General features: G+C 47.1%; 2 protein-coding genes across 11 annotated transcripts; one reads left to right on the forward strand and one right to left on the reverse strand.

Annotated features, from left to right (window-relative positions):
- Positions 1–33,425: 33,425 nt before the first annotated feature.
- Positions 33,426–206,688, forward strand: AXIN1 (axin 1). Of its 10 annotated transcripts, none has more exons than XM_043523514.1 (10): positions 33,426–33,867; positions 36,479–37,447; positions 118,963–119,103; positions 148,529–148,625; positions 160,852–160,989; positions 179,203–179,747; positions 183,578–183,754; positions 190,977–191,222; positions 201,879–202,046; positions 204,045–206,688. In XM_043523514.1, the coding sequence occupies exons 2-10, from the start codon at positions 36,570–36,572 to the stop codon at positions 204,169–204,171; spliced, it is 2,517 nt and encodes an 838-aa protein (XP_043379449.1). In that variant the 5' UTR covers positions 33,426–33,867; positions 36,479–36,569; the 3' UTR covers positions 204,172–206,688. The 10 variants fall into 10 exon arrangements, with proteins under 10 accessions (XP_043379449.1, XP_043379447.1, XP_043379448.1 ...); XM_043523512.1 differs by having other exon boundaries at positions 33,436–33,705; positions 201,876–202,046; XM_043523513.1 differs by having other exon boundaries at positions 33,476–33,705.
- An 11,268-nt stretch (positions 206,689–217,956) lies between these two features.
- On the reverse strand, positions 217,957–228,594 carry PDIA2 (protein disulfide isomerase family A member 2). Its single transcript, XM_037911178.2, has 11 exons — positions 228,345–228,594; positions 226,059–226,265; positions 225,356–225,489; positions 224,651–224,788; positions 223,964–224,080; positions 222,295–222,420; positions 221,263–221,457; positions 220,339–220,459; positions 219,455–219,636; positions 218,498–218,590; positions 217,957–218,072 (listed from the first exon to the last, which is right to left on the reverse strand). The coding sequence occupies exons 1-11, from the start codon at positions 228,568–228,570 to the stop codon at positions 217,992–217,994; spliced, it is 1,620 nt and encodes a 539-aa protein (XP_037767106.1). The 5' UTR covers positions 228,571–228,594; the 3' UTR covers positions 217,957–217,991.
- Between the last annotated feature and the right edge of the window lie 2,369 nt (positions 228,595–230,963).

The raw sequence follows: 230,963 nt of genomic DNA on the forward strand, positions 1-230,963 counted from the left end.
GGGGGGAGCACCCCAGGAGGGGGCAGATGGTGAGGGGGAGGCATCCTGGCACTGGTATCTGACATGCCAGGCTCCCCATTGGGAGGGTCTAAAACTTCATAAAGGCACTCCTGCCCTGCCTGCTGCAGAGCAGAATAATGGGCAAGGTCACTGGGGATCAAATTCTTGGGAATTTAGTTGTGTGCAGCTTCCCCGTTCCGACTGGCTGGACGCGACCAAGCACCGGGTAATTGACTCTTCTCTGTGTGACAGAATTTCTCTCCTGAGGATCCATGGCATTTAATGAAGGAATCGCAGCTTAATGTCATCCAGCTGACTGCACAGGCCACCCAGCCCTCATTTCAGTCTCTGGATTGCAAGGGGTGTTCTCCAACCGAAGCAGGAACAGCGTCCCGTGCAAATTAAACCCTGCTGACTGAGGAGCAGAGTGTGTGGAGAGAGCACTGGGCGAGGCTGAGAATGGGATGTGTGCTAATGTCCTTTCTCTCGGGTCTCCTTCCTGCACGGGCACCGCAACAAGGCCCCCCCATGTTGGGAAGCACTTAGCCAGGCTGCAAAGGGCGCCTGGAGCCAGAGGATGCTGAGAACTCAGGGCACTGCCCATCTTGGAACACTTTCCCCCAGCACTGAGATGCCACCTTGGGCCACGGCTATGCTACACAGACTATATGGGCATAGCTACAGCACCGTAGCTATGCTGGCATAACCCCATATTGTAGATGCCACCTACAGCGACAGAAGAGGTTTGTTTGTTGCTGTAGGAATGCCACCTCCCCAGGCAATAGTAGCTAGGTTGACAGAAGCATTCTCCAGTGACCCAGCTGTCTCTACACTGGAGGTTAGGTTGGCTTACCTACAGCGCCTGGTGGAGGGGGGATTTTTCAGCCCTTCTGCCTCCCCGAGTGCCCTAGCTATATCCACCTAAGTTTTAAGTGTAGACTAGGCCTTAAATTGGGTGCTCATGGAAATCCTGCAGACCAGGCCAACCCAGAGGGGAGAGCCCAGCTTTGTACCCCATTAGGATACTGTCATTAGAGCTCCATGGCAGCAGGTCTGTGATTCTCAGATAATAGACATTTTCACTCTAAGCTGCTGTTTCCAGGCTGTTCTCAGTTCTTCTGAAATGCTGGTGACTTACAGCTTCCTTGTGAGGAAGAGCAAGCTGCTTCTCATGCTCCATGGAACATCTCTGCTGCTTTCCTGACCCTGCTCTCACACAGCCGCATCCATGACAGGAAGGGACCTAGCAGAGGTGTGTGCATGGCCTGCAGAAGGAGAAGGACATGACTCATCGGGCTCTGGTAATGGAAGAACAAGGGGCAGCGGATTGAAATGTGAGGGGAAAAGTACTTTTTCCCCTTAAAACATAATTAACGCGTGGAACCCACTGCCGCGAGATGACCTCAGGGCCAAGGGCTTAGTGGGGTTCAAAAATCTTGTAGGCACTTCTGTGGATAATGAGAACTAGTATGGCTGCAACAGAGGGGATCGACATATATGAGAACCGGAGAGCTGTTCGCTCCAGGGCATGAACCACCCCTCCCTGGTGAGGGTGGGGAGACACTGCCCTAGTTGGCAGGTTGTATCAGAACCTTAGGGGGGTCCTGCCCTTCCTTTGCAACGTCAGGTCCTGGCCACCATCAGTGCCAGGAGACTGAGCCGGATGGCCCCTGGTCTGACCCAGCTTGGTGTTTCCCAGGATTGTCCCCTGTAATGGGAGCGTTGCTGCCCTTGAAAAATGCCAGTGGAGAAGGCAAGTTCGTAAGGAGTGAAGCAGACCCCATGCATGTGACAGAGCCCTGCTCTCCCCTCCCCTGCCCTGCACACACATGCCTATGCTGACTGTGCTGTGTGACCCCCCACTGAAGTCATGGAGATTGGGTACAGCAGGAAGCATACAATATTAGCCAGCACCTGGGCTGGAATGATACCTCACCACCTGGACTCTCGGGGTTGCTGCATGGTGTGCAGCAGGAAGCACGAGGTGCTTGGCTCCAGTGTGAGTGCAAGGAAGGCTAGATACCATGGTGACAGGTGTCTTCGAAAAACGGGGCTGGACAGTTTTGTGCAACTCCATCTTTGACATTTTGAGAAAATTAGTGAATGAACAAACTTGAACATTTGTAAATAATTGATATGACCCATCAATTTAGGCCAGAGCTACATTAGAAACTTTTGCCAGTACAGTAATGTCAGGGAGGCGGAGTTCTTACAGTCTTCCTGTACTGGCAAAAGGAAGATGATGCTAGTGTTGGAGTGTACCAGAGAGTTTTATGGACAAGTGGTGGTTGTTGAAATTGTTATGGAAATCTATGAGGGAGTTTAAGTCACCTGTCCAGAGGATGAAAATGTCTCTGATGGTTTTGTGGAGCATTTGTCCAAAAATTCTTCTTCGAGGTGACCTATGAAGATAGTGGCATATTGGGGACGCCACAATCAGCTGCAGCAATGGAACCCTATAGACAGCTATGTACAAGAAACTCGTGGCTTTCCGCTCCTAACCACCCCAAACACACCAAGAAATCTGTGATCTACAGCCAGGCATTCAGATACCACAGAATACATTCCGAGGAAAAAGTCCAGGATATAAACCTTAACACACTCAAAACTGCCTTCATCAAACAAGGACACCCCACCAGAGAAGTAGATGGCATCATGGAAGGGCCACCCCAATACCCAGAGAGAATCTGCTTCAATACAGAAATAAAAACCCCTCCAATTGCACACCCCTAGTTGTCACCTACCAGCCCACACTGGAACGCATATGGGGTTTCATCAAACAACTACAACCCATACTGGATGGTGACCCCATCCTGAAGGAAACCTTTTCTGAACCCCCTCTTCTGGCCTTCAAACAACTCCCTCTGCCCACCCCCAAGATTTCCACAGACCAGGACATGGCAACTCAAAGCAGCACCAGACACTGCCAGAAAAACAGATGCAAAATCTGCAGACATATCTCCACTGCTACAATGATCAACACCCCCCACAATGCATCGTTCAAGATCCATGAGTCCTACACATGCCTATCACAACGTGTGGTGTACCTCACTCACCCAGTGCACTAAATGCCCCAATAACAACTATGTGGGTGAAACCAGACCATCCTTATACTCTCGAGTGAACTCCACACAGGAAAATCATAAAAGACAAACACACCCTGTCACCTGTGGGTGAACACTTTTCACAGAGCGATCACTCTGTATCTGACTGATTAGTCCTCATTCTCAAAGGAAACCTGCACAACACTTTCAAAAGACGAGCCTGGGAGCTTAAATTCACAACTCTGCTAGATGCTAACAATCACGGTCTTAATAAAGACACTGGATTTGTGGCGTATTATAACAATCTGTAACCCACTAACCCCCTTTTTGTCCTATGACTGCAGGGGTGTTAACAGGTCACTTCATCTGGAATGGTCCCTTAGCCTATGTACTATCAATTTGACCTTGCATTTAGCTGTGCCACTCTGAGTACCTTTCCCAGACCTGAAGAAGAGCTGTGTAACTCAAAAGCTTGTCTCTCTCACCAACAGAGAGAGACGTTCTTTAAAGTGAGTAGGTGGGTGAGCTAATATCTTTTACTGGACCATCTGTATTAGTGTCATCTAGTGACTCCCAGTAATGTTATGTGTGTGACATTATCCTTGTGCCCAGACTGTCTTTACTCAGGGCAAGTCTACACTTAAAATGCTACATTGGAGCTGCACCGCTGTAGGGCTTAAGTGAAGATGCTCCTTCGCCGAGGGGAGAGCTTCTCCCATCGGTGTAGTTAGTCCACCTCTGCGAGAGGCGATAGCTCTGTCCACGGGAGAAGCTCTCCTGTTGACGTAGCCCTACATTGGGGGTTAGGTTGGTATAACTGCATTCCTCAGGGATGTCCATTTCTAGTCCTAGTTCTTGCAATCGCTTACCATAAGCAAGCATGGTTGATACCTTTGACTGTAGATTTGTAGGTTTCAGGGCCCAAAGGGACCATTCTGACCAGCCAATCTGAGTTTCTGCATAACACAGACCAGAGAACCTCTCCCAGGGACTCCTGCATCAAGCCCATAACTTCTGTTTGTGCTAAGATGGATCTTTTAGAAAGAGACCTTCAATCCTGATTTAAAGATTTCACGTGAGTGAGACTCCCCATGACCTTAGACGAGCTGTCCCAATGGTTAATTATTTCTACTTCATTTTGATCTGAATTTGCCTAGCTTTAGCCCATGTCTACACTACGGGAGTTATAGTGATGTAGCTATGGGGCTGTAGCAATGCAGCATAACCCCATAATGGAGACGCAGCCTACAGTGATGGAAGGCATTTTCCCATCACTGGAGGAATTCCATCTCCCTGAGTGATGATAGCTAGGACAGCAGAAGAACTCTTCTGTGGATTCAGCTGTGTACACGCTGGGGTGGACAGGGGTCGGGGTGCTGATTTTTCACACCCCTCAGCATCGTAACTATGTCAACCTAAGTTCTAAGTGTAGACCAGGCCTCAGCTTCCAGCCACTGGGTCTTGTTCTGCCATAGTCTTCAAAATTAAAGAGTCTTCTGTCATACTCCTCTGGGCTAGGCTCCAGCGTAAGAGTCGGGACCAGACCAAAACTGGCTCTTTAGACAAAGAGTCTTGTATGGTCTTGACGCCTTTCTCCTAGGCCTCAGGCCACAGCATCCTTTTTCGTAAGGTCAGTTATGGAGACCAGAATGTCACTAGACATTACAAACCTCCGGTAATAATTAGCCAGACCCATAAAGGCTTGGACCTGTTTCTTGGTTCGTGGGGCAGGCCAATTCCAAATGGCTTCTACCTTGAAGGCTCAGGGCAAACAAACCCACTGCCCACCCTGCGTCCTACACAAGGTACCTCTGCAGCCCCTATCTTGCATTTAGACACTTGGGCCGTGAACTTGGCTGCTTTAAGCATCTGCAATACAATTCCCACATGGTCAGCTGGTTTACCCAGGGTGTGGGGTAAGGGTCAGGCTCAGTGTCACTAGGGCCTCCGGGCCAGTGTGGAGGCCACAGGAACCCCCATTGTGAGTCACTGTGACCCTGCAGTAGCGGTCCCCAGAGCCAAGTAATTGACTGGAGAGAGAAGACTGATTCCAGCACACTTCTTCTTAGATCAGCGTCTTCTGTGGCACATAATTTGCCTTCAAAGGGCTCCCTGACACCAGTGGTTTGAGTGTGGTCCAGCGAGTCCAGCCGCTCTGGGGGATAACTCCAAGGAGGGTGCTGGGGAGTGAGGCACATACATCTCTAAGAAATGACCCCAGAGTGTCTTCTCTGAGGTGCAGAAGATTCTACATGTGCAGGATTAATTACATTAGGGAACTGAGCCTGAGGAGAGCTGAGAGCTCTCAGCAGTCTTGCAGGGCACTCAGCAATTCACATGATCAGGCCCCTGCTCGCTCATTGGCTATCATGCGGACCCACTTCCGCTCTCATTGGCTGTCATGCAGACTCCCGCTCCCCATTCCTTCCTATTGGCTGTCACACATTCCTACCTCCTCTCCCATTGGCTGTCCAGTGACATCCTTTTGGCAATCATTGGATCTGTGCATGGGGGCTAAGGGGGCTGGGAGGATATTTCAGGTAAGTTTAGCATCTTTTAATGCAGCCAGGCACCGGTGATCAGCCAGTGCTCCATGGGCCACTGTGCAGGAGCTAGCACTGGCTGGCCTAATTCAGTGCTACGCTCTGCAACCAACCACCTGGAGCAGCCAAAGAAGGGAACATGTTTAAAGGGCTGGGGAGAGATTGAACGGTAGGGCAATAACATGGGGCTTGTCTGGGGCCAAAACAGCCCCGGATGTGAACTTCCCTGAATTTGGGGGGTTGCAGTTTGTGCGCTGAGTCCCCCTCTCTGCAGAGTGTCGCATGCTCTCAGAGATTTAACAGCCTGCACCTCTTCTCTTTACAGAGCAGCAGCACTGGGAAGCAAAAGGACAGAATCCCACGCCCCCACTCGCCGAGATGAGAGGCAGATGTTACAATCCAGGGATGTGGCAGGAAGCTGCAGGACCCTGGTGGAGCTGGCATGCAGAGGGCAGGCCTGCCCCAAAGGCTGTAAGGTGGGTGGAGAGAAGGTCCGGGCCGTCACAGAAGCAGGCCTGGATTCCTGCCTTTAATGGTAGCTGGCTGCTCTGACAGCATGGCCACCTGCAGGTGGCAGCAGCCAAGAAGGTGTGTGATGATTTGGTCGGCGTGGGCATGTGCTCCTTCAGGAAGTGTGTTCCTTCCCACCCCATAAGTCCAGTGCCTTTGCAATGTGAGCAGCACAGGACTGGCTGCAACAACTGTGATGGCCAGGGAAATGGAGCCGGGAGGGGTGTCAGGGATTTTACATGCAGGCTCTGGCCTTATTACTCTGGCAGCGCCATTCAGTGCCCACCATGCTCAGGATGCTGCTTCCAGAAGACTGCGTGAGAGCCTGGACAGATGGAGGCAGGATGGGAGGAGAACCCACTGGTTGTTCCCAGCCTAGAAACATGCTCAGAAAACTGAAAATGAGGCTTGCGGCCGAACAGGCCCCATTATCCCAGTGCAATAAAGGGGGCCCCAGCCCGCCCCAACAGCCAGTGACGCTTGGCACCCACCATGGCTATGCAGCTCAGCAGGCTGGCTGTGGGGAATTGCTCTGGCCTTTCACAAAGGAGGAGTGGCCAGGGCCAAACCTGGTGGAGGCCAAGTAAACCACAACGTATGGTATAACTGCAGCAGGGGCTATGGATTGGCACCCACTCGTGCCAGTCTAGCTAGCGTGCATAATAAAAGGAGCACTGACAGGGTGGCACAGATGTCAGAGTGGGCTAGCAACCCACAAGGTCCCCAGCAGGCGTGTTCTCAGGCAGCTAGCCCGCCCTGGCATCCAGGCCGCCACACCTTCGCTGCTCTTAGTACCCGCACTACCTAGATTAAAGCTTGTGTGAGTGCACCTAGCCTTGCTACAGTGACATGTCCATTTGCAGTGTAGCAATTCCTTTGCACTCTTCTCCAAGAGCAGGAACCATCTGGCAGTTTTCAGTTTTCTTTTGAAAAACACCTAGAAAATTCTTAATAAAAACTCTGTTGAAAGACACTTTGTTAAGGCTGCAAAGCCAAGCACTCAAATGTTAAGAAATGACAGTAATTGTGGCCCACAAACCTAATTCAGGCCCCTGGTGCCTGGCCATTATGCCCCAGCCTAACATGCCGGTTTTGCTCAGGACTCTGTCTCGTGCCGTGCACAGGACACACTATGCACTATTCTTTGTACCTTCAGCAGCCAGCAGATGGTCCAGTGAATCAGGGCTCAGTAGGGACTGAGGCTGCTGCCTGCAGGACTCCAGCCTCATTCACTGTGGAAATTGAAACGTGGGACTGAGGCAGGGCCACAAAGGACAAGAGAGGACAGTTTCCTGGTTAAGTCACTGGAGTGGGTGGGGACCCAGGAAACCTGGGTTCTGACTCTGCCACTGGTCTCTTCTGTGATTAAACCAATGACTTCAGAGGTGGCCACTAATTTCTATAGTGCCCAAATGAAGACACCTGGGGTCTGATTTTCAGAGATGCTGAACACTTAAGCCTGCAACTGAACTCACTGGGAGCCTCAGATGCCCAGCATCTCTAAGAAACCAGACTGTGAGGGTATGTTCACCTGCCATCAGACAGAGGAGTTAAGGTTGCTGGGTGGGCCAGTGAACTGCCGAGGCTGCACCTGGAGGAGGAGCCAGGGAGCAAGGAGGACTGAGTAAAGGGTGAAGCCAGGATCAAGTGGGGCTGGTAGAAATCCAGGTAGCTGAGGGCAGAAGGGGGCTGCATGGAGGAGGGCTGCAGTCCCTCTCTCTGAGGCTAGGGTGAGCAGGGGGTGTGGCCCGGGGGGAAGGGCATGCCCGCAGGAGGCATGAGAGAGGCAGTGTAGGAAGCAGTCCAGGGAAAGAGCAGCAAGGTTTGGGACAGTGCAGACCTCAGCCTCTGGTTACAGGGTCCCTGGGCTGGAATGCAGAGGGGGGTGGGGGGCTGAGTTCCGCATCCAGCCACTGGGGAAGTGGCACAGTCAGGGCAGTGCAATTGGAGACGGCCTGGGATGGTTCATCCTGCAGGGGAAGGAGGAAGCACACATAGTGACCTGGCTGGAGGGCCAAGTCACAACGAGGGGGTGTGCTGAGTCCCCAAGAGAGAGCGGACAGAAGGGGCTGCCAGACCAGGTGGAGCTAATCCCTGCAGCAGCCAGGAGGAGGTGCCCTAGCAGTGAGTGGGCCCCCTTATGCAGACCTAAGACTGGGCACCCAACATTAGTGGCACCTCTCAGAGCCTTGGTTCCCCGTCTGCCTTGGGGGTGGGCTGTGAGCAAGGCAGGTTGGGAATGTTCTGATGAAACACGTTTTCATTGGAAACTTCCGTGTCAAAACTGAACCTGTTCACAAGAAAGGGACCAGCTGCTGAATCTGCCCAATTTGACATGAAAGAGAAAACTCTGGAGCTTTATGGCCTGGCAAACAGGTTGGGGAGAGTGTGAAACGGCCACCCCATGAAACGCACAGGCTGTAATTAGAGAAATGTCATCCAGGTCCTGGGGGGTGGCCAGTGATACCCCTAAAGCCCTTTTGGAAGGAATTGCCCATAAAAACAATAAACATGGATCACAGAAGATGCTGTGCTTTCAGCAAGGGCTTTCTCTGCCTGGCATTTCATTCATTCAGCAGCTGCTATCTCCTGGCCACTCTCAGGACGTGGGGTTTGCGACCACAAATGTGCCGCGGCACTGCTACACCATGGCCTTGTGGGGCAGCTGTTGTGCAAAGGTCCTTATATACTGGAGTGTTATTAGCACACCTGCCTCTGGTGCAAGCACAACCCCTGCTGTTCTCGTGCAGGGTCCTCATACAGCTCTGCAGATGCCCCTCAGTCCCGACCCACAGCCCCCTGCTGTCCTAGCCCTGAGCTCCACACTAGGGTGACCAGATGTCCCAATTTTATAAGGACAGTCCCTATTTTGGGGTCTTTTTGTTATGTAGGCTTCTATTACCCCCCACCCCACCCGCTGTCCCGATTTTTCACACTGATCACCCTATTCCCCACACACAGCTCTGCTGGTGCGCCTCACTTCTGACCCCAGCCTAGGCAGGCCACTCTTCTATATTAAACTAGATAGCAAGGTCACACAGGTGGGGGTGGAGCAGCGCACTCTTCAAATGGTGCTCCTCCCCCACGTGGTGTGACCTCGCACACACACTGTCTGTGAGGCCACACCACATGGGAGGCACCATTTTTAAGACCTAGCACCACCTCAGGTGTGCTCCCCCATTCAACCAGCACTAGCTCCCCTCTGGTCCGCTATGAGATCCTCACTAGTGGTGTAGGAGTTGTCCCTTCTTCAGCTCCTGCCCTCTCTCCACGTCTGCCCCCTCTGGTCCGTATCTCCTCCCGCCCCTGTTTGCTGTCACTAAGGTCCACCCTGCCATGCTCTGAGAGGAGTTCTGGGGTACAGCTCATGTGAGAGACACTGTAAATATATAGGTGTCCTGAGACACCTGTAGAAAGGCCAGGTGCTTTCCGAATCCAGATCAGCCTCAGTCCCATCCTGGAGCAGCCAGTTCCACATCGTAGCTACTGTTCCTTTGTACTTATTACGAATGTGTGGCCTTTGCTACTGGCTTTCGTATTGTGAGGCAGACCTCACAGGCCATCCCAGATGTCCTCTTTCAAAGGACAGGATCTCAGACCCTTTCACCCTCCCTGCTCTAGCAGATCCCCCACCCCTCAGCTCTGCCTCTGCAGGAGGTCGCCACACTCTGTTTCCATCCCCAGGTCCGGTTCTGTTTCTGCTCTTCTCTAGGTAAGCTAGTGCATTAAAGAGAGGGGCATATCTAACAAGCCCTAACCAGAGCAATGCATCGTGATGGCAAAGGGCTGGGTGATAGGGAGGAGCTGGGCGGCAGCAGGGGTGGTTGGGGTCTGCTTTGTTCTGTCATGGCTTTGTAGTGCCCATTCCAATCCGAAGGTCACCAAGTGTCCCTCTCACTCAGGGCTACAGGAATCACCATCCTGGAACAGGGCAGCACCCTGCTTGCCCAGTCTTGTGCCTGGCCGTGCTCATTGCTAGCTATATCAGGGGAGCTGGAAGCTTAGCAAGCCCATAATGGTGTAACGGGGCAGAGAGGAAGTTTCCCCTGAACCCTTATCAGCCAGTGAGTGGCTTGTGCCCAGGACAGCAGGGTTATGGCCTTTTCCAAGTGTGTTTTCATCCTCTCTGATAGAACTCAAGATGGTCTTGATGCCCTTTGAAATGTCCAGTGCCCGTTTGAATCCTCAACTCTTGGCCACCATGTTCCCTAGTGGCTGTGGGTTCCACAGGCTAACTGTGTCATGGGAGAGTGGTTCCTTTGGCCAATGTTCTGCTACCTCTCGCTGTCCCCTCATTGGTGTGTGATTTCTGTGTTGCCTGGCAACGATGGCTGCCTACTGTCTGAGTGAAGGGCGGGGACTCGGGGCTGTCCATCTAGAACAAGGAGTCACGTATTTTCTAGGTATTAAGTTTTCATATTTTCATTTTAACTGAATTAATAATGTCTGCTGAGGGGTGCAGCATCGCATTGTCACTGATTGGCTGGAATGCCTGGCGTGTGACAGTCTCTCATCAGCTGATGGCTAGAATTCAGAGGGGGCGGGGAGTGTTGACAGTTGACTGGCTAGAATGGTGGCAGAGAGGTGTCTCTGTCTGGGAGAGTTTGAAGGTGGCCTTTTCATTCCCACTGCCACAGGGTGAGTGGCTGGCTTCACTGAGACATGGGGCAGGCGTCTCTTCCCTTCTTTGATGGGCCAGAACTGGCTTGTCCCTCTGCAGTGAATGTGGGACCAGAGCCTTTTCTTGAATTTGGGAGCTCTGCCCTTTAGGGTGTGTCTATGCAGCCCGCGACAACGAGCCACCCAGCCTGAGGCAGCAGACTCCAGCTAGTGCTAGCACTCAGAACTAGCTGTGTAGACGGTGTTTGAAGTTGTGGCTCGGGTTGGTGTTCAGGATCTGAAGCTAGAGAGCCTGCCTCCCAACACCACAGGCTGAGCCTCATCACTCCCATAAGGGAAGAACTATCATTGTTCCCATACTACCGAGGGGGAAACTGAGGCACAGGGAGGTTGAGTCACTTGCCCAAGATCATTCAGAGCTGAGAACGGAGTCCTGGGCTCCCTTTGCTCTGTCCTGTGTTTTCATCAACAGCCATCATGTGGAAGGTGACTGGGGCTAGCCTGCTGCTTGTCTGGATGGGGTATCTGGTGGGACTTTTATTTGCTGTCAGGGAGGTGGCACTGTACCTGGCACAGCACACACCTGCTGGCTTGGAGTGGCACAGATCCCACTGCTGCGGGGGCCGCAGCTACAGAACGTCCAGGCAGGGCAAGGCACAAAGTAGACTCTCCTACCTGACACTGGAGCGCACCCCCTACCCCCGAGAGACCTCATAGCAGCTGACCCCCGGCCCCGCCCTTTCAGCCAATGCCTCCACATTTGGCATCAGAATATCCCAAATGGAATTGCTTTGCCCAGCTGATCCCAGGTGCCACATGAGGGGAACAGACTGATGTCACAGATCTCGAACTGAGGCCTGTGTGTTCTCAGCCAGCTGTCACATCCCTGCCACCACCTGAGGTCTGTTGAAACGGGGTGGCCAAGGAGCTAGCAGAACTACAGCTTGCTATCTTTTTTTGTAATGAAATGACGAGTTTGATTAATAAAGATAATAGAGTTGATGTAATAAATTTAAGACTTTTGTAAGGCATTTAACTTGATACTGCACAACATTTTGATTAAAAATACTAGAAAGGTACAGAAGTCACATGGCCTATAATAAATGGATTAAAAGATGGCTAATTGATAGGTCTCAAAAATTAATTGTAAATGAAGAATTATCATGGAGTGGGTGTGTTTTCAGTGAGGTCCTGCAGGGGTCAGTTCTTGGCCTTACACTATTTAATATATTTATCAAAGACCTGAAAGATAACTCAAATAATCAGTGTGATGTGGTGTACCTGGGTCTTTGTGGCCCCCTGCTGGAGGCTCTATGGTCTTACCACACCCTGTCCCAGAAAGTAGCAGTGAAGATGAGTCCTCCAGGCCTGCCTAGAAAGGCTACACAGAAGCAGCCAATCAGAACACAGTAGGCTCAGATAAAAGGAGCTGTAGGGACTGAGCCTGGCTGGGATCAGAGCAGCAGGGGTGGGGACTGTTGGCTGGTCAGAGGAGTGTGAGAGTGCCAAAGGATGGGTTCTAGTGGTATTTTGCACATAGTGAGGAAGAGGATCTGAGAACTTCAGCCCTGAGGTCAGGGTGAAGAGAAGAGGGGGCCTTGGGAAAAGCCTCAGGGATTAGCAGCTGTGAACTGGAGGCAGTGGTATGTGGCTGCTGTATGTAGGGTCCTGGGGTTGGACCTGGAGTAGTGGGTGGGCCTGGGTTCTGCCACTGATGAGGTGGCCTAAGCTCCAAGAAGGGGACAAGGCTTGTTTAGAAGCCTGAGTGAAGGGTAGGATTTAAATGGCCCAGAGATGGGGCTGAAGTTCCTGGTGAGGGCTGACAGTTTGTTGAACTCTTTGATACCCTAGAAGGGATTCATTCATTTTGACTGACTTGGCTGGAGGACTGAGCCACCAAAGGCCTACCTAGTGAGGTTGGCAACCTACAGGGGGTGCCAGGAATAGGGGAAAAAAGATTGCAGCACCACACTGAGCTGATAGAAGGCACTCATGAGAGGTGAGTTTCCCCCATTACAATCACTGATGAAGTTTGCAGATGACCCAAATATTGGGAGTGGTAAATAATTACAAGGACTAGAGAGCAATATGCATTTTAATATGGCTAAATGTATACATATAAGAACAAAAAATGGAGCCCTACTTACAGGATGGGAGATGCTATCCTGGGAAGCAGTGACTCTGGAAAAGATTTGCAGATCACGGTGGATTAATCAGCTGAACCTGAGCTCCCATTGCGGCACTATGGCCAAAAGGGCTAATGTGAACCTTTGATGCATAAACAGGGGAATCTTGGGTAGGAGCAGAGAGGTTATTTTACCACTGTATGTGGCACTGGTGCAACTGCTCCTGAAATACTGCATCCAGTGCTGGTGTCCACAATTCCAGTTGTTAATAAACTGGAGAGGGCTCAGAGAAGAGCCATGAGAATGATTAAAGGATTAGAAAGCCTGCCTTATAGTGGTAGACTCAAGGAGATCAGTCTATTTAGCTTAACAATGAGAAGGTTAAGAAGTGACTTAGTTACAGTCTATAAGTAAGTACATGAGGAAGAAATATATAATAGTCTCCTTTATCTAGCAGAGATGATCCAATGGCTGGAAGTTGAAGACAGACAAATTCAGACTGCAAATAAAGCGTACATTTTTTTAACAGTGAGTAATTAATCATTGGAACAATTTATCGGTGGTGGTGGATTCTCTGTCGCCTGACATTTTTAAATTGAGACTGGATATTTTTCCAAAGATTTGCTCTAAGAATTATTTTGAGGAAGTTCTCCAGCCTGTGCTGTACAGGGGGTCAGATTAAATGATCACAGTCATCCCTTCTGGCCTTGGAATCTATGAATAAGAAGAGTTTTTAATGTATATCAGGAACCTAAGAAATCCTAGCAGTGGCCTAGGCCTATTACTAAATGGAGATGGTAAAATTGTTAATGATGTGGAAAAGGTGGATGTGTACAATAAATATTTCTGCTCTCTATTTAAAAAGAAGCAGGATCATGTATCACATGAGAATGACTACGTACTTTCCAGTCCATTAGTAACAGGAGGGTGCTAGACAACGTCTACTAGGACTAAACATTTTTAAATTGGCAGGACCAGATAACTTGCACCCAAGAGTCCTAAAAGAGTTGGCTACGGAGATCTCTAGCCCACTGATGTTAAGGTTTAATAAATCTTGGAATACCAGAGAAATTCCAGAAGACTGGAAGAGTGCTAATGCTGTGCCAATATTCAGAAAGATAGCAGGATGACCTGGTAACTATAGGCTAGTTAGGCTCACAAATTTCAGGCAAAACAATGGAAAAGCTCATATGGGATTCAATCAATGAAGAATAGTAATATCATTAATGCAAATCAATGTGGTTTTATGAAAAATAAGTCTTGTCAAACGAACCTGATTTCATTCTTTGGTGAGATTACCAGTTTGGTTGATGAAAGGTAACTGAAGAGATGTAATGAACATAGTTTTTTGGTGAGGCATTTGACTTAGCAGTGCACAACATTCTGAATAATTTAGCACTGTACAATATCCATGAAGTGCATGTTAAATGGCTAAACTGGCTAACAATTATCTCAAACTAGTTATCAGTGGGAATCATCATGGAATGGAGATGTTTCTAGTGGGGTTCTGCAGGGATCAGTAGTAGACCCTATGCCATTCAAAACTTTTATTCATGATCTGGAAGTAAGTATAAAATTTGCAGATGGCATGAAGACTGGCAGAATGATAAATATAATGATGGGAGGACAAGGCAGTCAGAGAGAGCAATTGGGATCAATTGGTTACCTGGGCCCATTCAAACAAACGTGTTTTAGTACCAACAAATGCAAAGTTATACATTTAGGAGCAAAGAATACAGGCCAGGCCTACAGAATTGGGGGCTGCATCCTGGAAGCATTGACTCTGAAAAGGATTTAGTGCTCAGCAGGGACAAGCAACTGAACATGAGCTCCCAGTGCGATGCTGTGGTGAAAAGGGTTAATACGATCCTGGGATGGCTAAAGCAGGGAGTAAGGAGGTGATTTTTACCTCTGTGTACAGCATTCTGAGACCAATACTGGAATAGTGTATCCAGTTCTGACATCAACCTTTTAAAAAGAATGTTGAAAAATGGGAGACATGCAGAAAAGAGCCACAAAAAATGGTTCAAGAACTGGCAAAAATGTCCTAGAGCAGGGGTAACTAATTATTCTTTGTCAAGGTCCACATTTCTTGGTTTAGGTGTAGTAAAGGTCCAGACTCCAGAGGAAATAACATAAAACATAACAATGATGATAATAAGTAAATAAAAAGATTTCAGGATCTGTCCAAAAGCGTCTGGCTTTGGCCAGCAGTCTGCCTATTGAACAACCCTGGCTCTTGAGTGATCTGTTGAGTTTATCAAACCAGAGATTGAGAGGTGACTTGATTAAAGTGATAAGTACCTTCATTGGGAGAAAATACCAGGTACAAAAGGGCTCCTCAGTCTAGTGGAGAAAGGCAGAACAAGAACCAATGGCTGGAAGATAAAGCCAAATAAATTCAAGTTAGAAATTAGGCACAATTTTTAAGTGGTGCAAGTGATTAACCCCAAGAACAAACTACCAGGGGGAGCAGTGAATTTTCCATTACACGATCACATCAAGACCAGATGCATTTCTGGAAAATATGCTTTAGATAAACACGAGTTATGGGTGTCAAGGCTGATTTCCCCACTCTGGCACTTCGAGTGCAGAAGGTGGGGGCCCGCAGGGATTCTAAAAATTAATACTGACCACTCCAGGCTTGTATAAAACTCCCAGGGTTACAGCTTTTCTCTGACCTTGGATGGGTAGATGCTGCTACCACCCAAGTGCAAAAACCCCTTTGAGAACCCAGGAAGGCGCACTTGGGAATTCCTTCCTGTGGGGTACCTGCAAGCCCTTTCACCACCACCCCTCCGGGGAAGAGCTGAGAAAGAAAACAAAGGAAATCATCTGTTGCCACCAGCTAATTAAACAACATGCACAAACCTCTTAGGACACAAAATCCAATCCTGTTCTTAAAAAAGGAAAGAAATACATTTGAACTCTCAGGTTAGTGCTAGATTTAAAAAACCCACTTACAAAAATTAAGCATCAAAAATAACCTTCTTGAGGTCCAGCTTAAAGGTTACAAGCAAAACAAAAGCATTTGGGGTTAGCACAGAGGAGTCTACACACCATAAAGAAATAAAAGAGAAACCTAATTGTGTTTTCCTAGACATTTCCTGATCTACTTACTTCTAAACTTAAAATGAGGGTTTAAATGAGTAGTTTCTAGGTATGATCTGATGATTTTTCATACCTGGCCCAAGCTCTTACAGCCCTGTCTCTGCTCTCTAGGAGAACACAGACAGACAAAGGGGAAGTTCTTTCACAATTTTTAAAAAGTTCTAGCCTTCCCATTGGCTCTTTTGGCAGGTGTCTCTCTCTTCCTTTTACCTATGGACTTTTTAACCCTTTACAGGTAAAGCAAGTAGAGAACAGCTTACTAAGAGGATTTTATAGCTAGCTGGCTGGCTGAGTGTCCATAAAAGGGAGCTCGCCACACCCCCTTTCATTTATTACAGTTGGGGTCAATACAATAGTGGGCATAACTGGGTGAAATGCAAGGGCCCTGTGGTATACAGGAGGTCAGACTAGATGATCTAATGGTACCTTCTGGCTTTATACTCTCAGGATATCAACTGAGTCATTGGATTCAATCTCTTCTCTTCTCCCCCCCCCCCCCATTATTATTTTTTTAATGTACAAGCAATAAAAGCATCCCCCAACCCCAAGGCAGTACAGTTTTGTAGCTGAAATGTGCAAAGTTCAGGGTTCACTTCTTTAGGCTTGGAAAATGAAAATTGACAGGTCAGTTTCACGGTTTTTAGTCAGTTTCTAGTCAACTTCACATTCTTATGAGCTAGCACAGTGCAGCAATACTGGGTTGCAGATGCTGCCAGCCAATGTTCGTTTAAAATAGCTGTTACAATTAGACTTCTTTTACAATAGCATGAAAGTCTGACAGGTTTTTTAATTTTTTTTATTATTATTTATAAAACGTACATTTGGGACCAAATTTGACCTGAAAATTCCCTTTAAACTATTACCAAAGGTTGCATCTGAGCAAAACTACTCCACAGCACCATCTAGTGATGCTGCGATGCACATCAGAATGAAAGTCCCAGAGCCTGCAATGTCACATTACATTCATTTGTATAGTCAAATGTAGCATCTCTGTAATTAAGAGTAAATGGGCATTTCTGTCATAAACCTGTTTTTATATTCTGCTATCAATCTAATCCTAGAGCAGTACCTCATTAACTCACACTTCATTAATCCTCATACTCAGGGAGCAGTTAAAACAGGATCCACAGACCAGAGCTTGGACTGAGGGGAGGTCCATGAACCCACAAAGTTTGAATCCAGAGAAAGCTGGTATTTTTGCTCTTCCCCGACTGCATGATTTGTGCAACTACCCAGCACAGCATGAATTGCTAGTATTACAATCAAATATATGCATCAAGACTCACTTGCAGTATATGTCAGCCCTCAAGCTTCATTTACGTCTCTGGAGTCTTTGTGCCAGTGAGGCTTGAGTGGCTGGATGGATCTGGAAAGCAAACCCGGAAGGGATGCAAACACTTGCCAAGAAAATTCATGTTCAAACTCAGGTAGATGTTTGCATACAGTTTTATAACCTAGCTACAGTAATCTCCTGACACACATAGGCTTTGCATGTGTTCACTATGTGCACAGGGTCAGGATGCTTGGATGCAATCTTCAGTTAAACTAGGACAGTGATGTGAAATGCTTGTTGGCTGATCATTAGTATTCACCACAGGTGAAACTGACAGCGCAATGCCCACACACCACTTATGTCCCACTTAAATCCTAAAAATAAGAGCTAGTTAGATCAAAGCTACATATGCTGCAGTCACGCCTCTGGTTGCAGTGTAGACCTACCCTATAATTCATCCAAAAAATCGGTGGCCTCTTTCTGTTCCTTCACAAAGCTGCACTCTGCACATGCTGAAGTGAGATCTTATATTACTCATGAAGATGTCATTATCTTTAAAACCTGACTATTCCCCAGTATTTACTGTGGGTGTAATGAGTAATGTTATATGTAATTCAAACAAACTGCAAGTGTCTAATTAACTGAAGAAAGTACATTCTGGGATGCACCGTCCCTTCTCTTGTGGGATTTTGTCACCTATACCCTAATCCTGCAAACACTTAAACACATGTTTAATTTTACTCACAGGACTAGCTGCATTTAACTCAGTGGGGTTATTCATATGAATAAAGTTACATACGTTCTAAGTGTTTGCAGGATCAGGAGCATACTAACTTGCAAAATTCAGTAATTCACAAGGGATCTCCATGTCATTCACATGAATTAGTAAGCAGGTGCTGTAATATACATTTAGGAAACCCTGATTTTAATTGCAAACTTCAAGGAGAAAAGAATAAAATATCAAGGAAAAGTCCATTGATTTTAGAATGCAAATTTAGCTTTTGTTTCAAAGGGTAGAAAATCTAACCAGAATAGCTATGGTTTAAAGATTTATCTGCAAATGGTCTGGGTTTTTGTTTTTGTTTTTCTGTAAGTAACCTCCTGCCATATAACAACTGAGCTTGAGCTGGAGACCTAGATTGTGAAACTGACTAAAAACAGAAAGGGAAACTGACCAGTTTGACATTACTGTCTATACCTCTGAAGGGTAAAAGCAAAGGAACAGCTTTCTGAGTGAACAGGAAATTAGATTTTGAAAGTTCTTTGTCTGAATCCTTTCAGGAGTTATCAATGAGACAGGGAGGGAAGACTCCACTTTTTACAATTGGTTATTTTTATATTGACAGGTCTACCTTTTTAAGTGTGACACCCCCAAAGTATCCTGCGAAGCAGGTTCTCCCACTCAGATGTATTGATTTGTGAAAGGCAGCTGCCTCCAGCAAGAGCCAGTGAGACTTTTGCTTTATTCTTTGCCTCTGATCTGGGTTATAGCACTTAAAGTTGAAAGAGGAAGAGGCAAAGATGGTCTCCAATGAAGTGTTTGGCTTGAGTTTGTATTGAATTTGCCCTCCAGTGCAGAAAGAGAAGGCTGTGTGACTTTAATATTGGCTGCCTGTTTAGGGTCTGATACTACAGCTGCCCAGCGCTGACATGTATCAAAGACCCCCAAACTGGCTGGTGCTCGTAACTTCCCCTCTGAACATCTCTATTTGCTTTCAGAAGTGAAACCTCTTGACAAGCTGTGCAGTCTTCCCCTTGTATATCTCAATTGTGCTCAGGATGCCCAGACCTTTGTGCTTGCATTAGCAGAGGTTGCTTTTGCCTGAGAGACATGGGAGTCCTCACTGGGAAAGGGTCTAAAGGAAGGGATTAAGTTAGGCGTCAGCTGTAATTCTGCCAGAGAATAGTGACCAGTACTAATGTAACACTGACAGACCCCAGTCATCAGCGGGTGGGCTCGAACCTGGGACCTCTGGAGCTTAGTGTGTGAGTCTCTACTGCATGAGCTAAAAGGCACATGGCCCTTAGTTAAGGCTGTAGCAGCCTCATTAATCTCGAAGTGGTCTCCGTGCCACCAGAGGGGATAGAACACCTCACCCAGGAGGCGTATGGGTTACACTAAGATCAATGATACAGCGAATGGCCCCAGGATAATGCAGTCTCCAATGTGCAAGACCAATACCCTGGGATGAGCAAACCTCTTGCTTGTAATGTTTAAGCATTAAAAAGGGAATCGATACAGTGCAGAGAAATTTCTGGCCCTTGGGCAGTTTGAGAATGATTGATTCCCCTGGCCCTTTCATCTCCTTTACTGCACACAGAAAGGGGCATGCTGGTTTTGCCAAGAAGCATGTTGTCCGCAGGTGTGTTTGCAGCTGGAGCCACTCTGTGGGGGAGGGGAGCTGTTTTGGCTTTTGAGAAACCCAGCACAATATGGCTGGTCTAGCTGAACAAGAAACTGCAGCTGCAAATGTTGTAGCAAGCGTTCTAGTGCACAGAAAGCTTTGCAAGTGTGCGTTTCAGCACACAGCAGCGCCTGGCTTCGGAGAGGATTCAGCCTGGAGCGAGTGTGTGATCAGAAGGGAAGCACTGCATTTTCTACCCACATCACAGACAGGGCTCCTTATTAGGAGCAGGGGAGGCCGGGTGCCATTTGTAGGAGCCAACAGCAGGGAGACTGGGAACACAAAGCAGGCCGGGGGGCCCTATAGGAACCAGAGTGGCGAACATTGGATGGTAAGTGTGAACAAAAGGCCTTATGCACCACTATAGCCTCACTATTCCCCCAGCTTCTCTGGGGTTCAAGCAATAAGATCCTGCCTCTGCTCCCACTGCCTGGGGGAGCCCTGGGGGGGTAGGGGGGGAATTAGTGATGTCTTGTCACCAAGGAAAAATGTCACTCTTTCAGCTGTAAGGAGCTGGCAGCTATGAACATGCCCTCTGCCACCCTGTGCAGTTGCCAGTTGCGCAGCGTTGCTGCCCGAACATCACCAAGCCATTCTCACAGTGGATGAGGGTGGGTAGGAAACTGTAGTGAGTTACTCTTTAGTGAATGTCAGCAACTCCGCCTCACCACTGACAACTCTCATGATACCGTCATGAGTCCCACAATAGTGCAGCACTCTCTTGGCAGCTGGCGATCTCAAGAGCAGCTCCTGGCAGCTCAGGATTCCTGCGGGACGCTGCAGTTCTGTTCTAGTCACTGGATGCCATTGGCATTGGCCTGCAGTTCTGGATGCTGTCCGCAGAGGCTGCTGCAGGGCTGGCTCCTGCCGGTGCTGCTCCCCAGCAGCAAGCTGCCTGTGCAGGACATGTCTCTGCTGCTGCCTCCGTGGCCAGCTGCTACCTACATGGCCCCATATAGCCCTGCCCTGGAGAGGAGAAAAGTGTGAGCCAGGAGCTTGTGCCTTCTCCATACCCCCAGCCCACTGTGCTGCCCAGCATCTACCTCACATGGCACTCCGATGTGGAAGCCCACCTGCAACCTCACCACCTGTCTGAGCAGTGGGCAGGCCAGGCAGTTGAACCTGCTGGCCAGCAGGGATTGCTGTGTCACCTCTTCTCTCACTGCTCCCTCTGCTCGGTCCCAGGCAGGAAGGACCCGCAGGACAAGGGGTGGCAGTGGGGACAGGGCAAGGGGAGAGGCCCAATTTAGTGCCAGGCTCTCTGCCCTCCCATCTACAGCCAGCTACAACCAATTGCCCCAAGAAAAGATGCCCCTTTCAGCCACTACCCCCATGCTGCCTCCCTCAACACCCAAACCAGCACTAAAGCAGCTGCCGCTCCACACACCCCAACATTAGCACCAACCCAGGCCCCAGCCACCACCCGGTCCCTCCAGCAGCCCCTCCCCCCATTCCAGCTGCAATCTCTGTGCCCAGCACCCCTTACCTGGGGTGACATTAACCTTCAACGCTTACCGGTATGGGGGCCGGCACCTCGGGCAGAAGGGGCGGGGCTGAGGGTCAGCATCCCCCAGCCAGCCCATCCGCGCTGCCTGGCCCATGCTGCCCAGGGCTCCAGCAGCAATTTAAAGGGCCCGGGGCTTTGGCTGCTGCTGTGGTAGCGGTGGCTGGAGCCCTAGGCCCTTTTAAATCGCAGTCCCGGGGCAGCTGCTCCTTTTGCCGCCCCCCTCCCCCCGGGGGGGAGCAAAAGGGGCAACAGTGTTAAAGGGCTGCCACAGCGGAGCTTTAAGCAGGGTCCTTAAAGTGCTGCTGCGGCAGCGCTTTAACGTCAGCTGAGTACGGGCCGGTACCAGCGGCCACTTTTTAGTGGTACGCCGAACCGGCCCGTACCGGCTTACTTTCACCCCTGCCCTTACCGGCCCTCAGTGCATGCAAACAAGCACATCTGCCGCAGTCAGCTGATGAACACCCACCCCATCGCTGCCAGCCATCCAAGCATCTCCCTTCTCAGCAACCCCATCAGACACCGGCTTTCCCCAGCCACCACGGCCAAGGTCCGTGTAGCTCCATGCCCTGCCTCCACCACTGCTTTGGGCTGGGTGTGCTGACCTTAAGCCAGAATTGTACATAATAAATTCGTAGAGCTTAGGTCCAGATGTGACCATCAGATCATCTAGCCTGGCCTTCTGGATAGCGCAGGCCAGAGAACCTCTCACGCTTACCCCTGCCTAGAGCCCAATGACTTGTGCTGGGCCAAAGCCTCTTCCAGAAAGTCATCCAGTCTTGATCTGAAGCCATCCAGAGACCGAGAATTCGCCACCTCCCTTGGTAGCTTGTTCCAGTGCATAATCCCCTCACTATTAACATGTGTGCTGTATTTCTGACCTGAATTTGTCTGGCTTCAGCTTCCAGACGTTGGTTCTTGTTCTGCCTTTCTCCGTTAGAATCACGAGTGCTTTAGGACCCCGTATTTTCTTCTGTAAAAGACTTTGCTCCACACAGGAGCACTTTCTTGTGGCCAGGGGCGGGGGGTAGCAGTGGACTCTCCATAAAGTGCCCCCTATTGATAGTCACTCGGTTGCAGCAGTGTTCTCTTCTCTTCTCACAACTTGGCCCTCCAGCTAGGTCATGCTTTAGTCTACCCCTTCCAGGGTACCAGGGAGTCCAACCCAGCAATAGTCCATTGACCTTCCATCTCTCTCTGGGCAAAGTGGTCCTTACACGCCACCTTCCTCAGTGGCAGGTAGGGGACCCCAGGTCCTCCCTCTACTCTGGCGTCCATCCCAGGGAAGCCATCTGGCAGCCAAGGCCTACTCCCTCCGACTGCTTGTTGCCTTCCTGGACCGCTTCCTCCCTCGTCTAACCCCCAGAGATTGACTGCAGACTTTCTCCCTGCAGCTCCTTTCTTTTTTTTTTTTCTTTTTTTAATCGTGAAGCAGACTTGACTGAATAATCTGCAGCTGCCACCCACTATAATTCCTAAATACACCATGGCTGAAATTCTCTCGCTCTGCCCTGTATCCTTCAGGTAATGTAACGCCTTTCTAATATTACCCCATTTCCCCAATATTTTTACTAAATAACATAATGTAACTTTTGTTACCTTAAGATGTTTGAATTCCTCAGAAAGCTGTTTCCCTTCTTTATCAAACCCCTTACATACCCATAAAAGGTGATCAATTGTTTCTTCTATTTATTTGACAAAGATGTCTGTTTAAGCCACAATGGCCAGTTAATACTCTAAATAAAATTGCTTCACTTTTCCTATCCATCCCCTGAAGTATGTCATAATCCTCAACTCTGGGGCACAATTCAAAAAAATGTCTTTCTTTTTTTCATTAACCCAATATTTTTTGATATTCCTCTTTTAAAATTTTATGTATTACACTTTTGAATTCCTGATTACTCAAGAGTATTTCTGTGTCAATCTTTTCATTTCTTACAGCATTTTCAACTGCTTTGTCTGTCATTTCTCTTTAGGACCCATTTGTATATATTTGACAAAAACAACTCGACTTTTCATCTATATACACTTCACTTTTAATACCTACTGTCTCTTTTTTTTACCCTTAAGTTTATAAAATGAATCTAAATCCACATTTGGATATGTAACTTTCCATGTACAACTAATTGTCCCATAACCAAGAGTTTTGACGTCATTTACTTTTTCCTTGTCTTTCAGCTACTGCATCCACACTTGAACTTGAATGGTATGTGACATTCTAACATAGTGTGCTATAGTTCACCTATCAAATTCCCAATAGTCCTGATATATTTGTTTGGTACTTTCATCATTGCAATTCTCATTAACTTTGGCCCAGAAAGTTAGGTCCGGTAATTTCATTGGTAATGTAACTGGCATTTCACTAGAAGTTAGCTGTAGCATGCATAAAAGTGCTGTAATAAATGCACCACATGCAATTCAAAGTGTCTGGGCTTTTATTAAATCTGATTTTTTTTTAAGTTCCAGTTTTGATGCTAACCCAAAGGCGTGGCAGCTATAGTAAATAACCAGTTTGATTCAGGTTCTGTGTACTATCAGAAGCATTTTCTTATCCACCCCCCAATTGGTCCTAGCAAGACTTGTATGCAGATTAATACTTCTTGTGCATTTATCTTTAACATAGTTTATATGATCTTTCCAAAGCAATTTAGTATCAGATATTACCCCTAGGAATTTAAACCTTTTAACTATATCTATTCTCCATACAGATACAGTTTACATTCCTTTGTAATTTTCCTTTTTGTAAAGATAAATCCTTTGGATTTGGCAATGGAGAACTTGAACCCCCATGCATTGCTCCAGTCAAAGGTCTCTCCTAACTTTTGATTGATTCGCTTTTCTGCCACCTCAGTATTCCTGTTCCTAATCCGCACAGCACAATCATCTGCGAATAGGGTGACACCTGCCTCTGGCACTTACTCATTTTGGGAGATCATTTATCAAAATAAATAAGGTTGGGCTGATAACACTTCTCTATATTATATATCGTCAATATAACTTTCCCAGCTCTGACCTGCATGGTCCTTTTACTCAAAAAGTCTCTACCCATACATTTCCCCCCCCCCCCATCCCTAGTGTACCTACTTCGTACATCAAGCCTTCCCTCCAGAGCATGTCATACACCTTTTCAATATCTAGAAAGACAGCTATCATGTAATCTTCGTGCCTCATGTATTTCATCTTCTAATTTAGCAATGTGATCAATGGTGCATGTTCCTCTCCTAAAACCACCTTGTATCTTATCTATAATGCCATTTTTTCCCAAGGGCAACCGATCTTCCATTCACCATTCTCTCCACAGTTCTACCCAGACAGAACATAAGGGCAATAGGTCTATAAGCATCCACTTGTTTGCCTGGTGCTCATATTGGAATTACTTCTGCATGTTTCTATCCTACCAGTATCACTCTTCCCCCCACCCTTCCATATAATATTATATAATTCCAAGAGAAGCTTCAAACTGCCTTCAGAGAGAGATTTAAACATTATTGGGCATATATTATTTTAGCTGGGGATGTATTCTGGCTGATGTCAATAGCTCATCTCAAATTCTCACATAAAAATCCATTCATTCAGGACAGTATCTTTACCTCCCCTAAATAATAGTTCATGACTCCCTTCAATTAATTGTCTTTTACTCTGGCAAAAACCTGCACTTTGATTTTCATCATTACTCACCTTTCAGAAAGTTTCTGTTAAAACTTCTGCTTTCTTGTTATCAGAACTTCTAAGAATTTTATTGGTGCCAATAAGAACTAGGATGTGACTATTCTTAGTCTGAATTCCATTCCTTTTTTTCTAATTTGCCTGTATATTTCTGTTGTCTGGTTATCTTTCTTTATCCACCCACAGTACTTTCTCCAACTGTTTTTGTTTGGTAAATCTTTGTGCTATTGCCTTATCTTTAGATCTTTACTATTTTCCATTTACAATGTCTGCTTTTATAAATCCCAGGTCTAAGAAAGAAAAACTACCATCAGTTGCATTAAATTTAGTTGACATGCCATTGTTTAAAACCACTAGATTGTTTTCATCAGTGAACTTCTCTAAGCAAGTGCCATTGTTATCAGTTGCCTTATTGCCCCATCATTTATTATTATTGTGGTTAGATGTTAATAGATGTTTGTCTGTGCGTGTGTGTTCCCTCTGTGTGCCGCCGCAGCCCTGCACAGACAGCTGGCATGGCAGATCTTGAGCAAACCGCCCAATGACTGCAAAATCTGTTAAGGGCTGAAGGCACCTGGCCAGGTTTATTGTTGACGAAGCACGGTACTAGTATCCCGCAGACTCTACCGGACCACTAATACATGTATGCCTGTAACAATGGACCAGCTCAGTGAACAGTGGGACTTTCTGTTCCTCCCTAGGCTAGACAAAGATACTCCCTCTGAGATACATCTTTATACCCTGATACATACAAAGTTACTGCCCCCGATGTGGCTAGTTATCACTTATCACCTTGTACGTGTTGGTTCAATCAAAACATATCTATTACGTACTTTCAGCCTGACCTTATCTTTTAGGAGGGGTCAGTGTGTTCCTGTTATTCTTGGGGAATGTTTTTGTAACATTCTTGATATCGGGATGATCTGTTACCACTTGATATCCGGATGTGTTTGCGAGTGCTCCATGACTAATACTACTTAGGAATATGTATTTCTGCAATATCAGCCCTGTTCTTGCCAGATTCTGTGAGCAGGTCTTGCCTCATACAAGGCCTCTAATAGAAAAGCTTATGTCTCAAGCTCTCTTCCTACCACAATTATTATTATTACTATACCACATATAATATAAGATCTTTTAGCATTCTGCACTATTTCTTGTAGCTCTGAACTTTCTAATTTCCCACATAGGTTATAGATATTATTAATCCTTAAAGAAAATATGATGTCTGCATTGGGATCTCAACAGCATTATATGCTAGGTTTGCTTCTTCATTCTCTATTGCAGTGGTCACCAACGATCGTGGTCGACTGGTCAATCCAGGAGACTCTCCCAGTCTATTGCGATCTCCGGTGGTGCAGCGGGGCTGCTGCTAAGACAGACTCCCTGCCTGTCCTGGTCCCACGCTGCTCCAGAAAGCTCCCAGCATGCCCCCCCCATGGCCTGGAGGGAGGGCAGGACTCCCTATGAGCTGCTCCTGCCTGCAAGCACCGCTCCTGCAGCTCCTATTGGCCAGGAATGGGGAACTGTGGCTAATGGGAGCTGCGGGAGCGGTGCTTTTAGACAGGGACAGTGTACAGAGCCATGTGCCCCCCACCCCCAGGGAATTACAGGGGCATGTTGGCCCCCTCCAGGAGTGATGTGGGGCCAGGGCAGGCAGGGAGCCTGTCTTAGCCCCGCTGCGCCACTGACCGGGAGCCACCTGAAGTGAGTGCTGCCTGGTGGGAGCCCTCACCCCAACCCCCTTCCTGGAGCCAGCACCCCAAACCCCCTTCTGCACCCCAAGCCTCTGCCCCAGCTCTGAGCCCCCTCCCAGAGCCAGCATCCCATATCCCCTCCTGCACCCCAACACTCTGCCCCAGCCCAGAGCCCCCTCCTGCAACCAAACTCCCTCCCAGAGCTTGCACGCTTCACCCCCTCCTGCACCCCAACCCCCTGCCCCAGGCTCAGTCCGGAACCCCCTCCCATACTGCAAACCCCTAGGCCCCAGCCCAGAGCCTGCACCCCTCCCCAACCCCAACCCCAACCCCCTGCTCCAGCCCAGTGAGGGTGGGGAGCGTGAGCAACGGAGGGGGGGATGGAGTGAGCAGGGCAGGGCCTCGGGGAAGGGGGTAGATCCTGGGTTGCCCTTAAATTCAAAAAATGATCTTGGGCCTAAAAAGGTTGGAGAGCACTGCTCTGTGGCTATGTAGTTTAATCTTTCCCTTGCGAAACTACAAACCTCTTCCTGGTTTTTGGTTCGCCTAAAGGTGATATTCCCTGGAATTTTAAAAGCAAGCTTTTCAAACATCCATGTTTCCTGGATACATATGACATTTGGTTTAGTTTTCATTTCCAGGATGTTTGCTTTTAGTCCTTGACCATGTGCTATCAAACTCTGTGCACTCCAACAAAAGGTTGAGATTCCCACACTAGTCATATTTTACCATTAACCTCACTGAAAACCACATGAATACAGTCCATTGCCAGATTGCGAACATACAGGTATTTTTTGGCTCCCATCGCTATAATTTGCATGTTTGCTGATTTTTTCCCCCCATTTGTGATGTGCAATTTATCACTTCTATCATATATGTGATAAACTTTTTTATTTTACGACTAGTAGATCATCCTTTTGCGGTATTTATCGTATTTTTATAGGGTGAGGCTCTATCCAAAGTTCCTCTTTTTTCTGTGCTGATTTTCTCTTCCTTCTCCACCTGATGCTTTTAGAGTCTCCTTACAGCTGTAGCATAAGATATGTTATTAATATTCTTTATCTCTTTAGCTTGCCTTGTTGCAATACACCCGCTGCATGATGACTACTGCAGTTACTATATTTGAACTCTATCCTTTTCTATGAAATGTTCACAGGAATGCTCTCCCACACAGTTACAGCATCTTGTTTTCCCTTTACAAACGGCTGCTACATGCCCATATCATTGGCACTTACAACACCTGAGTGGGGGCAGGGGGAGATAGTGTAACTTTCTCAGCATCCCTCCCTTACATGTAATCAGCTCTGCTGTTGGTGGCTTGCTTTCTCTTCCTCATTTACTAATTCCTGTAGTCACCGATTTACTAACAATTTATCTTCTCCTTTGCTTTTTGTTCTCTCATCATTGGGCAGTTCTAATGGCAGTCCATCGACTACCCCCTTTGTTTCAGTCAAATACTTTGGTAGCTGGCAACTTATTTTAACTTTCCCTAGTATTTTCATTGTTAGCAGTTTATCAGCTTTCTCTTTTTATTTTTATATTCAACTAAAAGAACTGCATGGTGCAACCTACTGGCTTTTACTGTATTCTCAGTGCTTTTTTCCAATCCAGTCAGCTACTTTCACGGGGTTAACATCGCTGTCTTTTATTTCTTTGTCTTGGCTAGGGATCTTACAGTTATAACACTTTGGTTTATTTCCTTTCTCAGCTTTGCTTTTTTGCCAATATTGTCATCTGCTTCTACTCTTTTATTATTTGTTTCTCCTCCTCTCCAATAGACTCTCTTCTTCAGTTTCCAGAGTGACTTCACTTGGAGGTCAGACATTAGCCCAGCCCCTTTCTGTTACAAACTTCCAGGCTTTATAATCACAACCCACCCCCTCCCCAGCTGGGCTTCAATATGGATTCAGCCTGGCTTTCTCTCTCTTGCAGGTGCTGCCAGGTATGTTAATTGGCCTCTCAGGCCCACATAAACCCCTTCAGGGCTTTTGTGGTGTACACACCCTATCCCATCTCCCCACAAAGGTTCTTATACACTGTAATCAAGTCCCCTTTCAATCTTCTTTTTGACAAGCTTTCACTGTAAGGCATTTTCTCCAGCTCGCCTGCAATTTTTCAACCGCATTTTAAAATGTGATCCAAATCCCTCCAGATCCTCCTCATTATTTTCCACACTGCCAATCTTTATGTCATCTGCAAACTTGATCAGCAGTGATTTCGTATTTATTTCCAGATCATAGATGAAAAGTGGAACAGCATCAGGTCTAGTACTGACCCCTGTCAAACCCCGCTATCAACACCCACATTGCATGCTGACCCCTTTCACAACTACTTTTTGAGCTCTGTCAGTTAGCTGCCAGTTCTTAATCTGTTTAACACGTGCTTACTGATATTGTATACTTTTAAAATCAGAATGCCATGTGGTGCTAAGTCAAATGCCTTACAAAAGTCTAAGTTATTTGCATCGATGTAGTTACCTTTATCATCCAAACTTGTAATAGCTCGTCAAAGAATGAAATCAGAGTTTTTAGACAAGACCTAGTTTTGATAAAGCCATGTTGATGGGCATTAATTCTCTTCCTATCCTGTAATTCTTTATCAATTTAATCCCATATCAGTTTTTCCATTCTTTTTTTCCCCATTGTTACATGCAAATTTGCTAATTATGTAATTTACACTGAATGGCACACAGGCAGTTGCCCTAAACACCACATTTATGCACTCCATCCCTTTGCATCTCTTCATCTCCTAAAAGGGGAGGCAGCAGAGGAAGCAGGGGCACTGTCCTGTGAGGGAGCTGGGCAGGGACCAGAAATGCTGTCCATAGGAGGGAGAGTGCTGGAAAGGGAACTGAGCCCATTGGTGGGAAGGCAATAACTGCAAGGCTTGGGATGGGGGGCAGAAGGGAGAGCTGGACAGGGCCAGTGGCCTGGTGGGGAGCAAGCTGGAGAAAGGGAAACTTCTCTGGGTAGAGAGGAAGTGGGGGGCAGTACTTGGGGGAAAGAGCTCCTGAAAGTCTCTGGAAGAGAGCAGGGAAAGGTGTAGGGTACCTGCTCAAGAAGGGCCCTTCCTGCCAGTGAGAAATGCTGGATGAGGGGCCTGCCAGTTCTGTGTGTAGTTCTTGTATTTCAGATTACGTTCCCTGAAATGTGCCTGTGCACACACACGCACGTGCACACACACACACTCATGCATGCACACTTATGCCTACACATACCTATACATGTGCACTCCCAGGCACACACATGTGCATAAACACAAAGGGGCGATTCCTCTGGGGAATTCAAACATCAGAAAACAGACCCTACACATCAGAACTCTCTGTTTCTAAGCCACTCATGATTTTGGGCCCGCTATCACAGGATTTTTGAACTTTTGGGTTTGGCAGCACTGGAATGTGCCCAGACAGCTGGTTTGCGGAGTCAGAATGTGACTTTTGTATAGTCACTTTTCAGAGAAGAGTCACATTTTAAACAGGAAAAGCTTTATTCACCCTAGGGTTGCCAACTTTCTAAAGGCACAAAACCAAACACACCTGCCCTGCCCCTTTCCGAGGCCCCAGCCCTTCTCCAAGGCCCTGCCCTCACTTGCTCCATCCCCCCTCCCTCCATGCTCACTCTCCCCCACCCTCTCTCACTTTCATCAGGCTGGGGCACGGGGTTGGGGAGCGGGAGGGGGATCAGGGTTCAGAATCCTAGCGGTGCTTACCGCAGCTCCCAGGAAGCAGCCACCAGATCCCTGCGGCCCATGGGCGTCTAGGGAGGCTCCACATGTTGCCCTCATGTCCACAGGTTCCGCCCCTACAGCTCCCATTGGCTGGGAACCATGACCAGTGGGAGCTGTGAGGGCGGCATCTGCGGGCATGAGGGCAGTGCACGGAGCCTCTCTGGCTGCCCGTGGGCCCAGGGGCTTCAGGGACCTTGCGGCCACTTCCAGGAGGCATGCGCACCTAGGGCAGACAGGGAGCCTGCCTTAGCCTCGACCCCCCACTGTGCTGCCGACCGGACTTTTAACGACCTGATTGGCAGTGCTGACCGGAGCTACCAGGGTCCCTTTACAACCAGGTGTTCCAGCTGAAAACCTGATGCCTGGCAACCCTAATTCAGCCATGAGCACACGGTAACCAACAGAGACTTTAGCTAATACCCTCAGCCCCCACGCATGAGTGATGGGCACAGAGCTACCATTCTGTACTTTTGCAGAATGTGGTGCAGAACTCTTCCTGAGCCTGGAAACATTACAAATTTAGCTGTGGTAACATATATTTAACCAATAGTTTTTAAAAAACAGTCTATATCTACCTAGGACCTGGTTCCCATCATGCCTTTCTCAGAGTTATAGTTCAGGTTGTTTTTTCACATTGTACTCCCTATAGCGCCACCTCTTGGTGAGCTCACATGTTGACTCTGGCTACAGAATTTATTTCAACTGAGTAGGGAAATCAGAGACAATACCAATCATGTTTTTTCAACCAGTTATAGCTGTTTGACCTGAAAAGAGCAACTCCTAAAGCAAGTATCTACACCCCTTCATCCACTGACACAAATGTAAGGCTTGGAATATTTTTCAAGCAAATACATGGCATTAAATCCTGTTGCCTACTGAACTTTGGGAACGACACCAGTATTTCAGTTTCAAACTAAGACATCCTTTCCCAGATTCAGCTCTGCAGACAGAGAAGTCTCTGAAGTGTGAGCCTTTCCTGGGCATTGTTCTGACCAGAACCTTTCCAAGGGTTTATTCCTGGTTTGGGTTACTCTGTTCAGAATAAATGGGAGAAAAAGGACAGACTATTTTACCCCCCTCACCCTTGGGACTTGAGTCACCCAACAAGCCAGCATTTCAGTCGAGTCACTTGCACCCCTTTCAGTAGGGGAACAGAACCCACCTGCTTTCTGGGCCAGTCACAGCTACTGATTGCTTCATTTCCGCCTGTGTTCCCAGCATGTTGAGCAGTGTACTGCATTGGGGCTCTGAGTGCTAAGGTGTTGTATGAGAATTTTGACCCACTTGGGAGCAGCAGCTTGATAAGGCAGGTTGTGGTGGTGGTGGTGGAGGGAAGGCATGCAGCATGTCTGGCCCTACCTTTGTTGTGGTCGTTATGGAGAGAGGGGTGTATCTAGCGTTGGATCCCAAAAGGGCTGAACAATTGATTTTGCTTATTAATATCGCTTTATAGGCATCAGTGGTGATAGTTATTCACATAACTGTGTGTGCTAGTTCCTGCAGAGGTCTGGTGCCTCTCAGGCCTCTTTACAGGCCTCCTGTTCATGGGCACAGCAACACTCCTTAAGGGGGGCATGGATAACACAGATTGGCAGCAGGGCAGGGCTAGAGAGCAGGGCTGACTAGTGGTGCTCTTGGATGACAGCCGGGCCCCTGTCACCAACTGGTTCCCATCTCTCTGGCAGATTTCAGCCCTCCAAGCCTCAGTGGGTAGCTGGCACCCCCATTCCAAGTTGTGTTGAGTTTGGGTTTTTTTGAGTTTTATGATAGTTTAGATTGTAGGAACAATCATAAAAATAAAAGGGGGGAGAAAAGGAAAAAGCAGTGTGGTTGGGGTTAGAGCTGGTGGAATCAGGAGCCAGGCTGTCCACTGGGGCCATAGAACTGGCTCTGCTATGGGGATAAGGATCTCTTCCCCTATCCACTCCATCCAAACCCCCAGCCTCTTTCTCTCTCATTTGTGAAGCCCGACAGCTGAGTCTCAACCCAACTGACTTCCTCAGGTCTAGGAGGACCACTTCTCCTTTATTTTAACATGTACTGAAATGTATTAAAACTGATAAGTACCATTTTACACCTGACATTGAAGCTTACACTAATTGCATGGTATTCTTGAGGGCAGCAGAAATGTGCACAAGAGAAAAATACATATGCTCAGGGAAATGGTGTTTTCCTAAAATGTCCCGTAAAATAAAGTGGTGTTCCTTATTTTTCACATAGTTTTCCCTTATTTCCATCCAGCAAAGGTGGTTACTCTAGTCAGGTCCCCCAGAAGGGCTGGGCTGGATGAAGGCAATCTCGGCCTTTAGGAATGGCACCACATCAGGCCCTGTCTATCCCACTTGCAGTGACAGGGTTCCCCCAATTCTGCCCCCAGAGAGGCAGCAGCATGGGGCCCACTTCTCCATTCCTAGAAGCAGCAGCAGGTTCCCCTTCCCTTTGGGAGCAGCAGAGGTGGCAGCAGGGATTCCCCTGTTCTTGTCCCAGCACCTGAGGTGGGTGGGCCAAGCCGCTCAGAGCAGTGGGTCTTAGAGATAATATGGTGTATGGAGCAGTTCCTCCTCAGAGTTACTAGGTCAGGCTCTCAGCAGAGTCAGGCAGGTAACACCACATCAGTTACGCTTGCGTCCTGTTTACAAACTGTTCTACTGAACTAGGAGGGCTAGAAGTTAACATTTTGTGTTTATGACATCTGAAAGTCTGATGTAATCACAGGTTTCAGAGTAGCAGCCGTGTTAGTCTGTATTCGCAAAAAGGAGGACTTGTGGCACCTTAGAGACTAACACATTTATTTGAGCATAAGCTTTCGTGAGCTACAGCTCACTTCATCGGATGCATTCAGTGGAAAATAAATCTCCCCACTGTATTTTCCACTGAATGCATCCAATGAAGAGAGCTGTAGCTCACGAAAGCTTATGCTCAAATAAATGTGTTAGTCTCTAAGGTGCCCCAAGTCCTCCTTTTCTTGATGTAATCACATGACTCCAGGAGCTAAAGCCCTAGGTACTGGCCTTTTGTGCCTTAATCTAGCCCTGTAGACAAGGGCTTCCATCTGGCAAACCACAGAAGTGCACCAGAGGGATGTTTGCTGTTGGAGCAAAGGTACAAACTTGGGCCTCTGATGATGTGACCTTCACTTTCCTGGTCCCTTCTTACTCATAGGGCCTAGGGTTGGAGGCGGGAGAAAAGGGCTGGACTTGGAGGCAGTTCCTTATTAGAAACAGGGAGTTTGCAGCTGCTGCAGAGGTAACGGTCCCTGTAGTATAGCAAATGGGAAGACAGTGATGGGGCTTTTCTGACTGGAGCCTGATGAGGTTACAAGGAATAAGGGGATAAGCTCTTTATATTTAATTTTTAAAGTGGCTTGTGGCGGCGACGTTACCAGAGTGCGGGGTTGTTTATTTAGAAGAACCCCGCAAGGTTAGCCTGTCCAGGACCACGGTTCAGAAAGGAACAGCTGTATGCGTTTGTCTTGCCAAGTTGGTAAATATCCTCTTTTAAAAATGACCCGGGAAACTGAGCTGGCCTCTGCAGAGCGCTGCTGCCAAATTAGGAAACGGCTTCGTTCCCTGCAGCAGGAAAGGGACAGGAGGCGGGCAGCCCGGCCTGCACGGAGGGCACGGTCAGCAGCTCTGGAGGCTCCAGGTTTGGCTCTCTCCTCTCCTCAGCACGGCGCTGCCCGCCCGCCCGCGGGGCCGGGGCCCTCCTGCGCCCCCTGGCTCGGGCTCTCCCGGCGCGGCGCGCTCCCCGCAGTACCGGGCGGAGGCGCGGGGGGCGCGGCGGAGCCGGTCTCTCCCGGCAGCGGCTGGGCTGGAGCCGCGGCGCAGGCTGAGCCGTGCGGGGCTCGCTGCTCTCCGTGTCGCCCCAGACCGAGCGGCTGCGGCCATGGGGGTCCCGGGCCGCCCGCCTTGTGCTGCTTCCCCGCGGCCGCCGCCTGCGGCCTCTGGCCGCCGCCGCTGCTGAGCCGCATGGGCCGGGCTCCGCGCCGCGGCTGCTCCGAGCGGGTGAGCGAACGGGAGCGGCCGGAGCCAGGCCCCAGCCGTGCTGCGCTGAGGCCGCCGGGCCGAGCCCGGGAGGCCGCCGCATTGTGGGGCCGCCGGGACGGGCCGGCTCCGAGCCGGCGCTAGGCCGCCGCCGCTGGCGGGGGAGCGGGCCTGGCGTGCTGGTTCCGCCCGCGGGCGCTGGGCTGCGGCCGGGCCGGCGGGAGGAGGGGGGTCGGGGTCCCCGGCGGGTGGGGGCAGCCAGGCTCCCCGCGGAGCGCCTGCGAGGGTCCCGGCCCCGCGTCCTGCTCGCTCAGTTGGAGCCCTGGTTCCTGTCAGTGCCGCAGCGCCCGACCGGACCTGCCGGGCTGGCTGGCCCGGGGCTGCGGGAGCCTCCGAGCCCGGGGCACTGGCCAGCAGCAGGGAGAAGGAGCAGCCCACTCGGGAGCCCCTGGGCAGCGCGGGGGGGGATCATTATCCGGCCAGTTAGGAGGGATTATAGGGAGAAAATCCAGGGTCTGGGCACCAAGGCCTCGATCCGAGCCGGAACAGCACGTAGCCGCCGGGATCGGGACCTCAGACTGTGCATGTGTCTCCGCACCATGTACCTGGGCTGTGCCCAGAGTCACCAGGCATGGCGATTTACAGAAGTGCCTTCAAGCTTTCCCCGGAGTTGAAATGCTCAGGGCTTCTTAGGGCTTGAGAAATGGAGCCTTGCTTGCAACTGGGAGCAAAATGGCTCGTGTGTCAGTTTCGGAGTGTGAGGTTCAACTCAATGAAAAGGTTAAAATGTTATGTTGGATGTTTAGGTGCTGGGAATCTTTATTGTGAAGATCAGATTATTTCCATGACTTCATTGCTCCAGTGATGGAAGAGAAACATACTGTAAACGGGGCATAGTATGAAATAAGAATACACTAAATTACAGGTGTTCAGGCAAACCTCAGAATAGCAACTGAATGTTGTACCTGTTTTGATCCAGTAGTTGTAATGAGAAACTATCTCTTGGTCTCAGGATCATAAAAAACAGTTGAAACACACAGTTATCTAGGAATTAAAATCAGTTAACCTAATTGTTTCTCACTTTATTTTGTTTTGTGATGAGGTACAAACTGTTTGGTGTCTTGAAGGCCAGCCCGGGCACCTTCTAGCTGTATTTTTTCAGCTCAGTTGGGAGCAACAGAAGTGGGAAAGTTGTCTGAAAGATGTATTCATTTGTGTGGGGTGAGCTTTTTGAGAGAGGCTTTTATTTCATAATTATTTTCCTTGGTATATTTTCACATGCAATTGAATTAGTCCATCTAAAGAAGTTATTTGTAAGACAGCTGCAGCTTTACGGCATTCAGGTCTTTGAGTTCACCAGTATTATTTTGTAACACAAAACTTGTTAGTGTCTTTAAAGAATTTAAGTTGTATTGATTTATTACAAAAGTTGGTACTAGAGGTAGTACATTTGTACTCCTGCCTCCATAAATAAACACCTTCTGCACCATGTTGATTCAAATTACTTTTAAAAATATTGTTTGATTATTTCTCATCGTCAGGTGGTGACTAGAAATGTTCTCAGGGCCAGTAGCAAATAATGGTTGTTAGCTTACATGAAATGTCAGTAAATACCCTCCATTCCATGAAGTATAATGGTATATTTAGTAATACTGTACCATACACACCATTTTTACATTATGCTCATTTATTACAGGAGTGTAATTGAGAAATAATGCAAAATATTCTGGGAATGACAGTGTATTATGATTATCTGTACAGTATGATTTTAATTTCACTAAAGTATATTGTTCTCTTAACCTAATGAATGCTTAAAATGCTTGTCTGTTAAAAGTGCTAAGGCACTGTCAAAATGTCTCCAGAACTGGAGGGGAATTTCATGACAGTTGATTGTATTGAAAGTTGTCCATGCTTGATTAAGTTATATTCTTGATTTTAATGCTAATTGGAAGTTTTTTCAGAATATTTTCACATGCCCTGAAAGAAATTCCAAAACTGTTATGGAGATGTGACTTTACCTAGTGGTTAGCTGTGTTAAAATACTGTATATTTTATAACTTAAGTCTGGTATACAAATATACACATTAAAAAATTCAAGTAAATCCCCTATTTAAGAAATTTGTATAAATCCTCTTCTAGGATTGGTCATCAGTTTGTTTAGCTACCTCAGTATTAGGAAGCTTAAAAATACTGGAGTACTCTTAAAAATAGTCATGTGTGTTAGAATTTTTATCTGCAATATTTCTTAATGTTGTTCTCATTTGTTTCAGCAGAACAAACACATTCACTCTGGAACTACTGATACTGGTGTTTTGAGACGAAGCCTGTTCCCTCATTGTTCCTGTGCAAGCAGGCACCATAAAAATGAATATCCAGGGGAAAGGCTTCCCTTTGGATCTTGGGGGAAGCTTCACCGAAGATGCTCCAAGGCCACCGGTCCCTGGTGAGGAGGGTGAGCTAGTTTCTACAGATTCAAGACCAATCAGCCACGGCTTCTACTCTGGTAAAAGTGACATTATTAAAAATGAGACTTCCACAGCAACACCGAGGCGCTCTGATCTGGATTTGGGGTATGAACCTGAGGGGAGTGCTTCTCCAACTCCACCCTACCTGAAATGGGCTGAGTCGTTGCACTCCTTGTTGGATGATCAAGATGGGATAAATCTGTTCAGGACTTTCCTGAAGCAGGAGGACTGTGCAGATTTGCTGGACTTCTGGTTTGCCTGCAGTGGCTTCAGGAAGCTAGAGCCCTGCGTCTCCAATGAGGAAAAGAGGCTCAAATTGGCTAAAGCTATTTACAAAAAGTACATTCTGGACAATAATGGGATAGTATCCCGGCAAATCAAACCAGCCACAAAAAGCTTCATAAAAGATTGTGTCATGAAACTGCAAATTGATCCTGACATGTTTGACCAGGCCCAAACTGAGATTCAGTGCATGATCGAAGATAATACCTATCCTTTGTTCCTTAAGTCAGATATTTATTTGGAATATACAAGGACAGGTGGGGAAAGTCCTAAAATTTATAGTGATCAGAGCTCAGGATCTGGGACAGGTAAAGGACTGCCTGGATATTTGCCTACTCTTAATGAGGATGAGGAGTGGAAGTGTGACCAAGACACCGAAGAGGAAACCAGCCGAGATTCAGCCCCATCCAGCAGGCTTACTCAGAAGCTGCTTTTGGAGACAGCAACCCAGCGTGCCACATCAACCAGGCGATATAGCGAGGGAAGAGAGTTCAGGTACATTAGCCTGATAGAACAAAATTTCTAGTGTCTTGTGTCTGTAGAACTGTCATGAAAGCCGTTTGGGCTTCTTGAGGCTGTTGTGAATTTGGGTATGCATGTGGGACTGCGTAAGTGTCAGTTTTGGGGATGAATGCTACCTTTTCATTTGGAAATTTTGTTTGGAATGCAAGCTTTTTTGTTTTTTTTTTTTGTTTTTTGAGGAGAGTCAGTCTGAAGTATCTGTAGAAACTGAGAACTGCGCTTGACAGATTCTCTATGATTTCTGTTAATCACACCTGAAGTATGTTTCCATCAGCTCCTTAAGATGAGAGAGTGTCATTTGAAAGATGGAGGGCTAATGCATCAATCATAGCCATGGGTGGTCCTCTCATGTGCGTTGAAGAATGATTCAAATGAGCTGCATTTCCAGGTTTGCATTTGGCCTGTAGGGGAGAAATGACAGTATTTAGTGGTTGAACTGTAGATTTTATATACTCATAATTAGGGTCCTACCAAATTCATGGCCGTGAAAAACGCGTCACGGATGGTGAAATCTGGTCTCCCTCTGTGAAATCTGGTCTTTTATATGCTTTTATCCGATACTGTACGGAGACCAGCGTTTCTCAAATTGGGGGTCCTGACCCAAAAGGGAGTTGCAGGGAAGTCTCAAAGTTATTTTAGGGGGATTGCGGTATTGCCACCCTTATTTCTGCACTGCCTTCAGAGCTGGGCAGCCGGAGAGCGGTGGCTTTTGGCCGGGTGCTCAGTTCTGAAGGCAGTGCCCTACCAGCAGCGCAGAAGTCAGGGTGGCAATACCATACCATGCCACCCTGACTTCTGCACTGCTGCTTTCAGAGCTGAGCAGCTGGAGAGTGGCGGCTGCTGACCAAGGGCCCAGCTCTGAAGGCACCAGTGCAGAAGTCAGGGTGGCAATACCATACCATGCCATCCTTACTTCTGTGCTGTTACTGGCAGCAGCTCTGCCTTCAGAACTGGGCTCCTAGCCAGCAGCCGGCTGCCCAGCTTTGAAGGCACCACTACCGTCAGCAGCGGCACAGAAGTAAGGGTAGCAGTACCACAACCCTCATACAATAACCTTGCAACCACCCTACAACTCCTTTTTGGGTGGGGCCCCCACAATTACAACACTGTGAAATTTCAGATTTACATATCTGAAATCATGAAATTTGCAGTTTTTAAAATCCTATGACCGTGAAATTGACCAAAATGGACCGTGAATTTGGTAGGGCCTTACTCATAATAGGGCTTTGCTGTGTGAATATGTAAGGGAATACTCAGTGTAACTGGTGACTACAAGTTCTTTGTCACTTGAGCGATGGCACCCATCATATTCTTCTCTACCAAATGGAATGCATAGCAATCCGTGGAAGTGATTTTTGATTTGGTCTTAAAGGCTTCCTTTCTATCAGTGCCATCCAAAAGGAGGAGTTGCCAAATTTAGCTATTTATTTTTCCCTTATGGCCTTTCTTTTCATCCAAATCATTGTTTTTCATAAATAAGATACTCTGTTTCCTGTCATTCCTCCCACGTCCTTCCAGCTAACACAGAGTTGTAAGTTCAGTTAAAATGCCAAATATTTAATTTATCAGGGAGTTCTCCAGGTTCAGTAACATGTCCAGAGTGCGTTCTTATTTCTTTAAAATAAAATCACCTTTTTTTAGTACATCTTAGGCTAAAATTTGGCCACTTTGTGAGGGTTATAAAATGAAGCAGCTAAAAGTTTCCTGATCAAAGCTGCCCCAGCCTTAGGAGAAGGTATTTATGGATTTAATCTCACTCAGCAGTCCTTTAGTCTGGCAGCTGGAAATTCATCCCTCCCTCTGCAAAGCCTCAGCCCATTGCAGATGCTGAAGCATTTTCATTTTGATCCTTGTTTTCGTACAGATTTTGAGGAGGGAATGTTGAATGTGAAACTTTGAAAAAAGAGGGAATTCATGTGACTCCCTGCTGGTTTAATCAAGAATCTAAAAAACAAAATCCCACATCCTGGGACTTTCCTGTGGAGTTAATAAAAACCTTGAACATTTCTTGAAGTGCATTTTGATTGACCAGTTGGGTACCTACTATAAGGGAAGATTAGAACATTTTAAGATTTAAGTATCTTTTTATTTAAGTGCTAAATAGCTTTTAAGATTGGAAATAACTGGTTTGAGGTAGAGTTTTCTCATTTCTAGAACAGGTAACAAAAGAGTATTTAGCAGTTCTGCACTTCTCAGATCTAATTTAGGGAAAATACCATGAATGTATTGGTTGAATACTTATTTTAAAACACCATGAAATAGTGGCACTGTGTAATAAGGTTTATAAAGTTCAGAGGCTTTCATACTAGATCAGAGCAATATGAGATGGGATTAAACACAGGTTGTGCATCTGAGAAAAAATAAACAGGGATATTCATCTTTCGTAAAACTTTGTGCCCAACAGTCCGTCACTACGGCTACAGATTTTTCACTGTCAGGTGCCTCTTGGAAATTCTTGTCATCAGTGGGTACTTAAGTGAGATGCATTTCCATACCAGGAATTACTGAATGGGAATAACATTTTTAAAAACATTAATATATGTATTACTGTAGGTCCAGAGGATCCATTGTGCAAAGGGGATGTACAAATATATATGTAGACATGATCCACCCTCCCAAAAAGCTCATAAGCTAAAAGTAATTTGATATCTTAATTGCCAATCCATCCTTGTAGAACAGGTCATCTAACCAAAGTCCTCCAGGGGTACAGCGTACCAACCGTTGTTTTGAGCGGTATTGTAAACATTAAGACCTTGCTCCTGCAAACACTTAAGTGCCTGAGTACTTTTCTCATCATTAAATTATTTAATTTTTTATCTGATTTTTTTTATTAAAACTGGATTTTTTAAATTTAAATAGGTTTATTTTTTTAAAAAAAATCACATGTATAATTAGGACAACCTATATTAAGCCCTAAACTCATTATAATCCATAAAAAATAATTTAAATGTTTTTTTTTAAATAAAGCAGTACGTGTTTGCTGCCGAGCTTTAAAGAAAGTCAAACCACTGAACTGGTGGAAGTCACTGGCTAAGCTCTAGTGCCTAACAGACTGGAGTTTGTTAAAGTGATAAGTCAGCTTTTGGCAGCAGTAGCCTCTTCTGCAAATGGAGAGAGACTATTTTCTTCATTTTAGTTTATTCAGCTAGTTCAGTTTGAGCAGTTCATTCTGGGATAAGAAACCAGTTGGGAGTTGTGAAAAAGCAGGAAAGCTTGTTTTCCCCTTCCAATCTATGAATAAAAACTAGGAATGAGAGGATGAGATCTACTAGTTCTAAAATCTTGAAGGAAAGGTTGAACAGAAACAATCAGTTCAGTTCACTAACTACAGATGAGACTGCCTACATTTAATAAATCAGTTTGTTTTAAAAAACTATTTTGATAAACTTTCTGATACACCATTTTGTTCTTAGGTATCCAGCACATTTAAGACACTCTTATTTAACTTATAACCCCCCCAACCATTTTAAAATGTTTTTGTGTATTTTCAATTGAATTTGAATTTCCATCCAAATAGAACTTGACACAAATAACAAGTAAAAAATTATCTACTAAATAAAAAAAGTGTCATTCACTGTTTTTCTAACATAATAAAAATGTGAAAATTAAGAATCTGAATAAATTTTAAATTAAGCTATAGAATTACTTAAATGAGTACAGATATATTATTCTTTTGGTTAACAACATTTTTTTAAAAACCAACAAATTTAGGGGAAAAGGGTATATTTAACTGCAAGATAACATGTTTTAATGGTACCAACCAATGAGAAACAACTTTTCTTTAGGAAAATAACTGAAAAGTACAAATGCAAAACAAGATTAAAGTTGATGATTTAAATCATGATTAAAATCACTTCAATTTAAATTAGTCCACTTTGCTTTTCTCATGTGAGCAGTGCCTTTGAAGCCAAGTGGACTACTTACATATGTATGTTCTTGTTGTATATAAGCATGTGCAGATCAGGGCCTTTGGTTGTCTTCAACATTTTCACAATTCTTCTGGTTTTGTATGTAGGATAATTTCCAATTTGTTATTGAAAGAGCACTGATATTAGCTTTTTTTCTTTCAACCTCCTACATCTATAGGTCTGTTTAATCTTCCCCAAATTTTACCTCTGCATATTGCTTGACTTCCATGGAAATTGAATAAAGAAGAATTTGTACAGTTAGAACTTAAACTATTTGTTTTTGTGAACATGCATTTTTAGTCAGATTCAAATCTTTGCAGCATAAGAGGCTTAAAGTGTTAAATTCCCCATCTCATGAAAATAAAACAAATATAAATATTTGCTCAGACCATTTCAATTAAGCCTGTTATTAGTGTGATATATTCCTGAAGGTGAGCATTCGCTCATGCGTAGTATGGAGAGCATTGTTGAAAATAAAAGTGTCATATTACCTACTGTGATTTGTATAGGAAGGAAAAGGCAAATAGTCATTGCACGTAGGCTACTGCAAATTAATTGGACATTGGTTATGGATCAGTGAACTTCAAAGAAGGTAACCTCAGAAGATCTCGTGCATTAACGCACAGCTTCCAAAACTGACACTAGCATGGTAGTGAGTGTGACTAAATCTTTTATTAACCTTCTTTTGAGATCCACTGGTGGGATTTTTCTGAGTTATGAAGAGCAGAAATTAAACTTTTGCCTTGCAGATTTATTTTGAAGTATTCTAATAAAACCTGCACATTTTAAAGATTTGGAACTCTATTGCTAGTCATTAAGTTGCCAGGTTACATGTCACATTCTTCTTTTATGTGTGCAGGTTTCTTCTACTAATTACTTTATTTATCTAAATTTGGTCTAAGATCTCCCCAACCTTAGATGCCCATCCGGAGCTCTGGGTGTCCTTGACTTGCACCATAAACTAGGAGTTACAAAACCCCCTGTTGAACAGTGAGGTCATACTTGCTTTACTAAATCATAAACTCCCAGCTACTGTTTTGTTTTGTTAAAGAATAATTAACTTTGTTTTAGAAGATACCTTACACACATTCACTTGGCTTTGTTTTGGCAGAGGTAATCAAGGGGGCAGCATTGTGTAACAACTGTTTTGGGTTTTTTCGGGAAAAAAACAATCTAGTGGTGTTTGGTTTCTCCATTTTTTTTAAATTTATTGAAAATTTATGTCACTCTGAAAGGTTTCCATGAACATGACATACATTAGAGAGGGAAAATAGGTGGAGTGATTGGTGAATGGAGGGGACATGGTTAAAGGTGAAATCCGCTGTCATTGGATATTGGAGAGTGGAAAGTTTAACTTGAGAGGGCTTGAATTGCTAGAACTGGAAAACTTGTGGAAGGTGGGCTCGATGTCTGATAACATGAAGTAGTTTTTATATGAAGCTGGCTAGCTAATCTTATTTTTCAGTCTTTGCAGAGTTGAATGCACTAGGGGGGTGGTATTTCATTTCAACTATAGTAAATGTGAAAGCTGCTATTTAATAGTGAAAACAATTGTGTGTACTGATTATCAAACTTCAGCATGTGAATTTATGTGACTCATCATAATCAAAGTTGAAGGAAATAATGGGAAACAAGTGATTTGAGTGGATGGAAGTACTTATCTTTAACTCTTTAAAAGTAAATGTAAACATTGTCAAGTTAAGTGGTAGAATTGGACAGATCTGTGCTCGTCTCAAAACATGGGAAAAAATGGGTTTCTTTAGGTTGTTCAAGAGCAAATGTTCATTGAATAAAACTGCTGTTGAAGTGGAAGCGTAGTGCAATGATTTGAAGAAGTTTGGTGATCTTGCAAGTAAGACTTTTAAATAGATATGTGATAATGTAAGTCCCTGCTCCGGGCCTTCCAGCAGCAATTCAATACCAGGTAAATTCAGAGCGGTCTCTGTTCACCTTCAACATCCAACAAATGGCAAAGATCAATGGGTGATATGCCATAACAATAACTGAAAATCAAAGATGTTAACCTGATAAGTTGCAACCTTCTTCATTCTAACAACATTGCCTTAATTGTAGCACAAAATGATCAGTTTAAAGGAATAAATGAAGCACTTATCTTGGATATATCCTGCTGCAGGGTGACTTTATTAAAATAATCAATTTTAATCTTGTTTTGCATTTATATTTCATTTTCCTAAATTTTTTTTTAAAAAGTTGATTCTCTTTAGTATAATTTGGCACTACTTTTTACTAACTAGGAGAATATATTCTCTATACACACTGTTTAAACAATTATATTTCTTAACATACATTTAGTCAGAGTTTTAATGTTTACTTATCGCTTATTTCAAACTGCATTTGGATGGAAATTAGAGTTCAATTAAAATGCACAAAACCAGCATTTTAAAATTGTTTTTTTACAAAAATGACCTTAAATGTGCTGGATACTTTTCTTTTATACAGTTATCAAAGCACGTTCTTCTTATAAAACTGAGTTCTTAAGCAAAACAACTGTCTGTAGTTAGTGAAATGAATTGATTGTTTCTGGACCCCATGTCCTTAAAGATTTTAGAACTAGTAGATCTCATCTTTCTACGCTTTATTTTTAGTCCTAGATTGGAAGAGAAAAATAAGCTTCCTTGCTTTTTCTCAACTCCCAATTGTTTTTTCAACTTTGTATGAGTTAGTTATTGAATTGAATTAGTTGAATAAACTGAAATGAAGAAAATAACTCTCTCTGCACCTGCACAAGAGGAGGCTCCTGCTGTCAAGAGCTGGCTTAGCACTTCAGCCAACTCTGGTTCCAGGTGCTTAGCCACTGACACCCACCAATTCTATAGTTTGACTTTTTTTGAGACTTTGGCAGCAAATGTACTGCTTGAATATTATTTGCTTACATTAATTTAAATGATTTTAGTAGATTATAGTAAATGTAGGCTTTAACATAGTTTGTCATAATCTCAATTTTAATTTTATATAGGAGTTCTAAAGAGGAAAATATAATTATTAAATAAAAACCTGATATAAATCTAATTTTTTTTTAAATCATTGATTTTTTTTATCCATCCTGCTCCACTAGATAGATTTGAATTCACAGGTCCATTGCTTGATGCTGCAAGTGAAGAAAGAGTACAAGTTAAATGAAGAACTAAAAACCAAAAATCAGCACTTAAATTAATGAAAAAATGGTTGGCTAATCATAAGAAAGAATGGTTTCAAGAATCCATACTAGGAAAATTTGATTTGATGTCTAAAAAGAAAACCACAGATTATGTTAAATTGGTGAAGATGCTATCCAGGAGCGTAGAGGAAATTATGACAGCCATTTGCTCAGACAATAAAAATAAAAGTTTAAAAAATGAGAACTGCTCCGATATAAAGATCCTAAACTTCTGATTTATGGGTACAAAGCTTATTATTTAAACCACATTGTGAAATAAACAACACTGTTCTAAAAGCATTTTCATAGAATATCAGGGTTGGAAGGGACTTCAGGAGGTCATCTAGTTCAACCCCCTGCTCAAAGCAGGACCAATCCCCAATTTTTGCCCCAGATCCCTAAATGGCCCCCTCAAGGATTGAACTCACAACCCTGGGTTTAGCAGGCCACACTCAAACCACTGAGCTATCCCCTTTACAGAATGTCAAAAATGCTTTAAATCACCATTAACTTCAGAGTTGTTTGGTTTGTTGAAAAAGGAGGATAGATGCAATGGCTCCCCAAGGACTCTTTTTAGAAGATTCTGTATATTTGTATTCAAATGTTATCAGTGTTGAAATTTTCAACAAGCATGAGGTGGACTCTGATCAAAACATAGCCCATTTTTTTTCATAACATGGTACTCTACTGATAGATATGAGACTTACAGAAACAATTGAAGGAGGTTTCAGAAGGACATGACAGTTTAGTCTGACACTTCTCTTGCAGTTTTAGTCGTAATCTGACTTGATTTAACCAACAGTGAAAAACTGCAGCTACACAGAGAGAAAGCTAAAAAATAATTCAGTGAAGCTTAGGCAATATAACTGATCCCAAATAAAAATGTCATAAGTTGAGCCCATATCAAGAAGAAGCTGAAGCGTGGCTGATGGAAGGTGATCTTGATGATTCTTCTGTTAGCGTTTACATTTTGAGACCCAAATTTCTACCTCGACCTCCGTTGGCAAAGGAGTTTGTGTCATGGTTCATTGCACTGAAGTGGTGGGAAATTGTGGAAGTAAAAACCTAGGACAGTTGAAGTCAGAATTTTGACCATTTTTATAACCTGGATTGTGGTGTAGCCAGCTCAGCATTAATTTAACTTTTTTTTTTTTAGTATGTTTGGGTTGGTCTGGTTGAAACTTCATAATAGACTGGTTACTGAAAGAGCAAATAGTTACTAAAGGTATACCTGTATGTAAGGGCAGATACAAAAAAGTGTTAGACCTCACGAGCGGAGCTGGTTTGTTCTATTCGCAGAAGTACAAGTTTTTTCTTGGACAAGATGTTCCTTCTTTTACTTGGGGAAATAATATGCTTTGAAAGAGAATCAGTTGGGGCCCTCTGCTTTGTGGTGTTTTTTGCAAAACCTTAATGGGTATTTTCCCAGGGAAAAAAATGTTTTGTTTGATTTGAGGAAAATCACAACCTTGACTTGTAGCCAATAATAGGCCACAACCTGTGCATCAGAATCAAGGCCTTCCTGGCTGGTGAAGGCCAGTACAGTCAGTTATTGCTGGAGATAGTCAGCCTCTCTGTTAGGGAGAGCATGGAAGCTAGCATGCTTCCTTTCTTCAAAAAAATCATCTTTTGACATAGACAGTCTAGGCAGCCATAGTCCAGTGTGGTGCCTTCCCTTTTGGAGTAAGGTTTTGAGAAGGTTGTGGCACATTGGTTCTCATAGCATCTGGTTGTGTTTGATTATCTTAACCCTTGTCAGTCTGGGTACAGATCTAGGTTTTGTATAGCACTTGTTGTTTGGTTGATGTTTTCTTAGCAATTAACAACAATCAGGGGTCACTGCTGATATAGCAGATATACCAGCTGCTCTCCATACTGGTGATCATGAGGCATTGCTGATTTGTCTGCAGTCTCGAGCAGGAGTGTATGGTGCTACCTGGTTTTGTTCTCTCATAGCTGAAAGGCCCCAAAGGGTTGTATTGGGTAATTGCTTGTCAACTCCATGGGCACTCTCACGGGGTAGCATAGGATACTAATTTATCCTCCTTTATATTCAGTGTATATGTGGGATCAGTAGGGAGGTTAATGAGGAGACTTGGGCAGCAGTGCTTTCAATCTGCTGATGACAACCAGCTTAGTTTTTCTCAGTTGCTCCAGCATGTGGTGACGATTGGGTCATGGAGCTGGCTGAGGCTCCACTGGACAAGATTGGGGTGATGCTGGTAGGTTAGGAGAAACAACTAGAAGTGAAGGTGGAGACTATGTCTGTCTCTAGAATTGGGAGCATTCAACCACCATTGTTAAGCTGAAGGCATAATTTGGGGATCTGACTAGATCAATGGCTGGGTTTAGAAAATCATATAGGAGCTGTGCTCAAGAAAGACTTGTGCCACCTATACCTGGCTAGAAGAGTATCTTCTCCCAGTTGAGAGGCCCGTCTGTACAATCAAGTTGCACTGATTTAACTAAAACCCATTTTTAAATTGATGTAGTTAAACTGATGTGAGCACCTGCGTGGACACACTTATATCAACAATTTAAAGTGTGTTGTTATAAGGTTTTGCTCAGGTTTGATGTTATGTAAACCTGAGCAGTGTTTATGTGTAGACAAGGCCTTATTTATCAACTGAATTGAAGAAATAGTTCATCTGTTGTGTTTGGATGTGGATTGATATTTGGGTTTCTTTTTAGAGAGAGACACTGCAAACCTCTGGCCGTCTGTTTTGATAAGCAATGACAATGTTATCTCTCTCCCTCCAATGTGTACATTTTCTTGCAAGGATTGAATTGAATCTTATTCAGATCACAAAACTTACATTTTTAAAAACAAGTATTTTAAATAGAATTAAATTCTTAGTCTTCCAAAGAGTTTTTAGACTGTCTTCTTCATTTCTAGTATTCTTGGGCTTGTTGTCACGCACTGAAGCTCAGAAATTGGCAATAAATTGATAAAGGATGTCTTACCTTTCATGGAGAAGCTTTGCCTGATTTGATACCTAGCTTCATGCACATTTCTAAATGGTGTACATTTCTAGTGATCTGTCCACCCCAGCTTTCCCACAATTCTGTTGACACAAGTCCCATGGAATCCATTTGGGAAACATAGTTGGAGTAATTTTGAATTCTGTGCAATTTCCAAAAAAGATGGGTACTGAAAAGCTAAATGAAAATTGATCCAATCCCAGAAATCTGTGCTGAATATACCCAATAAGTGGGCCATATGGTACATTTACGTGCCTTGCAGTTCAACCTTAACTTCGGTTTATCTGTTTGGAGATGTTCTTTGTTGTGGCTATATGGGGCTAATTTTCCCTGTGTAATTTCAGAATGTAGGACGTTCGTGCAGTTATTGCGTCTGTAACTCACTTCCTTAATTGGTTGGTTGGACTCTGGATGTATTGACTATCAAGTTGTGCTGCAAAGCCATAATTCACTAGGTTGAATAGGTTGTTGGGAGAGTCTTAAATCTCCTTGCTGCAATGGCTCTGCTCTTACACAGCACCACCAAAGTCAGTGGAGATCCATCTGCGCACAGAGGCTTGCCTGCGTGGATCATCTTGCAGAACAGTGATTTCAGTGGGGATGGGTGGAGTTAATTTTGGACAGTTCTAATTTGCTTGTATTTTATTGTATTATATACATGTGTCCACCACTACAGATGAATGCATAAATAAATGGCATGGCAATGACTAGAGGCCATTGCTCATGTTTTGACATCTTCAGGGCAGATACAGGTAGATAAATTTTGGGCTAAATACCCAAAAGCTTTCACCTTGTTGCTGTTTTGATTGCAGTTTATGTAGATTGCCATAGCTAAGAGAGGTAAAATCAGGGTGATTCATTTGTATCAAGCAATTGCTGTATATTTTATTTAAAAAAAAATCCTAAATATTTAGTGGGAAAAGAAAACTCTGGTTTGAAAAGTGGCCATTCATTTAGTGCAGAAAAGTGACATTTTAAGAAGACTCTTAACAGAGGCACCGACACCTGAATTAGTTTATAGAAATATAATCACTGGATTATTAGGTTCATCCTCAAATCTTTTAAGAAATTACAGTTAGTCATTGAAAAGAAGGAACCCCATGTTTTTTAAGCTACAGATAGGAGCTGTAGTAATGATTTAATTTGCAATCTGCCACTGAGTGCACTGGATTAGTTGGTTTCTCTATGTGGAAAGATTTGAAATTAGATAGAAACTGAGGTTAATTATGTGTTCTAAATGGAATATGTGAAGACGACAAGCAAGAACCCATACGATTTGATATGGTTTGTGAAGCTAAGCATAATGTTTCAGTACGGAGAAATTTTTTTCTTTTGTTCAGCTATAAGGGTTTTAGTCACAGAAATTGAAATGATTAAAAAGCCAAATTGCTTGTATGTGTAATTCGGAACATCTCTCTGAAAGGATTTGACACTTATTTGGCGAGTGCAGACATACTAACTATACTTCAAACTAAAACAGCAATTTGGTTTTTCCCCTGCCCTGATGGATAGTATAAAGTGTGTTCTCTGTGTGCAAGTATTTCTCTGCTGTTGGTTGGGGGTAGTTACAATCAGTGGCTTATTATGAAACTCTTCAGTGACAATGGACTGTAAGAACTTTTCCAGTTTATTTTAATGGTGGTAATTTGGCAGTTAACCCATGTTTGGAGGAGCAGCTGCACTATTGCCTGTATAGGATATTAAACAAGTCCAACATCATCAAGCCTAATGCCAGTAATTAACCAATTACAGTCTACCTAGCATGAACATGCAGTTCTGTAGCCTGGGAAACTACAAAATAGGTACCTCTGCTGTAGCACCAAGCCCCCAACAGTATACAGCTATTTTAGTGACAATTTGTTGACCAAAAAAGCATTTTTTGTTCTAAAAATGCAATATTTATGTTATGACTTCAAAAATCATATCTCCAATATTAATAAGTAATTTAACACACATTTCTATTGCTATCCTAGCGTTAATATGACAAACCTACAGTTGCCAAAAATTGGTGAAGTGAATTTTTTGAAATAAAGAACAGTAAATTTCTTTGTTTAAAGAGTCTGTGAACCCCCTTACACTTAATTGTTTGTTAGATGCTTAAAAACCAAAAGTGTTAAGACTCGTATAACGTTATTTTAAAACATGCTTTTACATTCAAGAGGATAAACTGCCTCACTTCCTGCTGTAAGCAGAATTTGCTCCTTGTCCGGCTAGACCGGGGCAGGCAAACTTTTTGGCCTGAGGGCCACGTCGGGTTTCCAAAATTGTATGGAGGGCTGGTTAGGGGAGACTGTGCCTTCCCAAACAGCTAGGCGTGGCCCGGCCCCCAACTCCTATCCAACCCCCACTGCCAGGACTCCTACCCCATCCAACCCCAATCCCTGTCCCCTGATGGCCCCCCCCCCCCCCCCCCCGAGGACTCCTGCCCCATCCACCACTCCCTGTCCCCTGACTGTCCCTGGATTTCCCGCCCCTGCTGGCCCCCTGCCGCCCCATCCAACCCCTCCTCTCATTCCTGACTGCCCTCCCCCGGGACCCCTGCCCCCATTCAACCCCCCTGTTCCCTGCCCTCTGACCGCCGCAACCCTTATCCACACCCCTGCTCCCCGACCACACCCCCGAACTCCCCTGCCCTCTATCCAACCCCTCCCCCACCACTCCCTGCCCCCTTACCGCGCTGCCTGGAGCACCGGTGGCTGGTGCCCAGCTGGAGCCAGCCACACCACTGCGCAGCACAGAGCACCGGGTCAGGCCGGGCTCTGCAGCTGCGCTGCCCCAGGAGCTCTCAGCCCAGAGCACTGCACCGGCAGTGCAGTGAGCTGAGGCTGTGAAGGGGGGGGGGGGGGGGGCGGGCGCTAGCCTCCCGGGCCAGGAGCTCAGGGGCCGGGCAGGAGGGTCCTGCGGGCCTTATTTTGTCCACCTCTGGGCTAGACATATGAGAATCTTGGTCTCTGTTAACTACAATAGGAAAAAACGTTCTCTTAATTGAGGTCCTATATTTATCCTTCTTGAATCTTTCTTTGTCCAGTGCAGAGCAAGGGTCTCTTCAGTACTACAGTGAAATCTCGTGGACATTTCTGAACCTCCCTTTGCCAAGTCTGTATGTTTTAACAACGTTACAATTATGTTCTGAGATAAATCTGTCTTATTCATCTTTCTGCCAGGATGAAACTTACCATGGTCCATTTTCCAGTAAGTCGTCACTCAGAAGTTCTGTAAGATGCTACCATCTTCTGCATAAAGCAATATGTCATAACTACAGCAGACCCTCTCTAGAATGCGCATTGCTAGAGCGCAGATTCACATATAGCGTGGTCGCGGTGACGGATCCCAAATTTAAATATTTAAATTGGGATCCATGGTAACGCTATAACGTGGCCCCCACTATAACGTGGCACCACGCATGGATCCCGAATCCCGCGTTCTAGCGAGGGTCTGGTGAAAGTATTACTACTTACCATGTTATCCCAAGTCTCTCTCTATTATGGGGCAATGAGTAGTTAAGGCTGCAAAGGTTTCTGTGTAAAGTTGAATTTGGAAAGTTCTTTAAAATACACGTATGTAGTCAAATTGACTTGATATCAATGCAGAGCCCAGAGCAGAGTTTGTGGTGCAAATTTAGGGGCATTTGGTTAAGGGGTTCCCGAGACGTAACCCTTTCTTTAGAATACCTGCTTTCTTAATACTTTTTGTTGCAGAGATTGGGAGCCTTTGGAACTATAGGTGGTATCTCAGAAAACTTTTATCATTGAACTGCCCAGCTGAAATGTGTTAGGCCTCAAAACACAATAATTCAAAAGTTATTAGACTTTGTTTCTGAATCTATGGAGTGGTGCACTGGGTTGCTGTGAGCGATGTATGGAACAGCAGCGCTGTGTGCAGACATATGGCTGGGAAGCACAGAGGAAAGAGAGCAAAGGGAGAGACCCTTCCCCCCCCCCCCCCATATCCTTTATACTGGGAGGAGTATAGGCCTGAGAGTCAGAAGACATACAATCAAATTCTCATCTTCCATTACGTTTACATCCTCCTTGTGTCAATGTTGGTGTAAAGGGTAGAAATTAACCTCTTCTGTTCCTCTCTGTCATCTGCTCCTGCTTCCATCTGCTCCATGGTGTTGAGATCAACTGTTCTGCCCTACCAATAAAGAGTTCTTAAAATTTCTCTTGGTCTCCCATGTTTCTTCACACCAGTTGGTTTCCATTTGATGACTCCATGTGGGAGTCTGTATCTGGGTATCTGGAGTACATGCCCCAAATATGACCAGCACTTCTTTCTGTTTCTAGTGGAGACAAGCAGTTGGATGGTGATTTCTCTGATCTCTTCATTGGTGTTTAAGTCTTTCCATCCAACACCCAGGATCTCTCATAGGCAATTATTTTGGAAGATGTCTAGTTTTCTGTCTAGTGCTTTGGCACATCTCCTGCTATCATGCCCGTATGTTAGCACTGAGATTCTTGGGTTTTTTTCTGGTGCTGAATACCTGTCATTTCCATATCTTTTTGAGTTTAGTGAATGCTGTGGATGCCATTCCTATCCTTGATGTCACTCCTTTCTTGAGGTCTCCATTGACTAGTCTGGTGCTGTCTGGGTAGATGAGCTTTTCTCCTTTATTGATGTTTTTGCCTTCTAACATGATGTTGCTGCTTGATTTTCTCCTCTTACAACTTCTGTTAATATTGGTGCAATTCAGAAGCTCTTATTATTGACCAAAGCCTTATATCCCTATCCTAGAGGGAGGCAACTATCCTTCCCCACAATTTTACAGACAAGATAACTGAGAAGTTTCACAAGGTCACTTGTAGCAGAGCTGGGGATAAAACCTAGGTCTCTGATATGGCAGAGGATCAAACCTCATCCACTTAGCCTTTTGAAATGAACCTGCCAAAGCTGAATTGCTCCAGGCAGTAATCATGTCTTTTATGATAGTCACTGTATTTAAATTCCATCATGTGCAAGTGCTGGAAGAAAGATGAAGACAAAGATGTCGTGTGCTTTGGGCAATGGCCTGGGGTCCAGGAGGACTGGGCTCTGTCCAGCGCTTTACCATAGACTTCATACATCATGATGAACAAATCATTTAAACCAGATTATTTGGAGGTGGAGAGTTTTGGGGAGGGAGCTGCTTTTCCACCTGTTGCAGTGGCAACATAGGAAGCCCCCTAAACAGGTTCCAGAGACAGGACCCTGGTAGAAATCCAAAAAGCAGAGATGTGGAGATTGGGTTTCGCTATCTTAGGTAGTTACAGGGCTCTCATCGTTGACACCTCGTAATCATTAATGGGTGTTTTCCTCAGAAATATCACCACACTTTAGAAGTGGAGAACTGAGGCAGAGAGGGAGTAATTGACTTGACCATGATCACACAGGAAGTTTGTGGCTGAGCCAGAAATCAAAGTTAGGTCTCCTACCTACTAGGACTGTCTTTCCACCCCTATGTGTTACAGAGGCAGTCTGCCTCACTCATTTTCCATTCTTGGGTCCTCTTCCCGTGTGAATAGCTGAGATTTCATGGCTAGGAAGAATAATTTTTTGTGGTAATGTCCTCAGAACTGTTCCAATGGGTACTTCAGCCTGGCAGTCTCTGGCAGCTGGGGAATGCCCTGTCCCCTGAAGATCCCACCAGTTTTCTTTGCTGTCTCTCCCTGCTGCAGAGCTTTTCAGAGTGGAATCTCCAAACTTCACTTCAAATGTTCAGAAGAACAACTGGGCTCAGTCCTGTCTCCGTCTAATTCCCAGCCGTGTCCCAGGGCTGCATTTTGATTTTTGGGGTGACTGTCCCCTCAGCTCTGCTTCCCCTTCTGAAGTGTTTGCAGTGACTGTTGCCCCTGGAGGCTTGAGGGAGTGAGCTAAGCCAAGAAAAGCCAGAGCCCGAAGAAAGAGTCTGTGTCTCCTGTTGTCCCCTTATTGAGTTTTTCGCTGGGGAGTTTGGCTGGCCCTGTGGGAAGAGTACAGTTTCCCTCACAGCCCAAGACAGGTGGGGTTGTCTCAGACCCTCTCCCCTAGGCAGTCGGGGATTGGAAAAGCCTCCCCTAGGCAGTCGGGGATTGGAAAAGCACAAGTCCATGGGGCTGGATACGCTGCATCCGAGGGTGCTAACGTAGTTGGCTGATGTGATTGCAGAGCCATTGGCCATTATCTTTGAAAACTCATGGCAATCTGGGGAGGTCCCAGATGATTGGAAAAAGGCTGATGCAGTGCCCATCTTTAAAAAAGGGAAGAACTACTACAGGTCAGTCAGCCTCACCTCAGTCCCTGGAAAAATCATGGAGCAGGTCATCAAGGAATCAATTCTGAAGCACTTAGAGGAGAGGAAAGTGATCAGGAATAGTCAGCATGGATTCACCAAGGGCAAGTCATGCCTGACAAATCTAGTTGCATTCTATGATGAGATAACTGGGTCTGTGGATGAGGGGAAAGCGGTGGACATGTTATTCCTGGACTTTAGCAAAGCTTTTGATACGGTCTCCCACAGTATTCTTGCCAGCAAGTTAAAGAAGTATGGGCTGGATGAATGGACTATAAGGTGAATAGAAAGCTGGCTAGATCATCGGGCTCAACAGGTAGTGATCGATGGCTCGATGTCTAGATGGCAGCCGGTATCAAGCGGAGTGCCCCAAGGGTCGGTCCTGGGGCCGGTTTTGTTCAATATCTTCATTAACGATCTGGAGGATGGCGTGGATTACACCCTCAGCAAGTTTGCAGGTGACACTAAACTGGGAGAAGTGGTAGATATGCTGGAAGGTAGGGATAGGATACAGAGGGACCTAGACAAATTAGATAATTGGGCCAAAAGAAATCTGATGACTTTTAACAAGGACAAGTGCAGAGTACTGCACTTAAGACGGAAGAATCACATGCACTAATACAGAATAGGGACCGAGTGGCTAGGCAGCAGTTCTGCAGAAAGGGACTTAGGGGTTACAGTGGACGAGAAGCTGGATATGAGTCAACAGTATGCCCTTGTTGCCAAGAAGGCTAACGGTATTACGGGCTGTATAAGTAGGAGCACTGCCAGCAGATCAAGGGACATGATCATTCCCCTCTATTCGGCATTGGTGAGGCCTCATCTGGAGTACTGTGTCCAGTTTTGGGCCCCCCACTACAAGAAGGATGTGGAAAAATTGGAAAGAGTCCAGAGGAGGGCAACAAAAATGATAGGGGACTGGAGCATGTGACTTATGAGGAGAGACTGAGGTAACTGGGATTATTTAGTCTGCAGAAGAGAAGAATGAGGGGGGATTTGATAGCTGCTTTCAAATACCTGAAAGGGGATTCCAGAGAGGATGGAGCTAGGCTGTTCTCAGTGGTACCAGATGACCGACCGAGGAGTAATGGTCTCAAGTTGCAGTGGGGGAGGTCTAGGTTGGATATTAGGAAAAACTTTTTTCACTAGGAGGGTGATGAAGCACTGGAATGCGTTACCTAGGGAGGTGGTGGAATCTCCTTCCTTAGAGGTTTTTAAGGTCAGGCTTGACAAAGCCCTGGCTGGGATGATTTAGTTGGGGATTGGTCCTGCTTTGAGCAGGGGGTTGGACTCGATGACTCCTGAGGTCCCTTCCAACCCTGATATTCTACAATTCCCTCGTCCCTTCTCTATGAGAGGAATGAAGCCAGAAAAAGTTGCCCCCTCCTCTTCCCCGTGGGCTCTGGACGCTGCCAATGCCCATACAGAAAAGTGCCTCCAGCCCAGCTCCCTCCCCCATTGCTACTTGTATAGCAAGCCCCGCCCCCACCCCATCCCTTTCCTCAAGGATCCCTGCTCATATACCAGGCTGAGAACTCCAGGGGAAACACCGATCCACCTGACTCACGTGGATCCCCTGCAGCAGAGGGGGTAGAGCTTCTGGGAACCCAGGCTTGAGACCCAGAAGGGCTGATATGTGGGAGGAGAGACAAATAAGCCCAGTATCTTTGAGGCCAGGGAGATTGCTAGCCATTGGACATATTTTCAGAGCAGTCTCTGAACCCAGTTCTGCTCCCTATTCTGAAACAGGGTTATAGGGACGAACTCTGGAAAGGAGAATAAATGAAATCAGCACTGCTTCCCCTGCTCACCTTCATGGAGTGCGTGCGGCACAGGGTGTAATCCTCAGTGCCTGGTTCCCATGCTCCCCCTCACAGACAGCACTGTACCAGAGCGGTGCAAGAAAGACCAGGCCATAAACATGGTCCGATTCCTCTAGGTATGCCCCCTACCCCCGCTCCCCACACACAAAGGGGGAAAGAAGGCCAGTATTCAAATCAGAGTTAGGGAATCAAGTAGTAAAATATATTTGCATGCATGCACACCCACCCCTTTCAGACCCTTCTGCCTGAATTGTGTGTGTAGGTTTGGACTCTGAAGAATCCCCACACCCAGGGGCGATGGACCAGCAGAGAGCCCCAGATGGGTAGAACCTTCAGCATAGCACCAAAGAGGTATGTGCTGCAGAGTTTCCAGCTACCCTCTGGCTTGGCTACACCTTCCCAGGTCACAGGCCCCACAATGCCTCCTGCTCAGGGAATAGGAGGAAGAGAGCAGATGCAAGCACAGCCCTGCCCCTTAGGCCAATTGTCAGGCCATAGAGGGAATCAAAAGAATGGCCTTCCTGCGCATGCCCTAGAGTGGGGAGGGAGAATAAGGCATGTGGAATCTGCTTGGGAACTGGCCCTGGTGCCAGCAAACTGCTTCCCTCTGCCCTCTTCCCTAGCAGAGTGGCTGTAGCCCTCCATGGTTTCTGTGTGCAGGAGATTCCCACTTTCAGCACTACAGCCCAGGCTTGGAAGGGGAGGAATACTGCAACTCCAACAGTTATCCCTGCACCAGATCAAACACAGAAGCAGCTCTGTGAGAGGTGGTAGCCAAGCAGCTAAGCATTTGCTCACAAATAGACCCACCCCAGGGAAGCACAGGAGACAGGCAGGGTGCAGAAGGGAAGCTCAGGGTAGGTGTAAAGTGTCTCCCCTCACACCAGTTGTTATATGGTCATCTTTACATGGGCTCCTTGCACATATGGTCTGGGAAAGAGGTGCCTCCTAGAGGAGGACAGAGGTGGAGGGACATCTCAAGCTTCCTTCTCAACCTCATTCAGTGACAAGCTCCCTGCTCGGACCCTTGGGGCAGCCCAACCCCAACCTAGCGGAGCTCCTGGACTCTTTCGCAAGCCCTCAGGAAGAAGCAGAAGGGAAAGCAACCAGCTGTCCAGCACACACACAGTGAAAGGGCAATGTTCCCCATCCCAGCTGTTGGGATGAGGCATAAGAAGAGGAGAAAGCAGTGTGGGAAGAGGAGAATTCACCCAAGGAAGGGACATCCCAGACTGGCAGTCCCAGGAGACGGGTGAGTTGTGTGTACTGAAAAAAGGAGGATTCTTCTACCTCGCAACTTAGATGACCTAGACACTGTAATTGGAGGTAGAAATGCCAGCAGAGCAAGAGCTCAGGCTTGCTGCTTTCCCCATATGAGCTGTTGCAACAGTTGCTTGGTCACCCTCCCACAGAGAAAAAGATACATAACAAGTAGTGCATTTCAAACAGGGATTCACCCCCCTCAAGACAGTCAAGGCTTTGCATCACCCACCCTGCCTGACCTGCAAATGCAGAGGTTTTGCTAGGGAACCCCAGGGGCAATATTCCCATCTTCATGGTTGCTAGAACAATGACAATCCTGGCAGAAGGGAGCAGCCCTGAAGGAGCCTTTGGAGAGAAAAATTGCAGGGTCCCTGAAGATACTGTTAAAATCTTCTGGCTTTTCCCTGTAAATGTCTGTTTAGAGTGCCTAGGCATCCAGGAAAAAGAAAAGGAGTACTTGTGGCACTTTAGAGACTAACAAATTTATTAGAGCATAAGCCTTTTGTGAGCTACAGCTCACTTCATCGGATGCATACAGTGGAAAATATAGCGGGGAGTTTTTATATACACAGAGAACATGAAAGAATGGGTGTTACCATACAGACTGTAACAGGAGTGATCAGGAAAGGTGAGCTATTACCAGCAGGGGGCGGGGCGGGGGGAACACACCTTTTGTAGTGATAATCAAGGTGGGCCATTTCCAGCAGTTTACAAGAACAGTAGGAGGGGAAATAAACAAGGGGAAATAGTTTTACTTTGTGTAATGACACATCCACTCCCAGTCTTTATTCAAGCCTAAGTTAATTGTATCCAGTTTGCAAATTAATTCCAATTCAGCAGTCTCTCGTTGGAGTCTGTTTTTGAAGGTTTTTTGTTGAACAGTTGCGCCCCCCGCCCTGCTCTCCTGCTGCTAATAGCTCACCTTTCCTGATCACTCTTGTTACAGTCTGTATGGTAACACCCATTGTTTCATGTTCTCTGTGTATATAAAATCTCCCCACTGTATTTTCCACTGTATGCATCCGATGAAGTGAGCTGTAGCTCATGAAAATTTATGCTCTAATAAATTTGTTAGTGTCTAAGGTGCCACAAGTACTCCTGTTCTTTTGACGGATACAGACTAACACGGCTGCTACTCTGAAACCTATGTATCCAGAGTGGCAGTAAGATGGCGTCAGAGATTCTGGAGTCCCCAGGAATGTAAGGACAAGCAGTCTGAACTCGCCAGGGTGCTCTGGCTGTTTGGTTAGGCATGCCCTTTCATCTGCAAAGTCATATTCAGTGTGATCAAAAATAGCTCATGCTGTATTGCCTTGTTGATCTTAGCCCAGGAGGGTCCTGTGGCTGAAGCAATGAGTGATAGAGCAGATATGTGCCCTAAAGTGAAATGATCTACTCTACTTTTCCAGGCAGCCTCCTACTTGTGGAGATGCTAGAAAAGTTCTAACAATTCCAAATAATCTGGTTCTGCCATGGGAGAGGCCTATGGGATGAGCCACAGGCACACAGTTTAGCAGCACATTCAGAAGAGCGAAGTCCTACTGCCCACTCCAGTGGCCCCAGATCAGTATAACAGAAAAGGAAGGTTTGACTGCTACAGAGCCTTGTATCCTTGGAGAAGATGTGACTTTTATCTTCAGTCACCCTGCTGCAAGGTATCTAAACAGGAAGGCGTACAGGAAACACTGAGCCATCTACTTTGGGTTATAGTCATCATACTGGTCCTGGAGCAGCAGAGGGGCTAAGGAATTCAGTCTGTTGCCATCCCAGTGACAAAATGAGGACGGCATTTGAAAAGGGTCAGTGCCTCTTTTAGCATCTCAAGTTTCAATGTGGAGCTCTTTAAGTCAGTCAGTAGTTGCTGAATTAAGGCCAATTTCTGTGATCCTGGAGACCCCAGGATTCATCATGCTTCTGCATACTCCGCCTCCACTCCCATCAGAGGTTCCTGCTGTTTGCTATAGTGGGCTTAATAGGTTAGTATTAGGTACTATCCCTAGGGCTGGCTGCAGCCATGGGGACTCTTGCTTTTGTTTGCAGTGAGTATATGAAGAGATGTGCCCACCTGTTCTTGAATGACTGACTCATCAGAGCCAGATTGGAATAGGCAAATCAACCTGTCGGTCATGGAAATCTGCAACATCTTTGAATCACATGGAGGGATAATAGAGGACGAAGAGCAGTCTTCCCAAGATCCTCTAATCCTGGAAGCAAGGTTAAACGCCAGGAATGGGCATGAATCTCTTACTTACGAGAAACTGATCAAGCTGTGACACTGGATGCAAGCTTTGTCACACCACAAGAAGTGCATTGTTTGCCACTGTCTTGAAGTTGTTCTTTATCCCCATGTTTCACAAGATGGTTGCAACTGTTTCTGTTCGCACAGTAGAAAACAGAATCAAACTGTTGCAAATGACTAGTTTTCTCAAGAAAAGTATGATGGTGTCTGATCACAGGAAACCTGGGGAAGGAGGTATCCCCGAGCCATTGAGAATGGAAAGTGTTTATTCTAGATTTTTGGCTTAGAGTTGGGGTGCCCACTAAGGCAAGTCAGGTGGTCCCTGGCAAAGAGAAAGTGATTCACAAACAGAATGGATACCAAAGTCCTCAGATTTGTACTATTGCACTTTCACAGCAAAATAAGAACACCTCTGCAAGAGTGAAGTCAGACATTGCTACAGGGCAGGGGGGTCTGGGAACCAAGATATGACCAAGGGAAATACAGCTACTGGTTTCTTGGACAGAGTGAAATCTCTCAGCCTGTTGGCTGTTCCTGTGAGAGGAAAGCTGAAGCGTATGAAAGACTGGATGAACGGGATGCAACTGAGTACAGCATGTCCCAAGATACAGACAGACGTGATGGTTTCCAGGAGAAACAAAACACTAACAAAATCCTCCAGCAAGTTCAAGGAGCCCAGATCAAGAGTAACAGATGCATTTGTACTCCCTTGGAACTTTGGGATGGTATATCATCCTTCCTCCATGGCCCATGCTAGACAGTATTGCAGAAGATTGCCCAATCTCCAGGAATCTTCTTCCTTGTAGCGTTGGACTGGCAATGGAGGCTGTAGTTCCCAGAACTAGTGACCGTGTCCATTGCTAGGCTAATCAGTTTCTGGCAGTAGAGGACCCACTGTGATAGGTTCCAGTGTCCTGCAAAGACTTGGAGCGTTTCAGATGATACTGACTACGCTACATTCTGGAAAGGCCTCCATGACTGTACCATTTGTGGGGAAATAGAGAAAATTCTCTGCTTGCTGCAGATTGACTGACTGCATTTAGCAGTTAAAGAAACTCTTGAATTTTCTCAGAATGCTTGGAGATGGGCCTTAGTGCCAACTTCATCAGGGTGCAATTTTCAGTAGCAGCCTCCCAGGGCCTGGTAGATTGCCTTTCTCAGAACAATTCTATCTTGTCCCCTGACTTGACCTAACCTATCAATTTTGATTCCAGTATTCTTTTGTTTGTAGATTTCAGTGCAGAGACCAAAATTAGGCTTGCAATGGAAATTTGGTTGTGATCTGTATTCTTTTTCCATAATAATAAACTCTACTGTGCTAAGCACTGTGCTCACACTCGTATACACCACAGTGAATTTTACACATACAATCTGTAGCTCAGAAACAGGGCTTCCTGCTGCCTGAATTACTTAGCTAGTTACAGCTTTGAGGGTGTCCTCTCTACAGTGTGTATGTAGGTGGGCACGGGTAATTTAGTAACAGCTGCACAGTTGGTGTCAGTAACTGAAGGTAAAGTGTAGAAAGTTTTCAGAATGATTCATCCATAATTTTAAAACATTTGAATTTATTCTTAAGCTTTGGGGGGAAAATTCTTGCAAGCCTGGCACTTACAGCTTGGGATGTTTATACACCTGAGAAAATGGCTGTCTCAGCAGTTTAAGGTTGAGTGCTCCAGATATAAATCCCTTCTAAGGTAAATCTTACCCACCTTTGTCTTCACTAGCTTTTTCCTTTAAAATTTCCACTGGTGCGGCTCCACCAGCCAAAGCAACAGTGGAAGCGCTATGGTAGACAGGGGATCTGCCAGCATTTTAACCAATGTTCCATCTAAGCCAGCTCTGTGTGGAGTTAGGTAAAGGGATGGTAAAAATGCCAGTAGTTGACCTACACAAGTGACCTTGTTCGTACTGCTGGAGAAACTGCAGTTGTGGTGGGACAAGCCTAGTGTAGCCAGAGTCCACTGTGGCTGAGTTACCTGTTGCATTATGATCTCCTGGTTTTATTTCATTCCTATTTTCTGAGACTACACCAGGATCTGTCTTTGTATGAGCTATAGTGGCAGTGGGCAAGGGAAGAGCATTAAGGATATTAGAGGAGTCTACTTAGAACCTGACAGTTTCAGAACTCCCTCCCACCCACCCTTCTTGCCCCTTTCAAGGATATAGAGAGTGATGCAACATCTTTCCTCTCATTTATCCAGGCGTTGGAGTACTGTCTAACACAGAGGTGGGCAAACTATGGCCCGTGGGCCCCTCCTGCCTGGCCCCTGAGCTCCTGGCCTGGGAGGCTAGCCCCCGCCCCCCTACGGCTGTTTCCCCTCCCCCGCAGCCTCAGCTCACTGCGCCGCCAGCACAATGCTCTGGGCGGCGGGGCTGCAGAGCCGCAGCCTCACCCGGTGCTCTGTGCTGTGCGGTGGCGTGGCTGGCTCCAGCCGGGCAGCACAGCTGCCTGTCCTTGTGCTCTGGGCAGCGCGGCTGTATCGCTGCCAGCCACTGGTGCTCCAGGCAGTGTGGTAAGGGCTCAGGGAGCAGGGAGGTGGTTGGATAGAGGGCAGGGGAGTTCGGGGTGGTGGTCAGGGGGCAGGGGTGTGGATGGGGGCAGGATGGTCAGAGGGCAGGGAACAGGGGGGTTGAAATGGGGCGGGGTCCTGGGGGGGGGGTAGTCAGGAAGCGGGGGGGGGGGGTTGGATGGGGCTGTGGAGGCAGTCAGGGACAGGGGTTCCGTGGGCAGTCAGGGAGAAGGGGTGGTTGGATGGGGCAGGGGTCCCGGGGGGGAGGGATGGAGTCAGGAATGAGAGGAGGGGGCAGTCAGGGGACAGGGAGGGATGGATGGGGCAGGGGTCCCAGGGGGGCCGTCAGGGGACAGGGAATGGGGCGGGGGTTGGATAGGGGTCAGGGCTGGGCCATGCCTGGCTGTTTGGGGAGGCACAGTCTCCCCTAACCGGTCCTCCATACAATTTCGGAAACCCGATGTGGCCCTCAGGCCAAAAAGTTTGCCCGCCCCTGGTCTAACAACTAGCAAAGTGAGATTCGGTGTCCTGATTTTTAATTCTCTAAAATAGTCAGAGGCACGAATCCACATTGTATCAGGGTGGACTGAATTAAGTCAGTGATTTTAATCACAATTTAAATCAATAATCAGGCAGCCCTGATTTTAAAGAATTGATTTTAATTGTGTTTTGCATTTGCACTTTTTAGTTATTTTCCTAAAGAAAGGTTGATTCTCACTGGTTGGTAACCAGTGAAACATGAAGAAAAGGAGGACTTGTGGCACCTTAGAGACTAACCAATTTATTTGAGCATGAGCTTTTGTGAGCTACAGCTCACTTCATCGGATGCATGCTGTGGAAATCGCACAAGACATTTTATACACAGACACCGTGAAACAATGCCTCCTCCCACCCCACTCTCCTGCTGGTAATAGCTTATCTAAAGTGATCATCAAGTTGGGCCATTTCCAGCACTAATCCAGGTTTTCTCACCCTCCGCCCTCCCACAAACAAACTCACTCTCTTGCTGGTAATAGCCCATCCAAAGTGACCACTGTCTTCACAATGCATATGATAGTCAATGTGGGCTGTTTCCTGCAGAAATCCAGGTTCTCTCACCCCCTCACCCCCCTTCAAAAACCACACACACAAACTCACTCTCCTGCTGGTAATAGCCTATCCAAAGTGACCACTCTCCCTACAACCTGCATGAAAATCAAAGTGGGCCATTTCCAGCACAAATCCAGGTTTTCTCACTCCCCCACCCCCATACTCACACAAACTCACTCCTCCTGAAACATGTTGATTTGCGAATCATAGGTCTGGAAGAGACCTCGAGAGATCATCTAGTTCAGTCCTCTGCACTCACAGCAGGACTAAGTATTATCTCCTAGACCATCCCTGACAAGTGTTTGTCTAACTTACTCTTAAAAATCTCCAGTGATGGCGATTTCACAACCTCCCTAGGCAATTTATTGCAGTGTTTAACCACCCTGACTAGTTAGGAAGTTTTTCCTAATGTCCAATCTAAATATCCCTTGCTGCATTTTATGCCCATTGCTTCTTGTCCTGTCCTCAGAGGTTAAGAAGAACAATTTTTCTCCCTCCTCCTTGTAACAACCTTTTACGTACCTGAAAACTGTTATCATGTCCCCTCTCAGTCTTCTTTTCTCCAGACTAAACAAATGTAATTTTTTCAATCTGCCCTCATAGGTCATGTTTTCTAGACCTTTAATCATTTTGGTCACTCTTCTCTGGACTTTCTCCAATTTGTCCACATCTTTCCTGAAACGTGGCGCCCAGAACTGGACACAATACTCCAGGTGAGGCCTAATCAGCGCAGAGTAGAGCAGAAGAATTAGTTATTGTGTCTTGCTTACAACACTCCTGCTAATACATCGTAGAATAAGGTTAGCTTTTTTTTTTTTTTTTTTTGCAACAGTGTTACACTATTGACTCATAATTAGCTTATGGTCCACTATGACCCCCAGATCCCTTTCTGCAGTACTCCTTCCTAGGCAGTCATTTCCCATTTTGTATATGTGCAACTGATTGTTCCTTCCTAAGTGGAGTACTTTGCATTTGTCCTTATTAAATTTCATCTTATGTACTTCAGACCATTCCTCCAGTTTGTCTAGATCATTTTGAATTATAATTCTATCCTCCAAAGCATTTGCAACCCCTCCCCAGCTTGGTATCGTTCACAAACTTTATAAGTGTACTCTCTATACCGTTGTCGAAATCATTGATGAAGATATTGAACAGAACCCAGAACTGATCCCTGCAGGACCCCACTCATTATGCTCTTCCAGCATGACTGTGAACCACTGATGATTACTCTCTGGGAATGGTTTTCCAACCAGTTTTGTACCCACCTCGTAGCTCCATCTAGATTGCGTTTCCCTAGTTTGTTTATGAGAAGGTCATGTGAGACAGTATCAAAACTAGATAGAGCCTTTACACTAAATTTGGTGCTTTTTGTTATTCATAGAATATCTGTGTTGGAAGGGACCTCAGGAGGTCATCTAGTCCAACCTCCTGCTTAAAGCAGGGCCAGTCCCCAATTTTTGCCCCAGATTCCTAAATGGCCCCCTCAACGATTGAACTCACAACCTTGGGTTTAGCAGGCCAATGCTCAAACCACTGAGCTATCCCTCTGCCCTAGGCTAACCAGGAGGCTATGCTATATCTGTACACATTTATTTAAGCGATTATTTAGTTTAATATCCATTTATTCAGATTCTTCATGTTTACATTTTTTATTATGTTAGAAAACCGTGAGTGAAGCATTTGTTATTTACTAGCTGATTCTTTTTTTTTCTTGTGGTTTGTGTCAAGCTGTATTTGGATAGAAATTGGAATTCAATTAAAATGCACAAAACCAACATTTTAATTTTTTTAATTAAATAAAACTATCTTAAATATGCTGGATATGGAAGGAAAAAAGTTTAACAAAACTGCTTTGCATTTAAGACTAATTGATTTATTAAACATAGGAAGTATTATTTGTAGTTAGTGAATTCAACTCATTTCTGGTCAGGATGTGTTCTTCATGATTTTAGAACTAGTAGATCTCACCCTCTGACACCTATTTTTATTCATAGACTGGAAAGAGGAAAACAAGCTTTTCTGCTTTTTCAACTCCCAACTGTTTTCTTACCTTTGTATGAATTAATCATTGAAGTGAATGAGTTGAATAAACTGAAATGAAGAAAATATTCTCTTTGGACCTTCAGAAGAGGCTACTGCTGTCAAAAGCTGGTTTAGCACTGCACCAAACTTTGATTCCAGGTACAATACCAGCTCAGGAGTTGGACTTTTTTTTAAAACTTAGCAACAAATATGTGCTGTTTAGTATTATTTTGTGTTTAATTTAAACAATTGTAATAGACTATAATATGTTTAAGCCTTAATGTAGGTTGTCAGTTTTAAATTTGATTTGAAATAGGTTTCCTGTATTTAATTTAAATTTAAAAAATCTGATTTAAATAAAAAAATCCAATTTTGTATTTCAAAACTGGTTTTCGTTCACTCTGCAAGGCTTTTGCAAATTCTTCTATCCATGTGCAATTGGCAGCTTTTTCTCTGGGGAAGGGACTGATGTGCCTGTTGCCTCCTGACTGAGCTCCAACAGTGCCATTCTGTACGTGGCTGCATCTGATGGAACACTCAGCAGCTTCATCTGGGGCAGAATGCAGCTGTCTGCCCTCTTTGTGGGGTTTCCCATAGGGGACATATTGCTTGTGTGTCATATAGCCTGCTGACACTTTTGGTTCCCAATTCAGGGGTGAGGTGTTGACCTGTAAAGTTCTGAATGGTTAGGATCTGCCTCTTTCCCAGTGATTCTGCAGAAGTTCTCATAAGTTGAGCTGCTTGAGCTATCTGCTCCCAGTGTAAGAGGGAGGAGCCAGTAAAGAGCTGGGGGCTTGGAAACATATCATGTCCCAAACCCATTGTCTTTCAGGGCACATGGCAAAGCCCATCTACTTTCCTGGAGAGGAGGGAGTTGACGGGGGAAGTGGTTCAGTTTGGATCAGTCAGGTGGGTTTTAATACAGACATTTCTCTGTCCTGGCAACATCAGTGTGGAGATGAACTATGCTTTTCTCCGCTGTGCATCAGGCAGGTGGTATCTCACTAGGAAAAAGAATTCTGGCTCCAGTTCCACCTCCTTCATCTCTCTCCCAGTTGTTTCCTGCTTGTCCAGGAAGAAGCAGGTGGCAACTCTTGCTTAAGGCACCATTTAGTTCTGGGCTTGTGTAGGTTCCAACTTTTCTTCAGGAACAAGAAGCTCAGAGAATTGGCCCGGAACAACAGTAACAGCCTAAGTAACAGCACACCAGTAACTTCTGGCCAGGAAATTGGAGTGGTGTACCTACTGCAGTGACCTTCTCCAATCCAGGCATCGGCCTATGTTTTGACGATGCCCTTTTTCTTTCCCCATAGTGACCTACTGGGGACCAGTGTAAGCCAGCATCCAGTCTCGATTGCCCAGTCAAAACTTTGGACTTGCTGCACTGGAGCAGTTGATGCTTCTAAGCTGAATGAAGTGAAGCTTCGGAGGGTATGTCCACACTGCAATCAGACATCCATGGCTGACCTGTGCCAGCTGACTTGGGCTCGCAAGGCTCGGGCTAAAAGGCTGTTAAATTGTGGTAAGACATTTGGGCTTGGGCTGGAGCCCAGGCTCTAGGATTGTGGGAGGGTCCCAGAGCTCAGGCTGCAGCCCAAACCCAAACATCTACCCTGCAATTAAACAGTCCCTTAGCCCAGGTCCCACAAGCCCAAGTCAGCTGGCATGGGCCAGCTGGGGGTGTCTGATTGCAATATAGACATACCCTGTGAGTGAACTCTGAGGGAAGTCACTTGATGATTCTCCATCTACGCTTTGGCTAGGCACTACTGCCTAGACTTGACCCCTTTAGCTAAGGTTGCAGGGTTGAGGGCAGTCCTTCTGCCTTAGCCTTGGAGCAATCTTTGGGGAAAAGCCAGGATATCCCTCCCCCCCATCCCCCCCACTTGAGACATACTCTCTCCTCCCCAGTCTGCCATGGGTCTGCTGCAGAGTTAACCTGGGTGCTTACTCAGGTGTTGCCTCTGACTCCACACACACAAACCTGTGACCCAGGTTTGGTGGTGCTTTCAACCCAAGCTAGCTGCCTCATCAGTGGCTATAGGCTAAAACCTGAATGAGCCTTCCACTTGGGCTGGTACCCTGCCAGCTTTGCAGTGAGGTTGCAGACTAAACCTGTTGAGTGCTGATAGGCCTCCACTGCTTTCCCACAATTCCCCCACGTGCCCAGAAGAACAGACAAGTTCTCCTACAATTTGCTGGGACAGAATCAGAGCAGCTCAGCTTCTGATGCACAAAGAATTGTAGGATATATGCCAGCAGTACTGCAGACACGAGTGAGTGCATTACCAACAAGAGTGCACAGTAGCTCAGGTATGGATTTGCTGTGTGGCTGCTCACACCCAAGCTAGGCTGACCCAGGTGCTGATCACGCAAGTGAACTGCAGTGAAGACCTACCGTGTGATGGCTTGCTTTCTCATCCTCTGGTGATTCTGCTAGTCAGAGCCATCAGCCAAGCTACAGGCAAACCCGACTTCCCTGTTGTTTGCCTTCTGTGGCTTGGCAACAGCCAAGCCCTCTCAAGTAGCCCATCCTGGGTGTAGATTTGGGTGTAGCATGTAGCCTCAGGTAGTGCAGAGTAGGCTAATCCTTTGATTTCACAGCCTTGGAAGTCATCCTGGGAGCTGAGCCTAAGGAGTGAGCTAGGAAAGAGCGTGGGACTGGAGCCAAACCACTTTTTCCTGATGGGACAGCAGAAGCAGGAACACCCTATTGTCCACATTGGTGTTGCCAAGCCACAGAAAGCAATTAACTGGGAAGGAAAATTTGCCTCTTCTAAAATCTGAATGTTATATGCATTTTTGGGGGGGCACTGTGGGTAAGCAAAAACAGGACTAGAAGAGCAAGCACCTGAAATCATAAACCTTCTATAGTTACCTTGCTAACTACAGATCAGCCAAATTGTTTTGTCATATGACATTAAATTGTCTACAGATAGAGACTTTATGTTCCATTATCAAGCCCAAAGTTCATTTGTACCATCATCAAGATATCGAGCCTTCAGCATAGAAGACCAGTAGCTCTAAAGTCAGACATCATTCTACTTAAAGTTTTAGGAAGGAACGCTGTTTCTAGGAAGTTGCTTATTATATATACAGTGGTTGTGGGAACAGAATTTGTAAAGTATCATTTTCCTCCTTTGGAGGGGTCAGTGTATAGAGTACTGGATCCAGAGTGTAAATTTAGATTGCAAGGATTGGTCTTCAAGTGTCTTCCCAAGTTGTTCATCCTCTACAGAAAATCCTTTTGCCTTCTGCTTTCTTTCCCTTCCTCCCCTCCCCACAGACTGTCATTCCCAGGCAATGGGTTATATTGTTAATAATCCAGTGATTTTTCACCTGCCGATGGCTTAAATTTTAGTTTACAAATTCCAAATAGGACGTGTGCAGAGGGGGAATATGGAAACGAAAGGCAGGACTTGGCAAAAGCAGCTGTAGAAAAATACGTTGTTAAAGATGGTTTATATCAGCTTCCCAGCCACTTCTCTGCGTTACTGCTGTTGGTGCTTGAGGCTTCTGCGACTGATACTTAGGCCCCCTCTTTAGAACGTGTAATGAGGAGAACCTTTGAATTGGGGTTTGGAACATAGTGTGCAAATACTGGATAGCTCCCCAGAGTGCATTAATGCTTCACAGACGATATAGAGCAACTTGTTCCCTGTCTGAAAGAGCATACAGGCTACATTTGAGATGTGATAAATTGAGAAAGTAGGGTGGGGATGGGTGCCAGAAGGACAACAGCTGATAGCAACATGATCAAGTGATGCCTCAATTTATGCCATTCCATCCCTTCCCTACTTCCCCTCATCTCACATCTACTGTTTAGACTGTGCCCCCTTTGGGACAGGGAACTTGGTGTTCTACACCTTCCGTGATATACCAGCCCACTTCTGTGCCATGGTTACCAAGTGAACTGCACCTCTGCCTCCTCCTGGTCTCTGAGCACACTGCCTGTCAGGTCTCAGGCTCTTAGGTGCCACCTGTCTCTTGGGGTGGAATCACACGATTCTCCCACTCTCAGACAGGGCCCTGACACTAATGGGGAATGCCTCAGCAGTTCTGAGTTAGGCCCTGAGCCTGCAGTTTGGTTCCCTCCAGGGCAATGACAATGGTAATCACCAGTGACCAAACAGCCTCCTTAAAGCTTTCTCCCTAGAAGACAGTGTCTGATAAGTGAACTCACCTTCTCCTTAAAAGCGCCTTTTAACTCTCTAGTGATGAAGTGAACTGTAGCTCATGAAAGCTTATGCTCAAATAAATTTGTTTGTCTCTAAGGTGCCACAAGTCCTCCTTTTCTTTTTGGGAATACAGACTAACATGGCTGCTACTCTGAAACTTTTGATCTCAAGTTCCCAGCCTGAGAAAACAAGCTTGCATGTTCCTTGGAGTGATCCCTTAAACTAATAGCTTGCCCTGTTGTTTTTCAAGCAATGATTTATCTAGAGCTATTGTGTTGCTTTACTGTTTGCTCTTCCCTTTTGTTAAGCTAGATCAATACAATCATAAGTGCATTCTAATAACCCACCATGTAACTTTACCACACTAACCAGGTCACTTACAATACTCATAGCATTATTACATAGCAGCTTCTCATCTGTCACATGCACATCTTGGTGTTTGTCAGATTCTCTGTGTGTCACTATTGTTGACTCACAGTGGACATGGTAGAAAGTTGCAGGTTGGAATGCACACAAGTGAAGTGGACACATGTGAAACACTAGCTGGTGCAGTGATAGGAGAAAGGGTGCCATTGCCTGTAGGGGCTGAGAAGCAACAATTGATATCTCAAAGGGACACTGTCAGATTTTAAAATAATATTTTAAAAGTATTTCCTTCCCTGTGACAAATTAAACTATTAAAAAAAATTGAAGCTATAAATGTCCTTTAAACGCTACTGTTTATGCTTTTTGTTCACAATTTGAATTTCTCACTTCTTGGACAGTGAAAACAGATATTTAATGTTTTGCTTTTCTAGTATGTTTTTAGTACATTTACTTTCAGTTTTCATGCATTAGCTGGGTGCTACCGTATTGGGGGTTACAAACACAGCACGTAAATGTTTGTTAAATAACATTTCCATTGGAATTTATAAAAACCATAGAAATATTTCTCTTGATAGTTGTTTTATAAAAAGCTGTTGATTAACAAAACCCAATTTGGGGGCTAAATTTGACTGCATACCATTCCTTTAAAATCATTGGGGCTAATGTAGAAACTGGGTACTATCGAAATGAGTGGTTTCCCATTAATATGGATGGATTCATGTTAGGGGACAATTTTTGGCTTGGTGCATGAATTAACAGCTTTTCAAATCTTAAATATCTGATATAAAATCTGGCAGCCCTATTGCAGAACAAAAATTCACTTCTACGAGAACAAAAGTCACTATGACTCTCACCTCCCAGGAGAATGGTGGTATGATTCAGGGATTATGAGTTGACTGAATAAATACAACACCCCATTTTGAAACTAACAAAGTTATATGCCAAGATTCCCATGCGGTGTTCTAAAGGGCAGTGTTTGAAGGCTTGTGTAAATGACTCTAAATTACCTGCAATTTGTTGGGAGTTGCCATTTCTAAGTGCTTATTGCCGCTGTGGATATCTGAGGAAGCACTTGAATATCCTGAGCTTGTAAAGTATAATTGGCCATTTTTTAATTGTTGTCCTCCGTGGAAACAATATAATTACCTGTAGTGTATAGCTTTTTGTTTGCTAGCGCCACAGTCAGGAAACCAGGAGAATCTGCTTGGGATGAGTTTGGGCACCCAGTTTTGAAAGGCCGTTTATAAGTGCCTCATCTTATTAACACTGGGCCATCACATAGTGCTTTGCAGCTTTCAAAGTCCTTTATATAACTTAAATGTCTGTTGATGTCAGTGCATGGATAACTGTCTCATGCTTGATTAAAACATTCACTGTTGACACGAGTGAAATCTTTCAAGATGGCGGCATCTCCTTTTCTTAATTCTCCTGTAATGGGTGAGGCATCGTGCAAAGAGAGCAGTTCTGGCACAGGCTGGAGAAAGGCTACAGTGTGATTAGTCAGACCCTCTTACTGATGTTCACTAAAATTGTAGAGGGAAATAAAGTAATGCAGAAATCAGCAGCTTCAAGGGAGCCAGGGAGTCCAGGAATCTCTCCATGGTACTAGGGTGGGGAGAGGGCACAGTTTGGGGCTTGAAAAGGGGCTGCGGAGAAGGAATCTGAAAGCCGTACTGCAGTTTCACAGAAGGGACTTCCCTGCCTCTCCCTACAGCCATTGCAGCACTATTAGCCATACTACTATTGACCAAAAGCTGTCAGCGGTGCTCTGGGAGTTACTGCTATTTGAGGCAGTGCTAACTTCCCAGGACTTTTCCTGTGGCTTGCCGGCAGTCTGGAGGTGGGATGAGCATGCTAGTCAGTGTGGTGGCTCCTCTTATCTCTGGCCTTGTCTGCTACTTTGGCCCCGTGGGTATTATTCTGCAGGCAGGACCATCCTGCTTTAGTTACTTTCCCCTCAGTGTGGGCTCACTTGCCTTTTCCTTCGGCTCTGCACCCATCCTGCGTGCAGCAGTAAGGCTCATGTGTGCCATGATTAGCTAATATGCCCTAAAGAAGGGGATGTGCGTGTTATTTTAATTGAATTCCCAGACCTATATTTTACTTTTAAAACACTTTTGGAACGAATACCTCCTGGTTTTGTATCAACCGCTGCTTGTGAAGGTTTAATGCAATTTCTGTTTCACTCTGGCCTTACTTACACAACATTTCTCTTGAGCTTTCCTCTGGTAGTGAGGGTGAAAGTGCTGGTGTAGACTGACTGCTCGCATTCTATCCTGCATGTCCTCTAGACTGGATCTGACCGGCACTGTTACTGGAGAAACTATAGGGGAAATATGGAGGAGGTGGGGGGAAGAATGCGCTCGTGTAGACAGCCTATGTGGTAAACTGTCAGGGCTTAATGTTCTGAGGTAATGAGTAAATAAAAGGGAAGGTAAATAAAAAGTGAAAGTTAAAAGCTGTCTCATTCTCTGCTGAAGCAGTACTAGACACTGTGCCAAGAAAGGCCGTTTTATGAATGGCTCTGCTACCAAGCGTGTGGATTTCCAGAACGTTTCAGTTGGGTTTTTCTTCTAACTTATATTTTTTCTTAAACTAAGTCAGTAGGTTTAAACATTTCTCTGTTTCTTTTGTCACTAGAACATGTGTTAAAAGTCACGGCTGCATGGCAGCATCTGCTGAAGTGTGTGGATGACACGGATACCAAGTTGGAAGGGAACAAATGGAGAGCAGTAAAAGTCCCCTTTGAGGAATTTTTTAAACAAAAACTTGAAAGTAAAAAAAAAAAAAAATCCCCTTTTACTAAACGAAAGACATGTAAACATGCAGTCGCTTTGGCTTTAGTTTTATTTCTGGTCTGTTACGCCGTAGCTAGGGAATGGTGTGGAATAGCTCATGGGGAAGGGAGTGAGTCAGCTCACTCAACAGTGAATCTATTGGAAGATTTAAGGAGCGGTATTGATGTCTGTCTGGTCATTGCTGGGGCTTAGCTAGAAGGCTGTAGGCTTCAGGAGGGGAAGGTTAAAATACCTTGGGGGGCAGAGGGTTAAAATGGAGACTCAAGTCCCAGAGCGTTTTACTTTGGTCCATAAAATGTTAAATATAAGAGTGCCGCACACTTTGATACCCCAGGCCATGCTGCCCTGAGCCTTCTCCAGGAAGCATACGCCATTCATCTCCTGTCTCACTTCACACTAGAGGCCAGCCAATTTTCAGCATAACACACAATCTTAACAATTTTATTGCTTAATTTAGGCCATAAAGTGCCTTTGATGTGTTGTGCAATGCAAAGTTCATTCTGGGTGGAGTAGCTTTTATACAGTGTTATAAAAATAAATAAAGTGCCTGGCAGGAGTTTGAAACCCCATGGCCAGTCCTCTTCTATCCACAGATAAGTTGATTGTTGAGAGAGAAATCTTGCTTAATATCTAACTTTGGGTAATTTATTTCTTCAGCAGCCTTTCATCTCCAGTACATACTGGGTTATCTGGGATTTCTAATCTGATTGTTTTAAACTGATCAAAGAAACCCAGAGAATACAGTTTATTTTCCCACTGTTTGAATAGAATGATGTTTGTACAGTGCGTTACATCACCTGTTCCTGCTGCTCCTGAATTGTACACCAAATGTTTGTGGTATAAATAGAATGCATAATAGACTTGTAGGGGGCCATGAAATTTGTCCCACTTATGCAGTAAAACAGAGGTAACTAAATGAATACTTTCTTCAAAACCTGGCATGCACTAACATAGACTGGGAATAATTTAAATAATTGGTTTGTGAGCAACATTTAGTTGAAATTAGGCCTTGTAGAGGGACTGTCCTAAAAATGTGCCAGAATTTGCAGCAGGGAGGGAGGGAGATTCTTGTAGTTTAAATTGCTGAGATTCTTTCCAGGCTCTGCAGAGAAAGATTTCAACGTTCTGAGCTTTGAATGCAAAATGAAAGCCCTGTGCTCTACTAGCAGTAGTATCTATGCAAACACAAAGTGCCTGCTACTGGACAGTCACAGAGAAATTGTGTACATTTCAAACCATTGGCATTACATCTTTAGGGTGGGATTTTCAAAAATGCCTAAGGGGATTAGACCCACAACTCTCATTGTCGTACAGTAGGACTTGGGCTCCCAACTTCTTAATTGGTTGTCTACACTATAGCCTGTATAAACGTGTTAAAAAGGTAGTGTGGAAATTCCCCAGATATTTGCTCCAGGACAGAAATATTTGTTCTTTACCCTTGGCACATCCTTAGTTAAACCACACATGTTGTACCCTGGAACAAGCATCTGGGGAGTGTCCACACTAGACTAGCCTTTGCAAATGTGTTCAGTGCTGTGAGTTAATTGGCAGGGTAAAACCCTCCAGTGCAGACACACTGTACATAGGCACCTTGCACATCCCCTCCTTAGCAAATATGTTGCATTTTATTTAGAAGAGATCTGAAGTATTCCAGAGGGTCGAGTTAAACAATTTAAATGACAAATGGCAGTTTTATCTTTAATAATTGGCACAGAGTACTTTTTAATTTTGAAGTGCTTTGGAGACCCTCTCTAATAGTGTATACTTATAGTCAGAAATATTGAACATGCAGAAATAGGGCTTGACAAATTTCCCCAAACATCCAGTAGCAGAGCACTGAACATTCTAATTAAAGGTAAACATGCTGAAGATGGGACACCCCACCAAGGAAGTCTGGGGTAACAACCTAGTGAGAAGCCCTGTCCCCTGCCATCTTAGTTCCTGGGAGGGGGGGAGGATACTGGAATTTCTACCACTGTGTTGTCCCTGGCCCGTCAGTGTCACAGTCTCTCCGGTGGGCCTCTGCCAGTTTACCAGCTGGAACGAAAGCAACATTTAAATTCTAGTGTATATCCCCAGCCAGGCTAGCACCACCAGAACAACTAAATGAGTTGTAATTAACACCTTTGGTTATTCTGGTGAAAGTCTGCATATGAACACCCGTATTTCAGAACAGCCATGTCCTATTTAAATTTTGCTTAAGTTGGTTAAAAGAAAAAAGGATGTCCAATTGAACTAGGGCATCTATTCTGAAATGTCTGTCCACACACAGACTTGCACTGGAATAACCAAAGGCGTGAATAATAGCTGAGTTAGTTATTTCAGTGCCCTCAGAGATGCCAGGTGGGATGTGCACAATTAGAAAAAACAGAGTTCTAAGCTGAGCAAACTTAGTCTGGAATTCTTTGACACATGATAAGCAGGGACTCCCCATTTTCCCAGACCATTCTTAGTCACTTCTGATGGCACAACCATATTTTCAGCCTTTAACAATATTCAGATGGGCTGCCAAGCACAAATTTAAAGAGGTGTCACCTCCCTGCATTATCCTCCTGGTCTGCAAGACTACAGTTTAGCGCATGGGCATAAATCCTGCTCCAGCAGTACTTGGGAGCCCTTGGGTCCAAGAGGCTGTGCAGGAATAGCACCTGCTGTGGGAAGAAGTCCCTCTTTCTGACAGCCTGTCCCAAGTGTTTTCCACTAACCCACAAATCCCACTCCCATGTGGTCCCTGATAGAAGCTCTGCCCCTTTGCTCACGTCTCTTCCACTTTGGGGTAGCTGTGTTCTTGGAAGTGCTGCTCTCTCAGCCAGCTGCTGCAAAGGCTGCTAGGAATTAAAAAGGGAGGCAGAGCAGGTAAACAGAAGGATAAGAAAAGAAAGTGGCTTCAAAAGAAGCAGGGGAGTAGTCACAGGAGTCTGACTTTTTCCGGCAGCAGGCGTGATTCCTGCAGAGCTGCCTGCACACACCGGCCTGCAGGTAAAAACTGCATCAGGATTTATACCCATGCACACCTTAAGTCTCTGCATTGCAAAGCAGTGGGGTAAGGCCAGTTTCCCTGAAGGAGCAGCGTTCCCTTTTCTTCTTTGGTTACATGTGTTGTTTTATTAGTTTTGGGGTTGGAATCAAAAAGTGTTAGGGGATGTCTACACAGCCACGTTAAAGCGCTGCCGCAGCTCTCCCAGCACTGTAATAAAACCACCTCCGCGAGGGGAATAGCTGCGAGCGCTGGGAGCACGGCTGCGTAGACAAGGCCTTAGACTCTGATGCAGTGTGCTGTATGTCTCCATCACGTCGGTTGGTCTGAATGTCGTGTAATGTGCCTCAGGTATGAATCGGAACACTAGTGATATATATATATTTTTTTATACGTATGCATTCCTGCTATGTTCAGCTTATAAACAGTCACGGGGGTGCCCCACTGCCTAAAAAGCAGATTTGGGTTGTAGCAGGGGTGGTCAGCCTGAGCCTGAGAAGGAGCCAGAATTTACCAATGTACATTGCTGAAGAGCCACAGTAATACGTCAGCAGCCCCCCTCATCAGCTCCCCCATGCCGATCAGCACCTCCCCCTCCCTCTCTGCATCTCCTGATCAGCTGTTTCGTGGGGTGCAAGCGGCTCGGGGGAGGGATTGGGGGGGGGAGCGAGGGCACGGCAGGCTCAAGGGAGGGGGGCAGGAAGGGGTAGAGTGCGGGTAGGGCCTGTGGCAGAGCCAGGGGTTGAGCAGTGAGCACCCCCGGCACATTGGAAAGTTGGCACCTGAAGCTCCAGCCCCGGAGTCGGTGCTTATACAAGGAGCCACATATTAATTTCTGAAGGGCCGCATGTGGCTCCGGAACCACAGGTTGGCCACCCCTGGGTTGTAGGAAAAATGAATGCTTTACATAGGGTGACTCTGTTTGAGTTCCAATAGGAACTGTAAAGCAGAGGCTTGGGCTAATTCAGGCAAGTGCTACAGGATCACACTAAGCTTCTTATAGGTGGGTATTGGAGTTAAGATGTCTTAAAATTAGCCATTTTATTGCTGTCATCAATAAACAGCATCATAAATAAACAAATAAATGCTGGATGTAAACTTTTACAAATTCTTGTGGTTTTAATCTAAAATGTTAACAAAGGAAAAATTTTAAATAAATATAATTTGAATCTGAAAGTGGTGCTCTAAACACAAAGTATTTGCTGATATAATAAGCTGAAGACATACCTATAATATTAAGGACATTTGGTTAATTGCTGCTATTCCCTTAATTCAGCTCGCTCCATTTGGGCCACTCTGCCCAAATGAGGTTGCACTTTTTGTAATGTGTACATGGCGCGTGTACTCATGTTAGTCAGAGATTTAGAGATTTATAACCCTGACCTACCTGTTGTTGTGACCCTTTAATAGAGAGAGGACCTAATGTTTTTCAGTGGGTGGGCTCAGCAGGGCCCACCTGAGTATGCTGTGGCAGCTTCAAGGGGTGCCTGAACCCTACATTTCAGCATGCAGCTGTCTGTGTTCCTTTAACAAGTCCTGTTGTATTTTGTAACTTTACACAGTGTACTTCACTGTGGCCCTGGATGGGGCCTGAATTAAGAAGGAAATGTGCATTTGAAGATGAATTGAAAATGGACTCCTTGAGCTACATACTGCAGCTAAACTGAAGTGTGTGTACCAGCCCATCGCTGCAGGGCAGTCAGGAGAGCCCAGCCAGGAGAGCCGCCTCCCCAGCTGTCGTCCTTGAAGTACTATTCCAGGAGTTGTTCTGAGTGCCCTGGGCTGCTTCCCTGCTGGGTGCTGGGAGCCCCAGGGAGCACTGAGCAGGAGTTCAGCCGGCTCTGCCTGAGCCTGGCGGGGCTCCTAGCAAGGAATGGGGGGAGTGCTGAAACAGACTAACCTGACTTAACCACATGAGGGGAATCCCCAGAAGAGGATTTATGGGTGGTTCTTGTTAGCACACAGAAGCAGAACAAGGCAGAGAATATGCCCCTTACACTGATTGGGGCCTCTTGACCTTTGGGAACGTGTTTGTCAGGATGAAAGGTTTGGAGATCACTGGTCTGTATTTACATTACTTAATTTCCGTTAGACAAGGACTTCCCGACTGGGGATGGGAGTTCAAACACTTGTGGTTGTGTAGCCAAAGAAATCAAAATAAATATATAGGGAGGCTTTAGTGTTTGACATTCCGAAAAAATGTTCTAATGGAATGAAGGCTTTTATTGGAAGGGTGGGAAGCCCAGTTGAAGACCCACAGAGATGTGCATGGATTTGCATTGGCACATCTTCAGAATTTTTGGGATTCAAATGAATTGTGCAACAGCAGTGTAGTGGCCTGCAAAATTGGATCATTTAAACTTCAGCTGCTTTTGCTTAGATGTTGGTTTAAAAGAAATCTGAAACTGGGTCAAAATAATTTTTTTGCTCTAGAAGTAAAAATAATTTAACATTTCATTTTGTGTAACTAAAGTCCTTCCAGCCAGACCCAACTTCTTCCTGATCTACTGTCAACCAGCTCTCCCAGCGGCAGGCTGAGTTTTACCTGTAGCTGGCTGAACCTAAAATTGGGCAAGTGATGTTGACAGAAATAGGAAAAGATTTTGAGGATCTAACTGTGACAGATGTGGCAAGTTCCCGCAATAGCTTTGGGAGATGTCACTGTATTAAGTTTCTGTATCATTGTGGGCCACAGATTGTCTGTAATTCCATGCAGGAGGCTGACCACAGCTTGTCCAGGAACTAAGAACATTTTGGGGGTAATTAGGCAAATTCCCTCAGGTTGTAACACCTCCAGAGAAGTACCACCACCCGAAGAGGTTCTCGTATACTGGTTCAGACTGGATTCTCAAGAGACTAACGGACAAAGAAAGGACTTTTGGATACATAGCCCGAGTTTAAGCTGACTCGGGCTTCTTTTTGATCCAGCAAATGAATAGGATCTCAGGTCCAAGGCCCCAGCCCTCCCTGGGAAGGGTGGGAAAGACTTTGGCTCACTGAGGCCCCATAAGACTTTTATGTGTGACATCTGGTAAGCTTTTTGGCATACATATAGAAACTCTTATTTTTGTGTGTGTCTTTTCTGTAATGCTTTCCCCGTAAGAATAAATATGCTTGCATACAAAGAGCTGTGTAGTAACTTGTGACTGTAAGCAATTATAGCTGTTCATAGCCTTTGAAGAGAAAACACAGTACAGACACTGGCCTGTTTAGACCAGGGGTCTCAAACTCAAATGACCACGAGGGCCACATGACGATTAGTACATTGGCCCGAGGGTCACGCCATTGACATGACCCCCTCCCTGCTGTTCCCAGCCCCGCTCCCACTCCACCCCTTCCATGAGGCCCCGCCCCTGCCCTGCCTCTTCCCATCCCTTCTCTGCCCCCATTCCAAACCCTTCCCTGAAATCCCCACTCCAACTCCGTTCCCTCCCTGCCCCCAGGGGGTGCAGGAAGTGTGCAGGGTGCAGCAGGGGGCTCAGGGCAGGGGGTTGGGGTGCAGGAGCGGTGTGGGGTGCGGCAGGGGGTTGGGGTGCAGGAGGAGTGCGGGGTGTGGCAGGGGGCTTGGCAGGGGGTTGGGGTGCAGGAGGGGTGCGGGATGTGGCAGGGGACTCAGGGCAGGGGTTTCAGCTGCAGGAAGGGTTCGGGGGGCAGGCTGCAGCCCGGCGCGCACCGGGGGGAGGGCAGGCTCCCTGCCTGCCTGTCCGCCCTGCCCCCGCGCCACTCCGGGAAGCGGCCGGAACCTGGGGGAGAGAGGGCAAAGGGCTCTATGTGTTGCCCTGGCCGCTCCTCCAGGTACCTCCCCCGAAGCTCAAATTGGCCGTGGTTCCTTGTTCACGGCCAATGGGAGCTGCGGGGGTGGTGGTGCCTGGAAGCAAGGGCAACACACAGCCCTCTGTGCTCCTCCTCCCCCAGGTTCCGTCTGCTTCCCGGAGTGGTGCGGAGGCAGAGCAGGGCAGAGAACCAGCCCTGCTGCCGGTGCGCGCCGGGCCGGAGCTGCTCTAGGTAAGCGCTGGGGGGGAGGGTGTGCGCAGGGAGTTGACAAGCCGCAGAAAATAAGCCTGCGGGCCGCGTGTTTGAGACTCCTGGTTTAGACCATCTGGCTTACTGGGGATATCACGGTATAGGCAGAGAACTGTGCAACCTGGCAAAACGCTAGTCAGGGGAGAGAGATAAGGGTCTCTGCCTAAGACAGGTGACGCCCCAGGAGCCTAGAGCAGGTGTATTTAATGGACCACAGAAGGGAAATGCAGTTGCAGTTTCTCTGAACTCTGACGCTAGCTACCACCTAGTATCACCCAGTATGGAGGGATCTGCCCTCCAATAGTCGAGATAATTCCAAGCCTGTGGGTCCTTCTGGGTTCTCAAACTGTGATGACTTTTTTCCATCTCAGGATGGCTGGGAGGTTGCACCCCTGTCCTTTTTACAGTGATCCACACCTTCATCACTTCCAGGTTGAATGTGTGACGCATCATAGTTAGGAACGAGCACACCAACCTTAGCAAAACTTCAGTTTGGCCCCGAATACAGCAGTCTGCCCACTCAGCAAGACTAGCTAGCTGCTGAAAGTACATTGTGCAGGTGGTATATTCACTACTGTCGCTCCTCTTAAAATTCTGACTCAGATTCAAGGTCAGAGTTCCCTTCTCTAAGGTCTTATACGATATTGGCCCCAGTACTGAATAGACTGCCTCTCCATGGTCACAGTTTCCAGGGATAGCAACGTCCTTCCAGAATGATGAAACTCTCAGTCTTAAGGTTAAAGTCATAAGAGTTGAGGACAGAGCTTTCCTGGCAGCTCTTCCAAAGGGAGTTAGAATAGTCTTAGATCTCCTTGTGCTCAGAGCAAAGCCTTCTTTAGCTTGGCTTTCCTGCAGTGCTAACAGACAACAAGGGAGAGGAAAATGGGAGGAGAAGGGAGGGGATGGCGGTAACGGCAGGCAGGACACTAGACTAGGAGAGGGACTATATACTTTTCTTATGTTAACTGTTGCAAGGTTTTCACCATAAATGTGTAGACAGAGTATTGGCTTAACACCCATCTGGTTCTACGTCCCCACTTTTTACATGGCTTTAAAAGCTTTTTCCAAATAAGTTTGCTACTGTGACTGCTGTTGGCATCATGTTTGCTACCTCACACTGATTACTTGTAGCCAGCCTTTCATTCTTTCTCTGAGCTGATCTAGCATTCCTCCCAGCCAGCAGATAAGAGACAGCTCAGAATCTTTTGGTGACATTCCTTCATCAGTAAGGTTCTAGCCATCCTTCTGACTGTGGTAGTTTCTCTCTTTAGCAAGTGAAGGAAATGTTGCCCTTGCAGGCTGACTGTTTTAGAAGAGAAAAGTAGTAGGGCTTGGAGACCTAGAGACAACCCTAGTCACATTTGTGTGCAGCTGCCACTGCAGTAATACAGGGGGCCCTTGGTGCCATAGGCATCGACTCCCTTCACTGGTGCCAAGAACTGGAAATGACAATAGTATCAAAGGGAATGAGGGTGTATCTAAAGAAGCAGCTTGACACTTCGGTTCTTGTATGCCCTCAAGAGATCATTGCAGTAGTTGTGCCATCTTCATACTGCACCCAGGTCTAAACCCAGTTTGATCAAGGCTAAGGAAATGAGGAATCCAGGTATTGCCACATCCTTTCCCCTAACCTTGAGCAGAAAAGGGAGATTAGAGACTGGGTGATGATTAGTAAGTTTATCAGTGTCAAGAGATGGTTTCCTGGGCCTAAGTAGTACTACTGTAAAGAGGCCTGTTCTGCTTAATCAGACTGGTGCGTCACAGGGAGGGTTAGAGGGTTAATTCAACAAATGGACTCTGGGATTCAGCTCACAGTGAATGAGGATGGATGGCTGTCGGTCTAGCCTCTGGACACTCATGTCGCAGAACCACCACCCAGTCTGGCACAACTGGCAGCCAAATCAGGGAGGCTCAGAACTGGAATAGCAGGGAATGCTGCAGGTCAGGACTGAGGAGTGCTGTGAGAGCTTTGTGGAGAAAGCATGTGCAGCCCCTGGCCTTGGCTACTGCTACAGCTTGTCTCCTCCCATTTCCTGGTGCAACCACACTGATGTGTCACTGGTACCGGAGAGGTTTCCGTTGTGGGTAACTGGCAGCAATTATGAACTTAGAGACTTTGGGTCAAAAATTCTGGTAAGCAGGGTCTGTTCCTGCATCAGGGAACATTTCTGTGCCCAGTTTAATTCCCTTTCTCTCAAGGGAGAGCATCCTGTATGCAGAGAAGCTGTGTAAAGTGCAGCTACCTTGTCCGCCGCCTTACGAACACATTTATTAATGTTTGTTTAAAGTTATGTAGTGACTGGACAAATGAAAGCTCTACAGGCACATCTGTTTTGTTACCTGAGAAACAATGCTGGCATTTAAGAGCTGCTGTTTTTAGTTGCAGTGATTACAAATGAAACTAATAAATATATTTTTCAGTTCTGTTGTTCAATGTGTGAATTTTACATTTTCTTGGAGATGTAAACATAAATGTAAAAAGAAGAATTCTATTGTCCTAGAGATGAGAAAGACAAGAGATACTGGGTGTGTTCTGTGTTGAGGTATGCGAGTGTCTCTTCTGTCATGTCATGGCAAGATGTTTCACAGTCACACACTCATGCATGGGATTTTTATTTGTCTGTTTGCTCACTCAAATCCATGGGCTGACTCAAGACAATAATTTTGCAGGCTGCTGCATTTCTTGAGTCACACAATGACTTTTTTCACACACGTTTATGGATGGATATTTTCATCACCTTTGCCCTTATTCTGTCTGGGAAAAGGTTGCGACTCAAGTTACGGGCTCAACTCTGTTTTTTTCACTCCACATTTTTTTTCCTATTAGCAAGAAATCTTAAAATCTCCCCCATTTATTATATAGGCAGAGTTGGCAGCAATGCCTGTGGTTAAGGTTGCCTAACACTTCCCATTATATACAGACCCTGTTTTCAATTGCTTGTAACTTTACCAAACTGTAACTGATCAGGCTGCAGTTTTCCATGCTAGGTCTCTGGCTCAGACTGAAATATTTTGGAAAATTTCAGCAAAAACAGAAGTTATGGGAAAATATATTGTTTGCCAATGGTTAAAAAAACAAAACCAAAACCTTACAACTGTGGAGAAGCTTCAATTCCTCCACGCTTTGAAGCAGGCACTAGTAATTTGCCAAGTGAGTTGCCCTGGGGTCAGAGAGTTGCCTTTTGGTGTCCCTATGAAAATTTACTCAAATTTAGCAAAATTGTAAGCCTCTGGAAACTGCTGTTTGCACATATTTACTAGAGACTTGTTAGCGTGTTGCAGTCAACATCTCTGAAAGTTCCATTTTTACTGAGCATGCTCTAACAAGGGCTGAACAGCACTTTCTCTGCAGTTATTCTTCCCATATACTGAGTGCTGCTGTGGGACCCAGCACTGGCACTGAGAGCAAGGAGATTCTCTCTTCTGCTCTCAGTGCTTCCCCTACTGGTGCCCATGCAGCATGGAGGCGAAAGCAGCGGCCTGAGTTGAATGGAGCCCGGGTATAGGGACAGGTTGATGGGCAGATGGGAAGAATAGGAGTGGAGGAGAACAGCAACACTGGGGGCAGGGTCAGAATGGGACAGTCTGGGAGTGAGACAGAGGCAAAAGTCTATAACTACTAAAGAACATTCCCCTCCACAACCAGAAATAGAACCCAGGATTCCTGAGTTCCAAAATTCTTCTTTTGTCCAGCAAATAGCAGTAAACCTCCTGGTACAGGGTATGTTATTCCCTTCCAATGACTGGTCCACATAGAGGATAACAGCCTACTATTACTACTCTGTAAGCCTAAATGGTAGAAGTCTGGACTGTGGATCTGAAAGTCCTAATCTTGCTGATGACCAATGTGGGAATCACTCTAGTTCCACATCATGGAATTTGTGTTATTAGGGTTTTTGTGGATTTTTTTCAAACAGAAATTGCATACAAAAATATTTTTAAAGCACGTTAAAGTTGGAAAGTCAAGCACTCAAAAGTTTAAAAATATGAGAATTAAGGTTGCCCGTTCAATCTTAATTCGGCCACCTTTGTGCCTATGCATTGTGATACAGTCTTTAATTACACAATCATGTATTATTTTTTCCACAGAACCTCTGCCTCAATCAGTATGCAGGGTGGATGGTGCTCAGGGAATGAATCAGGGTTGTGTAGTGGCTGAGGCTGTTGTCTGTAGGATCTCAGCCTTGGTTGTAGAAGTTGGAAGTTGTGTACTGAATGGGGCAGAGGACTGCAGGAAGAGAAAGGATGACCCTGTGGTTAAGGCAGGTGATTGTCATCCTGGAGAACTGAATTCTGTCCCCGCTTCTGCTGCAGAGTTCCTGTGTGATGTAGGACAAGTCACTTAAACCAAAACTTTTCACACTTATTGTGTGTTCCTCCTCTTCTGGGAGCTCAACTTGAGAAGCACTGTGTGTGCACAGCTATGGCTGAAGTCAATGGGAGCTGTGCTTTATAAAAGGCTATACAGAATTAGACCGTAAGCATCTCAAGTTGGGCACCCAAAATTAGTGGACACTACTGACAATTTTAGCCTTACAATGTGTGCGCCTTGGATCCCCATGTGTAAAATGGGAATAATAAAACCTCCCTGCCTTACAGGGATGTTGTCAAGGAAAATGCATTAATGCTTGTGATGTACTCAGGGTCTATTGTGGTAAGTGCCATAAAAAAGCCTGAAAGGAATTGAGTAATTCTGTGTTCAGTGCAGGCTTTGGATGATGTATGGTGACCAAGGTGTGGAGCCACCCACTGAATGAAATAGATTAAAAAAATATCGAATACTTGCTTAGTCATAGCTATTTCTATATCTTTTCTCCCTCCACAGTATTTCACTGCTAATTATGATCACCTGGATTGGACTTCGGTATTTCACTGCTAATTATGATCACCTGGATTGGACTTCGGTGTGTGTCAGTGGGTCTGCCTGGCTGTGAAAATTTGGTCTCCCGATCTCTCTCCTCCAGTGTCTAGGGATTGTGGTTCAGAATCCAATTGTCTGTACAGGGGGCAATCAACTCACAAGGAAGAATGATCAGTAAAGCTTCACTTTAAATTCACTGCATTACATGACACATCCCCTGCCCTTCAGATTGTAGAACCAGACAAAAAGCCTTCCATCAGAACAATGGCTAATGCAGTGGTCCCCAACCTTTCTTGTGGGAATAGCGTATTGCTATTCCCAGAAGACTGTGGCAGGTGCCCGACACCCCACCGCCGAAATGCCCCCGAGAAATGGCAACGCTTCTCGGCGGTTTTTCAGTGGCGGGATGTCCTGCGGGAGCACAAAAATGCCCCGGCAAGCACCATGGAGCCCACGGGCACCGCGTTGGGGACCCTTGGCTAATGTATTTGGAACAAATAGTATGTTTGCTGTACTGTCACTTCTTTCCTTAAATTGTGGCATCAAACAGCTTATTTTAATCACATAAAGATAGGAAGAAAAAGCTCACATATCGACCTAGTTTACTATGTGAGAACCAAACTAGGAAAGCCCTAGAGTGGAGAGAAATGAGGGTAGCTGTCAAAATAGTTCATTAAAGCATGGAAGCTACAAAGTGTGTGAAGGGCCTGAGAAAATAACAGTAGGGAACACAGAACCTGCTTAGTTAGTGAACTTTTGACAATAAGCCCAATGCTGGACCAACACAGAAGGGACGTTAGCTGTATGACTGCCTTTGTTTGAGATAAGTGCGCTGGCTTCATAATGTTGTGACATAAACATAGCAGGAACTTCACCTCCTTACATGACTATTCCCCCCATATCCCTTTAGGGAGTCCTGGCTGTTGTAATGTACTGGCATTCTATCTTTACTGTTGTTTTAACTGCTGAAGGAATTGTGTGTGGACAGTCATCATTTTCCTCACTTAGTTATTTTGGTCTTTTTCCAGTTTATTTTCATATCCATTTACATGAGGTGAGTTAGTTCTAGGTACCTTGAACTGCTTAATGAATGCCTGTGCAGATGTGGTCAAGTTCAAAAACTAGGCATTTTTCCTAAAATTCCTCCTGTTTTGTAGAGGTTTATAACTGTTACGTGCTCTATTTTCATACTTTGATGGGCTAAGGATTTGGATCTCTTGCAGTGTAGAATTCTTTACAGAGATCATATTTATATGTTCCAGGTTTACCAGAGAGCTGTTGAGCATTGTGCACCATTGATAAATGTGGAATATTCTGATGCCATTGGAATCAGTTTAATTTTTATAATTTTTCATATATATTTTACTATGTGTTTTTGCTGGCATTGGTGATTGTGTTGTGAAGTGTCCTTCAAGAAACCTGCAATTACAACCAGTGCTGGGATTTTCGCTTGTGAATTGAATTTAGAGTGTTCTTGCTATGCAGAAAGCATGTATTCGTTTTCTTCCAGCAAGGATGTTTGTGTTAATGCTTGGGCACCTTTGCAAACTGGCTGGAAGAATATTGCAGCTACCTCAAGAGTTCTCCTGTCTTGTACTTCTAGATGGAAGGTGAGACTAAGCAGAGCTAACTGAGGGTAGGGCCAGGGTATGTATTGGGATAAAAGGCATGGGTGAGATGGACAAAGGTTTGCACTCAGATGCTTGAGGCCTTGCACCATCTAAAGAGAGAATATTTTTGTATTTTTCTCCTTTTTGGAATGAGATCTGTTGTTGATATCCTTGCCAGAATAACTTCCATATGCACAGTTACTACTTTGGGGTGTCTCTTTTGAGGTTGTCTGCCATTAACATGAGCTGAAATTGGAAAACATTTTCAGCCCACAATATTTCTTGCAGATCCGTTTTTGCCATGTTTGTCTCCAGTGAATACTGCTTCTACTACTTCTCCTGTGGTTACTCGTCATTCCACTCTCTTTCCAGGGGCCTGTAATTATTGCCAGTCCCTAATAGACCTTTTCAACAGGAGACTCCTTAGCACCAAGGATAAATCCATTGAAATTTGAAAAGGGAGTGTCAGATTCCCAGCCCCCAGCAGAGACCAGAAAGACACTTGGCTATGGTCTGTGTTCACTGTGGGCACTGAGATATCTTAAGAGTTGGGCTCTAAACGCCATAGTAATTAAAAGTTTTGTGTAGCTCGAAGGTGTTTTCAATTGATCTCCATCACCACTAATTAATTAATTACCTGACCCCAATATCCTCGGATGATTCAGTCTTGGGAGCGTGTGGAGTTCTAGAAGACTACTCGGAAAAGCCTGCTCTGTGATACCGGCTTAGGGTACGTTTACACAGCCCACAGCAGTGAGCCTCCCAGCCCAGGGCAACAGACTCAGGCTGGCAAAGCTTGTGCTCTAGAAATAGCTCCATAGACGGCTCTTTGAAGTCACAGCTCGGGCTATGGACCTTATCCCCTCCCTAGGCTTCAGAGCCTGAGTTGCAATTTCAAACCACTGTCCCCACAGCTATGTTTAAAACACTAGTACAAGCCCCCCTAGCCCAAGTCTATTGACCCGGGCTGGGAGGCTTGCAACCATAAGCTGTGTAGATGTATCCTGAGAGACCGTGCCTCTCTCCTTGAATGAAATCCAACAGTTGCAATCAGCTGGGATGCTTGATCTAACACTGTGTGGCTGGAGGCAGGGAATTCTCTGGACTCTGAAATTTCCTTACCTGATCTCTCAGAGCCTGGATTTGGGTGACCCTCAGGCATCCTGCAAAGCTTATCAGTTTACTAGGCTTTTTTGGAGCTGGGAGTGAGGTTGAATTAGGCTTTGAAGACCAGTTTAATGCAGTGGTTTGGAATGTATTTTGGAGGGGAGAGAGAGGTCATTTGACCTACTGAGTTTTTAATTATTGCACAAGGCCTGGAACCTGGACTCATAATAAATAATTAATATAAAGGGCATCCAGCAATTCTGCATCTCTTAAAAGAAACCTGATGATTTAAAACGGTGCCAAAAGTCTACTAGCAGTTTTATTTCTTTAATGCTAAAGCATTTCAAAGATTTTGGTGTGGAAGTAGCAGTGAAGTACATGTGTTCTCATTACTCCTGCGAGTCCTTCATAGAATGTGTGAGCTGCGTGTTACCTTGTTCATATCATAATAAAAGTGAAGACAGTGCAGTATCTTTCTTAATCAGATTCGTTTGGACCGCGAATCTCCTAAAATCATTTTCTCTTTGAAGAGATTGTATAAATAGGACTATCCGTGCTATGCTGAGTTCCCCAAGGGTCAAAGTCAAGCAGGGCATTCAGCATTTAATTTACTTCAGACCTATCCTCTTTACCTTTCATATTCCCTGAAAATTGCAGGTCACTAGCTCGTGCTCTTTGCCAAGAATGTCACTTCTACCATGGAAGCCTGCAAGTCCAAGGAGCTGATCTGGCAGGGGAAAGAGGTTGGATAAGTGCTCTTTAAAGTTTTCCCAAAATCATACAATATTATAGCAGAGCGACAGCAGTTAAGACTGAGTGTTGCTTACTCTTTAAAAGGCAACTGTTCTAAGGTCCCTAAAATCCATATGTTCACACAGATTGTCTTAACTTGTATTGTGCCTCATGGGGGTGCAGGATAGGATTAGTGGTCCAGTTTCTTTTGCTACCCCTGGCATTCAAAGTATGCCTCTGATCTTCCCCAAACTGATATTGCCCCTCAGGATTTGTCTGAGCTAGTGCACAGCACAAGTGCCCTTTTGGGGACGCAATATTGGAAAAGGTAGTGTTGGTAACATTTGGAACTCTAAGTCAATGCAGGCTAAATGGAGGTGCCTTAAAGAGTGCAAATGCAGCAAGACATGGGCCAGAGGGTTTGTGGGCACTTTGTTGTCACAGTAACTGTGTGGCTCAAGAGGACATGCTGTGATCATTGAACCTGAGCTGCACCCATGCACTGAGAGTTGGAGCCCTTCCCTTGGCAGTTCTCAGAGAATGTTTTGTGCACGTTAGATGCTCTTGCCTCCGTGCTGCTGTGGAACCAGCATTTCTGGTGTAAGAGCGATAATGTAAAGTGCCCTGAAATCCACATGCAGACCTGGTTTTACTTTAGAAGTATTGTCAAGGAAGTTAGCATGAATTACGTAGCAGGAAGATGAAAGACATTAACAAGCAGTGAGGATAATGGAATCCTGTTTCATGTCCTTCACCTTTTTCATGAACAATGGGACTGAGTGCGATTGAAGGAAAGCAAGTTGCTGGGTCATTTGGTCAAGAGGCTCCTGACATACAGCCGTTTTAACGTGAGCTGCTAATAATATTTTCAGATTCTTATGACCTACCACCGTAAAGGCAGTGGGAATGCATGCTGGAATTCAAATCCTCGGAACACAACACACAAATAAAGGCACAATATCTTAGGACTTCTTCATGTCTGCTTATACTGTATTGAACGATTCCCAGTGGCTATTCCCAACTCCAGGGGCAGAGTTAGTGCAGGAATGGCCTGTACCTTAGCTTTGTATTTCCTGGTTTTCAGAAATTTAATTTTGTATTACCTTAACTCTTAATTTTCAGAGGTTTGAATATAGCTGAACTTGATGTTCTGGAAAAGTACAAGGCACAACCAGGCAACTTAATGGTATTGATAGATTAATGAAAGGATGACTTAAACTTAAACTCTGCATTAATGAAGATTGTGGACATTTAAAAGGCACTTATCTGACCCTCTTTGACTGCTTCATTCTCTAGCAGACTTGTATGGTACTGGTAGGTGCAATGAGATGACCCCAAGGTAATGTGTGCTTGACGCATTATAAGAGAGTTGGTAATCAGTGTCTTAAATTCAATGCTGAATGTTTCTATTGCACATGCTATTTAGGGAACACAATATATTATTCTATTTTCTCAATGTTATTTGCCAAAATTGATTTTTAACAGTATTCTCGCAGTGCTCTGACTTCTGTTGGATTAAATCATTTAGGGCAGGCCTACTCTTAAAACGGTACAGCGGTGCAGTTATAGTGCTTCGGTGAAGATGCTATTACGCCAACAGGAGAGTCTCTTCTGTTGGTATAGTTAATACACCTCCCCGAGAGGAGGTAGCTATGTTGACAGGAGAAGCCTTCACTGTCAACTTAACACCATCTACACTGAGGGCTATTTGGGTATAATTGCATCACTCGGGGGTCTGGATTTTCACACCCCTGAGCGACGTAGTTATACCAATGGAAATTTATAGTGTAGACCTGACCTTATATGTAATTACTTTTCTGTTCCCAAAACAACTGTTAAAATTGAGCGAAGGTTGAGAATATGTATCAGTAATTTAGAGAACAATACATTACCCGAATGTTGTAATTATCCCTAAAATAAGCATTATAAACCAAAGCAATTCAGAGTTCAGGTTAAATTTATAAGAAATCCAACGTGTTAATATTTGGAAGTGCACACAAACAACCTTAAGTTTGTCCTACACTAAAACCATTGGAACAGATTACCAAGGAATATGGTCTCCTGAAGTCTTTAAATCAAGACTTGATGCTTTTCTAGAAAGTTTGCATCATATATCCATAGATTAATAAATTCCAAGGCCAGAAGGAACCCTTGTGATCATCTAGTCTGACTTCTGTGTAACACAGGCCAGAGAATTTCCCTGAAATAATTCCTAGAGCAGATCTTTTAGAAAAACATCCTGTCTTGATTTAAAAATTGTCAGTGATGAAGAATCCACTGTGACCCTTGCTAAATTATTCCAGTGGTTAATTATTCTCACTGGTAAAAATATACAGCTTATTTCCAGTCTGAATTTGACTAGCTTTAACTTCTAGGCATCGGATGTGTTATACTTTTCTCTGCTAGATTGAAGAGCCCATTATTAAATATTTGTTTGCCAAGTAGGTATTTATAGACTGTAATCAAATCACCCCTTAAGCTTCTCTTTGTTAAACTAAAGAGATTGAGCAGTTTGAGTCTATCATTATAAGGTAGGCTTTTTAATCCTTTAATCATTCTCATGGCTCTTCTCTGAACCTTCTCCAATTTATCAACATCCTTCTTGAACTGTGGACACCAGAACTGGACGCATTTTCCAGCAGCAGTTGCCCCAGTGCTAAATACAAAGGTAAAATAGCCTCTCTACTCCTTAAGATTCCCCTGTTTATGCATCCAAGGATTGCGTTCTCCCTTTTGGTCACAGTGTCGCACTGGGAGCTCGGTGTACCTGATTATCTACCAGGACCCCCAAATCTTTTCAGAGTCACTGCTTCATAGGATAGAGTCCCCCATTGTGTAAGTATAGCCTACATTTTTTGTTCCTAGCTTTAGACATTTACATTTAGCCATATTAAAGCACTTACTTTTTGCTTGCACCAAGCTTACCAAGTATTCCAGATTGTTCTACATCAGTGACCTGTTCTCTTCATTATTTACCGCTCCCCCAATTTTTGTGTCATCTGCAAACTTTCTCAGTGATTATTTTATGTTTGCTTCCAGGTCATTGATAAAGGTGTTAAATAGAGTAGGGCTAAGAACTGATCCCTGCAGAACTCCGCTGGAAACACACTTGCTCAATTGTGATTCCTTGCTTACAGCTACATTTTGAGACCGATCAGTCAGCTAGCTTCTAATTCGTTTGATATGAGTCATGTCAACTTTATATTTTTCTAGTTTTTTAATCAAAATGTAATTTGGTATTAAGTCAAACACCTCAGAAATCTAAATATATTACATCAACACTATTTCCTTTATCAAACAAACTTGTAATCTCACTAAAAAAATCAAATTAGTTCGTTTCTCATAAATCCATGTTGATTGTCATTAATTATATTAGTATCCTTTAATTTTTTTTAAATTGAATCCAGTATCATCCTCTCTCTTATCTTGCCCAGGATCAATGTCAGACTGACAGGCCTGTAACTACCCACATCAGCCCATTTACCCTTTTAAAATATTGACAATATTTAAAATATTGTTGGCTTTCTTCCAGTCTTCTGGAACTTCCCTAGTGTTCCAGAACTTATTGATAATCGACATTAATGGTCCAGCAAGCTCCTCATCCAGTTCGTTTAAAACTCTTAGCTGCAAGTCATCCAAACTTGCTTATTTTAAAAAGTCTAACTTAGGTAACTGCTGATTAACATTCTCCTGAGATATAATTGCAATGGAGAGAGTATTATCATCATCATATGATGAGACTACGTCATGTTTTTTCCCAGATACACAACAGAAATGTTTATTGAACAGTTCTGCCTTTCTGCATAATCGTTGATAATTCTGCCACTTCCATCTAGTAATGGAGCAGTACCATTGTCAGTATTCTTTTTGTTCCTAATATCCTTATAAACTCCTTCTTAACTCTGCTGGTCATAGATTTCTCCTTGTGTCCCTTGGCTTCCCTGATCAAATTCCTACAATTCATAGCTTCCGATTTATATTTATTACTGTCAACTTCTCTTTCTTCATTTGTTATTTTTTTATTATTTTTTAAAGCTGCCTTCACTTTCCCTCTAAACCAGGTTGTTTTTTTAACCAGCACTGCCTTTTTCCTTGATTGTGGTTTTTGGGGTGTATTTAGTGAGGTGTTCTCAAACAATTCCCAATTATCATTCATATTTTTCTAATTAAATTATTCCTCCACACTGATTTGGCTCATAATTGTTTTCTTTGTGAAATTGACCCTTCTAAAGCACAAATATATATATATTACTGGTCTCAGTTTTATTCTGAGACCATTGCACATTATAAATGTGTTGAAGTCATGATCACTTGTACCTCAGTTACCATTCATTTTTATTTTTGTGATCAGTTCCGGTTTATCTGTCAAGATGAGGGCTAATAGTTGGATGCAGCACTTTTGGAGGTAGGAAATTGTCATCTATAATGTTTAGAAATTCCAGGTATATTGAAGTTCCCCATGATCATGCAGCTTTTGTTTCTACACACTATAGATAGGTGCATAAGGAGCCAGTCATCCTGTTCCCTAGTGTGATTTGGTGGTCTGTAGCCGACACCAACTAGTACCTCATCTTGTGCTTTATCTATTAGGACATTGATCCATAAACATTTAAGAGCATTTTCTCTTGAGTTGTCAGGGTCTCAGAAACAGATAATCATAGAATCATAGAATATCAGGGTTGGAAGGGACCTCAGGAGGTCATCTAGTCCAACCCCCTGCTCAAAGTAGGACCAATCCCCAAGTATGCCATTTCCTACATAGAGTGCCTCTCCTCCTTGCCTTTTGCCCACTCAATCCTTCCTAAATAGGTTTTAACCATTGATTTTAACATGGAACAGGTCCTTCCCATTTTCAGATGTGTAGGCAATAATTTTGTCACCATTTACAAAGTTCCTCAGCTTCATAACTGCAGTGCACCAGACTTCCCCAGGAGACTGGTTCAAAAGCTGGAGAAGAAACTAGTACAGGGTAGAACTTAAAACTAAACTGAAAATGTAAAGTGAAAAATCCTGGGGATTAGTGGAGGAACTGCAAATAATTAGAAATAAAGAGCGACTGGGATGTAGGTGTGTGTGATGTGCATGAAGAGCTCTGTGTAGCTCAAAAGCTTGTCCCTCTAACCCACAGAATTTGGTCCAATAACAGATATTACCTCCCCCACCTTGTCTCGCTAATATCCTGGGACAGACGCAGCTACAACAATGGGGCATCCTTCCTTTTGGACAGTATTAGTATCTTCCAACACTACTCTTCACACTGGTGCCAGCTCTCCCCGCCAATTTTCTTCTCTGCCTCCCTAGTTCACAGCAGCTACTTAGACAATTTTTGTATTATTCCTCAGTTCTGACTCTCAAATGGCAGAATGTAGCAACCCAAGACAATGTCTGCATTGCAGAATTCTCCAGTGAACAAACATCCATCACTGTTGTAACTGCTGTATTTTACAGTGCTCATGTGCAAATCAGCAGACCTTGAGGCATATTTTTGATATCCAGTTGCTGGCACTCTGAGTCTCAGTAGGGTGACCAGATAGCAAGTATGAAAAATGGGGACGGGGGTGGGAGGGTAATAGGTGCCTATATAAGAAAAAGCCCCAAATATTGGGACCATCCCTATAAAATCAGGACATCTGGTCACCCTAAGTCTCAGCGACTGCCCTAGCCCCACTCTGCTGACTCTGCAGGAGGAGTTGCAGATCTTTTTTGCTTTTCCCTTCTCTTGCCCTCATCACCTGGCTTCCTGAGGGTCTTGAGGACCATACTTATGTGCCTAGCAGTTCCACATGGAAACAAGTCTTTATTCTCTTGCTTCCCCTCTGCTCTCTGCTGCCCTGCTCACATACTCCTCCAAGGGTAGGATACCACTCCAGTTTCCCATCGAGGGCTTTTTGGGTTCTGCCCTATGGTCCAGGCAACCTAGCTTGTCCACCTGTGACCAGGATGTCATGCACCAACACTGACCACTCCCCTGGTTCTTGGGCCATTTCATCTCTGCTGGCTCTCTTCTACCTTTGCTCCATAGACAGATGGATCATGACCAAGACATTCTGACAGAACAGTTAACCTCTTAATTTCTATATATTCCACTCTATGCCTGAGGTCCTCATGTTTCCAAATGAGGAGCTATACCCAAGGTTGTGGCCTCTTGTTTGGATCCAGAGCTCCTGTTTGATCATCCACTTCTACTACCACCACTTCTGGGCCTGCTGGTGCCAATTTGAAATGAAGGGTTGCTGGTGCTGGTGTACATCAGCCTCATTCAGGGTTGGCTGAAATAGTTTCTTCCAATCTGGTTTGGTTCTGCTGTGGGCAGGTGGGTACTAGAAGCTGTCCGTTGGTGATATTCAGCAGAGTTTTGTTCTTTTTCAGTGTTTACCAGATAGCTCCTCCAATCCTCCCTCCTTCCCATCATCAAGTCGATTAGAGACAAGTTTTTGCTCCAAGCAGTGCACATCTTATTCAGTATTGGGACAATTCAACTTGTTTCCTGAGAGGAATGGCGCTGGGGAACGTGTTCATGGTAGAAAAGGGGAAAATGTATTTTTTCTACTATCTTGGACTTCTCCCTTCTTAATACTTTTGTACAAAAGGCCAGTTTCAGAATGGAGATGCTCACCTTTCCATTATCGCCCAACAACTGGCTGTGCCCAGTGGGTTTGAAACAACCTATATGTGCCTATTTAGCCACAGCAGCATTGGGGCCTTCATTTTCTCCTGGGCTGTCAGCATTTGACTCCAACCTGTTAGCCTCCCATCTGCACCATGGGGCACGTGTGAGAAGATTGGGAGCATTGTCAATGCCACGTGAGAGAGGAGGAGATTCAGATTTTTATTCTCTGGATGAGCTGTTGATGAAGGTAAGGTCCTTGAGATTCACCCAGCTGGATCCTGGGCAAGTCCCAATAATCCTCAGTTCTCCTGGTTTCATCATGAATTGAGGTAGGAGCTTTCTTGTCCCTTCCCAAGACCATGTCCATCTGGGGACTCATTTCTTCAACAGCCAGGTTCTCTTACTTGAAGCTAAGGCAAAGAAGTTGCGCAGTGCAGCCCATCAGACATGCTCTTCATCTTCTAGGCCTCAGCGTCTCAGCGGCAGACATTATACAGTGATATGAGGCCTTTCAGTCTTTCATTCTGTCAGGGTGGGATCACTGAGCAATCCCATCCATGACTTCAGCAGTGGCTCGTTAATCCACAGCACTCTGAAAGCATCCTTCTGTCTTGTCCTCAGGTGCACGATTGACTCTACGTTCACATGGGTCCCAAGTAATGTAAGGGACTGTGGTTCCCATCAGAATAATCATTTTCCCAGAGCTAAGCTCTATCAACCTGGCATTCAGTACAGCACTTGCAGTCACACACACAGTATACAACAAGCGGACAGCTGTGGTATGTACATATTGACATGGAAGCCAGGGGTTTGTCCCTTGGACTCAAGGCCATCTGCACCCTCACCAAGGTGAAGAAAGCCAAGTTGAATGTTGAGGCAGACTGACTCAGTGTATACACCATTTTCCGGAGAGAACTATTAATAGATTCCAAGGCCAAGAGGAACAGTATGGTCATCTAGCCAAGTGGTTCTCAACCAGGAGTACGCGTACCTCTGCGGGTAAACAGAGCCCTTCCGGGGATACATCAACTCATCTAGATATTTGCCTTGTTATACAACAGGCTATATAAAAAGCACCAGCAAAGTCAATACAAACTAAAATGTCATACAGACAACTTTTTTATACTGCTCTATATTCTATACAATGAAATGTAAGTACAATATTTTCATTTCAGTTTATTTATTTTATAATTTATATGTTAAAAATGAGAGAGTCAGCAATTTGTCAGTAGTAGTGGCTGTGATACTTTTCTATTTTTATGTCTAATTTTTGTAAGCAAGTAGTTTTGAAGTGAGAGTTTTTAAGGGAGCACAGGCAGCAGCCCCAGTTGGGAGTGGGGACCTGTGCCACTCCTGGAGATGGAGTTATTAGGCTGGCATAGAAGGACACTTACATCGGTGGGAACAAGGCTGTAGTGTGTACACTGACTTAATTAGGTTGATGTAAGCTGCCTTATGTCAACCTAACTCTGCAGTGTAGACCAAACCATACTTACTAATTTTTTCCCTAAGCCCTTATTTTGTTAAACAGAACTTTGGCAAGCAATAACTAAGGATTGGACAATCACTGACTGGCTATGCCAGGCCTCTCCATATCTTCCCTTGGAATAGATGGGGGAAGGGAAATACTTGCCATTTCAGAGAAGGCAGGGCAATCAACAATACTGAAGGCAGAGTGTTACAAAGTGTCAGACTGAAGTTATAGCATTGAATGTTCTTGCTAGAATCCAAGAGACTATTCAAATGACTTCAAATGACTTCCGGAAGAGAGTGTTCTTTTTATTGTATCCCACTTGATTTGTATCTGAGCTGGTAAGCTGGGTCCCGAATGCAATGATTTGCTCTGCTTAGTGTATGTCCTCCTTCTTTTTACTGTTTTGTTGCCTGCTTGTAGAGGTTTGCCTGCCTCTCCTAATGTATAATGCTGGTGATTTCAGAAGTTAGTGAAGAACAAGGTTAAGAAACACTCTCGTCATCATGACTTTAGGTAAATATATTATCTGAAAACCTGGATCCTGTTAGAAAGGTTCCTTGCTGTCTGGAAAACAAAGTGCTTGCTTGCCTGGTTTAGTCATTAAATGAATCTGTGGCTTGGTTGAGACTAGCAGTAATCACGAAAAGCTGTTGAAATCCCAGGACCAATTTGATAGTTTGCAGGCATCTGTATTTGTAAACAGAGTGGCTGCTTTCTTTAGAATGTGAGCAGACCATGTATAGCCCTGTGCTTCCTTCCCTGTCCCTCTGTAGTGCCTCAGTGACAGGCATTTGGAACTAATTTGTTTCAGGGAGCCTCTTTCACCCATCAGCCCTCACTGAGCCTGCAGACCAGACAAGGGGGATGGTCTCTTCTTGAGAGCTGTGCTCTGCAAAATTCTGTGAAGATTTTCCAGAGCTGGAGATCAGGGAGCTGCTTCCAGCTGTTTATTCATCTGCATTTCTTCAAGTGCCTTTCCTGCAATCAATACAGAGAAGAGTGAAGGGTTTAATTGCAGCATTTGCTTGCTCGGCATGTTTTCTGGAGGCTTTTAACACTTGGTTTTTCTTGGATGTATTTGTATGTTTTCAACATAAAAGCTATAACTGGATATAAGGACATTCCGATATTATACTCTCTTTTTTCCTGGATGGCAGGAACCTTTCTGTTTGGATCCTTAGTCCCGGGAGTGGTTCCTGGGTGGGTTTGAATCTTAAATCCACCCGCAACCCTATACATACACACACCCAACCCCCAGAAATATAAGCCTTTCAACTAAATGCCCGATACAAAGACTCCTGTACTTTTTGTGAAAGTGTCATCAGGAGGTGCTGTTTTATCTGCCTGCTGTAATTTAGGGGATGGGGGACTGGGAGGAAGGTGCTGTCTCACCTGCCCTGTGGGGAGGTGTCATTCCCATGTGTTCTCTTAAAGGGCTGACTAGGTTTGCGTGTTGAAATTCTAATGCAATACCAGCCGCACTAATTACATGTAATTTCCCTTTGATAAGCTACTTACCAAGCAAAGGGGAAACATTTCTCCTGGATGAATCTGTTTAAAAGCTCTGCTCGATATCACAATTTATTTTAAGGCAAACATCATTGATGTGAGGCAGGAAGGCTGGTCACAATGTTAGTCTTTGGTTTTCTGCAGCTTGAATTGATTTGCATTTAGTTCTTGTTTACAGTGTTTTTACGGGTAGTGAATTTATAGTTAAGGTCCTTCTGAGATGTCTTGTACTGCCGCCTTTTTATATACTTGTAATAACTGTAAAACCATTTTCTGCAGTCTGTGTCAGAGGGAAGCTGACCTGGTGCCTCTGCATATCCTGCAGGCAAGGAGAAGCAGTTGCAGGCAACTATAAGTGATGTCTGTCTGCCCTTGGGTTCATATACCGCCCCTCAGAAACACGTTATGGCTATCTAGCTTTTCTAAGGTATCTCTCGCTATGGTTTCTGATAGTCAGTCATGTGTTCAGGTATTGAAATGTCTTTTCATGGCATCCTGACTTTATATTTTGCTGTTGCAGTGGGTCTCTTTGCCAGTTGCATGGCCTTCATCAAACAATGTCCCTAGAGGGGCTAGGAGATATTTTTAATACCACTGTTGGTATAAGAGATCTACAGTGGTGGATCCTGGGAATTCCTTCTGTGACAGTTGTGAAAACTCTGTTGGCCAGTTCCTCTGTGTAGTAATCTTAGAGGTCACTGTGAAGTTTCTTTTGTATGACACCTTCCCCTGGTGCTGGTAGGTATGGTGAGTACTGCTTCCAGAATGGGGGACACTGGCAAACTTCACGTTTCCTTTTTTCATTATGTTAGCATTTTAAACTGTTGCTCTCAATTAACTGTCTGGTAGATGTTACAGGAGACATTTAATGTAAACATTTTTAATCTCTCACAGAGATTACACAGAAGCTGTGTTTTTAAAATGACCAAGTGTTCCTTGCAAATCCAACCTAACTTGTCCAAATGAGTGTGAACAGATGCCATATATCTCAACTTTAGTAAGGCTTCTGATACCATCTCGCATCACCTTCTCATAAGTAAACTAGGAAATACAGTCTAGATGAACCTGCTATAAGGTGGGTGCACAACTGGTTAGAAAACCGTACTCAGAGAGTAGTTGACAATGGTTCACAGTCGAGCTGGAAGGGCATATCAAGTGGGCTCCCACAGGGATGTGTCATGGGTCCGGTTCTATTCACTGTCTTCATAAATGGTTTGGATAATGACATACAGAGTACACTTATAAAGTTTGTGGACAATACCAAGCTGGGAGGGGTTGCAAGTGATTTGGAGGACTGGATTAGAATTCAGTGTGATCTTAAAAAACTGGATAACCAGTCTGAAATAAATAGGATGAAATTAAATAAGGACAAGTGCAAAGCACTACAGTTAGGAAGAAATAATTGCACACATACAAAATGGGAAATGACTGCCTAGGAGGGAGTACAGCAGAAAAGGATCTGTGGGTTATAGTATAGATTACAAATTAAATATAAATCAACAATGTAATACTGTTTCAAAAAAAGCGAACATCATTCTGGGATGTATTAGCAGGAGTGTTGTAGGCAAGACCCGAGAAGTAATTCTTCCACTCTACTCAGCACTGATAAAGCCTCAGCTGGAGTACTGTGTCTAGTTCTGGGCACCACACTTCACAAAGGATGTCGCCAAATTGGAAAAAAAGTCCAGAGGAGAGCAACAAACATCATTAAAGGTCTAGAAAACATGACCTGTGAGGAGCTATTGAAAAAACTGGGCTTGTTTAGTCTAGAAAAGAGAAGACTGAGGGACACATGATAACAGTTTTCAGTTTGTAGAAGGTTGTGATAAAGAGGAGGGTGATAAATTATTCTCCTTATCCACTGAGCACAGGACAAGAAGTAATCGGCTTAAATCGCAGCAAGCAAGATTTAGGTTAGACATTAGGGAAAAACTTCCTAATTGTAAGGATAGTTAAGCACTAGAACAAATTACCTAGAGAGGTTGTGGAATCTCTGTCTTTGGAGGATTATAAGAACAGGTTAGACAAATACCTGTCAAGGATGGTCTAGATAATACTTAATCCTGCCTCAGTGCCGGGGACTGGGCTAGATAACCAATCAAGGTCTCTTCCAGGCCTACATTTCTATGATTCTGTGATTGTCGGAGGCTGTAAATTCAGAGACATAGAACAAAATGTTATGCTGCTTTGATTTGAAACCCTTTTCCTAAGACCAGTGTTGCAGTTGATAGACGGCCAAAAATACATGTATTCTATCTGTTTTGGGTTTTTACTGTAACTCATTTATTTTGCATTTAAGTATTAAACATATGAGATTTTTAATCCTAAGCATACAAGGGAAAGGTGTGCAATATTTCAGAGGAAGAGCTGAATTTATATTCTGTAGTAGCAAGATTAGGTTTATACAATTCTGAATTAAAATCTGTATCTGGGTAAGTAAGATGCAAACAGTCTCACTTCTGATGATCAAAAGGACTTGGAGTTAGTATGTATAGGGACATAGTCAGTTGAAATCTCTGGAAAGTTTTTTTCCAATTTCTTTGCAACTTTGTAGTCATATCCTGTTTTCTAAAGTTCTCATTTATGAGTAGGTAAGGGATATATCAGCCATCCCTGAAATATTTGGGATAATCAGGTCTTTAAAGGAAATTGCCAACTTTAATGGACAAATAAATGTTAAGTGCTGTAAGTCAAATTATGCCATTTGTATTTTAAGAAAAAATATTTTATTACAGGTTAGATGAAAAGTGAAATACTCAGCCCAAAGTTCCATTTCAAAGGAGAATTTCCAACATGCTTCTAAGTATTTTCAGTTTTTCTCTCCTGCACTGCAGTGTCTTTCCAGCTCTTTTACAAAATCCATGCCACTCTTTTCACATGCACTTTTGTGCACAATGAGGCATTTCTGATGCATGTTGCAGCTGCAGTTTGCATCCTAGTGTGCATGAATGGATGCATCATCTGTGATGTGGGTCTTCAAACTGCCATAGTCACAGCAGTACACAGGAGTCAAAAGACCTAGAAACTCAGATTGCTAGAGCCCTGTGTCTAGGTTCTTTAACTCTATTTTAATACCTGCCAGTAGCAACTAACACTCCTTATGTGCTAGTTCACGCTACAAAGTCTTGGTCAGTACAGCTCTACCAGCAAAGTCTCCTAGTGGAGATGCAGCTTGTACCAACCAAAGCTGTTCTTTTGCCAGGATAGTTAAACCACCTCCCCGAATGACATTAGCTTTCTAAGCCCTGGTCTACCATATGAGTTTAGGTCGAATTTAGCAGCGTTAGATCGATTTAATCCTGCACCCGTCCACACAACGAAGCCATTTTTGTCGACTTAATGGGCTCTTAAAATCGATTTCTGTACTCCTCCCCGATGAGGGGATTAGCGCTGAAATCGACATTGCCTGGTCGAATTTGGGTTAGCGTGGATGCAATTTGATGGTATTGGCCTCTGGGAGCTATCCCACAGTGCACCATTATGACCGCTCTGGACAGCACTCTGAACTCAGATGCACTGGCCAGATAGACAGGAAAAGCCCCACGAACTTTTGAATTCCATTTCCTGTTTGGCCAGTATGGCGCGCTCATCAGCAGAGGTGACCATGGAGTCCCAGAATCGCAAAAGAGCTCCAGCATGGACCGAACGGGAGGTAGTGGATCTGATTGCTGTACGGGGAGACGAATCCGTGCTATCAGAACTCTGTTCCAAAAGACGAAATGCCAAAATATTTGAAAAACTCTCCAAGGGCATGAAGGACAGAGGCTATCACAGGGACCCGCAGCAGTGCCACATGAAACTTAAGGAGCTTAGGCAAGCCTACCAAAAAGAGGCAAGTGCCCGCTCGGGATCAGAGCCCCAGACATGTCACTTCTATGATGAGCTGCATGCAATTCTAGGGGGTGCCCCTACCACTGCCCCACCCCTGTACATGGATTCCTGCAAGGGGGGTGTCTCACGCAACAGGGATGAGGATTTTGGGGACGAGGAAGATGATGAGGAGGGGGAGGTTGAAGATAGCGCACACCAGGGAAGCAGAGAAACCGTTCTCCCTGACAGCCGGGAACTGTTTATCACCGTGGAGCCAATACCCTCCCAACCTGGGCTCCCAGACCTTGAAGGAGGAGAACGCAGCTCTGGTGAGTGTAACTTTGTAAATATAATACATGGTTTAAAAGCAAGCTTGTTTAATGATTACTTTGCCCTGAAGACTTGGGGTGCATTCGCGGCCAGTACAGCTACTGGAAAAGTCTGTTAACGTGTCTGGGGATGGGGCAGAAATCCTCCAGGGACATCTCAATGAAGTTGTCCTGGAGGTACTCCCAAAGCCTTTGCAAAAGATTTCTGGGGAGGGCAGCCTTATTGCGTCCTCCATGGAAGGACACTTTACCCCACAGCAGGCCAGTAGCTTGTAGTCTGGAATCATTGCATAAGAAAGCATGGCAGCGTGTGGTCCCAGTGTTTGCTGGCATTCAAGCAACATCTGTTCTTTATCTCTCTGTGTTATCCTCAGGAGAGTCATATCATTCATGGTCACCTGGTTGAAATAGTGGAATTTTATTCAGGGGACGTTCAGAGGTGGCCGTTCCTGTGGGCTGTTTGCCTGTGGCTGAAAAGAAATCATCCCTGCTGTTAGCCACGTGGTGAGGGGCGGGGTGAAGCGATCATGCCAGAGAATTGGGGTGGTGTGTGTGTGCGCGGGGGGGGGGGAGGGGGTTGTTGGGTTTGTGCTGCACGTTAACCCGAAAACATCAGCCCCTTCTTTTAAATGGCCAGTGTGTCTTTTTCAATTTTAATCTCCCTTTTTTTCCTCCCGCAGCTGCAAATGTTTCAACGCTGCGACTAGCATCTCCGTCCCAGAGGCTAGTGCAGATAAGAAGGCGAAAAAAACGCACTCGCGATGAAATGTTCTCTGAGCTCATGCAGTCCATCCAAACTGAAAGAGCCCAGCAGAATGCATGGAGGCAGACAGTGGCAGAGTCCAGGAAAGCACAAAATGAATGTGCGGACAGATGGCTGGAGCAACAGGAGAGGTGGCGGCAGGATGCAATGCTGAGGCTACTGGAGGATCAAACTGATATGCTCCGGCATATGGTTGAGGTGCAGGAAAGGCACAGACCACCACTGCAGCCCTTGTGTAACCAACTGCCCTCCTCCCCAAGTTCCATAGCCTCCTCACCCAGACGCCCAAGAACGCTGGGGGCCCCTCCGGGCACCCAACCACTCCACCCCAGAGGACTGCCCAAGCAACGGAAGGCTGGCATTCAATAAGTTCTGAAGTGCAGTGTGGCCTTGTCCTTCCCTCCTCCCCTCTGGGAATCATCCCAGACCTGCAACACTATGCAGTCCCACCAGTCTGTGCTTGTTTCCCGGGCCTAGAATCGGCGTTCCACAGCATGAGCCTGCCCCATTGCCACCAGGATGGCCAAATTGCCGGGGCCCGTGCTTTGAGAGAAGTCTGTGTCCATGTCCTCATCACTCTCATCACCGCGCTGCCATCGCCTCCTCGCCTGCTTTTGCCAGGTTCTGGTTCTGCATATACTGCGTGATAATGCGCGAGGTGTTTACAATGCTCATAACTGCCGCGGTGATCTGAGCGGGCTCCATGCTTGCCGTGGTATGGCGTCTGCAGGACAGCAGAGTGGCAGCGGAAGCGGTCGTTCAATGACGATGGTTTGCAGACCTACTGCACCGTCTGCTGCCAGGACACAACAGCTGAAAGGGCTGCACGCTTGCCGCGTTATGGCGAGACAAGAGCAGCCAAGCAGAGTTGCAGCAGAAGCAGCCCTGCAAGACTACCAGGAGAGCAGGAGAGTGGCAGCGGAAGCGGTGGCTGATGAACTGTGAGGTGGATTCATGAGAGCAGGAGAGCAGACTTTCAGCGGAAGGAGGAGCCCATGAGAGACAACATGGAGAAAAGGCGCGAAACGATTGTCTGTTGTTGCTTTCACAGAGGGAGGGGCGACTGACGACATGTACCCAAAACCAACAGCGACAATGTTTTTGCCCCATCAGGCATTGGGAGCTTAACCCAGAATTCCAATGGGCAGCGGAGCCTGTGGGAATTGTGGGATAGCTACCCACCGTGAAAATCGACGCTAGCCTCGGTACTGTGGATGCACTCCGCCGACTTAATGCACTTAGTGGGGAACTGTATAAATCGCTGTATAAATCAACTGTATAAAATCGCTTTCTAAAAATCAACTTCTATAAATTTGACCTAATTTCGTAATTTAGACATACCCTTAGCAAAAGGGCTCTTACCAGAGTGAGCTGTGTAGAGACTGGGGGCGGGGGGAAGGTTGCTGGCATGACTGTTGGCTCGGTGTGATTTGCTTTCCACACTCCTAGCCAACAAAACCATGCCAGCAAAACTTTTTAGTGTAGACCTGGTCCATGCAACAGTTACTAGTGTACTGCCAATGGGAGTTCACAGCTTTGTTTAGATTATTGGAATATAGGAGGAAGAGAGCGCTCATCTGTGTGCTGCTTTTTTTGTTCATAGCAGAATATATAAATGTGCGAACGGGGGGAATGTCTTTTTATTAGCTTTTTAAAAAACAGTCTGTAAACTTAAATTCCCTGACATCTGCAAAATGTGAAGAATCCTGCTTATACCTATAGATGACAGACTGCTGTTCCCTTTCAAACTCTCTAGGTATTTTATTTTTTGGGAGGATAAAATTTTGATTGGATGCCTTTGTAGTGTTGTGTGGAGTGATTTTATTGCTTTACTTACATGCGACACGGCTAGAAGTTAACTTTTTGATTTCCACAGAGACCAGAATAACCTGTCGAAAGATGATCTGCTCTTCTAAGGAAGCCACTTCTGCCTAAAACCGCTGCTTTTAGCCTGACACAGTGATAAAGTTGACACACACACTGACATCTGACCACACAGTCTATTGAGAAGGACTGTGGATTGAGCAACTCTGAGGATTTGCTGTCAGATTATCAAATCAATCCCCAATTTCAGCCTTTTGATTAGACTCTTTGAAACACAAGTGTAGGTTAAATCCAGGTGGGAGGAAAGTTAGTTAGCTTTGCTTCTTTGTAATCTGTTTCACTTTCAGCTGCAAAAGATACTGGCGCAGTTCTTGTGAGTTCTGTAGTGCTAGTCTCTCAGCACTAAACACAACGAGACACAACATTTAGTGCATGAGAGACCAGCCTTTGTTTCATAATATATTTGAATACTAAACCTTTCTGTTCACCTGATAAATAAGTAACCTTTTTCACTCTTTAAAGCCAAAACATCCTTGTAGATTTTATTCTAATCTCTTGCTTAAAGGCAACTCCACCATTTGGGCGTTATTGTCAGATAATTCACAGCACATTATATTTAAATATGCCTAGGGAATTGCTCAAGGTCATGTAGCATAGGGTAATGAGTGCACATTTTTATCTGGCTGACTATGACAGTAAAATTTAGCACTACATGAAGGATTATTATATGCTGTCCTGGCTTCTTAATGTATCTAGCAAGGAGCTTGCTGAGTTTGATACCTCAGTACAGAACTAAGACTGCTGTGAAAATCTGACTCTATGGGACAATTACCCACATGCTTGGTGGATGTAAATATCGTAAACAAGAGAACTCTGTTTTAATATTTGTTGTCAGCCCAAGAATCAGCAAGCTGTCATTTCTAAAGGGACCCTTTTTCAGGAAGGAGGGAGGCACATGACAATGTGTTCATCTAAAGCTTAATTTTTCACAAAATTACAATTATATGGGGTTAGAACAGCTTTCTCTGAAGGGTTAGCTGGAGAATTATTTCAATATGGGCCACATTTTCCCAACTGTGAAGGCAGTCATTACATTTCTTTAAGCTGCTGCTTTTTGAGGGGGAGGGTAGGAGGAGAGTGGAATCTATCTGTTCTGTTCAAGGACAAGGAGAACCAAACCATGTGTAGAGCTGTTGTATCTTTCTTCCAAAAGACAGTCAATTAAGGTATCCCCTTGAGAAATTGGAATGAAGGAGGGGTAGACCACTGGTCCCTTTAGAGCAGGGGTCTCAAACACGCGGCCCAAGGAGTTATTTCCTGCAGCCCGCCATAGCTCCCCTCACCCCCCGCTTCCGCTCCCCCCGAGCGTACTGCATCCCCACTCCTCTGCCTACCTCCCAGCGCTTCCTGCCACCAAACAGCTGTTTGGAGGCACTTAGGACTTTCCGGGAGGGAGCGGGGAGGAGCAGGGATGCAGCATGCTCAGGGGAGGAGGCGGGGCTGGGGCGGGGATTTTGGGAAGGGTTTGGAATAGGGGCAGGGAAGGGGCAGAGTTGGGATGGGTACTTTGGGGAAGGAGTTGGAATGGTGGGGACGGGGAACGGGCGGGAAGAGGCGGTCTGGGGCGGGCCTCATGGAAGGGGTGGAGTGGGGGCGGGGCTCGGGGCAGGCTTTTGTATCTTAGTATGAAAAGGTGTCAGTGATGTGCTTTACAAATAAATGGGTAATGAACTATGAATCAAAAATGTAACATGCTCTTCAAACAGACTGAAGTATTGGTGTTTCACAAATATGACAGACTGCGTCATTAGTGTTTTGAAGCGGAAAAGGCAATTATGTGCTGAAAATCTTTAGCACAGGGGTTGAAACATTTACTAGTCAGAAGGTTTAACCAACTAGCCAGAGGCTGATATGAAAGGCAGATAGGAAACATCGAGATTCAGGGTAGATTGCAAGGATTCTAACTCATGTGTTGTTCCTAGACCCTGCTCAGGGCTTCTGTTTTTTATATTAATCTCTATCAAGTAGGTGACAGCAACTATGAAGTTCTCTTCTATCCTTTGACTGTTAAAAGAGAGAAGGAATGTTATTCTCCCACCCTCAAGTTCCTGATTGCTGTGAAGGGAAGAGGGGTGTCTGAGCTATTTTGCCTGGTCGTCCACCTCGTGTCTGCTGAAAGTGAAGGGGACAGGAAAGGTCTCTGTTACTTTGCACCTTTGCCAACTCCCATTTTTAGAGAGTCCTTCCCTGTTGCTTGCTCCAATGCCTTGCTCTGCTGTGTTAGGATATAGATATTTAGGCCTGTTTGTAAAGGCCTATACTCTAATTTTAGTGTATTCTTATCACTTAGCTAGTTATAGAGGTATAAAAGAAAGAATCAAAATCACTGTCTGCCGGTGTAAGGTCCTTCTCTTACTGTGACAGTCTGAGGTCCTGTTCTTAGGCTAAGGCCTTTGGCTAAGCAGCAGAGGCAGCCATAAGCTGGGAAGCGAATGGTCACATCCTCACATTCCAAACTAGTCACATTGAAAGAAGGTGCTATTGGGATGTTAGGAATACAATCCTGTCCTGATAATGCCTATCGCCTCCAGAGAAAGGGAAGTGCCTAGAAGATGTAAAAGGAACCTTAGTTTGATAGCATCCTGTCTGGCAAGAACTCACTTATCTATAGCTGGGATGCAAAATCTTCATTTCTGTGTTCTATCACTGTAGTCCCCACTTCCCTATTGTTTGTTTGTTTAATCTCTGTCTGGTTCTGTGATTGTTTCTGTCTGCTGTATAATTAATTTTGCTGGGTGTAAACTAATTAAGGTGGTGGGATATAATTGGTTGGCTAATCATGTGACAATATGTTAGGACTGGTTAGTAAAATTTCAGTAAAATGATTGGTTAAGATATAGCTAAGTAGAACTCAAGTTTTACTATATAGTCTGCAGTCAATCAGGAAGTGACCGGGGGAAATTGGAATAATGTTTTGCTAAGGGGGGGAATGGGAACAGGGAATGGGGGTGGGGGAATTGAAATCATGTTTTGCTAAGGGGGGGGGAATGGGAACAGGGATACAGGTAAGGTTCTGTGGTGTCAGAGCTGGGAAGGGGGACACTAAGGAAGGAAACTGGAATAATGCTTGCTGGAAGTTCACCCCAATAAACATCGAATTGTTTGCACCTTTGGACTTCGGGTATTGTTGCTCTCTATTCATGCGAGAAGGACCAAGGAAGTAAGTGGGTGAAGCAATAAGCCCCCTAACATGCTGCTCCTCAGTGCTTTCCAAGACAGCCACCTCCACATGAAGCTGGTTGTTTTTCTTGATAGTTTCACAGCTGCCCATAGAGGGTTCTCAAGTGTAGCCATGAAACAGGCTAGAGGCTAGTCAGTTTCTCTTCTGATTCTAGGGTAAATTATGAGCAGCAGTAGAGGCACAGGGACTGCTTGCAGGCTTGGGTAGACAGTACTGCATTGGTCCACAGATGGAACGTTATCTTTGCAGCCTAATGTTGGGAAACGTCTTTTTTAAAATGAAAGCTTAAATTCTGCAGAAATTGGTAGCATAGAGGCCCCTCATCTTCAGGGGAAATTTCTGACTTGCCTATAGCAAGTGAGTTGTTTCAAACCTTGGTTAGAAATAAGAGGTGTTATAAACGGAAGCAAAGAGGATAAACAGGTATTTCATGTGGGCTAATAGAGCCCTTAAGTGACATCGCAGCAAGGAGCTGTGAAATCTGGTTGTGCTGTGTCACCTGTTTGGAAAATATTGTCTTTATTTTGCTGCCTTCTCTTTCCACCAGTGTCCTCCTGTGTTAGGCATATTAGGTTCTTTGCGATTAGAGCAGCATTGTCTGGTTAGGAACAGGGTCTTCAGGTGAAGGTGGCATACACCAGCCCTTCAGGATCTACATCCCTGGACTGTGATATTAGAAAGGCCTTCCAGGGTGTTGCCTGCCAATGCTAGAGGAGACTAGCCCTCTGAAATGCAGCCAGCCTTACCAGCATGTTCCAGAATGTATTTGGCTGACACTGTGTTTACAAACACTTCCTGCTGGGATACAGAAAATGTAAATGTTTCCAAAGTACCCTACTTGGTAGATCATTTGGGGCTAGAAGGAATTCTTTTCCAAATCGTGTTCTCTTACTCTTTTTATTAAAAGCAATAGCAGTGTGTTTGGTAGAAATCAGCAGAGGACCAGGAGAGGCCCAGAACTCAGTAGCAGGGCATTCTGCAAGTCAGCACTGAGATGCACTGACAGAGTTATGTGAGGCCAGGACTGGAATAGAGTAGAGGATGTGATTGCAGTGCTTAGGTGAAAGTGAATTGGCAGAGGTCCTACAACTAAATATCAAGTGGTAGAGGTGTTGGGAAGTCCTGGATAGTTCTGAGTAGTCAGGACTCTACAGCCATGTGTACACTGGAAAATTATGTTGACCTAAGTTATGTCAGCAATACAGCTGCTGCAGTTAGTACATTGCTTGTGCATGTGTATACTTTGTTCCTTGTGCCGGCGATGTGTCTCTCCCCAAGAGCACTTGTATCAATGCAAAATGCAGCATATCCCACTGTGCAACTCGCCATCATTCAGCGCAGGGTGTTTTGGGAAGTTTTTGCAATGCTTGATGGGGCCAAAACGAGTCACGCAGGGGTGACAGGGAGCATGGGGTCAGCTTCCTGTAATACAGTGTTCTCCATCCCATAATTTTATATGCATCCCATAATATTTTGTGCTTTCTTTTCAAAATCCCCACAAACCTGGGCGTCCCTCCTCGCTCTCCGCCATCTCAGTCAGCAGCATGGTACGTGCACATCTCTGCACTATTGTCATGAGTGTTGTAAGCACAGGGTGCATGACCCTGCAGAATTTGCAGAGCTACAAGAGGAGCAGATGGGAGCATGACAATTCCTTGGAGACTAGATTGCTATGGGACATAGTAAGAAGCAATTAAGAATTGTTGGTGACATTCATGGAGCAGCTGCAGATGGTGAAGTGCTGTTCTAGGCCCAAGAACCAAGCACTGATTGGTGGGATTGTGTTGTCATGCAGGTTTGGGATGATGAGCAGTGGCTGCAGAACTTTTGGATGCCCAAGGCCATGTTCCTGGATCTGTAGTGCCAAACTCACCCAGTCCTCCAATACAGAGACACCAAAATAAGATCCACACTGACAAAGGAGAAGTGAGTGGTGATCGCACTGCGGAAAATTGCAACTCCAGATTGCTACCGGTCAGTCGGAAATCAATTTGGAGTTGGGAAATTCCCCGCAGGGGCAGAGCCATTAATTGCCTCCTGCTGCAGGACAGTGGATGGATGTGCAGCAGTGGAGTTCCTGAACAGTGGGGGGTGATAGATGACACGCGTATCCCTATTTTAGCACCAGCACACCCTGCCATAGAATACATCAACAGAAAGGGCTATGTTTCTGTGGTGGATCACCAGGGACGTCTTACTGACATCAGTGTGGGCTGGTCAGGGAAGGTGCATAATGCATGCATCTTTAAGAACATAGGACTGTTTAGAAAGCTGCAAGCAGGGAGTTTCTTTCCCAATCAGCGGATTACCATTGGTGATATTTAAATGCTAATAGTGATCCTGGGAGACCCAGCCTACCCCTTACTCCCATGGCTCATGAAGTCGTACACAGGCATTTCAACAGCACCAAGGTTCGCTTCAGCTACAGGCTCACCAGATGAATGTGCCTTGGGTCATTTGAAGGGTCTCTGGCGTTGTTTACTTACAAGATTGGACCTCAGTGAGAAAAATATCCCAATGGTTATAGCTGCCTGCTGTGTCTTGTATAATGTCTGACGCTAAGGGGGAGAAGTTTCTGCTGGGGTGGAGGTGGAGTGACTGTCAGCTAAATTTGAACAGCCAGATATCAGGGATATAAGAAGAACTCAATGCACAGCTATACCGCTCAGGGAGTCTTTGATAATAGCGAGTCAGAGTAGTGTGTGGTGGTGTAATGTGTTCTCCCTGGCCTTGCTCTTTTGCAACCCGGTATAAATCTTGTAGTGTTTGCTCTGTATGCAGGAATATGACACTATCAGTGCACTTATAAATATTGTCTGTGAATGGTGTCCTGGGTTCTGTGAAAAAGTGAAGTGGCAGGTAATTGGTGGGTGTCAGACCTGCTCAGCACCAGACAGCACATGTTGTGAACTAATAAAGGTGAATTTTGTTCCAAAAAATAGAATCTTATTCTGTAACATGAACCAGGCAATTAAAAAAAATATGAAAACTTCCTAAATTCTGTTCCCTTCATTTATTAAGGGGAAAGAACACTTCATTTCAGGTACACGTATGCCAACCGTGGCTTTCACGGGTCAGTGTATGTTGTGAAGCTGTGATTGTCTTTAATGTCCCCCCTAGGTGGAGCGGTAAGGGAGGTGCACGGACCCCTGAGGCCACGTGGAATGTTGAGGGGAGTGTAGGGAGGTTCCAATACTGAGTTCTCTAATGGCTGCAGAGGGAGGTGAGGCTGGGATTGTTGAACCTGCAGGTCTGCCAGAGTCTGCAGCATCTCTGTTAGCTCTCTGAGAAGCACAAGCATTTTCCGCTGCACGTCCCTCTCCTTTTCCTGCGCCTTTCTCCTCTCCGCTCTGTCCTTCTCCATGCTGTCTGTAGGGGTGATCCTCCAGGCCCTAAGCTCATTCTCTGATGCAGGATTGCAGGATCTCCTGGAACATGTCCTCCCGAGTCCTCTTCTTTCTCCTCCTTATCTGGCTCAGGCGTTCTGCGGGTGTGGAGGGGGAGACCCTGAAGGCCACAATGGCAGCAGCTGAAGATATATCACACACAGGTACCACTGTCAGTGTATTCACGACAGAAATCAAAACTTAAGATACTGAATTCACTCCCCTTGTTCCCCCAGACTTGTAAGCACTACAGTATCACTTCTTCTTGGGATTGATAGAGCACGCGCCAGTCACAGCACCAGCTGTGGTATTATGTCCCTTGCGGGGGGTTGGGGAATAGCTCACTGGCATGATTCTAGTAATATAGGCCAATGGCACTGAGTACTGGCACAGTGTTCCACAGACGGTGGTGATTTTAGCTGATATCTCACCCCGAGGGTAACAGAGGCAGAGAGAGCACAGCTGTTGCTGGCATCCCGATGCTGCCTGGACCCATATGCTTCTAGCCTGCATACTGCAGTGGTGCCTGCTGAAGTAATCGCTGAGTGGCGTGGGGAAGTGTCCTTCTGTGGCAGAAGAAATCAGGCAGAAACCTTTGGCAGAGGATTGCTGAGTACCTCCATGAAAGTGTCCTCGAGATCTCTATGGAGGATTCACAGGCATCCCAGTGCACATAAACAAACTACTCCACGTGGCCCCCTCTGCCTCGCTCTAAAGGGAATGAAAAGCAGGCAGCAACTCTGCCTCTCTTGTTAATAAAATAGAGTAAATCAGCAGATGTGTCCTGCTACTTTGGGGGTTCCAGCCCTGTAATTTCAAAGCAAACAGCACACTTACGAGAGGTTCCTTCCCCTGCATCAGGCTCACCCATGCTGGACTGTGGGGACTGCCTGGACTGTGGTGGAGTCAAAAACATGTCCTGGTTTGCTGTGCAGCTGGATGCCCTGGTCGCCTGCCCCCCATACTCCTCCTCCTCACTGTTCCCAAGAGGTGAGGTGGCATTAGTAACTCAGCGTAGCGGGGCACTTACGTTGCCAGGAGCCAAATTTAAGTGAAGACACATCGACAGCTAGGTCAATGTAAGCTGCCTTGCATCGACCTGACCATGTAGTGTAGACCAGGGTTTAGCCACTCACGTTTAAGCTCCAAAGTTTAGCAAAACTGAAGTAGTGAGAGCATTGTACACTTAGTTTGCACTATTTTTGTCTCTGCTCTAGGAGTGGAAAATAAGTGATATTTGGAGAGTGGAGAATGGCTACAGGAACACACAAATATTTTTCTTCTCCGTGAATATTGCTGTCATATAAGCAAATGCATTTGATAATATCAAGATCCTGCATTCATTGCCTAGAGTATGAGAGGTCTCTCTCATGATCATCTTAATCCAAAGAAATACAGTTTCTGTCTAGTTCAGTTTAATATTTAGAAGTAGAATATGCATTTAATCAAGGTGAGGGTGAGGGCTGCCCTAGGGAGATGTTTACTGATTTCCCAAGATGTCTTTGGCACATGCAAATATTCTGTGACCATCAACCGTTGGAGAGGGGAGAGACTTGATCCAGATGTCATAATAGCCACTGCAGCAATCTCCCGAAGCAGAGACACTCTGCCAAAACTGACTGCCTCCTACATCTCAACTGTGTGCCTAGAAGAGCATATGGGCCAGAAGCATCCCCATTGCTGAGTCCTACCACCTTCATTCCTGCCATGCCATCACAGCTTGAATTAAGGATGGTATTCTCTGCTTTGCAAAGTTTGGTTCATGGATCTTTAATCCTGTTTTAATTGTTCTGTATGTGACTGTTTTAGAAATTGAACAGTGGAAAGATTGAGGTTTAAATGTTTGGTATGTCCTTGTGAAATTGTTGCAGTGTTTTCCTTGTGCTGCGGAGATAAAAGTAATTTCAGAAATCAAGAGAAACTTTTTGTTTGAATCCTCTTCCTTCACTCTCCTGTCAGAGGGGTAATATAAGTTTGCATTTGGTGCATGGGTGTCTTTAACAGAAATTTAAAATCAGTGTGAGTGAGTTTGTACTCCTTAGGTAGCAGTATCTCCTTGAATGAGAAGAGGATCAGTTCCTCATTGTTAGACTGCATGGGTTTTTTAGTTGTGGTTGGTTTTTTTGGTTTTTTTAATTCGTGTCTGTTCCAAGTGTTCTTCAGAGGCACAGCATGAACTGTTCAACCAGTGATATGGTCCAGCTGAAGAAAGTTGTCAGGGCAAGAGAACGTTTAGAGAAGGATGGAGTGCAGATGGATTCCTCAAAAGTAACGTCACCTGTTATGATTGCTTTGAAATCCTATACTCTTTACTTATGCTTACCCAGAGTTTACATTCACGTTTGAGTATTAGAGGCCAGAGCTAAGTTGTAAGTAATCCCTCCTGTATACATGCTTAAGTGCATAATTTTAACTAAACATAACAGTTGGGACTAACCCCTTTTCTGTATTCTCAATGGAAAGTTTACAGCTGTGTACATTTTAATAGGAGGTTGCTTATCTTCTTCAGTCCTCTGGAACTGAGTGGAATCAAAGACACCCATATGTTTGGCGTCATCCTTTTGGAATTCCTTCCACCATCTCAAATGGATACCCAAAGAATTCCTCTTAAGCGTTCTGCGGTGCTGCAGAGGTGCGGACTGCCTTTTGTCTTTCTGTATCAGTGCCAAGCAACTCTTTAATTTTACTTTTATTTGGGTGTTGTTCTACTGAAAGAAGAGGGAGGGAGAGTGGTGTTGGTTTTCTCCTTGCCCAGCACACGGACCTGTCTACTTTCAAACAGTGGGGCTCCAGGGGCCATGAGAGAAGTGTTAGGAGTTTTTTTTCTTTTGACTTTCACACTAACTGTGTGACTAAGAGAGGGAGCTGAGAGTTTGTATCAAGCGAATGAATGAATGCAGTGATTGATGTATCTCTCCAAGGCAGACTGGAACCGTCCCTTCTGCAGCTTGCAGACGTGGCTTCCTTGCTCAACTAGAGAGGTTGCTAGGAGCATGGAGAGAGACTGAGTGGCACTCCCTGTTCTTATTGACTCTGCGGGTGGTACATTGAAATGGATCCCAAATTCCTGCAATGCTGCTAGCGTGCTGGATGGAAAGCCCAGATTAATGTTAAGTGTTGTTATTGGTCCAGCAACCCTCTTCTGCCAGTCTCCTACTCCTTCTGCTTTTTGCCTCCTCTCTTCTTAAACGTTTTTATTCCTTTTTGTTTTCTGCCTCCTTAAACCTTTTCCTCCACCCCAGAAACCTGCTTGTGTTCTTGCTCCTGCAGGTAGTGCTCTCCTAGCATCAGCCATGGGATGAAATGATGCCTTTAGGTCGCTGCAGGAGTGATATCTCAAGCTGAACCTCTGCTGTTTCTGGAGGTGCAGGGAGTATGGGAGCTGAAGGAAAGAGAGACTAACTTCTCTCTTTCCCACTACTCTTCCCCAAGTAGTGGTGGCAGAGAATTATTATTCCTGTGTTACTTCCGCACAATGCCTACCCAGCCATATCAGAATGTGTCATGATGAAGCTGGCGAATATTGCTGAGTTGCTTTTCCCGAGGATGTACTCTGTGCAGCAACAGCAGGATAACTGCGATCCTTCCCCTGTAGGGGAATTGTGTGAACCTATGTGGGGAATATGGGGTTCCTACAACAAATTCAGCCCCTGCCATTTGCAAGGAATGGACAAAATTGAGCATTTTAACTATAAAAATAAGTTAAGGGCTTTGTTTCTCTCTTGCAGGCTAGTATGTGGCAATTATTGTAGTATCAATAGGATTAATCTGGGAGGTTTATTCTTTTCCTTCTCTAGGGCCCATTTTACATGATCAGCTGATGTGAAAGAGGAATCGATTAATCAAATTGTCTTTTATAAGGCATACTGTCTGTAGTAGTCCCCGAATGTATTATAAACGGCTGCACTATGTTTAAATGTATTGCTGGAAAAATCTAATGGCAGCCAAGAGAGTACCTGGCAAGAGAGTCCATTAGAAGGTGGTGATACATTTTAATTGGGTTACCCAAAAAAAGCATCCATCTCTTTGCCCGTGGGGAGGGCCTGACCCATCCATCGTTCTCACCCCAGTGTAAGAAGTTATTTCTGCCTCCATAGTGCCAACTGTCATTTCAAACTTGGCAGAAGGATTATTCTCCGTGGTGTTTCTTTACTATTCAAAACTGACCATTATTCAGGGGGCAGAAATGGAAAATGTGAGTTGTGACATTGTGACTTGCTATGTCTTGCTGTTTAGGACAAACTTGTTCAAATTATTTCCTTGCCCTAGAAACCTGTTCTGAGACCTAATGGAATATAGAACTAAGGTTCTGCCAGCGCACATTTAAACTGACAACCGGAAAGGTTGCTTGCTAAGAAAAGAGCAAGATGGCCTGCCATCTCAAGGGAGGGCTTAGAGTGAGAGTACTCATGCCTATGGATTGCCAGACTGCACCAGATCCTGGAGAGGACTCACAGGACTCTCTCTACATAAAATAGCTTACTGAGAACTGAAAAACTCTGGGACTAAAAACTTTGGATACTCTATACCAGCCTTAAAAATTCTTCACAGCCTACTTGCTTGAGAAAGGCTGTTTTTTGACAGATGAGGGAAATATTAGTTTTTCATTATCATAGTAACAGATAAATAGATCTTTATCAAGCATTCTTAAAACTATAATACACATCTGGGGAAGTGAGGAAACTGATTGACAGAGCGAGACAGGTACCCAGAAGTCACCTACTACAGGACGAGTATCAGAGAGGTAGTCATGTTAGTCTGTATCCACAAAAACAACAAGGAGTCCGGTGGCACCTTAAAGACTAACAGATTTATTTGGGCATAAGCTTTCGTGGGTAAAAAACCCACTTCTTCAGATGCATGGACAGGCCCAACAAGGAAAATAACAGAACACCACTGGCTACCACGTACAGCCCCCAGCTAAAACCTCTCCAGCACATCATCAGTGATCTACAACCTATCCTGGAAAACGATCCCTCACTCTCACAGACATTGGGAGGCAGGCCAGTCCTTGCTTACAGGCAGCCCCCCAACCTGAAGCAAATACTCACCAGCAACTACACACCACACCACAGAAACACTAACCCAGGAACCACTCAGTGTAACAAACCCTGTTGCCTACTCTGTTCCCATATTTACTCTAGTAACACCACTAGAGGACCCAACCACATCAGCCACACCATCAGGGGCTCATTCACCTGCACATCTACTACTGTGATATATGCCATTGTGTGCCAGCAGTTCCCCTCTGCTATGTACATTGGCCAGTGTCTACGCAAAAGAATAAATGGACACAAATCAGACATCAGGAATGGTAACATACAAAAGCCAGTCGGAGAACACTTCAATCTCCTTGGACATTCAATAACAACTTTAAAAGTAGCCATTCTTCAACAAAAAAACTTCAAAAACAGACTTCAAAGAGAAACTGCAGAGCTACAATTCATTTGCAAACTTAACACCATTAATTTGGGCTTGAATAGGGACTGAGAGTGGCTGGCTCATATAAAAGCAATTTTCCCTCTCTTGGTATTGACACCTCCTCATCAATTATTCGGAGTGGACCACATCCACCCTGACTGAATTGGCCTTGTAAACACTGGTTCTCCACTTGTAAGGTAACTCCCTTCGCTTCATGTGCCAGTATATTTATGCCTGTATCTGTAACTTTCACTCCATGCATCTGAAGAAGTGGGGTTTTTACCTGCGAAAGCTTATGCCCAAATAAATCTGTTAGCCTTTAAGGTGCCACTGGACCTCCTTGTTGTTTTTGTAGATAAAAAGATCTTGTGTCTTGGCTGGTAAATTTGCATGACAGTTTGTTACTAATTCCAGAATAGTCCTAGAATTCATGCAGTGCCATCACTTTGTTTTAGTTGCCTGTAAATAAAATGGCCTTTTTTAAACAATACATTACCACTTGAAATGGAAGCTTTCTAGTTCTGAGATGTATAAACAATCTGAGATGCCATGTTTAGATGTACGTGCATGGTTTATCTGCCAAATACCATTGCTTTCAGCATATATGTCAGCAGTAAAAGAGAAAATACAGGTTATACTAGTTATACCCTACTCTGTAGAAAACTCAAAGGAGTTTAGTAAACTGGGATGACACAAAACATATGTCATAGGAGAAGAAAACTTTATGAAATCCCTCTCAGATACGATACTTAGTATTTCTTTGTGCTATTTTATGTGTAGAGCTAGGGACACAATCATATAGTCATGGATTTTTGGGGGGACCCCCTGTATGGGAGGAGATGGGGGCACACACAACCCCTGGCAGGGGCAAGATTAGGGGAAGTTGCAGGGAGTCCCTGCACTAGAGGGGAATGGGAGGGTGGCCCACAGGAAACTGGAGGGAGTGGGATGCAAGGAGCCCCTGGAGAGTACAGTGGGCTCAGCTGACACAAGCTGTGCATGTGTGACCTCTGTAGGTGCAGTTCAGATTTTCCAGTTTTGGCTTCTCCAATGATACTCAGACCTCAGTGGTTCAGGAGCCAAATTAGCAACAAACATTACCCAAAAGAGCCATGGTAGTGTGAATTCATTGTTTCATTTACTATAGTGCTATTCATATTTAAACAGCATGACAGGGGAAATACTGAGTTTATATGTATTTTCATATTCATTCGCACAGCAAAGAAGTTAATAACAGTGCAAGTTGGTAATAGAATTGGTTAATAACATAGTAAAAGCATCCTGATTGGTTAATAAACTTTGGTTAATAATTAAATGACACAGTGTTTTAATATCATGTGCTGCAAGGAGCCACAGGAGACACATTAAACAGACACACACAGCTCACGAGTTGCAGTCTGAGTCTCACTGGGCTACACTTTTGGAAATAAGAGCACTTGTTTGGATGCCTAAATATGGACGTAGGAGCCTATGGTTAATGACAAATGTCCTGTGAAGTCCAATCTTGGGCAGAGCCCTGGTCTGTTACATCTACATCTGACAGACTCCATTACGTCTGTGAGACGTTGGCAGCACCTGTCTTGTCATGCTAATGAACTGAGCAGAGGTGCAACACAGACAACTGAAATTGCACACTGTTGGTACTGAAGTGATAGTTGCCAGTGCCCATTGGCCCCTCACCAAGCAGGCAGAGCTGCCTTTCCCTTTTTTTTGCCTTAGTGCTCCATGCTGTCAGTGCTAGTCGCATGTGACTATTACTCCAAACTGCTGGCATGTCTGGGGAGATCAAAATGTGAACATAAGAACGGCCATACTGGGTCAGACCAAAGGTCCATCCAGCCCAGTATCCTGTCTACCGACAGTGGCCAATGCCAGGTGCCCCAGAAGGAGTGAACCTAACAGGTAATGATCAAGTGATCTCTCTCCTGCCATCCATCTCCACCCTCTGACAAACAGAGGCTAGGGACACCATTCCTTACCCATCCTGGCTAATAGCCATTCATGAACTTAACCTCCATGAATTTATCCAGCTCTCTTTTAAACCCTGTTATAGTCCTAGCCTTCACAACCTCCTCAGGCAAGGAGTTCCACAGGTTGACTGTGCGCTGAGTGAAGAACTTCCTTTTATTTGTTTTAAACCTGCTACCCATTAATTTCATTTGGTGGCCCCTAGTTCTTATATTATGGGAACAAGTAAATAACTTTTCCTTATTCACTTTCTCCACAACACTCATGATTTTATAGACCTCTATCATATCCCCCCTTAGTCTCCTCTTTTCCAAGCTGAAAAGTACTAGCCTCTTTAATCTCTCCTCATATGGGACCCCTTCCAAACCCCTAATCATTTTAGTTGCCCTTTTCTGAACCTTTTCTAATGCCAGTATATCTTTTTTGAGATGAGAGGACCACATCTGTACGCAGTATTCAAGATGTGGGCGTACCATGGATTTATATAAGGGCAATAAGAGCTTCTCCGTGTTATTCTCTATCCCTTTTTTAATGATTCCTAACATCCCATTTGCTTTTTTGACTGCCGCTGCACACTGTGTGGACATCTTCAGAGAACTATCCACGATGACTCCAAGACCTTTCTCCTGATTAGTTGTAGCTAAACTAGCCCCCATCATATTGTATGTATAGTTGGGGTTATTTTTTCCAATGTGCATTACTTTACATTTATCCACATTAAATTTCATTTGCCATTTTGTTGCCCAATCACTTAGTTTTGTGAGATCTTTTTGAAGTTCTTCACAGTCTGCTTTGGTCTTAACTATCTTGAGCAGTTTAGTATCATCTGCAAACTTTGCCACCTCGCTGTTTACCCCTTTCTCCAGATCATTTATGAATAGATTGAATAAGATTGTTCCTAGGACTGACCCTTGGGGAACACCACTAGTTATCCCTCTCCATGCTGAAAATTTATCATTTGTTCCGTGTCTTTTAACCGGTTCTCTGTCCATGAAAGGATCTTCCCTCTTATCCCGTGACAACTTAATTTACGTAAGAGCCTTTGGTGAGGGACCTTGTTTCTACTTATTAACCTATGTTCTTTGCAGCTCACCTCTCATTGCTACCTCTGCCGCCATTACTAGAAGATCCTTTATTGTATTTAATATGAAGAAAACCAATAAAATAGCTGCAGATTCTTGCTGGTTCAGACTTAATAACCTGAGGTAGTAGCAGAAATTAAGATTGTCATCTGAATTGTATTGTATTTTATTTTTTTCAGGCATGGGCCGTGGAGAGAGCCAGTTAACCCTTACTATGTCAACACAGGGTATGCTCTGGCACCAGCCACCAGTGCGAATGACAGTGAGCAGCAGAGCATGTCTAGCGATGCAGACACCATGTCGCTGACCGACAGCAGTGTGTAAGTAACTTACCTGAGACAGAGACTGAGCATGACATGGAGTAAAGTGGGACATTGTGTATCTATTTCCTGGCCACTGGAATTGACGGCAGATTTAATTTCTCGGATTCCAGGCTGTGGCTTTGGTTACATAAAGAGATCAGTGCCCTAGATGCTGGAATGACTCATTCTGGGGAGGAATATCTGACTGTTAAGTAGCTGACACGGGATATACCAGACATGTGACCAATCTAGCTCCAATGCATTCCTGTTACGGTTTCCTTTTTAGCTGTATTGCTTTGTTGTTACCTGTGGAGACATGGACTATTCTGGTCTGATGGACTGGGAATGTTTGTAATCTAAACCAAGTAATGACCAGCAGGTGTTTCTGGTTTTAACAGCCAGCAACTGCAGGTGGGTTTGCGAAGTGAAAAACAGAGATCAGCTTCTGGTAAGATGCTCCCCTCATGGACAGAATCAAACAGGCTTCCAGCTATGCTGTTTGCCACTTGTTTTATCTTCTGAAGGTTCCCAGGTTTATTGCAAATACAGTCCTTTTAGATATCTGATTACCGAGATAATGGCACCGGCGTGCCACCCAGTGATCACTTTGTTGGAGTATAATTCAGGGAACTTCTTGGGCTTTTTGTCGGAAGCTTTGGGGGAATTCATTTATCTGTAATCATACCTTCCATGTTTAATTATACTCATTTACATTTGGCTCACGAGAGGGAGAAAGGATCGTGCAAAAGCGGTTAGGACACTAGCCTGGGACGTGGGAAATTTGGGTTCAAGTCCCTGTTCCACCACAGACCTCCTGGGCAAATCACTTATCTGCTCTGTGCCTCAGTTTTCCCACCTGTAAAATGGGGGTGATAGCCCTGCCCTCCCTCCCAGGGGGGTTGGGAAAATAGATACATTAAAGATTGTGAAGTTCTTATGTAGATACATAGCTGGTACTTACTCCACACCAGGCCATTTGATTGATACTGGGTCATATTTATTCATGTGTTCTCATTCCAGTCCCCAAATTGTCAGTAGAAAATGACATTGTGTTACATGTACACCCTGTCATGCCCTGAATGTCACCTCTCTGCTAAATATGCAGACAGTTGTTTTTGACACACTATGAAAATTATGAAAACAACGAGGAGTCCCATGGCACCTTAATTTAACAGATTTATTTGGGCATAAGCTTTCGTGGGTAAAAAAACCCCACTTCTTCAGATGCATGAAGTAAAAATTATGAATAGTCAAGTTCTAGGTTTGCTCCTTCCGTTTATTTTTAATAAGTAAAAGGGATACGTCACTTTGGAAAATAATTGGATTAAGCCACCACAAGTACTCCGTAAGAGACTGGCGAAGGGATACTCAGAAAAACTAACCAGTTAATGGGTGTTACTTAAAACAGTGTACACATCCAAGGGTTCTTCAGAGGATACTATAGAACTGTAAACAATTGTTCTTCTATGAGTATGTGTCTGTGTGACAATTCACTGGTCACAATTTTGGCTTGTCACCCACCATTGCAGTCATGCTTGGTCTTCTCACTCCTGACAGTATCTAAGTTTCTCAAAAGCCCATATTATATTTTCCAAGTAGCAAGAGAACTGATGCTCACGTGGGACCTTAAATTAGTTCTTCTAAATCTCATGGAGTTTCCCTTTGAGTCACTTTTAGACTGCTCCTGGTATGTTCTTGCTTTCAGAATTGTCATCAGCTAGGAGAGTCAGTAAGCTCCAAGTACTTAAGGTTGAACTTCCCTACACGGTATTCCACAGAGGCAGAGTGATACTGAGACCTCATCTTAAAGTCAGCTCCAAGGTGGTCTTGAAATTCACTTGGCTTCCTGTTTTCTTGCCAAAACCCCATTCTGCACCAGGAGAAAAGAAACTTCACACGCTGGATATTTCAAGAGCCTTACTTTATTATTACTGATAAAACTAAGCTTTTCAGACTTTTGTCAACAAAACTGTGTCGTGTAGATGAGGCCTTAGAAAAAAGCACATTAACAAGAGTTAAAAGTGTGTGGCAAATTGCAAATAAAACCTCTACATTCAGATATACTTTTTAAATTGAGTGAGGTAGGGTAAGAGAGAGTAAGGAAGAGGGGGGATTAGAAATGAGTGGGTTTGCTGTCTGGTGCAATGGAATACTAAAGTCCCTAACCCCCAATAAGGAAAACCTCTACCTTTCTTCTCTCCTAATAAGGAAAGTAAAAAAATCTTGTTCTAATAAAATGTGTGGAGTCTCCAACAGGAAACAATGGCTTTAAAAGCTGTGATTTGGCATACTGTGCAAAGGGAGGAGAGGGTAGAGCAGCCAGAATATCGGTTTAAGTTTTTGAAGTATCCTTTTTCCATAAATGGCTTCTGGAATTCTATCAATGCGAAAGTGTCTCCTGAATTGCTAGAGAGAAAAAATCTGAATCAACATGATGACTGAGAATGCGTAGCTAAAGCTATAGGCCATGAAAAACAACACGTGAGTGTAGGTTACAAAAGAGAACTGGCTGTACAATAACAGAGAACATTGGGCATGTGCAAGCTGTCGTTCCAGTCCATCATTCAGATGAAATGGAGGGACCCTGAAAGGTGTCAGTTGCAGCAATCTTCTTACCAAATGCCTGACACTGCTCAGAGGATGGGTGGAAGGTGGTGAATTGGAGGATTGAGACCTTTATGTCTTACGAAAGCTGCTCTGGTGGGTGGAATGTCAGACAGATATCAGTCTGGCCAAGTCAGCTCAAGGAGAGGGAAGCATTCACTTTACATTGATTCCAAATGACTAAGACTGAGTGAAAGCGTAGCAACAAGGTAACTGAGTGTAGTTTTGAGTGTAATCTTTCAGTACACAAAACAGAGAGGAGAAATGCACAAACAATGAGAATTCCAGGCTGGGAAACATAAGTATTTCTTTACTAGCATCGGCTTAGTGGACAAATCTGCATGGACAGCGTAAGGGACTAGGAGCAAATAGATGTGCGTTCTTACAGGACTGGCTGCTTGAACAGTCCAATAATAACTGTAGGCTCCCATGACAACGACTGAAAAGAAACTTGTATCTAAGCAAGTGCCTCCACATGCATGTGTCTGATGCACGGACTTCCTGAAGGGTCAATTTCCGGCAAGGAGAATAAGTTAGCCTTCCAGTCCATGGTGTGGAGGACTGGACCTTGTGTCCCTGAGTCATAGGTATAGATTTTAAGTCCAGGCTTTATGATCATTCTGACTTCCTGCATCCCACAGGCCAAAGAACTGCTCCCAGCAGTTCCTGCGTCAAGCCTGTCATTGAGCTAGAGCAGATTTTTTAAAGACATCCCATATTGATTTAAAGTCTCCAGGTGAAGAAGACTCCACAATGTTCATAGGTAAAACTTGCAGGGCTCATTCCAATCCCCCATATTCCTCAATTGTAAAACCCCTGGAAGAGATTGTTGGAAACCACAGACTTCTTTTTCATGAGTGGTTAAAGTGAACTTAGAAACCATCAGTGTTTTAAAGAGCTTTCAATTTTTTTCTCCAAATGTGTATTACCATGCACTTGTTTATGTTAAATTTCAACTGCCATTATATGGCCTCATCACCTAGCTTCGTTTTAGGTTCTTATGAGTTCAATATATTGTAGTCTTGATTAACCTAAATAACCTAAGTAAATAACCTATATAATCTTATCTCTTCTAATTTTGCCACTTTGCTGTGCTCACCCTCTTTGAGATGATTCTAAATTAGTAAATTATGCCAGTTCTTGTTCAAATAGTTGAACCACATGCACTACACTGTTATACTCCTTCCCTGCAGAAAATTCTAAGTCTTTTTTTGTCTCTTCCAGTTTCTAACCTCATGAGGGAACTTTACCTCTCACCTTCAGACCACTTAATTCCCTGAAAGATGATTTGTAAAATAAAATAAAAAATTCGGCTTGTGCTCTTTTTTGCTTCCCAGTAATGGATAAAGAAGAGTAAAAGCATTTTTCAAAACATTGTTTTTATGCTTTTTCTGCATTAGAAATGCAAAGCCTCCATCTTAGAAAAGAAACCCTTGGAATTCTCAAGCAAAAGAGGGTTTATGAAATCAGACATTGTGTTAGTAAATGACAATACTGTAAACGTGAAAGTCCTCTGAGAAGTTTACTTGGTGTCACTGTGAATGCTGAAAACTGCTGAGCCTCACAGAGGAAGTACTGATTTCACCTTATGTCTGGGGTGTCATGAATGTTCTGTGGGATCTGATGCTGCCAGTTGCGTCAAAGCAGTTCCCTTCTCCTGTGGTACAGTGAGACAATGGATTCATACCACGGCTGCACATGTATAGGAACAACTGTTTGAGGGTTCAGGAGAACAATTTCTTTCAATACAACTGATGAAACTTTATAGATGTGTGGTCTCTTCTGCCCAACTTTTAACATTGCTGCAATGAGCGGGAAGGATCCATGCATGAGGTCTGCCTGTTTTGCTTCCCCTGACGGTGTGTGCTACGGGTTGTGTGTGTGGGGGGGAATTTAGCAGCTTTTCAACAATCAGGTCTTGCAGCAGGGTTGGATCGGCAGCACTGTGCTGATGCCTGAGCTGTGACAAAAAAATACTGTGGCCTTGTGCTTAGAATCCAACCTATTGCACCCCAAGCCGCTTGGACTCATCGTTCAACTCAGTGGGAAGCTTTTGTAGCAAAGAGGTTGCCAGTGAGACTGAGAGAGGAACTTACTGAAGCTGTGAAAGTTGTGAACTTTATTATAGGTGAGCCTAATGCCTAGGGTGACCCAGGTGTCCCAATTTTATAGGGACAGTCCCGATTTTTGGATATTTTTCTTATATAGGCTCCTATGACCCCCACATCCCCTGTCCCATTTTTCACGCTTGCTGTCTGATCATCCTACTACTACCTAATGGACTGTCTGATGAGAAGAAAGGAGCATTCTTCTTTGAATAGTGTCCCCACGGGTGTTCCACTTCAGGGTGCGAGTGCGCCTCTCGAGCCTTTGAGAGGAGATTGTCATTTAGCAGTGTCCATTCGGCCTGCCCTGTGCCGTCTCAGGCTGGAGACCAAGGCTATATAGGGATGTTGAGGTGAACCACCCTCCGTTCCTTCTCAACTGCCACAGCCTGAGATAGAGACGTAGCGTAGCCACCTTTGAGGAGACCTCAGCTTTCTATTTTTCTATAGTTGTTAAGAGCAATTAGTATAGTTAGTTGTTAGTGTAATTATAGTCAGTTAAGGAGTGAGAAGATTGATTTTCTCATCTCTCCCCACTCTGGGAGACTTACTTTTCCTGGTAGGGCATGCCTGGCTACCCAGGTTTCAAACTCTGCCTCTTCTGCTGAGCGGCTATCCCTGTGAGCGATGGCCACTCTGTGTATCCATTGGTTGGGAGAGTCTAACTTCCTGCAGGTTGATGTGGTAAATGAGAGGGGTAGACAGCACTATGCTGTCCACCCCTTGGACAAAGATCAGAAAAGACAATGGCTTTGGACGAAAGTTCCTCTTCATCAGGAACCCTACAATTCAGGATGGCAAACTATCAGGCGCTCATGGCCAAATACGATTTTACAAATGGTAACAGATTCACGGCCTTTATTGAGCATCTGCTGTAGGAGCATAGGGAGCAATTCCAGTCTATCACCTCTGAGTGTCAATTATTGGCTAGAACTGCTCTTCAAGGCTGTGGATGCTGTTGCCAGGTCCATTTCCACGGTGGTGGTTATGCACAGGGCATCATGACTCCAACTCTTGATGTTTCCGAGAGAAGTACAGAATGCTGTTGAGGACCTCCCTTTTGATGATTGTAAGCTTTTCTCAGAGACAACTGATGAGTTCTTGCACACACTGAAGGACTCCGGGGCTACTTTACAATCCCTGGGCATAGCTACACCTACACATAAGAAAAGGTTTAGTAGCTCACCTACCGCCCAGAGATCACATCCTGCTCACTTTTCTGGATTCCATAGACCCTCTGAACCCCCCCTAGGAAATACATAGATTTCAGAGAAAGAGGTCCACTCAGCTGCCCTCCACAAGCACAAGCACCCAGCCATCTTCTAAGCAAATTTTGATGGCTTGGTCAGGGGTTCGAATTCTCCCACACCTCTGGCTTTACAGCTGCAACCATTGGCCCACCTCCCCATCTTTGGAGACCACCTTTCCCATTTCCAGCATGCGTGGAGGTGGATCACTACAGATAAGCGGGTCATAGAGGTCACAACATCAGGCTATACTATCAGTTTTATATCACTCCTTCCCTTCTACCCCCCTTCCCTGTCCTTATTCAGGGACCCCTCTCACGAGCTTTCACTGAGACAAGAAGTGAACTCTCTCCTTTAGATTAGGAGCAATAGAGTTGGTCCTTCCTCCTAATACGGGCAAGAGGTTTTACTCCAAGTATTTCCTTATGTCAGAAAAGAACAGAGAATGGAAACTGATCTTAGATCTAAGACTTCTAAAAAATTTCATAAAGTCTCAGAAGTTCAGGATAGTGACTCTTGCAGCCATAATTGCTTCACTGGAGAAAGGGGAATGGTTTTCAGCCCTTGACCTACAAGATACCTATTTCCAATGTAATGATACACCCATTGCACAGGAAATTCCTATGCTTCACTATAGGCCAGGATTATTTCCAATTCCAATTGCTTCCCTTTGGCCTTTCCTCAAGCCCCAAGGGTGTTCTCAAAGGTCCTGGCAGTAATGGCTGCTTATGTCTGACAAGAAGTGATCCTAGTCTTCCTGTACCTCAATGACTTGCTACTCAAGGGCTGCCCCTACATCTATCTGTTGGAGCTCAGGGCTGTCAGGAAGGCTTGCCTTCATTTCCAGCCCCTCCTCAGGGGCAAATCAATCAGGGTCCTGACGGACAACATATCCTCTGTGTTCTAGATCAACAAGCAGGGAGAAGCAAGATCCCCCCTCCCTGTGTGCTGAACCCAGGAAAATAGGGAAGTGGTTCATAGTTCATAAATTCAAAATTTCAACAGTCTGCTCCCAGATATTCAGAACACCACAGCCAATGTCCTCATCAGACACTTCTCACAGGACTATGAATGGAAGCTAGACATTTAAGTTCTCCACAGCATATTCCAAAATAAGGTGGGGGGGTCTCTTGGCCACCTCCAGAAACAGGAAGTGCCATTTTTTCTAGTCAAGAGTGGGTCTGGGCCTTTCTTCGATCTTGGAAGAAGGGTCTGTTCTGTATGTTTTCCCCAGTGCTCCTGGTAGTAAGAGTGATGAACAAAATCCGGCTGGTCAGGGCTAAATTATCCTTATAGTGCCAATCTGGCTGAGAAAAGCTTGGTACCCATATCTGCTTCATCTGTGTGTCCATCCACTGCTCGAGCTCCCGACTTCTTCTCTCCTCTCCCAGGATGCCTCAGGGTATTGTTCCATGATGGTTTAAGGGGTTAGAATCCTCCTGCTCCACAGAACTATAGCATGTATTCCTGAATAGTAGGAAGAGGTCAACCCATACTACTTACCTGCCAAAATGGAAAAGATTCTTGTAGCCGCTGCCAGAATCTGTGCCCCTTTCACTCATCCTGGATTCCTTGTTGATCTGAAAAAATTGGGGTTATCAGTTAGTTTGATCATGATCCATTTGGCTGCAGTATCACCCTTTCCTCCTCCAGGAGAAGGATTCTCCATTTTTCCTCTCCTGGTATCCTCTAGGTTTGTTAAGGGTTTGGAAGATCTCAGACTCCAGATTAGAGACCCCATCCCAACCTGGAACCTTAGCTTGATACTTAGTTACCTTATGAGACCTCCATTTGAACCTATGGCAACCTTCCCTCTGCTCCATTTATTTAAGAAGACAACCTCGTTAGTAGCCGTCCCATCAGCCCGTAGGGTCGGGGAGATTGCAGCCTGGATGGCAGATTTCCCCCTTAACAGTATTCTTCAAGGGCAAAGTGTCATTACATCCACACCCTAAATTTGTGCTTAAGGTTCTGTGAGAGTTCCACCTTAAGCAATCCCTTCATCTACCTGTGTTTTTTGTTCCCCCCTCCTCCCCCCCCCCAAGCTACATAGCTCTCTGCAGGAATCCTGTTTTTATAGCCAGGATGTTAGAAGGGTGTTGGCTTTCTACTTAGATAGGACCAAGCTATTTTGAAAATCAACTAGACTTTTAATCTTCACGTATAGATCCAAGGAGTCTCCGATCTCTGCTCAGAGGCTGTTAGATGAATATCTGGATGTATTATCATGTGTTATGATGCTGCAAGGCGTTCATCCGCCCGAAGGATGATAGTGCATTCAACCAGATCAAAAGCCACATCTATGGTGTGTGATGGGGCAAGGCCAGATGGCTACAGAAAAGTAGTGGGAGATAGATATATTAGCTCCAGGCTAAACAAATCCCTGGTACCAGGATAAGTGAAATGGAAGCTGCTCCAGGTCAGTTAAGACACCTGGGGCCAATTAAGAACTTTCCAGAAGGCAGGGAGAATGCTAGGTTGATTGGGACACCTGAAGCCAATCAGGGGCTGGCTGAAACTAGTTAAAAGCCTCCCAGTTAGTCAGGTGGGCGCGTATGTCAGGAGCTGTGGGAGGAAGCTGCGCTGTTGGAGAGGCTGAGTAGTACATACCATATCAGGCACAAGGAAGGAGGCCCTGAGGTAAGGGTGAAGTGGAGCTTGAGGAAGTGATGACTGCTGTGGGGGAAATAGCCCAGGGAATTGTACATGTCATGTTTCTAAAAGGTCAGCTACCATAGGTGATACTATTAGGGTCCCTGGGCTGGAGCCCAGAGTAGAGGGTGGGCCTGGGCTCTCCCCCCCAACCTTTGCCCCTGATTAATCACTGAGATTGGGAGACAACAGAGACTGTGCAAGGAAGGATAACTTCTCCTCACCTCCCTTGCTGGCTTATGATGAAAATGGCTCAGTAGACTGTGACCCTTGTCTCTAGAGAGAGAAGGGTTACGTGGAGGGTCACAGTGAGCCTCTGAGGCTAGCGAAATCCGCCAGGAAATGCGGGACCCACAGAGGCAAGGACAGAGCTTTGTCACAGGTGTTCGTTAAAAATATGCCGGTATCTGAGATATATAGGACAGCTACGTGGGCCTCGGCACATACATTTTCAAAACATTACGCTTTAATCCATGCTGCCAAATCTGATGTAGCACTTGGTTCTGCAGTACTGTCTTCAGTTCTAGACTCAGTTCCAAAGCTCCCTTCTTCCTCTGCGGATGCTGTTCGGAAGTCACCTGAAGTGGAGCAGCCAGAGGGATACTGCATGAAGAAGAGGCAGTTACGCACTTTGTTCATTAATTGTAGTTCTTCGAGATGTATGCCCCCATGCGTGCTCCACTACCTGCCCTCCATCCCCTCTGCATTGGACTGTTCTCTATCGGACTTTTGGGTGGAGAAGTAACCTCAGGGTGGTTTGCCCACACACCACTATGTAGTCTCGGTGTCCAGCACGAGGAGGTGAGAGTGCATGTACAGTCCGAACCGACACGGCTAACTGAAAATCCCTGATCAAGGGCTTGAGAGGTGCATGCATGCCTGAAGTGGAGTGTACAGGGACACACATCTCAGAGAACTGCAGTTACTGCACAGAGTAACGCACTAGCAGTCCTCTTCCACAGTGAAGTTTACTGGCTTTCACGTGGCAGAGTTTTGAATGAAGTGTCTGAGCTCAGATACACAAAGATTTTCATTGCCGAATTTGGCTCTGCCCTTTCTTAATATAGCAGTGATCAGTACTGGCTTACTCTGAATGCATCTGTCCAGGAATGGGATATGTCATGGGTTCTCAACCTGGCAGTCACGAACAGGTTGCAACCACCTTCCCCTTCCCATATTGCTAAATGGGAAAGGAGGTCCTTTGGTGGTCCTACTATGGAAAAGGTTGAGAGCCACTCGCTTAAGGGATAAGTTTGGTACAAATCCTCCTCTCTTGATACCTCCATCTCCAACAGCACCTCATTTGGCCAAAGCACAATTGGAGTTGCAGCTAACAAGGAAAGTGAAGGGTAACAAGAAGGGTTTCTACAGGTATGTTAGCAACAAGAAGATGATCAGGGAAAGGGTGGGACCCTTACTGAATGGGAGAGGCAACCTAGTGACAGATGATGTGGAAAAAGCTGAAGTACTCAATGCTTTTTTTGCCTCGGTCTTCACAGACAATGTCAGCTCCCAGACTGCTGCACTGGGCAGCACAGTATTGGGAGGAGGTGAGCAGCCCCCAGTGATGAAAGACCAGGTTAAGGACTATTTAGAAAAGTAAGTCCATGGGGCCGGATCTAATGCATCTGAGGGTGCTGAGGGAGTTGGCTGATGTGATTGCAGAGCCATTGGCCATTATCTTTGAAAACTCATGGTGATCGGGGGAGGGTTCTGGGCGATTGGAAAAAGGCAAATATGGTGCCAATCTTTTAAAAAGGGGAAGGAGCAGAATCTGGGGAGAAACCAGTCAGCCTCATCTCAGTCCCTGGAAAAATCAGGGAGCAGGTCCTCAAGGAATCCATTTTGAAGCACTTGGAGGAAAGGAAGGTGATCAGGACAAGTCAACATGGATTCACCAAGTGCAAGTCATGCCTGACCAACCTGATTGCCTCCTATGATGAGATAACTGGCTCTGTGGATATGGGAAAAGTGGTGGACGTGATATATCTTGACTTTAGCAAAGCTTTTGATATGGTCTCCCACAGTATTCTTGCCAGCAAGTAAAAAAGTATGGATTGGATGAATGAACTATAAGGTGGATAGGAAGCTGGCTAGATTGTCAGGCTCAACAGGTAGTGATCAACAGCTTAATGTCTAGTTGGCAGCCAGTATCAAGCGGAGTGCCCCAGGGGTTGGTCCTGGGGCCCGTTTTGTTCAACATGTTCATTAACAATCTGAATGATGGGATAGATTGCACCCTCAGCAAGTTCGCGGATTACACTAAAATGGCGGGAGAGATAGATACGCTGGAGGGTAGGGATGAGGTTCAACAAGGACAAGTGCAGAATCCTGCACTTAGGATGGAAGAATCCCATGCTCTGCTACAGGCTGGGGACCGACTAGCTAAGCAGCAGTTCTACAGAAAAGGACCTGGGGATTACAGTGGACAAGAAGCTGGATATGAGTCAACAGTGTGCCATTGTTGCCAAGAAGGCTAACGGCATATTGGACCGCATTAGTAGGAGCATTGCCAGCAGATCGAGGGAAGTGATTTTTCCCCTCTATTCAGCACTGGTGAGGCCACATCTGGAGTATTGCATCCAGTTTTGAGCCCCCCACTACAGAAAGAATATGGACAAATTGGAGAGAGTCCAGCAGAGGACATAAAAAATGATTAGGGGTCTGGGGCACATGGTTTACAAGGAAAGATTGAGGGAATTGCGCTTATTTAATCTGCAGAAGAGAAGAGTGAGGGTGGATTTGATAGCAGCCTTTAACTACCTGAAGAGGGGGTTCCAAAGAGGATGGAACTTGGCTGTTCTCAGTGGTGGCAGATGACAGAACAAGAAGCAATCGTCTCAAGTTGCAGTGGGGGAGGTCTAGGTTGGATATTAGGAAAAACTATTTCACTAGGAGGGTGGTGAAGCACTGGAATGAGTTACCTAGGGAGATGGTGGAATCTCCATCCTTAGAGATTTTTAAAGCGTGGCTTGACAAAATCCTGGCTGGGATGATTTAGTTGGGGTTGGTCCTACTTTGAGCAGTGGGTTGGACTAGATGACCTCCTGAGGTCTCTTCCAACCCTAATATTCTATGATATTATGATTTGCACTATCTGCAAAGAGCAGGTGCCATATTGCTCCATAGTCCTTCGTGGAGAAGACCGAGTGAAGAATTCTTGGCAGTATTCTCACCTCCTTATTGCTTCCATTTACTCTCTGGTAGTGTCGTGGTCCTACCGACTCTCACTGGTTTCCTACTTTCAGGATGCTTGTTTTAAAGCACATGTGTTTTATGTAGTTGACTATTCGCTCTTCAAGTTCTCTCTTAGCCTTTCTAATTTCCATTTTAGCTGCCACAATGTGTTCCATCTGTGGATGGATTGTTTTTATATTTGAGTAATCTCTTCTCATTTAACCATCCTGTGTTTTCTTGACTTCCCATTCCCCTTTTCTTCCAGTTTATGTGTCCCTTCTGTGACTCTGTTATGACATGCTAATGCTGAGTTTCAGGATTTTAATTGCTATCAAGACTTGGTACTTGCTACATTTCATGTTAGTAACTGGTAAAATTTCTATGGCTCATTTTAAATAAACTGACGTGACTACATGGATTTAAAATGTTTTCATTCAATTAGTGTTCTTCAAATTGGGCCGCATGCATTATTATCCCAAACATGAACTACAGAGACAAAATTTTGACCTTTGGCTTACAAAATACCCAATATAGATTCAACATTTGTTTTTCATTATGTAGTTCCGAAGTCTTGCTGGCTATCATTACCTTTTATATGGAATTCCAAGCTATATACCTTCTGAGTTGCAAAGGAGTTTCTGCTGAATTGCGAAAGACAGCCAAAAATGAAACTCAACCAAAAGCAGCCTCTGAAAAAGGGGCTTCTGCTACTGGACTTCCATGTATGACTACTTTGAATTCTGGCCTACCCTAAACAAAACTCTGCGGTGAAAAACTCAGTTGCTGATTGGGGAGATTTGTAGTGCACTGCAATTTGTAGTATTAACCAAGAGCTCTCATCGAGAAATCTAACATCTTATTGAAGGCAATAGCTAAACTGGATATAATGCTTGGATAGAAATCTCCACAGCCTGGATCCCAATGGAGAATGCATGCCTGGGATAATCCAAGAGAGCCCCAGAGTGCTAATAACAAACTAATAGAAGTGTGCAGTCAGGGAGAACAACACCTAGTGCAAGACAAAATCTTGAGTAGTGTCAGCCAATTGTCCACAACTTAATTGTAAGCTTTGACAGTCTAAGGAACAATCATGGAAGACCATTCTGGAAACCCCTTTGTATGCTTTCCCCTCACAGGCTGCACACACAAGCCAGTTATAGGAAACTGACAGCAAAAAGCTATGTCATTTTATTAGATTCAGCCTTCGGAGTTAAGTAGTAGCAGTATTATGGTGCTTTGAAAATTTTGCCCAGGGTCTCTTAGTACAAACCCCATCGCTGCTGACCATCTTTCAGATTCAGGATGTAATTGCAGACTTTGTCAAATATTCTTGTGCTGTGCTGGGATGTGCTTACTGTATGTATAACACATACTTCTGCAGTCTTTTTGCTTCTTTTAGGGAGTTCCCTTTCACTTGGCTTTAAATGCATTGCTCCCAAATGGATGCAGCACTGCTGATGGCTTTTTAGCTCATCTTTGTCATATGAATTCCTACATCCTTCTAGGCAAGACAGCTTCAGACCTTTCTAATCAAAATTGCTTTTATAAGCTGATCAGTAGCTATGTTATTTTAGCTGCTTGATATGGTGAGTAGGTGCAGAGGAGACATCATGTAAAGATAATAGCTAACAATAGACTTGGCAATAGGCACAGGCCATTGAAGCTAAGATTCTCCCCCATTGGCTTCTCTTGAGCTTTCCCCTTAAACTACTCTGACTTTCCTCAACGCAGCATTTTGATATGGCCAGCTCCTAACCTGGTTATTGTGATAACCTTGGTTTGGGCCTGTTTAATAAAGACTTCACTTGAAGAGTTTCACATCCTCCCCGAGAGCCCTTTCTCCTCTTCATAGAATCATAAACCACAACAGGGGAGCTCACCAGTTGATGTGGCCTCCATTGTGCCTTTGCAGCAAATCCACAAGCTGCTGTTTAGTTGCCTGGCATGGTGTCTGCTTGTATAACACAGAGGAGAGGACTGATACATCTAAGAGTGTAAGAATGGCCATACTGGGTGAGACCAATGGTCCATCTAACTCAGTATCTTGTCTTCTGACAGTGGCCAGTACCAGGTGCTTCAGAGGGAATGAACAGACAATCATCAAGTGATCCATCCACTGTCATCCAATCCCAGCTTCTGGCAATCAGAAGTTTAGGGACTCCCAGAGTAAGGGTTTGCATACTTGACCATCTTGGCTAATAGCCATCGATGGACCTATTCTCCTTGAACTTACCTAATTTTTTTGAACCCCGCTATAGTTTTGGCCTTCACAACAATTTAACCCTGGCAACAGATTCCACAGGTTGGCTGTGCATTGCGTGAAGAAGTACTTCCTCATGTTCGTTTTAAACCTGCTGCCTATCGATTTTATTGGGTGACCCCCTGGTTCTTGCATTATGTGAAGGGGTAAATAACATCTATTTCAGGTTGTATGATCTGCAAGCTTTGACACCTCACTGTTTTCCTGATTGTTTGTTAATACGTTGAACAGCAAAGGTCTCGGCACAGCTCCTTTTGGGACCCCAATATTACCTCTTTACATTGTGACCTTTTAGCCCTACCCTTTATTTCCCTTGTTTTAACCAGTTACCAATCCATGAGAGGACCTTTCCTCTTATCCTGCTTACTTTGCTTAACAGCCTTTTGGTGAGGGACCTTGTCAAGGGCTTTCTGAATTCCAAATATACTATATCCACTGGGTCACCCTTGTCCACATGTTTGTGATTGCCTCAAAGAATTCTAACAGATTGGTGAGGCATGATTTCCCTTTACAAAAGCTGTTGACTTTTCCTCAACATATAGTGTTCATCTGTGTCTGATAATTCTTTTCTTAACTCTTGTTGCAACCAATTTGCCTGTTACTGACTTACAGTAGACTTACGGACCTGTCATTGAGACCCTTTTTTAAAAAATTGGTGTTGTCTATCTGCCTGTTGTCTGGTACAGAGGCTGATTTAAGCAGTAGGTCACATACCAATTAGCAGTTCTGCAATTTCATGTTTGAGTTCCTTCAGAACTCTCGGGTGAATCCCATCGGGCTCTAGGGACTTACTACTATTTAATATATCAGTTTGTTCCAAAACCTCCGCTAATTCCCCCAATCTAGGACAGGTCCTCAGATTTGTCACCTTAAAAGACTGGCATATGTGTGAGAATCTCCTTCACATCCTCTGCAGTGAAAACTGATGCAAATAATTCATATAGCTTCTCCGCAATGGCCTTGTTCTTAGTGAAATTTTTGTTAATTGTTCTTCGACATATATCTGTTCTGGAAGGGAGCAGTCCCTTATTTTGTTGTTGCTTTGCCTCAAGGTTTTGATCGTATTCTCCTTACAACATCTGTGTTGAGTTTACACTGTACAGACTGGAGTTTAATTTACCCTGATTCCATATTAGCAAAAGAAATCTGCCACCAGTAGCCATTCCAGAAGTTGATGCCTGTATCAATGATCCCCGAAGGGTGGAGTGAAGCATACAGGATATAGCTTTGTACATACGGAATACACATCCATTTCATGTTTCCTCAGCTGAACTGTTCATGGCTTTCACAGTATTTGAAGTGTGAAACATCTTTGGTAATGGTGCTAATTATGTCACCTACAGGGTATATAATCTAGTTGGAATTTATCTGCACTAATATAAACCTCCTCAAAGTATGCATGAAATAATATTCTCTGGAATATTAGGAACACAGTGGCAGCATGCAGCAAGCAGTAAACTTGATAATGACTGTGTCTGAACTGGGCATGAAGACACTTGCATGAGGTATCATTATCTGTGTTAGATAACAAGCATGGTCAGATGCTGGCCCACATGTATGTAAATGTTAAATAACAGTCATAATATATGTGGCATCAGAAATAAGACTTCTGGGTTAAAATCATGCCCTCTACCTAGTGAGCTGGAGGAGCAGCTCCACAGGCTTGACAGAGAGGAAAATGTGATTTTTATTCTTATAATTTGGAGCTCAGTTTAGGTCCCTGGGTACCACACAATATTTCCCTCGCTATTTAAATTTTGTCCAGGGACAATAGAGTCTTATGTGATCATCTCTTAGCTTTTGCTTACATCCAAAGCCTTGACCTTCATCATCATAATCAGACCATATTTTCTACATTTAGGTAATCAGTTCCACTCTGGTCAAAGTTAGTAGCAACTGAAGTTGTTGCCATCTGGTGGCGGTTCAGTGAACAGAAGCTGATTTTCCTAATCCATTTCCTAGTGTGGAAGTGACTGGAAACACATTATCAAAATTAGCCCCTTTGCTGGCAACCTCAGGAGAGAGGCCATGACGTGGACTTGGTGTTAATAGATTTATTCATGAGCCCCTTCCCTTTAGTTCAGGATCAGTGGCCTACTTTCCCTACACACTATGATTACATAACTCTGTAGCAGCTATAGCAGCTGTTTACACAGAAAAGTCATATTTGGCAAAGGGTTTGCAGTGTATTTAGCTGCTTCTAATAAAATGTAGTGACTCGGAACAAGGAGGAACCAGTGCCATGTGACCAGCTAGCTCTTTGGCTAAGTACTGCACTAAGAGTCTCTACGCCCTTCTCGTCTTGTCCTGGCATAGATCCATAAATACGGCCATTCTGATAATCTAGTCTGACCACTTCCTGTGCCTGTGTATTACAGGCCAGAGAACCCTACCCGATAATTTCTGCATCTTTAAGGCCATAAAGTCTTAAAGGTGGTCCCTTCATGTGAAAGGGATGAGGCCCATGGATGGAGTGGGCAGAGTGCAGGGGAAACTTCAGAGGTGGAACTTTCTCTTTCCTTGATCCTCCCCTCGGTCTCCCTCTTGGCCCCCTGCCCCTCACAGTTCCTCTGCAAAGGTTGGTGAGAATGCTGCCTGTTGTGGGAGATTGAGAAGTCATTTTAATTTTTTTTTTTTTTTTAATCCCACACTTAAACAATTGTCTTGTGATAACATTCTACATAGTGGCAAGTCTGATGCCATCTTCCTCACCTGTTGGTTATGTAGCAGCACCTACCATTTGGTCATCAGCAGGGCAGAACGCAAGACTGTCAGCATAAAAACTGCAGGTCGTCTTCACCTGAACTAAAAGAGTAATTCCATTTACTGGTGGCAGGCCCTTATCCTCTATATGGAGTAGGCACAAAGAGGAACAGGGTGCGCTTAGCCATTGTATTATAATAAGACCACATCAGCCCCATATTAGAGTCCTTTTGCTGGAGTTCTTCTTTAGCATATTAAATTTACACTCCTCTGCAAGTTCCTGCCTAGTTCTGCCTTGGTCCTCAAGTCGGATATTCTCTGTTTCTGTCTCCCATCTTGCCTCTCTTGCTCCTCCATGCCTCAATGCTCATTCGTTTCCTTCTTGCATTTCCCATGCCTCCTTCGATGTTGTTTCCTTCAGAAGGAATGACCTCCCAGCCTCCATAGATGCCAAACCACCACTCTCTCATTAAATTCCTCTTAGACTCGCAGTTTTGCAAAGCCTACAAATTCTAACCAAGAGTGAATGTGCCCTTCCCAGCCCTTTATCGCATTAAAAAAGGAATGTAATTCTCTTCTCTGGGCCTTGTTGCGTGTGCAGGTTTATCTGTGGGCTTGTCTACAGCATAATTTCCACATCCGCCAGACGTACATGCACTAGCTTTGATTGCGCTACTCGCTAAAAATAGCAGTGTAGCTGTCGTGACCTGGGTAGCGGGAAGGGCTAGCAGCCCAAGTATGTACCTAGGGTCTCGGATATGATTGTGCCAGGGAGGCTAGCCCATGTCGGTGCCACGGCTACACTTAGGGTGACCAGACAGCAAGTGTGAAAAATCGGGACGGGGTGGGGGGTAATAGGCGCCTATAGAAGAAAATGCCCCAAATATCGGGACTGTCCCTATAAAATAGGGACATCTGGTCATCCTAGCTACACTGCTATTTTTAGCACACTTCCTCTGATCAAAGCTAGTGCATGTATGTCTTCTCAAGCTGGAGTTAGGCCTCCAGATGCGGTGTAGATATGCCCTGAGTCAGTGGTTTCATTTGTAAGGTCTCTTCCTAGAAAGGGAAAAGGACAGGCATTTGTTAGACATCAGGAGTATGGCTCTGTTTCTAACCAGAAAGTACTTGAATTTAGGCCAGCAGATACGTTGCTTATGTTGCCAGGTGGATGTCCAGGGCCACTATTGCAAAGGTGGATGAGATACCATTCCACTGAAATATGGAGGGCAGAGCAACGTTCTTGCCTAACCAAGGTAAAAGCTGTCACGGCACTTGAGCCATTGTTTCCTGGGTGAGAGGAAGAGAAACTGCACATGAATAACTGAGTTTAGGGTAGCAGTTTTGTCCTCTGGTCAGCCTTGAAAACATGACATGCTAGATTCCATTTCCTCACCTGAGGGCGTTTAACCAAAGGGTTTGTAAGAAGTTCCCACCCCTCTGCTTGCTTCTGTGAATGAGGGCTGACAAGTCAAATATTCATAGTTGTGCATTGGTAGAAGTGATGGTTCAGAAAATGGCATCTTACCTGCTGATTTGCTTCCTGCCTCTCTCATGGCCAGTGATCCAAAATGATCTTAAATTCTTATCCTGGAAGTTTGTTAGCAGTTTTAATTTAAAAACCCCAAATAATTATCCCAAGTGTATAGTTAATGGATTGGACTTGGAAGCTATCTACTTGGGAGAAAAGGAAAATAACCTGGGAGCCCTGGTTACAGGCAACAAAAGAATCCGTCGTTACCAGTTGTGGCTGCCTGTCCGTCTTGAAAGGAGAGGAAGCCCCAGTGTTTCCAGACTAACAGATTAGAAATGTATCATTAAATAATTATCATTGAAAAAAAAAAGATAAGATAGTCACAAACCCTCTCACCAGCTCTCCTCCCTGTTAGTCCAACAGCAGTTCTTTCTGGTACCGGCAAAGATCATCCAGTCAAACATGTCAATTCAGTTTTATAAAGTTACTTAAAAGCAAACTTGCTGCAAAAGAAAATCATGGACTACTTTTTAACATCTCTAGCTATTGAAAATATCTCCAATAAAGTTACCTGACAAAAGGAAAACAAAAGTATGGTGTTGGTTTTCATTGCTTTCCCCATCTATTGAATGAGGTTTTGTTGGGATAAAATTAAAGTGCTTATCTTTTGAATTTGCTTCCTCTGGTTGAGTTGGCATAGTGCATTGAATGAAGGAATGTTCCGAGTTCAGAGGTGGCACTGGGGAATCTAGTTAAAGTGACATCAAAGGCAGCACAGCAGGGCTGAACATGTGTTTGAAGCTGGATAGATTAGAGGCCATTATCAGCCTTTCACTACTGTGCTCTGAACAAAAGTCTGCTCTTTCCTCTGGGACTGGTGTTGCAGAGAATTTAAAAAAAAAAAAAAAAAAATCCTTGTAGCACCCTACCTGCCAACATAATGCTGCGTTTACCATGAAGGTTTAAGCTGCTTAGAATACACGAGTTGTACTCTGCTACAGTGTTTGGTGTTTAGCCATGGGCTCACCACTGTTACGTATTTACCAGACCTTGACTTTATAACAGAAATAGATAAAACGATTCCATACGGAAAGCATCTTCTGTAAAATTGTCAGTATTTCTATTGTCATTTTGTCTGGAGAGAGCTACATTTTGAATGGACATTGATGAAACTGGTTTATTTAACTAGAGTGGTTCTAAATTTATTTTCCACGTGAACATTCACCATTAAAGAAAAGGATGCCCTACAATGAAAGCCATCACAATAGCCTGTTGTTATAGCAACACTTCCATGTTATAACTCTCAGAAAAACACTTGGCTCTTTGGATGATGTTTCTGACTTGGTGCAGTATAGGTAGTGTTCTGAGATTTGTGTTTTTCTTCTATTACATTACTTGCAACCAATAAGCAGAGTCATAATTAGCCTAAGTTTCTGTTTTGTCAGTTGTCTTCATATTAAAAAGCACTTGTCATTAATCATGTCTGTTTAATCAAATTTCATTTTGAGTGTTTTGGTTACTCAATAAAATTCCATTCACATGAGGTAATTGAGTCACACTAGCAAATCTGTAGCAATCCTGTATCCCCACAGTAATAAGGAAAGAGAAGTATCCTCTGAGGACAATGTGAATTTTAGTCACTAACATTTGAAAAAGATAGGTTTCAGAGTAGCAGCCGTGTTAGTCTGTATCCGCAAAAAGAACAGGAGTACTTGTGGAACCTTAGAGACTAACAAATTTATTAGAGCATAAGCTTTCGTGGGCTTCAGCCCACTTCATCGGATGCATAGAATGGAACATATAGTAAGAAGATATAATCCATGTTAGTCTGTATCCACAAAATTAGCTGGTATATGATCTTCTTACTATATGTTCCATTCTATGCATCCGATGAAGTGGGCTGTAGCCCACGAAAGCTTATGCTCTAATAAATTTGTTAGTCTCTAAGGTGCCACAAGTACTCTTGTTTTATTTGAAAAAGAGAGCAACTGAATTAAGTGCCTTTTGCAATAACTGTTTGGTAGCAAACATAAGTTGTAATACAAGTCTGCTCTTTTATTGTTCCTTGAACAGTTTGGTAGTTGTAATTCTTTGGTTGTTCAGGCTTAGTGTACAGTAAGCAGTCTGTTCTCATTATCAAATAGTGTGTGAAGGGAATGCAGGAATTGGTAATGTGACAGTTTTAAACTGCTTTGTTTTATGCAATATTTGGAAGCAACTATAAAGAATATATTTAGCAATTTTATTTAACCCAATAATAAATACAGCTGGCCAGTGTAAATGTGAATTATCGAAACATTGCGAGCTGCATTGTGACTGGATTACTTGTGCTGCTTTTCAGAATGAAGCCGTGGTTATTTGTTGTTAGAGTTGCATAGTATAACAGTTGTAAAGAGAAGTTGTGTGTGTCTAATGAAACAGTGTCTAAGAACTAAAAACACTACCTCAGCGAGTTTAATTTGTATTTCAAAGATTTCAAATTCATTGCTCTTGCTGTGTCAGGAGAAACTATAATAACCTGCAAAAATTAAAACTCCAACATTCCTATATGGGTATTTGTTTTTCCCCCTTGATTTCTTTCTAAAGAATCCAATTTCATTAGGCTATAAACCTGTTTTCCGTGTTTTATAATACAGTCTCCGTGGGTTGGTGTCCTCTCTGAGCACCACTTTTATTGTGTTTTGTATTTGTACATTTGTAGAACTAGGAATGGTAAATAAGCCTCTGAAATAGTATGGATGTGTCTTGGTAAAAATGAGAGAACAATTCTTGGGGGATTTTTTACAGTTGGGCAACCGCCTTGGGCCCATCTGTACTAAGCCAAAAATGATTTACCACCAGCAGTGGTAGCAATGGGTGTTTTCACACAACACACAGTCAACCTGTGAAAGTCTTTGCCAGAGGATGATGTGACGTCCAAGACTATAAAAGGGTTCAAAAAAGCCAGATAAGTTCATGGAGGATAGGTCCATCAGTGGCTTTTAGCCAGGATGGGCAGGGATGGTATCCCTAGCCTCTGTTTGCCAGAAGCTGGGAATGGGCGATAGGAGATGGATCACTTAATGATTACCTGTTGTGTTCATTCCCTCTGGGGCACCTGGCATTGGCCCCTGTCAGAAGACAGGATACTGGGCTACATGGACATTTGGTCTGACCCAGTATGGCCATTCTTATATTCTTATTATGGTCTTAAAACCTGGTGCCCGCAACGCGTGTAAAAGATACTGTGTCAGCACTCAGTATGCCCCCAAGTATGATGCCAGCAGCAGGAGTAGAGTCAGTGTGTGACAGGTATGACAATTTCCTGCAAGACCTTTAAAAACCTCATTGGATTAAATTTAAGTATCTTTGGAATCCATTGTATTAAATACAAAACTTATGTATTATTTTGAGTCCAGGGAAGTGTTCGGAACTTCAAAGGATTATATTGAACAATGAACCAGACAAGAATGGACTTTTGGACATCATCAAGTGGTTTGCCTGGGGGCCTCTAGGTAGAGGTGAATCCAACTCCCCACCTCTGATTATGCAGAAGCCCAGCTTTTTCAAGCTACACCCTGAGGAGGGGACCATTATCTACCAATTACGTGTTGCCAGAATCTGAAGATCAAAGGCCCAAGCTTTGATGAAAAGGAAAGACTAAACTAATCATGGGTGTGCTCATTCTGACCTAAGGCTGTTATGAACTTGTAACCACAGAAAAACTCGTTGGCTTGGTTTGAAGGACTAACTCCTACTAGAGCCCCTGCTTAAGCTTATTATCATGCGTGTGTAGGTTCTTGTATTGTTTTTAATATGTTTTCTCTGTAATTTACTGAGGAAATCTTGGAGCCACTGGCAATAATATTTGCTAACTCATGGATGATAGTAGAGGTCCCAGAAGACTGGAAAAGGGCTAATGTAGTGCCCATCTTTAAAAAGGAGGAGATGGAGAATTATAGACCAGTCAGCCTGACTTCGATACCTGAGAAGCTACTAAAGCAATGTATAAAACTCAATTTGTGAATACCTGGAGGATGAAGGGGTAATCACTAGAAACCAGCATGGATTTACTAAGAGCACATCATGCCAAAGCATCTTGATTTCCTTCTTTGACAGGGTAACTGGTTTGGTGAATACGGGGAATGTGGTGGACATAATATACCTGGACTTCAGCAGGACTTTTGACACAGTGCCACATGACATTCTGATAAGCAAGCTGGAGAAGTGTGGGGTTGGCGGAACTGCCATTAAGTGGATACATAATTGGTTAAACAGCCACAAACAAAGAGTAACTACTAACGGAATGATGCCAGACTGGAGGGAGGTCTCAAGTGAGGTTCCACAGGGATCTGTTCTGAGTCCGGTGCTGTTTAACATCTTTATTAATGACCTGGATGTGGGAATAGACAGCAGACTGATCAGTTTTGCAAATGACACAAAGCTGGGGGACAGGGGAGGTTGCCAACACTTTGGAGGATAGAGCTAAAATTCAGAGGGATCTTGATAAATTGGGGAACTAGATACCAAAATGAAATTCAACAAAGACAAGTGTAAGGTGCTACACTTAGGGGAAAAAAAACAAATGCACACAAATACAGAATAGGGAATAACTGGCTTGGCAGCAGCACTGCTGTGAAGGATCTGGGAGTTGTGATGGATCCCAACCTCAGCATGAGTCAGCAAAAAAAAAGCAAATGCAATTTTAAGTTGCATTAATAGAAGCATAGCATGCAAGTCACAGGAGGCGATAGTACTGCTCTACTCAGCGCTGGTTAGGCTTCAGCTGGAGTACTGTGTCCAATTTTGGTTACCAGTTTATAGAAAGGATGTAGAAAAACTGGAAAGGATCCAGAGGCGAGCGACAAAAATGGTCAAAGGGATGGAATGTAAGCCATATGAGCAAGGGCTGAAGGAACTGGGTATGTTTAGTTTGGAAAAGAGGAGATTGAGCGGAGGACATGATAGCAGTCTTCAAATATTTGAAAGGCTGCCATAAAAAAGATGGAGAAAAGTTGTTCTCTCCTGCCACAGAGGGCAGGACAAGAGGCAATGGGTTCAAACTACAGCATAGCAGATTTAGATTAAATCTCAGGAAAAACTTTGTAACTCTAAGAAGAGCAGGACAATGGAACAGACTGCCTAGGGAGCTTGTGGAAGCTCCTTCACTGGAAGTTTTCACAAGGAGGCTGGACAGCCATCTCTCTTGAATGGTTTAGACCCAACAAATCCTGCGTCTTGAGGGGTTTAGACTAGGTGACTCTTGCGGTCCCTACTCACCCTATGATTCTCTGATGCTAATGCTTTTTTCCTTATGAATAAATGTGCTTGCTTAGACAAGCTGGTAACTTATGACAGTGGAAAAATATGCTCTTTATAGTCTCTGAGGAGAGAGCAAAACACAGACACTGGCCTGCTTAGGCAGTCTGGCTTGCAGGAAATAACACAGTATAGGCAGGGAACTGTGCAGCCTGGATAAACCCCAGTCAGGAGGGAGTGAGATGTGGTTCTCTGACCAAGAGAGGTGATGGCTTGGAGATGAAAGCTTACAGTGGATGCCCTTGGTGGCCCATAGAGGGGGAATACAGGTGCAGCTGCCCTGAACTTTGTGACCGAGTTCACCACCACAGAGCTAGTTGTGCATTGCCCCTTCTGCACTGGGACTCGCAGTGCAAGTGTGGATCAAAGCCTCTGCCTAGCTCTGTTACATAGTGCTTTGCCCTGCCTTTCAGCAACTTCTCTGTGCTCTGTATGCTGCTGCTTCTCTCTCAGTGGCAGCCAAGGCATCTACTTGGCTCCTCTTGGCTCTGCCTCAGATGTGCAAGCCCCAGTGCAACCAAGATATCAGCTAGGCTGGTCTCCACCATGTTGGAGAAACATCTTGTGTAATGAGCAGAACACGCTGAATTAGATATAAACTAACTCCGTATTCTACATTATTCATAGCTTAAATTACAAAACATTTAGTAAACATTAACAAATATTAGGATCAAGGGCCAGACATTTTCTGAGTAAATGAGTCATATACACTAACATTATAACCATTCAAAAATAATTGGGAAAATAACCAAATATACTTAATTGCAGCCACTGACTCTTTCTTTATTGTGCTCTGCATTTCCCCTGCTCATCCGTGAGCTGAAAGAGAAAACAGAAGAGAATTAGTGAAATGACACAGAAACTCTTTAAGTAGCTAGAGCAGTCCCCTCTTAAACACTGAACAACAAATTTACAGCCACCTGTCTGAACAAATGGCTAACCTCCTGAGCGTTGGCACGGTGTGGGTGCAAAAATGGAAACACATGCAAATAATTATTTGATGGGAAAACTAAACATTCACAATGACTGTTACTTGCAGTGGATGAGTGGACCAGCTCTAGTCCCCACCCACATGTGGCAGGGTCCTCAGAGCAGATGGGTGGGTTCAGAGGCCACTGGGCAAGGGGAAAGGAGGAACACACTTACTGTCATGCACCATAGCACCTGAATGTGGGAGGATGAGGCTCTTCAGATGCATGGTAACAGAGCTAATTAGAAACTGTTCTTTGGAACTTTCAGCAGAACCCAACCATTCAGTAACAATCCATAGATTATAAGGCCAGAAGGGAACATGGCAATCATCTTGCCTGACCTCCTGCATAGCACAGCTCATAAATTTTCATCCAGTGATTCCTGGGTCAAGCCCATAACTTCTGGTTGAGTTAGAGTATCTTTTAGAAAGATATCAGTGATAGGGAATTCACCACATCCCTTTGGAAGCTGCTCCAGTGGTTAACTACCCTCAGTATTTAAAAATGTGTCCCTGATTTCCAGGCTGAGTTTTCCTCACTATAGTTATCCTTGTACTGCCTTTTCTTCCTCCTCCTCCTCTCCCAGACCAATCTGTGGTCTACTCACTGTATTACAGCAGAGCACCAGCTGTGCTACACTGAAGGTTAAGACTGGCTGTTTAAAGCACAACTCTTCTAAGTGCTCTAAAATCCACCTGATTACTCAGATTGCCTTGAAATTTGGTGTACCTCCTATCGGCATGGGGTTTGGTTACTGGTACAAATTTGGAGCCATATGAACAAGGGATTTCCAAATTATAGTCCCCCTTCCCTCCCAAAAAAAACCCACCCCAGTTTTTCTCTAAGTTCACTTGTTTTAGCAATCTCTATTTTTTGTACACAGATAGCAAACCAGGGCTGAGATAATTGCACCAGGAACTCAAACACTCAAGAGTTACCCTAAAAGAGTGCATGCCACCCACTAGCCCTTCGAGGGAAATCAAATTACAGAGTTGTTAGCCAAAGAGTTTGGTTCTCTAGTTAAGCATGCACGAAGCAGTTCTAAAGCTCCCACCCCAAACGGATTGCACTGTGCATGTGCAGAGATAGAGGCTAAGGCAGTTGGAAGCTATCTATGAATCATGGGAACTGAATAGTTCAAGGAGGAATGTTACAGCCATTGAGCCTGAGCAACATCCGGTCACTGTGAGCTCAAATCCAGCCATAGGCAGAAATCTGAAATACAGAAAGGAGGCTTCTTGCTACCACCTGTCTCTGTCCAAGGGTTTTTTGTATTTTGGGGAGATGTAATCAGACGACAGCAGAGTATTCAGAAGGCACAGACATTATTTTTTAAAAGAAAATAAATTACCCATGCAGATGTTCTGTGGGAGGGGAAGGTGATCAGGGCTGTCAGAGGTAGCAAAGAGCTTTGGGGTGCAACAAGGAGATGGATGATTATGAGAGGGGAAGAAATAGGGATGAGTTGGTAGGAGAGCAGTTGTAGATCAAGGGATGGAAAGGAGTGGGGCGTAGGTGAAGTCAGAGGAGTGGGATGGGATACTGGAAAGGGAGACATGGGGGTGAGTGACAGGAGAAGGGCAGGGAGAATAGGGGCAGTACTGCCTGTCAGCCCTACATTTTCCTCATAGATTCCGAGCCAGAAGGGACCATCGTGATCATCTAGTCTGACCCCCTGCATAGCACAGGCTAGAGAACTGCCCCGAAATCTGGAGCAGAGCTTTTAGAAAAAATCCTGTCTTGATTTAAAAATGCCGGGGATGGAGAACTCCCCAACCACACCCCCCCCCCCCCGCCCATGGTAGTGTGTTCCAATGGTTAATTACGCCTTATTTCCAGCCTGAATTTGTCTAGCTTCAGTTTCCAGCCATTGGATCATGTTAGACCTTTCTCCACTAGGTTGAAGAGCTCATCATTAAATATTTGTTCCCCATGTAGGTACTTATAGACTATAAACAAGCCACCCCTTAACCTTCTCTTTGTTAAGCTAAATAGATTGAGCTCCTTGAGTCTACCACTCTAGGCAGATATTCTAATCCTTTAATCATTCTCGTAGCTTTTCTCTGAACCCTCTCCAGTTCATCAGCATACTTCTTGAATTGAGGACGCAAGACCTGGACACGGTATTCTAGCAGTAGTTGCACCAACTGCCAAATACAGAGGTAAAATAACCTCTCTATTTCTGCTTGTGATTCCCTTGATTATGCATCCAAGGATCACATTCGTCCTTTTGGCCACAGCATTGCACTGGGAGCTCATGTTCAGCTGATTTTCCACCATGACCCTTAGTCTTTTTTAGAGTCACTGCTTCCCAGGATATGGTCCCCCATCATGTAAGAATCGCCTACATTCATGGTTCCTGGTTATATATATTTACATTTAGCCGTATTAAAACACACATTGTTTGCTTGCACTACAGGCACCGGCTTCCTCCTTTCCCCGGGGGTGCTCAACTCCCACTCAGCTCCAGACCCTGCCCCTACTCCACCCCTTCCCTCAAGCCCCCACCCCACCTCTTCCCCCCCCCCTCCCCCTTCCCACCCAGTTCCGCCCCTTCCCACAAGTGCACCCCATCGCGCTCCTCCCCGCCCCATGCCTCCTGCATGCTGTGGAACAGCTGATCGCGGAGGGCGGGATGTGCTGAGAGGGAGGAGTTGATCGGCAGGGCCATCAGTGGGTGGGAGGCGTGGGGGGTACTGGTTGTTGGTGGGTGCTAAGCACCCACTAAGTTTTTTCCATGGGTGCTCCACCTAGACCAAAACAGAACCAGATCGCTGGCATGTAAAATTAAAAGAGGTTATAGAGAAATTTTTAAACCAAGTGCTGGGGGAAAGCCAGCAAATGTGGATGAGCACATGGTTCGGTTGGAAACATCTCTTGGGGTGAATTTATTAAAGGGGGAATTCTATATCCTGGTAAAGATGATAGGAAAGGAGTGAGTTTTGCTGAACTTGACATTCTGGAAGGGCAACAGATACAGCCAGGGAACCTGAACGCTGCATTAATGAAATTTTCTCATTTAATTTCTAGTGTTTTGAACAGAAAGAGAAATGTTGGTAGGAGTTAATGATCATATAGGCAGATATAGTTATAAGAACATAAGAATGGCCATACAGCGTCAGACCAATGGTCCATCTAGCTCAGTATCCTGTCTTCCAACTGTGGCCAGTGCCAGATGCTTCAGAGGGAATGAACAGAACAGGGCAATTTTGAGTGTCGCCCAGTCCCAGCTTCAGCCAGTTGGAGGTTTAGGGAAACCTAGAGCATGATGTTGCATCCCTACCATCTTGACTAACAGCCAGTGATGGAGTATCCTCCATCAAACTTATCTAATCCTTTTTTGAACCCAGCTATACTTTAGACCTTCACAGTACCCCATGGCAACCAGTTCTCCAGGTTGGCTGTGCGTTTTGTGTGAATAAGTACTGCCTTTTGCTTGTTTTAAACTGCTGTCTATAAATTTCTTAGGTGAGCGCTAGTTCTTGTGTTGTGTAAATAACACTTCCCTATTCACATTCTCCACACAAGTCATGATTGTATAGACCTCTGTCGTCTCTTTTCTAAGCTGAGCAGTCCCAGTCATTTTAACTTTTCCTCACATGGAAGTTATTTCATACCCTGATTCATTTTTGTTGCCCTACTCTGTACCTTTTCCAATTCTAATATATCTTCTTTGAGATGGGGCAACCAGAATTGCACACAGTATTCAAGGTGTAGGAGTACCATTGATGTATATAGGGGCATTATGATATTTTTGGTTTTATTATCTATTCCTTTCCTAATGGTTCCTAGCATTCTGTTAGTTTTTTGACTGCCACTGCACACTAAGCAGATGACTCTTCGATCTCTTTATGTTATTAATTTGTTTTTTTGTTTGTTTGGCTGAAGAGCACTCCTTGGGCCTACCCTGAGGCCCACCTTGTAAACACTGAAAAATAAAACCTGAGTGAGGAATAAAATCTCTCTGGAATGAAACTGATTTACTCCAGGCCCCCTGTACTGCCTGGAGAGGCGAAGGAGGCGCCTTGCCATAATACCCAGCCAATATGAAGATAGCTGAAATCCTCCATTATTATTGTGTTTTTTGCCTTTTCAGCCTCTCTAATCTGCCTGAGCATTTCACAGTCACTGTCACCATCCTCCGTCAGATGGTCGGTAGTATATTGCTGCTGCTGTACACTTATTGTTCAAGCATGGAATTTCTATCCATAGAGATCCTATGGTAGAGTTTGAGTCATTTAAGATTTTTACTTTATTGGACTCAATGCTTTCTTTCACAGATAGTGCCACTCCCCCACCAGTGCAACCTACTCTCTTATTCTTAGATATGTTGTACCCTGGTATTACTGTGTCCCATTGATTATCTTCATTCCACCCAAGTTTCCATGATGCCTGTTATATCAATGTCCTCCTTTAGTGCACTCAAGTTCACCCATCTTAGTATGTAGACTTCTAGAGAGAAGAGGTGGTATCTTTTATTGAACCAGCTTCTGTTGGTGAAAGAGACAGGTTTCTGAAAGCTCAAAAGCTTGTCTCTTTCATCATCAGAAGCAGGTCCAATAAATGATATTACCTCACCCACATTATCTGTCCAACATCCTGGGATCAGCATGGCTACAACACCACTGCAAACAATGATGGAAAATGTTTAGTCTTCTAGCATTTGTATATAAGCACATGTACATTTTGTCACTATTCAGTTGCTTGTCTTCATATGTTATATTTAAGTGGCACTCTCTTACATTTGACTGCTCCTCACTAGCTCCTATCTTCCTTAACCAGCTCACTTGACAAGTGTACAAGGAACCTTTCTCCTTCAGTTTCCTCATCTATGAAACAGAGATAATACCTGCTTCAGAAGGGAGTTATGACGCTTAAATGAAGGTAGAGTGCTTTGAGATCAGCTCATGGAAGGCACTAAAGTGGCGCATATTGTCGTTTTGTCCTGGCAGAGATGGGATCCCACCGTACAGACTCCGAAAGCAGCATCGCCGAGAGATGCAGGAAAGTGCCAAAGCAAATGGACGTGTGCCACTACCTCACATTCCTGTAAGTAGCAATACTCTGCCTGTCGAGAAGTTTATCTCCCAGTACGAGAGACTGAAGGTGCACACTTAGTCAGCAAAAGATCAGGTCTCCAGGTGGTCTCACTATAGAATGGGAGTCACAGGGGAGTGCATTGCTTTTTAAAATGGTGGTCCAGTGGGCTCTCGAGAGGCAAAGTTGAATAGTCCACTTCAAAACTGTTATGCCTACTCAACACTGGGTTTTAAAATGCACAGCCCTTTAAGGTAATTGGTGAATAGTTGCCTGTTTGAGGATTCAGGACAGGGGTTGGGTTGTTGGGTAGGATGGCTGGGCTAGCTACAGTTGCAAGCTCACATATAATGGTGGCAGGCACCTCACAGTAAGCACTTTGGAGCTAATTTTGGATATAGTTCTGTAACATGTAGCTCCTACCCATCTAGCACAAAGTAAAGCTGAGCAGAGAAATAATGTAAATTTAGGGGCAATTTAGGGATCTGGATTGGTGGCTATTTGACAAATGTCATGTCTCCAACTGGTGTTTCTGTCCAGGCAGCCCAGCCTGATGCAGAGGACCACTATTTTGGGATATAAGATAGAAAGGTGGGCTCCTTTCTTGTCTCTAGTTTTTCCCCGGTTTCATCAGGCAAAGAGCCTGGTCTTAGACTCTTAGCATAACCCTTTGGATTCTGTAGCAACTTCTGCACATTTCCTGATCCCTGTAAGCTTTTTTTCCCCTGAGCGAGAAGTTACATGTGACATGTCATGTTTAGCAGAAAATAAAGATACTACTTTCGTCCTTGGGCAGCTGTGCTCTAGCACAAATCAAATTGAGAAAATGTCCCTGTCCTCCAAGAAATGACTTCACTTAGCATAGTCACTCTCCTCCTGCCTGTTCAGAAGCAGTGCAATGCAGGCAAAATCCACGCTTGTTTTAATCTTGTGTTTTAAATCTTTGTTTTGCCTTTTAAATTAGATTATTTTCCTGATGATTTAAGAGGGTCTCCTGAGCTTTGATCATTGGGTTGAAAATAAAAGCCCTGGCTATGGAAGCTTACTAGCCACCGTTGTTCAGCCTCTTCTCCTTTCACATAGTTGCTTTCACAGTGTGGTTGCTGTCGAAAAGACTGGCTGGGTGCCTTTTTATTTCCCGCTGCTGCCGTTTTTACTGTAAGCATTGCTTTGTTAGAGTTGAAATTTGAAGGCTTGGCCTTTTTTTTTTTCCTTCAATTGCCAAACAGCGGGAACCACTGAGTGAATATTCTTTGACTTCAAAGCCTGTCAGCAGCTTTACCTTTTGGATAAAAATAATAGTGGCTTTCTATTGATCAAGTGTACTGGCAATGCTTCAGTGAACCGCAGGTTATAAATTCTGAGTGTGGCGCATAAAATATGTATGGCAAACTCTGCTTTAACGAACTTCCATCTGCCAGATATTTCTTTTGTTGAGATGAATAAGTGTCATTCCAGCAGTGGTTACTCGCAAGCTAATTAGTTTTACTTAGCATGAAATTTTATTGACTTTTTTTGGGAAACAGTTTTTTTTTTAAAAGGCAAGGTTTAAATTGGACACCTGCTGCTTGTAAACGTTTCTACTGTAGTGCTTATCAGCATGTTCTTTGAGAATTACCTGCTCCTTGTAAATTTCACACAGACACTCCACAAGGAAAGATACAGTTTTCCTATTAAGTTTTGTGCTTTAATTTTAAGTCCCAGGGGAGAAGGTATGTCATTGCATATTTATATTTGAGAGGACTGAGGAAGCAAGTTAGTTCTAGTCTCTCTCCAGGGAATAAGAGTTTAGTTCAGACACTGTGGCACCTCCTGCCTGCCAATTACTGGCACGGAATTGGCATAGACTTCAGAGAGGCACTGCTCTGCCCTCACTTTATCCATCCACTGTGAAACGAGAAGGTAATTAGACAATATGTTTTAGCACACACCAGTGCGGCATTTTATAAAGTTCGGTTTTTAAAATTAAAATTAAATGCAGGTGTGTCGAATTAAATCTACCCAATTAACTTCTAAGTGGATACATTTTTCCATTGTTGCTTTCCAAAATCAGTCACTGCTACGTAGTATGACCTATAGTTAAAGTAATCCCTGCACCCATCTAGACCTGATCTGTAGCACGCTCTCGGACAGGCAGTAGTGAACCATTGACTTTGGTGGAGGATTTCACAACAGGACACAAACCTTATCAGAATAGCCAATTGCTATAATGTAACCAATTCAGATAGTTCTTGCAGAATGCATTGCGTAATCCCCTTATTATGGTATAGTCACCTTTACCAGGAAGGAAGCTGTGTTCACAAAGTCCACTAGGGACCTCACCATTCATTTACCAGTGAAGAGTTTAGCTCAGGGGTGGGCAAACTTTTTGGCCCGAGGGCCACATCTGGCTGGTGAAATTGTATGATAGGGCCATGAATGTAGGGCTGGGGCGCAGCGGGTTCAGGTGCAGGAGGGGTGCGGAGTGAAGAAGGGGGCTCAGGGCAGGGGGTTGGGCTGCAGGAGGGGGTGTGGGGTGCGGCAGGGGGTTGGGGTGCAGGAGGTGTGCTGCAGGGGGCTCAAGGCAGGGAGTTAGAGGCCTCAGGGCAAGAGGTTGGGGTACAGGAGGGGTACAGGGTACAGCGGGGGCTCAGGGCAGGAGGCTGGGTGCTCATGTCAGGGGGTGCGGAGTGCGGGAGGGAGCTCAGGATTGGGATGCAGGGTGCAGGAGGGGTTCAGGGCATAGGCACCGACTTCCCCTCTGCCCCCTGGGTGCTCAATGCCCCCCTGGCCCCGCCCCCGCCCATCCTTGCCCCGCCCCAATTCCACCCTTTTCCCCCAAGTCCCCACCCCTGCCCCGCCTCTTTACCGCCTCCTCCCCCGAGCGCGCTGTGTCCCCACTCTTCCCCCTCCCTCCTGGAAAGTCCTAAGTGCTGCCAAACTGCTGTTAGGTGGCAGGCGGGAAGCGCTGGGACGGGGAGGAGCGGGGACATGGCGCACTTAGGGGAGGAAGAGGAGAGGAGGGGGTTCCTGCCCTGCCTGCTCTGGCCCCGCACCGCTCCTGGCCCTGCACCGCTCCTGGAAGTGGCCAGCATGTCCGGCAGTGGCTCCTGGGGGTGGGTTGGTGCAGGCAGCTTCCCATTGCGCTCCCCTCACCTGTGGGTATCACCTCCGAAGCTCCCATTGGCTGTGGTTACACGTTCCCGGCCAATGGGAGCTGCATGGGGTGGGGCCTGCAGGTGAGGGCAGCACAGGGAGCCCTTCCCCCACCCCCGCCAGGGGCCGCAGGGATGTGGTGCTGGCCGCTTCTGGGAACGGTGCGGGACAAGAGCAGTCAGGGAGCCTGCCTTAGCCCTGCTGCACCACGGGGCTGGCAATCCTGCGGGCCGGATTGAAAGCCCTGACAGGCCAGATCCAGCCTGTGGGTCATAGTTTGCCCCCCCCACCCCCAGTTTAGCTGCTGCTCTGATGGGTGCTACACAAATGTGAAATTGATTATAGAGCCTTTTATAGAATCATAGGACTGGAAGAGACCTTGAAAGGTCATCTAGCCGAGTCCCCTGCACTCATGGCAGGACTAAATATTATCTAGACCTCCCTGGCAGGTGTTTGTTTAACCTGCTTTTAAAAATCTCCAATGATGGCGATTCCACAACCTCCCTTGGCAGTTTATTCCAGTGCTTAACCACTCTGACAGTTAGGAAGTTTTTCCTAATGTCCAACCTAAACCTCCCTTGCTGCAATTTAAGCCCATTGCTTCTTGTCCTATCCTCTGAGGTTAAGAAGAACAATTTTTCTCCCTCCTCCTTGTAACAACCTTTTACGTACTTGAAAACTGTTATCATGTCCCCTCTCAGTCTTCTCTTTTCCAGACTAAACAAACCCAGTTTTTTCAATCTTCCCTCAATGGTTATGTTTTCTAGACCTTTAATCATTTTTGTCGCTCTTCTCTGGACTTTCTCCAATTTGTCCACATCTTTCCTGAAATGTGACACCCAGAACTGGACACACTACTCCAGGTGAGGCCTAATCAGCGCAGAGTAGAGCAGAAGAATTAGTTCTTGTGTCTTGCTTACAACACTCCTGCTAATACATCCCAGAAGGAGGTTTGTTTTTCTTTTGTTTTGTTTTTTTGCAACAGTGTTACACTGTTGATTCATTTAGCTTGTGGTCCACTATGACCCCCAGATCCCTTTCCATAGTACTCCTTCCTAGGCTGTCATTTCCCATTTTGTATGTGTGCAACTGATTGTTCCTTCCTAAATGGAGTACTTTGCATTTGTCCTTATTGAATTTAATCCTGTGTACTTCAGACCATTTTTCCAGTTTGTCCGGATCATTTTGAATTTTAATCCTGTCCTCCAAAGCACTTGCAACCCCTCCCAGCTTCGTATCATCCACAAACTTTATAAGTGTACTCTCTATGCCATTATCTAAATCATTGATGAAGATATTGAACAGAACCAGTCCCAGAACTGTCCCTTGTGGGACCCCACTCATTATGCCCTTCCAGCATGACTGTGAACCACTGATAACTACTCTCTGGGAACAGTTTTCCAACCAGTTATGCACCATATAGGTTGCATATAGTAGCTCCATATAGGATGCATTTCCTCAGTTTCTTTATAAGAAGGTCATGCGAGACAGTATCAAAAGCTTTACTAAAGTCAAGATATACCACATCTACTGCTTCCCCCCATCCACAAGGCTTGTTACCCTGTCAAAGAAAGCTATCAAGTTGGTTTGACACAATTTGTTCTTGACAAATCTATGCTGACTGTTACTTATCACCTTATTATCTTCTAGATGTATGCAAATTGATTCCTTAATTATTTGCTCCATTGTCTTTCTGAAGTTAAGCTGACTGGTCTGTAATTCCCCAGGTTGTCCTTATTTCCCTGTTTATAGATTGGCATTATATATTTGCCTTTTTCCAATCTTCTGGAATCTCTCCCGTCTTCCATGACTTTTCAAAGATAATCGCTAATGGCTCAGATATCACCTTAGTCAGCTCCTTGAGTATTCTAGGATGCATTTCATCAGGCCCTTGTGACTTGAAGACATCTAACTTGTCTAAGTAATGTTTAACTTGTTCTTTCCCTATTTTAGCCTCTGATCCTACCTCATTTTCACTGGCATTCACTATGTTAGCCGTCCAATCACCACCAACCTTCCTGGTGAAAACCGAAACAAAGAAGTCATTAAGCACCTCTGCCATTTCCACATGTTCTGTTATTGTTTCTCCCCTCTTCCCCCTCTCCCCCCCGCCCCCCCCGCCCATTGAGTAATGGGCCTACCCTGTCCTTGGTCTTCCTCTTGCTTCTAATGTATTTGTAGAATGTTTTCTTGTTACCCATTGTCTCTAGTTAGTTTGATCTCATTTTGTGTCTTGGCCTTTCTAATTTTGTCCCTACATACTTGTGTTTGTTTGTTTATATTCATTCTTTATAATTTGACCTAGTTTCCACTTTTTGTAGGACTCTTTTTTGATTTTTAGATCATTGAAGATCTCCTGATTAAGTCAGGGTGGTCTCTTGCCATACTTCCTATCTTTCCTACCCAGTGGGATAGTTTGCTCTTGTGCCCTTAATAATGTCTCCTGGAAAAACTGACAATTGTCTTCAATTGTTTTTCTTAGACTTGCTTCCCATGGGATCTTACCTACCAAATCCCTGAGTTTGGTAAAATCTGCCTTCTTGAAATCCATTGTCTTTATTTTGCTGTTCTCCCTCCTACCATTCCTTAGAATCATGAACTCTATCATTTCATGATCACTTTTACCCAGGCTGCCTTCCACTTTCAAATTCGCAACCAGTTCCTCAAAATTTATCAAAATCAAATCTAGAACAGCCTCTCCCATAGTAGCTTTCTCCACCTTTTGAAATAAAAAATTGTCTCCAATACATTCCAAGAACTTGTTGGATAATCTGTGCCTTGCTGTGTTATTTTCCCAACAGATGTCTGAGTAGTTGAAGTCCCCAATCACCACCAAGTCCTGTGCTTTGGATGATCTTGTTAGTTGTTTAAAAAAGGCCTCATCCACCTCTTCTTCCTGGTTCGGTGGTCTGTAGTAGACCCCTACCATGACATCACCCTTGTTTTTTACCCCTTTTATCCTTACCCAGAGACTTTCAACAAGTCTGTCTCCTATTTCCATCTCAACCTCAGTCCAAGTATATACATTTTTAATATATAAGGCAACACCTCCTCCCTTTTTTCCCTGCCTGTCCTTTCTGAGCAAGCTGTACCCTTCTATACCAATATTTCAGTCATACATATTATCCTACTAGTTGTGTTAGTTTACTAGCATTTTGAGTTCTTCCTGTTTATTCCTCATACTTCTTGCATTAGTATACAGACATCTAAGACACTGATTTGATTTCTCCCCCCCAATCCCAGTTCTGTCTTGTCTTTCCCTTATCCCTGCTATAACAGGCCATGCTCCCCCAAATTCCGACCCTTCTCCCAGGTCTCCATGTTTTTGACTTAACTGTGGGCTTTGGTCACCTGCCCCCTTCGAACCTAGTTTAAAGCTCTCCTCACTAGGTTAGCCAGTCTGTATCCAAATATGCTCTTCCCCTTCCTCGATAGGTGGACCCAGTCTCTGCTTAGCAGTCCTTCTTCCTGGAACAGCATCCTGTGGTCAAGGAAGCTGAAGCCCTCCTGGCGACACCATCCTCTCAGCCAGGCATTCATCTCCAGGATGCATCTGTCTCTGCCTGGGCCCCTAGACTTGACCAGAAGGATTGAACAGAACACCACCTGCATTCCCAACTCCTTCACCCTTACTCCCAGGGCCACTTCTGATCTGCTGAGGGTCATACCTTGTAGTATCATTAGTGCCCACATGGATGAGTAGCAGGGGGTAGTAGTCAGAGGGCTGGACGATCCTCAACAATCCCTCTGTAATGTCTCGGATATGGGGCCCTGGCAGGCAGCATACCTCCCGGGATCCCAAGTCAGGGCGACAGATGGGTGCCTCCATCCCCCTCCGAAGAGAGTCACCAACCACCACTATCCTACATTTCCTCCTGGGAGTGGTGGCTACGATCTTCCCAGCCTTGGAGGTTCATGGCTTCTCCTCCTCCACCTTTGGGGGTGGTTCCTCATCGCCCATTGCCAGGGCAGCATAACAGTTTTCCATCACCATGGTGGGTGGGTTGGGAGTAGGAGTGGAGCACTGCCTGCTGCCAGAAGTAACCAGCTGCCAGTGTCCTCCCTGTGACAGAGCCTTATCCTCCTCCCCGGGTGGTGTGACAGCAGTCCTCAGCATTGCATGTCTCCATATAAATACTCTCAAGGAATTCCTCGTGGGCACGGATGCTCCTCAGCCTAGCCACCTCCTGCTGTAGCTCTCCCACCTGCTTCCTGGTGGATGATGGTCCCCCCAGCCTGCCTTTCTGTGAATGGGAAAGGCAAGCCACAGACTGCAAATCCACACCACGATCTGGGTAGTGACATCCATGGTTAGGTTGTCTATCTGAACACAGGAACAGGTGGAGACAGGAGCAGCGTTATGACAGTACCTTTGTAATCAGGTGTATAAAGTACAACCTATTAAGATTACCTGATGATGCTAGAGAGACAGTTTATCAGCATGAGCTTAGAAATGGCCAACCTAATCAGAAATGGTGAATCCGCACAAGGGAGTTTTATAGGGCAATTGAAATGAGCTCCAGTAAAACATTTAGTCCAACCCATGCCATCCTGTGTTCTACCTAGTCCACACATTTTACAGTGTCTAGAAATGCTTTAGGAGTTTAGTATTTTCTTCTGTCAACCAGCTCCTTGCCACTAGAATGGGCAGTGGATTTGTGTCTCACCTGCCTCTCAGGCAGGTAGTGATCCAAGAGATAGAATCTTTGGGCCCAGTTCCTCCCTTCTCCAGCAAGTGGGAAGACCGTTTTCAGTTCTCCTGTTTCTCAGGGAAACAGCTGCAGCTATTATGTCTCAGAAGACGCTCCATCTCATTCTTGGACTCAAGTGGAGCCCTGGAGCAACATGGAGACTGAGAAGGGCAAGTGTATTCCCAGAAGAAATGAGGAAACACACAGGGAATACATTGCCCATGCATGTGCATTGCAGGCCCCTGTAGCAGACCTGTTCTGTGTGAAGGGCCTGGCCACCAGCCCACGGCCAAGTGGATCCACTGCAGCCAGGTCACAGCGGGAGCAGCCCTGCGTCAGACAGTCATCTCTGTCAGGTGTCGACGCTCAGAGTGGGAATTCACCAGAATACATTTGGGGAACCAGCACTCCGACAGGAACTTCCAGGAGGACAATTCCATGGACGTGTAAGGGACCCTTTCCTTCCAGAGCCCTCCAGAAAACCCTCAACTCAGGCGCCTTTACCTGGGTCCACAAGTCCTTGGCAGTCTCTTTGTATGCACCTGTGAAAGACCCTTCCATGATATTCTCCAGGAGAGCTTGCTGCAGCCTCACCAGTCCCTTCCTCAGTCATCTCTAGGGACCTCTTTGCAGCGCCCCACAAGCAGGAAATTACAGCTCTTCACACCATGCCCCTGAGAGACTGGGATCACCCAGGCAAAGGAAGAGAGGATCTGATCCTGGCCTTCCTCCAGTTGCCAACTCCCCAGAAAATCCTCCCAGGACGGCCCATACATATTGGAAGTAACGGCTTCCATACAGTTCCACTGTGGAGCAGAAAATGCGGGATGTTGAGAAGGGGTCACTCATCTTCGAAGCACGTCCTCCCAGTTCACCCTGCAGTTGCAGAAATGTTCACCTTGGGATGTGTCTCCATTACCTCTGAATTCTATACCTTCAGAGCCCTGAGAAGGGACAAAGTGTCAGGACTGGATCCTGCGTGTCCCACCCACCACCCGAATGTCCAGAGGATCTACAAACATCCATCTACAGTCTCTAGCGATCCCCTCCTAATACACTGTCACCCATGGCTTCATGATCCAAGCCATCAGACCTTCCCCTGGAATCCAGTGTCAATCTTCAGGTTCTCTTCAACCAGTAGGTAGAAGGACAGTCTGGAAAACCCTTGAGCTGAAGGTATCCAGATGGCCACAGCCATCTAATCTTCCTGTGCTTTGTTGTTGCTTACAACAAAGTCAAATTCAGTCAGAAACAGCTATCTGATCAGAACCCCTCAGAATCTTTTGATTGCCCTGCTTGGCGGCCCCCTTGAAACCTGCTTGTGGCCCCTCAGGGGGCCCCAGACTCCTGGTTGAGAACCACTGCCTTACAGCAGTGAGACTCGACTATATGGCACAGGATTCCATTAGTGCAAGTGCTAAAATCCTGGGATTCTTCGGGCCTGCCTGCAGATGGAGGGGGCACATCTGACCTTGCCCTCCTCTCTAAGGACCCCACATTGTTGTGAGACTTCTTACAGAGATCTCTGAGAAGATAAACCCTTTTCCCACTCTGCCAGCCCAAACCATCCTCATCTTCCTCCTCCCCCTTAGGACCAAACGAGTCCCACTTCTTCACCAGAAATCCCAGGTGAGGCAGAAGCACAGTTTGAATAAATCCAGCTGTATTTCTTTCACAAGTCAGAATGCAAGCTGAAGGACTTTGCGATTGGAGCTCGGAGGGCTGGGTGGCCTAGAGGTTAGTACACCTTGCTTCTGGCCTCTCTGTCAGGTGGTAGGGGTGCCTGCTCCTGACCTTCAAGCCAGAACACCTCAGCCTGCCACCCACCTCCAGGCCTAGGCCCTTAAGGGGGTGTGGTAGGGGACCTGGGCCCTCCCTTTCCACTGGGTCCCAGCCCAGGGTCCTGTGAGATGCGACTCCAGTAGAGTGCTCCCTGCAGCAAGTCTGTGTTCACCTCCCTTCCTACTTACAGTCTCTTCAGGTTGGGGTGTGGCCCCTCTAGTCCGCAATCACCTTATGTCCTGTGTTGTCACCAGTCCAGACCTGCCTCCCAAAGGCATTTGGAGAACAGCACCCCATTGCATCACTCCTTCCATTGGTTCATGTAGATCAGGCACTTTCTTCCAGGAATCCCTTTGGGTAAGAATTACATGCTGGCTGCAGAAATCCTTCAGGAGCATTGGGTCTACATGCTATTGCAAACCTGCAGTGCAAGAGAAGGGAAGGGGATAGGAAAACTGTCATGGGCCAGAATACTTGTAGCCCGTGTCATTTAGCCATTGATCAGCTGTACTTTCCAGCACAGTTTCAGTCACTGAGGCCAATGAGCAAAGCCCATTGCTTCAATCTTTGATATGGGTTTTTATGTAATAAAAGGTGTTCTCAACTCGTTGCTTCCATAGGAGGAGCTCTGGCCTCCTGTAAAGGCTATGTTAAATATAACCTTCCTTTTCCTGACTCCCACCCCAGCCTGTGCTGGGGCAGAGCAGAAGCAGAGTTTGGGTGCACCTGTAAGTCTTGCAGAAATGCATTATTTCTATCATCCTTATTGAACTGTAGATTAACTCTCGTGTTCTGCATGAGAAAGAAACGTGAAGATTTCACAGAGATTTGGTCTCAACTCCTCAGTCGGTAGGATTCCCAGGGAGAAGTGTATTTCTGGTATCCTAGCCATTCTTTATATACATTATCCTGCATATGACAGTGTCTATCCGGCCTTCTCACATTTTGGGGGAAGCACTGGTGCCTCAACATTCCCCTGCCTAAGAAGAACCTTCACAGGACTTAGCCCTCATGGGGCGTAGAAAGGCCAGAAAGAGACACTAACCAATCAGGAGCCAGCAAGTACTACTTCATCACTGGAGCTGGGACAGGAGAGGAGCTCCTTGGTCCTAGCCTGGAGCCCTGCCCCGGGTCAGGGTCCTTGTTTAAACATGGGGATCAAGTGGTTACTTTGTTTATTTACAAATTTAAAGGTGCAGACTGCCAAATTTTGGAGTTTACCTGTTAAAGGGCTGGTGCCGAGTATACTGCATAAGTCCTCCTGCTCCAGCGGGCCAACACACCTGCTGTTTTGCTTCCTTGTTTCCTTGTGTTGTCTCTGGTTGTAGAAAATGTACACCTCCCTCTTCCTTTTTCATGTAACAACATATTCTGTCTCATGTGACTGTACTTTCCGTCTTGTTTTCAGCATTCGTGAAATCTTTGGTTGGGATAAGTCATTTCACATGGTCATCACAGCAATAGAATAAAGGGTAATGGAGAAAATGCAGCAAATGCAATTGTTGTCAGTTTGATAGCTCGGTACGGGGCATATCACTGTTCCATCGTTCAGCTCCCCAGGTGCAGCATAATTTGGTCTAGGGAAAAGGAAAAAGTAGTTGGCCTCTTCTACTCCCTGTGGGTGGGCGTCTCTCTGCCCCATGGAACAAGCAGCAAATCATTCTTTTACCTGTCTTGTTTCCTTAGCAAAATGCTCCTTTAGACTTTCTTCCCCATCCCTGTCTTACCATCTGGCCAGCTCAGGACAGCATGCTGCCTTTTAGAGTTATCAGGAAATGTAAGGCTGGAGCTGTTTTCTCTAGTTAATGTCAAATTATATCTATCTTTTTGCACTTTATAAAATGACAAAATATTGCTTTTTTGAGGAGACTAAAACAGCAGCCTTTGCGTGACTTTGAAGAGAACTACTTGCAGTTGTGTTGTGTCATTATTCCAGTTAGAGAGGATGCTTCATGGGAAACAGTTGCATTTTGTGCATGGGTTAAGTAGCACAAACTCTGTGGGATGTAACCGAAAGGAAGATCCCAGCAGGCGAGAGGCCAAAAGAGTTCACCCTTTTTGGCCTCATTGGGCCAGGCTTACATGGATAAGAAGGTAACCTTCACCAGCCTAGATAGGTGGGTCTGGGACAGAAGCCAGGTATGCATGTTAGAATCCCCTGGTCTGTTAAATGAAAAGATGGTAACTTTTCTGCTACAAATTCCTGGTGTTTCAGCCCTTTCGTAAGAGTAGTATTACATTTAACTCGTATACATTTAACTTGTATAAGCAGCAAGGACTGAGCACTGGCATGCCTGCAACAGAGTTTGGTTATTCAATGATAACCACATCCCTGGAGTTGTCAATCTAGAAAATCTCTTCATCATTAAGGAGCTGTGTAGATGGGGTGCGGAAGGAGGTCCCAGAAAGCAGAGCAGAACTCTGGTTTCATCAGTGGAATGCTGTTGGCATGGACCAAACTATCCCTTTGGGTTGTTCACCAGCCTGCCCAGATTCTACCCTCCTAGCACAGCCTGATCCCTGGTAGGACAATGACATTCCAAGCTGAGATAGGATTCCCTTTAAGATTTTAAAGTTTTGGCTTCAGTTTATTGCTCCTTTTGCTAACCGATGGTGTGTTCTTCCTTCAGCGTACATACCGAATGCCAAAGGATATCCATGTTGAACCACAGAAGTTTGCTGCAGAGCTGATCAATCGCCTGGAGGAAGTACAAAGGGAACGTGAAGCAGAGGAGAAATTAGAGGAGCGCCTTAAACGTGTTCGAGCGGTTAGTAGTAGCCTCAGAATCTCTGGAAACTGGGAAATACAGGTTGTCTGAATAACTTGCACTGTGGGAATCCTTCAGCAGCAGGTGTATTGAGTAACACTACATTGTCATAGGGGTCATGATGCTGCTGAGCCATATGAGGTTTCACGAGAGCTTAAATGACCAGGTGGGACACATGGGTATGTTTTTTTAGTGATGAGCCCCGGATTAGCCAAAAAATCATACCAGGCTCTTAGCTCCATGGCAGGCTGGGAATGGGAGAAAGTCGGGTCAGTCCTATGTGAGACATTTTGTCAGAAAGCTCAGAGAGTTCACAGAGCCCCTTTATAGTTCTGGTGTTCTGTGTTCCTAGATAAGTGTAAATACTATTTTGTAAGTACAGGATGTTTTGCTGAGTGCATCGGTGTGTTACTTAAAATCACAGTCTGCAACTGTATAGCTAGGGTCCTAAGCAAAATTAGTTTGTGCATCTCAGTTGCTAGTGGATGACTGTCCACATACCAAAATCACCACCCCTCAAAACCAAAGGGCTCCCCTGTTGGCTGCCTCAGCTGAGTGTCCAAGGACTCAATGGCATCTGAAACTATCATTTTACCCCTAAGGGTGGCATGTTGGCATCCGGACAAAGAATGATGCCAGCTGGTGTGGGGCAGGCTTGAAGTACCACTGCTCGCACTGTGGTTCTGTAGTCGGGTTAAGTGTCCAGGGCTGTCAATCGAAGACCTTTCACCAGCATCAATATGAATTTTATGCATTTGTCAGAAATCTCTTTTTGAGATGCTAGTGTAGTGGATTGGAATGTCAGATGTACATTGTAACTGATCCAGACGTAGGTGGGTAGGGGATTTGAATGTCGACACAAGCGTCTATCCCCATATCTACTCCATGCTTAAATAGCTTGCTTTAGTACCTGTGAGTTGGCAGAGAGGAGTTGATGATGGTGACTTACCTGGTCTTTTCTGCGTAGACTCTAGGTGCTAACTTCTGTGATAACTTCTGCTCTTCCTGACCTGCCCCCGACAGCTCTCTACCCCTGGCTGATGCCCCTCAGTCCTGGCTTGTGGTACTCTCTGTTAGTACAGTCCTGGACCTCTCTGCTCTCTCCCACATCCCCACCATTGCCCAATGCCTTCACTTGCCACTCCAGTGTATTAATTTAGATGGAGTAAAGGGACCAAAGAGTCAAAGGTGCTAATGTGACCCTGAAACTGTCCAACATTACCCGTAGGAAACAAGGCTCAGGGTTTGGTATACAGAGCCCTAAGCCTGCTTAGTGCCATGGCAAACATGCCATTAAAAATCCTTTACCCCTTTATTAGGGTAGAGAAAAGAAGGAAACATTAAATCAGTTGAAATGTAAGGCTTTCATTTTAACCACATTCCATCTTCCCTTTCCCTTTAGCAGGAGAGAGTCTTTGAGGGGGAAAACCTGGTCTGACAGTCTCTTCAATTATATTAAACATGGTAATAACTGTCCTTGTTAGAAAAAAGAGAACTTAGTTGAGATGGGCTGGAGCTGTTGTCGTTGCTGCTGTTGTGAAAAGTCCAGTCACATTTCCTAGAAGACAAAATGAGACCCATATGAGAACGGCAAAGATTAAAAATGCAGCTTCTGTCTCTGGTGTTGACTTTCACTTGCAACCTCACTGCTGGAGAAACACAAGGCTAGCGCACTGTTTGGACAGTTGGTTACCTTTTCCAGTCCTGCAGAAGGGCTCAGTGAAGCTCAAAAGGTGGTTTCTTATACCAAGAGAAGTTGGATCAGTAAAAGATGCTCCTCACCCACCCTGTCTCACTGCAAGACCTGGCAAACTTGTACCAGCCCCCGGCTATTTAGGGCATTGCTTTTAGCTGTGACTGGTCACAGCCTACAGCAGTGCTGCAAAAATGCAGTCTTGGCCAGCTAAACCAGACTCTTATGAAACAGAAGGCAAAAGGAGAGGGATAGGAAAGAGAAGAAATAAGGTGGGGAAGGAAAAGAACACCTGGGGGGTACATGAGTGACAAGGCCTCACTTCCCAGATGGTGGTTGGGATTCAGCTGGAGCCAGTGAAGGTGGCGATGTCATTTGGCTCCCTCTGTCCTGCCTGGTCTGGTCAGGGTCTCTCTCAGGATTAGGATGAAGAAGGACAAACAGTGTCACAGTAGATCCCAAGAGTTAGTGGGGCAGCAGCCAGAATGGTGAAGATTGCTCCTTCTCCTGTTCTCTTGTCTTTCATGCCCTCAGCGTCATAGTAGCCAGCTCCCCTTCAAGTCTCTGTGTGAGGGCGCCAAAGGGAGTGATGGGCAGAATAACCTGTCTTCTCCTTATTTGGTTCACCAGTTAGGCCTAATTTCCCACATGCCAATTTTGGTTCACTGATTTGTGGTCCCACATGTTCACCAAACATGATTTTAACACAATCCTTGAATTATATGAGAGGGCCGTTTTGTTTGCACTAATTCAGTCTTTCTGACTCCCTTTTGCACCTTTTCCCATTCATTATAGGTTATTGTGGCAGTTTGTTATAGGTTATTGTGGCAGTTTATTAACTTTAATTTACAGTTCCACAGTTAGGCTCACAAGTGGGGTAAATCTGTGGTCCCAATTACTACATGTTGTCCCAGCCCTCTGCCTCTGCTAGCAAACGCTGCCAGCAGCAGTATCAAAATCAGCAGATACCTATCTGCTAGAGCAGTGGTTCTCAAACTTTAGCAACCCAAGGACCGCCATTTTGATTTAAAATTTGTTGTGGATCCCCAAGTGCCCTGCTGCGCCCCAGGCCTTGCCCCCACTCCACCCCTTCCCCCAAGACCCCATCTCTGCCCGGCCTCTTTCTGCCCCCTCCCCCGAGCGTGCCCCGTTCCCGCTCTTCCCTCTCCCACCCAGCGCCTCCTGCACACCGCTGAACAGCTGTTCCCCAGCATGCAGGAGGTGCTTGGGGGGAGGGGAGGAGTTGATCAGCAGCGCCCGCAAGCCCCCTGGAGTACTCTTGCGGACCCCCATTTGAGAAATGCTGCGCTAGAGAACAGACTGAAGTCTGTTTAAGCAAATTTTCTTTTTGACTTAATCCACATTTGAGCCCAGGTCTCAAGGTAATGCTGTGTAGTAAAGCCGGTGGTACTCACATAGAACAATGTATCAGATGGTCAGTGCGTGGCATTAGGGATACAGAATAACTAAACATAAGCCTTTTCAGGTTAGTACTTAAAGTGCAGGGCCTGCTGGTATCTTCAAAAGGAGAGCTTGAACTCTGATGCACCACAGCTTTTGGGGGCAGGGATGTCAGGACTGGAGGCCTCCTCTCAGTGCAGATCTCTGGGGTGGCTCGCTGAACGGGGCCAAAATTCAAAAAACAAATTGCAAAGCCTCAAGCACAGTCATTGGTTCAGCACAGGGCTTGGAAACATTTCAAAAGGTACTGAAACAAAAATAACTTTTCAGACCCTTCACCAAACTGCCTGCCGTTCCCTTTCCAAGGCAGCGTCAGTCAATGAATACAGGAGAAAGGAAAGTGAATTTAGAGTCACATGATTTTGTTAAGGGAGCACTATCAGGTAATTTATATCCACCATTTATGGGGTTTTCTTAACATTTAGAAAAACCAAGCACTGAACAGTCTTCATCAGTCCCTTTAAATCCCCAAGAAAGTGTTCTTTGGATTGTGCATTCCCCTGTGGCAGTGGCACTGAACCTTTCCAGAGCCACTGTACCCCTTCAGGAGTCTTATTTGTCTCGTGTACCCCAAGTTTCACCTCAATGAAAAAACTACTTGCTTACAAAATCAGATATAAAAATACAAGTGTCACAGCACGCTGTTACTGAAAAAGTGCTGTCTTCCTCATTTTTACCATATACTTATAAAATAAATCAATGGGAATATAAATATTGTACTTACATTTCAGTGTATAGTATATAGAGCTGTATAAACAAGTCATTGTATGAAATTTTAGTTTGTACTGCCTTTGCTAGTGCTTTTCATGTAGCCTGTTGTAAAACTAGGCAAATATCTAGATGAGTTGATGTACCTCCTGGAAGACCTCTGCGTACCCCGGGGGTACATGTACCCCCGGATGAGAACCACGGACCTATGGTATTTCCAGCCCAAGAATTTCAGTGTTGTGCTGCTGAATGGCATCTAGAAAGTCAAATGCGCTATTGACAGACTGATCTAGCTTCACTGTCTGACCTGAGTGAAATTTGGAAAGCAGCCAGCCACATCACCAGTGAGAAGCATATCTGTGTTTACAGTTCTTTCCATGTTAATGTAAAGCGTTGCTAGTATTGCTAGGAAGGGAACTTCTTTTAGCATCATTTTTGCTCAGTGGCGTCCCCGATTAAAACAAAAAGCACAAATGCATCAGGGGAATCCTTTCAGCTCAATCTGTGGTCATTTGATAGGTAAAAAGGAGAGGAAATGAGATATTGCTAGTTCTACAGATTGTCAGTGTGTGTTTCTACTCCTAGCTCAATGGACAGGGCTGTGCAGACTTCCCTGGGTCGTAATGTCATTGCAGATGTGTTTTTTAAATGACTTGTAGCATTCTAAACCTGATTAAAGGAGCCTCTGAAAATATTGTAACCACCAGGCCCCATCTAGTGGGCACACCAGACCTGATTTGCATTATTCTGTGTTTTGGAAAGTGTAGTCTGCAGAGGCTGTGCTGTCTCCGAGCTTCATTCCCAGCAGCACTGAAATACCTGCTTTAGAGCTCACACAAAGGGTATGTCTACACTACGGAATAAGGTCGAATTTATAGAAGTCGGTTTTTTAGAAATCGGTTTTATATATTCGAGTGTGTGTGTCCCCACAGAAGTGCATTAAGTGCATTAACTCGGCGGAGTGCTTCCACAGTACCGAGGCTAGAGTCGACTTCCGGAGCGTTGCACTGTGGGTAGCTATCCCACAGTTCCCGCAGTCTCCGCTGCCCATTGGAATTCTGGGTTGAGATCCCAATGCTTGATGGGGCTGAAACATTGTCGCGGGTGGTTCTGGGTACATATCGTCAGTCCCCCCTTCCCTCCCTCCCTCCGTGAAAGCAAGGGCAGACAATCGTTTCGCGCCTTTTTTCCTGAGTTACCTGTGCGGACGCCATACCACCGCAAGCATGGAGCCCGCTCAGGTAACCGTCACCGTATGTCTCCTGGGTGCTGGCAGACGCGGTATGGCATTGCTACACAGTAGCAGCAACCCCTTGCCTTCTGGCAGCAGACGGTACAGTACGACTGGTAGCCGTTCTCGTCATGTCCGAGGTGCTTCTGGCCACGTCGGCTGGGAGCGCCTGGGCAGACATGGGCTCAGGAACTAAATTTTTGGTGACTTGACCAGGTCATTCTCTTAAGTCCGGCAGTCAGTCCTATTGAACCATCTTATGGTGAGCAGGTAGGCAATATGTCCTTCTGCACTGTCTGCTGCCAGCCAAAGATGTAAAAGATAGATGGAGTGGATCAAAACAAGAAATAAACCGGATTTGTTTTGTACTCATTTGCCTCTTCCCCTGTCTATGGGACTCATTCCTCTAGGTCACACTGCAGTCACTCACAGAGAAGGTGCAGCGAGCTAAATCTAGCCATGTATCAATCAGAGGCCAGGCTAACCTCCTTGTTCCAATAAGAACAATAACTTAGGTGCACCATTTCTTATTGGAACCCTCCGTGAAGTCAACCCTGTAACCCCTCCCTGCATCAGAGCAACGGCAAACAATCGTGCATCTGAGTTGAGAGTGCTGTCCAGAGCAGTCACAATGGAGCACTCTGATTGGGCTAAAACATTGTCGCGGGTGGTTCTGGGTACATATTGTCCGGCCCCCGTTCCCTCCCTCCCTCCGTGAAGGCAAGGGCAGACAATCGTTTCGCGCCTTTTTTCCTGAGTTACCTGTGCGGACGCCATACCACCGCAAGCATGGAGCCCGCTCAGGTAACCGTCACCGTATGTCTCCTGGGTGCTGGAAGACGCGGTACGGCATTGCTACACAGTAGCAGCAACCCATTGCCTTCTGGCAGCAGACGGTGCAGTATGACTGTTACCCGTCCTCGTCGTGTCCGAGGTGCTCCTGGCCACGTCGGCTGGGAGCGCCTGGGCAGACATGGGCGCAGGGACTAAATTTTTGGTGACTTGACCAGGTCATTCTCTTTAGTCCTGCAGTCAGTCCTATTGAACCGTCTTATGGTGATCAGGCAGGCAATACGGATTGCTAGCAATCGTACTGTACCATCTTCTGCCGGGCAGGCAAGAGATGACGATGGCTAGCAATCGTACTGTACCATCTTCTGCCGGGCAGGCAAGAGATGAGGATGGCTAGCAGTCGTACTGTACCATCTTCTGCTGAGCAGCCATGAGATGTGGATGGCATGCAGTCCTTCTGCACCGTCTGCTGCCAGCCAAAGATGTAAAAGATAGATGGAGTGGATCGAAACAAGAAATAGACCAGATTTGTTTTGTACTCATTTGCCTCTTCCCCTGTCTAGGGGACTCATTCCTCTAGGTCACACTGCAGTCACTCACAGAGAAGGTGCAGCGAGCTAAATCTAGCCATGTATCAATCAGAGGCCACGCTAACCTCCTTGTTCCAATAAGAACAGTAACTTAGGTGCACCATTTCTTATTGGAACCCTCCATGAACTCCTGCCTGAACTACTCCTTGATTTAAAGCCACCCCCTTTGTGGATTTTAGCTCCCTGAAGCCAACCCTGTAAGCCGTGTCGTCAGTCGCCCCTCCCTCCGTCAGAGCAACGGCAGACAATCATTCCGCGCCTTTTTTCTGTGCGGACGCCATACCAAGGCAAGCATGGAGTCCGCTCAGCTCACTTTGGCAATTAGGAGCACATTAAACACCACACGCATTATCCAGCAGTATATGCAGCACCAGAACCTGGCAAAGCGCTACCGGGCGAGGAGGCGACGTCAGCGCGGTCACGTGAGTGATCAGGACATGGACACAGATTTCTCTGAAAGCATGGGCCGTGACAATGCATGCATCATGGTGCTAATGGGGCAGGTTCATGCTGTGGAACGCCGATTCTGGGCTCGGGAAACAAGCACAGACTGGTAGGACCGCATAGTGTTGCAGGTCTGGGACGATTCCCAGTGGCTGCGAAACTTTCGCATGCGTAAGGGCACTTTCATGGAACTCTGTGACTTGCTTTCCCCTGCCCTGAAGCGCATGAATACCAAGATGAGAGCAGCCCTCACAGTTGAGAAGCGAGTGGCGATAGCCCTGTGGAAGCTTGCAACGCCAGACAGCTACCAGTCAGTTGGGAATCAATTTGGAGTGGGCAAATCTACTGTTGGGGCTGCTGTGATGCAAGTAGCCCACGCAATCAAAGATCTGCTGATATCAAGGGTAGTGACCCTGGGAAATGTGCAGGTCATAGTGGATGGCTTTGCTGCAATGGGATTCCCTAACTGTGGTGGGGCCATAGACGGAACCCATATCCCTATCTTGGCACCGGAGCACCAAGCCGGCGAGTACATAAACCGCAAGGGGTACTTTTCAATAGTGCTGCAAGCTCTGGTGGATCACAAGGGACGTTTCACCAACATCAACGTGGGATGGCCGGGAAAGGTACATGACGCTCGCATCTTCAGGAACTCTGGTCTGTTTCAAAAGCTGGAAGAAGGGACTTTATTCCCAGACCAGAAAATAACTGTTGGGGATGTTGAAATGCCTATATGTATCCTTGGGGACCCAGCCTACCCCTTAATGCCATGGCTCATGAAGCCATACACAGGCAGCCTGGACAGTAGTCAGGAGCTGTTCAACTACAGGCTGAGCAAGTGCAGAATGGTGGTAGAATGTGCATTTGGACGTTTAAAGGCGCGCTGGCGCAGTTTACTGACTCGCTTAGACCTCAGCGAAACCAATATTCCCACTGTTATTACTGCTTGCTGTGTGCTCCACAATATCTGTGAGAGTAAGGGGGAGACGTTTATGGCGGGGTGGGAGGTTGAGGCAAATCGCCTGGCTGCTGGTTACGCGCAGCCAGACACCAGGGCGGTTAGAAGAGCACAGGAGGGCGCGGTACGCATCAGAGAGGCTTTGAAAACCAGTTTCGTGACTGGCCAGGCTACGGTGTGAAAGTTCTGTTTGTTTCTCCTTGATGAAACCCCCCGCCCCTTGGTTCACTCTACTTCCCTGTAAGCTAACCACCCTCCCCTCCTCCCTTCGATCACCGCTTGCAGAGTCATTGTTGCTTCACATTCATGCATTCTTCATTCATTCATCACACAAACAGGGGGATGACTACCAAGGTAGCCCAGGAGGTGTGGTGGAGGAGGGAAGGAAAATGCCACACAGCACTTTAAAAGTTTACAACTTTAAAATTTATTGAATGACAGCCTTCTTTTTTTTTGGGCAATCCTCTGTGGTGGAGTGGCTGGTTGGCCGGAGGCCCCCCCACCGCGTTCTTGGGCGTCTGGGTGTGGAGGCTATGGAACTTGGGGAGGAGGGCGGTTGGTTACACAGGGGCTGTAGTGGCAGTCTGTTCTCCAGCTGCCTTTGCTGCAGCTCAACCATACACTGGAGCATACTGGTTTGGTCCTCCAGCAGCCTCAGCATTGAATCCTGCCTCCTCTCATCATGCTGCCGCCACATTCGAGCTTCAGCCCTCTCTTCAGCCCGCCACTTACTCTCTTCAGCCCGCCACCTCTCCTCCCGGTCATTTTGTGCTTTCCTGCAGTCTGACATTATTTGCCTCCACGCATTCGTCTGTGCTCTGTCAGTGTGGGAGGACAGCATCAGCTCGGAGAACATTTCATCTCGAGTGCGTTTTTTTTTCTTTCTAATCTTCACTAGCCTCTGGGAAGGAGAAGATCCTGTGATCGTTGAAACACATGCAGCTGGTGGAGAAAAAAAAGGGACAGCGGTATTTAAAAAGACACATTTTATAAAACACTGGCTACACTCTTTCAGGGTAAACCTTGCTGTTAACATTACATACATAGCACATGTGCTTTCGTTACAAGGTCGCATTTTGCCTCCCCCCACCGCGTGGCTACCCCCTCCACCCTCCCCCCTCCCTGTGGCTAACAGCGGGGAACATTTCTGTTCAGCCGCAGGCAAACAGCCCAGCAGGAATGGGCTCCTCTGAGTGTCCCCTGAAGAAAAGCACCCTATTTCAACCAGGTGACCATGGATTATATCTCACTCTCCTGAGGATAACACAGAGAGATAAAGAACGGATGTTGCTTGAACGCCAGCAAACATACACTGCAATGCTTTGTTGTACAATGATTCCCGAGTACATGTTACTGGCCTGGAGTGGTAAAGTGTCCTACCATGAAGGACGCAATAAGTCTGCCCTCCCCAGAAACCTTTTGCAAAGGCTTTGGGAGTATATCCAGGAGAGCCGCGAATGCCAGGGCAAAGTAATCCTTTCACATGCTTGCTTTTACACTATGTATAGTATTTTAAAAGGTACACTCACCAGAGGTCCCTTCTCCGCCTGCTGGGTCCAGGAGGCAGCCTTGGGTGGGTTCGGGGGGTACTGGCTCCAGGTCCAGGGTGAGAAACAGTTCCTGGCTGTCGGGAAAACCGGTTTCTCCGCTTGCTTGCTGTGAGCTATCTACAACCTCCTCCTCATCATCATCTTCTTCGTCCCCAAAACCTGCTTCCGTATTGCCTCCATCTCCATTGAAGGAGTCAAACAACACGGCTGGGGTAGTGGTGGCTGAACCCCCTAAAATGGCATGCAGCTCATCATAGAAGCGGCATGTTTGGGGCTCTGACCCAGAGCGGCCGTTCGCCTCTCTGGTTTTCTGGTAGGCTTGCCTCAGCTCCTTCAGTTTCACGCGGCACTGCTTCGGGTCCCTGTTATGGCCTCTGTCCTTCATGCCCTGGGAGATTTTGACAAAGGTTTTGGCATTTCGAAAACTGGAACGGAGTTCTGATAGCACGGATTCCTCTCCCCATACAGCGATCAGATCCCGTACCTCCCGTTCGGTCCATGCTGGAGCTCTTTTGCGATTCTGAGACTCCATCATGGTCACCTCTGCTGATGAGCTCTGCATGGTCACCTGCAGCTTGCCACGCTGGCCAAACAGGAAATGAGATTCAAAAGTTCGCGGTTCTTTTCCTGTCTACTTGGCCAGTGCATCTGAGTTGAGAGTGCTGTCCAGAGCGGTCAAAATGGAGCACTCTGGGATAGCTCCCGGAGGCCAATACCGTCGAATTGTGTCCACAGTACCCCAAATTCGACCCGGCAAGGCCGATTTAAGCGCTAATCCACTTGTCAGGGGTGGAGTAAGGAAATCGATTTTAAGAGCCCTTTAAGTCTAAATAAATGGCTTCATCGTGTGGACAGGTACGGGCTTACATCGATTTAACGCTGCTAAATTCGACCTAAAGTCCTAGTGTAGACCAGGGCTAAAGAAAGGGCTTGGGCGTGTGCCTCCCAGAACTGCTTTCCTTTCATGCACCAAGACTCCATCCCATCAGCTGCTTACTGAACCCTAGATTGTTTCTGTGCAAAATCCAGCTGTTATCCTAAGCAGATAAGAAGGCACGTTTTTATAATTTTATCTTGCAGCTAGTGAAGTCAAAATTAACTTGGGAGTAAAAATATCCCAAATAAAATATAGGGATAATTTTTCAAAAGTAGGCACTTACATTGTGTAGACAAAACCATAGAAAATCATTTGGTGTTGGCGTCCAGCTATGTATTTTGATGATGTATTTAACTACTTGCTTTTTGTGCCTGCTGTTGAAAATGTGGCTCTTAGTTTATAGAGGTTTTGATGCATAAACTATTGTGTGTGTACATTCACATGCATGACATTTTTTTACCATGGAGCGAAGGTCACTGGCACTCAGCCCTGCCCTGTGTTCCTTGCCGCCCTCCCAAAACTCAAATGCTGGCAAACCGGGAAATTCAGCCAGGGAACAGCCACAATGTTAACTCAGCCCCTGTGATCCTGCCCTAAGAACTCCTCACCACTCCCTCAGTGTCTGCCAAGCAGCAGCAAGTCCCAACCAGGTTACTGGTGCCACCCAGAGCTGAGTTGGGGACTGTGAATGGGAGTGCTGCTGGGAGCTGTGCCAGGCACAGATACAATGACAGGTTTGCTTAGGCACGGTCAGTTGCTGTTACACTCCCAGTGTCTATAGCAGAGGTGGGCAAACTACAGCCCATGGGCTGCATCCGGCCCACAGGACCCTGCTGCCCAGCCCCTGAGCTCCTGGCCTGGGAGGCTAGCCCCCAGCCCCTCCCCTGCTGTTCCCCTTCCCCCGCAGCCTCAGCTCATTGCGCCGCTGGTGCAATGCTCTGGGTGGCGGGGCTGCAAGCTCTTGTCAGGCAGCGCAGATGCAGAGCTGCGGCCTGACCTGGTGCTCTGTGCTGCACGGTGGCGTGGCTGGCTCCAGCCGGGCGGCACGGCTGCCTGTCCTGGTGTTCTGGGCGGCACGGCTGTAGCGCCACCAGCCACCAGTGCTTTAGGCAGTGCGGTAAGGGGGCAGGGAGCAGGGGGGGGTTGGATAGAGGGCAGGGGAGTTCGGGGTGGTGGTCAATAGGCGGGGGTGTGGATAGGGGTCAGGGCGGTCAGAAGGCGGGGAACGGGGGGGGTTGAATGAGGGCAAGGGTCCCGGGGGAGGGGGCAGTCAGGAAGGAGTGGAGGGTGGATGGGGCGGAGGGGGCAGTCAGGGGCAGGAGTTCCAGGGGCGGTCAGGGAGAAGGGGTGGTTGGATGGGGCAGGTGTCCTGGGAGGGGGCAGTCAGGAGTGAGAGGAGGGGTTGGATGGGGCAGCGGGAGGCAGTCAGGGGCAGGAGGGCTGGGGGCCGTCGGGACAGAGGGGGTGGATGGGACAGGAGTCCCGGGGGAGCAGTCAGGGGGCAAGAAGCAGGGGGGGTCGGATAGGGGGCGGGGGCCGGGCCACGTCTGGCTGTTTGAGGAGGCACAGCCTCCCCTAACTGGCCCTCCATACAATTTCGGAAATCTGATGTGGCCCTCAGGCCAAAAAGTTTGCCCGCCCCTGGTCTGTAGCCATCTCCACAGGGACAGCGTTAAGGCTGTGGCTGTGTTGGGTGGGAAGGGTCCCTCTCATTCAGCGTTTGAACTTTGAGAATGACTCTCTCCTGCAGTGGAAGGGGGTGAGGCACACAGGGCAGGGCTGAGCGCCAGCCACCTTCACTCCACGTCAGTGTAGTTTTCTTGTGTGTGACTTCCTGTTGTTTTGGAAAATGGCAGTGGTGTGGGGGCCGTGATTGAGGGACAGGTGTGGATGTGTTCCTGGGTACCCCTCCCAGCCCCTCATCTCCCAGCTAAAGTCAACACCAGGGCATAAGGGGAGCCCCAATCTGCCAACCACCCGTATAGGGGAAGCGGGTTCCCCCTCACAATTCCAGCCCCCCATGAGCAGCAAGAGTGAGGGAACAGAGAGAGCCCTATAATCCTTTCCCCACATTGGAACATGTGGAGACTCATACCACGTTCCGGGAGCATTACCCATCATCAGCTCTACCCAGTCTTTGTGCTTTTTTCCATGTGACATGCACCAAGCTTGCTTGTTCTCAGCTGTCTGATTTTGTTCATCACCCTTGGTATCAGCGACACTGCGGAAAATGCACAGAATAGACCCTTCTTCAAAAAAGAGTACACTTCCTTTTTCTGGAGGCGGCCAAGAGACCTACATCTGCCAGTCCCCATCTTTGGAATATGCTGTAGAGAACTTGAGTGTCTAGCTTCTATTCGTAGACCTGAGAGAAGTGCTGCTCCTGAGGACACTGGCTGTGGGGTATTCTGAATATCTGGAAGCAGACTGGTGAAATTTGGATCTGATGAACTATGAACCAGTTCCCTAGTTTCATGGGTTCGGCACACAGGGAGCGGGATCTTGCTTCTCCCTGCTTATTGATCGAGAACATAGAGGGTACGTTGTCTGTCATGACCCTAATTGATTTGCCCCTGGTGAGGGGCTGAAAATGAAGGCAAGCGTTCGTGACAGCCCTGAGCTCCTTGTGATAGATGTGGAGACTGTGGAGATAGCCCTGAAATAGATGTGGAGACTGGTTTCCTGAGTTGTCCATCTGCCCTGAGTCTAGGGAGTTCCTCCCTCTGTCCCCTGTCCCTCCAAGGTGCCGTCTGACAGGAGAATAGATCGTTCTGAGCCAGCCCTGGAAGCAGCGGAGGCATAGCCTTGCGTGACTGGTCAAAAAAGTTGCAAACTGCCATATGTCCCAGCAGCTGTAGACAGTTTCTTATTGTGGTCCCAGGGCTCCCCTGAATTGCCCATACTAGACCGGATGTTACAAATCTGCCTAAGGGAAGTCAGGCTCTGACTGTCAATGAGCCTATATGTGCCCCTATAAACTCTAGAGGTTTACATAGATTTTTTTTTTAAATTCAACTGCAGACCAAACCTCCGTAACAGAGGGAGTGTCATCTGGGTGGAAGATAGCACTGCTTGGTAGGAGCAGCCCTTGAGTAGCAAGTTGTTGAGGTACGGGAAGATTAGGATCACTTCTTGTCAGAGGTAAGCCACCACTTACCTTTGAGAACAACCTTGGGTCCAAGGAAAGGCAGAAGGGAAGCACTTGGAATTGGAAATGATCCTGGCCTATAGTGAAGCATAGGAATTTACCTGTGCAATGGGTGTATCATAAGAACAAAGAACATAAAAACGGCCATACTGGGTCAGACCAAAAGTCCATCTAACCCAGTGGCCAGTGCCAGGTGCTCCAGAGGGAATGAACAGAACAGGTAATCAGGAAGTGAGCCATCCCCTGTCGCCCATTTCCAGCTTCTGGCAAATGGAGGCTAGGGACACTATCCCTGCCCATCCTGGCTAATAGCCATTGATGGATCTATCCTTCATTAATTTATCTAGTTCTTTTTTGAAGCCTGTTATAGTTTTGGCCCTCACAACATCCTCTGACAACGAGTTTCATAGTGCTTGGAACATGGAGAGCTGAGAACAAGCAAGCTTGTTGCATGTCACATGGAAAAAAGCACAAAGACTGGGTAGAGCTGATGATGGGTAATGCTCCCGGAACGTGGTATGAGTCTCCACATGTTCCAATGTGGGGAAAGGATTATAGGGCTCTCTCTGTTCCCTCACTCTTGCTGCTCATGGGGGGCTGGAATTGTGAGGGGAACCCGCTTCCCCTATACGGGTGGTTGGCAGATTGGGGCTCCCCTTATGCCCTGGTGTTGACTTTAGCTGGGAGATGAGGGGCTGGGAGGGGTACCCAGGAACACATCCACACCTGTCCCTCAATCACGGCCCCCACACCACTGCCATTTTCCAAAACAACAGGAAGTCACACACAAGAAAGCTACATTGACGTGGAGTGAAGGCGGCTGGCTAACAGATAGATCTCAAAATGTAAATGTTAAAGGGGAATCCTGATTGAACTGGTGTGTTTCAAGTGGGGTCCTACAGGTTCTGGTTCTTGGCCCTATGCTATTTAACATTTTTATCAATGACCTGGAAGACAAAACCATCATTGGTAAAATTTGCAGATGACACAAAAATTGGGGGAGTGGTAAATAATGAAGAAGACAGATCACTGGTAGAGAATGATCTGGATCACTTGGAAATCGGGGCACAAGCAAACAAATGTATTTTAATACATCTAAATGTGATATACACATCAAGGAACAAAGAATGTTGGCCAACCTTATAGAATGGGGAACTCTGTCCTGGGAAGCAGTGACTCTGAAAAAGACTTTTTGTGGGTCCAGAGATAGATAATCAGTTGAACTTGACCCCCAGTGCAACACTGTGACCAAAAGGACTAATATACAATCCTTGGATCCATAAACATGGGAATCTCAAGTAGGAGTAGAGAGGTTATTTTACGTTTGTATTTGGCACTTGTGCGACTGCTGCTGGAATACTGTGTCCAGTTCTGGTGTCTACAATTCAAAGGGATGTTGATAAATTGGAGAGGGTTCAGAGAAGATCCACAAGAATGATTACAGGATTAGAAAACCTGCCTTATAGTGTTAGACTTGAGGATCTCAGTCTATTTATCTTAACAAAGATATTATTAAGGGGTATGTTGATTACAACCTGTAAGTACATACACAGGGAACAAATATTTACTAATGGGCACTTCAGTCTAACAGATAAAGGTTTAACATGATCCAGTTGCTGGAAGTTGAAGCTAGACAAATTCAGGTTGGAAATAAGGTGTAAATTTTTAATGGCTAGAATAATTAACCACTGGAACAATTTACCGGAGGTGGAGAGGGATGGATTCTCCATCACTGGCGATTTTTAAATCACTCTTGGATGTTTTTCTTAAAGATCTGCTCTAGGAATGATTTTGGGCCCGTTCTCTGGCCTGTGTTATACAGGAGGTCAGATTAGATCATCAAATGTTCCCTTCTGGCCTTGGAAACTGTGAAGTCTGCAATCGAGTCCTGGGCAGAACCTGAGTCTCCTGGTCCCTAGTCCATTCCAGTAACCAGAGCCCCATTCTCCTTTCTTATGCAGCCCCTTCCTCGCACACTGCACTGATATACTATCAGGTGACCATTTCACTTCGCAGATGCATTGCCAAGGGCAGAGTGGCCCAGTGAATGAGATTTGGTCTGCTGTATTATACACCGGGGTCCTGATTTGATCTTGTGCAACCTCAGTCATTTTAGCTGCAAACTAATACCAAGAGCCGTGAGGTGCAGAGGAATATTAACAGCTGTCAGCAGAAGACAAGACTTGAATTTATAGTCTTTGGGTACCCTGGCCAATATACCTTCCACCAGGCCACAGAATAATTTGTGAGCCATTCACGTTATTTCAATGACTGAACTGGTATTTGCTCATATCTGTGAGCCTGCTCCTAACTGGGACTAGCCTGAGCCTGCACAGGCCACCATCAGGCCAATCACCACTTGCTCCTCAGAACCAAACAGACCAGCTAATAATCTTGTCTGGTTGTCTGGGGCCAGGACTGGGTGGTGTACGCTGACTACAGGAGAGCTCAGGGAGAGTGGCATCTGTTCGATGCTCCCCTCTGATCTCAATATGGGCATGAAAGGTTATAAGAACCTGTCATTTTTTAAAAGCTGGTTCTTGGCCGAGTGGGCTGAGATTCGCACTGCCTGCTCTCATGCTGCTCATGGTGTGGCACGGCAGCACTTACACTGCTTCCGCCGGAACTGCAGAGTCGCTCCCTGGGAACGTGTCTTCGAGTGTAAATGTAATCCTAAACGGCTATTGCTGTTAGGCTTGCAGTGCTGCCTCTTCCGGCTGAGCTCCTTTGGGAAGGAACCATCCCATCATGAATGTCAGGGAAGCACCTCACGAGTTGTGAGGTTTCCATAAGCCAGTAACAGCTGTGGTATCCCCATGCTAGTGCTTTATGCATTGTCTCCCTCTCATAGGATGTATTTTTAATAACCTGCATTAGCTTCCTCAAGTGTCGCACTTCCCTGTTAGGGTTATTGTAGATGTAGAGGAAGGACCCCTTTTCTTCCTGTGAACTACCAGTGTGAACGCAGCATAGCCCATCAGGACATGCATGTCCCATTGCGCCACCTCCAAGGTCGGACATGGTATTCTGTGTGTTAATGTTCTGCATGTGGTCACTGTCCTCACTAGCTAGACCTTGTTCTATGACCCTTACAAATTAGGCTTGTTTGGCGTTCAGTCTTGCCAAGCCCTACAGTGGGCGTGTCTGTATTGAAATGGCCCTTCCCTGACCCAGCTGCAGAGTGCAGGCTGGGACTGTCTTGGAGAGGGAGTCAGGGACCTGCAGCTCAAGGGGAGCTCAAGGGAAAGGAGGGTTTGAATTCTCTCCTGTGCTGACAGCCCGTCCTACTCCGCTTAGCTCACACATTCGGCACATGACTCCACAGTCAGTGGAGACCTATTTTCCTAGGTTGCTTTCAAACACAAGCGTGTTAGTGATGATTGCAGGATGTGTGAATGGAGTCGTGGGGGAGGACTTAATGCAGGATGGAATGAACTCCCAGGTATTCAAGAGCAGGTGCAGCAGAGGCAAGGGTGGTGCGGGCGCTGGGCTGGAGTAGGTGGCTTACCAGCCTTTTCCCCTCTCTAATTAATGGGATGTGCTTCCTTTCCTCCGTTGTGAAGAGCGCCCGTGTGACATGAATGCCTGACACTAGTGAGGTCAGTTAGGTTTTATACTCTCAGGTATGGTGTGGCAAAGAAATCTTGTATTTCTTCCCTTGTTATATGCCTAGCACTTGTGACTTTGAAGCTAATTAATTGGGGGCGGCGGATGTCATCTGCAAGTGGGCAGTTAAAGCAGATGTGAGCCAGTGTGCTCCGGCAGATAAATATAAATCATGCTATATTGGCAGGTCAGACAGCTTCACTGAGCATCCTGCACTGCAACTCATGGCTTACTGTCCCTGATAGGAGAGGGGAGGGGCAGATAAAGAAATTGTTTAATTCTCCTGAGTAAGTAATAGAATAAAGGCAAGATCCTGACTTCCCTATAAAGCAACTTCATAAGCATCTCAGTGCATCTTGGAGAATCAAACCATTTGTCAGCTTCGAAATTCCTGGCTGCCAGCAGTGGAAAGTTTTCCTTCTTACTGGCATGCTCATGGGTTCAAATGGAATTTGGTGTTTTAAAATACAGTTATCAACTGCTCTCCATGATCGACTCGCAGACTGGCACAGTGAGTATTTGAGTTATAATCCCGTTTCTTCAGATGTGTGAAATATTTTGCCTTAGGCCTCAGAGGTCATGCATTTGGAAGGTAGAGCCTTGGTTTCTGAAACCTCTCACGCTGCTGTCATCATTAAATTATCTCTCGTATCCTCTGCTTTTGTGTGATCAGCACTGCTTTTCTTACATTTTGAAATAATCATCTAATGGTAAGTTCCGAATCTCTCCTGTGGATAGCCCTTTCATTTCTTTCCATTTTTCATCACTTGTTCCTATAATTTTTTTTTCCTATTCAACAAACTCTTTTATTGTCTATCCTATAACTCTTCTATTTTATCCAGTATGCTTTGATTTGATACTTAAATGCTCTTTGGGAACTATGCGTAAAAGATAGCTGCCTTTCCTTTGTTGGTCATTACAGTCATTTCTCCAAGGAACTCAGCAGTTTAAGCAGGAACTATCTTCTCCTAAATATAATCAAATTATGGGTTTCAAGGATTTCCATCTGTACATCCCAGCTGTTTGCTTATAATATGGTCAGAGAAACACACACACGCTGATAGTTGTTTGAAACAAGCCTATCTTCCTGTCTGCCCCTAATATGATAGACGACCTATACTTCAAGTTTTCTCTTCTTTTTCCATTTTCCTGCAGGAAGAAGAAGGTGAGGACGCAGACATCTCTTCTGGTCCTTCAGTCATTAGCCACAAGCTGCCTTCTGCCCAGGCCTTGCATCACTTCACTCCTCGTTACTCCGAGATGGGTTGTGCTGGGATGCAGCTGCGAGATGCTCATGAAGAAAATCCAGAGAGCATTCTCGATGAACATGTACAGCGAGTAATGAAAACGCCAGGTTGTCAGTCCCCTGGACCAGGTCGCCATTCACCTAAGCCCCGGTCACCGGAAAGTGGCCATGCTGGAAAGATGCAAGGGACAATACCTCCAGGGCATGGCAAGCATGCAACAAAATCAGGAATGAAACTGGATGCAGCTAACTTATACCACCATAAACATATCTACCACCACATTCATCACCACAGCGTGATGAAACCGAAGGAGCAGATTGAGGCTGAAGCCACTCAGAGAGTGCAAAACAGCTTTGCTTGGAATGTAGATTCACATAACTATGCAACAAAATCCCGGAACTACACTGAAAGCATGGGCCTGGCTCCCAACCCTGCAGATTCCTTGGGCTACAGGTGAGTGCAGGACCAGTGGGAGTCCTATAGCCATTGCTTTGTAGAGAGGTCATTTGGGAATGGACTGCATAATGCAAATAAATGCGCAAAATGGGCTTGGGTCCCCGCTTGTAGCAGAGGTGTGGAATTCAGGAGTCACTCTGGGCTGTTCTCTGAGCATGGCAGTCCATGTTGGGACAGGGTGGAGTGCCGCTCTTCTCCTTGGCAGTCCTTTTCCTTCAGCAGTGGATCTCTCCATAGTCGTTCATGCCGTCCCTTATCAGGTCTGGGGTATGTTGCTGCAAAGACTCCCTTTAAAGTTGCCCTGGAACTGCAGCAGCTATAGTGCACGGGGGCTGTTTTGCTCCTTTACTAGTGGTGATATTAATGTTGTACCTAGGCGCTCTCTGTGTGCTGTACCTAGGCTCTCTCAATGTGCTGAAGGTGCCTAAAAGTTGGCTCCTCCTCACATCCTGCATTCACAGCCCCCAAACTAATGGCTTTGTTTCAGGGCCTTGTTAATGGGGAGTGTCAGTGCAAGTGCGTAAGAGCCCTTCATAATTCAGGACCAAAGGGACTTGCTGGAACTTCCTGTCCCTGTCTTGCAAAAGTAACCAAGATTAGCTAGGTTGACCTAGCCCTCCATCCCAACGTTCAGTCTGATAGGGTCAGGGCCGCCGTTTCTCAGTGACAGGGCCATTTCTTGGGACCATCTGCCTGAGGACGATCACTGGAGGATCTAAAATTTCTTCCTGTTCCATCTTCACTTCCCCTGTTCCCACCTCTCTTTCTGCTCAGGTGCAGGGGAGAAGGCAGTGATGAGAGTTTGTTCCTGTTCCATTGGGCCGGGTTTTGTTAGTTACATTATTGCATTATTCTTGTAGGCATCATCCAGATTTCATTCTGACCCCGCTGATGGGTGCTCAGTAAATCCCCTGTACTAATAAATGTCACAGTGTGGAACTAATTGAGAGGGCTGGCTGCAAGAACCCTAAAATGAACATTTATCAGTTGAAGCCAGGCATAGCAAATCTACTCAGCTGCAAGCCCCAGGTAGTAGGAGCTTTGGTGGGCAAACTGGCTGAGTGGGCCTGGAGAGTCACTGACTCCTCCCTAGGATGGGAGGTGTGGGACACAGAATTGAGCAGCCTAAGCAACACAGCTCCTTTGATAGGAGGAGGAGGAGCAGAGAGGCTGAAGCTGCTGCATTTTCCCCAGGAGGAAGGGGAGGAGAGCAGTTGTGCTTTCCCTTTAAGGGTAGGGTAGTGGGGGCCAGAGAGCAGAGGGATTGGGGCAGAAGCGCAGAGGAGCCCACAAAGTAGAAGTGGGGGAAGGAGACCAGAATTGATTCATTTGGGGGAGGGAGAGGGGGTGGGAGGGTGGAGGTTGATGATGGGCTGGCATGAGCTAGTTCTGCAGGACTCTGGAAGAGGGCTGCTCGAATACTCTACCAGGACAGGTTGGTATATAGTCCTTGGGGGGAGTAGGTGTTGAAGAGTCTAAAAGCCCTGCACTGGGGCAGTTCACATTGCAGCCTGGCAGCACCCTACAGGCACGGGCTCTCAGGGATTGCTGCGTTTCCTGGAATCTAGCCCTGATGTAAAATAAAGAGTGAGCTCTTTTGGTTGCAGAGAAGCTTCACAGTGTACTCAAGACATAAGCAGAGAGCCTACCGGGAGACCAGGAAGGAGTTTCCCCTCTGGGGTATTACTCAGTCATTTGCCCTATTCTGAAGCATCAAGGAGAACACTGGACTTGGGAGGCCTGGGGTATCAGACTCTCGATGAGTCCGCAGTCTGATCTTGTGTGGCAGGAAGAGACCCAGACTTGGAGCAATGCTCCGATCTGGAATGGCAAATCCTATTCTGGGTGGTAAATTTCAGATCCAGAACTGGCCGGATGGTCTAAGATTGGGCTATGTTGCCATGTTGAGGCTAAGAGTTTGGCATTTAGCCCAGTCTTTCACTCCCTCACCAGGATGATCTGCCAAGCATTGCATCTAGGGCTGTCAAGCGATTCAATCGCGATGAATCGCACTGTTAATAATAGAAATCCAAAAATATTCAAATAAATGGTAGTTTTCTACATTTTCAAATATATTGATTTCAATTACCACACAGAATACAAAGTGTACAGTGCTCATTTTATATTATTATTTTTTATTACAAATAGTTGCACAGTAAAAAACAAAAGAAATAGTATTTTTCAATTCACCTAATAAAAATAATGTAATGCAATCACCTTATCATGAAAGTTGAACTTGCAAATGTAGAATTATGTACAAAAAAATAACTGGACTCAAAAATAAAAATAAAACAATGTAAAACTTTAGCGCCCACAAGTCCACTCAGTCCTACTTCTTGTTCAGCCAGGAGTGCTGTAGCTATTTTTAGAAATCTCACATTGGTACCTTCTTTGCATTTTGTCAAATCTGCAGTGAAAGTGTTCTTAAAACTAACAACATGTGCTGGGTCAACATCCAAGACTGCTATAACAAGAAATATATGGCAGAATGCACGTAAAACAGAACAGGAGACCTACAATTCTCCTCCAAGGAGTTCAGTCAAAAATGTAATTAACACATTTTTTTGTAACGAGAGTCATCAGCATGGAAGCATGTCCTCTGGAATGGTGGCCGAAGCATGAAGGGGCATACGAATGTTTAGCATATCTGGCACATAAATGCCTTATAATGCCAGCTACAAATGTGAACACATGTGAACGCCTGTTCTCACTTTTAGGTGACTGTAAATAAGAAGTGGGCAGCATTATGTCCCGTAAATGTAAACAAACTTTTTGCCTTAGTGATTGGCTGAACAAGAAGTACAACTGAGTGGACTTGTAGGCTCTAAAATTTTACATTGTTTTGTTTTTTGAGTGCAGTTATGTAACAAGAAAAATATGAATTTGTAAGTTGCAGTTTCACGACAAAGAGATTGCACTACGGTACTTGTATGAGGTGAATTGAAAAATATTCTTTCTTCATCATATTTACAGTGCAAATATTTGTAATCAAAAATAATATTAAGTGAGCACTGTACACTTTGTATTCTGTGTTGTAACTGAAATCAATACAGTATATTTTAAAATGTAGAAAAACATCCAAAAATATTTAATAAATTTCAATTGGTATTCTATTGTTTAACAATGCGATTAACTTTATTAATCGCAATTAATTTTTTTGAGTTAATCTTGTGAGTTAACTGCGATTAATTGACAGCTGTAATTGTGTCACATTGCTGTGACCCCTTTGGCAATGGAGAAGTCCCCTGGCTCCAGAGGGCAGCAGGCATATACACTGCCTCAGCCCTTCCTAGTTTCATGGCATTTAAGACCAGAAGGGACCATTAGATTATCTAGTCTGATGATCCAGGCCAGCCAATTTCACCCAGTTAGTTATCCCTGCTTTGAGCCAATAACTTGGGTAGACTAAAGTATTTCAGTCCTCAGGAGACTAAACTGTTGTGTTGCACAGGTAGAGGACAGGCAAGACCAAGATGCCACCAATGCCCAAGGCCCCTGCAGTGGTAGCGAATTGGTTAGGTGGGATATATCCGGGTGATCCAGGCTCCAGGCAACTTTCAGCCTAAAGCACAGTCTAGTCTTTGATTTAAACTACTGAAAACTGGTGGGTTGGATCGCAGGGCAGAGGTGATTCCACGTATCACTGGGATATCCCCAAGCTGTGTTGCTGAGCTTCTGTAAACCAGTTCAGATTGTGGGGCTGTCATTCAGGGGCATTGAGCTGCCACCTGAGTGTAGCTAGAAAGCAGAAGTGTCCCAAGTCTGCCACTTCTCTGCTGTCTGGAAGTTCAGATGAGTAGCTAATGTCTCAAGCCTTCTTCTTGCAGTGGCAAAGCGAGTCTACTTTCAAAAAGAAATGTCAAGAAGGCTGATTCAGGGAAAAGTGATGGTGCCAGCTATGAGATGCCCGGATCTCCTGAGGACGTGGAGAGGAACCAGAAAATCCTGCAGTGGATCATCGAAGGAGAGAAGGAGATCAGCAGGCATAAGAAAACAAGCCATGGGTAAGGGCTTGGCAGAGTGGAGCCTGCATACCATTGTACAGCAGCATTCCTCGGGGCAGTGGGAAGAGGTGTGAGAGCACAGTTATGAGGGCTCAGCTCTTCGGGAGCCCTGCGTCTTGTTTGGGCGCCCCATGTGGGGATGGCCAGAGTCTGTATTGAGATGCCACAAGTTCATGACAGGTGTGTGGGGTTTGGTTTTACAGACAGGGTGTTTTGACTCCGAATAAAATGACCAAACGCGTTCTCATGTGCCTAGCTGTATCAAAGCGCCCCCAGCCCTAGCTGAGCCTGGTTACAGGGGTTCTCAAGAACCAGTCCTCAGGCATGGAGGGCTGGAAGCAGGCGCCCTGGCAGCGCCAGCAGGTGGCTATGTTCAGTTCCATGCCCTCCAGAGTCCCAAGAGCTCTGGCTTACCAGGATGCACTAGCCCTGGAATATATTCAGCCCTTTAATGTGTGGGCAGAAAAGAGACTTTCCCAGAAGACCCTTTCTAACTCAGCAGATCTGCTCCCTGTCTGGCTGGATTCAGAGTCGTGGCTGCTTGGCTTGCTGGCAGCACTCAGCCGTGACTTCTCCAGCCAGCCCTGAGAGCCAGCAGTTTCGGGAGCTGGATACTAGTCCGGCTGCACATGATCAACAGAATTATTAACTAAGTGCTGACTGCACATGTGGCCAACTTAAGCTGCGCCCTGGCGGTGCAGGATTGGATGTGCTGGGTGTCTCCTGTACCTGCAAGAAATTCCAGCACTTGGCTTTACCATGCTAGTCTCCTTTTTGCTCATTGATAGTCTCTTGTTTTCCTCTCTTCCCCTGTAGTGGTGCCCACAATTGTCTGGCTGCGTAGCATGTTAATGAGACTCGGAGTGCCAGGCCATGGCAAGTTTGAGTTACTGATTATGAGTCACCCTGTGCCACTGGTTCTGCTTGAGAAGGACCCTCACTGTGCTGCAGCGCTGACTGCACATGGATATGCCAAAAAATAGTGACAGACACAAGGCAGAGGAGATAATATCTTCTACTGGACCAGCTTCTGCCAGTGAAGGAGATACGCTTTCGAGCTACAGAGAGCTCTGTGTCAGCTCGGCAACTTGTCTCTCTCACCAACAGAAGTTGGTCCAATAAAAGGCATTACCTCACTCACCTTGTCTCTCTAATATCCTGGGACTGACACAGCTACGACAACATTGCAAAATATAGTGAGCAAATGGGATACATAGCCTGGAAATGGAGCCATCACTTACCAGTGCATGCTCTATGGAAGTCTATTAGGAGAATTTTGAAAGAGAATATTCTTCGAGTAGTGTCCCCGTGGGTGCCCCACTCGCCTACCATCGGAGATTTTCATTAGCGGTGTCCGTTCATCCCACACACTCGCTGCTGATATCCTCATGCCCCCTCCCGCCCCCCAGCTATCTCAGGCTGTATGGGCAAACTGTCCCCAATTCCTTCTGACCCACCACAGCCTGAGACGGAGCTGAGCATGTCTTCATTGTGCGTGCCTCAGCTGCTTGCTGACTTAGTTCTGAGTTTGTTTTACTTTAGCTGCTTAGTTTGGTAGTTAGTTACTGGTTATTTGAGAGAGTGTTTTATTTCCTCCAGGGAAATCCTACATGCAAGGGGCATACCCCTTCTCCAGGGTTTAAACATTGCCTCTCACGTAGAGAGGCTATCCCAGTTAACGACAGACACTCTAAGTGCATTTGCAGTCTAGGAGAGTCTCACATCTTACAGAAGTGTAACTTCTGTTTAGCCTTCAAATCCAGGGCACTGAAGAACCGGAAAATCAAGTCCCATGTAAAACTAAGCCCCCATCTACAGCAGCACCACCTGTGAAGTACTCAAAACCCTCAGTACCATCCTACAGGGACAAGTGTGCTGGGCCGTCAATACCGCAATGCCACTCGGCGCCACAAGACTTTTGGTACCCGAAGGACTTACCGGTGACTGCTGAACGAGAGTCTCTGTTTCGTGCAGGTAACAAGCATCTCTTGGTACCAAGAACCACTTTGTCTCCGGACCCTTATACGTCCCGGTACCATCACTTCCTCTTTCGCTCAGTGCTCCCCCGTTAGAGGAAGAAGAGATCGATGATGGAGACCTACCTTCAGTATTATTGATATGTCTCCAGGGTTCTGGGTACCCATATAAGAACCCCCTTTTTCTTGAGTTGTCTGGTTTCTCCAGAGAATTACAGAATATGGTAGAGGATTTCCCATTTGATGGTCTGAAGTTGTTCACAGAGAATACCAACGAATCGTTGCATACCCTGAAAGACTCCAGGGTCACATTACATTTGTTAGTTATCTACACTCCGCAAACAAAAGAAAATTCAGTAGATGACAAACGACTCAAATATTCCACCCGATGCAATTCTCTGGTTTTCAGAGACCAACGAAACCTCCAAAAAGAGATGTCGCCTCCAGAGATCCTTTAACCCACCCGGCACAAGTTCATAGCAGGCTTCATCTTCAAAGCACCAGTTTTGACAGGATGATGGGTGGTTTGGACCCTCCCCTCTCTTTAGCCTGTCAGCTCCAGCGATTTGCCCACCTCCCCCCATTTGGAGACCAACTCTCCCATTTCCGACAAGCATGGGAGTGTATCACCTTGGGCAAACGGGTGCTGGAGATAATATCATCAGGCTACGCCATTCATTTTATCTACCTCTCTCCTCCTCATTCCCCTTCCACATCCCTCTTCAGGGACGCGTATCATGAGCTCTTAACAAGACAGGAAATAAACTCCCTCCTTCGTTTAGGAGTGATAGAGCTGGTCCCCACTCAACACAGGGGAAGGGGCTTCTATCTGAGGTACTTCCTCATGCCAAAGAAAAATGGACTTCAGTCAGAAACTGTCTTCAACTTCTACATCACATAGCGACTTGCACTTTTGTGGCAGAACGTGCAAGGTTACTCTTCACTGTTTCCAGGGGTGCCTTAGATCAGTTTACTCACCAACCAGACAGCCTAGATTAGTGGTTTTCAGTCTATGGCCATGGATCCCAGGGGATCCACAGACTATGTCTAAAATTTCCAAAGAGGTTCACACTTCCATTTGAAATTTTTAGGGGTCCACAAATAAAAAAGGTTGAAAACCACTGTCAACAAACAGGTTCAGTTCCTCAGTGGGTGAAATGCTCCCTAAACTGGTGGCAGGCTCATTGCAATATAGGCACAGGAGTTCCCTTCCTCCAGCTGACACCAATGGTAACCACAACCATGGATGCATCTCTGTTAGGATGGGACACGCACCTCAATGCTCTCACAGTATAGGGCAGATGGCTACCCCAAGAAACCACCCTCCACACCAGCCTGTTGGAGCTCAGAGCAGTTAGAAATACCTGCCTTCATTTTCTGCCTCTCATCAGACATAGGTCTATCGGAGTCATGACAGACAATGGGGCCTGCATGTTCTGTATCAATCAGCAGGGAGGCGTGAGATCGCCTTCCCTGTGCACCGAAGCAATAAGGTTATGAAACATTGCATAAGAATTCTAGCAGTATATCTCCTGGGCAGGGAAATGTCACAGCCGATGCTCTCAGTAGGTATTTTTCCCAAGACTACGAATGGGAGTTGTATTCCCAGTTTCTTGTTGGCATAGTTCAGGCTTGGGGGTTTCCAGAAACGGGACAGCTACAAACAAAAAATGCCATCTGCTCTGTTCAAGAGGGGGTTAGGTCGCAATTTCTTAGGGGATGCCTTCCTCCTCACTTGGATGATAAAGCTGTTTCATGCTTTTAGGACTATTTAGAAAAGCTGGATGAGCACAAGTCCATGGAGCCGGATGCGCTGCATCTGAGAGTGCTAAAGGAGTTGGCGGATGTGATTGCAGAGCCATTGGCCATTATCTTTGAAAACTCATGGCAATTGGGGGAAGTCCCGGACGACTGGAAAAAGGCTAATGTAGTGCCCATCTTTAAAAAAGGGAAGGAGGAGGATCCTAGGAACTACAGGCCAGTCAGCCTCACCTCAGTCCCTGGAAAAATCATGGAGCAGGTCCTCAAGGAATCAATTCTGAAGCACTTAGAGGAGAGGAAAGTGATCAGGAATAGTCAGCATGGATTCACCAAGGGCAAGTCATGCCTGACTAATCTAATTGCCTTCTATGACAAGATAACTGGCTCTGTGGATGAGGGGAAAGCAGTGGACATGTTGTTCCTTGAGTTTAGCAAAGCTTTTGACACGGTCTCCCACAGTATTCTTGCCAGCGAGTTAAAGAAGTGTGGGCTGGATGAATGGACTATAAGGTGGATAGAAAGTTGGCTAGATTGTCGGGCTCAACAGGTAGTGATCAATGGCTCCATGTCTAGTTGGCAGCCGGTATCAAGTGGAGTTCCCCAAGGGTCGGTCCTGGGGCCGGTTTTGTTCAATATCTTCATAAATGATCTGGAAGATGGTGTGGATTGCATCCTCAGCAAGTTTGCAGATGACACTAAACTGGAAGGAGAGGTAGATACGCTGGAGGGTAGGGATAGGATACAGAGGGACCTAGACAAATTAGAGGATTGGGCCAAAAGAAATCTGATGAGGTTCAACAAGGACAAGTGCAGAGTCCTGCACTTAGGACGGAAGAATCCCATGCACCGCTACAGACTAGGGACCGAATGGCTAGGCAGCAGTTCTACAGAAAAGGACCTAGGGGTTACAGTGGACGAGAAGCTGGGTATGAGTCAACAGTGTGCCGTTGTTGCCAAGAAGGCCAATGGCATTTTGGGATGTATAAGTAGGGGCATTGCCAGCAGATTGAGGAACGTGATCATTCCCCTCTATTCGACATTGGTGAGACCTCACTGTGTCCAGTTTTGGGCCCCACACTACAAGAAAGATGTGGAAAAATTGGAAAATGTCCAGCTGAGGGCAACAAAAATGATTAGGGGACTGGAACACATGACTTATGAGGAGAGGCTGAGGGAACTTATGAGGAGAGGTGAGGGATTGTTTAGTCTGTGGAAGAGAAGAATGAGGGGGGATTTGATAGCTGCTTTCAACTACCTGAAAGGGAGTTCCAAAGAGGATGGAGCTAGGCTGTTCTCAGTGGTAGCAGATGACAGAACAAGGAGTAATGGTCTCAGGTTGCAGTGGGGGAGGTTTAGGTTCGATATTAGGAAAAACTTTTTCACTAGGAGGGTGGTGAAACACTGGAATGCGTTACCTAGGGAGGTGGTGGAATCTCCTTCCTTAGAAGTTTTTAAGGTCAGGCTTGACAAAGCCCTGGCTGGGATGATTTAGTTGAGGATTGGTCCTGCTTTGAGCAGGGGGTTGGACTAGATGACCTCCTGAGGTCCCTTCCAACCCTGATATTCTATGATATTCTATGCTTTTCCCCTGGTGCCTCTGATTCTCAGAATTGTGAACAAAATCAGACAGGACAAGGCCAGAATTATCCTAATAGCCCCGTAGTTGAGTCAGGCATGGTTTCTTTACCTGCTTCACCTAGACACTCCTCTGCTGCTCTCCCAGGACGATCCACTGCTGCATCCCAATCTGAGCATTCTTCGCCTCAAGGCATGACTCCTTGATGGTTCATGGGGTTAGTCAGCTTGTTCTGCAGAGGTACAACAGATATTTCTAAATGGTAGGAAGGAGTCTACCAGAAATGCTTACCTTCAAAAGGCGGAGATGATTTAGTGACTGGTGTGAACTCCAGGGAGCTGTTCCCAAATCCGCCTCGCTTCCGCTTGTTCTGGGTTACCTGCTGCAATGAAAGCAATCCGGACTGTCAGTTAGTTCTCTCAAGGTTTGTTTGGCCACCTTACAGCTTTTCATACCACCACTGAGGAGTTCTCGCTGTTTCCTCACCCTACAACTGTAATGTTCATGAAAAGTCTGGAAAACCTTTCTCCACAGGTGAAAGTCCCCACCCCAGTTTGGGACCTTAATTTTGTTCTTAATAATGTTTTGAGCTGCTGACAACCTGCTCTTTACTGTATTTGTCTATCAAGACTGCCTTTTTAGTGGTTATTACATCAGCCCTCCGAGTCGGAGGGATCAGGGCCTTCATGGCAGACCCTCCTTTAACAGGGTTCTACGAGGACAGGGTTTCCTTACTGCCACACTCCAGGTTTCCTCCTAAAGTGTCTTCTGAGTTTCATCTCAATCAGATCATTTACCCACCAGTTTTCTTCAAAACCCCAGAATTCCCATCTGGAGACTGCTTTCCGTGCTGTAGATGTCATGAGCGTGTTAGCCATCAATCTGGATATGACTAAATCATTTGTAAATCTAGACTGTTTGTTTCATTTGCAGACAGATCTAAAGGGCATGCTGTTTCTGCCCAAAGACTATCAAAATGGATTTCTGGGGGTGTTACTGCTTGTACGCTGCTGCCAGCATTCCACCCTGTTCTGGTGTGGCAGCTCACCCTGCGAGGTCTCAGGCTAGACGTAGGCTTTACTTCAAAATGTCCCGGCATCTGAGATCTGCAGAGCTGCTCCGTGATGGTCCAGGCACTACACCTGAGTCGGTGCCTCTAGGTCTGATGCGGCAGTTGGCAATGCAGTTCTGTGCTGGACTCAGTTCCGAAGCTGCCTTCATCTTATGGGGATGCTGCTCGGGAGTCACCTGAATTGGAGCACTCATGGGGCACTACTCGGAGAATAATAACCTGTGCATTGACTGTAGTTCTTCGAGATGTGCCCCCTATGGGTGCTGCACTGCCCGTCCTCCTTTCTCCTCTGCTTCGGAGTTTCCTTCGGAGGCTCAGCAGTGGAGAAGGAGCTGAGGGCAGTTCGCCCACGCAGCAAGGCGCACGAGGATATCTGCAGCGTGTGCATGGCCTGAATGGATACTGCTAATGACAACCTCCAATCGAGAGCACGCGAGGCACCCAGAGGGGCACATCTCGAACACCTTACTGCACACGGGGAGTGACCACTCTTTTTTATCTAACTCCTATTAGTTTTATTTACGTGGATTGGATGTCTCATATGACTCATAAAATAGGTCCCAACCACATGTGACCCCAGGTCCCATTTTGTAGGAAGCTGGTTGCTCTCCCCAGTGGCCTTGAAAAATTCCATCTCAGACGGTTCCTTGGTACCCCCCTAAATCCTCCCTAGCGCTGGAGCTGGATGTATGGTATTCTTCATTCCCTCCTAGCTGGGTGACAGTGCAGAAAGTGCCCAGGGTGGCTGGGCGATCGCTGTGTCTAGTCGGTGAAGCACTGAGAGGCGTCAGGGGACATGCCTGCATGGGTCAAATGTTGTTGTGTTTGTGTGTGAAGCTCCTCAGGTGCCAAGAAGCAGCTGGCCCATGATATGCCCAGACCTCTTTCCATCGAGCGCCCTGTCGCTGTGCACCCCTGGGTCAGTGCCCAGCTCAGGAACATCGCCCAGCCTTCTCACCCATTCATTCAAGATCCTACCATGCCGCCCAACCCAGCCCCCAACCCTCTGACGCAGCTGGAAGAAGCACGCAGGCGACTGGAGGAAGAGGAGAAGAGGGCTGGCAAACTGCCCCCCAAACAGAGGTGAGATGATTTAGTCTGGTCGGGGGGAGAGGGGAGGGAAAGCTGTTCTGAAGCAGAACCTAGAGGCAAGGAGGGAAGGACATGGTGACCCACTCAGCTGGTCCTGCTGCAGTTATCAGGATCTACCAGACAAAGGCGAGTGGCGGGTGGTTAGAAAAGAGCACGTTTTGGAAGCCATAGGACACTGCATGTTCTGTAACGCCTCATCCTTTCAACAGCAGGGAGCATCCCAGGGGCCTGGGAGCAAAAGCCAAAAACTGCCTCGAGAATGGGGAGCAGGGCCTTTAGATGGTGGGGCTGGAAGGGATCCCCTTGCTCTAGGCACAAGGCAAAGCCCTGTTTTAGTTCCTGGAAAGGAGCTGTGTGAGCAGTTCCTAGAGCACTGCCTGGGATGGGGGCTCTACAGGGTTGCCCTCTCTCACTGCCCCAGCAGTGTGTACGTGGCTTCTGGCGGGGAGGAACTCACTTGTTTTCATGAGGTCTGCAGTGCTTAGTTGATTTAAACGGGGGTGTGATTTTTAATGGCCTTTATTTTCTGTGGTGCAGTGAAGGGACTTCCTGAAGTTGGCAACTGTAAAACGATCACTTTTTGCTGGTATCCTTAAAAGTCAAAATGGCAGGTGGTTCTCGTGGCAGGAACAGAGAAGGGAGAGGCAGAAACACTTGGTTCTACTGTAGAACCTCAGAGTTACAAACACCTTGGGAATGGAGGTTGTTCGTAACTCTGAACAAAATGTTATAGTTCTTTCAAAAGTTTACAACTGAACATTGACTTAATGCAGCTTTGAAACTTTACTATGCAGAAGAAAAATGCTGCTTTTAACCATCTGAATTTAAGTGAAACCAGCTCAGGTTCCTTACCTGGTCAAATCTTTTTTTTTAAACTTTCCCTTTATTTTTTTAGTTATTTACGTTTAACGCAGTACTGTACTGTACTCCCCCCTTTTTTTGGTCTCTGCTGCTGTCTGCATACTTCTGGTTCCAAACGAGGTGTGTGGTTGACTGGTCACTCTGAGGTTCTACCGTAGTTCTGTTCTGGCACTGATTCACTGTACAGCCATGTTCAAGTCACTTTGCCTCTCTGTGACTCAGTTTCCTCATCTATCAAGCAGGAGTAATAGTCCTGTCCCTAATGTACCTTGCAAGAGAGGTGTGGGATTAATCAGTGTTTACGTAAACATGTTGAGCTCCTGAGATGAAAGGCATTTGAGAAGTACAAGATAATTAACGTTAGTGCCTGAAAGCCTTTCATTGCCATGAAATACCTTTTTAAATGGCAATTGCAAACAGCCGCTCATGCAGTGTTCCAGAGACATGAAACTTCAGTGTCTGCCTACTTAGAAACTTAGACATAATTTTTCAAAGGCAACCTCTAATTGCCTGGTTTCAATTATTTTCTCGCGTAACTGCCCTATGGCCGACTCAGAGCAATGTTTACATGAGGTTTAGATTGACAAGTTGTAATTAAAGGGCATTCCCATGTAGGCTAAGCCCCAAATATCCAGCCTGCCTATAAACTGGTGTGATCAGATAGGAATTGTCCTCTTGGTTCCGAAGAGCATTTCAAAGAACCACCCACCCTCCCAGAAATGTATAGACACAGACACATGGCCTATATACAGATTCCCATGCTACCTGCAGAATTAAAATAATATAGCAAGTATAGTAAACAACATTCTCTGTAGAACCTACATGGTGATGTGTGGTGTTTGTTATTGTGGTACCTACTGTCTAGCCAAGGACAGGAGAATAGGCTGCATGATCAGCTGCATTCTCAGGGCTGTGCTGCTGAGCTTAGTCGGGCAGATGCTCACACACAACAAGCAACCTCCCCAAATGGGTGGGCATATTGCCCCTCTGTTGAAAACACAGGAATGAAACAAACCTGTCTGTTGCATGGAATGTGCCAGTAAGGATGGTTTCGTTTCTGGTTTCTGAGAGAGTCTTGGAAACTGGAGAGAATAATACAGCTGTCATAAAAGGCAAAGGTGCCTGTGTCCTTTGTGGGTAGCCTGTTTAGTGACCCACGAGAATGCATGCAGGAGTCCTTGGAGGAGCTAAGAGTTCCTATCAGTAGAAATGTCCCTGCTGAATTGTATTGCCTGGAGAAACCCTGATGCTCACATGGAAACATGTTTGGGCCAGTGTCCCCTTTAGAGTCCATGCCCTTGTAGGACTAGCAATCCAGGGGACTTGAAAATAAGATCTCTGGGTAATGCGGTGTCCCCATTCTATGAGGGCGGGAAGGTGAGATACAAAGGCTGTGATTCAAGCATATGGAGAAAGTCCCAAGAAACCAAGTTAGTAAAGGATACCTGTTGGCTAGGGACACCTAGCTCTAACAGGAGATTGTTTCCATGCAGCATTGTACACCCCTTCAGGGATGCTGGCCAGCCTCATGGCATAGAATCATAGACGTATAGGACTGGAAGGGACCTTGAGAGGTCATCTAGTCCAGTCTCCTGCACTCAAGGCAGGACTACGTAATAACTAGACCATTCCTGGAAGGTGTTTGTCTAACCTGTTCTTAAAATCCTCCAATGACAGAAATGATTGTGTATTAACTATATTGATTACCTAAGAATTCCCAGCTAACACTCTAAGATTTGGTACGTTCTTGTCCCAAGATCAGGCCCAGTATTACTAGAATCACTTGGGATCCCTGGCATCCACGGTTGCAACATTTGCACTTAGCAAAAACGTTCTGGATTTGCAATAGTTTTACTAACACAGATAGCAAAGGTACAAACACTCCAACCCAACGAGATAGAGAGAACATAGAATGAGCGTCTGAGCAGCCATATACTCACTCCATCCCTTGCAGAACGACCTGAAGTGTTAATCATTATTTTCCATGTCACCATCACCCGTGGTCATTGTCTTGGCCTGTCCCAGGCATGCAGGCTGTGATACAGTGTTATACTGACTCCACTAAGTCTAATGCGTATTCAGTAGCATTTCAGCCCCTCTTCCTTATTTGAACTTCCACATCCCACTAATGTTGGGGTGCCCTTCTCCCATAGATTACTAGACCTTTTACCTCAAGCTTATTAGCACATATGTCAATTAGTTACCATGGTGTTTTTGTGGTTGGACTGACATCTGATGTCCGCAGAATCCCCAGAATGCTCGAACCAGCTTTATCTGGTACATTGCAGTATCTGTTTTCTAAATATCCACAGTTTTATCGCACTTCTTATATCCTGAGGTGTTGGGCCATGGCTATCTCGTGATAACATAATCTGGGGTCACTTTATTGGTTAGCTGCTTACATCAAATTGTTCTTTGCCCCTGGGGCCTTGTTTGGCTACGTTAAAAATCTTACCAGCCTGAGGCTTTTAGGCTTTTGCATTACTGCCTTAATCCATGCCTATATCACACCTGCCTGTACCTGTAGACTACGCCCTTTAAAATGCCATTCACTTCAGCGGGGAGCCACTGCAATGGAACCAAAAGCCCAAAGAAACAGTGGAGTTTGGTAGAGACTCATCCTTTGCTTTGGGAAAGCAGAGAGAGCTTCCCTACAGAGACCCTGCCTCGGGGGACTCCAGGGTCCGCCTTCGAAGGAGGAGGAGAGCACAAGGAACAAGTTGGCCCTGACCATTCTAAGAGAGCGAAACTCTTTGACCCCTTCTAGGAAGGTTAATTTCCCTGTCAAATTGACCGTGTTCCTCACACGTTTACCTTCTCTGTAAGCTGTCCCCTCCTTCCTAAGGGACCCTCCAAAAGCCTCACAATCTCTTATGCTGTCTCCTAAAAAAACCTGGCTGCTCTAGAGAAAGGTGAGCAATGTCACTCGGCAGCATTCCAGCCACCACCGTGTTCTGGCTCTGGATGCGAAGCGTGTGTCTGTACCCAACTGTAATGACAGCCAAACCTTCCCACAACAGAAATTAAACTCTTATAGCTGGACAGGCCCTGCTCTCCCTATGCGGAGCCCTGCTGCGGGAGGTGCAGGCTTCCTTGGGAGCTGTTCTGAAGCTGTTAGGTGTTGGGTGCACAATGATCCCTCCCCCTCCTCCCCAGTTATTAAAGACCCCAGACCCAGGGACGCTCTTCTCTTTCTGCCTGTACTGGTGTCTCTGAACCATTTCTCTCACCTCCGGTGCACAGCCGGTTTCTTTAGCTTGGTCCCAGTGAGATGTAGGCAGCCCTTAGGCAGGTGGTGGTGTGTATCAGCTGTTCAGACTGACAGCTTCTGCAAGTGGCACACTAGTTTATGCCGAGCCCAAGCTCCCCATCCAGCAGACATTCTAACGTGCATTTGATGTGTAATGAATGCGGCCATGGCAGGGGCAGACAGTCAGACCTCAGGCTAGTCCATTTGCTCTGCCTCTGCCCAGGAGTAACACAGCCCTTATAATGGTACCCGGGCACAGAGTCCAGTGCAGAGTACCAACAGCCTTGGTGCCATGAACCTTCCTTTCTTCCCTGTCGAAACGGCACCTCTTTCACTGGTGGCTCCAGCATGATGCAACTAGACCGGTCATCATAATAGCCTGTTAGATAGTCACAAGGGATAAGGAACAAGTAATAATGAAGTGCAACTGCAATGAATCATCTTAATGCAGCATTAAGACATCCTCTTTGCTCTCAAATAGTGTTTCATGTTCAGAACAGAAGTAACACTCGATCATCTGGAGCTGTGTACATGGAGTGTAACTCAGCGTCACATTTCCAAAGCTGACAGTACTGAAAAACCACTAGCTCAGTGGGGCTGGGAGCCCTATAGATGCATCCGCTGGGGAGGAGGATGGAGCATTGTGATGGAGTATTTATACATTGTCCTTTTGAACAATCCAGCCAGCCGGACAGTCAATAATGGCACACTGGACAAAGGTGGGGCTCGGGAACCTTCCTTGGAATGGCAAAGGGCTGGTGCAACAGGCAGCGATGTGGTCATGTCCCGTTCGTGAGAAGAAGGCTGGTTTATTATAGGGGTCAGAGATTACAGTACTTACAAACAGCGGCGCCTGAGCTGCAGTTTCAGGAGGAAAGCGTATGCTGGGTACGTTGATCACCCCAATAAAATGTTCTGCTCCCAAAAGCAGCAGCTCTGAGACTTTTGATCTTGTTCCACAAACAACAGGGTTCCTCGCATGCTAGACGTTCTGATCATGGCTCCTGGGGTGTTTGCGAAGAAGCACCTTGTGCTGCAGTCTTCCTGGTTTGTTGCCTGCTCTTTGTGGTCCTGGAGCGGGCGTGTCACAAGGAGCTGCTTCTCTATCAGGGTTGCTGCCCCAGAGATGAGAGCGCCTTCTGTGCCCAGCCGGTTTGGTCAAGCCATCTTTTCTTTTTGTAAGCTGTTACATTTTGGATGGATGTACAATCAGGACACCAATCTTTTTTTTTTCAGAAGGTCTGCATTTAAGGCTTGTTTATAGCTAAAATCAATTAAGGTTGAGGCAGAGAGATTCTGCATAGCTGGACCAAACCCTGTCCTGTTAAAGGGTACAGAGAGGAGGTGTGCACAGCTGACTTCAGCAATTCAAGCAGTGTTCCCAGCATTCATTTTTCTCTTGGAAATCAGGTCAGAGAGCGGGGGAGACACATTGCACAGGCAGGTCTCTTGCTGTGTTTAGCAGAGGTAGATCTCATGTGGAGTGTAGGAGCGTTCTTGTGGGGAGGGGGAATGATTGACTACTCCAGCAATCTCTCTAACTGCCTGGCTGTGAGTAAGGGCTGGGCAAGTGCTTTGGCAGCGTGTGCTGGGATGCCCTGATGCAAAGAGCTGATGTGTGAGTTCCTGACCTTCGCACCACCAAGGAGTTCGGGAAAATGGTCCTTGCTCGTACCCTGGAATGCCCCATTGAGTGAGCTGCTGTAGTTCCTTGTGCCGGTGCCATACTGTACTGTAATCTTTAGCAGCAATGGAGGGTAGCCACGTGTTTGTAGTTTGAGATTGTTCTTTAGATCCAGTGTGGTTGCTCTTCTGTTAGGCCAGCTTGTATTCCAGTGCTGAATGTGGTACCCGCTGTCCCTGACCTGTATCTTGCCAAGTCTGAGTAGGTGTCACTGCTCTTCATGTGTTCTCTGTAAACCGTTGTCTGTTTGTCCCAATGCTGGCTGCCCACACTACTTTGATTTATGGCAAAAGTGGGGGGGGCGTCTAAAAACGTGCGGGGAGGGTTGGTGGTTTCTAGGCCCATAAAAAGTACCAGAATCAGCGTTCCTAGGCATTAGCAACCTGCCTGTGCTTTGGAAAGGAACAGGCACTCTCCTAGCTGTGCCTAGAACCCAAGCCTGTTTTCCATGGCGTTGGCATTTCTCCCTCCCTTCCGTTTTGAGAGGTCCTTGGGGTAAGGGAGGCACCAAAGACGTGCTCCAGCAGGGCACAGCATAACTGTCGGATTCTGTTGCTTCTCCAAGTGGGAACATGGTTTACAGGCGACTCAGATGGGCCGAGAAGGGTTTTAGCCAGCGGTCATTCCCCTCCCCTGGATTCCCCCCAGCAGAACTGCAGCAGCCCCTTTCTCAGCTCTAGGAAGAGGGGACGGTAGGATCTCTTGAGTTTCCCCGCTCTTAGCATGTTCAGTTAACAGCCATTTGTGAGAGAGCCATGGCCACCTGCATCAAGCTGCTGCCATCTCTCCCATACTCACACTGCCCTGATGGAGCAGGGCCCTGGTGGGGCTAGCAAGGCTGTCGGTGTTTGTCTGTGTTCCTCGGCGTTCTCGTTCCCAGAACAGACTGAGCGCTCTCTGTCTCACAAGATGAATAAGAGCTTCTTTACCAATCATTGTGAGCAACATGGATTAAGCCTGTGGATGGCATCTGTAACTTGCATAATCTGTAGCACACAAATGCACAGCCCAGGCCTCTGAGGCACATCTCAGCCATCCCTGGAGCTAGGAGAGTTGGGAGACACCTAAGCAGTGGGAGGTTTTCCACACCTCTTTGATTAACTTTTGGCTCAGAATTCGCCTGACTGTATAAACTGTTTTTACTTTCATTGGAATGCGTGTTTTTCCCAAGGATGGTTCGATTTTTGAATGCTCTCCTAGCTACCGGGCAGCCTATGCTTTGTGATGCAGCTTGGAGAGGCTGTGAAGCTGTGCTGGCAATGGGGGGCCCCGGGTGCTGAGAAACCCTGCACTCTTTTTCACAGGCTCTTCTGAACAGAACATGCACCAACAACAGTTGAGTTGCACTTCACACCTCAGTGGTTTGAAAGGAGGCAAAAAGATTTTCCCCTGCCCAGGTTTTCCGTGTGGATATTTACATAGGCATGTCATAAAAAAGTCACTCTGCATGTGAGCCAATATTTAAAGGTTAAGGTCTCAGTTATTTCCAAAATAGCAAAACTGGGGTTAACTCATGTGCTTGGCAAATTCTGTTTTTATAGTGAGTTTCCAGTTATATAAATATAAAACCATCCTTTAATCCAGTCCACTGTATTGTAATTTTCAAAGCTGCCAAACTTATATGGATTTCAGAGCAAAAGCTGCCTCTGGCTAAGCCCACGCATGCCAAGTGGTGAATTTGTCTAAACTTTATGAATGAGAAGAGCACAGATGAAAGGCGTTATAGAAGTGCAAAGTGCTATTATTGCCTGGTGTATCCACCTTTGAAAATAGCATTCTTTGAGTTGTGATGCGACAGCCAGAACCATAGCACCAGCTAACTCAGTCCCCTGGCTTGTGCATAGTGAACACTTTAAGAGGTTCCAGAAATAATAAGATTGAAAATGTGCCCCCCACGCCGGGAGCATGACCACCTGCTTTCACTAGCATGTGGGCTTTTGGGGGGATTGTTAACAAAATGCTACCTAGGATTTGTCACACAGCTCCCAGGGGCCTTGCCCTGATTGTGTAGCCTCCAAACCTCCAGAAGTCCATTCACACACACAGCTGCTTTGCGGATTCAGGGGAGCATGTGCTCCTCCCCCTGAAACCTTTTACCAGCTCCCAGATTGTGTAAATTCAAAACCACTTGCTAAATTAGCTGCTGATAGCAAGGGGGTGCCCCTCTATAATAGTGGACTGAGTTATCTCTTTGATTTGCTTCTTTTGAGGATGTTAAAATGTCCGAAAAGTTGTCTTGGCAATAAGAAAACAAGTCCTGCCTTCAATAAGTCAGTCTGCCTTATGCATTCCTGTATGTAAGAGTAAGATAAATGATCCGGTTTGTGTAGACTAATGAAACACCATCCTGATCTGGAGCAGACAGGCTGGCAGTGGCCATGTGTTTACATTGTAACTGTGAATTCAGGGCTGCCCAGGGAGCATTCCCCACTGATTTACACGGCTAGCGCCAGGACCCAGGAGAGAGGGATTCTGCAGATTGCTCAGAAATCGTTGCTGTCTCTCATATGGAAAGGAAATTTCTCTTCTTGCTTTTTATTGCGCTGGAGGGGGAATGCACAGCAGATTACAAACTACGGCGGCACTAGATTCCCTCTTAGCAGACTCTGAATGCCCTGCTGTGCTGATGCTCCGCGTGGCCAGTCCGTGGTTTGTAGGAGGGTGTAGAAGCGTGCCACCTGGGCTCTGCAGACACAGATTGCCTCTGGAGGCGGTGCAGTCATCAGGAATCACGCACCTGTCTGTTTGTACCGGTGTCCCGTGCTAGCAGCGCTCCCGCCGGCTCCTGCAAAGGGGCACTGAGCTCCTGCCGTGAGAGCCAAGGAGGGCTTGTTAGCACAGCCCCCTCCCTCTCATGCTTGTGGGAGCCCATGAGCGCTCTTCCTCAAACGGGGAGTGATGGAAATATGCCACAGCTGAAGTAGAACCTGCATCCTCTCTCCCTAGCAGGAGCCCCATAGGGTCTGTCTGTCAGCCTGACCCTCCGTACCTGTATCTGGGACTGAGCAAGCTGTGCTAGCAACCCCATACTGCCCTGATGGGCTAAGCATGCTCGTGCAGGTGAGCTCAAGCTCACCTTTGGAGAGGATGCTCCTCATAATACTTCACTGGTGACTAGCCCCGGTCATCCAGGAGTCAACATGACTTTACAAATATGAATCAGTATTAAACCTCAGCACCCCCTCCTGGCAGGCAAGCATTATCTCCCACTCTCTGGAGAGCCAGGGGCTGAGACGGCGGAGAGCTCCAGTAGGTTACCAAGGTCACATTGCACCGTGAGTCACTGACAGAGACAGGGATCAGCCCCCCAGGCTCCTGGCGCCCAGCCCCACTCCTCATTAGACCCCATTCCCTCTGTTACTAGGGCTAGGGTTCTGCAGCATGGGTCCCTCTCCGTCTGTATACAGACAGTCACACCAGCCTGTGGCAGAGAGGGCCCTAGTCCCCCAGCACTGGCCCCTGACTGCAGGGACTGCCACGAGTCTGTTCCAGGAATAGGCTTGGCCACAGATCTGTGACTGGCTCCTGCCTGCGTGCAGAGCGGCAGGGGTGTTCGTGCCAGCACTCGGCCTTGGGGCCATCTCTACTAAATTGTCACGTCAGGGTGCCAGTGTGGGGACCACTGAAGGGGCCAGCGTAACCCCTAAGAATATCTCCTCCCTGGTAGCTGGTTCTGGCAAACCTAATGAAACAGCTCCATGGGCCCAGCAGGAGGCTGCGTTGCTGGGAGAACTGGGGCATGGGCTCTCTTAGATAAAGCCAGCCACTGGTTACAGCAAAGGGGCTCTTTCTTCCCAGGGCAGTTCTTGTGTGTTCTCGTGTGCAGTGGCAGAGGGCGCATCCCGCCCTAGCCCCATGACGGATTCCTGGGCTGTCAGGGAGGATTCTGTGTTTCGGTTCCCAGTGCCTATCCGTGCTCTGCTTTGCTGTCACCCTGGCAGAGCTGGAGCTGCCTCAGGGCCAGTGGCTGGGCTCCAAGCACCTACATTTCACAGCAGGGCAGCCTCTGCCCACTGGCGGGCAAATCAGGAGCTAGAGACAGTGGCTGTGCTCTTGTGGGGCTGGGCTCCGGGCCAAGCCAGCTACCAGAGGGGAACGAAACCTGCATCCCCACTTTAAACCATCCTCCTCTCAGGCAGCCAGTGTCAAACTTCTCCACAGCTGAGGCCCTTGGAGGCGCCCCCCTCCCCAGCTCTGGGAGGGACAGGACCAGCTGATGGGATGTCCTGAAGAAGGACCCCAGTTTTAAAAAACCAAAAGCCATCCACCCCACAAGACAGAACGGCTCTGAGTGAGGGTGTTCCCTCCAGGGCCTGCTCTGTGCTGTCCAGGCCTCTGTGGGCATCGGTTCTTCCCTGACTGACTGTCATGGGCCGGGCTGCTGAGTTTCTGCTTCTTCCAGGGCAGTCCAGGAGGCAAAGGTGGGACCTAGGATGTGCCTTTTGGCCCTCGCTGACGCTGGAAATGAAGAAATCAGTCCAGAGGGGGAGAGGCATTCCCCGAGCAGGCCAGCAGTCGGCAGAGTCCCCCTGTGGCCTTCCTCAGTTCCTTGCCACATGTGACGGCTCAGTGGAGCAGGAGACTCCTAATGGGACATGTCTCCCATTTCACTGGGGAGCTGGGAACCAATTCGCTGACCATGGGACTCCAGGAGCCCACCAGTCCCGTGTCAGCTGGTCCCCAGGAGCCTGCAGTGAGCACTAACTAAGGCATACTGATGTCTTCCATTAACCCACATCTCATGTTCCCCTGTGGCAGCCAAACTCCTTGGAGCCTCCAGCAGCGTCTGCCAGAACGAGCCACCAGGCCCGATGTCATTACTTAGTGGGAATGTTCTTGTTTTTCATGGCAGGTTGAAGCCCCAGAAGAGACCAGGCAATGGCGCTTCCCAGCCATGTGAGAATATCGTGGTCGCATACTACTTCTGTGGAGAGCCTATCCCTTACCGCACCTTGGTCAAGGGGCGCGTGGTGACACTGGGACAGTTTAAGGAGCTGCTCACCAAGAAAGGGAATTACAGGTAAGGCAGAGGAGAGACGTGCTGTCCACACACGGCCACGTTCACCTTTTGGCTCTTCCTCCCCTTTGCCCCTAAGGCGGGTGTCGGGGCCTCCCTCTGAGACTGCAGCACTAGCTCTTTACTGACTACGTTCCTTAGTACCGTGGATGTCATGGGATCTTGGCTCACAGTGATTCTCCGGAGATGGAGCCATGCAAGGTAGACGAGGCAAGGGACTGCCCTGGGGAGGTGGTGTTTCTGAGTCAGCCGGGGACGCTGTCTCACTGCAATGCCAGGATGCTAAACCTAAAGCAGCAGGTGTCAGTGGGAATCATGGGGGTGCGCAGGAGACTAAGGGGACAAGGCCCCTCCTATCCCAGAGCAACCCCCTCCCCCCCCAGGCCCTCTGCACATGGTGGGGTTCTCAGGTATGTGCTCCCAGTATTTCGACAAGGGCCCTTCTCTGAGCCTGTACTGAACCCCATGTTCCAGCAAGGCAGGGACTGCTGTGGGGTGGGGAGGAGCTCGGAAATCTTTCCCAATTTTAAAAAGAACAGCTTTCTCAACCCTTAAGCAAGGAGGGAGGCAGCATCACCGGGCAGAGAGCTTGCGGTTCAGAGAAATACGCAGGCTCAGTCTCTGAGAAGCATACGGCTAGTCCAGCGCAGGGCCGTTGGAGGGGAGAGCGAGTGCCACGGCAGTGTAGGCTAAGCCAGGGCAGGGGCAGAAGTATCGTTGAGTCCTAGGAATACGGCATCCCAGGCAGAGATGTGCTAGCGGGATCCAGAGAGAGCTGACGTCATCCATGTTACCAGCGAGCAGGCAGTGGTGTGAGTGCTTTGCCCATTTGTCTCTCCCAGCAGAGACAGATTAATGAGACAACTGCAGGTGATGCGGTCAGAGGTGCTCTCCCTGGGGCTCCGTTCTGTCGCACTTCCTCCTGCAGTGCTGCAGCTGTCATTAGCCGTGAAGCACAAGTGAGAACACCCAGTGGCTAAGGAGGTTTCTTGTGTGTGTATTCTTTAAGAGGCAGGTAAAATGGCCTGCCAGGAGCTAATTTAAAGAAGGGTGGATCAGGGCAGGAATTCGGCCTTGGCCCTGAACATGTGTGTACTGTGTGTTATTGAAGTGGCGAGTTACGGGTATTTTAGGGGTTTGGTTCCAAGCTACGCTTGTGCCGTGCTGCAGTCCAGACGGGACAGTTCAGCTGCTGAACTCTTTGCAGCCAGGTGATCAGGGCAGACAGGGCAGCTTGGCCTGAGCGTGTTTTTTCGAGAGCAGGGTCTGGCTTTGAAGAGTGTTACAACAGCAATTGCTGCAAGCAAAAACCTGCTTGTGTACCAAGCCATCAGCCCCCACCAGGCCCCAGACTCTGCTCAATGGAGGGCTGCCTGGGCTGCACGCCGCTTGCATAGAGGCCAGTTGCATTGTAGGACCTGTAGCCTCTCTGAGCCATAGCTCTAGCCTCAATAGGAGAGCAACTTTGGTCCATACTGTGGGACTGTTTATGGGGTGGGCTGCAGGACCCAGCTGGTCAGCCTCTGATGCTAGGAGTGCTGGGAGTTTAGTTGTTGTAAGGGCCACTCCCGCTGTATTTGTACTAGGATTGGCAATGCCTGCCTTGGTGAGCTGGCCATCACCTGCAAAGCTTATCAAAGGAACATATGGCTGGTCCTTGAGTCCAGTCCCTGCTATCGCAGGCACCTGTTATCTCTGCTGCCATGCTGCTTCTGTAGGGGAGGGTTTGGTGGGAGGGCAAGAGAGAGGCTTTTAGTTCTGGCTCTGGAGCCAATTTGGGTGTTATGGACATTTATTCCTATTTATCACATCCATCCCCCAGGGCACTATCACATAGGAATTAGGTGTACGGCATGCTTGGGTTTGAGTCAGTGTGTGGCTTCCGAAGCCTATTAGGGCCCGTGGCTGGGGCTGGTGCAGCTCCTGGTGGGTGGGACCCTGCAGAGTTCTGGGCTGCTGCCAGGTGGGTGATCCATTCACGTGGCCGCCTCTGCTCTGCAGGTATTACTTTAAAAAAGTGAGCCATGAGTTTGACTGCGGAGTAGTGTTTGAGGAGGTGCGCGAGGACGAGGCCACCCTGCCCATCTTTGAGGAGAAGATCATTGGGAAGGTCGAGAAGATTGACTAACAGGAGAGCCAAGAGGCCTGGAAAAGATTTTGGAAGTCTCAACAGTCTAGAGCAGATCCAGAGTTGGTGCTCTGGGAGGCACAGATCCCTCGGTGCTGGGCTGACCCAGGCTGAGGGAGTCACCTCGATCCCTCCCAAGGACTTCCAGGAGCTACACGTTGCCAGTGGGAGGAGTTCCACCACACAGACTTGCCGGTGGGATCCCCGCCGGGCTCCCTCTCCAGACAGAATATTACGTGTATTGTAGCATTGTACAGTTGAATTAGAAAGTGTAATATGACTTGTTTACTAAAGCTGCATATTTTTGATATATTGTAATAAAAGGAAAATCTTTTCAATGTCACAGTGCTCTTATGTAAATGTAAGACGTACAGGTACTTCGGAGCTCACCCAGCGTGTACAGCCATCTGTCCAGCTCGGCATGGAGCCTTGCCTTCATCCGACTCTCCCCGTGTCCTGACAGTGGATGGCTTTTAGTTGATGCTACTGTGTGTGTGAGGTGGAGAACTCCCTCGGGGAAGTCCACACAAGCTGCTATCTCAGATGCTGATATGGAAGCCGACACTTCGGCTGGCTCACACTGACAATACAAAGGCCAGAGTAGTGCGGGTTGAAAACCTGGGTTTATGACATATTAACAAGCCACTTTTAATCTGTTTACCTTGCCCATGTTTTAAGCTACCAGATCTCCTAGGAGTTTTTTCTCCAAGCGTTCTTGTGACTGAGTAAGCATTGGAGGAGAGGGCTTGTATTTAGGAGCTCTTAACACCGTGATCTTTTGTTAAAGCACCTACTGCGGCTGGTTGTCTCTGGAGTCCATGAGTGTCTGGTTCCTGCAACTCGGATGCATCCCAGTGAGTGTTAGCTACAGTCCAGCCAGGAGGGGGCACCCCGGAGCACGGAGCGCCAGCATTAGGGATGGGATCGGCAGGTTCCGTTTTGGTGAGAGCCTTCTTTGTGAACTGCCGTCTCCTGCTCTTTTCTCTGCAGATAAGAGGCGATAGTTGGAGAAGTCTGGTGACACCTGCTCCCAGCCATAAGCCTTTCCCGAGCACATGCTTTGCCGGAGGGCTCTCATCGTATGTAATTAGCAATCAGAGAGCCCTCCATTCACTTAGAAAGTTGCACCCCGCCATAGGGGTTGTTGGCTGCAGATCATAATAATTTGTTGTGCTGTGGCATGGCATGTCGGCCCTGCCAATGCTGAGACCTGACGTGGAGACTTAGCCAGAGCGAATGTAGTGCAGAGAGAAAACCACTTGGAAACTTGCAGTTTCTGTTCCACGCGGCCAGGAAAGGAGAGAAATCTCACCATGGACTCTGCAGGTTGATCTCTTCTGGTAGCACCGCTGCTAATACCTGAATCCTCTGAGAAAGGGCGCTCTGGAGAGACTGATGAAGGCGCTAATCCCCAGGAGCCGGAGGCAGCCTTTGGCTGTATTTGTGGCCACGCGGTAAAACAGAGCTGTTTCTGCATGTTTCCCCCTCGATGGGCACATGTGGGACCATTTATCATCAGTAGAGCTGCCCAGGAATCTCCTGGGAGGTTACACCCCCTAAGGAGAGCAGTCACCCTGGCTGCAGAGAAGACAGGATCCTCAGGGAAGGGTCCCAAAGGGCCAGTGTTTATTCAAAAGCAAGAATGCTGGGGGCTAAGAATCCAAAGCGATTGTTGTTTAAATGTGCTCCCCACGGAGCACGCCAGACGGTCCAGGACATAGCCCTGAGCCTGCTGCTTCTGCCAGCAGCTGTCTTGTCCCTGCACCATTCTGCAGGCCTCTCTTCACCGACCCACTGAACTCCCTTAATCCGCCACACTGCAGATCATCCCTTCACCTGAGTCAAGTGTAAATATTTGTCAATTAAATCACCCAGCGACCCAGACCCCCTTCAGATACCAGCCCATGCCCCACCTGCAGATCAGTGGGCCTCTGTGCTGGTCCATTTCTGCCCCACAGTAAGGGTGTGAGGACTTTCACATCAGCACTGACTCTGGCCATGGTTGTTCTTCTGTTGTGTTCTCAGCTCTACTCTTTCTGTTGGCTGCAGCGTTGCTAGACGCAGGCGTGGTGATGACAGTAAGAGGTGATATAGTGGGATAGGCCTGCGTGATTGTGTATCCACACAGGTAGGTTTGCCTCTCAGTATATTGTATATGTCACAGAGTGCCTTTTGAACACCGTTCTGTAACTTGCCTATCACTATGTGAAGTCCAGCAAATGAGAAGTTGTTTTCATCCAGGGAACTGCATTACAAACATTTTTCTTCTTCTTTTTTTAAGTTCAGCTCATATTCTGTGTCTGGTGAAATTGTTAATGTACCCGACAGCCACAGGTTTTCCATTTGCCCTTGTTTCTGAAGGGTTCCACTGTAAATATGTACATTTTCTAACCGCAGCGTCAGCCGCCAGCGGCATGCCTACAAACGGTGTCTCCTGAGCGTTTTCATGTGCTGACTTGTACAATTATCTTTTAAAAGGTACTTGGATAATAATGAAATAAAAAACCCAACATCCAACTGGCTGCTGTTTTCCTTCCTTCTCTGGAGAGCTGAGGTATGCGAGGCTCAGCAAGATCTGCCCCAAGGGACACAAGCTGAAGTAGGTAGCTGGGACGGTGGCCGTGCTGGTAAGAGGTAGCAGCAAATGGACAGGACTCAGAGAGGGCGTATGCCTCAGGACCTGTCTGTGAAGTGCAAGCTATCTAATCTAGGAGTGCCCCATTTTGCAAGCTGCTTTTTTACCCCTCCCTGGTATGCAGCCCTTCACAGGCGTTTGGTCCAGGTGCATAGCATACCTTAGTCAGTTCAAATGGTGGAGGGAGTTTAAAGCAGGCAGAATTGGAATTCGGCCAAGACCCCGGGGTTGGCGGGCCTGCCATTTATGCAGAGTGTCAAGGACTTTTTTTAGGAAAAGAAAATGAGCACAAAGTGTCACTGCAAATGGACTGCAAAGCAAGTGCCAGCTGCTGCCCTACCCAGCTTCCTATTGCCCTGATCTCCCTGTGTTCAGCAGTGCGCTCCATTCCCAGAGAGACCCCTTCCTGACCTGCGAAGTTTATAATCCCACCCCCGGGGTGACAGGGTGGGTGCAGTCAGAGCACCGTCTCGTGGGGGGGTGGGGTGGCTGGGGATTGCAGGTCACAGCGAGGAGGGAGCACTGTTGCTCCTGGGGTTGTGAAAAGAGAGAGAGTTTCAACGAGGAGTTTGAAAGGAGAGGCTGAGCCCTGCTGGGATGGGGCGGTTGTGCGGGGTGCTGGGGCAGCAGGGAGAAGTGAGGCTGGTGGCGGGAGCAGGGCAAAGGGGAGGAATGGTGGGAAAGGACACCAGAGATGCAAGTCAGGCCGCGTGTTGAAAGCAAAGACCAACTCGAAGCTGGTACGGAGGTTGAGAGGAGGCAATGACATGTCCAAGCAGCGGGTAAGAGGCTTTTCACTGCTGTGGGCTGGAGGGAGGCGAGATGGGATGGTTGAGGAGGGGAGAAGCATAGAGCCATTAGGACAGAGAGGGAGGGTGGACGCACAGCAGGATTAAACCTGTTACAGCAAACATGGCGCATGCAGGCAGCTCCCTAGGACCCCTTGTCCTGGGCTGCTGGAGAGATGGTCCATGCTAAATGGGAAAAGCAGCAAATGGCAGGTACGAAGAAACCTTTACAACGGAGCGTGACCGTTGCAGAGATGACTGCCTGAGTCTGAAGAGAGCCTGGAACAATCGCTTGGCGAGGTGTGGCCAGCTCCACTCACCTCCCTGCAATAGTAACTCGATTGCCTAGTGATGATTTAAACATTAACTGTTTCATTCCACATCTAAGGAAGGAGCCGCAAGGGGGTGGGGGGCTACACAGGTCTGCATAACTCATGGAGAGCAGCATCTCAGCTGATGCCACCACTTATCTCCTCCCCGTCAAGGAGCTGAGCCCACAGGCACAACGAAGCCCCACCAAGGAGAGCCCAGTGGTGCTCAGAGACCAAGTGCTCATAGCAGGGGCAGCTGCACAATCTGCGGTGAGTGGTGTCCCGGGTGGGTGGAGTTTATTTTGTGGGTGGGGCCTGGAAGAGAACAGACCCTTGGCCCCTCCCTCATCTGCCCCTGGGTGAGAGTAGCCATGGCAAGGCAGAAGGGGCTGGAGGGCTCACCAGAGGCAGTCAGGAGAGGGGAGTGGCTGGCTGGGGTGCGACCAAGCAAGCTCCAGCCCCCTGCGCTCATCCCCAGAGGCTCCTTTGCAGCAACCACCTGGGAGTGGCCTTGTTTATGAGATCTAGCCCACAGAAAGCCAAGGACTCCTGGCCCAAAGCCCTTGCCTTGGGCTGGCTACTCAACGAAAGCAAGGGATCCATGCTGCAGAGTGTGGTGTCCAGGACCTGCCTGGGCGTGTGGAGAGCAGTTCCTCCTGCAGTCCTGACTCAGGAGTGGTGCCCCTCTCGACTCGCCAGGGCTAGAAGAGGAACGGGCTGGGGCCTTGTCCCTCCCCAGTCCCTAGGCTGATGTTACTATGTTACGGGAACTGGGCGCGTGCATCCAGGCAAGCTGGGCCCCAGCGGCTCTGGGACACCCTTTCCCCAGGCCAGGTTCCCTCTGGTGGAATGTGTCTGGGCGGAATCCACCAGGCAGGAGCCTTGCAAGCACTTTTCTCCACTGGGGGCTGTGGAGGGGTCAGCTGGACTCAGGCTGTTTCTGGACTGAGGCTGGGGTGACGAAACATTTTGGTCCTGAGATGCTACACTCTGCCAGGCTTCCGTTGGACCAGAGTAAGCGGGGATTGGCACATTCCCAGAAGGCTAGAGCCACAAAGGGAGTTAGACGTAGCATTGCAGCCCCACACCCCGGGGCCCTGTCACCTAGGAGATTCACAGTGTGAGCTAGATGTCTAGGCTCCCTGTACCATGCACAGAGGGGGAGAGAGAGGCCTAAGAATGGGAGTCACAGAAACCAGCGGGCAGCACAGGGAGCTGCCAAAGCTCGCCAGCGGGAAATGCTGAGGAGAGGGACCCCGGAGAGAGAATCAGGTGCCTCTCCACTTGGATTCTCAGCCATGACCCTTCCTAGAGCTGGGCGCCTGAGCTGGTTTTCATGAAAAATCAGAGGTAGACCTCACCACTTCATCTGCCCAATAGCCTAGTGGTTAGAGCACTCGGCTGGGGTGTGGGAGACCTGGGTTTGAATCCCTGCTCTGCTTCGGAGCAAGGACTTGATGCCTGATCTCCCACTTCGCAGCTGACCACTGTCTACTCTGTGGTGGATAGCTGTACACACATCCACGTGCTTGCTGGGCACGAGATGGGCAGGGGAACTTAGTTTGGGAATCCTGCCAGGGCTCAGGTGTGAGCAAGGGCAGCAGGCAGCTTGTTAGCCGAGGTCACTAGGTCTTCAGGAGCTTCGCACCTGCCGGCCAGCTGCCATAAACAGAGACACCTTCTGGGTTTCAGTGTCAGCTGAGAGGGGGGTTGTGAATGTCAGTGGTGCCTAAATGTTGGACTCAGGCACCTAAGCAGTGCTAAATTTGTGCTAAGGCTGAGCCCCAGCACCTCTGGGCTCAGCAGTTCAGAGCACTGGCACCTCTGGGCTTGCTGCATCTGTTTTGAAAGTAAATACATTGCTTGACCCCCAGCACCTCTTTCATTACTAATTAAGCACCACACCTAAGTCCCTTTGTGGCTCTAGCTTGTTTTGGCACAAGCAGAGGGTAGGTGCCAAGGATAAGGATGAATCTGAGGAGCCAAATCCTTGCCCAGTTCTGCAGCCCCTGAGCAGGTTCAGGTTTGCAGTTGGTGATTAACCCATGCTGGCATTAGCCCTCAAGCTACCAGCCATGCGGGCTGAGCTTTGGGTGGGAGGCCAGCCTTATGCCTGCTGAAAGAGTGTGTGCTGTGGGGGGGGCGGGGATAGCATTGGTCTGATTCAGCAGCTGGCGTGGAGCGAGCACCTCTGCACAGAGGAGCCATGGCCCAAAGTTGGCTGGTCCACCTTGCCCATGTAATGTTATGATTAGACTTAGTCAGGGCACATGCTTAGCTAGAACCCTCCTGAATCATCAAAATCCTCACACGTCCTTAGCCAGTGACCAGTTCAGCCCTGCCTAGTGTGAGAGCTGGCTAGATCACAAGCTGAGAGCATGGCCCTCCATCCCATCCATTTCCCTCCATCCCACTAAGATGACTCGTTAGCAAGCGTCGTGCCTGGGACCATGCCTTGAGGACAAGCTCTGGGCTGAAGTCCTTGGGCACAGCCTGTGCCAGGCTCTGCCCCCTTAGGGAAATGGTTCGGAAGGATGGGCCATTGGAGAGGGAACATTCTCAGTCTATTCAGAGCACTGCAGACTGAGCAGCAGCATCCCTGGGCTTCCAGGCGTGGGCTTTTGGACCACGCTGCCGGGAGGTTGCTAACTGGGGAGATGGGGGGGACCCACCTACCCCTTCCAGGTGATAGCTGAGCCTGGAGCCTGGTTGGTTCTAGAGCCGTGCTGCGAGGCACTTACCGGGCTGGCACTCCGCCCAGTGCACAGAGCCCTTGTGTGTGCTTAGGAGCAGGTCTGGGAGCTGGGCTGGAGTCAGCTGCTTTGTTCCCTGAGCTGGTCACTGAATAGGGCGGTCTGGGGTGGGCTGCGCGGCTCTGCGGGTGAAAGCTGCAGCACTTATGGCCTCTTGTGAACCATGATTGAAGCTGGTGCTTGTCACAGAGACCGAAGTCAGTGGCCTGGCTGAGTTGGTGGCTCCATCCCTACGGTCTGAAGGCACTCGTGCTCCTTCCCTGGGACACTTCCACCTGAACTCCTGCTGGCTTTAGAACATCTGTTGAAGCAAAGGCCGCTCCTCTCTGACGGACTGTGATCCCTGAGGGTGCTTGGGGTGGCAGGAGAGACCTAAGCAGCCCAGAAAGGATTGAGTCATGGAGCATGCTGGCATGAGGGGGCGAGCAACGAAGGCACCCCGCACAGGCGAGAAATTCCTCTTATTGCTGGCAGAACAGCGGGGCTCCTTGTAACCCTTCTCCGCCCTGCAAGCTGTCTCACAAAGCACTAGCCACAGCCTCCTGACTGCCTACTTGTGTTTCTGGAAACAGAGCCCCATCTAGTGCTCAGAGCGGCAAGCGCCTCTCTGCACTGGGAATCTGATCTCTCCACAGGGAGCCTGGTCACTGCAAGGGCTTCTGGTGCCCATGTTGATTTGTGGGATAAGATGGAAGGAGTTTCAGTCACATGTGGGACTCTTAGGCTCAGCTATAAATGCAGAAAACTCAGTAATGGGGGATTTCACCTATCCCCATACTGAGGTGTCACCTCAGGACAGGATTCAGAGAGAAAATTTCTAGACACCATTAATGACTGCTTCTTGGAGCAGCTAGTCCTGGCACCTACCAGGGAAGAGGCAGGTCTTGTTTAAGTCCTCAGTGGGGCACAGGATCTGGTCCAAGAGGTGCCTATAGCTGAACCACTCAGTAATAGTGACGATAATGTAATTAAATTTAACGTCCTTCGGGGGGAAATGGGGGGGGGGGGCATATACCAGAAAAACCCACCATAGGAGTATTTAATTTCAAGAAGGGGAACTACACAAAAATGAGGAGACTAATTAAATGGAAATGAAAAAGGAACAGTCACAAGAGTGAAATCACAGCAAGCTGCATGGAAACTTTTTTTAAAACATCATAATAGAGGCTCAAATTAAATGTATGCCCCAAATTAAAAAGAATAATAAAAGGACCAAAAAATGCCACTATGGCTAAACAGCAGAGTAGATGAGGCAATTAGAGGCAAAAAAGCATCCTTTAAAAATTGGAAGTCAAATCCTACTGAGGAAAACAGAAAGGAGCATAAACTCTAGCAAATCAAGTATAGTTAGACAGGCCAAAAAAGAATATGAAGAGCAACTAGCAAAAGAGACAAAAAGTAATAGCAAAAAAATTCTTTAAGTATATCAGAAGCAGGAAGGCTGCCAAAGAATCAGTTGGGCCAATGGACCATCAAGGTGCTAAAGGAGCACTCAAGGAAGACAAGACTGTTGTGGGAGAAACTCAATGAATTCTTTGCATCAGGCTTCACTACGGAGTCTGTGAGGGAGATTCCTACACCTGAGCCATTCTTTTTAGGTGACAAATCTGAGGACCTGTCCCAGATTGAGGTGTCAGTAGAGGAGGTTTTGGAACAAATTGATAAATTAAAGAGTAATAAGTTACCAGGACCAGATGGTATTCACCCAAGAGTTCTGGAGGAACTCCGATATGAATTTGCAGAACTACTAACTCTGGTATGTATCTTATCGTTTAAAACAGCCTCTGTACCAGATGACTGGAGGATAGCTAATGTGATGTACATTTATTAAAAAGGCTTCAGAGGTTATCCCGGCAATTACAGGCCAGTAAGCCTAACTTCAGTATCAGGCAAATTGGTTGAAACTAGGGCTGTCAAGTGATTAAAAAAATTAATCGCGATTAATCTCACTGTTAAACAATAATAGAATACCATTTATTTAAATATTTTTGGATGTTTTCTACATTTTAAAATGTATTGATTTCAATTACAATACAGAATACAAAGTGTACAGTGCTCACTTTGTATTTATTTGTTACAAATATTTGCACTGTAAAAAAATCTTATTTTTCAATTCACCTCATATAAGTACTATAGTGTAATCTCTTTATCATGAAAGTTGAACTTACAAATGTGGAATTATGTACAAAAAATAACTGAATTCAAAAATAAAACAATGTAAAACTTTAGAACCTACAAGTCCACTCAGTCCTACTTCAGCCAATCGCTCAGACAAACAAGTGTGGTTACAATTTGCAGGAGATAACACTGCCCACATCTTGTTTACAATGTCACCTGAAAGTGAGAACAGGCGTTTGCATGGCACTGTTGGAGCCGGCATCGCAAGATATTTACGTGCCAGATGCGCTAAAGATTCATATGTCCCTTCATGCTTCAACAATACTTGCATCCATGCTGATGATGGGTTCTACTAGATAATGATCCAAAGCAGTGCGGATCGACGCATGTTCATTTTCATCATCTGAGTCAGATGCCGCCAGCAAAAGGTTAATTTTCTTTTTTTGCTGGTTCAAGTTCTGTAGTTTCCGCATTGGAGTGTTACTCTTTTAAGACATCTAAAAGCATTCTCCACCCCTTGTCCCTCTCAGATTTTGGAAGGCACTTCAGATTCTTAAACCTTGGGTCGAGTGCTGTAGCTATCTTTAGAAATCTCACATTGGTATCTTCTTTGCATTTTGTCAAATCTGCTGTGAAAGTGTTCTTAAAACGAACATGTGCTGGGTCATCATCTGAGACTGCTAGAACATGAAATATATGGCAGCATGCAGATAAAACAGAACAGGAGACATAAAATTCTCCCCCAAGGAGTTCAGTTACAAATTTAATTAATGCATTATTTTTTTAATAAGCTTCATGAGCATGGAAGCATGTTCTCTGGAATAGTGGCCGAAGCATGAAGGGGCAAATGAATGTTTAGCATATCTGGCACATAAATACCTTGCAACGCCAGCTACAAAAGGGCCATGCAAATGCCTGTTCTCATTTTCAGGTGATATTGTAAATAAGAAGCAGTCAGCAGTATCTCCCATAAATGTAAACAAACTTGTTTGTCTTAGCAATTGGCTGAACTGGCCTGCTAAACCAAGGGTTGTGAGTTCAATCCTTGAGGGGGCCATTTAGAGGGGGGGGTGTGATAGCTCAGTGGTTTGAGCATTGGCCTGCTAAACCCAGGGTTGTGAGTTCAATCCCTGAGGGGGCCATTTAGGGATCTGGGGCAAAAATTGGGGATTGGTCCTGCTTTGAGCAGGGGGTTGGACTAGATGACCTCCTGAGGTCCCTTCCAACCCTGATAGTCTATGATTCTAAGTAGGACTGAGTAGACTTGTAGGCTCTAAAGTTTTACACTGTTTTGTTTTTGAGTGCAGTTATGTAACAAAAAAAATCTACATTTGTAAGTTACACTTTCATGATGAAGAGATTGCACTACAGTACTTGTAGGAGGTGAATTGAAAAATACTATTTCTTTTATCATTTTTACAGTGCAAATATTTGTAATCAAAAATAATACTATAAAGTGAGCACTGTACACTTTGTATTCTGTGTTGTAATAGAAATATGCAGGAGGTCAGATGAGATGATCATGATGATCCCTTCTGACCTTAAAGTCTATGAGTCTATGAATAAATGGTCAGTTTTCAGAATGAAGAGAGGTAAATAGTGGTGTCTGCCACAGGTCTAGGCCCAGTCCTGTTCAACATATTCATAAATGATCTGGGAAAAGGGGTAAACAGTGAGGTGGCCAAGTTTGCAGATGATACAAAATTACTCGATAGTTAAGTTCAAAGCACACTGCGAAGAGTTACAAAAGGATCTTGCAAAATTGGGTGACTGGGCAACAAAATGGCAGATGAAATTCAATGTTGATAAATGCAAAGTTAATGCACATTGGAAAACATAATCCCAAATATACATACAAAATGATGGGGTCTAAATTAGCTTTTACCACTCAGGAAAGAGATCTTGGCGTCACTGTGCATAGTTCTCTGAAAACATCCACTCAACGTGCAGCAGCAGTCAAAAAAGCAAACAGAATGTTAGAAACCATAAAGAAAGGGAGAGGTAAGACAGTAAATATCATAATGCCACTATTGAAATCCATAGTATGCCTACACCTTGAATACTACATGCACTTCTGGTTGCCCCAGCTCCAAACAGATATTAGAAATGGAAAAGGTACAGAGAAGGGCAACAAAAGTGATTAGGGGTATGGAACAGCTTCCGTATGAGAGATTAAAAAGCTTTGGTACTGTTCAGCTTGGAAAAGAGATAACTAAGAGAAGGGGCTATGATAGAGGTCTATAAAATCATGACTGGGGTGGAGAAAGTGAATAAGGAAGTGTTATTTGCTCCTTCACATAACACAAGAACCAGGGGTCACCCAATGAAATTAAGAAGCAAATTAAAACAAAAGGAAGTCCATCTTCACACAACACACAGTGAACCTGTGGAACTTGTTGCCAGGGGATGCTGTGAAGGCCAAAAGTATAACTGAGTTCAGAAAAGAAATAGATAAATTCATGGTGATCCATCAATGGCTATTAGCCAGCATGGCCAGGGATGCAACCCCATGCTCTGGATGGCCCTAGCACCTGACTGCCAGAAGCTGGGACTGGAGGACAGGGGCTGGATCACTCAATAATTGCTCTGTTCTGTGCATTCCTTTTGAAGCATCTGTGACTGGCCACTTTTGGAAGACAGGATACAGGACTAGATGGACCAGTATGGCTGTTCTTACGTTCTAAGAGCCCAGACCAGCTCTTCTCAGGGCTCCGCAAGGAAGGGTGTAGCTCAGCTGGGCTTAGGGGCCCCTGAGAGGGCAGGGCCTGCACTGTGGACCGCATCAGGCAGCCTGTGCAGGAGGACATGGCTACGTGGGAAGCTGGAAGCAGAGGCCTGAAGAATCCATGAGAGCTGCATACCTCTCGCTGCCCCTTGGCTCCACACCCACTGCTTGGCATCCCACTCCCCTTTGTACCAGCGCCCAGGCTGCCCCTCCTAGCCTTGTGCCAAAGGGCTATGCCTTGCCATGGGGTTCAGCCTCCTCGCTGCCCCGGGCTGAGAAGCACATATTCTGGGAGTGTCTTCAAGCCAATTGTGCCTCCCCAGGGCTGGCTCAGCACATTCCGCATCCCCCAGCCTGGGCTTGGCCTCCTGGCAGCATCTCTCTGGGCTTTGCTGTGGTGGTGCTGGGCACTGGTCTGGCGCTGTCCCTGTGATCTCATGGCCCACCTGGGGCTGGGGGTTCTTCCCATAGCACGTGGGCAGGGCTGGCTCCAGGAACCATGGCTGCTGTTCAGATAATATGGGGCTCCTGACCTCCCCTCCCCACCGACTCCCTCCAGCCTGAGCCCTCCTTTGACTTTTGCCCGCCTTTCTGACTCCCCATGCTCCACTGACCCTTGGGCTCCCCCTCAGCTAGATGCCAAGCCCTTGGGCAAATCAGCTGCCTGCCCCAGCTCAGCTCCTCCTGCAGGGCCTGCCCCCACCAGGCCCCCTGCTTGCACTACTGAGCTGGGCTGCAAGGGCCCTGCCTCCATGGAGGGAGAAGGAGGGCTTGGGGCCAGAGAAACAGCTGGGCAACTTTCCATTAACTGGCCCTGGAGTCCCTTGAGGATGGGGCAGAGGGCATATGTGGTTACAGCACCTGGGAACATGAACAGAAAGGCCACGCTGACTGCCGCTGGAAAAAAAAATCCTGCCATCTGGGAGTTCTATGCCGAGGTTGAGTGAGGCTTAATTTTACTTAGAAATCGCTGTAAGCCCTGGGAGATGGGGTCCCGCTGCCAGCCTTGCGCGTGGCGGGACTCGTACTGTCAGCCCCGGGGGGCTGCTCCACTGCTAGCATGGGATGTGGGAGGGGGACCCCACTGCAGCCCCCCCAGGCCTGCGGAGGGTGGAGAACCCTAAGAGGAGCAGAGGTGAGGCTGGGAGGGCTGAACTATGGCCAGGGGGACTGACGTGAGGAGGGTGAGGGCTGTGCGGATGGTGGGTTCTGAGTAGATGGGTGGGAAGATGAACTGAGGGTTGTGGGGGTCGATAGGGTAGTGGGGGCTGAACTGTTGGGGTGGTGATGGGGGCTGGGGAACTGAACTGAGGAGGGGGCTGAATTGAGGGGGGGTTGGGTGGGGACAGAACTGATGGGGGTCTGGGGGACAGCATTCATTGCTGGGCAGGAGTGGGGCAGATGTGGGGGTGAGAGCTCCTGCTGCAGGGGCCAAAATCACCGTATCCAGCACACTGGGAGAATGGGTAACACTAATGTCACACGCGCACGCCCTGCAAACGGGCAGCGGGGCGGAGGTTCAAACAGGAAGAGACTGACCTAAAACACACACTAGGATTTTTTAAAAAAAAATCTCATGATTTTTGGGGGTCCAACTCATGGGGCTGTGGGGACCTGCTGGGAGACCAGCATGATACCCAGGCGAGAGCTATGCTGCAGGCTACAGGGGGATAAGCCCCAATCTTACTGCAGCTGATGGAGGCCCACCCTTAGCCCAGGGGCCCTCCCTGCTGTAGGGCTGAGGAAGGCTCTGTGGGACAGCAGACACATTTCTCACAGTGCCAGCATGCCATCCATGCATTGTCCCATTTTCTCCCCCTGTGGGTGATGTGCTGGGAAACTGTGCAGCTGGGGTTGAAGCTGGAGACTCACACAGGTCTTCATGATCCTGGTTCTGCCACGTGCCCATCCCCCACTCGCCCACCCCCTGCTGTTGCCCTCGCTTGAGATTCGTCAGGAGGTTCATGGTATCTGAGGGGTTCTTCAAGCCCCAGCTCCAGGAGGCAGGTGATGCCATAGGCCTCAGCTTTCAATAGCACCATCCAGTGCTACCCTCCTGGCTGCAGGGCTGGGACCCCACACCTGCACCCGGCAGCGGAGACAAAGAACCACCACAGCTGGTTGTCAGGTCTCATGACGTTTATGCCAATCTCACGATTTTGGGGCACAGGTGTTTGGTGTTGGTGTCACTGCCTGAGGGAGCTGTGGGCAACCCTCGGCACGCTGGGCCTGGCTTCTGGGCCATCAGTGCTGCAGGATGGGGTGGAGGCTGGAGCATGTGGGGGGCATGGAGGATGGCCCTGTTCCTGGCTGGGGCTGCTCTGCAAAAGGAGGAGGTGCCAGGCCGCACCCGCCATGGGCCTTGCCACAGTTTGGAGAGCAGCTGCTGCCTGAGGCAGGGCCCGAGAGGCCAGGCCAGCCCAGCGCAGGGTCAGTCCATGCCCCAGGTGCCCGCTCTCAGGGGTCCCAGGGGTAGGTGCAGGGCGGGTCTCATAACTCGTCTCTGCTTTCAGGGGCATCTGCCGGGCGTGTCCCATTTGTGTCCTTGGGCTCCTCTGGGCTCTCAGGAACCTGGGGAACAGCAGGGTAGTTACCATGGAAATCACTGCCCCCAGCAGGCCCAGCATGCATCGGAGGCAAGGCCAGGACCCCATGGAGAGGGGCAAGAGAGACATAGCTCGCTCCAAAGTGGGGAAGGGCATGAGGAACAGTGGGGGAGAGGGTGTGAGGGACCCTGATCTCCCTGGTGGGGGAGGGGTACGAGGGACCCAGCCCTCTGCCCCATGGGGAAAGGGTGCAAGGGACCATGCGGGAGGGACATGAGGGACACATCTCTCTCCATGGTGGGAGAGTCACTGGGCCTGGGCGGAGCCGGCTGCTGCAGGCTGACGGGCTAGCAGAAGGTTGGTGGGATGGGTTGGTCCGAGTGACCTCTTTGCTAAAGCAAGAGCCTGAGTCAGCAGGCTTCCAGGGTGGAGCCCTGAGACTCTACTAACCACAGGCTGCGTGTCCTCCGCAGGCAGCGTCCCACCGTTCTCCAGGAACTTGGAAAAGGTCTCCAGGTCTCTGGCACTCTTGTACTCAATCATCTGGTGCAGGCAAAGGAGAAACATGAGACATTGATGTTGCAGGATTGCCTCTTTGCAGGCTGAACTCCTAGGATCTCCCTGCGGGCAGCCTAGCCTGCCTCTACCCACCACCCTCCATGCTCGGCCTGGGCCAGCCCAATCCCCTGCTTCTGACATTGCCAGCACCAGCTTCTCCTGAGAGGTGCAAGAACCCCCAGCAGAGAATCTGGGGCTAGCCCACCCCAGGAAAGTCTCCTCCTGACCCCATCGGCGAGTGGCTCCTGCCCAGAAGCAGGAGGGGTTGGAGCTCTGCCAAAGCGCTATTATTTTAGTCTGTCTTGTTATAACCCTGGAGGGTCCCGTTACCCAGAGAAACACCCAGGCCCTGTTGGAATCCTACAGAGCTCTGTGCCTCAATAGCATCTTGTGGCAGTGAGTTCCACAGGCTGTGTTGTGTGAAAGAATATTTCCTTTGATCACTGTTGGATTTGTTCCCTTCTGGGATCATTGATTGTCTCTTTCTTCTTGTGTTACGAGACAGGGAGCCCAGACGCTCCCAATCTACCATATCTAGAGCAGTCAGTATCTGATATTCTGTTACTCTGTCTCCTCTTACCCACCCTCTCTCTAAGGGAACAATCCCAGTCATTTCAATTGCTCCTCACTTTCTCCAACCTCTGATCCTTCTCATCACCCTTCTCTGAACCCCTTGAGCTCAGCCATATCCTGTATGAGTTGGGGGACCAGTGCTGCATGCAGTATCCAGATGAGGGCCTAGAATGGGTCCTTGCTGTCACCCAGCACAGGTCCAGGAGTGACCCACCTCCTGCACCCAAGTGCACCCCCATCCCAGTGGGCCCTTCCCATCCCATCCAGACAACCTACCTTCCTGTCTGGCCCAGCAGGAAAATAGTGCAGCGTAGGGTAGCCATGGATGGTGAGATTCGTGATTTCATTGGCTGTTGCATCCAGCTTGGCGATGATGATGTTCTCATGATCTTTATACTTCTCACCCAGCTCCTCCCAGACAGGTGCCATCTCCTTGCAATGTGTGCACCAGGGGGCATCTGTCATGACAGAGAGGGGTTGCTTGTCTGCTCTGCAGGGAGCACCCTGGGGGCAGAGCACTGGGGCTGGGAAAGCAGCTCCAGCAACCGGGCCAGGAAACTGGCAAAGTCAGCAGGGCAGGGGCACACAGCACAATCAGGCTGGACCAGCTGGAGCCTTTGCCCACCACACACAGCGATGCTGTAGATGCTTGGGAGTGACCCAGGTACTTAAAATGATTTCTCTCAGTGCGTGGGGTCATGGCTCCCCAGGGACAGAAGGGCTTGGAGGAGACCAACCAAGGAGCTGGATGGCTTGAGTAAGGGAGCTTGGCCAGGGCAGGGTGGGACACACGCTGCAAACACCTGCCAGGTGCCACTCCACTTCCCCCCGGGACGAGGGGATTGGTCAGTGTGGCAGGAATTGCTAGGCTCCCTGGAGGTGAGACGGCGCAGACGGGGAATCGCCTCCCCAGGGAAGAGAAGGTCACCTGAGACAGTGAGCTCTACCCTGGACACACGCTAGGAATGTCCCCTCTGCCCCGAGGAGCTGGACTGAGTTGCCCGGATCCTCCAGCTCCCATGTCTAGGCAGTCTCTTGCCAGTACAGCTTTGTCTGGTGGCATACGGAGTTGGTGCTTGTGTCTGCACCGGGCCCTGGCCGAGGGCATCAGGCAGGCCTGGGGGCGCGGGAGGCCCAGACTCGCTCTTGCTGATACTTACAGAACTTCACAAAAACATTCTTGGTCTCGTCGTAAGCCACTTGCTCAAAGTTCTTGCCCACGAGGACTTTAACTGGATGCTTATCCCAGTCCTCGGGGACCTCCTCGCTCATGAGATGGGGCTGCGGAGAGAGGGAGAGGCTGTGTGGGCTGTTTGGTAACTCAATTCCGGAGAGTGCTGCGAAGAGATGCTACAGCTGCAAACTTCTGGGCGGTGGGTGTGTGTGAGCCACATGGGCTTGCACAGGCCTCACGCCCGGTTCCCGGCACCTGGCCCTGCAGCGCTCATGCGGCGCTCAGAGGGGGGCGCTCAGCATTCCTAATACAGTAGACGCCGCTCGCTGCCCTCCAGGCTGAGCATTTCTGGGCAAACTTCACATAAAGGGGAACGTCTGCATGAATGGTCAAGAAGGGTCCTTTTGATTGATCCAGCTGCATCGCACACGGGGGGTCTAAGAACCAACCCCCTGGAGCCGAAGGTTCAGATCTTGGCATGGGCAACTCAGCTCTCGTTCTCCTCCGGGAAGTCAGGGGAGTTCCCTGGTATTTGCTGGCTGGGAAACCAAGATCTGCTCTGCAGGGCTGGGTGAGAGCCCAGCAAGGACTCTCTGTAGGGGACGGGGTGCAGTCTTCCCCCAATCTTCTCCCCTGCTCAGGTGCCCCTCTCCCCCCAGAGGTGGCTGTATCTCAGTGGGGCACTACACAGCAGCTGGGAAGTGCTCTGCATTAAAGGAGCTAGGGCTGGGATGGCAGGATTTTGGGGGCACAGGAGGAATGTGGCCAGGGCCCCCGGGTTGCCCTCACTTAATCTGGTGGTGGCATGTGGCCTTCAACTCTCCCAACCCCCACAAATGGCAGTGCTCCCCTTCCTGCTGTCAGGAGGGCTGGGCTGGGCCTGAGCCCTGGGCATGGCTGCTGTGCGCACCTGGACCTTGCCATCAAGTACGGCCTGGGCAAAGGAGCCCACGGCCTGGGTGGTGAATTCGTCTGTGGCCATGCGGTACTTCTTATTGGTCTCAATGTTGATGAAGCGCAGGGTGGGAGCCTCATGGCTCTTGAGGCCAAAGTACTGCAGCACTTGGGCGCCTTCCCCATTCACGTCGATGAGCACAAAGAGAACCTACAGTGGGGTACAGACGTGAGGCAGCCGCACCCCAGACCAGCCCGACCATGGCCTCCCCAGCCCTGGGACTGAGCCCCTACCCAGACCAGCCCGATCGGGCCCTCCCCAGCCCTGGGACTGACAGTCCCCACCAGGCTCCCTCACTGCTCCCCAGTGCCTGTGCTGGAACTAAGAGCCCCCCACGCACCCTCGCTGCCCCACAGAGCCTGCACTGGGACTGAGAGACCCCCACCCCATGCTCTCCCACAGCCCCGTGCTGGGAGCGAGAGCTCCCACACACCCCCTCGCTGCTCCACAGAGCCTAGGCTGGGACTAGGAGCCCCCCCGCAGGTCCCCTCACTGCCCCCAGTGCCTGCGCTGGGACTGAGAGACCCCCCCCAAGCCTCCTCGCTGCCCCACAGAGCCTGCGCTGGGACTGTGCGCATCTGAACCTGTTCTTTCCCTGACACCCTCACTCCCCCTCTTGGCCACTCTGGGCCAGGATTGGAGCCAGTGCTCCAGCCTCTGCAAGGCGTAGGGGCCCTCCTGAGCCAGCCTGGCCCAGAAAACGAGCCACTCCCATTCCCAGTGCTGGGGCTGCGAGCCAGCGAACGCCAGGGCTGGGATGAGTCTCTCAGGCTTAAGGAACTCGACCACACGCCCAGCCAGGCTAGCCCACAGTGCATGCATGTGATGCCAGCCACGTGTTGGTGTCCCACAGCCCTGGCAAGAGCCCTGCCAGCTGGGAGCAGCCTGCCTGGCCCGGCCAGGCCAGGTGAGTGGGGCATGCTGCGCTCAGAGGCTGCAGCTCATAGGGTCAGCGCCCCACTGCCAGGGACATGACTAGCTGGTTACCTGGCCCCTCAACGGGGGTGCGGCAGCCCGGAAGCTGCCCAGGATCTCCAGGTGGGGCTCCAGGGTCTTGTTAATAAACAGCAGCAGATGGTTGAGGATTTTTGCCCCAAATATCTTTGGTGAGTTCTAGGGAGAGAAAGAGGGTTTGCTGGCCAGTGGAGCGGGTGGGAAGGGTCCCCGCACACATGCTCCTGCAGCAACTACCGCATGGACCCAGGGCAACAGCTGCAGCCCCAGGGCAACAGCTGCAGCCCCAGGGTCCTGGGAAGGGCTGGCGGGAAAGGCCTAGTTGTCTAGACACTCTCCATGAGTGTTTGTCTGCCCATGCTAGTGCCCTGCAATCCACACACACACACACACTCTCTCTCTCTCTCTCTCTCCTCCCGGCTGTGCAGTGAGCAGTGTGCCCTATACCAGCCCTGCCCAGTGCCCTGGCTGCAATCCACACAGAAACCCCCAGATGTGAGCCCCTCATTTCCCACCACACACCCCAGCTGTGATTCCCCCTCCACACCCGGCTGTGCAGCACGCCATGTGCCCTAGGCCAGCCCCTCCCAGTCAGGGCCGGCTCTAGATTTTTTTGCCGCCCCAAGCAAAAAATGTTTGGCTTTCCCCTACCCCAGCCCTGGGATCCCCCCTCGCACCCTCCTGCCATCCCAGCCCTGAGCTCTCACCCCCCCCCACCAGTGCCCTCCCGCACCCGCACCCCCTGCCGCCCCAGCGCTGGGCTCTCCCCCCCACCCGTACCCCCTGCCGCCCCCAACCCTGGGCTCCCCCGACCAGTGCTGACTTTGCCCACTCCCCCATCACCTCCAGCCGGTCCGGCGCTGGCAGGGTTGGGGTAAGCAGCCAGGCTCCCAGGCCGTGCCTCAGCCCAGGGTCCCTCCAGACGGGGCTCCTGCCCCCAGGACCGGCTGGGACTGGGGAGGGCAGAGCCAGGGGGACCGCCCCAGCAGGGGGCTTAGGAGCCGGGGCAGGGTAGGCCCAGAGGGAGCGGAGCCCCAGAGAGCGGGACGCGGGCCCCGCACGGCAGCGCCCTGGGCACCGGTCCCCTCTACGGCCCCACGGCTGCTGCTGCTCCTGGCCGCCCTGCCGCAGCCCCTGGGTGGCTCGGGCTGTTTCGTCCAGCCCCGGCTGTGGCACTGGGGGGCGGCCGCTCTGCGGCACCTGCAGGCAGCTCCGTGCGCCCCGCGGGGCGGCCCCCAGCCCAAGTGTCCCGCCCTTGGAGCCCACCCGGCCCAGCCACAAGGTGTGGGCGCTGGTCCCCGACGCGAACCGCAGCGGCTCCAGGGCGCCCCCCGCGCAGGACACGCTGCTGCTGCCAGGGCTGGCTCTCGGCTTTTGCCGCTCCAAGCAAAAAAAAAATATGGCCAGGATGCCGCACCTGAAAAATGTGCCACCCCCAAGCACGTGCTTGGTTTGCTGGTGCCTAGAGCCGGCTCTGTTCCCCGTACCCCAGCTATAATACCCCCCACGCATACACAAACACACACCCCCATTGTTCAGAGAGCAATGTGCCCTAGGCCAGCCCTGCTCACACAGATGAGAGGACTGTAATCCCTCCACCAGCCCTGCCCTGCAGCGCACTGTCTGTGTAAAGCCCTCTGGGATACAGCCCGCTGGGTCTCTCTGGGGCTGTTCTCATTGGGGGGGGGGGGAGGGGTCTCACCTGACTGGTGAACTCCATCACCAGCTCCAGGCTGTGCAGGACGATGAAGCGGGAGAGCTCCTCCTTGTTCAGACCCAGCTCCGCATCCAGAGGGAAATCCACCCGCTTTTCATCAAACTGCAACAAACCAAGGTGGGGCAGTGACACACACCGAGCGCATGGAGCTAAAGGTGGGAGAGGCTGGGCAGGGCCCCAGGCTGCCGCCTGCACTAGCAGGGCACCCCATGGGGCCATGTCCTGCTGGGGCAACAGCCTTGGGAAAATGCCCTGCCCTGGCCATTACATTAGCCCCTCCTGCCCATCTTACCAGGCCTTTCCCATCCCAACGTACCCGCCTTGTCACCTGCTGGGGCTAGTGCTCATGCCCATCTCTGGGTGGTCCATCTCTGGGTGGCCCATAAGAACGGCCCTACTGGGTCAGACCAAAGGTCCAGCTAGCCCAGTATCCTGTCTTCCAACAGTGGCCAATGCCAGGTGCCCCAGAGGGAATGAAGAGAACGGGAAATCATCAAGTGATCCATCCCGTCGCCCATTCCCAGCTCCTGGCAAACAGAGGCTAGGGACACCATCCCTGCCCATCCTGGCTAATAGCCATTGATAGACCTATCTTCCATGAATCCCCATGTCCCCGCTGGGCTGTAGCTGGGGTAGGACCAGTGCCAGGTACCCTGCCCCACCCCCTCTCACCTTCTTGAAGAGGCAGACGGCATCGGGAGTGACGCTGTATTTCTGGAAGAGCTCTGTCCTGTTGGAGACCCCGAAGGTCACGTCCACAGCATCACTGGCAACTTCATAAAAGCCCTGCGCAGCCTTGCTCTGCAGGTCCTGCAAACATCCCGGAGGCCCTGAGCTGGTCTGGGGGGAAGGGCACTGCGCTGCCCACCCAGACCAGCTCCCTGGCAGCCCACTGGTGAAGAGCACCCTCCATTTAACATGGCTCCCACAGCCACAATGCCATGGTGCTGGCGCCACGGGGACAGTGCCCTGGCCCCTCGCCCATGAGCTGCTCCCCAGTAGGCAGGGGGTGGGGCTGGGCTGAGTGTGCAGGGCTGGCAGGTGGCACTACTGGGGCACCAGGGAAGGGGAGGTGCTCACTCCTTTGAGAGGGGAGTACTGGGGGGGCAGTTGCTGGAGCGCCCTCCCACAGCATATAAACAGGGCTGGCATTGGATCATGGCACCTCCTGGCCAAGCCCAGGGCCTCCAGGGCAGGGGGACATTGTGGTGTGGGCAGTGGCCCTGCCAGCCAGTGGGGCAAGTCCCCACCTAGACACCCTGGGTAGCCACTGCCCCACCCAGCTCAGGGGCATGCTGAACCCAGGCTGCCACAGCTCCACACCCAGCAGCTCTGCCAGGCCCCATGTCCTCCGCTCCTGCCCACTAGGCCCCGCACCTTGAAGAACCCGACAACGATGACATCCTGGGACGTGATGAACTTCTGGGCACTGGCCTCATCCTGCAGCAGCTCCGCGCTGGGGCCAGCCTTCCGCCGCATCCACCGCACGATGCCCTCGGCGTCCCGCTGCCCTGTGCACAGCACCGCCGCACGTCACCTGCCTGAGGCGCCCCCCGCACCATGGCACACAGCCCTTCCCGCACTGCAACCCACAGCCGCCCCCTACACTGCAAACACCTCTCCATAGCCCTCCTCTGCACCACATAGCCGCAGTCCCCCCTGAACCCTAGCCCACAGCCCCCCCTGCCCTGCAAATACACACACCCAGCCCCTCCTCTGCACCACACACCCATACAGTCCCTCCCCTGCACTCTTATCTACAGCCCCAACACACCCCTCCCCTGCACTGCAAACCTATACTCACACACACACACATTGCAAACCCATCCCCTCCCGCACAGCCCCTCCCCTGCACCCCCACACTGAAGCCCCCCGTGGTCCCTCCCCTGCACCCAACTCCACAACCCCTCCCACACACCTTGATCCACTGCTCCACACAACCCCTCCCCTGCACTGCAAACCCACAACCCCTTCTCCACACCACTGCCCCACACCCCAAGGCTGTACTGGGTGAGGATCCCGTCCCAGCCCCACCATGCTCCAGAGCAGGGACCCCCCCCAGGACAGTATCAGGCTGTACCTGTGAAGTCTATGGGGTGTGTGCGATTCCCATCTCGGAAGAGCTTCAGCACCGGGTACCCTGTGACGCCGAACTCGGTGCTCAGGTCCACCTCCTCCGTCGCATCCACCTTGGCCAGCCGCAGGCCTGTGGAGTCATTCTTCAGGATGCCAGCGGCACGTGTGAACTCAGGGGCCAAGGCCTGGCAGTGCCCGCACCAGGGGGCATCTGCGAGAAAGGAGAAGGCTGAGTAGATGAGATCCCCCGCAGCTCTGCCTGGAGCAGCTCCCAGCATCCTACCCTGGCCCACCTCATCTGAAATCCTCCTGGGGGCTCCACCACCTCATGCTCTGCTGCCCCACCCAATCTTGGGGAGATCAGGGCAGAGTCCAGCAGGGGTCACTGTCACAGCCTGGGGCCTGCTGGGGGCTGGAAGAGGGATGGCATGAGCACCCAGAGTGGGGCAGGGGGCTTCGCACAGACCCACCCCTAGCACAGCCCGGGTTTGCCCCGCCTGGCCCAGCTGTCACCCCTAGTTGGTTACTGGTTGTTGTTGGCTCCGCCGGGAGGGCAGTGCCCCTCTGACAGCCCCCTGGAGGGCTGGGTTCCCACTGGGGCAGAGTCGGGGCTACGCAGCCTGCTTCAGGGCCTGGAAGCACAAACCCACCTGGTCCTGCCTCTCATTCCCAGGTGCTCTGCCCTCTCTGCTGGCCCCCTATGCTACCCAACAGGGTGGGACGGTGCTGCTCAGGAGGGCTGCCAGGGGGATCCCATGTCATTGGGTGATGTGTTGGCTGGTCCTTCCTGCTGTCAGCCACGCTGTGAGGTGAGGGACATGACCGCGCCTCCAAGGCTCCCTTGCCTCTGCCCCGCCCTGGGGTGCTTCGGCTCCTTTCCATGGAGAGACTCAGCCTGGCACCACACGTCCCCTCCTTCCCCCATGGCCCTGCTCTGGCCCCAGTTCACAGCAAGGCCTGGGGACACTCTGCAGCTGGGCCCATTCACCGCACCTGTCCTGTGACTCGGGACAGGCCCCTCAAGGCTATGAGGCTTCCCTGTGGGGGTCACAGACTCCCAGCAAAAGTGACCCCCCCACCCCCACCTCCAATTGCTTGGCCTAAAGAGCAGCCTGGGCCTGGCCCCAGAGGCAGCAGGGCCCAGCTGGGCAGCCCTGGCCCCTTCACACACAGCCAGTACGCTGGGACCCTGGCCGGCTGGGTCGCCCATGGAGCCATGCTTGGGAGTGCCGTGCCACACTGTGAGTCAGGCCATGCGGGCCACTTCCCGGCCTCTGGCTCTGAAGCCAGGCCTTGTGGGCAATGCCCGCGTCCAGCCAGAGCACAGCCACAGACTGGCCCACCTGCAGAGCAGCCACAACCTGCCGGCCCGCATGCACTTGCGCAAGGAGCTGCCAGTGGAGCTGGTTGAGGCAGTGCCTGGTGCAGCCGCCAGCAATAAATGGTGGGGACGAGAGCTCTGCATCCAAGCCCCAGGGAGAGCATTGCTGCCTTTGCGCCCAGGCCCTGGAGAGAGCTCATCGGGATCTGTGCCCAGGGAAGAACATGGCAGGCTCTGCACCCAGGTCCTGGGGGAGCACGTTGGGATCTGCGGCCAGGGGGCAACACATCAGGATCTGTGCCCAGAGAGAGTGTGTTTGGAGCGGTTCCCAGGGGAGCCCCTGGCAGGATCTGCGCCCAGGGGCAGGGGAGAGGAGTGCAGGCTCTGCGCCCAGGCCAGGCTCATGACGTTGCTTGCCTGGGTCTAATCACGGCTCTGGCTCTGTGGCTTTGCTTGTACCACTCTTCTGGCCCCCCCGGCTCCTGTGGCCCCTAGGGCGTCACTGGGCCTTGGGACCAGCTTTGCCTGCACATTAATGTTTAACCGGCCAGCGTCTCCTCGCTCCAGGCCAGGACACCCTTCCCGTGGGAAAGCCACCACCTGAGCTCTGTGCTGAAGGACAGCCAAGCATGGGGCAGCCACTGTTTGCTCTCCCTGGCGCTCAGAGTACAGATGCCCAGGGTCCCACTGGCAGCTGACAGGGCCAAGCACCTGCGCTGACAGCTGCGATCACTTTCCCCTTAGCAAGGGCTCCCGAGAGCCAGTGACCAGCAGGCCATGCACAGGGCTAACCCCAGAATAGAGCAGGCATCCTTGGGGCCCCTGCCCCAGGGCTCCACAGCTACTCAGCGGCAGTGCACAGGGTTTGCTGCGAGCCCAGCTGGGCAGCTGGCTGGGGATATGGCCCATGCTGCTGCTGGCACCCTCTGCCTGGCCTGAGCTGTGTCTCCCCCCTACCCCCCAACTTACAGAACTCCACCAGCAGCAGGCGGTGCTCATGCAGGGCTCGCTCAAAGTTGTGCTGGTGGAGAACCAAGACATCCTCCTCCTCCAGGAGCTCATCAGAGACAACGTCCTCTTCCTCCTCCACCACCCCCTCCTCGACCTCGGCGTCCTTGTCTTCTCCCCAGGTGGGCGCCAGCCAGGCCATCGACAGCAGCAGGACCACGAGCAGCGGGGACTTGGAGTAGCCCATGGTGACAGCGCGGAGAGCAGGCGAGCAGCGCACCAGCCACCAGCAGGAGAAGGTGTTCTTGAGGCGAGGGGGGAAGATAAGGGCACAGAGGAGCGGGTGGCGCCTGGCCCATGGCGCTCGTGTCCCTTTGTTACTGGCTGATTGGCTTCAGATAAGGCGTGCAGCCAGGAACAAGCAGGTGGCTGCATGAGCTGTTTTCCAGCCCAGTTCTCAGGCCCTGGCTGGGGACTGTGAATAGCGAAGGCCAGCGACCCACTGCACTCTGCCCTGGGGCTGGGCAGTAGATCCCCAAGCACCCTCCCTTGGGCACAGCTCCTACCACACCTGCCCCTAGGGCCTGGGCTCTGAGGCCTCCCACACCAGCCCCAACACAAGGAAACGGCCCCAACAATGGGTTAGTGGAGGGTGGGCAGCTGCCAGCCATGCCCTTGTCCAGCTGGCTCCCAGGGAACCTGCCTGGGCTGGGGACAGGAGCAGGGCATTGCTAGCCATGTGCACAGCACCGCACATAACCCAGTACCATGCCCCCTGCCCACAGCATTGCTGGCTGCCCAGCCAGCTCCGAGACATGGCACTGTTTGCCTGGCAGCAGTGCCTTGGGCCTGGGCGAGGGGAGGGGCAGCAGTGTCCCAGGCCTGGCCAAAGAGACTTTCCCAATACAGTGTCAGCTGTGGCCCAGGCAGAGGGCTTTAACTTATGGTAGCAATGACCAGGGCCTAAGGCAGGGGTACATTGCTGGAGGGAGGGCGCGGGGTGACAGCAGGATGGGCAGCTGTCAGGGGTGACAGACGGGTACCCTCACAGGAGAGCGCAGGTGGAACATTCAGCCTCACCATGCCCATGTGTCTGGGTTGCTCTGGGCAGCAGAGGCCCTGGGGTGCCAGTTGCAGCTGGCACCTGCGCCCAGGGTGCAGTGGAGCTGGAGCTGGCTGATGGCTCCGGGTGACGCTCCCAGCCGTTTACTCCTGCGGTGCGATTCAGGGGCCCTGCAGGGATGTGAGCAGGCTCCCTGAGCTGCTGGGAGACCTCACCAGGTGCAGTGGGGAGCCACCGGCAGCAGAGCCCACAGCCGGGGCAAAGGGCCAGCTGACACCAAAGAGAGGTGCCGCAGCACAGCCGGGAGTGACTAACAGAGAGCGGCTCGCCCCTCCCTGCCCCGCTGTGAGTCTGTGGGGAGCCCAGCTCGGCCTGCCCCCAGTATGTTTGTAGGGGGAAGAGCAGGAACCCCTCCCTTCAGCCCCTGGAGGGGCGCTCCCTGCAAGGAGCCCTGCGGGGAAACTTGGAGCAATACCAGGGCCCACTCAGTGCAGCGTGCCTCTCAGCCAGGCAGGGGCCGCTCCCGCTGGGACCCCCCAACAGCACAACTCCTACTAGCCACACAGCCCTGCCCCAGCCGGAGCAGGAGCCGTGTGTGCGGAGGCCAACAGCATGCCCCCAGGTAGCCCTGCCAGGCACTAGGAAGGGACAGAAGTCACGTGCCAATCAGTGGCAGTGGTCAGATGCTCGGCAGCCAGGACTAGGCCCCTGCAGAACAGCCCGGCCATGGCTTCCTCTGCACTAGACTTCATCCCGCTGCTCTCCCAGCCCCTGCGCGCAGGGCAGCGTGGGAAGCCGATGGGCACAGAGCACCACCGCTCAGCAGCTGCCTTCATAGGAGTAGGAGCCCAGACCAGGGGCTGCGGGGCCCTGAAGGGCAAATGGCACTCTGGGGGGGAGCCCGGAGCAGGGCCCCCCCTGGAGTATTTGGAAGCACCAGCCAAGGTGCAGGCGCTTGGAGGAACTCAGCCCTCCTCTGCCCTGAGTTTGCAGGTTGTGAAGAGGCCCGGGCTACTCAGGGGTGGGGGCTGTCCCCCAACACACACAGGAGAGAGCACAAGGGGGACAGAGATGCTGCGAAGGACCCAGCCATGCTACACAAGCAAACACAGCAGTGGGACGCTGTGGTAGCGCAGGGGTGGGGGCCAATAAAGCAGAGCTCCACCCAGAGCAGGGGCAGCAGGCTGGCTTCAGTGCCCACAGCAGCAGTGTCCGCACTACTGGCCTAGCAGCCTGCGCCAGGCAGTGCCAGCTCTCCTGCCTACATTGCCAGTCTCACCTGAGGTGGTGTTTTTCTTAGAGCCCTGCAGGCTCCTGGAGAGCGGCCGGGAGGGGCTCCAGCATTGCTGGGTGCAGCGAACAACCGCCAATGTAAGTCAAGGACCCCTCGAAAGCAGAAGGCCAAGAGAGAGCCCAACATTTATTTTAAATCCCTGGCCCCAGGTGCGGAGCCAGTCCCAGGAGTTGGGAATGTGGCTTGGGGCAGCTGAGGCCAGCCACGGCCAGCTGGCACCCACACACACTTGGCCAGGGGCTGGGCAGAAGAGCAGGTCATGACCAAACCCCAGCAGACCTCG

Source organism: Chelonia mydas, chromosome 10 (genome assembly GCF_015237465.2).
Source record: "Chelonia mydas isolate rCheMyd1 chromosome 10, rCheMyd1.pri.v2, whole genome shotgun sequence".
Classification (NCBI taxonomy): Eukaryota; Metazoa; Chordata; order Testudines; family Cheloniidae; genus Chelonia; species Chelonia mydas.

Excerpts from the sequence above, each read along its gene's own strand:
- PDIA2 (XM_037911178.2), bottom strand. The coding sequence starts at position 228,570 with ATGGGCTACTCCAAGTCCCCGCTGCTCGTGGTCCTGCTGCTGTCGATG. Across the intron at positions 224,789-225,355 it reads TCGTTGTCGGGTTCTTCAAG|GACCTGCAGAGCAAGGCTGC; the intron begins GTGCGGGGCCTA and ends GGATGTTTGCAG. Across the intron at positions 224,081-224,650 it reads CCGTCTGCCTCTTCAAGAAG|TTTGATGAAAAGCGGGTGGA; the intron begins GTGAGAGGGGGT and ends GGTTTGTTGCAG.
- AXIN1 (XM_043523512.1), top strand. The coding sequence starts at position 36,570 with ATGAATATCCAGGGGAAAGGCTTCCCTTTGGATCTTGGGGGAAGCTTC. Across the intron at positions 148,626-160,851 it reads TGCCACTACCTCACATTCCT|CGTACATACCGAATGCCAAA; the intron begins GTAAGTAGCAAT and ends TTCTTCCTTCAG. Across the intron at positions 202,047-204,044 it reads ACCAAGAAAGGGAATTACAG|GTATTACTTTAAAAAAGTGA; the intron begins GTAAGGCAGAGG and ends TCTGCTCTGCAG.